The following is a 281,285-nucleotide window of genomic DNA, read 5'->3' on the forward strand; positions in this document are numbered from 1 at the left end:
TACCTAAACCAGACTTGATTTCTTCCCCTCCCTTCTCTGAGGAGATCTCCGAGTCATGAAGCCCCCCAGACTCTCGCCACTCAGCAGGCTCTGCCTCCATCCCGCTCTGTCCCCCAGAGGCTGAGCAGGGAGACTGCCACCCCTAGGCCTCTCTGTGTTGTCCCCTCTGTGAGCCTCTATTCCCTCTGGCCCTATGACAGGCAAAGTCCCCCAAAGCTTGTCCAGGACACCCACGTGGTGTGCTGCACAAAGGCCCCAGAGTCTGCCGCCCGGTCGGCATGTCCAAGGTCAGTTAGGCTTGGGACACTCCCATAAGATAACCTCCTCCCCTGCCCCACACCTGTGACTTCAGAAGCGAAGCGTGCTGGGGTGGATCGCCCGCTATTCTGTGGGAATCAAGCCGCTTGATAGGAGTCTTCGTATCTTTGCTTATTTTATAGTTAAATCAATATAACTCCCACTCTCACGACCTCACCTGGCCCGGTTCCTTGTGTCAGCTCTCCACTGGGTCCGGATTGGGTGCTTGGGGTGTGGGATTTGCCATCCACCTCTGACTAGCCAAGCCCCTGCAGATGACCCTCCTCTGGGCCCCAGGTCATCTTTGGGCCTGCTCCAAGCAGCGCTGGGCTGTCCCAAATGGCTGGGTCATGCCTGGGACTCTCATGTCCTCAAGTCACCGGGCCTTGATGCTCCCAGCCATCAAAGCCCAGAGCTGCCAGGATTGGCACGGGCTGCCCAACACCTATAGGCACGGAACCTGAACATTGCCATAGGGCCGGGCTCTTGCCAGATGGGCCTCGCTTCCCAGGGGCCCTAGAGAGCCAGAGACCCAGGTTCCAGCCTTGACTCCCCACCTCCCTCTCCTTCACTCCATCATGCAGCAACGTTCCCACAAGCTCTGGGTAGCTCCGTTGCTTGGGTTTCCTGAGTCTCACAGTCCCAGCCAAGACCCAGCCATTGGCCTTCCCGCAGATTCTCGGGTCCTCAGTGGTTCCCCCACTCCTTCTGAGGCCAGCAGCCTTATCCCAGCTTTTCCTTTGGATGGCCCATGCTCCCTCGCACAGCTGAACCCCCGCTGAGTGCAGGGCCCGTTCTCGTGCCAGGGGTTCTCTGAAGAGCTCAGACCCTGCTATCTAGGTGGTGGGGAGGGCGAGGAGACAGAACCATCACTTGGGTCCCTGGCTCAGGGCTGCATACTGAGCCATGAAAGCCGACGGGAGGTGCCAGGGTGGACCGGGGAGAGAGATCAGCAGGAGTGGGGACAAGCACAAGCAAGCTGGAGCCCCGATTCCACTAGGGTGCTGGCTCCACCCACCCAGAGATGCTGCTTTGGGCCATCTGAATTGACCTCAGGGATCTCAGAACTGCAGTGACAGTAACAGCAAGCCCTCAGATAACAATTATAGATGCAGACAAGGGGTTGGGATTCCATATTAAGGGTTATTGGAATGGAGAGGAGTTCTGAGCCAGAAGGAGAGCACAGAGAGGTGGCTGGCAGTATGTCCCGGGGTAAGGCCTGCACAGGCCTGTGCACCCTGAGAAAGCAGGAAGCAACAGGAGCAACAGAGACCCAGACTGGACGTTTCCACTCAGCCTAGCCAGGGACTGACCTGCTAGTTGGCAGCTTTCACCCTGGAGCGCACTGGAAAGGGCCAGGTGGAGGAGGGCTGGGCAGAGGGGAAGCGGCGACTTCTCCCAGACACAGGGGCTAGGCTTGGCTTGAGCTCCTCCTACACCATGCTACCTGGGTGGGTCTGGGGAGGACAGCAGTAAGGGACATAGAGCCCCCAGGGGCAGAGGAGCATGGGTCCCAACAAGGAGGTGGGGCCTGTGAGCCATGGGCCAGATGGCATTTCAGCCAAGCCTGAAAGAGAGCCAAAATCTGGGTCCTTATTCAGCAGAAGGCTCAAGGGAGCTCTCTGGGGTCCCTTTTATAAGGGCATCAATGCTGTCAGAAAGGGCTCCAACCCATGACCTGGTGGCCTCCCAAAGGGCCCCCCCAAAGGACGACTCTTGCTTTAGAAGCAACGAACATATTCAAAGGGCCTAATGTGTGCTGGGCCCTTTTGCCTCTTTGCCTGTACTATTTCGCCCCCTGTACTATTGTGTTTGATACACAATAACCCAGAACTATGGGCACTCTTGCTCCCATTTTGCAGGCAAGGAAAATAGTCACATAGTAACTGGTGGCTGGAATTCCAATCCCCAAGTCCTCTCTGGAGAGACACTGGTATTTCCTAAAAGATACCAAGCTGACTGAAAGGAAGCAAAGACCAGTAATAAGAGTCCAGCTCTTTTCTGTTTTATAGATTTGATTTTATCTCCTTTCCTGGGGATTTTCCATTTTAGAGAATCCAGGGTTTAGCCAGCCAGCTCCTGATATGACACAAATACAGCCCAAGGGCCAGCCCAAAGAGATATTTACCTAATCAAGCAACATGACACCCTACTCTACTGTCATTATGGTGACGAACACATCACCGAGGGGCAGGAAGGATTTCACACCAGGACCCTCTCTCCAGCACTAGTCCCTAAAGTACATAAACCCTGGAGCCCTTTCCTGACCCCCTCACAAAAACATGATCCTTATCTTTTGCAAACCCTTATAGATACAATCATTATATGAAAAATTAAGACTGATGGCACTCTTGGTAATTCTGTGAGCTTTTTAAAAAAAAAAATTCACGTTGTAATTTTTCACTTGATGAGCCAGCCTTGAGTCTGGACCCCTTTACAAAATTCCCAACCACTAAGAAACTTCTTTTCTGGGGATACCTGGGTGGCTCCATTGGTTAAGTGACTGCCTTCAGCTTGGGTCATGATCCTAGGGTCCTCGGATGGAGCCCTGCATTGGGCTCCCAGTACATGGGGAGTCTGCTTCTCTCTCTCCCTCTGCCTGCTGCTCTTCCGTCTTGTGTGCTTTCTCTCTCTCTCTCTCTGTCAAATAAATAAATAAATAAAATCTTTAAAAAAACAAAACATCATTTCTTAGTGCTCATGTCTCCCAACACACATGGTTTAGCCAGGCTAAACACTGGAAAGCAGCATCCCCCACAACGATCCAGGGCACAGGTGCTGTGAACGTGGTGGCCATTGGCTCAAGTCGAAGAAAGAACCCCTTGGACATGGGTGGAACTACAACTAGCAGGTGGACAGGGAGCCCTTCCCAGGACCAAGGGAGATGAGGACGCCAGGTCCCTGCTACACAGCCCTGGGGCCCGGCCTGTCAGGCGTCTCTGTAACTAGGATCCCCTACTCCTGACACAGGAATCCAAGTCTGGGATGCACTGGCCCTGGGAGCTGTAAATGGGGACAAGCTGCAGAGACGGGGGCTTGGGATGCAGGGACACTGGGGTGGGGAGCACAGACATGGGCCTTACGCACTCTGGCGGGGGTAGGTGGGTGGGCAGCGCAGCTTCTGGACCAAGCCACCCCATGGACTGCACCAAGGTTCTGCTGTGACATTTGTTCAAGGCAAAAGTATAGGAGTGAGGGACAGCTCAAGTGCTGTGGCTCCCACCCCTCTTGGGCATGGAGGAGGGTGCGTATTCCTGTCTCTGCTGCCCAGACTGCTGATAGGAATGGAGGTGGAGAGTAGCCAGGACTGCGGACCGAGCTGGTTTGTGGTTAGGCGGCAAGAACAAGGTTGGGGGAGTTGGGTGATGGGGGCAGGGATCAGGGGTGGGTGGGTGGGGGACAGAGCCTGACCATGGGACCACACTTGGCTGGACTTCCAGAATCAGGAGTTATTGGGGATGGGGTGGGCGGGCACAGAGGGCAGGCCTGCCTAGTTTAGATGCCTGTTGGAATGGAGAAGCCCAACAAAGGTGACAGGGATGCTGAGAAGGTCTGGGGTGAAGTCGGGGCAGTAAAAGGATGAATCTGGGGGTCTGGGGCCAATGGGTTCCACGAAATCTAGCCCCTATTTCTCCCTTTCCTTTTACCACCTGTCTCCTGTAACACCTATGGCCCAGCCTTCAGGAAACTCTCACCATTCCGAATCACATCAGGCCCTCTCTGGCTCTCCTCCATTGTACCCTGAGACTTCTGTCAGAATCGCCTTCCCCTCTAGTCCGACCTGTCCTCACCTTGCAAACACCTTATGGTCCAGCTAGGACTTCTCCTTTGAGGCCCCTTGGCTCCCCCATGTCAGAGTCAGGTGCTCTGTCCCCCCCCCCACCCTGTCCCCCATCCCACTGTATGACCATTTACGTGTGTCTCTCTCCTACTGGGCTGTGAGCTCTTCAGCAATGCCTGTCACCACTGGGGGGCTGCCTGCTTCGCACCTGGGACAAACCCCCCCCCCAACACAGGGCCTTCACCTACCGACAGGCTTGGCCTACCCACCTGGACATGGGCTCCTGTCCTGGGTTCCCCGGCTGCAGATTATAGAAGGTTACTCAAGGAAAGGGCCAGGGGAGGCTGCTGGGAGCAGGGATGCAGAAGGATCCACCCAGGATGTGGGCAGAGAATCAGCATCCTAGGCCAGCGGAGTCTGGGGTGAGGAGCACTGAGCGTGGGACTGAATAGGAAGTCCCTTTATTCTAGGGCAACCGGGAAACTCTTCTGTAGAAATGAAACCAGTGGCAGGACACAAAACCCGGTCGTGAAAACACAGAGACAAGACAACGCATTTCCTTATTTAAATTTATTTTTCAATTTTTGTTTCTCACTTAACCAACACATTTGTAAAATGTAGCAGGCTGTGTTAGTAAAGGAGAAGCAGGGAGCAAAGAGAGAGGCAGGATGGAAGCAGCCACACATGGGAAGTCAAGAGCAGGAAGCACTTGGGGGCAGAAGGGGCAGGCAGCCTCCTCCACCGTCCTGCCTTCCCACAGGCATTAACCTTGCCGATGCTCATAAGACCCCCGGACAATTTTGTAAACTTTGTAAAGAGCAATTCTGTTGCCTCCAACCTTTGTCCCCCCAATTTTTCCCTCTGACCCCACCAATGACCAGGCAGGATCTGCTCAGGCCAGCGCCCTGCATAGCCTCCCCCAGGAGAACCCCGCTCCTGGGTCTCAAGGCCCCAACCCCATAGGCTTAGTCCCCGGATAAGCAACAGAGAAGCCAAGAGCTGGAGGGTCGCGGGAGGTGGCAGTGGTGGGGAGGGACCTTAGAGCTCTTTCCCCAAGCTGGACCTTGGAGAGCATTCTCAGAATGCCCACTATTTCAACCGCAGGCTCCTGCTCAAGAGGACACTGGACACGCCACCGTGGGCGTGGGACCTTGGCAGCAAAGAGGGTGAGAGCCTGCCTCCTACACTCGCTAAAACCCTGGGTTTCCCAGGAGGGAAGGGTTAGCTTCCACTGGGGAAGGGCTTCCTGGCATTTGTGCATTAACCCAGTGGACACTGACCCTGTGCTTATGAACACCAACATTTCAATCAGGATGATATCCACCCTGATGCATTCTCATTCTAGAAAGTACTTTCAAGGCAAATGCCTTTGAGGACAATTTAATGCCTTGATCGGTTTTCTACAAAGTGCAGTTAAATTTCCTTATCTCCCCATTTTTTTTTTCCTTGAAGAAATTTTCACCAGGATCAAATCCTATCCGTGTGCGTTTTACCACATACATTTGATTCCCTGGTTAGTGTCCGAGGCATGTCTAAGGTCGCCGGCGGTCACACGTGTCACTGGCAGTTTTCTGTGGCTCTCCCCTCCACGAAGTCCGGTTTTCCGGGGGAAGGGCTCTGGCCGACTCTTCGAGGATTGAGGATCGGTACCCAGTCACAAATTTGTGCAGCATGCCGTTCATCCCAATGTGCGACATCCGTGCCACTCGGCCCCAGCAGCGCTCCCCCGCGTGGAGCGTTTCCGAGAGGCCGTGTGTACGTGGCCTCCCCTCCGCTGAGCAGGAAGAGAGCCGGGAACCCAGCCGTGGCCACCGATCAGGGCAGGCGGGAGGAGGCCACGCCCTTTCAGGCCCAAGCCCACGCCCCCGGCCTCCCGTCCCCACCGGTCACGGTCACGGTGCCTTGTCAGCGGCCCCCGCCGCCTGCTCGGAGCGCGGGGGTCCGCCCGTGGTGGCGCGCGAGCTGCGGAGCAGACCCAGGCCTCGCGAGCGGCCGGCGCCGTGCAGCTGGCGCTCGTGGCGCCGGATCTGCACCTTGTGGCGGAAGCGCTCGCCGCAGTCCTCGCACACGTAGGGCCGCTCGCCCGAGTGTGTGCGCCGGTGGCGCAGGAGGTTGGACGAGACGCTGAAGCGCTTGCCGCAGTCGCCGCAGGCGTAGGGCCGCTCGCCCGTGTGCGTGCGCTGGTGCTGCACGAGCGCCGAGCTCTCGCTGAAGCGCTTGGCGCAGTAGGAGCACGCGTAGGGCTTCTCGCCCGTGTGGATGCGCTGGTGCGTCACCAGGTTGGAGTGCTGCGAGAAGCCCTTGCCGCACTCGCCGCAGCGGTGCGGCCGCTCGCCCGTGTGCGTGGCCTGGTGGCGCACCAGGTCCGTGCTGCGGCTGAAGCCCTTGCCGCACTCCCCGCAGATGGTCGGCCGGTCCCGCGCACGCCGCCGTCGCCGCTGCCGGGCCGGAGTCAGCGCCGCGCTGCCCGCAGGGCCGGGGATGGCCACCACAGCGGGCGCCGCCACGGCCGGCAGCACCATGAGCTCCTGCAGCACCACGTAGCCCGGTGGGGCCACCACCACCGCGGCTGGAGCCCCCGGGGCGGCAGGTCCGCCTCCCCCTGCCGCGGGCACCAGCTCCAGCTGCAGCTCCGGCTGCACGGGGGTCAGCTCCAGCTGCACCTCCTGTGGCGGGGCTCCCAGCTCCACCGGGGTCAGCTCCAGCTGCACCTCCTGCTGCCCCTCCAGCTGCTGCTGCTCCAGCTGCTGCTGCTGCTGCTCCAGCTGCTGCTCCAGCTGCTGCAGCTGCTCCTGCAGTTTGAGCTGCAGCTGCCGCTGTTCCTGTTGTCTCTCCAGCTCCTGCTGCCGCTCTAGCTCCTGCCGCTGCCGCTCCAGTTCCTGCTCTGTCCCCAGGTCCACCGGCATGAGCTCCAGCTCCACCTCTTCCTCCTCCTCTGGCTCCAGGGGACGGGGCGGCGGCTGCTCTTGCAACTGCTCTTGCTGTTGCAGCAGCTGCTGCTGCTCTAACTGTTGCTGCTGGTGCAGGTGCTGCATCTGTAACTGCTCCTGCTGCTGTCGCTGTAATAGTTCCTGCTGCTGCTGCTGCAGGTGCTGTAACTGTTGCTGCTGGAAGTGCTGCTGCTGTAACTGTTGCTGCTGCTGCAGGTGCTGCATCTGTAACTGCTCCTGCTGCTGCTGTAACTGTTCCTCCTGTTTCTGCTGTTCCTGCTGTTGCTGCAGCTGCTGCAACTGGTATTGCGGCTGCTGCTGTAACTGTTCCTGCTGCGGGTGCTGCTGCTGCTGCTGCTGCTGTAACTGTTCCTGCTGCGGGTGCTGCTGCTGCTGCTGTAACTGTTCCTGCTGCGGGTGCTGCTGCTGCTGCTGCTGTAACTGTTCCTGCTGCAGGTGCTGCTGCTGCTGCTGCTGCTGCTGCTGCTGTAACTGTTCCTGCTGCAGGTGCTGCTGCTGCTGTAATTGTTCCTGCTGCAGGTGCTGCTGCTGCTGCTGCTGTAATTGTTCCTGCTGCAGGTGCTGCTGCTGCTGCTGCTGTAATTGTTCCTGCTGCAGGTGCTGGGGTTGCTGCTGCTGTAACTGTTCCTGCTGCAGGTGCTGCTGCTGCTGCTGCTGTAATTGTTCCTGCTGCAGGTGCTGCTGCTGCTGCTGCTGTAACTGTTCCTGCTGCAGGTGCTGCTGCTGCTGCTGCTGTAACTGTTCCTGCTGCAGGTGCTGCTGCTGCTGCTGTAATTGTTCCTGCTGCAGGTGCTGCTGCTGCTGCTGCTGTAACTGTTCCTGCTGCAGGTGCTGGGGTTGCTGCTGCTGTAATTGTTCCTGCCGCAGGTGCCGCTGCTGCTGCTGCTGCTGTAACTGTTCCTGCTGCTGTAACTGTTTCTGTTGTTGCTCCTGCTCTTGCTGCTCCTGTGCTCGTTCCTGCTGTTGCATCAGCCCCAGTTGTGGTCTCAGCTGCCCAGGGGGCACAGGTTGGGGTGTTCCGGGCAGGTCCTTGTTTTGTTGCGGCAGCCGGCCTTGCCCAGCTTGCTGCTGCTGCTGCTGATGCAATTCCAGCTGCAGTCCTGACGGCGGGCTTTGCGGTAGCTGCTCTTGCAGCTGCTCTGGCTGTTGTCGCTGCAGGTCCTGCTGTCCGGGCTGTGCTTCCTCGGCGAGTCCCCCGGCCCCCATCCGGGCTGAGCCTGTTGGCCGTTGGGGGCTGCCGTTCTTCTCCCGAGCCTCTTCTTCCTCTTGACTCTCAACCCCACCACTGCCACCTGCAGTGGAAATGGCAGGAAGCCAGGAGAGAAGGATCCACAGGCAGCTCTCGGGGTCAGACCCCCACGGCCTCCCCGCTAACCCTGCCCCACGCACTGCCACTCTAGGACACACTGTTGAGCTCTCAGCAGGGGCCCAAAGGGACCAGGTCAATTGGCCATGGTACCGGGGCAGAAACTGAAATGCCCAGAGGCGTGGGACTGGCTTAGAAATGTGCCCGAATATCTGCGGGTCGCGTCACTCTGGACCCTGGCTCTGAGACCTCTCTTCTGGGCCTTCCTCCATACAGCCTCCATGCTTAGATCTTGACAGTGACAAGAGCTTGGGCGTCTAGGGCTCCCCAATACCATTCCCTGAGAAGTCTCTTGGGCTTAATTACCATCCAGTGGGAATTAGCAAACAAGTCACCCTGACAGCTAAGCCACAAGCCCATGCTGAACTCTGACCTCACTTAGGGTCATGCCTTAAATAAGCGAACTTGCCTTCTCTGTAAATAATATAGAATCTCTCTCTTTTTAAAAAAGGCTTTATTTATTTATTTGCCAGAGAGAGAGAGACGGCAAGCACGACCAGGGGAGCAGCAGGCAGAAGGAGAAGCAGGCTCCCCACTAAGCAGAGAGCCTGGTGCGGGATTCGATCCCAGGACCCTGGGATCATGACCTGAGCCGAAGGCAGATGCTTAACAACTGAGCTACCCAGGCGCCCCAGTAATAAAGAATCTCTCTAAAGCTACTTGGAAGTATTACCACAGATGTTTTCTAAAAGTCCCTGAAGTGTCAGAGCACTAGGTTTCCAGTGGGAAGTCCTCAGGTCAGGCCCTAACCTACCAGTTAGTGGCTCTCAGCCTCCTACAACCCCAGAACCGCCCCCTCACCCGCTGGTAACAGCCTCAGGATACCCATGCTTCCAGCTCCGTGCGTAAGGCAGGAAGGGCCTAGCCTCTAGAACCTGGCATGTGCCTGACAAATCCCTCTGCCTGTGGGTTAGGAAATTCGTTCACAAACTGACGAACAGTTCGGAAATGCCAAGGACACAGCTAGCCCTGTTTGAAGGAGCCTAGAGATGGGACACGTTTGAGACTATTAGTCTGGAATGGAAAGGACTAATCCCATAGTCCTACGTCAGCACAGTGACTGGCCAGTCACATAGCCTCTGGGAACCCAAGTGTCCCTGTCTGCAAAAGGACAGCGACCCTTCTCAGGGACACAGTGAGGACTCAAGGGGGGACAGGTGTGGCCCAGCACTGTACAGGTGTACAGTAACTCCTGCCACCTATGCGTTACTCTGTTGTCACATGTCACTGCCCAATAGCTACATGTCGTTTCCTGTTTTGAGCATTCATACTGTGTTACCAGAAAATCTAAAGAGGCCTGCTCCACTCCCAAGTCTGCCTTCAACAGTCATTCTTCCTACCCCTTCATGTTTTCATTTTTGTAACGGAAAGCAGGGGTGCGATTTATAACATTTTGCTTTCTGGCCACTCTTCCAGGAGTATATTGACAGAATAAAACCAAGGGATAATCTCCATGTAAGTCCTCTCCTTTTAGGAAACTATTCCTCATAACGTTTGCATAGGCTAACAGACAAGTACTTTTCACATACGCACACCAGCCAGGAGTAGGCGTGTGGTGACAAAGAGAGCCACGCAAACCTGTCCATCCACCCCCCCACTCCCCAGCAGGTCTGCCACCTCTGGGAGCAGCAGGGACACGTTGTGCTTTTGTGTCAATCCTCATATTTTAGCACAGCACTTGGCCGTGTGGCCGGTCCTGGCTTCTTGCAGTCACATCAGCATTTTTGACAATGATGTTTTAGTAAACATATTATTATCATCTGAAGTGCATACCATACCCTTGCAAGACTGTTGTCGGTTAAATATTTGAGCTGGAAGACCTCTCATTTCATCCACACATCCCCACCCAAACCCTCCAATTGCTTTGGTTCTTTCCATGCTGTTCAACCCTGGCTTGGACCTCACTCAGTGCCCTCAAAGGACAGAGAGGGAAATTGGACCAGAGTGGGCCCCAGGGGGAGAAGGCATCTTGGAAGGTTCTACAGGGCCACATTTGCCTCTGGGCAAAAAGGGAGAAAGATGGATGGGAGCAAAGGTCAGGAAAAGCGGACAAGGTCAGAGAAGGCCCCAGGAAAAAGAGAAGCCAGGGGGGTGCCCATGCCTGGGGTGGGGTGGGGCAGTGGGAGAGAGCCCCTGAATTCAATCTGAGAACATGAGTCCGGAGCCCAGGACAGGTGGCAGGACAGTGGAGACTACCTGACCACTGGGGACAAAGCAGCAGCTCCCAGCCAGCACACATCCGGGGTCCAGGGCGTGGACTGTGAAATGTCTGCACTGTCAAGAGTCTGTCACCAGCAAAACCACAGCCTGACAGAGCCGCCTCTGAAAATCCTAAGGCGAACCTGCCAGTGCTGCAGCCAGCCCTCCCCACCTGGAAACCACCAGCTGAGCGCCCTTGCAGACAGCAGGCTGTCCCCGACCCTGCAGCCCCTGGGGCTCTGGCAAAAGATCCTCAAGGGGGCCTGCGGGCTATCTCCCGGCTTAGGTCAGAGCCACACCCCTCTCCAGCCCCTTACCTGAGAGGGTGCCAGGCCCCGGGCCCCCATCTTCAAGACACCGAAGCTCCAGCATGAAGGTCTCAGTCGCTGCCCCCAGCTCCATCCTAGCGTTCAGACCAAGATCCCGGGGAGCCAGCTGTGCTGAGAGGAAGGAAGGAAGCTGTTCAGGTGAGTCCCCACCCCAGGGACACCGACTGCCAGAGAGCCCTCCATCTCCTCCTTGAACCCCAGAGCCGGCATCTCCACCCAGCCTGGAAAGGAGGACGGTGCAATCCACAGCTGAGGAAGGGAGGAGCAGGGCAGCCTGGAGGCTCAGCTCCCAGGGCCCATTCATTTGCCCGGGGCAGAGGCAGTTCCTTCCTCTCCTGACTTTGCAGGGCCCACGCTCAGCCCCAGGCTGAGGGGCTCCTGGTGCACCTGCTCCTCACTGAGATCCGACTGTGGGAACCCGCCTTCGCTGGGGAGCCGGAGTCCCACCAGGGACATCTGAGGAAGTTTGCAGACAGAGAGAAACATCTCCCGTTCCACCGCCCCCTTCAAAGTACCGACAAGTGTGTTCCCTTCCCTGGCTTCTTGCCTCCCAAACCACTGCTGGGGTTCACCCCAGCCTTCCAAGGCCACCAGCGGGCCACAGGTTCCAGGTGCCACCGCAGCTCCCTGGAAAGGCAGGTTTCAGAGGATGACAGCCCTCGGAAGCAGCCTTGGCCCACCGGCTCCTGAAGTCTGGAAGGTTCCTCAGCCCTCTCCTGCCTCCACCCTGGCCCCTGCGGAGATGTCGCCACATCCAGTCCTGCCTCCCCTCCTAACTTCAGCTCCCCTTTCCAGAATCCAGTCCAGAAGCCCTCCAGAGGGCAGTCCCCCCGCCCTTCCCTCCCTCCCCACCACCTCTCGCCCCCGCCGGGCCCACCTGGGGCAGCATCTCCGGCTCCTCGCAGCGGCCTCCGCTCCAGGGGAGGTGTGGTCAGCAGCGGCTGGAGAGCGCGGGCCGGAGCGTCAGCCAGCTCCCTCCCGAGGCGCCTCCATCCAGAAACAGCCGGGGAGGCGCTGGGCTACCGGGGGCCTTTCTGGGCACTGCGGCGGGCCTGTCGCGGTCAGAGCGGTGGAGGTCGCCCTGGGCCCAAAAAGGGGCCGAGCGGAGTTGGCGAGCTGAAGTTGGTGTCGGCTCCCGGGGGAAGGGGGCGGGGAGGGGGCCGGGGGCCGGCCGGGCGCGGGCCCCGAGCGAGGGCCGCGGTGGTGCCGGGCGACACCGGTCTCGGCCCAGCCGGGGGTCAGCCCGGGTCCGGCCGGGGTCCGCCGGCGGCCACAGGTGCCCCGAGCCAGCGGGCGGGGGGCGGCCCGCGCCGGGGTCCCCTTGGCTCGCCCGCCCGCCCGAGCTCGCGTCCGGCGGGCGGCGGGCAGCGGGCAGCGGGCCGGGCCGGGGGCGGGGGCGGCGGGGCCGGCACAGGAAGTCCCCCCGGCATCCGCATCCTGTCCCCCGCCCGCCACCCGCGCGCCCCGCGCCCCGGCCCCCGCGCCGCCGCCGCCGCCGCCGCCGCTCTAGGCCGCCGCAAGCTCGGTGGGCTTAACCCTTCCCGGCCCGGCCGCTCACCCACAGGGCTCCCGGCCCGGCCCTGCCACCCCGACTCCCCGGGGGGCCCGGTGCAGCCTCGGGGCGCCCCTGGCCCGGGGCCAGGTTGGGGTTCATTAGCACTCTATTAAAGGACACTCACCTAATGGGAGGGCCCCAATCCGTCCCCCCACCATTGGACCCCAAAGAGGCCGCCCCCTCGGCCCCTTGAACCCCTCCTCCTGGAGCCTGGGATGGTGAAGACAGGGCTGGTGGGCGGAGGCGGGGGCCGGGGCAGAGTTTGTGCGTGCTTGGACATTGGGCTGGGACCCCAAAGGACCATATGGGGCGGTGGAAGCCACCCTCTTTAACTGAAGGGTAAGCCAGGCTCACTGTCTCTGTGCACAAGCCCCACGGGTCAGGCCTCCCTTCACCACCCCAACCTCAGCCCTCCCCAGGTCCCCAGCCCAGTAGCCTGTGCTGAGGCGTCCCGCCACAGACCAAGCTGCCCCTGACCCCTGAGTCAGGGGTCTCCTCCTCAGGGAGGCCTTACCTGACCATCTTGATATCCCATCACTTTGCTGCACCACCCGAATCTGGAGAGTTCGCATTAAAATTGAAATACTCCAATTCTCTTGAAAAAGCCCAAGACCTGGCCTTGGAGAGGTGGTCCTGGGCTAGAGTATGGGAATGCCTCATGGAAGGCAGTGTGGTCATGTCCTCCTTCCTCCTTAGGGTCTCCATGCTCGCAGGGCCACCCTCTTGTTCCATTTTTGGATGCTTCCTGTCCCCACAGGCTGTGGAGTTGAGGACTTCTCCTCCAGCCCTTCCTCACCCCCAGACTGGGTGCTCTAGATGCCCGAGAACCGGCTCTGCCTCATCAGGGGAACCAGTGCAGCAAGAGCCTAGCTTTGGAAGCAGAAAGTTCTGGATTCACCATGGCTTCTTCTGGTTGGGTAATGAGGCAGACTATTCCTTTGCATCTGTGGAATGGGGACAGCACTCTGCTAGCCAGGGTTTATGGATAAGCAAGCATCTCCCCTTTGGCCAGCAGGCTGTGCACCTTCCTTCCCCTGGGAGGGCTGGGAGCAGAGCTGTCCCCGCCTTCCTTCCTGCATGAGACCTCCTGCCGAGAGAATCCCGAGAATCCTCTCATTCCTTCGCTCTTTAACCTCTCTCTCTGCTGGCTTCTTTCCAAGAGCGTTTGCTCGTTCTCCTAGCTCTCCCATCTTAAAATAAGCAGCCCATTCTCTCTCCTGCCCTTGCTGGCCAGACTGCCTGGAAAGATGCCCCATAGCAGTTCTGTCTGTATCTCCATCTACCTGTCCCTTCTTCTTCTTCCCCAACTTCACCCCACCCAGACCGCTCCCCCTAATGTCACCAGGGACCTCCGCATCATTGACTCGCTCATGCTCCTCCACCTCTAGGCAGCTTTGGACAGCTGTCTGGTGGTCAGTGATGGGGACCAGCCTTGGTTCCCCCTTCTTTGCCGTCTGCCTCCTCTCTGACTCCGGGCTCGCTGCTCATCTCTACATCATAAAAAACCTATAGAAGGTATCTTCCCAAATCAACAGTTCTATCTTCCTTTAATTTTTTGTTTAAGAAAGAGAACAAGAGTTGGGGCGCCTGGGTGTCTCAGTGGATTAAACCTCTGCCTTTGGCTCAGGTCATGATCCCAGGGTCCTGGGATCGAGCCCCACATTGGGGGTCCCTGCTTGGCGGGGAGCCTGCTTCCCCCCTCTCTCTGTCTGCCTCTCTGCCTGCTTGTGATCTCTCTCTGTGTCAAATAAATAAATAATATATTTTTTAAAAAAGAGAGAGAGAACCAGAGTGAGCAGAGGGGCTGGGGAGGGTCAGAGGGAGAGGAAGAGAGAGAATCCCAAGCAGGCTCCACGCCCAGTGTTGAGTCTGACATGGGACTCAATCTCACAACCTTAAGATGGTGACCTGAGCTGAAATCAAGAGTCGGACGCTCAACTGACTGAGCCAGCCAGGCAACCCTCTCCCTTTAATTTTTTTTGTCCAGGCAATACACATAGTGAATTGAATAAGTCTAATTGTTCCAGGAGGGTTTAGCAACAATAAAAACCTCTCCTCGCTTCCAAGTCCTCTCCCATTTCTTCTTCCCCTTTTTTTTTTTTTTTGGCCATTTTTAAATAATATGCTTATAATGCTATTATTTGTTCTTTCCATCTTACGTTAGTATCTATGGACATCCCAGTCTGGGAGATGCAGATTCAACCCTTTAAGCCACACATACGCATGTCTTCTTCCTGCCTACAATAATCTGTCTGGTCTTTATCCAGTTTTCTGGGATAGAGTTTCTACACCCTTGGAATTTCTCCAGGGATAGGAACATCTTTGTTACTCAGGGGGCGAGGTGGCTGGATTAGCTTCAGGATGGAGGGCTGGTAGCACTAGAAAGGCCAGCCACATGATTACAGGGTTAGCCAGAGATATCAACCCAATTTCTGGGGCTAGAGACTGAGGTCAGTCACATGGCCAATGATTCAATCCATCATACCTATGCAATGAAACACCAGTAAAAACTATGGGCACCAACATTCAGCTGAGCGTCCTGGTTGGCAACAGACACTCCTTTTCCAGAAAGAAGACATGGAAATTCTGCATTCAGGACTCTTCCTAGACCTTGGATCTCTTCAGGGACCATGGCTGGTCCTGCTGTGTATCCTTTGCAGTAAGATGGTACTTGTAAGTACTCAATTCTGTGAGTTGATCTAGTTAATGACTCGACCTGAGTAGGTCAAAGGAATCCCTGATTTTGCAGCCAGTCAGCCTGGGGACTCCCAGACTTGCCACTGGGGGCAGTCTTGCCGGGCGTGATGCCCTTATTTTGGGGCATCTGAACCAACTTTGGTAGTCAGCTGCAGAAGTCTCAGACGGGACCACACCTCTCCAGTTCTAGCACAGTCGGGGGGAAACCCACCTGTACCGTTCCCGTGAATACATCTCTGTAAATATTTTTCCCTGCTGAGCCCAGTAAAAGGATTTGTATTAGTTCCTTTCTTAAACCACTCTTAATCCTTCCTAAATTAATCTCTCCTCCTTGCTCGCGCTCTCCCTCTCTCTGTCTCTCTCTTTTCTTTTTAAAATTTGCTTTGATTCAGTCTTAGAATCTCCTGAAACACCTTCCTGCATTCTCCTTTGGCTCTCTAAATGCCCATAAACCCAAATTTCCACCTGGGCAAACACGTCAGAAAATCTCTTTGTTTCATTTTGTTTCCAGACATCCCTCCTGGAGCCTCCTTCCTGTGGACCCAAATTGGGCAGTTTGCCCTCTGGAATGATGTCAGTCTGGGACTCGGTGTCTCCTGCTCTTTCTCTCTCCTGTGTTCATCTGTTTCCTCACACGGCATCTCCCTCCTTCGGAAGTCCTCCTACAGACACTCAGCACTCACCAAATATTCCAAGTCTTCTCCTATATTTCCAAGTCTTACATACAGTTCAGCTGTGGTTAAATGAATAATTTGGCCAGGGGACTATGAAAGGAAGTGACCTGGGCTATGTCTAAGCCAAAGCACTCAGGAGCTGGTGGGCCACCTCTGCCTCATACCTCCCCTGCCCTGTGGCCTTGGAGGCGATGTGTCCCAGACTGTGTAACCACAGGACACTGGAACGTCACTCAGCCTGAGCTATCCGTCCGGTCAGGAAAACACCAGAACTCGTAAGTAATTAAGCAGAACATTTAATACAGGACAGTGGTCACAAACACGTTAAAAGGGCTGGATCATGACACAGGGGGCGGAGGAACTACCTAGGGTTTAGGACCTCTAGGGCAAGAGGGGTGAGAGAGGGGAGAAGGAGAAATGATATTATAGACAGACACAACTGCCGTATCAACAAGGCTGGGGTAGGCACTGGGGGAACTGGGCTATGTAAGCAAGAAGTGACCAGCCCAGACTCTCCAGCCAGTGATGGCTCCGCCAGGAACAAGAAAGGTCTTTGCTGCCATCCTGACTTTTGATCCCTCCGTGGTGCTTCCCATGAGCAGAATCTACCCAGAGGCCAGCTGGCAAGGGAGCCCGGGGAAATGTCATTTCCCATCTTCCAGCCTCCTGCAATGGAGCATAAGGGAGGATTGAGTCAAGAGGCAACAGGCAAAGAGTTGGCACATTTGGTGACGAAAGCAAGCCTCCTGCCAGCCGGCGTTGGAAATGCAGACATTTCTGAGCTAAGACAGGGATGGGAAGGCTGTGTCACTAGCGTTGAACATCCTGACCCTCGTTCCGGGGAGCACATTCTTTAGTGGGCTTCCTGAGAGAGAGTACATGGCAAGGAAAATCTGGGGAGCCCTCATGTCTAAAAAGGTTTCTTTCAGGGCGCCTGGGTGGCTCAGTTGGTTGAGCATCTGTCCACCTTTGGCTCAGGTCATGATCCCAAGGTCCTGGGATTGAGCCCCGGCATTGGGCTCCCTGCTCAGCAAGGGAATCCACTTTTCCCTCTCCTTCTCCCTTGGCAAATCTCCCTGCTTGTGCTCACTCTCTCTCAAATAAATAAATAAAATCTTAAAAAAATGAAAAGTTTTTATTCTTATGTGTGACTGGGCATGGATTCTAGAATGACAATGGCTTTTCCAGAGGCCTTTTCATTGTCTTTTAACCTACAGTGTGGCTCTTAAGGATGCCCCATGCCATTTTGATATCAGATCCTTTCATGGGTGACTGGTATTTTCTCTCTGGAAGGTTGTAAATCCCCCCCCCCTTTTTTAAAAACCTGGATTCTGAAGGTCCATGATGACAGGATCTCAGGCAGCCACTTCAATCAGGAGACTCAAGTTTTTCTTTTTTTTGAAAGATTTTATTTATTTATTTGACAGACAGAGATCATAAGTAGGCAGAGAGGCAGGCAGAGAGAGGAGGAAGCAGGCTCCCCGCCAAGCAGAGAGCCCGATGCAGCGCTGGATCCCAGGACCCTGGGATCATGATAACCTGAGGCGAAGGCAGAGACTTTAACCCACTGAGCCACCTCGTCTTCCTGGTCAGAGGAATCTGGAAAAGGGGACCTGGGAGTCGGGGGGTGTGGAGGAAATTCTAAAGAGGAGGAAGCTTGAGAGTGGGTTCCCCTACTTCTGCGTATTGACTAATACTTTAAAAAATAAATAAAAATAAAGTCTTTAGAACTTCAAAGAAAAAATAAAAATTTTAAAAACCACCAAAAAAACAAAACAAAACAAACAGAACAAACAAACAAAAAAAAACCAAAGCAAACCAAAACAAAGAAAATAAAACCAAATCATTGAATGGGCTCAATAATAAAAGAGAGATGACAAATCAAAGAGTCGGTAAAGTTGAGGACAGATAAACAGAAATCACAGGGTGAAAAGGATTGAAAAAATAGAGAGCACCAGGGACCTACTGAGCATCAAAAGGTCTAATATTAGTATCATGAGACCCTAATGGAGAGGAGAAAGAGACTGGTGCAGAGAAAATACTGAAAGAAATAATGACTGCGGGACACCTGGGTGGCTCAGTGGGTTAAAGCCCCTACCTTCAGCTCAGGTCATGATCCCAGGGTCCTGGGATTGAGCCCCACATCAGCCTCTCTGCTCAGCGGGGAGCCTGCTTCCCTCTCTCTCTGCCTGCCTTTCTGCCTACTTGTGATCTCTCTCTCTCTCTGTCAAATAAATAAATAAAAACCATTTAAAAAAAGAAAGAAAGAATGACTAGAAGAAATAAAGACATCCTAAATTTGGATAAAGACTTAAGCTTACAGATTCAAGAATGTCAGAAAACCCCCAGAAGGATAAGATTAAAACAAAACAAAACCACTAAACCCCCAAACACATCACAGTCAAACTGAGGAAAACCAAAGATAAGGGAAAGAAGTCTTGAGAGCATCCAGAGAAAAACTTCATGTTATAAACAGAAGGATAACAACTCAAATAACTGAATTTCTCATCAGAAATTATGGAGGCCAGAAGACAGTGGTACAATATTTTGTTTAAAGATTTTATTTCTAACTAATCCCTACACCCAACATGGGGCTTCAATTTACAACCCATAGGTCAAGAATTGCATACTCCACTGACTGGGCCAGCCCGGCTCCCCAACAATAGAACAACATTTTTTAAAGTGCTCAAATAGAAGAAATATCAAACCAGGATTCTATGTCCAGCAAAAATATTTTTCAGGGAGAAGGTGATAGAAAGCCATTCTAAGATGAAAGAAAATTAAGGGAATTACTCACTTAATTACTTCAGTAAAAATAAAACTTAAAAAAGAAAGAAAGAAAAGAAAAGCTGAATTCCTGGTACTAGTATCAAAGGGAGAGCAGAACAGACTTAATTTGCAAAGAAATGTTCTTACTGATCTGTCTGATGGCTTTTTGGAAGACCCACTCAGAAGGCTTGTTTTCTCTTCCTTAGAACTTTCCTACTACTGAAGCTGTTACTGAGGGACATTTATCAAAAATATTTATAGGAAAATGTTTAGTGGTTGCTGGAGGCAATGGACAACAGACTAAATAAAAAGCTGAGGAGGAAAGAGATTGGGAAATAAGAAGTTGGACAATGAGATTCTTTGGAAGAATAAGGTCTTTGAGAAGCTCTGACATATTTCTAGAAATCTAGAAGACCGTGGGCATGCCCGGGGCCACGCATATGCTCAAGAAAGACCTGAAAAGTCTCTAAGCTTTCACACACATACACACCCCAGTCTATAGGTGGGCAGGAAGTCAAAGCTAAGGCAGAGTAGTTAACTGCCTGCCTGAGTGTTGAAGGTGTGCTCCAATACCCACATTTAGGTCTTCACTACAGTTTGAGATAATTTAATATTTATATAGGGTGTGAGATAGGGGTCCAAGATCATCCTTCCGCATGTTGAGATCCAGTTGTCCTAGCACCATTGGTTGAAAAGTCTACTCTTTTTGGAATGGTCTTGACACCCTTGCTGAAAAATAATTGACCACAGATATGTGGTTTTATTTCTGAATTCCTATTCTGTTCCATTGGTCTATATTTATTTGACAGGCAGAGATCACAAGCAGGCAGAGAGACAGGCAGAGAGAGAGGGGGAAGCAGGCTCCCCGCTGAGCAGAGAGCCCGATGCAGGACTCGATCCCAGGACCCTGGGATCATGACCTGAGCCGAAGGCAGAGGCTTTAACCCACTGAGCCACCCAGGTGCCCCTATATGTCTGTTTCTTTACCACTACTGTGCTTTTTAAAAATTTCTGTAGCTTTGTAGCAAGTTTTAAAGTTAGGAACTGTGAATATTCTAGTGTTGTTGTTGTTGATTTTCAAGACTGTTTTGAGTCTCTCGGCTCCCTTTTAATTCCATGTAAATTTTAGGATCAGCTGGTTCACTTCTATTTTAAAAAGGCAGTTAGAATTTTGATGGTACTGCACTGAATCAATTTGGAGAGGATTGCCATCTTAGCAATATTAAGTCATGGCACGTTTTCCTACTTATTTAGGTCTTCTCTCATTTCTTTCAACAACTTTTGTAGTGTTTGGTGTACCAGTCTTTCACTTTCTTAGCTAATTTGTTCCTAATTAATTTGTTCCTAGATGGCAGTTCCTTAGAAGAACATAGAGTCACCATATGACCTAGCAATTTCACTCCTAGGTGTCTACCTATAAGAATTGAAAACAAGGGGAGCCTGGGTGGCTCAGTCAGCTGGGTATCTGCTGTTGGCTCAGATCAGGATGCCGGGGTCCTGGGTTTGAGCCCTGCATCAGGCTCCCTGCAGAGCCTGCTTCTCCCTCTCCCTCTTCCTGCCACTCTCCCTGTTTGTGCTTGCTCTCTCTCTCTCTCTCTCTGTCAAATAAATAATAAATAAATAAAATCTTAAAAAAAAAAAAGAATTGAAAAGAGGTGTTCCAACAAACACATATACACAAGTGTTCATAGCAGCACTAGTCATAAAAGCCAAAAAAGTAGAAACCACCTAAATGATGAACAGATACACAAAATACGGTCTAGTCACACAATGGAATATTACTCAGCCATAAACATAAATGAAGTTCTGATGGATATGGATGACCCTTGAAAAACACAATACTAAGTGAAAGAAAGCAGTCCCAAAAGACCGCATATTAAGTGATTTCATGTATATGAAATACGTACGGCAGGCACGTCTACAGGCAGTATACTGGTGGTTGTCAAGGGTCAGGAAGGGGAGAAGGGGAGGTACAGGGTTTCTTTCTGGGGCAATAGAAATGTTCTCGAATTGGATAACTGTGATGGTTGTATAACGTGGTGAGTATTCTAAAAACCACTGAACTGTATACACTTTAAAACAATGAATCTCATGTTCTGTGGATCTGACCTCAATAAAAAAAATTAATGCAACAATTAGGAGACGAGAGTGCCTCAGTGAATCTCGAAGGTACTGGACAGGTGTCCGCAGTGAGCAGAACCAGGCGACCAAGGGGACCTGTCCACTGCCCAGAAGGTGCATCAATAAAATGATGTCCGATTAGGTCTGCTGGTTCTGTCACTACCAAACTATCCCTACCTGCAAAATCAAGTCTCTGGTGACACTAAGTGCCTGTTGCATGGTGGCCTGGGGCTTTCTCCTAGGGCCTCTGTCTAAAAGGAAGGCTTGAGGCTAGTTTCTTTGCAAATCACAGACCATTTTTCTTCTCCTCCATTATTTGTGGTGTATTGGGCAGTTATGATGATTACTGAACCAAGTCTCTCTCTTCTTTTTTTTTAAATATTCCCAAGTGAAGATCCAGTGGTGTTTTTTTTTAACATTTTATTTATTTATTTAACAGACAGAGATCACAAGTAGGCAGAGAGGTAGGCAGACAGAGAGGAAGGGAAGCAGGTTCCCCACTGAGCAGAGAGTCCAATGTGCGGCTCAATTCCAGGACCCTGGGATCATGACCTGAGCTGAAGGCAGAGGCTTTAATCCACTGAGCCACCCAGGTGCCCCTGAACCAAGTCTTTCTTAAAATGACTTGGTTATGGGCATTACCTGGGGGCACTTGTTAAAAGAACAGATTCCCAGACCATGGGGTGCCACGGGGAGCCCAAGTCTCAAATTAGAGGCATTTTCTGTCCTGCAAGCATGGACCCACGCTGATATCCTTGGCAGAGGCAGCCACTGGGGCTGTGAGTCAGCTACGCTCCCCGCGGGGGAAGTTAGGAGAGGTGCCTTTTCTTGGCCAACGTAACTAAATTCCTAGGGAAATTCTGAGTGGTACCGCTGTCCAATTCATATTGCCCAAGATTGGGAGATGAGGTACAAGGGCGGTTAGGGCAAGGCATCTAGTGATGGATTCAGCTACCCTCTCATTATGGTAGAACGAGAGAACGGACCTGGTAGATGGTTAGGAACCTCCACTCCGCGCAGGTAGACGGGAAGTGTTGGAACCTTCGTGGTAGTAGAAGACTGAGGAGCAGAGAGACAGAACGTTCTCCCTTCAGACACCTTAGTCAAGCTACACGTATGGACAAAAACATGTCTAACCCCATTTTGTGCCTGAAGAGAGCGGAGCTTGGAGGGTTGAATGAACTTGCCCAGGGTCACAAAGGAACAGAGCTGGGGTCTGATCCGGGTCTGTGGAATTTCAAAGCCCATGCTCTTGACCCCTCCATGCAAATAATTTCCAGCCCTCTGCCGTTAATGCAAAATCCCAGGCACTGAGGCATGATTGAGATCACTAGGCAACTATTCGCAACTGTGTTAAACATTTCCAAGCTTTGGTTCATCTGATTACAAAGTTGATACTGCCTGTTGCAAACATTTCAAACATCATACTCATTCAACAAATATTCATAGGTTGGTTTTCTGGTGCAGTCTCTACCAGGGCTAACAGAAATATAATCCAAGCCATAAGGAGAATTTAACAAATCTCGGTAGCTACATTTAGAACAGTAAACAGTAAACAGTTACAGGTAAAATTAATTCTGGTAGTATATTTTAACACAATAGATCCAAAATGGGGGGCGCCTGGGTGGTTCAGTGAGTTAAAGCCTCTGCCTTCGGCTCAGGTCATGATCTCAGGGTCCTGGGATCGAGCCCCGCATCGGGCTCTCTGCTCAGCAGAGAGTCTGCTTCCCTTCCTCTCTCTCTCTGCCTGCCTCTCTGTCTACTTGTGATCTCTGTCTGTCAAATAAACAAATAAAATCTTCAAAAAAAATAGGTCCAAAATGGTATCAATATCTAATTGATTTTTTATTGAAATATTTTTTTTTTAAAGATTTTATTTTATTTATTTGAGAGAGAGAGACAGTGAGAGAGAGAATGAGCGAGGAGAAGGTCAGAGAGCGAAGCAGACTCCCCATGGAGCTTGGAGCCTGATGTGGGACTCGATCCAGGGACTCCAGGATCACGCCCTGAGCCGGAGGCAGTCGTCCAACCAACTGCGCCACCCAGGCGTCCCTAATTGATTTTTTAAATTAACCAGAAATTTACATTCTTTTTTTTTAAATACGTCTTTGTCACATACAACAAACCGCACACCTTCATTCATCCCAGCCATGCTTCAACAACTCAAGAGTCACATGCGGCTACAGGTTGCCATCGGACAACATGATTCTATAATTCAGAAAATTTACATCTTCTAAAATCCCACCCCCAGATACAACCACTCTTCACAGCTAAGAGCACAGTCTTGCAGGCATCGTCTATAAAAATAACACAGATTATATATTTGTGAATTAATCAAGAATCTTTCGGGGCGCCTGGGTGGCTCAGTGGGTTAAGCCGCTGCTTTCGGCTCAGGTCATGATCTCAGGGTCCTGGGATTGAGTCCCGCATCGGGCTCTCTGCTCAGCGGGGAGCCTGCTTCCCTCTCTCTCTCTCTGCCTGCCTCTCCATCTACTTGTGATTTCTCTCTGTCAAATAGATAAATGGAATCTTAAAAAAAAAAAAAAAAAAAAGAATCTTTCAGTTGCAGGTGACAGAAAATCACCTTACACCTGCTTGGGGTGGGGGCAGGAAAGGTTGGGAAGCATCTTTGACTCAAATTCAAAAGCCTGGGATATATACAAATAAAATGAATGATGAATGAATGAATGAATGAATGGAAGCCCAGGATATAGAAACCATCCGCAGGGCTCAGACATCATTCGGACTTGGAATGTCTTCACTTCTTGGCTCCTCTGTGACAGTGCCCTCTGTCCATGTCATTGCCCTCCACCCTGGTAACTGCAGACTTACATTCTTCCCCGCTCAGGGTGGAAAGAGCTATTCTCTTTCCAGTGGTTCTAAAGTCTTGAAGTTGGGTTTCATGAGGGTTCACTTGGGGGTTCAGAGGTTCATCTCAGCCAATCACCATGCTCGGCTGTGCCAGCCCTGGGTCATGTGGCCCCGCCCCCTGGTGTCAGGGATGGAGGGATGGAGCCAGGGCCTGGAGTGACCCCAGGATGCTATCACTAAAAGGAAAAGAGGGACTGAAAAGATTTCCGTGGAAAGGAAAAGAGGGACTGGGTTTGGGTGGGGAGAAACAACAGAGAGCCATCATCACTGGGCTGCATTGTTCACTGTGTATAATTTGCTTATCTAGTCCAGCTCGCCATATACACGTTGACTTGTACCAACTTGCTCTTGGACATCTTTCCAAGAGGGACAAATAACTACGTGGTTAGAAAAAATTCCCCCTACCTTCCAATTGCAAGGATATGCCTTAATTTACTTAACCAGGACCCTACGGTTGAAGAGCTAAGCTGTTTCTCATCTTCTGCTAATGCAACCATGCTTGGCCACAAAACTGAACTGTCAAAGTTCATCTGTGAGGTCTCCCTCTATACGGGGGTGTGTTACCTGGAGATATGGATTTTTAAATTTTATATATTTATTGGTAATTTTGATAGATACTGCCCTGATGACCCAAGAATAAAAGTGCCTGTTTCCCCACCACTCTGCTTGGAACAGAGATCCTTTTAGTTCCGAATTTCAGAGACGCCCAATTAAAACTGGCCTGTAAAGGAAAACACATTATCTCATTTAATATGCTGTGCCATGGTAGGAAGTCTTAAGGTTGGCCACTTTAGTGGCCTGAGGACACCGACCCCAGATTCCCACTGTCTCCGAACAGAGGTGCTGTATCGTCCTCAGCAATGTCCTTCATCCAAGTGGGTGTGTCCCTACTTGCGGTTCCTTTCAGGTTGGAGGAGAACTTTCCAGAAGCCATCTTCTCACACTTGTCCCCACACTGACCAGAACGGCATCCTCTGCTGATTACAGGGCCAAATTCTGACCAGAGCTGAGGAAGCCCAATCACAGTTCACAGTTCACTCCAAGGGAAGGGCCCACCCTTCCCAGAGCAGGAGGCTGTCACTCATGTGTCCCAGACAAGGGTCTTGATCGGAAGAAGGAGGTGGCTGGCTGGTACAGGATGGCCAGTAATTCTGTCCCATGCACTTATCAACAACACATTTTTTTTTTAACGACTGCCAACGTGATAGGCAAAATGACTTCACTGCTTTCATTTCCATTTTTAAAAATTCTGACTGTTGTTGAACATTGTTTCGTAAGTTGAGGAAGGCACAGGTATAAGGGAAAGGCTGTATTTTATTTTATTATTTTTAAAAAAGATTTTATTTATTTATTTGACAGAGACAGAGAGAGAGCACAAGTAAGCAAAGCAGCAGGCAGAGGGAAAGAGAGAAGCAGGCTCTCTGCTAAGCAGGGAATCTGATGCGGGCCTCAATCCCAGAACCCCGGAATCATGACCTGAGCCAAAGGCAGCCCCTTAGCCAACTGAGCCACACAGGCACCCCAGAAGCCTGAATTTTAAAGCAACTGGACATTTTTTCTGTATGGCTATGCTAGCAATTCAGAGACCAAGTGAATTTCCTTTGCTTTAGTTCGCTTTTATGTTTCTGACTTAATTAGGTTAAACACTGATGCAGCATCGAAACTACAAAGCAAGGTACATTTTGTAGGTGTAATCAGTACAGAAGTTCCCCGAAGCTACTATTTTACTAGTTTCCCCTTTATCCTTCCTGCATTTTTATTTATGGTTCCCCACTTTTGTTATGCAGAAGCAGCACAGAGTTAACACTTCTCTGGGCCTTGATTTTTTTTCCTTTTTAATTAGCAGTCGATCCTAGCTCTCACACCCTCACAGAATAGACCTTTCTCTTAGCAGTAGCTTTACACTCTACCATTCGGATAATACATCTGTTGAGAGGTTCATGGGAGATGTTGTCTTTGGTATCACACAGAATGCGGCAGGGAGAGGCGCCTGGGTGGCTCAGTGGGTTAAGCCTCTGCCTTCAGCTCAGGTCAGGATCCCAGGGTCCTGGGATCGAGCCCCACATCTGGCTGTCTGCTCAGTGAGAAGCCTGCTTTCCCCCCCCTCTCTCTAACTCTCTGTCATGATCTCTGTCAAATAAATAAATAAAGTCTTAAAAAAAAAAAAAAAAAAAGACTGCTGCAGGGAAAAGTCTTGCACGGATATTATTTTGTATTTCTGCCATTGGATCTTTAGGGCACAGCCCTATGAGTAGCAGATTCCTAGAGGAAGGGCAAATTCATATGCGATTTTGCTAAATATTGCCACGTTTCTTTTCAAGGGGGTCGTGCCCCTCTGCATCCCCACGCACTCCACGCTAACTGAATTAAGTAGGTGATTCCACTTTTCATTTCTAGAAGTTCCATCTGGCTTTTCTCCCAAATCTGCTAGGTCACATTCATGCTTTCTTTTCCCCTGTAGTTCCACACTTGTCTTTTATTCCTTTAAACAGAGTAAACATGATTGGTGTGGAGTCAGACCCTGACATTCCTGACTTTCTGAGCCTGTTTCTGCTTGTGGGTTGCAGCTGTTGGTGCCTGCCCATGGCGCCTGGCTCATTTTTCACTGTATGCTGGTCACTGTCCTTGAACAGTGGGTTTGCAAGCTCCTTGAAGCCTAGGATAAACACCTTTCCTCCAGAGGATAGGCATTTGCTCTGCTGGGCACTTGGGAGGACGACAAGTCTAGGGATCCCCAAGAATTGAGGTCAGAGAGGGAGGTTTCCTCGTGCTGTCAGCAGGAGTGAGTCCTGGTCCCTGTCCTTCTCTTCTTAGAACAGGACTTTCCTTTCATTTCCTGCCACCTCCTCCCTCCCTCCCATGCTTTGCTTGGGGCAAGAGCCACCTTTCCTGAAGCCTTCTGTGTTTACTGAGGATGTAGGTTAGCCCTTGACATAGCAAAACAGAGAGATACTTAACCTTCAGCCCTTAACCCCTGAGACCCTCAGGGCAAAGGGTCTCAGTGCGCCTCTTGGTTGCCCCTGCCCCAGCATTTGGCCTGGAAGTTCTTTACAACCTGTTGGCTCTTCCATACTGCAAGATATTTCTGGGGGTGCTTGGGTGGCTCAGGGGGTTAAGCCTCTGCCTTCGGCTCAGGTCATGATCTCAGGGTCCTGGGATGGAGCCCTGCATTGGGCTCTCTGCGCTGTGGGGGGCCTGCTTCCCCCTCTCTCTCTGCCTGCCTCTCTGCCTACTTGTGATCTCTGTCTGTCAAATAAATGAATAAAATATTTTTTAAAAAGATATTTCTGTATTTTTTCCAGCATTTTTAGTTAAAGCAGAAAGGCTGGTCTGACAGATCTGGCCCATCACGACCAGAGACAGATGTTCTACCATGCACGTTTTTAAAAAATTAGCTTTTAATTAGGCAAATAACAAGAATACATTGTCCTTGTAAAAAAAGGAAAATGTGTGCAATACTCGCCAGTAGATCTGCCAAAGATGGGTTTCTCTTCTAGCTATCAGGGACTAATTCAAGTCTTGTCATCTTACATTATGACTCAGAATGGTTCTTTTAATTAAAACACTTAAAACAAAATTGAAACTTTAAAACAATACGGACAGCATAAGGTCTCCTTTGATCACTACCCCATTTCCAGGACATACAACGGGCATCCTGACTTCTAACGTCATAGATTACTTTCCAAGAGAGGTTTTCAAATTAGGAAAATATACTGTAAAAAATTGATTTCCATCTTCTCCTGAATACTCAGAGGTTCGGACAACATTCACCTTGGTCTGGGTGTCCAGATATGGCACCCCTAGGATTTCCCCAGTTTGGCACAGTACTTGGTACCCCCTGGTGTCTAATTCTGGAAGCTTCACCCATGGTCAACACCTGCCTGGCCTCTACAGAAGCCTGAATTTACAACTCCTAGCTGGTTGGTTCTCTCCTGAGGCTATTCAAGCAGTTTCTGGGTTTTCCTTATTTAAAAAAAAAAAAAAAATATATATATATATATATATATATATATATATATACATACACATACATACAAATATATATATACATACACACACACACACAAACACACACACACACCCTGCACTCAGCATTTCCATAGGGATGTGTGTCTGAGAACACTGACAACGTACGCCCACACAAAACCTTGTACATAAATGTTCATAGCAGAAACAGTCATATGGGCCAAAGCATCCAAGTGTCCATCAACCATTGAACGGACAAACAAAATGGGATACATCCACACAATGGGGTATTATGGCCATAAAAGGTAATGAAGTGGTGATTTGCACTACAAGGATGACCCCCAGACACATGATGCTAAGCGAAAGAAGCGAGTCACGGAAGACCACGTCTGGAGGATTCCATTTACACGAGACATTCAGAAGAGGCAAGTCCAAAGAGACGGAAAGTGGACGGGTTGGCGGGGGCTGCGGCGGGGGGTAGGGAGCTAGTGGGCATAGGATTTCTTTTGGGGGATGCTGAAATGTTCTAGAACAGAGAGTGGTGATGTTGGTTTGCACGACTCTGTAAATATTCTGCAACCACCAAAGCGTGCTCTTGAAATGAGTGAATTGGGTAAGTGAGTTCTCTCTTTATAGAACTGTTACTTAAAAAACAATACTGCCATAAACCTCCGTGAACACTCTGGGCTTGCTGGGCCATAGGGGCCATTTTATTTCTTCATTTCTGCAGAGTGGCTAAACCAGTTTTCTACATAAACAGTGTGATCATTGTTTCTTCAGGCCATTAGTTACTTTCTGTTTTGCCAGTCTAATGGATAAACGGAAAACATGGCATCTTTTTAAAATTTGTATCTCTTTTTAATTTGTATTTCCCTGGTTACCAGTTTTAGAATTTTTTTTTTTTTTAAATTGGTAGTTTGGGTTTTCTATGAAGTATCTGTTCACGTCCTTCACTCATTTTTTTTATTGGGATGTCTTTTTTTTTTTTTTTTAAGATTTTATTTATTTGACAGAGAGAGGCATAGCGAGAGAGGGAACACAAGCAGGGAATGTGGGAGAGGGAGAAGCAGGCCTCCTGCTGAGCTGGGAACCTGATGCGGGGGGTTGAATCCAGGACCCTGGGATCATAACCCAAGCCAAAGGCAGACGTTTAATGACTGAGCCACCCAGGCGTCCCTACTGGGATATCTTTTGATTAATATGCATTTTTGACACATTCTATACAGGTATATACTTCATTTTATACTCTGCACATATTTTCCTCATATACAAATTTTTTTAAGGTTTTTTTTTTTTTAAAGGTCTTATTTATTTATTTGACAGAGATCACAAGTAGGCAGAGAGGCAGGCAGAGAGAGAGAGAGCGGAGGAAGCAGGCTCCCTGCTATGCAGAGAGCCCGATTCAGAGCTCGATCCCAGGACCCTGGGATCATGACCTGAGCTGAAGGCAGAGGCTTGAACCCACTGAGCCACCCAGGCGACCCTACACAGATTTTTTATGTGTGTAAAATACTCATTAGGAAGAGCCTGGCACTTAATTAGTAAATAGGAAATACTTCTTATAGTTAATAGGTGGAAAGGCAAGAATTGGTAAAGGTCTAACAGTCCACACACACCCATCTTTTTAAAAAGTTGACTTAATTACTTACGCACTACTGGAAACACCACCAGAGGAAGTGGAGGATTCCAGGAGCTCTATTTCCTCCATTTTCCCTTCCTCCTTGCCCTCCCCTCCCCTCCGTAGCTTGTCCCTCCCCTTGTCTGTTCCCCCAGTCATTCAAGGCAAAAACCACCTTGGGTCTAAGATGAACTAAGCCCTAACTAGGCCCTGGAAATTTGGTGGATGCCTCTTTCTGGGACCGAGCCACAGACCTCCCCTAACGGCACGGCAACAGGAGGGCTTCTTTTCCATGGTTTCCAGAAACACTGGGCACCAGAGCCGAACAGCGCGCACCAGCCAAGTGCTCATCTCTTTGGTCTCATGGGTGTGTCCCACCAAGACATTTACACCGATATTTACTTTTACTTTTTTACATCAGTTGCTGAACCGACCTCAGCAGATAAACACACCAACATGGAACACAATCAACCAAGAATAATGAAGTCAAAGTCAAGGTAAGGGCAATTTCCTTTCTAGTTCGTGGCTCTCAGAAGGAGCTTAAAACCGGATTCCTGGGAGGCTGGCTTGCCGGCCGGTTCCTTCCCACAGGACCCACTGCAGCTCTGGGGCCCCGGCTGAGCACTGCAGGGGCCCAAAGAAGCCAGTCTTACGTTGCTGAGAAAGCAGGCGTGGTTGGGACCCTTTCCAAGCAAGGATGGCCCCGACACGGCAGGTGTATCAGCTCGTGCTCCGGCATCGGGCAGGCTGGGTCACGGTGTTTGGCCAGGAACAGTAGGGTAGACAAACCACAAGGCTAATTTCATCCCCCCAAGTTCATCTCAGCCCCTCATTGCTCACTGTTGGCTCTAAGTGTCTCTCCTGCATCACTGCCAGCCCAAGGGGGTCCCGTGTCATCGCTACAGGCATTGTGCCTTCCCAGAACTAGGAAATGAGAACTCAAAGCAGAGAGCTTCCGTTGCACAGAGGGAAGCAGACAGACTCCTGGGGGCCGGCAGGGCGGCGGGGACAAGGTCGGCGGGGACAAGGTCGCGGTGCTTCTGTGAGAGGTGCCTCAAATTATATTCGAACCTCTTACCCCATCACTGCGGACCCACAAGGAAACCACTGCTGCTCACACCGACTATGGTGTAAAAATAGTCCATCAAGTCTATACAACTGTTTAGAAAAAATTTATTTGAACATATGAAAGGAAAATTTAGACCTCAATAAAACAGAGGAGCTCCTGGGCTGGGGCCCCCTGCCCGGTTCCCTGCCCGGCCCGCGCCGGGGCCCAGCTTCGAGCTCACAGAGCTCCCAGGGACCCGTCCCACTCACACGCAGGGACACCAGTGGGACCTGCAAATGCTGCTCATCACAGCCGTGCTCGGGGCAGTATGGGCTCCCCGCGCGTCTGAAACCACCCACGGACATAAGAATCGGCGTCTCAGCAGGACGCCCACACGGCTGGGCGCGCGCTGCGTCCTTCCTTCCACACGTCCCATCCGGACTCGAACGTGACCCGGCAGAAGGCCCCCTGGACTGCAATGCCGCGTAACGCCCGCACCAAGACAGTCCTGCTGGGGATGAGGGGCCACCGGCTGCCCGAAAAGGTCCTCTTGGAGGGGGTGGCTCCCCCTTTCTCTGGAAGGCTTCCTCCGGCCCGGGCGGAAGGCACACTGCCCCTCGGTGGCACTGGGGCCGGCCTAGCGGATGGGCCTGAATGGGAAGGTCATGCCCGACATGAACGTGTGCCCCGGGTGTGCGGGCAGGGCAGGGTGGGCGGCAGGGTGGGCCGGCACGGCCCCGTAGCCCAGCGGGGGCGTGTGGATGTGAGGGTAGAAGCCGGGGGGCAGTGCTGCGTGGGGCGCCTGCTGCACCGGGCCTGAGATCACCAGCTGGAGCAGGCTGTGAAGACAAGAACAGGGGTTAGGCACACGACGGTCGGGCTGGCCTGTCCCCTTATGGATGCGGCGGCCCCCGGAAGGGGGAGAGGGCCTGGGCACGGTGGTGGCCTCACACACGCACTGGGAGATGCACCAGACGCAGGCACAGCACATGGAAGTTTCCAGAGGGGGAACATGTCAACTCGGGACAGATGGGGGTGGCTTATGGCTGGGGTAGGGAGTGGGGGTTGGAGCAGAAGGAGGTGACCTGGAGGTGGCAGGATTGAGACCGGCCCAAGACAGAGGAGAGAGGAAGGACTGGCAGTAGGAAAAGCAGGACCCTGCAGGCGACAATTCGGAGGGAACTGAGGAAACCCAAGGCGAGGCAGGGACAGGGCTGCGGTCCACGGAAGCTCTGGGCACAGGCTCGGTGTCTGGGGCCTGGAGACCCCCACATCCGGCTCAGGCCCAATCACCTATACTTAAGAGGGTTATGACCAAGGCAGGGCAGCAAGCGGGATGGCAGGCCACAGGGCGCCCAATGTCACTCGTAATGACTGAGTCCCAGATGAATACCAGGCACAACACATGAACGCGGGCCTTTCCGAGGCTCAGACGTAAGCAGGGTATAGGCCCTGCCCTCCGGATGGCCCAGGCCTGGACCCAGCCTTTTCCCAGCTTTAGGGGCCACCCTTCCCCTCCCTCTCTGCGGAGCTCCCAACCCTCCTGCTTAGTGGCTCCTTCCCTTCTGGGAGAGCCTTCTGCAGTCACTCTCCAGCCCTACGCATCACACCCAGGGTCTCCGCGGGAGGACCCAAGTCACCCCTTTGCCAACTCCCACCCATGACCACCCCAAGCCCTAGGTGCCACGTGCCTCCACGGGCCTGTTCTCTGCGCTCCGTGGCTCAGGACACCCATGGCCTCTGCCCTCCTCCTGGAATCCCTTTCAGTTTCCAATATTGGTCCCTTCTAAAACTCCCTGAAGAGTTCCCTCTGCCTGGCCCCCTCCTCGCCAATCCCACATTTCCTCGCAGCGAGATCAGCAAAGATTCCTAAGTCTCCCGGCGCCACGAGCTTCGCAGGCCTTAGCGGGCCCACTTCCTGCGGCCAACCCCGAACACCCAATCACGCCCTAATCAGAGAAACTTCTTGGGCCCTCTCCTCTTCAGGACAGAGGCCTCCTTTCCCAGCCCCACCTCTCCCTTTTCTCCCCTGCAGATGGACAGACTACGCTTGCTCTCCAGCCACAACCCAGGGCCGTGGCTCTGGCTGGCTTCTTTGTCTCTGAAGTGTCTCGTCACAGCATCAAATCTGCCTGCCCGGTCCTGTTCACACCCATCATTCACCCTGAGGACTTCCTTATCCCACCAGGCCACACCTTCCCTGCACAGGACCCTGCTTGGTCCAGGAACAACCCCAGGCCACTTTGCCCTGGCCACCGGCCGCCACCTACCTGGAGCTCTGGCAGTGGGGGGCTAAGTCTTCTGCAGACTGACCCTCACCCCTCCCACCCCTGAAGATAAAGTCTGGTGCTCAGAGCCCACAGGAGGAGCTCAGAAAGTAAACCCAGGGCACGAAGAAAGTTGGTGCCTTCTAGTGGCCTAAAGATCTTTGGAGCCCCTTTTCTTTTACATTTTTTAAAAAAGATTTTATTTATTTATTTGAGAGAGAGAGAGAGAGAGAGCAGAAGCAGGGGCAGCAGCAGAGGGAAAGGGAGAAGCAAGCTTCCGACCGAGCAGGGAGCCTGATGTGGGGCTCCATCCCAGGACCCTGGGATCATGACCTGAGCCGAAGGCAGAGGCTTAACCAACGAACAACCGAGGCGCCCCCGGAGCACCTTTTCATTTATGTTACCACATTTTTTTTTTTTAAATAACTCACAGTGAGAAATTCACTCCAAATAAGCAAACACAGAAACAAATCTAAGAAGAGCATTACAAAAGCAAAATTTAAGTCATATGCTCGGTTGAATCTGCACACCCTGCCAGAGATAAAAGGGGTTTCAAGAAGTTTCCAGTCTAGGGTTGCTCGGGTGGCTCAGTCATTAAGCATCTGTCTTTGGCTCAGCTCATGATCTCAGGTCCTGGGGTAGAGTCCCGTGTCGGGCTCTCTGCTCAGCGGGGAGCCTGCTTCTCCCTCTTCCTCTCCCCCTGCTGTGTTCCCTCTCTCCATCAAATAAACAAATAAAACCTTAAAAAAAAAAAAGTAAGTTTCCAGTCTATTCAGAAAGAAAATTAACGGAAAAGAGACTACTATCAGAAGTCAAAGAAGTTTTCCAAGTGGCTCTGTGTCCTGTCTTTCCCCGCATCACTGCCAGGCTATCCCTGGGAGGGTAGGTTTTGGGCCATATGACTCAGGATGGGGCCCAGCACAGGCTGTGAAGACGTTTCCCTGGGATTCCAATGGGGGACCCCCGGTCACAATGCTAAGACGAGAAAGGATTTAGACCCTCTCCCTGCTCTGATGGCCTGAAACGCTACACATTAGATAACAGCTGTGCAAAGAGACAGGAAACAGTACGGAGAGATTATTGCAGGAGGAGCAGAAAATTGCCAACTCAGTAATGATGTCCTCAGATGCCAGGGGAAAAAGAAAGGAACATTGTGGGCTCCTGAGGGACAGGTGGCTCTCTGGGCAAGCTGTCCATTCTGCTGCCAGAATATGCCAAGCGGCCCATTCTGTTCCTCCAGGACCCACACACTCTACCCACTTGGTTTCTGCCTCGGCCCAGACACCTGCCAAAGCCGCAAGGCCTTGGCACCAAGATCTCCAACCGCAGAGGAGCGCATAGTCCTCGGGCCGTGACTACTGTCGCCGTCAGCTTGTGAGCCGGCTCCTGGCCACTCCTCTGGCCCTGGGTGATGCCTGTGGTCAGCCTGTCATCTGTGCTCAGACTCCTGGCCCTGGGCAGCTGTGAGCACCCACCCCGCAGGGGGCCTGGCGGGCGGGCTTGCCCTCTGTCCGCTGTCTGAGACCACCGGCCCCGGAGCCCCAGCCGATAAAGGCCAACGCGAGCCTCTGCAGAGAGGAGGATGTTGGTCATCCTACAAACTTCACTCCGGTGGCTTCTGTCCCTGTGCACACCAGGAGGGAGCTGTGCTCAGCTACAAGCTCTCCCTCACTTAGTTGCCACAGTTACTCTGGAGTGGATACATAATTTCTGTCCCTCAGATGTCTCTCTCCTAAGTTACTAAGTATCCCTATGCTTCCCACCGGGGAGGTTGCCTCTGGCATTTTGCTACTGATGATTCTGCATTTGCCGGAAACGTTCTCACACACACAGCTTTTGCTTCTTAGAGTCCGTGAAATTAATCAGAGGAAGGGACATTCCTACGTCATGACAACAGTAAGTGGACCAGCAGCTGCTGCTTCTTAGATACGCAAGAATACAAGAATGCTGTTCGGAGGGCTTTCTGTGTTTTCACTCTAATCCTCACAAAAATCCTAGCAGGCAGGAGTGGCAGGGGGACAGGAGACAGGAAGGATTATTTTCTCGATTTTACAAAGCAAGGCAGCGGAAGACCAGGAAACTGCTCAGGGTCACACAGAGAGTAAGACGCCAGCCTGGACCTCTCCCCAGGAGCCGTGGGACCCCACAGCCCTGCTCTTCCCCACCATTCGCAGGGCTTCTCCCGAATGATGACAGTAAGTGCCACTTACAAACAGGCCGGGAGCTGACACACAGCGCCGCATTTAGTCTTCACTAGGACTCTCTGACACAGGCGCATTATCCCCCAGCTTTACCAGGGAGGAAACAGAGGCTTGGAGACAGGTGAAGAAATTGCGGCAGCCTCACGGAAAACCAGGGAGAATCACACTCAGAAGCCACTCAGTGCTGCCACCCAGCGACAAAGCCTAAAACGACATGCGGTGCCCCAGGGCCGTGGTTCTGAGTGTTTTCCACAGGGCTGCGCCACCCACACTGTCACGGGCCGTGTGGGTGCACAAATGTCCAAAAAGTCACCACGAACCACATATGCTAACTTAGCGAGCGGTCAATGACTCTGAGTTGGGTCTGGTTTTTTCCCTGGGCCCCCGGACAGGATGGCCACATCTCTTTGACGTACTCTCCACTTGGGCTTTCTCTCCTGTGGGTCATGCTATCTTATCCCCCATCATGTCCCGAGGGGACTCCTGACATACAGAAGCTTCAGACCCTGCAGCCCAACTCTCCCCGAGGAGGCCAGGACAAGGGCCCCACCCCACCCCACCCCACCCCAGGCCAATGCCTTCCAGAACACTTACTTATTATGGGGCAGCCTGGAGCACAAAGTTCTCAGGTCATCTGAAATCAAGGAGACACAAAATCAGGAACAGACTGGAGACAACAAGGGGAAACGGTCACTGAGGTCTTCTCAAGGATGCTGGCTGGAGAGCACTTGTGTCTTAACTGTAACTTCCTAGCAACGCTAAGAAACTGCGCTCTTTCATCTTTTGATTCTTGCTTTAACAACTAGGCCCCAGACAGAATACGTGACTCAAGAAGGCGAGCAGGTCTATTGGTCATTTGTCGGGTGGCTGGGAAAGGGCCTGGAGGCAGGGCTCTCGCAGAGCGGATCAGATGCCCCAGGTGCGGTGGGAACCGCACCACAGTGACCGCTGCTTGGGGCCAGAGGCAACGTCTGCCAGTGCGCAGTCCCTAAACCAGCACAGGTGTTTATCAGACACCGGGAGCCTTCCAGCACTGAAGTACAGGAGAATCACGGACCCAGAAACAGGTGCTGGGGATGCTTCCTGTCCTTGAACCCCGGGCACTGTGCTGTATGAAACTTATGCCTCAATCAAAACGGACTACAGGAAAAGATAAGGTTCTCTAGGGGTGCCTGGGTGGCTCAGTGGGTTAAAGCCTCTGCCTTTGGCTCAGGTCATGATCCCAGGGTCCTGGGATCGAGCCCCGCATCGGGCTCTCTGCTCAGCAGAGGAGCCTGCTTCCTCCTCTCTGCCTACTTGTGCTCTCTGTCTGTCAAATGAATAAATAAAATCTTTAAAAAAAGATAAGGTTCTCTACGAGGAAAGAAGGTGACGGGTCATCCTCACTCTGGAGGAGACCCCAGTCCTGGGCAAAGCAGCCGGGAGACGCACAGACGTCCCGGCCAGCGTTCTACCTGGGTCCGCTCTGCGACTTCACCCCAGTCCCCTGTGCTAAGAGGAAAGAGATCGTAAAAAAAGCAGAGAAGAGTTACTCGTCCCAGAAGCCCTGCTTTCCTTCGGGAGGGCCCGGGGCCAGGGAGTCACCCACCTCTCGTACACAGCAGCGCCCCGGAGGCCATGGCCACCTGCAGGGCCTGTGCCAGTCGGTCCAGCGAGAGCTCGATCTCTTGGGAGGCGTTCAGGGGGTTCAGTTCATCTGCCAACCTGTTGATTTCCTCTACCAGCGGGACCATGTGGTCAAACAGGATGAGGCCCAGGCGGCCGTAGAGATTCTTCTCGGTTAAGTGCACTGGCAACATCATGAGGACCTGCAGGACGCTGAGGTGGAGTTTCGAGTACAACAGGTGGGAGTCTCTGTCCATCCCTCCTGAGTCCTTCGTAACCTTGGTCGGGACGTGGCCGTTAGACAGGGAGGGCTTCTTCTTCCTTTTGTAAGCCAGGGGGGCCTTCACGCACCAGCGGATCAACCCAGTGAGCGGGGTGAGCTCTAAAAATCCTATCGGGAGACTGGCCGCAATCGGAGTATTTAAAAAAGTGATGAGAATCAACCTCGGGTCCTCGAAAATCCAGCCGACAATCATTTCAAGCAAGTCCAACGGTGGGATGAGGTCATCTGCCAACAAAGACGCTTTAAGTCAGATGGGTTTGCAGCACTGGTGACGCCACTTACCCTAAGCCTAACACTTGCGGCGGCTGGGGAGATGGGCCCCCTACCGGCATGGTACCCAGCTCCCAACATTCAGACCATGTGCCGTTTATTTTCTGTCCCCTTTCTGAGAACATCGCCTTCGTGAGGGCTGGGACTCCTGTCTTAGTTGGGGATTCTCCCCAGGGCCACGACTGTCTGGCCACAGTAGGGCTTAAAAACACACTTGTTAAATAAACAATTCTCTAGGAATCCACCAAGCTTTGAAGTTCATCCCCTGGGTCAATTTAAATAAATTCCCACACTTTTTATGGCCCAAACTGCCACCACAGCTCAGCCCTTCCCATAGTGTCTGTCCCTCTGCTGGTGTCGCCTCTGTGGCCCAGTGACGGCTGTGGTGGCCTTCGTAGAGCAGCTCAGGGTGCGGTCGGATGTTCAGCTGGTGGCCAAGAGCCATCCCAGCTGCAGATGTGGAATCTTTGTCTAAGCAGAGCCTGACCTCCTCTGCGTGGCACTTTCTACAAAGCAAGTGCTGCCGTTTGTTTGGGGCTCACTCTGAGCCAGGCACTGGTCTAAATCCTTTCTACGGATCAACTCAATCCACCAACAACCGCCTGTTATCAGAGGCAGGAGGCGCAGTGATATTAAGTCTCTCTCCCAGGACTCGCGAAAAGTGTGTGGTGGGCCCAGACGTGGCCCCAGAGGGTCTAGCTCTCGACCGCCCGGCTGCACTGCCCACCCCGGGCCTGGCACACAAGGCCCAGAAGGTATCTGTGAGTGTGGGACTGGGTCCCCGCCCTTCTGTCTCTGGGGCGGTGCGGCCCCCAGCTCACAGAGAGCTAAGATGGGACCCCTTCCGGGATGTCGAGGCCAGAGACAAGCACCAGAGAGGAGTGCAGGGCGAGTGAGATACGTGTGGGCAGAGGATCCTCTTTCTCCAGAGACATGGCCCTTCCCCACTTGAGATCATGCCGACTTCCTGACTGGGAGTTCGACTGTGCCCTGCCCTTCTGCTATAAATGAGGACAACGGTAGGAAGTCGCTGTCGCCTGTGGTTCTCACTTGGCAAAATAAATGTTGGGGGAGCCCATGTCTGGCCCCTCGAGCCCCCCGGAGAGGTCTGTGCGTGAGGAATGCCAGTCTCATATGCGCGTCCAGCAGACCACCCTGTCCAGCTCCCCCCATCTAAGTGGAGGCGTCTCCAAGAGCCCGAAGCTGCATGTGTCTGGTGCCCAGGGAGCGTGTGACCCAAGTCTCTGCACCATTCAGGCAAGAGGAGGTCCTGTCTCCTGAGGTGAGCTGCTTCCGTCTTGTGGTTTTGAAGGCACAGAGTCCCCAGGAGGGCTCTCCCATCACCAGAGGCTCCCAAGAGCAGCATCAGTCACCATCCTGACTGCGGAATCCAGCTCCGCCTCTACAGCCCCCCACCAGGTGCCTGGTGACCTCCCCATCTCCCAACTCACCAAGCTGGACATGTTAAAGATGCACAGCTTTTGGTATGTCTGTCATACCTCCATGACGTGGTTGTGAAATCACGTCCCCGACACATCAGACGGGCAAAGGGGCTTAAGAGAAAAATACCGCGCCTCATCTCCATTCCAGAACACCGGCGGTATGCTCTGAACATGACCGCCTTTTGTGCGCTGTCTAATGTGTCCCCAGTGTTAAGGGCAATTCCGGTCCTTGAAGGTCTGGAATAACTGATGGCTTGGAAATGAAACCGTGGTGCAGTACAGTGGGTTTAAGGAAACCTTTTCTACAGGAAACCAGAGGGCCTGCTACTGTTCCCAGCTAGGAACAGCTCTGAGAAAGCCTTTGCAGGAGAGTGCCAGGGAACGGGCTCACTCTAACAGCAGGGCACCCACCGCTCACAACATCTGTCTCCCAGCCCAGGGGCATGTTGCCGGGACAGAAACGGTTTGAAAGCACTTGTGACTGTGATACATAATTCCGTGTCCGCACTCTGTCCACACAAACTTTCCTAAGAAAACTAAAAAAACTGAATAGCATGGCAGGGAAAGGTAAAAATAAAAGGAGAATCAAATATGATCCTGGAGGCGCTGGACTGAACACAAACGGAAGGGCTGCTGAGGGCTCCCCAGTGGCTGGTTTCGCTATCAGACCCGGATAAGATGCTGTCAACCCACAAAGTGCCAGGAGCCGTGGGCAGAGGAGGAGGAACCTGAAACGGAAGGGCGGGCTTTGAGTCCGACTCTGCAGAAAAAGCGCTCACGGCAGTGAGGCCTGAAACTTCCCCAGGGGCCGCATGGACTGTGGGGCTCACACCGGCACACGGATGTGAAAGGATGCGCTGTTCCGCAAAGCCCTGTCAATCCATGTTCCCTGGAACCCACCCCTGCGGGAGGCAAGTAGGCAGCAGAGCCTAGTGAACGTGGGCCTGTGACTCCTGCTCTAATTCAGACAGAGCTGGTCAACCTGTAGTGGTTTCCTTTATTCAGAGCCTGTATAAAGTGATCGGACCAGAGGGCTCTGATGCTCAGGACAGGGACAGGGGACAGAGGACACGGGCCCCTCCCAGCAAAAGCCAAATGCCATCTGCTGGCTGCCCTCAGGACTTCACCTGGCATCTTCCCAAGAAAGCCTCAAAAACATCACCACGGTGGAAGTGACATGCGTGCCTCTTGGCGCCATATGCCTGGGACACATCACCGCCTAGGCAGGGTTGTTGCCAAAAATGTTGAACTTGAACCCTGCATAAGGAAACAGTCTGATCAATCTAAATCGAGAGATACTCTGAAAAACAACAGGCCCGGGCTCTTCAAAAAACATCGATGTCCTAAGAGATTTTTTTTTTTAAATGCTTCATCTGTTCAAGACTTAAAAAGATCAGAGGGACATGACAACTCCGTAACGTATGATCCCTGAAGGGATCCTGAGCTCTCCTGACCTTTCGAAGCAAGGGAGGGAAAAGGCTCTAAGAGACATTATTGAGACAGTTAAGGAAGCTGAAGACAGGCTATGTAAGAAATAATAGAATTCCCTCGATATTTAATTTCTCAGGTACCAAGATAACGGTACCAGGGTTACGTAAGGGAAAGCTCTTGTTCTCGGGGGACAGATACACGCTGAAGTACTTGGTATGTGACGTTGCTAACAAACTCTTGAAAGTTCAGGAAAACCAAATATTCTGGAGTGTGTGTGTGAGAGGGGGAGACGAAGAGAGGAAGGGCAAGAAGGCCCATGGCAAGTGTTAACAGGGGCTAAAATCTAGGTGAGAGTCTCGCAACTTATAATAGTCTCACCACCTTCCTGAAGTGTTGCTATTTTCCAAAATAAAAAGTGAGGGATTAAAAAAAAGAAGAAGAAAATCACGTCTGGGGAGAAAGCCACGTCCTCCCCAGACATCAGACGCCAGCATGTGCAGGCTGCCTGCCGCTCGGACCGTCCCTGAGTCAGCCGAGTGAGAGGCACCAAGGAAAGCTCCCTGCTGGCAAATTCCAGAAGTCTAGGTGGCCCCTTCCTTTCCCTTTCAGCCTAAAAGAAAACACACGTTTCAGAGAAAAAACAAAAGGCCAGAGCGTCCACCGGGCTTTCCGCCTGGGTGTTCGGTGGGAAGAGTGGCAGTCACCGGAGCGACCTCCGCGGCCTGTTTGGAGTTTACCTGATGACAGGTCATAGAGCGCGGTGACGGAGGTAATGAGCTGGCAGCAGAAGCGAGGGCTGGCGCTGAGGATCTGCTTCAGCGTCTGCACGGATCCCGGCACCAGACAGCAGTAGTCATCCACGAGGGCCCTGGCTAACCTCACGCAGTAGACCACAGGCGTCCTCTGGAAAGAAGCCACAGTGCATGTAACTACAGGCGTCATGGCTCACGGGTGACAAAGACACACGCGTGGAGGAGACCACCAGGGCTGGCGGCACCGCTCCCAACAGGCGAAAAAGATGTTCAGAGCTCACTCGGAAGCCAGGTCGAGGCAAACCCAAGGCCACAGGCCCAATCCACCCTGCCACCTGTTTTTTTTTTTTTTTTTTTTTAAAGATTTTTATTTATTTATTTGATAGACAGAGAGATCACAAGTAGACAGAGAGGCAGGCAGAGAGAGAGGGGGAAGCAGGCTCCCTGTCGATCCCAGGACCCTGAGATCATGACCTGAGCTGAAGGCAGAAGCTTAAACCACTGAGCCACCCAGGCGCCCCCTTGCCACCTGTTTTTTTGCAAAGCAACTTCTACTGATACATGCATCCGCTCGGCTGTTTGCTGACTGTGTAAGGCTGCTCCCTACCCGGCACAGGCAGAGGGGACTGCTTGTGACGAACTATATGATCCGCAGAACTTAAAGCATGGACCATCCTGCCCTTTACGAGAAAGGCCTGCTGACTTGCTCTGAAGTTCACTTAGGAAAGGTAACTTGCGACTTCAGGTGAGGTAATGACAACTTTTGTGACCCTCCAGGTGAGGATCCAAAGACAAAAATGAGCAGGTGTTACCACTTTGAAGAGCTCATGGAGAGTCTGGGATTGCCCCTGTGATTCTGGAGCAGCGGGTCCTACTCTTAGAGGTTTCTGTGATACTTTCAAATTCTCTATCAGCACCCTCCCCTGCCCCCCCCCCCATCAGAGGCCAATCTGTGGCTCCTGCCACATTCCATGGCTGCTCAGGACGCTCCAGGTCCAGGGCACCGATGTGGCCTACAGGGAGGTGCAGGGTGGGGAGAACCACAAGAAGAAAGCAAGCCAGATTGTTCCCTCGGGCTGAACTCTGCCCCCACCACCTCAAACCAACCATCCCGCCTTCCCCAATGGGAAGCTGCAGCTCCTCGCCCCAGTGTGGCAAATCTTGGCTCAAACCACTAGGACCCTTTCCTGTCACTGACATCTGCTTTTGCTTTGCCAGAAAGCCAGCGCGACAGCATCAGGAGAGAGAAATGTGAAATTACGTGATGAATTAGAAGATGCGAAGCCTGACTTCACTAGGTGATTGATGAAGGGACAGAGGTAACTGTGACATTAAATACAATACACGTGATCGATTCAGACGGCCCAGAAACCAGCCTGGTGACAATTAAGGTACGGATTCCACTGAGACTTACTTGGGTGCCACAGAGAACAGTATATTTTCTTCTAGCCAAATTTTGAGGATAAACAGATTTCAAGGAAAACATCTACATAAACTGGAGAAACAAACCCAACACCAAAGGCTTCAAGTACTTGAGAATCAAGCAGGTTTGTGAAACTGAACATGGTAAATTCTTTTAGCTTAGCTGAGACTCATGTTAATCTCAATTCTGAGTTAACAATTACTCTACATGGATTATCAATTTTTGAAAGACTCTGAGCAACAAAAAAGCAAAACAAAATGAATCTTTCAAAATACCATCTAATACCAAATCTATTGATATTGTTTGATATTTAAAACATTCTAGGGGCACCTGGGTGGCTCAGTGGGTTAAAGCCTCTGCCTTCAGCTCAGGTCATGATCCCAGGGTCCTGGGATTGAGCCCCACATCGGGCTCTCTGCTGAGCGGGGAGCCTGCTTCCCCCCTCTCTCTGCCTGTCTCTCTGCCTACTTGTGTTCTCTGTCAAATAAATAAATAAATAATCTTAAAAAAACCCCAAACATTCTAAAAGGCTCATGTGCCACACCCATTAGAAGAGCCGGGATCTTTGTAATGTCACCCTGCAACAAGGTGAAACAATTCACATGCTTACTGACCTGTGTAATTTACTTACTTAAAAAAAAAAAATCTATCTTTAAAGCCACATTATGCATAACTGTTTTCAAAATCCTACCATATCATTTTCAACCAAGGAAAAATGATATTTTGCTTATTCTGGAGATGAAGAACTTTCTTTTTTTCTCTTAAATTCATTTACCATTACAAACAAGTTTTGTTAGGAATGGGTACTACCTGTATCTAACCGTAAGTGTGGAATATTAGCAGACAGGGCAGTGACACCAAGGAGATAACACACAGACAATGCCTCTCCCAAAATCCAATTAAGGGGCACTAAACTCTTCAGAGCCTCTCCGGAGAAGGCTATTTCTCGGGTAGTACCTGGAGCCAGGAAGCCGCACACTCCAACACTGGGATCCGACACACAGCCACAGCCATGGAGACCAGTTTTCCCAACAAGCTCATCCGGCTGTCATCAGCCTTGTTCCCTTGGGGGCTGAAAAGGGACGAGAAAATAATCTGCCGGACAGAGTCCTTGGTTTGCTCCTGGAAATAATTGCACATGATTTCAAGAAGTTGGAGCTCCTGAAGTGAATTCAACCTCTGCAAAAACAAATCCAAGAGAAGCGGTAAGAAACTTAGCTTTAACGTGCGCACTAATCCATACGGTAAGAAAACAGGAAATATCCTATTTTCCCCCTGGGAACTGTTCACCCCTCTAAAGCCTGGGTCCCAGGGGGAAGAACTCTGTTAATCCCGGGAAATGTCAGTATACAGAATTCGACATCATCCTGGGGCCCTCGGGATGATGACCTACAGCGGTCTGAGATTCGATTACAGGCCTTTAACGTCTCTTTCTGCAGCACCGCCGAGACCGGGCTGTCGCACGCCCGGCAAGCAGGCCCACAGCCGAGCAATGCTCAGGAAGCCAGAGCAGGTGGACTGGGGCTGCTGCGAAGGAGCGCGGCCCGGGGCGAGAACGGCGCCGCCGGTGGGAAGAGGGTCTGTGGTTGGCCAAGGCTTGTCACCGCGAGGGGCGGGAAAGAAGCGGGAGTTTCCTTCTCGCGGCCGCCCGCCGCACCTTGGGCTGCGCGCCGCGCTCCTTGGGCACCTGGAACACGAACTCCTCGAGCAGCTCCACGGGGCCCTTGTCCACGATGGGCAGCGGCGCGCTCTGCAGCTGGCTGCTGAAGTAGATGTCCAGGTGGTACAGCACCTCCTTGGCGGCGCTCAGCGCGTCGCGGCGCAGCAGCGAGTGGCGGATGTCGCTCATGGTGCGGCCGCTGCGGCCCGGGGCGCCCGGAGCGCGTCGGGACTTCCGCCCCGGGCCCCGCGGGCGCGCCCGCCGCCGCCGCCGCCGAGACAAAGAGGCCGCGACCCGGCCTCCGCCCGCCGACCCCGGCGCCCGTCCGCCCGCCGCTCCCGCTCCGGCCCGCTCAGGGGGCCATCGCTGCCGCCGCCGCCGGCCAGTGGGCTCCCGGCTGTGCGAGTGCGGCGCCACCGAGGGCAGCGGGAGCCCTTCGCCGCGGAGCCGAACGGCGGCGGAATGCCGAGCGCGGCGACGGCGGCCCGCAGGGGCCAAGCGCGGGCGGCCGCGAGGCCTGGCTCTCAAGAGGGCGCCACCTGGCGGCACGGCCCGCCCGCGCGGAAGGAGGCACGCCCCGCCCCACAGGCTCCGCCCCCGGGCCCCGCGACCGCCCCCGGACCTGGGGCCCAGCGCTCAGTGGCGGGGACCTGGGCGGCCGCGCCCACCACTGAACGCTCACTGGGCTTGGCGCTCCAACCGCCCGCGCGCCGGACGTGAAGCTCCGCGAGTTTCCTTTGCGCGGCGCTCTAAGTCCATTGATTGATTTCACCGCGCTTTTCCACCTGTAACAGAGGCGGTGGTGCAGGGCCCTGTCAAAGGGTGTGTCTAGTCTGGAACTCTTGAGGCCGCAATGACAAATGATGCCATCCGACCCCCGGCCTCCGAGTTCTTGTCCCGAGTCCCCCTACTCCCTAATCCCCTCCAGTGCGGCTGGCCATGGGAATACTAGGTGTCCTGCTCTCTGAAAACTCTCCCCTCCCCAAAATCCTCAACACTTTCTCTCTTCTGCATCCATCCCTACACTGAATTAACGGGGCAGTGGCAGCGTGGGGCCTGGGGTGTTAGTTTGGAATTTTAAAAATAGGGCAGAAAAAACTTGAACATGGCCACAAGAAGCCAGGGCAGGGCAGTGGGGGGACCACAAGTGCAAGATTGGGTCCTGTGTAAAAGGCCCATGCTGGCCACAAGGAGGGCTTGGGTGAGGGTGTTGAGCATGACTAAGGAGATGAAAAGCCAAGTCCTTTCCCTGGGAGAGCTGGAAAGGGCATCAAAGAGGGTGCAGCTGGTACAACCCTACCTCACTGAGACTCTCCTGCACATCAGGGGACACAGTCAAGACCCTTCCTTCGGAAGCCTAGACTCTACAGTGGGAGACCAAGGTTAGCTGGAACCTCTGAGAAGTCATCTTTGATGCCCTTGGCACCAGGACTTGAGATAAACTCCATTCCAACAGGATGAGGGACGAGAGGATGAACAGGGAAGATTTCTACCACGGGAATCAGCGTGGCAGTTGTATGGATTAAGCATCCAGGAAACAAGAGTTTTCTCTTCCCTTCCTGAACCCCTGAGAGCCCATTGATAAACATGCAGAAACCAGAAAAAAAGACCCCCCCAAAACCAAGAAACACCACACCAACTCTTAGAAAGTGTCTATTCGTATAAATAAATTTACACTATATTTAAGTGGCAGTAACACTTCCCATTCTTAATTTTTCTTTCTCTCATAATGTGCAGTGGCAGGAAGGAAGATCTCTCTGAGGTTGCTCCAAAGCCCATGGGAGTGAATGTTCCGGTAGACCTGGGGCTCTGCTGAAGGGGGCCGGGCCGCGTGGGGGCAATGTTGACACCAGGCCCGGTCACCTCGGTACCACTCGTTAGTGGTCTGGTTGGTGGCAGCCAGGTACAAAGTAAAGCACAGGTAGCCCCCCAGGAGGAGGCTCAGCATGACGACAAAGCCCAGCATGAAGACAATCCTCGGGAAGGTAACGAACAGGTACTGGGGGCAGAGAAGAAACAGCACGTTAGGCAGCCAGGCTGGGACATTAGAAAGGGTTGCACCCTCCAGCTGCAGCCCAGTCTGCAAACACTCGAGAGCTGCCCACCCAGCTCCCCGACCTGCATACACATCTGACCATCTAAACACAAAACCGAACCACAAGCAGCACTGAAAAAGAGCCCGGGAGGAAACCCGAGTATGTACAAGAGTTCCAAGTGAGCTAAATGAAACGTGTACATTGAAGGAAAAGGGAAAGGATACTCCCAGGAGGGAGTGCCTTCCCTGTTAGTGGTTTATAAAACAAAGCCCTAACTACAGACCTGAGTTCATGCATCAAAATCAAGTCCAGATGGACAGAGGAGATCACTCTCTCTCTCAACACAGCATGACCATGGAAATGTGCATACAAGAGTATTCACTACACTGATTTTAATGGCCCCTCTTCCTAAAAGAAACACGTTAAAAGTCCATCCACAGGGGCACCTGGGTGGCTCAGTGGGTTAAAGCCTCTGCCTTCGGCTCGGGTCATGATCCCAGGGTCCTAGGATGGAGCCCCACATCGGGCTCTCTGCTCCGTGGGGAGCCTGCTCCCTCCTCTCTCTCTGCCTTGCCTCTCTGCCTACTTGTGATCTCTCTCTGTCAAATAAATGGATAAAATCTTAAAAAAAAAAAAAAAAAGTCCATCCACAAGGAAGTCAAACCTCGGGATAGTCACGCTCTGGAATAAAAAGGAGCCAATAAAAATGAGATCAATTTCTACGTTCCAATTTGGAAAAGACATTGACAAAAGATTGTTGGATGTGGGGCGCCTGGGTGTCTCAGTGGGTTAAGCCGCTGCCTTCGGCTCAGGTCATGATCCCAGGGTCCTGGGATCGAGTCCCACATCGGGCTCTCCGCTGAGCGGAGAGCCCGCTTTCCTCTCTCTCTCTCTCTCTCTCTCTCTCTCTGCCTACTTGTGATCTCTCTCTGTCAAATAAATAAATAAAATCTTTAAAAAAAAAAAGATTGTTGGATGTGAAAGACAAGAGGCGAGGCTCACAATGGGATCGTATTTGTGTAAAAACAAAAAGATTCCATGAAACTCCCTATGACTATATAAACACACAAAAGAAAAAAGACTGAAATGTTCACACAGAACTACAGAAGTAAGGATGCCTGGGTGACTCAGTTGGTTAAGCTGCTGCCTTCGGCTCAGGTCATAATCCCAGGGGCCTGGGATTGAGTCCCATTGTCGGGCTCCTTGCTCAGTGGGGAACCTGTTTCTCTCTCTGCCTCTGCCTGCCACTCTGCCTGCTTGTGCTTTCTCTCTCTCTCTGACAAATAAATGAGTAAATAAAATCTTAAAAAAACAAACAAACTACAAAAGTAGTTGCCCCTGGGGTGTGAAGTTGTTAGGAGGGGAGGGGCGGATCTCCCCGTTTTCTTTTCATTTCTTCCTAAAGATGTTTAAAATTTCATGCTTCTCTCCCCAGCTTTACTGAGATATAACTGACAGGACACTGAAAGTTTAAGGTGCATAACATGACATACAGCAAATGATCATAACAGGCTTAGTTAATACATCTGTCACCACACATGGTTACAATGTTTTTTTGTGATGAGAACTTTTAAAACCCACTCTTAGCAACCATCAAATATACAACACAGTATTGTTAGCTACAGTTCCCAGGCTGTACATTGTATCCCCAGGGCTTCCTCATCTTTCAAATATGACTCTGTACCTTTAACTACCTATGCCCAATTCCCCACCTTCTTCGTCCTTTTTTTTTTTTTAAACGCTTCTGACTGCTTCAATTTTAATGTTATTTTTTAAAATTAAAAAAATGAATTTTGAAAGAGGTCAGTATTTTTATAAAAATATTTTGTTTACTTGAGAGAGAAAGAGAGAGAGAACAAGTTGGGGGGTGGGCAGAGGGTGAGGGAGAAACCAAATTCCTGCTGAGCAGGGAGCCAGATGAGGGACTCGATCCCAGGACCCTGAGATCATGGCCTGAGCTATAGGCAGACGCTTAACTGAGCCACCCAGGCACCCCAAGAGTTCAGTATATTTGAAAGTCAGGATTAAGAGAGAAGCAGATGCATCTCTTGACAGGGGGGACTTTCTAACTGAAGTTATAAAGAAAAGAGATATATTTGATGAGAAAGGAGGTGTAAGTTTTTTAATACAGAAAAGGATACATAAATTGAAAAAAAAAGAAGAATAAACTGTCATTACTGCACGATCTCAAATCAAAAGTAATTTTAGTATCAAATAGGTAAACAGTTAAAAGGACATAATTCATAAAAGATCTACAAATAACTGACAAATGAGAAAAATAATCAAAAGCAATGAAAAAAATAGAATTTTTAAAAAGGATACACAGTAGTTTCCTACCAAATTAGAAGCACCTGCTGCCCCCGGGCATTCTCAATGCCAGCTCTGACTCAACGAAATGAACACTGATAAAAATATATATTCAAGTCAAAAGATTTATAAATGTCAATAATCTCTGATCCAGTACATATTTTTTGGAATTTATCCTACAGAAAGTCCTAAGTACAAAGACAAAACCATATACACTGCAAAGGGGAAAACACACTTCACCCATGGAGAGAGCTGTGTATCACGGGTCCCATGTCCCACCTGATGGGAAGTAACATGAAATACACATCCCTACCTAGGAAGCATTCTTGCCAAAAATATTTAACTTGAATCTAATGAGGGCTCTAGACTAACTTCCAGTTCACATTAATATGAAGGAACAGAGGAAAATCTGTTGACAGAAGTAGGAAAAAGGCAAATTTAGAACAAGGGACATTCTAAAAGACAACCAACTAAACTACTAAATGTTAATTTCATGAAAAAAAAAGGCGGGGGCATTATTTTAAACAGACTAACAAGACAACATTCAGTTGGCTAACGATGAGGTGAAATCTGGTTCAAGGAGGTAAAAAAGCTATAGAAGATTCATTTGAAAAAAATGAAAAAAAAAAAAAAGAGAAACAGTGGGGATATTTCAATATGGACTAGATGATTTAGTACCTATTTATTACATATCCTAGGTTTATTACATAGATTTACTATTACTTTTCTTACGTGAGGTAACATAATTATAGTTATATAGGAGAAGGTTGACATTCTTTAAAAATGCATGTTCAAGAATTTAGGGGCAACGCGACATGATGTCTTCAATTTATGAGCCCAACATGGGGCTCGGTCCCACAACACCAAGATCACAACCCGAGAAGAAATCAAAAATTGGATACTTAACCAACTAAGCCACCCCATAATTGAAAAAAAATTTTAAGAGTAAAAACTGTTCAAGGTTGAAACGACAAGGTTATCACTACACAACCAATCAGAATGGCTAAAATGAAAAACAGTGATAACATTAAGTGCTAGCAAGGATCCAGACAAACCAGTCCGTCCCCCTTCACTGGTGAGGATGTACAATGGGGTACAACCACTCTAGAAAAGAGGATGGCGGTCCTTTCCAAGACTAAAAATGGACTTACTGGCAACCCAACGATCACACTGAAGACAGATCATCACGTTGGACTTGTGAATGGGAATGTTCAATGCAGCATTTCGCAGGGTCCTTCAGAGGGTGAATGGCTAAACAAAGTGTGAAATACTATACAGCAGTTAAAAAGGAAGGAACCCTAGATCCCTGCAACCACTTGTGTGGATCTCAAAGAAATTGCATTAAATGAAGAAACCAACCTCAGAAAGATACTGTATGATCCATTTATGTAACAATCATAAAATAACAATAACAGAGGTGGAGAAGGGAGTAGTGGTACCAGGCATTAGGGATGTGAGGAGGAAGCTGTGGCTGTGAGCGGTAACATGAGGGAGTGTGTGGTGATGGGTAATATAGTGTGTTGACTGTAGTGGTGGTTGTACATGGCTGCACATGGGACAAACTGCACAAAGCTACACACACACACACACACACACATACAACCACAAATAAACACATATGTAACTGGTAAAATCTGAATTGGCTATGGGGATTGTGCCAACCTCAATTGCTTGGTTTTGGCCTTGAGCCGTGGTTGTAGAGGGATGCTGGCATGGGGGTAAGGGCTTACAAGCACATAGGCTTCCTGTGTGTTTCTTTGTAATCTCCTATAAAACTAATTTATTAGTAATTATTTCAAGATAAACTTTAAAAAAACACTGGCTTTAAGACTGTGTATTTTGTCGAGGCACCTGAGTGGCTCAGTCATTAAGCGTCTGCCTTCAGCTCAGGTCATAATCCTAGGGTCTTGGGATCAAGCCCCGCATTGGACTCCCTGCTCAGGGGAAAGCCTGCTTCTCCCTGTCCCACTCCCCCTGCTTGCGTTCCCACTCTCACTGTTTCTCTATCAAGTAAATAAGTAAAATCTTAAAAAAAAAAAAATAAAGACTGTGTTTTACCATATTAACACAGTATCCTTACAGTCCTATTTTCTGAGTGCTTTTAAATTAAGAATGGGTGTTGGGTGCCTGGGTGGCTCAGTTGGTTGAGTGACTGCCTTCAGCTCAGGTCATGATCCTGGAGTCCCGGGATCGAGTCCCGCATCGGGCTCCCGGCTCTGCAGGGAGTCTGCTTCTCTCTCTGACCTTCTCCTCGCTCATACTCACTGTCTCTCTCTCTCAAATAAATAAATAAAATATATTAAAAAGAAAAAAAATTAAGAATGGGTGTTGAATTCTGTGAAACACTTTTCAGCATCTAGAGAAATAATCATGTCATTGTTCTTTATATTTAATAATGCTGTATAAAATATTAAATCAATTTCCTAATATTGAACCAACCTTGCTGTATAAAATATTAGTCAGTTTCCTAACATTGAACCAACCTTGCATTCATGGAGTATATCCCACTTGTTCATGGCATTTTTATATTCTTTGAAACCAAAGGAAAAAACACTCAAGAAGAAGTAAGCAGTTCCCTAGTGATTGCTCATAAGCCACTTCCCATAAATTCAGTAGAAATCTTTTAGTCATCAAATGAGTTTTTAAAAAAACTCTACATTATTGTAAATTAATTTTTGACAAGGGTGCCAAAACAATTCAATGAGCAAAGAAGGGTCTTTTCAACAAAAGATGCAGGACATCTGGGCATTCACATACTAAAAGTATCAAGTTAGAGCCCAACCCAATAGCACATACTCAAACTGACTCAAAAAGGATCAAAGACCTAAATAAATACGTAGAAGAACATTTAAGTATAAATCTTCATGACCTTGGATTAGGCAATGGATTCTTACATATGACACCAAAGCATAAGCAACAAAAGAAAATATAAAATCAAAATATGAAACTTTTGTATCTCAAAGAAAGTTATCTCAAAAATGAAAAGGCAACCCACTGAATGGGAGAAAATACTTGCAAATTCAAAAAAAAAAAATACTTGCAAATTCTATACCTGTGAAGGGTCAAGTGTCCAGGTTATATGAAAAAATCTCACAACACAAGAAGAAATGACAATCCAAAAAAATGAGCTTCTCCTCTAAATCTTCTTCTCCAAAAAGACATATAAATGGCGAAGCAGCACACAAAAAGATGGTCAGCATCGTTAAGTCATCAGGGAAACGCAAATCAGACCACAATAAGGCAACACTTCACATCTATTAGGATGACTTTAATCAAAAAGACAGATAGTAACAAGCATCCGGCAAGGATGTATGAAGTTGGAACCTTCATACATGGATGGTGGGAATGTAAAATGCTGAGCATTGTTTTCCAATGCTTTGGAAAACAATCTGGCAGCTCCTCAAATGATTACAAATACAGTGACCATGTGACCTAGCAATTCTCCTGGGTCTGACTCAAAAGTAGTGGAAACCTGTATCCACAAAAAAACTCATACACAGATGTTCATGGTAGCCTTATTCAAAAACAAATAAAAAGTAAAAACACTCAAGTGTCCATATGTGATGAACAAATAAAATGTGCTCCATCCACACAACGGAATATTATTCAGCCACGAAAAGGAGTGAAATACTGATTCATGGTACAACATGGATGAACCTTGAACATATTAAGCTAAAAAAGAGAAGCCAGTTCAAAAGGCCACATACTGTACAATTCCATTTATCTGAAATACTCAGAAAAGGCAAATCCATTAAAAAAAGAAGGTAGATTAGTAGTTGCCAAGAAAGAGCGGCATGGGGAATGACTGTTGATAGGTAAGAGTTTATTTTTGGGGTGATGAAATGTTCTGAAATTAGATGGTGGTAGAGGTTACACAACTCTGAACCACTAGATTGTACACTTTAAAAGGATGAATTTTAGGGGCCCCTGGTTGGCTCAGTAGGAAGAGCAGGTAACTCTTGATCTTGGGGTCATAAGTTTAAGCCCCACATGGAGTGTAGAGATTACTAAAAAAATAAGTAAACTTATTACTTAATTAATAAGTAAACTAAAAAAAAGGATGAATTCTCGGGGCGCCTGGGTGCCTCAGTGGGTTAAGCCGCTGCCTTCGGCTCAGGTCATGATCTCAGGGTCCTAGGATCGAGTCCCGCATCGGGCTCTCTGCTCAGCAGGGAGCCTGCTTCCCTCTCTCTCTCTCTGCCTGCCTCTCCGTCTACTTGTGATTTCTCTCTGTCAGATAAATAAATAAAATCTTTAAAAAAAAAAAAAGATGAATTCTATGGTAAATGTATTATATATCAACTAAACAAACTATATACTGGGGCACCTGTATATAGTTCAATCAGTTAAGCATCTGACTCTTGATTTCAGCTCAGGTCATGATCTCAAGGTTGTGAGACTGAGGCCTGTGTCAGACTCCACGCTCAGTGGGGAGTCTGCTTGAGATTCTCTCTCTCTCTCTCTGCCCCTCCCCTTGTTCATGCGTGTGACCGTGTACACTCTCTTTCTCTCAAATAAATAAAATCTTAAATAAGTAATTAAATATTTAAAAGTGACATTAATTTTTTTAAAAGGAACGGCTTCATCTTTTGACTAGGAAAATGTCCTTTTTCCAATTTTGAAACCTAAAGTCAGAAACATACACCCTACAACATAATTACCTGCACATTAATTACCTGAATGAGAAAGACAATGTCAACAACCTGGAAGTGTCCCAGATCATCAACGTAAGTCTCCAGATACAAGTCCGACAGCACCACCAACTGGACCAGAAACACAGTGCTCACCACGGCCATGGTGCCAGCTGAGGCCGTCAATGTCAAGAGGTAGAGGAGGAAGTACCTGGCGTTCCAGGCCCCGATACAGTTGTTTACCCAAACACAGTGATGGTCAAAACGGTGCACACACCTGTTACACACACCTGCACAGAACGGGGAAAGCCACAAGCCCGAGTCAGTCCCTGATGGAACAATGAGACCACGCACATCTATGGAGATTTTTATGAACTCTTGGCAGTATGAGTTGGAAGAAATGACGGCTGCTATCACCGAGCTATCAGAACCACAGCGTCAGTACAGTGGCCACGAGCCACGGGTGGGTTAGTAAGCACTTGAAATGTGGCTACAAGAAAAATCTGAAAGCATACTCTGTTGATATTGATAAATTCTAGATAGTTTTTCAATTTATGCAATGCTCCATTAAGTTCAATATGAGCATTACTTGACCAGATATATATTTTTTTTAATTTTTAATTTTTTAGATTTTATTTCTTTATTTGACACACAGATCACAAGTAGGCAGAGGCAGGCAGAGAGAAAGAGAGGAAGCAGGCTCCCTGCCAAGTAGAGAGCCTGATGCTCAACTCGATCCCAGGACCCTGGGACCATGACCTGAGCTGAAGGCAGAGGTTTTAACCCACTGAGCCCCTGAACAGATATAATTTTAAAATTATAGTCAAATCAATTAAAGTCAAATCAATTTATCTGCATTATGTAGGCATTAAAGGAAAATGATTTTTCGGTACTGATTCAGTTATTTTATTTTTTTTTTAAGATTTTAACTGATTCAGTTATTTTATTTTTTTTTTCTTTTTTTTTTTTTTCCCCACCCCCCCCACCATCCCCACCCCCAGCCTACTGCTCTTCAGTTATTTTAAAACATGTAAGAATTTCTGGAATAACTTGGGTATGTGAATCTGCTCTTCCTGCTGCAAATTTTATAAAATATAAATATAGATCAAGTAGTTCCAAGGGAAGTTTAGTGTCTCAGTAGACATGTTCTGTAAATGGAAAATATATACCAGATTTCAAAAACTAAGTATGAAAAAGAGAATATAAACTATCCATGAATGATTTTTTATATTGACTACACATTAAAATGGTATTTTAGGTATGTTAGGTTAAATAAAATGTATCATTAAATTTAATGGTCCCTCATTTTACTTTTGTAATGTGGCTACTAGAAAATTTAAATCACATGTGGCTCAATTTGTATTTTTGTTGGACAGCACTAGTCTAGAATCTTGGTTATTCCCCAGAGGAGTAGGCTCTGCCATGAAAGACATCTGCAAACATGACATCCCACAGAAATTCCTGTTGGGTAACAAGACCTACCACGTGGCAAAGGAAAGGCTGTTATGCCCAGGGCTGAGATGCCCACTACACAAGAACATTACGAGCTTCATCTTCAGGGGAGCCCAGGTGGCTCAGCTGGGCTAAATGTCTGCCTTTGGCTCAGGTCATGATCTTGGGGTCCTGGGATTGAGCCCTGTGTCAGGCTCCCTGCTCAGTGCAGAGTTTGCTTCGTTCTCTCCCTCTGCCCCGTCACCACTCATGTTTTCTCTTTCTCTCAAATAAATAAATAAAATTTAAAAATAAAATAAAATAAGAGCTCACCTCCAGTCATCTGTAAGAAACCACTATCTGGCCTCTACCGGCAGTGGCTGCTCCATGTCTGGGAGAAAACTGGTCCTGCTTCTAGATTTCTGTAACATTTTCTTGCTACAAGGACCATGTGTCTGCTGTGCAAGGACAGAGCTGGGATGAACCAAAGCCAAACTTACTGCAGTGCTTGGATCGCGCTGGTTTCCTTAAATTGCAAGTAGAACACTTCATATTCTTTGAGAACATCACTTCGTCGAATTCATAAACTTGAAGAAATGATAACTCATTTGCTTTTGTTATGGTACCTGAAAAACGTAAGGACAAGTGTCGGTTTCGAGCGATCCGATGGACTGAACGTTCACAAAATCTGTCCTGACAAAGAGTGACTAAAAACGTCTGTATTTACTATTCTAAATAACTCATTTTAAAATAAATACCTTTACCGAGATACAGTTCATAAGCCCAATTCACCCATTTAAAGTGTACAACTTAACAGTTTTTAGTCCATTCACAGTGTTACACAACCATCACTGCAATCAATTTTAGAACATTTCTATCACTTCAGAAAGAAACCCCTTAGCAGTCAACCCCAACCCTCTCGAATCCCAGCCCTTGGCAATCACGTAATCTATTTTCTGCCTCCATGCATTTGCCTTGTTTGGATACTTCTTATAAATGGCATCATACAACTTGTAGGCTTTCATACCCGCCTTCTTTCACTTAGCATAGTTTTTCAAGGTTCCTCTATGTTCTAGCACATATCACTCCTATTGCCAAACACTGTTCCATTGAAAAGGCACATCACATTTACCTATTCGTCAGTTGATGGACAGGTGGGGCTTCAAGGATAGAGAAGCTTAAAAGTAAAGGCATGGAAAAAAGATACCAAGCAAATATCAATCAAAAAAAAAAAAAAGGTAATGGGCACCTGGGTGGCTTAGTCGGTTAAGCATCTGACCCCTGATATCAACTTAGGTCATGATCTCTGGATTGTGAAATCAAGCCTGTGCTGGGCTCTGCGCTGGGCATGGAGCCTGCTTAAAAGTCTCTCTCTTGGGGTGCCTGGGTGGCTCAGTGGGTTAAAGCCTCTGCCTTCAGCTCGGGTCATGATCCCAGGGTCCTGGGATCGAGCCCCGCATCAGGCTCCTTGCTCAAGCAGGGAACCTGCTTCCCTTCCTCTCTCTGCCTACTTGTGACCTCTTTTTGTCAAATAAAATAAAATCTTTAAAAAAAAAAAAAAGATTCTCTCTCTCCCTCTCCCTCTGCCACTTGTCCCCCACCCCTCTCTCCTCTTAAAAAAAGTATAATATCAAACAAAAAAAAATTGAGAGCAAAGAGCATTACTAGTGACAAAGAGGCTCATTGTATTTTGAAAAAACATTCAAGGAAAAGGGAATACCAATTCTAAACTTGAATGCATATAATACAAATATATACATAACTATTATACACACCTACACATACATACATCTATAATAGCTTCAAAATAAGTAAAGCCAAAACTGACAAGGAGAAACCTCAAATCTATCATCAGAATGAGGTAACATACCTCTGTTATTGCAAACAAAAAAATTAGGATGAACATAAAAAATGTGAACATAATTAACCAACTTGACTTAATGAACCCACATGCTGTCTACACCCAAGAACTAGAAAATATACATTATTTCAAAACCACACAGATCACTTACAAAAATGACACACAACCGGGCATGATGCAAATACCAATGAAATTTTTGAAACAGGGCCACAGAGACCACAAACTCGCTACATAACACAAAGTATCAAAAAATAAACTAAAAAAGCATGTAGAAAATTTTAGGCTGTCCTAAATAACCCAAGGGTCAAAGAAGAAACCAATAAAATCAGAAGACAATCCCAACAAGAAGATGATGAAGGCACGGCACATCGCATCTTTTACCAAGTCCCCAGAGGGATCACTCGTCTGTAACCGTGCAGGTGGATGGCTGAGTTGCCGTCAGTCTCCACACTGGGGGCCTCAACTTACCAGGGTTGCTCACACAGCTGAGCGTGAAAAACACCAGGTTTACAATCAGCAGCAGGTAGGGCAGAAGAAGGTAATGCAAGGGAAACTCCAGCTCTTGACAGTAGCCAAATACTTCCCAGGTGTATTCACTGTAAACCATCCCTTGCAAGACAAGGTGCAGAAGGATGAAGGTGTGGTTTCTGAAAGCAAAAAGGCAGCATGTGGCCTTCTCCATGAAGAAATCGTGTCATACTAAAGTTAACCTGGGCCCAACCACTTCCTTTGGGCTTGATAATAGCACGAATTATGCAAGAGACGATGTGAGACAGTTCCCACATTGCCTCACAATACTCCGTACTCAATAGATGTCATATATTAACTTTTTTTTTAGGATTTTAATTATTCAGAGAGAGAGAGTGTGTGAGCGTGTGACAGCAGGAGGAGGGGCAGAGGGACAGAGAGAATCTCAAGCAGACTCCATTCTGAGCCGGGAGCTCAAAGTGGGGCTTGATCCCACGACCCCAAGGTCATGAACTGAACTGAAATCAAGAGCTGGATGGCTCAACTGACTGAGCCACCCAGGCACCCCTTTTGTCTTTATTGGGGATTGAGGTATCAGGATGTATCTCTTTTCATAGGAATGCATGTAATATTGCCACTCCTTAAATATTTCTGTGAAAACTCCAGAAATAAAAGGCAGATTATTTATGAGCAGAGGTCCTAAACCCAGGACTCTTGATCCTTCTCAGCTTCCTTCCCCGAACTCCAGCTGGAAACCAACAAGCAGTGTCCTGAAGCTAGGGGACAGCAACAAATAATAATCAAAACAGAAAAGAAAACAGTATTTTTTTTTTAATTTTTTCAAGATCTTATTGAGAGAGAGAGAGAGAGTGTCAGCGAGCAGGGGGAGGGGCAGAAGGAGAGGGAAGAGAGAGAATCTTAAGCGGGCCCCATGCCCAGCAAAAAGCCCGACTCAAGGCTCACTCTCAGGACTCTGAGATCAGGACCTGAGCTGAAACCAAGAGCCAGATGCTTAACCAACTGACCCACCCGGACAAGAAGAGAGTATTTAGGGGCGCCTGGGTGGCTCAGTGGGTTAAGCCGCTGCCTTCGGCTCAGGTCATGATCTCAGGGTCCTGGGATCGAGCCCCGCATCGGGCTCTCTGCTCAGCAGGGAGCCTGCTTCCCTTCCCCTCTCTCTGCCTGCCTCTCTGCCTACTTGTGATCTCTGTCTGTCGGATAAATAAATAAAAAAATCTTTAAAAAAACAACAACAAAAAAGAAGAAAGTATTTAAACTCATACCGTGTATGGAAGAGGTAATGAAGCAATTTTAGCATAGCTCTCTGAAGGCATTCTGGAATTATATAGGAAATTATCTAAACAAAAAAGAAGGATTCAATGTCATTCCGCATTCTCCCCGCTCCCAAACATACCAGATACTCCCCTTTGAGCTAGTGATACTGGGGATTTGTGTTTCTGCATTAAGGGCAGAGAAGAGATTTGAAAGAGAATAAAATAAAGGGTTTCCCTCAGCTGGTCTTCCTTTGATGCCAGTTCCTCTCCTACCTTTCCACTCTAACTCCAAAGAAAGCACCATGTTGCGGTCTTCAGGCAAAGGAAGGAGAGTAGAGGGGCTGGTAGGTAATGTTAATGTGAACTCCACTCCCTTCCCTACCTTGGGTTCAATCCGACGTTCCAGAGTCCATTTGCAATCACTAGGCATTAATCCAGGTCAGTCCCAAGTCAACCCGTTCCCAAAGGCTGCTGACCCCAACTCTGCTCACTTTGACCCCGGAAGGATGGTTGGCAGCCTGGGGCTTACTCCCTGGTCATACAGCCCCCAGTTCCACGCATCAGGACCCTCTAGGCAGACACTGCTCACAGCCAGGCCCAATTACAGGCATCAAATTCAAAGAAAAATAGCCAAACTTGAGAATGTTATCTTCTCTCAAAGCGACATCACAAAATTACTTTCAACAATAACAAAAAAAAAAGGAGAGAGAGAGACTTTTGAATAGACCACAAATACCATAAATGAAAGAACTGAACAAATAATAAAAATGGCAACTCTCTTTTTGTTCCATCAGGGAACTGACGAGCCTTTTAGACTGGTGGTAGTCAAAATCCAGCGGTCTCCAGGCATCGCCATTACCTGTGCTGTCCCTCTGACCAGGCCCTTCAGGTAATGGGTTTTTGAGCAGATGCAGATCATAACAACACTGATCAGCACCAAAGCCATGTAGAACAAGAAGAGAACCAAGAAGTCCATCCTGGGGCTACAAAGAAACAGAAAGAGTGTGACTACTACTGGGGGATATATTCCAAGGTGCATATTCTTAGATATCAACTCTGTAAACGGCTCCCCAAACAGAATTCAGCAGCCCTTATGCACACCCTGCTTTGCACTGAGACCACCCACTTTGCACTGAGACTGTCCTTCAAGAGCTTCCTAATCAAACCACTGTGATTTATTTAGGGCATCTTCTGCCTACAAATTCCAAAATTAAATGGGGGGGAAAATGTGCAAAATGCATACACTTTCCCTCCCACCAGCAACAAATCATCTTTGTGTTTACTTAAATACAAACCCACGTAGATATTGATACGGAATGTACCCAAAAGAATCTGCTGACAATGCTACTGGAACAAACATCCCCCAGAGGCAGTCGGGGACTCACTCCCACAACAATCGTGGATCACCCAGGGGGACCAGAGTCAACACACAAGCCTGTATTAACTGGAAACGGTTACTTCTGGCCTTAGCAGATATGATTCCGGGCAGGACTTCCAACTGAGATAACCAAACTACAAACTATTCACGAGGTAAGACGGAGGAAACAATGAGCAGCAATTCTCACGATGTGATTCAGGGTCCCCAGCCTACATATTTCCCGTTTGGATAATTTTCTACCGTCAGCTCGGGCATTCCTCCTCCCAACATTCACGGAGAATTCAAACGGCATCTGCTCGTGTGCAGCGGCGTGTGCCTGGCACAACAGGTGGCACCCAAAGCTGCAGGAGGCATGGTTCTTCCAGAAGGCTGGATCTGGCTGCAGAGACAGCGATAAAACACCCACACAATAAAACAGGGTGGGAGTCAGGGGCGGTAAAAAGTGTGGAAACTAATTTTAAAGTCAGGGGATGCTGAGATCCCGCGGGAGTGAACGGGACTATAGGACTTCGGGAGGAAAAGCTAACTGGGAAGATTAAGCCAGGAGCCTTGGATCCTGGTTCCTATTCCTAATCTCTGAGGTGCCTACGCTGGCCACCGGACAGAAAGGCTTATCCGAGGCTACACTATCCCGGGGTCCCGGCGGGTGGGCCTGGCCGGAATTTTCCCCGGGGGCCGGGAGCCTGGCTGGGGGACGGGGTGTAGAAGGTGCAGAGGGGATACGGTGGGTACCCTGAGCACCCGGCGGGGTGGAGGTGTGGGGCTGCGACCGCACACCCCCCCACAAACACACACACATACACACTCACACACAGGTGGAAGGGCGTATCAGACAAGGAGACAGACACCCCTGGGCCAGCTGAGTGTCAAAAAAAAAAAAAAAAAATCCCTCGGAGGCGGCCTTACAGCCGGGATCAGCCAACCTCCAGCCGCACCGAAGCGACGCCTTCAGGGCGCTTCTTTAAACTTCCGGCGGGCCTGTGACGTCAGCACGCGACGCAGGCCTCTAGGCCGACTTCCGGCGGAAATGTGGGCGGGCGGGCGGACAGGCAGCCGCTGGGGGTGGGTTTCGCGGCTGGTGTTCGCGGTTGGAATGGTGTTGGTAGCTTCGCACGCTGGACCTTTCATGAGGGGTGGTCGGGTCCGAGGGCTGGAAAATCGAACTTTGGAGCATTATTACCAGGAAATCTTAAAAAAGCGGTCCTAAGCCAGTGCAGGTGTTATGAAGCGGGCCGAGCTGCCTGGCGCTTGGGTTGAACCCAGTCAAGCAGGGACCCCGGCTGGCCCGTGGCGTGCACACCTAGGGCCTCCTATACCGTGTCTTCGCGATGGGCAGGACTTGCTTTGCTTTCTGCTAACCGCACCGTAGGGATCCGTCCGACCCGTCCCCGTCCGACCCGTCCCAGTGTCTTTGCTCCTGATGTCTCAGAACAGCTCTGAACATCCTGTCTCCAGGAACAGTGAACAATTGCTTGACTGCAAACCTGGAGGATAAGAAGGAAAGCTGTTTAATGATAGTTGAACCTGGGGTGAGAAGAGCTGCTTCCAAACATAGCACCGAGAAGCCCCCTATGGGGTGTCCCTTTGCTCCGAACGCCTCTGCATCCGCGAAGACCAGTCTATTCTTGATGCCTCTGAAAATCTGTCAGGCCTGTCCTTCCTTTGAGGGGAACCGTCTGATCTCCAAACACTGGCTTTCAAGCTCTTCTCTTTTTCTGTCTTTGCGACCTACCACAGCTTCTTGATTCCTTTTCTTTTTCCTTTTTAAGAAACTTACAAGCTGGGTGCCTTGGTACATGGTGTGCAAAGCCTTCATAAACTCGTGGACACAGAATTGAAAAAAAAACAAAAGCTGCAGATCAGAAGCTGTGAGGCCACCAGGGAAAACTGTGGTTATGGATGGAACCTCATCCCACATCCAGAGTGGGCTAGATCACATCAGTGTCTCCAGCTGACTCATCACCCTGCTGATTAATTCTGAACCAGCGGTTAAGTATTTTGGGTTACTTTTTTTTGGCTCATAAATGCAGAACTTTATTTTTATCCCCATTCATTTTTCTCGGGATGGTTTCAGTGGAGACTTAACTTTGAATCTGGGTTTGATCACTTATGGCTTTTTGTGCCGGGTCGTCTTTAATTTTTTAAAGTATACACGAGTAATACAACACTCTGTGCTTGTTTAAAAAAAAAAAAAATCAGACTATACAAAGCAGTTCCTCAAACGCCACCCCCAAATCCCAGTCCCTTGACAAAATCAATCACTTATTTAGTATGTCCCTCCCCAAATTCCTTTATACATTTATTTAGAAATATTTATTCAACAAATATATGTTGAGTACCCAGTATATGCCAAGTACTATTCTCAGCACAGAGAGTAGAGCAAAAAAACCAAAAATTCCTGAACTTTATAGTTTACATTCTAGTGTATATAGACAAATACATAATTCGTTGCTGTTTGCAAAAATGGCATCATAATGGCCCTCCATCTTCCTTTTTTTTTTTTTTTCAGTCTTGGTGATCTTTCCACGTATCTATCCTACTATATTGTATTTACCTCATTATAGACATCTCATTACATAGCTGAGCCTTAACTCATCTGCCAGGGTCCCACTTTCCACTGCCTACAAGGGACTCAGGTAGTAAAGTGACAACGTGAAGCAGGTGTATCTTGTGAGCAGAAATGCTATTTACACAGATCTGAAGATTGTTAACTTGAATTCCAGTGTTTTTTTTTTTTAAAGATTTTATTTGTTTATTTGACATACAGAGATCACAAGTAGGCAGAGAGGCAGGCAGAGAGGAGGAAGCAGGCTCCCTGCTGAGCAGAGAGCCCAATGTGGGGTTTGATCCCAGGACCCTGGGATCATGACCTGAGCCTAAAGCAGAGGCTTTAACCCACTGAGCCACCCAGGCACCCCCCAGTGTTTGTTTGTTTTAAGATTTTGTTTATTTTAGAGACAGAATGAGCGAGTGAATGACTGAGAGGAGAGGCAGAGAGAAAATCTCAAGCACACTTCGAGCTGGGGACAAAGCCTGACGTGGGGCCAATCCCAGGACCCTGAAATCATGACCTGACCTGAAACCAAGAGTGGGAGCACTCAACCAACTGAGCAACCCAGGCACCTTTTGATTCCAGTGTTTTAAAAGTATGTGAAAATCTGGTTTTTTTGTAATGTAAATCTAATTTTTGTAATGTTGGCAACCAATCCAGGACTTTAAAACACTGTTCAGGCTAAGCAGAACATCCCTGCAGGACAAATTTAACCCGAGGGCCACCAGTTTGCAGTTTAACTGTCCTATTACTCAACATTTAGGTTCATTTCGGTTTGTGTTGCAAACAATGCTGTGGTGGAAATACCTGAATGAGGTTTATTACACACAAGTAGGTGTATTTTCTAGGGCAGCCAAGTGAAGTAAAATTCCCAGGCCAAAGAACGTATGGGCATTTTTTAAAAGATTTTATTTATTTATCTGACAGACAGAGATCACAAGTAGGCAGAGAGGCAGGCAGAGAGAGAGGAGGGAGCAGGCTCCCTGCTGAGCAGGGACCCCCCCCCCCCGCCCGATGCGGGGCTTGATCCCAGGACCCTGAGATCATGACCTGAGCCGAAGGCAGAAGCTTAACCCACAGAGCCACCCAAGTGCCCCAAGAACATGTAAGCATTTTAATTTTAATAAATGCCATTAAATTGCTCTTCAGCCACAAATGTCTGAGAGAGTCTGTCGTTCCAGATCCTTTCCAACATTTAATAGATTGGTTCCTTTAGTATTTACCATTCTGATGGGTGAAATGGCATTTTATTTATTTGCTTAACAGACGTTTACATAGTGATACCTGTGTTGCAGGTACTGTTCTAAGCACTTAAAATATTTTTAATTATTTATCATTTAATCTTTATAGGAACTCAGTAAGAGAATTATTATATTACCACTTTTTAAAAGTATTTGTTTGAGAGAGACAGAGATAGTGACAGAGAGCACAAGTGGGCAGGCGAGGGAAAAGCAGGCTCCCGGCTGATCAGGGAGACCACTGTGGGAGTCAATCCCAGGACCCCGAGATCATGACCTGAGCTGAAGGCAGACGCTTAACCAACTGAGCTGCCCAGATGACCTATTATACCACTTTTATAGATGAGGAAATAGAGGCACAAAGAAGCTAAATATTTTTCCTAGGGACATAGAGCCAGAAAGTATTAGAGCCACGATTCAAACTCAGACCATTGGACCACGAATCATTTGGTGTTCTCAATTACTGGGCTGGGCTATCTCAATTACCACTGGCCAGTTCCTGGTGGACATCTTATGTGTTTACTAACAAATCATCGTTCCTCTATTGTGAGTTGCTTACAATTATCCTTTGCCATTTTTTAAAGGTTTTTTTTAATAAAGATTTTTATTTATTTATTTATTTTACAGACAGAGATAACAAATAGGCAGAGAGGCAGGCAGAGAGAGAGAGAGAGAGAGAGAGAAGCAGGCTCCCTGCTAAGCAGAGAGCCCGACGCGGGGCTTGATCCCAGGATCCTGGGATCATGACCTGAGCCGAAGGCAGCGGCTTTAACCCACTGAACCACCAGGCGCCCCAATCCTTTGCCATTTTTATTTGAGCTGTTTACCATTCTCTTGTTGCTTTGCAGTACTTATTTACATATTTTATGTATTTGCTAGGGTATGGGCTAGTGCTTCTCCCAGTTAGGTAACCAACCCCTGCCCCAAAATAAGCAAACTCCAAGACAAGGATCTGGCATAAGTAGCTTGTTTTTGGAGACAGTCCCAGGAAACATGGCGAGGGATTGGGAAAGTGAGAGAAGAGTAGAAAGCCAAGAAAGCAGAGGTTGATGAGTAGCGGTGGGCATCTAGGGTACAGTCCCTCCTGGGTTCCTCTAAGAGGCTCCATAGACTATGCCTCAGAATTGTTCCACTGAGGGACAAAGCACCAGGATCTTCAGCCAACCACTCCTGGGGCAGTAACTCCCTAGTCTTTCTTGTCTGCCCACACAGAGGCCAGCCCAGCCCCAAGCAGAGAACCCTCTCAGGCAGAAACTCAGGAAATCATCAGCATGTACAGGAACTGTCTGAGGGTGACCTCTATGGTGGGCTGTGGGGCTATAGGCAGGCCAGCAACATTGTCTGTATGCTGTCGAAACAGAGAGACTCCCAAACACAGTGGCTTGGATAGGAAACAAGTCTAGAGTCCAGAGGTAGGTGGCAGTTCAGCAACATTAGGCATTTCTGTTCGAGGACATCCACAGGATCACATGAGATCACATGAGGACCCAGATTCTTCCAGTCTTGTTCTCTCCACCACGAGACACAAATTCCCAAACCTTCTCTGTACCAGCACCCTTACGTGTCTTAGAAATTGTTTCGCAGAGCTCCTTGGCCAAAAGAATAACAATCCCATCTATTACATAATGACCTCTAAACAACTTCATAAATATTTATGCCCTAACAACATAGCACCCCTGGTACAATTTACCAAACTTTAAAATCAGATGGGAAACCATTCTCATTTCTTGCTCAACCTAGATATTCCTGGGACAATTGCTTCCAAAATCCCTCTTCTCAAAGATGTGCTATCACGGGGTGCCTCCGTGGCTCAGTGGGTTGGGCCTCTGCTTTCGGCTCAGGTCCTGATCTCAGTGTCCTGGGATGGAGCGCCACATCGGGCTCTCTGCTCAGCGGGGAACCTGTTTCCCCCTCTCTCTCTGCCTGCTTCTCTGCCTACTTGTGCTCTCTTTCTCTATCAAACAAATAAATAAAATCTAAAAAAAAAAAAAAAGATGCGCTATCAGGAATTTAGTGTTCTTACGTTGAAAACGTGAACTAGTTCAAGCTGTCATGCCACGTGCAACACAGATGCAGCTTCATTTCCTCAAACTGCTAAGAGAGCCCACGGCACCCCTCAGTTCGCTGTGGCTCCCCAGGGGCCTCTGTGCACAGTTCGGAGTCACAGCACTAGGGTGGTGTCCTTGCCCTAAGGTCACCACCTTTGCGTGCCTGAAAAAGGGGACAGACGGAAAGGAAAGAACGGCTGTTGACCCTTGCAGGCTGTCCTTAGCTTTTCCTGCTCAAGTTCCACCTGCAGGAACTTGATCACGTGGCCAAAGGGGAGCCAGGAAATATAGCCTCTGGCTGTGTTGAGCTAACACTGGTAAGTTATTGTTACAACAAGGACGAAATATTAATAAGACTAATATTCTGAATATTAGTCCTTTGTCTCTGGCTGGAATTCCAGATATTTTCTTCTATGTGTCCGGTATCTGTTAGCTTGGCTCATGGTGACTTGGTCATACAGAGATTTTAAATTCCGAAATATATTTATCGGTCTTTTCTTTTGGCTTTAAAAAAAGTCTTATTAAAAAGGTATTTATTACTTCAAAATTACACACACACACACACAATTTATGAGTATATTCTCCAGTATTTTCTTCTAGTTGCTTTATACTTTTATCTTTCATTCACCTGGAATTTCTCCCTGTGATGGCTGAGGTCATTTCAGAAGGGAAGGGGAACACTTCAAGCATGTAGCTAAGGCGCAGTGTATTTTTCAAATTCTCAACTGCCTTCTAACTCACATCCCAGCTTCCGTGACACTCTTATGTACATACGTGGTTCAAGGGACTCTAAGACTCAACATGTCAGCCACATACCTCCCTACCTGCTCTTAGGGTAGGATTGAACTACCCGCAGCTCTAGGGGTGGGACTTAATTGGTATCAGCCAATCAGGATAATCCTCTCCTTTATCACAATGATTTTTCTTTTTTTAAGATTTTATTTATTTATTTGACAGAGAGAGACACGCCGAGAGAGGGAACAGAAGCAGGGAGAGTGGGAGAGGGAGAAGCAGGCTTCCCACCGAGCAGGAAGGCCAATGTGGGGCTTGATCCCAGGACCCTAGGATTATGACCTGAGCTGAAGGCAGACGCCTGACCTTTGAGCCACCCAGGCACCCCGCCACAATAATTTTCAAAACAAAACCAGCCTCTGGAATGCGAGGGACCCAGTTAGAATGAAGCTAGGATTCCTGTTCAATGGTGCCCCCTCTCCTCTAGACTGAATAAAGATATTAAAGAGAAACCCTGTAGATTCACTTCTCTTATCTTGGGACTAGGAGAAAAGCCAGTCCAAGAATGAAGCCTATGCACTGGAGAGGTTCCACCGGAGAGAAGCACAGAGAAATGAAGCAGAGCCCTGAGCAAACTGTACCTGAAGCTTATACCACCTCTGGACTTCACTGTTAGGTGAGCCAAAAGTCCCCTTTATTTTTTTCAAGATTATATTTATTTATTTGAGAGAGAGAGAGAGAGAGCACATGCACATGCAGGGGTGGGGCAGAGTGAGGGGGCAGGAGAGAATCCCAAGCTCACTGCCCCTAATACAGAGCCTGAGGGCTCATTCCCAGGACCCTGAGATCATGACCTGAGCAGAAATCAAGAGTCAGATGCTTAACTGACTGAGTCACCAGGCATCCCAGTCCCCTTTATTTTTTTAAAACCATGTGGAGTTACATCTTCTGTAACTTGCAACTTAAAATGTTAGGCTTAATCCTGACCGAAATATGCAGTCACTCAGCTCTTCTTTCCCCACTGTATATTTTTCTTTTTAAACTCCTTTTATACCTTATAGAAATATATAAATAACAGCCAAGGAAAAGGCTCAATTTTATTCTCTTAAGTGCTACTTAATTTTTGTGCATTTCTATATACATAAAACCATGAATTTTATATCTTCATTTAAATGATTTACATAGATACAATCAGAGCATCTAAACAGTTTTTGTGTTTTGCTCCTTTCTGTTTATCATAAGTGCTTTTCCTCTACCCAGATAGGTATTTTAAAATTTTTTTATTTGACAGAGAGATCACAAGTAGGCAGAGAGGCAGGCAGAGGGAGAGGGAGAAGCAGGCTCCCCGCTGAGCAGAGAGCCCGATGTGGGGCTCAATCCCAGGACCCTGGGACCATGACCTGAGCTGAAGACAGAGGCTTAACCCACTGAGCCACCCAGGCGCCCTATCCAGACAGTTTTAATCATTATCCAGGGATACAATATAATGAACTCAATATTATTGTTTGGAATTTGTATGATTTCCTGCTTTTTAATACTATAAATAGTTTTGCAACTACATATTCATAGCTTTTTTTTTCAGTTGAATTGCTTTCTCAGGATAAATCACTCGGTGGTTTGTCAGTTCGTGAAACTCATGTGTTTCTGGCATTTTACTCTTTCCCTCTGTTCTTCAAAACCTCCAAGCGCGGACCTTGACACTTACATTTTATAAATAGCATAGAAGAAAACACTGCTTAAGCCTAAGATCAAACATGGAATTCAAACGTGATAGGAAGGATGGTATCGCCTGTGAAACTCATGGTGAAGAATTTCTCCTTGGAGCGTCCCTAAACCCTCCTGTCAGCCCCTGAAACTGGACCTGTGCTATCAGTTTTTTACCCGCTGCAAGATCGGTTGACAGGAATTTATACCATGATCTTTTATACCATGATCTCCCTTCCCCAAGGGAATGACTGAGGCTATACTTTGGAAATGGGATACAGGACTTCATAGTATTGGTCAGGAGGAGTTTTACAATGGAGGAAAAAAGAAGAACAATTTTTAAAGGGACACAACACAGGCATTTTTGTTGGAAGCCAAGGATTGGGTCTGTATTTGCGTCCTGCTCTCTTGGTAGCAACTCTTTGAGTGGCTGGCTCATAATAGATGCTCAATAAAAGTGCGTTGCATGAATGCAAGAGAAAAGATGAAAGCTACCCAGGAGACGTCGATATCCTGGACATCACCAAGACACAAAGTCCTCTGGTCAGCCCCTGGGGCCCTGTGTTGCACCATTGGCCAGGTGGGAGCACAGTGTAGCTAATACTTTGGAATTTCTACTTGGCCTCTGCTGCCTTGATTGCTGCCCCTTAAAGCTACCAGGTCAAACGCGATTGTCAGGTCAGAACCTCCATTTCCTGATCACTCCTGAGCCAGTCTTGATCTGGTGCACTGCTCAGCTCTCCTCCCCCAAATGCTCTGTTACCCTGGTCAACAATAGTTCAGTCCACCATCACCTGTGGTCTCTCTCAAACAAGGGTGTAAGCATACTTATACTCAAAAAGTATCTCTTGTTTCTCTAAAATTCTAATTTAACAGAGTGTCCTGTATTTTCTTTTTTTTTTTTTTTAGATTTTATTTATTTATTTAACAGAGAGAGATCACAAGTAGGCAGAGAGACAGACAGAGAGAGAGAGAGGAGGGACGCCTGGGTGGCTCAGTTGGTTGGACGACTGCCTTCGGCTCAGGGCGTGATCCTGGAGTCCCGGGATCGAGTCCCGCATCAGGCTCCCAGCTCCATGGGGAGTCTGCTTCACTCTCTGACCTTCTCCTCGCTCGTGCTCTCTCTCACTGTCTCTCTCTCTCTCTCTCAAATAAATAAATAAAATCTTTAAAAAAAAAAAAGAGAGAGAGAGAGAGAGAGAGAGGAGGAAGCAGGCTCCCTGCTGAGCAGAGAGCCCAATGCGGGACTCGATCCCAGGACCCTGAGATCATGACCTGAGCCGAAGGCAGCGGCTTAACCCACTGAGCCACCCAGGCGCCCTGTATTTTCATTTGCTAAATCTGGAGACCCCATCTCCAGCCACCATATGAATGCCTCTCAACAGAGGTTCTAGTTTTCTGTCTTGGCTGAGACGAAGAATGAGTCTCACAATTGGAATCTGGCCATCCCTCGGCTAGCAGTGCTGGGCAAAAGGAGCATGCGGCCCTGGACATTGAGTCTGGGCTGAATGGTCTCAGGACAACCGCTGAGATATTTTCAGAAAAGCAAAGCCACCTGTCAACCTGGAGAAAAGGCAGACAAGCCGGAAATTACAGGTGGGCTGATGGAGGGTGAGCCTTCTGTATAAAGTATTCAATTTGTACTCCACTTGGTTTATTTGTAAGTTACACAGAAAGAGGGTGGAGAAGGACAAGGGACAATGTTGTGAATGTCATCTCAGAGTGGCAGGAAGACATAAATGTCACTTCGTGGTAATAAGACAGAAAAACAAGAAAACCTCTTTTTTGCTCCTTTTCCTGCTTCTATTTTTTGTGTGTGGGGGGGTGATTTTTAAAATTTATTTATTTGACAGACAGAGATCACAAGTAGGCAGAGAGGCAGGCAGAGAGAGAGGGGGAAGCAGGCTCCCTGCTGAGCAGAGAGCCCTATGTGGGGCTCGATCCCAGGACCCTGAGATCATGACCTGTGCAGAAGGCAGAGGCTTTAACCCACTGAACCCCCAGGCGCCCCTCCTGCTTCTACTCTTGCTAGGATCTGCACTCTTGCCCCATACACGGCTTATCGTACCGATAATGTATGTCCTTCTTATGAAAGTCAAGGAGTCCATTATTTCTCTGGAGTCTCCCAGCCCCATAGATAACCCCTATGGAGTGACCGGGCGAGGTCGTCCTAGGCCACAAGTAAAGATGAGACTCGCTCCTTTTCCATTCCAAGTGTCCCAGACGCTCTGTTTGTATCTTCTCTCTATATCTTCAATAAACTCTGCTCTTACTTCCTCCTGGCTTGCATTTTATTTCTATCCTACACGATATCAAGGACCCTCTTGGTTCGTCCTGCGGGCCCCGCTCTGGGTCCTCGGATCCAGCCTGCCTACATCAGTTAGTTCCCAGGCTCACTCTGGACACCAAGTGAATTGGGACCGACAGGACTCTGGGCAGCACAGACATGAATGTCAATCCAGGAGGAAATTCCAGAATGAGAACATTGGATGGGAAGTCATGTAAGGGTTAAGAGAATGAACTCAGGAATCAGGCTTCCTAAATTCCAGTCCAGGATCCATCTCTTCTGGCTGTGTGGTTTTAGGCCGGTTACTTAACCTCTCTGAGTCTCAATTTCCTCATCACAAACAGAATCTACCTCCAAGGGTTGTCATGAAGATTAAATGAGATGATGTAGGCATGTAAAACCCATTTGATCAATTCTGGCCACTAGTATTATGGTTAGCAAATAGGATCCATACAGAACAACAAAAGGGGAAGTATTTCTGACACCAGAGGTTTGAGGTATCGAAGTTCTTTATGTTGCAAGTGATAGTAAGCCCACCTCAGACTGGATCAAACGACAAAGGAGACTTCCTGGCCTCTGCCACTGTCATGTTCAGAGATGGGGCAGGCTTCAGAAATGGTTTGAACCAGCAGCTCAATGGCATCATCAAAGACAGAGGTTCTTTGTGTTCCTCGCTCTGTCCCCAAGTATCAGCCTCATTCCCCAGAACAGCTTTCCTCCTGGTGGTGGGATGGCTGCCAGCCACCCCTGGGGCTTCATGCTTCCACATTCACTTCCAGTGAGAGGAGAAAGGGGAAGTTTACCCTGGCATTCGCAGTGGAGTGCTGAAATTCACTCTGCCTGACTTGAGTCATGGGCTCCCTCACGAACCAGTGATGTGACCAGGAAAATGGAATGTGCCATTTAAGGAGTTAAATGAGGACCTCTTGCCAAAGCTTCTAGGGAGATCAGTTTCTCCCAAATCAGGAGCTACTGCTCAGGGGAGAAGAAAATTCCAGATGCAGACCTGGTAATACTAGAAAGGGGTATGGATTCAATTTGTACTCCACTTGGTTTATTTGTAAGTTACACAGAAAGAGGGTGGAGAAGGACAAGGGACAGTGTTGTGAATGTCATCTCAGAGTGGCAGGAAGACATAAATGGCACTTCGTGGTAATAAGACAGTATTGGGTAGGCACTCAGTAAGTGGGCATCTAATAAGTCATTGTATCTGGAATGATAGGAATCTGTCAAAAGCATCCCCCAAACTAGATAAAGCCCAGAATGAACGAGAAGTGCCACCAAGGAAATGTGAGGTGCTTAGTACACAGCCGGAGTGTGTGGTGGGTGTCCTTTGTTTCCAGACGCAAAGGCAAATCTATTAATAACATTCCTTCCTGGCAGCCTTCTCCTGGTGTAGATTCAAGGAAATGTATATTCAAAGGAAGGGGGAGGAAATTTTAGCCACAAAGCTGCAGTCACTAGTGCTGCAAGGTCACCCAGAACGGATGCAATTCCTTAGGGTGAGCAAAAACGTGTAAAGAGAGAAGAGGCAGAGGCTCTCCAATATCATGGGCCAGAAGCAAAGGAGGAACTGGCAAAGACAGCCAAGTCCGGGTGGTCAACCCAACTTGAGGAATGAAGGAAGAGGGCTGCCATGGAAGCCAAAGAGAAGAAGTATTTATTAATCTCTTCAGGGAGGCTAGAAGAGAGGAGGCTCAAGGAGGGGCCTGGAATGAGCATGGCACATGCTCCGTGAAATGTCCCCAGAGAACGCCTCATCCTACCATCAGTAATAACAGTGAATCAGTCCACCGGGTCCTGTGGGTTCCTCTGGATCAACCAGCCAGCAGGGCACCTCCTCTTGATACAGATGGTGCATCGCCATCCAGGAGCTCCAGAATCACCAGGATTAACTACTTACAAAGTCTGCGGGCTGGGGCAGGGGAACCCCTGAAGCAGTTCTGAACATTGTTATGAAGCAGCGGACCCGAGGGAGAGGCGTCTAGGATACCCCGTTTGTCTCACATCGAACAGGGAGGTGGTTTGTTACAGCAGCTAGCGTTAACTCCTCCTGATTCTGATGGTGCTCCCGAGAGTGCGTTGGGGCCCCCAGGGGGAGCTTGCGCAGCGGAGAGGAGTTCACACTGTGCCGAATGCAACCTTTTCTGTTTTCCCATAACTGGACTTAGCATGGCTCCCACGAACCAGGTTCCAGGGGAGCAATGAGTCTGCTCCTCCAAGCTTCCCTCATGAGTCTCCCCTCCTTGCCCACCACTCAGACTCTTCTTCAGGTGTGCAAGAGGCTCTTAGTCCCAGCGCAAGTGCTCCCACTCTCTGGTATATACGACAGACCATAAGCTTTTGCAATATCTTTTTCCTTTCCCAAATCCCCAACTTGGCACCAGAAAACTAGTTTGACTTTCGAACATTTGTCTTTCCAGAAGACAGACTGAAGGAGGTTGAAAGGTGGCTCTTTCAGGGCTCAATCCACCCCCCCCCCGTCCCCAACCTGCCCTTCCACCATTCTCTTCCCCCACCAAGGACCTTGATGAGCAGTGGATCAAAGGAATGAGAAGAGCCAACTTTTCAGTATCACAAACTTTTCTCCACTCACTTCATTTACATCTCCCTATTGTCTTCCAGGCAGGACTGGAGATGGTTTACACACAAAACAAGATAAAATAACTTTGCTGTGAATAGAAAACAGGACCAAATAGGGAAGACAGGACAAAAGTGAAGTGAACATAAGAAAGATGAGATGCTCCAGGGCTGATCTCCCTTCTCTTGTGGAAGCAGGGTGCTGGGAGGGGCTCCGGCTAGCACGGGGCTCACAGACCAGCCTGACTTTGCAACTGCAGGCCCAAGACCTGTGACGAGGGCTGAGCAGGGAGTCAGGCCTGGATCCGTCTGGATCTGGACATGGCAGCTGTTTCACTGTCACCGTCATATTATATACTAACACTTAGTATATAGTATAGTATATACTAACAATTAGTATATAGAATATACTAACACTTCCCAGGGCATGCCCGTGGGATTTACTGTCCCAAATGTTGATCATCATTGCCACCCTCCTCTTCAGAGACTACTCCCAGCAAGCCCCTTCCTTAATGCATACCAGACCCATGGTCCAGAAAGCCCACAACTCCTGCCCTGTTTATTGCTAAGCCAGCTGTCTTTCTGTCCTGTTAGATTGAAATAACTGCCATAACTAACATCCCTGACTATGGGAGCTGAGTCTCTGCCCACTGTCTTCCCCAGCACCCCAACATTTGCAGGCCAGTTAGGAAGATTCCTGTCCTTATCTGTGGTAGAGACAACATCAGGTGTTTGCCACAGCACCTCCTTTTCCTGGGCTACAAGGGAAAACTCTACATCTCAGGCTCCTTCGAAGTTCATTCCAGGTATTAAAGTGAGCAGAAGAAATGCAGGTCACTACTAGACCGGGCCTTTAAAGTATCCTTGCACAACCCTCTGGCAATCTCCTTCCCTTCTGCAGTGACCTCTGGAGAAGCGACCACGTGCCAAGTCCTCCTGACACATCCAGCCACTCTGGACGGAGTAGAGAGAGTCCAAACTGGGCATCCATATCTTGAAGTCATGTCATGTCAAGCTACCCAAAGCCTCTGAGAATATCTGCATGGTGTCCTCAGATGATGAAGGCGGGGGGCAGGTGACCTCCTTCTGGAAGGTTGGAGATGATTGCGTGTCTAAAATGTCAGTGTCTAAAATGTCAGTACCCGACAGAAGGATCGAGAACCCCACCTCTTTTCGCAGAGGAAACCCTCAGCCCAATCCAGGAGAGCCATCCAACCTATGCTGTACTGTCATGTAGTGATAAATGAAATTTTATTGTGTTAAGCCACTGAGATTGGAAGGTATTTGTTACAGCAGCTAGCATTAATCACCTTCATTAATAGGCTATCCAAGTTGTTGATGAAAGCTAGAGCCTGGCCCCATGGCAATCATCAAAATGCCCTAAAATACCATTATGTCATTGGTCAACTTCAGTTCTCCCGTCATGGGTATGGGCAATCATGGGTATGGGGGCAGACATGAAACAGTCAATCAGCAAGGAACATGGCATGTGGATGGTAAGAAGTGCTAGGAAGAAGCAGATAGCAGAGAAGGAAAGAGAAATAGGATGGAACAGGAGACATCTGAACAAATTCAGGAGGTGGGGACAGATTCTAGGGGGAGGGAAGAGCTAGTGCAAAGGCCCTGAGGTCTGTGCAAGAGAGGTGCAAAAGGCCTGAATGGGTAGAGTCCCACAGGGCATGATGAGGACTTAAGCGATGGGTTGGGTTTTGAGCGGAGGAGTGACAGAATCTGACTTTGGATTGACCAGATCATTCTGGATTCCATGTTGACTGCAGAGGCCAAGGGAAGACCAGGCCAAGGGAAGCTGGGAGACCAGTCCAGAAGAGGGATGATGGTGGCTTGGACCAAGGTGGTGGCAGTGGCAGCAGAGAGAAGCAGGTGTGTTCTGATTATAATTTGAAGGTAGAAGGTAGCCTCCTTAGAACTGGCTGGTGTTTGAGTTTGGCTTGTACAATAAAGTGGGGAATCAGGGTCACCAGCCCTTCTCAGCAGTGCCCACCCAAGCATCTCCAAACATGTGGATGCCCCTTCCCATGCCCCAGGAAATGCACAGCTTGGCTCAACCTTCTGGAAATACCAGGGCACATTTTGAGCCTTTTGGGTCATCCTGGGCAAAGCCTTAGAGAAAGCAGAATGTGGAGCACGAAGCAAGGATCCAGGCTGGGCTGCATCGTCCTTCTGTGGTCAATGCCAGGGTCTTGGACCTCTGTGTCTTCCCAAAGTCTGACAGAGGGTGGAGCCTGGGGAGGGTCAAAGCCTACCTCAGCCAACTAGAAGCTGGTATGACTTGGTCAGGTCCCTTCATTTCTCTGAAGTTCTATCTTCTCCGTTCAGAACTAGAGGTAATAATTCTGACTTTGTTAGGAGAGCATGACAAGCAAATGAGAGAGATAAATAAATAAATATAAATATATATATGGGTATATGTATGTATATACATACATATACATATACATCTATCTATCTATCTATGAAAATTACCAGGGTCTGGCTCAGTGTGACATTTTCCCCATCTCCTTTAAGTTACAGGATTTAGGAGTATACCCCTCAAGTAATTCAAGTTTTAAAAATCAACTTTAGGGGCGCCTGGGTGGCTCAGTGGGTTAAGCCGCTGCCTTAGGCTCAGGTCATGATCTCAGGGTCCTGGGATCGAGTCCCGCATCAGGCTCTCTGCTCTGCAGGGAGCCTGCTTCCTCCTCTCCCTCTCTCTGCCTGCCTGTCTGCCTGCTTGTGATCTCTGTCTGTCAAATAAATAAATAAAATCTTTAAAAAAAAAATAAAAATCAACTTTAGGAGGGCGCCTGGGTGGCTCAGTGAATTAAGCCTCTGCCTTTGGCTCAGGTCACAGTCTCAGGGTCCTGGGATCGAGCCCTGCATCAGGCTCTCTGCTCAGCAGGGAGCCTGCTTCCTCTTCTCTTTCTCTCTCTGCCTGCCTCTCTGCCTACTTGTGATCTCTGTCTGTTGAATAAATAAATAAAATCTTCTTTTAGAAAAAATCAACTTTAGGGGCGCCTGGGTGGCACAGTTGGCTAAGTATCTGAGGCTTGGTTTCAGCTCAGGCCATGATCCAGGGTCCTGGGATAGAGCCCTGTGTTGGGCTCTGTGCTTAACGGAGCCCCACCCCCGTGCTCGCGCTTTCTCTCCCTCTCTCTCTCTCTCAAATATATAAAATCTTCAAAAAAAATAAAATAAAAATCAACCTTATTAAGGTATACACAACAAACTGTATACATATGAAGTCTACAAGTTTTCTCAAGGTCCTTTGCAGCTCACCCTTGCCTCTACCTTGGCCCCAGAAGTCACTGATCTGCTTTCTGATGATGATCAATTTGCATATTATAGAATTTAATATAAATGGAATCATAGAGCCTCTTGTTACCAGCTTCTTTCACTTAACATAATGTTTTTCAGGCTGACTTATGTTATGTATATCAGTAATGCATTTCTCATTATTATAGGGTAGCATTCCATTGCGGAGATATACCCCAGTCCATTTGCCCATAGATCAGTCTATAAACTGTTTCCAGTGTGGGGATATTGTGAATAGTGCTGCTATACAAGTTCGTGTTCAAGTCTGCACATGGACATACACTGTCATTTCTCTGGGGGACATAAATCCCTAGGATGGGTGGGTTACATGATAAGTGTACATTTAGCTTTTTTTTTTTTTTAGTAGGCTCTGTGCCCAACGTGGGGCTCGAACTCATGACCCTGAGACTAAGAGCCAAGTGCTCAACCAAGTATGCCAGCCAGACCATCAAGCAGTCCTCCATAACGATCTTACTATTTGACACTCCCATCAGTAGGGTCAGGTGACGCCATTTTTTACCATCTAGAGAAACATCAGTTTGTAAATGAAGAAAACAAAAGAGGAGGTGGGTGCCTGGGTGGCTCAGTGGGTTAAGCCGCTGCCTTCGGCTCAGGTCATGATCTCAGGGTCCTGGGATCGAGTCCCGCATCGGGCTCTCTGCTCAGCAGGGAGCCTGCTTCCTCCTCTCTCTCTCTGCCTGCCTCTCTGCCTACTTGTAATCTCTCTCTGTCAAATAAATAAATAAAATCTTAAAAAAAAAGAAGAAAGAAAACAAAAGAGGAATGCCTGGATGGCTCAGCCAGTTAAGCTGTTCTATCAGTCTTGGACCATGCTCTAGGGACACTGGTTCACTCAGTTTTTTTTTTTTTTTTCCCAAAGAGGATATACTGTAGTCTCCCTAGTGGAGTTTATAATGTAAATCAGACTAGAGTATATAAAAGACATCTCTCTCTCTCTCTCACATACACACACAGTAACCTGGAGCCCCTCTGGGTAAGCAAACTCTGGAAAACATCCAGCTCAATAGTCATGACCTACTAAGAGTATCGCCCAGGGGCGCCCGGGTGGCTCTGCCAGGTAAGCATCTGACTCTTGATCTTGGCTCAGGTCCTGACCTCAGGGTCTTGAGTTCAAGCCCCAGTTGGGCTCTGTGCTGTGCATGGAGCCTACTTAAGATTCTCTCTCTCCCTTTCCCTCTTGCCTACCCCCACTCTCTCTCTCTCTCTCTCTCTCAAAAAAAAAAAAAAAAAGTATTGTCCCATCCATCTGATCCCCAGCTCCCACATCCTGGGATTTAATAATAAAAATTTAATTTTAGAATAGTGTTGCATGCGCGGAAAAGCTGGGACAGTAGCTCTCTGTTGCCCCACACCCGATGTCCCCTGTTGCTGGCGTTACTATGGTGCCTTTGTCCCAACTAATGAACTAATGTTCTTCCATTGTTATTAGTTCTGATTCCTCAGTTTTTTTTTTAAAGATTTTATTTATTTATTTGACAGAGAGAAATCACAAGTAGGACAAGTAGGCAGAGAGGCAGGCAGAGAGAGGAAGGAAAGCAGGCCCCCTGCTGAGCAGAGAGCCCGATGCGGGACTCGATCCCAGGACCCTGAGATCATGACCTGAGCTGAAGGCAGCGGCTTAACTCACTGAGCCACCCAGGCGCCCCGATGATTCCTCAGTTTTTACCTAATGTCCCTTCTCTGCCCCAGGATCCCACATGACAGCTAGTCATCAGGTCTCCGTAGGCCTCTCCAGTTTGGGACAGCCTCTCAGAGTTTCCTTGTTTTTGACGACCTTGGCCATTTTGAAGAGTCAAGTCTGTTTTGTCTCTATCAGTATGGACCAATGGATATTCATTTTTTTTGGGGTTATAATCCAACACTCTGTTATTGACTTTGTTGCTCAAATTGTTCCAGCACTGGCCCCGGGGAGCCCTTTCAGCTGGGTCCTATGTCCCTTTGACAAACCCCATATTCTTAGAATGTCGCTCCATTTAAATCTGTCTGATGTTTTCCCTCCTCATAGACTGATTATGGGCTTAGGAGAGGAAATTCACAAAAGCAAGTGCAGTTCTCATCACAGCAGATAAAGGGCACGTGCCATCAACCTGATTTCTCCCCGTTGCCGTTAACCTTGATCACCTGCGTGAGGTCGTGTTTGTCAGTTTCTCCAACGTAAAGTACCGTGACCCCCCCGCCCCTTTGTGCTGTCCTCGTTGGAAGGATGTCACTATGGGCAGCCCACACTTAAAGGGGGGAAAGTTATAAATTATGTGGAATTCTACTGCATGGGACATATGTCTCTTCTTCCCTACTTATTCAACCATTAGTTTACTCAGTATAGACTCACGGATATTTATTTTATACCTTGGGTTATAATGCAGTATGACGTTACTTATTTTTTGCTCAAATTGTCCCATCTTTGACCAACGAAATCTCTCTCATTTTGCTCCTGTGTCCCTTTGGCAAGCACCGTTGTACGTGGGTGCATGCATGTGAGTGTGTGTGTGTGTGTGTGTTTAGCACTTGTGTACTCTCTGGCCCTAGAAGATGCTCTAGACTCAGCTTGTGTGCTTCTTGCTCCAGCTCTAGAATCAGTCATTTCTCTAAGGATCCCAGGCTCCTGTTATTGGAGAATGATATTAGAAGCCACGATCTGGCACTAGCTGTGTTCATTGCCACCAGGGTACCTGGCTTCCACGCCTTCTTGCTGACAGGCTAAGCAGACGTATGTTTGTAGACTAACCTATGTATATACACAGATCTAGAAATAATTCTGTGTGTCCATTTGCAGCTATAGTGAGCTAACCAGGAGCTCATTCTGACATCCCCAAGTCTAATCCAGTACCGCACGGATGATTCTAGTTCCCCCCTTTGCTTGTCTGTAACTTCCTACTCGGCCAGAGAGAAAGCTGGCCCCCACAGGCCATTTACCATTTACTTAATTATTCAATCCCAGTATGCATGTATGTGATTTCAGAATCGTTAACCTGTACCCCCGTGGGAAGCAGCTTCTGCTAGAGGACGGTGCCGTGTGCGGTTTCACACGCCTTTAGTTCCAGACGGCACTCACTTCCAAAGGTACTTAGGTGAGCATCTTTTTGCCCGTCCAAACCTTTGTTCCTGGGCTGGATCTCCCCTTCTTCTGACGATAAATCTGACCGTTGGGGCTCCTGCAGTGATAGTCTCCGTGGAGACTGGGTCCCCATCTCCCACTGAGTCTCCGCAGTTCCCTCTGCCATCGCTGGACTGAGGGACACCCCCTCACCTCAAAACAGCCTGGATGAACCCTCTTGACCCACCTGCCAAGCTCCATGACCTCACGGGTGGACCCAGCCCATGGCCCAGCCCCAGCCTTCACTCCTGTCTGAGCATCGTCGCTCGCCCCCCAGGACCACGCAGCAGGCGCCGGCCACTCTGGGCCCTGGCCAAGCTGTCCAGCCATCCTGCTGGTCTGCCTGGTAACTGAGGCCTTCTCAGGTTACTCGCAGGATCACTTTGCCTTAGAAACTCCAGCTGTCACCTCAGGCGCATCAGTAACTGACGCCAAGGCCCTGAGCAGCAGAGGGCTGGCAACAAGCTAGTGTCAGGCATTCCACAAGCCCTGTGCTCTGTCCCTGCAACCACTGAAATCGCCAGGGAGGAAGGTGAGCAAACCTGGGAGCGCGGGGGTCGGCCGCAGTATTCTGGGATGGGCGGCCCTGGGATGCCTCCCTCGCAGTCCCTGAAAGAGTCCATCAGCCCTGCCAGGAGCCTGGATTCCTGTTTCCAGGTGAAGGTGAGAGAGCATAGAGTGGCCCACACCAGGAGTTCGGGGTGGGTGGGAGAGGGCTTGAGTCACTTTGCAGGGCTGGGGACACACAGGAGGGCCTGCCTTAGTGTGGAAGCCCAGTGGGGTCCAAGTGCTGGCAGCTCCTTTGGCCGTGTGGGCACCGCAGGTTGGTAGAGGTGCTGGGCATTGGCCCCTCTGGCCTTTGAGAGGCAGCCTTGCTACAGCTGTGCCCATGGAGGGGAAACATGGGCCCCAGACCCAAATTCAGAATTGCCAACCGGCCCCTCTTTGATTGTGGGGGAGCTAACCACATGGTACAAGAATTGACCTCAGGGCCGCTAACACGTGGTCATGCCCCCACCCCATCTGGGTCCAGTGCACCCAGGACTCCAGCGAAGCCATCAAACGAAAGAGTAAGTGTCCCTGAGGCCCCGTGGCAGCATGGCCACCTGTCGGAGAAGGACCAGGTCCCCTGGGATGGGCTTGGGAGTCAGCCAGCCAGCCTCCCTCCGCCACACCCAGGTGATGGTACCCACACTGCCCTCTGGTGGTCAGGTGATACCGATTCTCCCTGATGGTCCCTTAAGACTACTTGTTCCTAGTTGACGATGCTGCTGGAACCCCAGGTCTCCTCACCCCAACTCCCCAGCCGCTAAGAGGGGTCCAGTTGTCTTGGGAGGGGGAGCTCAGAAAACAGAGCCTTTACACTCATACTGCCTACAATTTCAGAGGCTGTCGGTGGGCTGTGGGCTCCCCTGCTCTAAACAGACCTACAGAAACACACACAGATTGTTCCGTCTAGGACAGTTACCCTAGACTCCCTGGGCTGTGTTTGTTAACCTCAAAAATAAAAGTTATTTTCCCCACAAAAATGGGTTAACTCAGGAATGGCAGGGAATAGCAATCCAGGACAAGCAAGCTATGGCAAAAACCATAGGCGAGTCCAACAAACAAAGGAGAGGAACTTCACAGAGAAGAACAAGGAAGTTGGGAGGGGTGATTTTGAACAGAAGTCCACTGGAGAGAAGCAAGAGATGGCGGTGATCACTGTTGCTCATTGGCCGAGTTGCAGGGATGCTCCTTTTCTGTAGGAGAGACAATGCACGTCTTTTCCTGGTGGCCTTGAAATCAAAGATTCGTTTTTTGTTTTTTTTTTTTTTTAGATTTTTTATTTATTTATTTGAGAGAGAGAGACAGAGAGAGCATGAGCGAGGAGAAGGTCAGAGAGCGAAGCAGACTCCCCATGGAGCTGGGAGCCTGATGTGGGACTCGATCCCGGGACTCCAGGATCACGCCCTGAGCCGAGGGCAGTCGTCCAACCAACTGAGCCACCCAGGCGTCCCTAAAGATTCGTTTCTGTTTTATCATTCTTCTGTTGGGCTTTGTAATAGATAATCCTTCCTATAATTGAGGAGTGGTATGGCTCCCCCTTCTGGCCTCCTGACTCTGTTTTAGTGAGGTCTCCCTTTATTAATGCTCACGTTTGTTTGGGGCCACCTCACCAACCCACACACTCTGGCTTCTTTTGGAGGCCAGAGGCACCCCCTCCCCTAGACCCAGGAGCCCAGAGACCTCCAAGTCAGCCCTACCATGCTTCCCCCAAGGAAGTAAAAAAGGAGAGTCATACAATTCAAAGGGCAAATATTTGCCAAAGTCAGTGGGAATTTGTGAGCTCCTGTAACTGGGAAGCCGTTTTGTCAGGTGGAAGTTGGTGAATTTCAGGCACAGCTGGATCCAGGAGCTGAGACATTATCTTAAGAACTAATCCTCCACTCAGAGGCAGAGAGAAGCATTGGCCCAGCCTGGCGAACCTGGGTCTCTAAGCAGCCTGCGGCACTTCGGACAGGGCAGCCATGAATCCGCCCTTGGGGCTCTCTCCCTCTCCAGCCACACCTCCAGCGCCGCCATGCCGGCCACCAACCAGGGCTGGCCCGAAGACTTCGGCTTCCGGCTGGGCGGCTCGGGCCCCTGCTTCGTCCTGGAGGTGACAGAAGGGAGCAGCGCACACGCCGGGGGTCTGCGGCCCGGGGACCAGATCCTGGAGGTGGAAGGGCTGGCCGTGGGTGGCCTGAGCCGCGAGCGCCTCGTGCGCCTGGCCCGGCGCTGCCCGCGAGTGCCACCCAGCCTCGGCGTGCTCCCGGGTCCCGATGCGAACCCAGGCGCCGGATCCGGCCGCGCTTCCCCGACCCCAGCCCTGAGGCCCCCGCGCCCCGGCCGAGGCCTCTCCCTGGGCCGCGAGCTGCTGCGCCTAGCCCGCCGGAGGCGCCCGGAGGCCGTGCACCGGGAGCGCAGGCGCAAGGCCCAGGAGTTCAGCCGCAAGGTAGGACTCCGGGCGAGGGGGGACCCTGGGGAAGGCGGTTGGCTGGGTCCCCCTGCAGTGGCGGGGTAGGTCCTTCCGGGGCCTGGAGCGGGCTTGGAGATGAGGAGACTTCTAGGGACATATTTACCAAAAATATAACCACGTGCGAGCTTCAAGGCCTTGTACCTAAGTTTGTGGTTCTATGTGGTGGTTTTGTCCGGGTGGCTCTTCTCTTTTACTGAGGTACACAGGTGTACAGGAAAGTACATTAAGTGGACAGCTCACTGGGTTTTACAGATGAACTCACCCTCGTGATCACCCCCAGATCAAAACACGGATGGAGGGACGCCTGGGTGGCTCAGTTGGTTGGACGACTGCCTTTGGCTCAGGTCATGATCCCGGAGTCCCGGGATCGAGTCCCACATCAGGCTCCCAGCTCCATGGGGAGTCTGCTTCGCTCTCTGACCTTCTCCTTGCTCATGCTCTCTCTCACTGTCTATCTCTCAAATAAATAAATAAATAAAATATTAAAAAAAAAAAACGCGGATGGACAGAATATAGATAATGGTAGAGCGTAGAAAATAGAATGATTCCTTCACCCCAGAAAGTTTCCGCATGCCCCTTTCTCTGTCCACCGCAACAAGAAGTAGTTGCTATTTTGACTTGCGTCCTTATAGTTGATTTTTGCCCATTTGTGAACTTTATATTACTGGATACACCGTGCGTTCTCTCTGGTGTTGAGCTTCCTGTACTCGACATTTTGCTGTGACTTTCATCCATGGCGTGTGGCTGTGGGCCATTCCTCCTATTGCCTGGATTACGAACTGAGTGTCTTAGTCTGTTGCGGCTGCTGTAACAACAGACCAGAGACCGGAAGGCTTAGAAGCAACAGGAATGTATTTCAGTGTATTTCTCACATTTCTGGAGGCCAGAAGTCCAGGATCTCAGAGCCGGCGGATTCAGTGTCTGGGGAGAGTCACTTTCTGGTCCATAGCCGGTGGCTTCTCACTGTGTCCTCACATGGTGGAAGGAGCAAGGAAGCCCTCTGGGGTCTCTCTCTCTCTCTCTTTTTAATTTATCTACTTGACAGAGAGAGAGGTCACAAATAGGCAGAGAGGCAGAGAGAGAGAGAGGAGGAAGCAGGCTCCCCACTGAGCAGAGAGCCCAATGTGGGGCTCGATCCCAGGACCCTGGGATCATGACCTGAGCCGAAGGCAGAGGCTTAACCCACTGAGCCACTCAGGTGCCCCTGGGGTCTCTTTTCTAAGGGCACTAATCCCATTAAGAAGGGCTCTACCCTCATGACCTTAGTACCTCCCAGAGGTCCCACCTCCTAATACCATCACTGTTGGGACTTTGGATTTTAAGATAGGAATTTGGGAGGAACACAGACATTCAGACAATAACACCATAGTGTGTGTGGTTGTGGTTTTTTGTTTTGTTTTGTGTTTGTTTGTTTGTTTTTCAAAAGAGTCACACTTGTTTCAAGCCCCCACAAAACTGGGATCTAGCCCTGCCTCGCACAGTAGTCTGGCTGGCTGGCTGGTTGGCAACGGGAGGCCCTGGTTCAAGTCTCCTGACCTTCCAGAGGCATTTCCTGGAAGGTGGAAAGTAAGGGCTTCCCCGAGGATTGAGAGTCAGATCCTGGAATGGCTAACATCCTTAGCCACAAGAGGACTCCAAGGTCTGAGTCACCTTCAGGAAGCAAGGGGTGGCCATCAGGAGAGGTAGAGACCCAGAGCTGGAAAAGAACATCTGAGAATGAAGTTATCCTTAGGCCAGAATCCTGAGCAATGCCTGATTTGCAGAAACCTGGCCCTTTTCTGGACAAACCTGGGGAAATCCAAGAAACCTGGAGGTAACACAGTCAGGGAGGAGGCTGACCAGTATGGTCCTACCTACTGGGGACCCCTGAAAGGTGTCACCGCAGCAACTTCCTCAGGCCCTCCGCCCTCATGTAATGTCCTCCAGGCCTTTAGATGTGGGGAGTCCAGCCCAACATCTTAGAAACTCAGTTCGAGGGGCACCTGGGTGGCTCAGTGGGTTAAGGCCTCTGCCTTCTGCTCAGGTCATGATCTCAGGGTCCTGGGATCGAGCCCCGCGTCGGGCTCTCTGCTCGGCAGGGAGCCTGCTTCCTCCTCTCTCTCTCTCTGCCTGCCTCTCTGCCTACTTGTGATCTCTGCCTGTCAAATAAATAAATAAAAATCTAAAAAAAAAAAAAAAAAGAAACTCAGTTTGATGACTGGGACACTTGAGTTCACAGACACCCTCCCTCATCCTCTCTGGAAAGGGCACTGTTCATTCGTCCTCTTGGCAGAGCGTGACCATGAAGTTTTGGGGGGCAGATGGGGAGCCCTGCTTTTAGAGAACTGACCCCCAGCCCACTGCCCAGGTATCAGATCTCCATTCACCTGGCCTTCTCCAGTGCCCAAGATTTGTCCACTCCTCCCCTAATCTAAACTGAACCCTTTCAGGAACCGCACCTCCCCCACATACTCTGGCATGACTCCTTGTCTGGGTAGGACCCCAGCTTGAACCTTTCAGCTCTGGACTCCCTAGGTCACAACTGTCCAGCTCCCCGAAGATGCGGCTTTCTTCCTATCCCCAGAGCAGGCTCTGCTGTTATAACAAACCTCAAACATCTTGGTGCCTTTGCACACCTCACAGGTTTATTCCCCATCTGCACGAAATCCTCTAAAAGTGCAGGCACTCTCCAGGCTGGCTGACTTCTGCACGAGGCCTCAACGTGCCAGGCACCCCCATCTCAATGTGCAGCTTCAGGAGTTTCTGTAGGGGAGGAACAGCATGCAGAAACGTGCGTATCAGCTCTTAAGGACTTCAGAGAGGGAGCGAAGTGCTGCACCTATAGCCAGTGCTCCTTGGCCAGAACTAGGCACCCTTCTGCTCCCAGAGGATGCCGGGAAATGCCGTTCTTCTGTGCGCCCAGGGAGCAGAGGGGAGTTAGCAATACTGTAGAGCATGAGTGGCTCCTTCTTTCCCAGCTGCTGTAACAGGATACCAAACTGGGTGGCTTAGAAACCACAGGAATGTATTTCCCACCACTCTGGAAGCCAGATACCCAAGATCAGGATGCCAACATGGTGGAGAGAGGGCTCTCTTCTGGGTAGCAGACCTCCTGTGTCCTCACAGGAGGGAAGGAGCTGGGAGCTCTCTGGGCTCTCTTCCATCAGGGCACTGACCCCGTTCACAAGGGCCCCATCCTCATGACCTCATCCCCTCCCAAAGGCCCTACCTCCTAACACCATCAACTTGGACAGCAGGTTTGCAACATAGGAATGGAGGGCGTGGGGTACCACCATTCAGACCGCAGCAACTAGTAAAGTCTGTAATTCCAGATGACCTGCTGAAGAACCCAAGCCCTGTCCCAGTCTCCATCCGACCCACGGAGAGTTGGACAGGGGCACGGTCAGAGCCACCAGAAGGGCAAGGTGGACCGCAGACTTGGCCACAAGGCAGGGCCGGGGGGTGGTGACTGGCTGTCCAGGCCAGCCAAGGTGTAGTGTGCTGGCTAGGGGGAGTGGGAATGTGGGTTCTGGTTCGAGCTCGCCGAGCTCACCTCCAAAACCTGGGAGCAAATCCCCAGCAGACACTGCCTCCGGACAAGCAAGGGCTTTCTGACAGTGAGCTCCGGTGCTCTCCCTGCCCCAGTTTTTCCTCCTTGAGGATTCTGATAGTTAATAGAAAATCCATTAGCGTCCCGTGATGGCGCCTCGCGCCTAGATGTAGGTTGAGAGCATTTGGGTAAGAGCTGACACCAAATCCGCGCTGTGGCACAGGCCCCACGGGGGAGGAACTATTTTTTCCTCTTTCTTACATAAAACGTCTTTCCAGCCAGCCATGTTCTCCTTTGAATTGAGGCTGCCGCTGACTTTGACTGCAAAACCACTAACCTTCCTCAGCACAGTGGGTGCACGAGGAGGGGGTGCTGGTGCTGTGGCCTGCCCTCCTCACCGCCAGGGAAACTGAGGCCGGCGGGGAGCTGAAGGAAATGCAGCCAGAGGACAGCCGGCCCACTGTGGCTCTTGGGTTGAGCTCCATAAACATTCACTGAGGACCTACTATGGGCCAAGCCCTGTGCTTGGGGCTGGGCGGGAGCAAGACCTCAGGTCTGGGTCTCAGGTCGTCCCATCAGATCATGTCAGGTAGAGACAGCAACACAGGCTTTGTGGGGTGCAGGTGCTAGGACTCAGGCATGAGGCCCCCAAAGCCCCTGGCTTCTTTCACCACCTCTGGAAAGCCGGCCTCAGTCCCCTTGTGCAAGTGTGTCGGGAGGAAGTTGGCCATGCAGATCTGAAACTCTGGAGCATGCTGTGGAGGGGGAGGATCAAGGTCCAGAAGTCACCATTTGGGGTCCTTGCCCAGAGAATGGCCACGGAGTGCCGCCAGTAGGGGGCGCCCTGCAATGGGTCAGGGCAGTCGTAGAGAAATAGCAAGTGGAGACAGCTCTGGGCCAGGAAAATGAACAGGATGCTGGGGTTGCAGGGTAAGAAAGATTTTATGTATTCGCATGTTTATAGGTAGGGAGACACTCGGACATTTACGTAAGCTGAAGGGAAGGAGGCAGTAGAGACACTGAAATCGACGTATTTCGCCATTACTGATGGTGGACCTGTGATGCTTCAGGGCCCCGGGAGATGGCTGTGATGAGGACAAGCAGGGGACTTGCTCCCCTGCAGCAGGTGTCCCTGTGGGGGAGAAGCCATCGAGGAAGTGGACAAACGTACAAACAAGCTATCTAGGGCTCATGATCAAAGGATGTGGAGAAATAAACAGGGAGATGAGAGAGAGGTGGGGGCTGTTTGGCCAGGGTGGTGAGGAAGGCTCCTGGGGAGGTGACTTTGAGCTGAGAGCCAAGTGACAAGTAGGTGGAGGAAGAGAAAGCAGGGACGGGTGGGGCAGTGGGGTGTCTGTGGACCGGAGGGTTGACCTTGGCCAGGAAGTGGGGGCGGAGGTCTTCATCCTCTGCCAGTAGAGGGTGGTAGGGAAGGATGCTGTGTGCAGACGTTGGGGGTGGGTGGAAGGGGATGAAGCTGACACTGAACAGCCCTACCTCTGGTTGAGGTTGCGCCCACCCTCCCCCCAGAGAGAGGCACAGAAAACCCACACACTCCACCGCCTGGCCCCCCACCTCTGCTTCCAGGTCAGCTCAGGGCATCAGTGTCCAGACACACCGCAGACCACTGACTATCAAGGGAGGGCTCTCGTGGAGTACGGACAGACGAAACAGACGATGCTTAGACAGACAATGCTTAACTGCTGCTTAAACAAAACGTAACTGTTTCAGACCCCAAAGCTGCATATTGTATGATTCCATTCACAGGAAGTATCCAGTATTAGCAAATCCACGGAGACAAAAAACAGATTAGTGGTTGCCAGGGGCTGGGGAAGCTGGGGGGCGGGGAGGGAGTGATTACTTCGTGGGTACAGAGCTTTCATTTGGGAGAGTATGAAAATATTCTGGAACTGGATGGTGATGATGATTACAGCACACTGTGGAACGTAACTTAATGCCATTGTACACGTTAAAATGGTTACAACGGTAGTTATAGTTTATGTGCATTTTTCCAACAGTAAAAAATAAAGGGAAAAAAAGGAACAGTGATAACATGCCTTCCTTTTCCTGACTGTATAAGTCCTATAAACTCACTATAGAAAAGATGGAAACCACTGACTTATTTTTAAAAAACCAAATTACTGTAAAACTTAGTACATATTTCCAATTCATAGACACATGTGTAATCATCTGTGTCTAAAAATAGAACACCGTGTATTTCATTTGTAAACCATTTTTCTCACCTGTTTATCACAATTTTTCCATACTTTATAACAGCTTTAGGGATGCCTGGGTGGCTCAGTCGGTTAAGCGGCTGCCTTCGGCTCAGGTCATGATCCCAGCGTCCTGGGATCAAGTCCCACATCGGGCTCCTTGCTCTGCAGGGAGCCTGCTTCTCCCTCTGTCTCTGCCTGCCACTCTGCCTGCCTGTACTCTCTCGATCTCTCTGACAAATAAATACTTTATAACAGCTTTATTGAGATAGATTCGCGTATCATACCATCTACTCATTTAAAGTGTACAATACAGTGGTTTTGGGTGAATCCACAGATTTGTGGAGCCATCACCATGATCAATTTCAGAACATGCTCCTCACACCAAAAAGTATCCCCACACCCCTAGCCATCACTCTCCTTTTCATGGTTTCATTTTTTATTTAAGATTTATTTATTCTAGAGAGAGAGAGAGTGAACAGGGTGGGGGGAGGGGCAGAGGGAGCAAATCCTTGAGCAGACTCCTCACTGAGCACGCAGCCCAGCACAGCGCTCCATCCCAGGACCTTGAGATCATGACCTGAGCTGAAATCAAGAGTTGGACACTCAACCGACTGAGCCACTCAGGTGCCCCTCATGAGTATTTATTATTTATTTATTTATTTATTTATTTATTTAAGTGAGAGAGAGTGAGTGAGCGAGCGAGAGAGAACAAGCAGCGGGAGGGTTGGGGACGGGCAGAGGGAGAAGCAGATTCCCCACTGAGCAGGGAGCCTGACTCAATCCTAGGACCCTGGGGCTATGACCTGAGCTGAAGGTAGACACTTAACTCACTGAACCACCCAGGCGCCTCAGTGCCTCCTGGTTTTCAATAAATATCTATAGCATCGTTCTTCCTGGCCATAAAGTACCGCATTGCATCAAACTGAAAACTGTCAGTTGCGAGACATCCCAATTTTTTTTAAAGATTTTATTTATTTATTTGACAGACAGAGATCACAAGTAGGCAGAGACGCAGGCAGAGAGAGAGGAAGGGAAGCAGGATCCTTGCTGAGCAGAGAGTCCGATGTGGGGCTCGATCCCAGGACCCTGAGATCATGACCTGAGCTGAAGGCAGAGGCTTAACCCACTGAGCCACCCAGGCGCCCCGACATCCCAATTTTTTAATCACAAAAAGAGGAATGCCCTTGGCAATAAACCCGTGGCACATACTACCTTATCACCTACTTGTCACTTAATTTAGCAATTATTAGAAGAGGACTTTAGACTTACACGGACATATTCAGCACCAGCAGTGCACATAAGTCAGTGTAAGTAAGAACAGGAACAACTACCATCACATCCATATACACCCACAGGAACGACAACTAGCGGAGGACACATACTGATTTTGGGGATGTTAGAATATGAAAAAATGCTCACCCCAGAATCAACAATATCCGGTACTACAGTGTGTCAAATGAACTTGGCTCTCAAGCAACAGACATTGACTCTGCTCACTTAGGCAGGAGAGGGATCTGTGGGAGGAACAGTTTGCGGAATCCGCACCGAAGATCCAGCCTTAGAAGCAGGACAGGTTCAGCAACGAGGAGTCCATCTGTCCTGCCTCACCCGGTCAGGAAAAGTCCATTCCAGGTGCACTGCAGGGCTCGGCCACCACCCTCAGCAAGCTCTGCTGTCCCCGAGTCTCCGCATCATTTTTTCAAGAGCCAAAACCCTGGACCAGAGCCTCCAAATGCCCAAGGCTACAACACTAACTGCCAGGGTCTCACCTCCCTCAGAGTCTGGGGTTTCTTCCTTTCTTAGCTGAATAGCCGAGACTGCAAATATCCCCCAGATGGATGTGCTGACATTATTTATCGCATATTATTAGATATCGATATTGCTTCCAACGTCTCCGTATTACAACAACGTAGAGGTGAGCCTCTTCACTCAAATGTTGTGCACCACCCTGTCTTTCAGGACATCTCTAGGATACGTCCCTAGATCATTGGGTAAGAGGACGGGTGCATTTTTAGACCCTGGACATGCTTACCAAAGCTTGCCTCCAGAAACATGGTGCCTATTTGCACGCCCCTTTCCAGCAGCTGCGTGGGCTCCTCTGATTAGATGTACCTTAATTGGTGTCAGCTGGTTTGTACACAGAGCAGAAGAAAGCAGAAATCCCGAGGGAGCACGGAGGGAGTCCAAGTTCAGGGCTAGGCACACACTCCAGGGCTTCTCTGTGCAGCCAGAATGTTCTCTGTGGGATCTCTCAGCGAAGAGTGTGGCGGAAAGAACTATAGCGTTATAATAATAGTGACTAGCAATTACTGAGTGCCTGGCACATGGTAAAGCCCTTGTATTGATTCCTTTGATCCTTATAAGACTCAGTAGAAGGGCTGTCTCTAAGTTTGAGTCGTCACCCCCGTGGCCTTGGACAGGTCACTCCACCTACACCAGCCTCCGTGTGCTTAGAGGTACATGAAGATACTACCCATGTCACCTTGTCTGTCTGCTATGAGGCTGGAAGTGTGATTTGGGTGGAGAGGTCACCACAGAGCCCCTGCAGGGCTCCCGTGTCAGGTGTCCCATGGAGGTAAACTGAGGGAGCAAGGGAAGGAGGTGAGCAGTATTCTGCTCTGGTCCCAGTGGTCATTCACCAGGCCTGTCCTTGCAGGTGGATGAGATCCTGGGGGACCAGCCGACTGCCAAGGAACGAGTGTTCGCCGCCCTGAAGCAGTTTGCAGCCGAGCAGCGGGTGGACGACCTGGTGTGGGCGCTGACCCTGGAGCTGCCCCGTGACGCCCGCACGCCCCTCCTGGACAACCTCAGGTACCTCGGTTGAGGGGGAGGAAGGGGCAGGCAGGGTGTGGTTCGCTCAGAGGGGTCCAACGATGACCCACTCCCAGGGTATTGCTGTGAGTGAGAACGGAAGTGCTGCCGGATGCCGGGCTGGGACAGGCTGCACACAGGACCCACCTCCTGCACGAAGGACATCCCCATGCTAGACACAGTGTGTGCTCTCTGCCTTTTGATGATGTCAGCTGTGTGCCCAGGACCTTGCCAGGGGCCTAGGGGAACCCTCTCCAGCTGAATCATCCCAGCGCTATTATTATCCCCATTTCTCGGAGGCAAACAGGCTCAGAGAGGTTAAGAGGCTGGCTCAAAAGTCACACAGCAAATGAGTGGCTGGCACAGGACTGCGAACCCATCAGCTCTGCACTTTCTGTTCTGCTCAGCCTTGGACCCTGTAAGTTTATTCTTTAGGAAGAAAAATTGCTGGTAGGTTGACAGCTGGAGCCCCCACACCCACCCACTTTCCTGCCAGGGCATCACTGCCTGGCACAGCGCAGCTTTGATGAGCCCCCCCACTGGGCCTGAGTGATGCCTTCCCTGTCGGGGATCCTGTGAAGGGTACGGGGCGGGGGGGGGGCGCCCTTCTCTTCTCACCCTGTCTCCAGGGCCTACGACTTCTACCCCCCCCTACTTCCTGGGCTCAGCCCGCCCCCTCCCCTTGCTGCCATTCACCCTGCAGCCTGCCCCTCCCTCTGGGCCTGGCCAATGTCAGGGATGGGGCTGGCCACCATCACCCCCCCTCCAAAGCCCGGGCGCAGCGGCTCGGCTCTGCTGCCGAGCACAGAAGGCCACGGAAAGAGGCTACCATGAGCTGCCTGGGGTGAGTTAGGGGCCTGCCCCTTGCTAGGAAAATCCAGAGAGAGAGAGAGAGAAAAAAAAGTTATTTCTCCAGCCTAATTTGCAGTGGAGATGATGCACTGGCGATGAGGGCTCCCTGGGGAGGTGATGGGTGGGCAGCCCCCCACTCCACCCATCTCTACCAGCACTGGGCCAGGGATACCGGCGGCAGCTGGCTGTCCCCTGGGAAGTTGGCACGTGCGTGTCGCAAGGCTGCTAGCAGCCAGTCTCAGCTGGAGGTCCTCTCCGTCCTCATCTCCCTTCGGAGCTGCCCTAGCTTCCGTCTGTGTCGCCTCTGTCTCTCCAGATAGCCCGCCTGCCTCCCCACGCCTGCTTTCCTGTCTGCAGTTCGTCCCCACGCGACCACCGGCAGCGGGTCAGGAAGAGCCAGGGTGGGGGAGGTGTCCCCTTTGGCGTGCTGGATTTGGAGCCTGGGAAGCGGGAATCCTGGCCACCTCAGGCTGCCCAGGCTGCCCGGGCTGCCCGGTCCCCGCAGCATCCCCGGGGCACTGCTGGGGAGGATGAAACAGCAACCTCTATTGTCAGTGCATGTCAAGTACGACTGGACAAGTGGGGCGGAGGCTGGAGGAGGGGGTGATGCCCAGCTGGGCTCTGCAGGGAGAGGGGTACCTTGGCAGTGGGGCTTCAGCCACCCCAACCCCCACTTCCTTCCACTCCATCTCCCCACCCCCACCCCTACCCCCAGGGTCTGGCGGCCCACATGCTGGGCTCCAGGGTTGCAATAGCGATCCCCATGCAGAACCTTCTATTGGAGAGCTCTCAGGGGGCAGGGAGGAGTCACAGATACAGTCATCTGTGATTCTGAGACCTGAGTGCCAGCTGCCCAGGGCCAACTCAGCAGGGGGGGGGCAATCAGGGTGGGCTTCCTGGAGGAGGCAGCAGGTGCCACCGCTGTGGCTCAGTGAATCTTACAGTCTGGCAATGTGTCCGATAGGGGTGACAGACGCTAAGAAGAGTTCATTAGAGCCAGACATTTAGCCACAGAAGTGGATGATGCCACAATAAGAGTGGGGCCACTCAGTACCCAACACTGAGTACTCAACGGTACTGGGGTGTAAACCACCTTGCCTAGGATGGGTGGCCACAAAGAGTGACAGTTGTGGTCTTAGAATGGCCCATTGAGGAGAGACAGGATTTACGTTACACCTTGAGCACAAATAGTAGGTGAAGCAGTGTGTGTGTGTGTGTGTGTGTGTGTGTGAGAGAGAGAGAGAGAGAGAGAGAGAGAGAGATTGGCCGAGGCTGGAACCCACCCAAGTCACTGTGTGATCTCTGAGAGGTGGTCCCAGTGGCCAAATCAGAAAGCTTGCGGAGAAAGGAGAAGGAGCAGTGAAACCATGAAGCATAGTAGCCACGTGTGGCTTTTTAAAATTAAATTTGATGAATCCTAAATAAAATTGGAAATTCAGCTTCTCAGTCTTGCTAGCCACGTGTGACTCGTGGCCACCATGCAAGGACAGTGCACGTTTAGAATATGCCCATCATCAAAAAGGTTCTCCTGGATGGTGCTGCCGTGAGCGTAAGATTTGGGTCAGTGGTGATAATGGAAGCAAAGGGTCTCATCTTTCCCCATGACGGCAGTTTACCCTGCAGCTCAGAGCTTAATTTGGGTCTATCCCCGAAGGGATCCCAGTTTGATGAAGTGATAAAATGACTTTCTAATTAGGACAAGCCAGTCCAGGCAGCTTGGGAAGTGTGACGTGGTTAGGAGGGAGCAGGAAAGCAAAGGCAGCTGTGTGGTCTGCAGGGGAAGTGGGAGGTGGTTCAGGAGGTTCAGGGGGGTGGAAGGGGAGGGAGGGGCCAGCAGGTGGGAGAAGGAAATGCAGGGACGGTGCTGGAGGGAGCCGGGGTGTGGAATCCCCACAGACCTCCCTTGGACCCCCAGGTCCACTCATGGACTGTGCAACCTTGAGCAGGTTCATTGACCTCTACAGTCCATCTGTAAAATGGGGTTGGTCATGCTTATGTGTTCCCAGCAGGGTTCTTGGGAGGAAATCTTCGAAATGGACCTTGCCAACTGGAAGCAGAAAAGAGATTAGCTGATAATCTGGGGGGAGGGTGCGAGGGAACACCTGTACCCCCTCCATCCTCCTCTGCTTTGGGGACCAGTGTCGGGGACACTGTAATACAAACTGTCGGGGACACTGTAATACAAACAGATTGGGAGAAATCTATGAAATGACGGGACGTGGTATGTTCTCAGTTCATGGGGGCTTCCCCTAGGGAAGGTCTCTTTCTCCCTAGAGCTCAATTTCGTACTTTTGACATCTGGGGCCCAATAACCCTCTGTGGTTGGGGGCTGCCCTGTGTCTTGTAGGATATTCAGCAGCACTAGATCCCGGTAGCACATTCCCTATCCTAATTGTCATTTTGTGACCACCGAGGAACTGCCTCCAGATAATGCCAAATGTTCTCTGAGGGGGGGGTGTGCCAAGTCCCCAAATGAGAGCTTGTGGCCCAGAGTGACCGGCCTTTAGTAGCCCCCTCTAGCAGGGGCGGGCACTTGAGCAAACTCCAGCTATCTCTTGACCCCTACCCCCCCCCATGTTGTCTTGGGCTATCTGATTCACCAGCTGCTCTCCCCTTCTGATGCCTTCCCTGCGTGTTGGGGTGCTGGGACCGAGGGGTCCAGGTACGCTGTGGACAGACAGGGACAGGGATAGGGGATGACAAGGACACGGAGCCCCAAGGCAGTGTGTGCACTTCTGCCTCTGTCCAGATTCAGTCAAGAGCATTTTCTCCTGGCTCACACCTCCTCTGCCCCCAGCGAGGCGGACAGTCTTCATAACCTTTGGGCTGGCCTGGTTCTGGATGCTGGGCCATTGCACCCAGAACCCAACTTCCGGAGATGTCTCGGTCATGATGGGATGGCTGTAGCCCTGGGGATGTCAGGGAGCTGTAGTCACTGTAGCGGTTTTCAGGCATTTCTCTCCCTGGCGGGGCTGAGGCGGTGAGTTCTGGCTTCGGCTTGCTGCTGCTGCTGCTGCTGGAAACAGAAGCAGTCCAGGCTGATCAGGGGAGGGTGGTGGCCTTGCTGGGGCCAGGAACCAGGGCTGAGGTGTGCTGGGCAGCATGGTCTGACTGACTTCGGGAACCTGGAGGCAGAACCATGTCAGATGTCCCTTTCTGCCAGTGACTGAGACAGAGGGAGCGTCCCAGGATTTTCTGCCTCTGCAGGTCCTGTCTGTCCCGGTCCCGGCCAACTCCTGGAGAGGAGAGAGCCTGGTGTTGATGTTCCCAAAGGACCCCCTGCTCAGGATGTCGTGGGCCAGCTCCCCCGTATCTATATGCCCTTTCCCGCAGGCAAGCAGGACTGGAGCAGCAGGAAAATGACAAGGCGGTGGGTTCCCTGCGGTCCGCTCCCGCTCTGACTTCTAGGAGTAGCAGACGTAGAGCCAGAGGAAGGGTCCAGACTCCTTTCCTTGTCATACCCCTCTTCTCCTCCTAGCTCCCTCTCTCCCAGTAGGAGGCCCTTTGTCCCCTCACCACACACACACTTGGGAATTGCCCCAGCCTAGCTGTCCCTCCTCATTTCCACTCACTCACCAAATCTCATACATCTTCCTCTGTGTTTCTATCCCACTCCATATGCTCCCTGTTCACCCCCAGCCTCACCCACTCCCCTGGTGCACTAAAATCTCTGAGGTACCTCCTCCTCTCCTGAAATCCTTAGGACCGTCCCCCCCCCCACACACACACACACTAAGTTTAGTCTCAGCATCTGGCAATGTCATTCAAGGCCTCCCTTTCCACAGGCTTCTTGATTAGCGCTTCCCCCTGGGTAGGGGAGGGGGGCTTCCCCTCCCTGACCCACTCCCTGAAACCTAGCACAAAGGCCACGCCCTCTTGAAAGCCTTCCCACGCTCTACAAAAGAAATTCCGTGCTTCTTCCGAACCCTTGGGGTTCAGCCTCGCAGCTGCCAGGGACCGGGGACCCGCCACGGTGCAGGTGACCTGGGACCTGGGAGCCCCGGCCTCGAAAGGTTGCAGGCGAGACACTTGGGGAGGGACTGATGGAGGGACCCAAGACGAAGCAGCATTGACAGCCCTGAACCGCCCCTCCCAAACCCCGGTTCCCTCCTCCCCCCCACCCCCAGCAAGCAGCGGGATCCCCCTTGGGGGCGGGGCGGGGCGGGGCCACCCGGAGGGGGCGGGCATGGGGCCGCGGGCCTGGCCGGCTCGGGAGGGGCCGAGTGCGCTTGCCCGGCAGAGGCTCGTGGAGTCGCGGCGCCCTCGCTCCGCTCGCGGGCTCGGCCACCCCTACCTGTCGGCACCTGCCACGCCGCCGTCGCCGGCTCCAGATGGGGAAGGACCAGGGCTTCTCTCGACACTTTCGGTAGTTTCCCCACCGCTCCCCGCGCCCCCGGGAACTGTGCACCCTAGGCGCGGCGGACCCGTCTCGGGCGGCCTGAGAAGGGGTGGGGCTGGGGCACTGAGATAGACACCCACCCGGCACAAGGGGGAGAGTTCCCCCCGTTGGATGCCTGGAACCTGCACGCACCCCTGAGGGTCGGGATGGGAGGCGGAGGGGGAACCAAGGGCTGGGACTGAAAAGCCCTCCTCTTTGCTTCCTACAGCTGGGCAGGTCCGGGGACCTGGCCAGAGAGCCTAGGCAGGGAATGTGGTAGAGAGAGAGGACCCTAGGGCCACCCCTAGGACAATCTGAACACGGATTTACTCCTGACCCCCCCCCCCCAGGCAGAGGGAACCGAACTGACTGACTGAACCGTGGCTGGGTGGCCAGGGAAGAGTCCTGTGGTCTCAGAGAAGCCTGTTGGCATAGCAGGGACCGGGGAGTCCTGGGCAACCATGCTGTCATGGTCAGAGGACTAGTGCTCTGCCACAGTGGTCCGTGAGGCCCCATTGCGCCTGGCTCTACTGGGTCAGTGGATTGAGGGGAGGACCCAGGCCTGGGGTGCCTGGCCAGACTGAGCTGCATGGAGGGCCAGAGCAAGCCAGGAAGGGCATCTGGCGCAGTCCCAAGGACACCAAGCAGAGAAAAGGCCACCAATGTTCTCCCACCTGGGCAGCTGGTGACTCACCATGGTTACCATCCTGGGCAGAAGGAGTGGGGAGGGGCAGACCTTTTCTAATTGCTGCTGGAGGGTGGAGCTGGGATGGTCACCAGGACCCTGCCCAGGCTGGACATAGGGCCTTCTGGAGCCGGGGGCTGGAGCCCAGATTGTGAGGTGGCCAATTTCCGGCTTGTCACCCCTCCTTTGCCTGGGCGAGAGGCATGGGTGGTGGGTCTGGGAATGTGCAGGTCAGGCAGAAAGGAGGTGTCGGGCTCTGGAGACCTTGAGTGACCATCTGGGCAATGAGACCGAGGTTCTAGATTTTCAGCAATTTCTGTGGGTGGGAAGGGATGAGCATCGGGCCAGAATGTCCTGGAAAAGTTGAGCAGGCCTCTTGTTTTGGTCTCCTGGTCGCCTGGAACATTCGTACCTGGAGCAGAGCTCAGCGGGGTCAACCCTGATGCCCCCTCCTCCTGGAGGACCCACTTCCCTTCCTTCCCACCAGGCAGTTTATTCTGCCTGCCTGGTCTTATTAATCTTACCATAGAGGTCAAGGAAACTGACTGGGGGCCACTGGATGACCGCAGAGGGGTTGTATTTCAGCTGGCTACAGAGCCACTGTTCCCGTCTTCCTCCCTCTTCCCCACCATGGCCTTGGCAGTGCCTTCTCATACAAAGGACAGGGAAGGGAATGTTGGAATGTGACCAGGGAGGCCTCACTAGCCACCAGAGCTTCAGAGGCCCTTGGCAGAGTCCTGCCACGATGCTGAGGGTCAGAGACTGGCCTTCTGTTCTAGCTATGCCAAGGGCCAGCTGTGTCAGCCTGGAAAGTTACAGGTCTTCTCTGAGCCCCCAGATCCTTTGCCATTGACAGGGGGTTCCACCCAGTTGTTAACTGCTGCCATTACTGGGAGCTATGGCTGTGCTGCTGGTGAGCCCCCTGATTACTGAGTCACTGAGTCCCTTCCCTGTGCCAAATCCTGAGCCGTCACTGTGGCTTCCAGCCAAGCTACAGCCCTAGCCCTCAGAGAGCTTCCCTCCTCACAGGAGACACTCACAGATTCCAGGGACTCATGCCAGGGTGTAGACCCCATACAGCGTCCCCCCAAGCCTCCCCACTGCCTCTCACCACTTCCAGGTTCCTGAGAGTAGGTACCGCAATTCCTTCAGCTTTGAACCCAAGTGCCTGGCTGGCACGGACAGCAGGGCCTTCCTGAAGCGTGCAGGATTGAACAGAAGGAAGGCCGGTGTAGGGTGTTGAAGGTCCATCTCCGTGTAGCTAGGAAGCAGAGAGAGTGTGCCCGGCAATAGTGTAAGAGGCAAATTCCTGGCAAATTCTGAGGCTGCAGCTGTAGAAAGGCTGGCCAGAGAGGCAAGCAGGAAGGCCAGGAGTGTGATGGGAGTCTGGGGGAAGTCTGACCCCGGCCAGAGCAGGGCTTTGGTTTCCTCCAGCAGAGCTGCATGGAATCCGGTAAGCAGACAGGTGGTGGCGGATACCTGGCTGGGGTCTGGCCTGGCAGGTGCAAGGGCATGAAATGAGAGCGTAGGGGAGAGGCCAGAAATGGGAAGACGGAGGCAGGAGGAGGAACAGGTCCACGAAAGGGCTTTAGGGAACACCGAAGTCCCCCAAGGCCACAGTAATGGAGTCGGTCCCATTGTGACTTTGCCGAGGTGGAGAGCTGGGCGCGAGGTCCTGGTGTGGCCCAGGCCGGTTGGGGCGCAAGTCCCAGCACCGAGAGGGAGACTGGGGTGCCGGCTGATGATTCCCCTGTAACCCCCGTGTAGGGGCGGGAGAGTCTAGGGCAGCGCCCACGCCCGAGAAGGAGACTTTAGGCAGCGGTTTGGCACGATCGGGGCGCGGTCTGGGGGCGCGCCCCGACTCTGCGGTCCTCGCCGGCAGGATCTTCATCCCCAAGAAGCACCGGGCGCGCTTCGACGAAGTGGTGTCACAGGGTCTGCTGGGCAAGTTGTGCCGCGCTCGGCGGGCGCAAGGCGCGCAGGGGCTGCGCCGGAGCCGCAGCGAGGAGCGGCCGGAGCGCCTCCTGGTGTCCACTCGCGCCAGCGCGGCCCCGCGCCGCCCCGACGAGCCGCCACCGCGCAAGGCTGCCTCTCTGCTGGGCGGCCGTGCGGGCCCAGGGGGCACGCGCAGGTACCTGGGCGCGCGGGCACGGGCCGCGGATGCCTCCTAGTCGGTGGGCTGGGATGCACATCTGGGCAGAGGGCGCGCGAGGTTGGGGCGTGGGACACTTGGGCGTGGGGATGGGGGTGAGGAGAGATTAAGGGGAGCAGGGCACGGGACTTCTCTATCCCCTAAGCCCCACCCCCAGCCTCACTCTCCCCAGGACAGGGCACCCTGCCAGCCCCCCACCCTGCCCCTTCTTTCTCCCCAGGACAGTACGAGTCTACAAGGGCAACAAGAGCTTCGGCTTCACGCTGCGCGGTCACGGGCCTGTCTGGATCGAGTCTGTCCTGCCTGGTGAGGGGTGGGCGAGTTGTCTAGGATGGGATGAAGGACCCTCTTAGGCCCATACTAAGTAGCCCCCGCTTCTACCTCCAAGTTCTAACCTCATGTAGCTCATGTCCTTTAAGTATCCCAGAGGGGCCATCCGAGTTGGGGCAAACTCCCTTGAAGTTCAGGGTCACCTTTGAACCAAGAAAGCCAAGTTCTCCATCCAGACTTACTCTATGTCCAGCGGGGAGGGCTGGGGGCCACTGCCCAGACACTGGGGTAACCAGCACACATCTGACGCCTGCCCAGTCTGCACCCAGTCTGCACACATCTGCCTGGTTTGGAGTGCCCACTGTGAACTTGGTCCTTTCTGGGCAGGCCAGACTCAGAGACCCATTAGGCCCTCAGGGCCTCTGCCTACTATCTGGTCCCCTACCCCCAGTCTGGACCTTGCTCCTGCTCCCACCGAGCCTGCCTCCTTTTCCTCCTGGAATGGTGACATCTTGAAGAAAGCAGAGCCTTCTTGATGCAGGAATTCTTCCTTCCTGCCTCTCCAGGGCAGATGGGGGGAGAGTGGGGAGAAACTCCTTTCTTCCTGAGACAGCACATCCCACTGTGGAAGGTCTCTGTGGGGCAGAAATGTCTCCTGGTGCTAAACTGAACTCTCCCTCCCAGTTATCACGCCACAGGGCCAGGTCACCTGCTCTCTCTGTCCTGTATCCATATGCTCCCAGCACCTGGGAATGATGCTCCTAGTGACACATCCCCCATCTGTGTCCGTCTGACCCTAAGTCCTTTCTCCCTTTCCTCATCTCACACCTACAGTGCAGAGATTTGTGGGTTGGACCACTTCGGATCCCCAGGAAAGTGCCTTAGTGCCTTTGCATCGTTGTCCAGCCATCAGATCATTTTGACACCAAATCCTGATGACTGACATGTTACAGTTCTCGGATTTAGTGTTACTAAATCGTTGACACAGTGTTGTAGGGAAGAGGCACATGGCTGGTCCTCTAGAAATACATCATCTCTCCCCTTTGTGTCTTCCAACTGTGACCACCACCAGCACCACCCACCTCCCCCCCACCCCCATGTGGGGTGCAGCCAGGCATACTTTGCCAGGGGCCATGTTTAAGACCCAGGGGTGCTGTTCTCCCCAACCCAACCTCCAGGCTGGTAAGCCCATGCCTTCCTTGTCATAGGAAGCCATAGGACGCTTCTGTGAGAGCTTTTACAGATGGGGAAACTGAGGCCTTTAGAGGCTCTGGCAAAGCAAGGACCAGAACCTGGGGTCTCCTGACTCCTGACCCAGTAATCTTGAATCCCCAGCTACAACCCCTCTGGTCCTCCCGCCCCAGGCTGGCCCAAGCTTCCAGACAGGTCAGGTTGGATCCATCCCCATCACCTCTCCCCGCCCTGCCTCTTCAGTCCCGGGGGAAGGACTCCACTTCCCCAGCAGGTCTTCCCTGAGCATTCCTCCCCCTCCGCCACCCCACCCCACCCCAGAGCCTCATGAGAGAGCTCTTCACAATCTGAGAGTACCTTTTCTTTAGGCATTTGTCAATTCCCCCACTTGATTTCCAATCAAATTTAGAGGAACAGCTGATAAAAGAGGCAAAAAGAAAAAAAATGTATAAAAACAGAGGTCTTACTACTATTCAGTATGGTGAGGTCAATAGATCGGGAAGTGATGGCCAATGGAAAAACAGTTTGTCCCTCACAGCTCCCAAGAGGAGGGGACATGGCCACACCAAGCACGGCCACACCATGCAGGACCACACGGGGGAAGGGAAGGATGAGGCCAGGCAGGCGAAAGCAGGTACAGGCCTAGCCAGAGCAGGCTCTGAGGCATATCTGTCCCCAGGGAGTCAGCAGGTGCCTGGCCCTGGAAGATTAGGGCAGGGCGCAGTCAGTCGTGGCCTGAGGTGTGAGAGCCCATTAGGGAAGGGCCCTGGGTGTGGGCTCTGGACTGGTCGGTTTGCATACAAGAGGCTCTCTTCTGAGCCAGTAATTTACCAGGTAGGGACTGGCCAGCCACGGAAGGGCAGTGTTTCCAGGGTCAGCAACAACCCGAGATGCCAAAGCCTCAGGAAACACAGAAACAAACAAGCACGATTAATACATCATGTTTCCCAGCCTGGGGGAGGAAGCTCCCTTCCTGTCGGCAGGTGCATTTTGGCCAATGACAAAGGCCCAGAGAATCTATGATGGTAACCGTTCCGTGTGGGGCAGAGAACAGTACAGAGGGGCCTTCGCAGCAGGGGATGGATGCTACAGAAATATGACTCCCAGGACCTTCTTTATTTTTCCCCCTTTTCCAATAGCTCAAGGCTGACCTGTGGTCCACGCTGAGCCCCAAAGTCTCCTACCCCTACCCAGGGGCTCATTCCCTGCTCTGAGAAGCTGAGAGCAGAGGGGTGCTGGTTTTAATGTGGGGTCTGCTGGGCCGCATTTGGCTCTCCTTTGCCACTTGTCCCATTAGGCACCTGTAAAATGGGTTCACAGAGCACAGCCCCGCCCAGCTGACCAGCACACTCTCTCTTCTTGCTCCCAGGGAGCCCAGCTGACAATGCATCCCTTAAGTCAGGAGACCGGATCCTCTTCCTCAATGGACTGGACATGAGGTCAGAGGCTATTGGGGATGTCAAAGCTTGGTGAGACAAACTATCCTCTGAGAACCCCTGGCTCTTGGGACACTGAGGCCATGGTCCTGATCGCCTGTGACCAGTTTGTCCCCAGGGTCTGCCCCTCTTTCTTTGGGAACTCTTGACTCTGTCCCTTCAGACTAGATAGGATGTCAGTTTATCTTTCCAACCGGAAAATACCCCAGCTCCATGCAAGGGACACAGAGGGGCTGTTCCTTGTTGCTGTTTCATTTCGGATTTTAGAGATTTTATTTTTAAGTAACCTCTACACCCAACGTGGGGCTTGGACTTACAACCCCGAGATCCAGAGTCACGGGCTCTGCTGGCTGAGCCAGCCCGGTGCCCAGGGGACACAGAATTAAATGGACCATGGGTGTCTTGCCCAAAGGGGAGCCCTACCTAGGGTGACATGATCACAGTCCTTGTGCATCCAGAAGTGTCCAGGTTGTCCTGGGTCTGGAGGGTCTCCTGCAGAGGAGATAAATGAGCAGGAGAATGGCTTCCGGTCCTGGCCCAGCTGTGCACTGTTGAGTGGCCTCTACGGGCAGGACAGGGAGTTCTGGTGGGTGGCCATGGCCCTTGTTCATCCTGGTCAAGCCCTCCCGGGCCCATCTCTTCTTGGCAGGAACTGCTCCCATGACAAGGTGGTGTCCATGCTTCAAGGCAGCGGCGCGATGCCCACACTGGTGGTGGAGGAGGGGCTCGTCCCATTTGCCAGCGGTGAGACACCCATGGCCACTTGGCTTCATGGCCCACAGAGACCCTGCCAGGGCCTCTACGTATGGGACTTACAAGTCTGCAGAGGATTCTGCTTTTCCCCCAAACCTGCAGCTTCCCTCCCCAGGTGGTTCTGTAGATTCCAATGGGGCAGACTCAGGGCCCTGCCTGGGGCTGTCCCTCTGTCCCCATCCCCAGCTCCCACTGGGAGAAAAACCGCCTCTGGTCCAGGGACGCTGGGTCACCCGCACCTCTCCTGCCTGTGTCCCCGACAGACTCCGATTCCTTGGATTCCCCCAACCCATCCTCGGCGCTCACCTCCTTGCAGTGGGTAGCAGAGATCCTGCCCTCCAGCATCCGGGTGCAGGGGAGGACTTTCAGCCAGCAGCTGGAGCACCTCCTCACGCCTCCCGAGCGCTATGGGATCTGCCGGGCCCTCGAGAGCTTCTTCCAGCACAGGTGGCTGGGCCAGGGTGGTGGTGGGGGAGCTGCCCTGGGTGGACCCCAAAACCTGCCCAGACTCACCATCCGGGTCTCCCTGCCTGTGTCTCCCGAGCCCCCTTCTCCTGGGAGAGACCCAAAGAAAGCAGCCGTTGGTACCAGGGGCCCCTGGGTGGTGGGTAATCAAAGGGCCCTTCCACAAACCCTGACTCTGAAACCTCCCAGCCACGTGACCCAGCCTCAGTCAAGTGAAGCAGTGACCTTCGAAACGTTTGTGGAAAGGTCACAGGACTCGCCTGTGGGCGTTTGCCACCAGCCAGCCAGGCCTGTTGGGATTGGTTTGGTGTCTTCCTTTTGTACCTGAGCGTCAGCAGCCTGCGTCTGTCGCACTCTTCCGTCCATAGGGTCATTGTCATGGTCCGTGCAAACACCTCACCCGTCCGCGCCCTTTTCTTTTTTTTGTTTAAACAGCTTTATTGAGGTATAAGTCACACACCCTACAATTCACTCATTCAACTGTACAATGCACTGGATTTGAATGGACAAATCTGTGTATCCATCACCACATTCGGTTTTAGAACATTTTCACTCAAAAAGAAACCCCCTGCACCTCTTCAATGTCACCCCCTCCTTTTCCGCCCCTCCTCCCCCTCCGCACGCCACCCCACCCCCCGAACAACCACGAAACTACTTTAGAGTCTAGGTGGCTTTCCCTATTCTGGAATTTCACATAAATAGGATCCTACAGTATGTGGGCTTTTATGTCTGGCTTCTTTCCCCCAACATCATATTTTCGATGTTCGTCCAAGTTCTAGCATCTACTTATTCCCTTTTTCACGGCCAAGTAACATTCCATTGTGTGGCTAGACCACATGTTGCCTGTCCATTTATCCGTGCTGGACACTTGCCTTGTTTCCACTTTTCATTCCCTTTTAGCTCCACTACCTCTGCTGCGTCCGTCCCTCCCCACGGCCACCCAGTCTGATGAGTTTAACGGGCATCCTCTTGTCTGACGTGTTCTTGAAGTGTGGGCACTGCTGCTTGGTAGGCTGTATTCTTTTAAGTTTTACTTATTTAAGTTATCTCTATCCCCAGCGTGGGGCTCAAACTCACAACCCCAAGACTGAGAGTCGGATGCTCTTCCAACAGAGCCAGCCAGGTGCCCCGCCGTGGGCTGTATTTTTGGTCTACATTGCCTTTGTGACTATCCTGTGTGCATTCTTGGGTGTGGTTTGGTTTTTTTTTTTTTTTTTCACCAAGCCCTCTGCGTTCAGATCTGGCCGTGTTGCTCTGTGTACATTGATTATAACTGCAGCCACATTTCTGTGGCTCATGGGTCCGGGTCTGACCTACTTATCTGCCAGTGACAGACACCAGTTTGTCACCACTCTCCTCCATCTTGATAGCAATGGTGAACATCATTGCACGCATTTCCACATGAGGCTGTATACGATTCATTTGGAATTTATATCTAAGAGCAGCATTGCTGGCTAGTCCGGTATTTGTTTACCTAATGTGACCAGGTCGTCCCAGACTGCTTCCCAGAGCACTGCTCTCTCTCACCTGCAGTGCTCCTGGGGACCCCAAACCCATGTCCTCACCAACATTTGGCACCATCCAGATTTCTACTCATGCTAGTCTTTTAGGCATAAAGTGACATTTATTTTATTTGCAGTTTTGAAATGACAGTTTTAAACATCTTTGAATATCCCTTTCAGCCTTCTTTGTTTCTTTATCGATAGATTACCTGTTTAGACCCTCTGCCCATTTTTATTTTACTGGCCTTTTTATTGTTGTTGATTTGCAAGAGTTCCTTGTATATTTTAGAGACCGAGTCCTTGTTGGTTTCAAACACTGTAAACATCTTCTCCCATTTGTTACTTCTTATTACTTCTGTTACATCTAATATCCATGTATCCAAGTTGGGGTTTTTTGAACAGATATTCTTGCTTTTGTAAAATCAAATTCAATACATTTCAGGCCTTGTGGCTTTGACTCTTAAAATTTTAAGAACCCCTTCCCTACCCCTAGGCCAAAAGACATTCTCCTTATACCGTCTTCTCTTAATTTTACAATTGTATTTTCCTTTTTTTTTTTAAGATTTTTTATTTTATTTATTTGACAGAGAGAAAGATCACAAGTAGACAGAGAGGCAGGCAGAGAGAGAGAGGGAAGCAGGCTCCCTGCCAAGCAGAGAGCCTGATGTGGGGCTCGATCCCAGGACCCCGAGACCATGACCCGAGCCGAAAGAAGAGGCTTAACCCACTGAGCCACCCAGGCGCCCCTACAATTGTATTTTTCATACTTTGTTTTTATATCCACCTAGAGTTCATCCTTATGTGTGGTGTTATGTGCGGACTCAGTTTTATTTTCCCATATAATGCAAGGATCAGCAAACTATTTCTATGAAGGACCACATAGTAAATGGCTTTGTGGCCCAGATAGTCTCCATAGAAACGATTCAACCCTGCTGTTGTAGATGGAAAACAGCCATAGACATATGTAAACACACAGTTGTAGCTGTTCCAATAAAACTATTTTTTCTTTCTTTTTTTTACAAAAACAGAAGGTGGGCCAGATTTTGGGCTGTGGGCCATCATTTGCCGGTCCCTGCCAGAGTGAGTTGATTTACCCAATACACTCTGTGTGTTTTTATCATATCGCATCTGTGTGAGGTCGATTCTATTTTTACCCACATTTTACAGAAGAGGAAACTGAGGCATGGGAGAATTAAGTAACTTGAGAAAGGTCACTTGGTCCGTAAGTTTCAGAGCCAGGATTTGAATCTGGTGCGGGGGGAGCCCGTCTCCAGGGCCTGCCTTCCTACCTTCCCCACTTTTCTGTCTCTGCACGGGTGGGTGCTGGCACCTCAAAGTGCCCCCTTGTCCATCTCCCCTTGCCCCCATGGCGAGCACCTGAGTCATGAACCCCTTGCTCCTGCACCCTCCCCCAGGAACATTGACACCCTCATCGTGGACGTCTACCCGGTGCTGGACACGCCGGCCAAGCAAGTTCTCTGGCAGTTCATCTACCAGCTGCTGACTTATGAGGAGCAGGAACTCTGCCAGGAGAAAATCGCGTGCTTCCTGGGCTACACGGCCATGACCGGTAAGCAGCCTCCCGCCCTGCCCAGCCCACCCTCTGAAGGGTCAGGCACCCATTCTCAGATGACAGACGACCCGGGCCTCTCCCATGGCCAGACACGCTCCGAGGCTGCAGACACATGCCGGGTGCACCCAGGCCAGTCCCACGTTTGGCCCCACAGCCGTACCTTCCCTGCCTGATGCTCAAGCAGCATCTGTCTGCCACATTACGTCAGACTTTATAGACACCCCACCTCTCTGCCCGGAATCCCAGGCTTCACACCCTCGAAATGGGAGTGAACTCAGTGGCTGTGCACTACATGCCACAAAACATGTCGCAGATCGAGAAATTCACATGGTTGCCATTTATTGAACTGGAGAACAAGGACACAGCCAGGTTGCACCTGGCTGGTGGGCTTTGGTGCACATAGATGCACACTAAGGTCTGTGGGGCCACGTGAGGCCTCCGCTTCCCGCTGCCGCACACCTCTTACCATGGGCCACATGTGCCCATAAAACCATGCATTTCACCACGGAGGCCACAGGAATTGGAAGCGTGCCGAACCCAGCCAGTGCTTAATCTAGGCGCTCTGTGTCACACAGTGACGTCACAGCGTACAGATGTCCTGCGTGCTGGCCCTCAGCTGCCCCCTGTCCCTGGTCCCGGACACCCACGGTTTGCTGGGGGAGGCTCGAGGATTTTAGCAAAAGCCTCAGAGTATGGACTGGGCAAAGCTATTCCATACATCTGCCTAGACCTGGAATCTTCCATCTCAGCCCACGTGCCAAGCAGGGCCTGGGGCCACCGATTGGTACGGACAGAGACTGCCTCCACCTCCTGTGTTTGGAGGCCCTTTGGCTGGCTGAGAGGACAAAGGGCCCGTCTCCTGTTCGTGTCGCCCAGCAGAGCCAGAGCCCGAGCTGGACCTGGAGCCGGAGCTAGAGCCAGAGCCCGAGCCGGTGCCTGAGCTGCAGCGGCGCAGCTCACTGAGGGCTTCGTCCATGTGCCGCCGCAGCCTCCGGTCCCAGGGCCTGGAGGCCAGCCTCAGTTGCGGTGAGGCTCTGGACCGAAAGGCGGGACTGGGTGTGATGGTGTGCTCGGTTTTCCCATCTGCAGAATGGGGTGGGTGAGATGAGAGATTCCCGAGAACAGGTTGAGGAGGGCTGAGGGATGGCCCTCCCAGGGCGCCAGGGCTGGCTGGTCCTTTCTTGATGGCTGCCCACAGGGCCTGGGCTGGAACCCAAACCTTAGAGCTCAGAGGGATCCCTAGACCTCTCCATGGTGGACTCCACCCTCCCTGATTCCCCTGGCAGGTCCCGGCGACTGCCCCGAGATGCCTCTTCCTCTAATTCCAGGCGAGCGCCAGGCGGGCGATGGCACGTCCCTCCCCGAGACTCCCAACCCTAAGATGGTGAGACCCCACTGCCTGCCCTCCTGGGGGTTCATGTGGCTCCTGAGGCTGGGGCAGATCCCTGCCTCCCAGATCACCCAGGCCTGGCCTCCGAAGCCACGGGAGGGCCTCGTGGGGGAGGCAACAGTGGGCTGGACTCACCCTGGCCTCCTCTCCCTGAAGATGTCAGCCGTCTATGCAGAGCTCGAGTCCCGGCTGAACAGCAGCTTCAAAGGGAAGGTGGGGACCACGTCCAGATCCCGTGCCTCCCCTCCAGTGCCCAGCCCGGTAGGCCCAGCAGGTAGGGACTCAGCCAGCTCTGGCTCCTGGGAGCAGCACTGACCTCTGGCCTCTGTCTGGGCTGTCTGTCTGGGTGTTGCCCCCATCTGGGGCATATCCTTGGAGCCTCCCCTTGGGTCCATGAACACATGACTGAGGCGTGGGGTACCTCAGCAGCCCTCCATGGCAAAGCTCTATTGAGGTCGAGGTCATCACAGGCTTTCCCACACCCTCTCTGATCCTTACCCCTACTGTAGATTTAGAAAAGCGAAGATCCTCCCCAAAAGAGCCACAAAAGATCTTGTGGCTGTTGGATAAACTGTTGAGTGCATGCATTGCTCCGTGAATGGCACAACTGGGAAGACGGTTTCTCTGCCGTTCAGAAGGCAGGACCCCTGGGTGATGTTCCTGTCAGCCACGGGCCTGTTGGGTGTGGGAGGGGCCTCGTGATCCTTGATCTGGGGCCTGGAGAAGGCCCTTCTGCCCTTTCAGTTGTGTTTAGTTGGTCCCAGGGGGAATCCTTGAGGTCCCTTCCAAGATGAGCAGGGAGTCTGGCCTGTCCTGGGGCTAAGTAGTGTTCCCCCTCACATACTCTGACCTTTGATTTCCCTCAGGGAAGGGCCTGGGGGTGGGCAGGGTCATCTAGGGTCTTCTTGTGCTATGTCCAGCGGGGGAAGTGAAGGTGCCCAGGGACACAGAGCCAACCTGCCCCAGGACCCTCCCCTCTAGCCTGCACCTGGAATGCAGGTACTGACTGGAGAGGGGTCCTCACACTTGATTCCCCACCCCAGGGCCCAGGACCCTGTCCAGCATCTCGTGGCCCAGCGAGCGACTCCTGCCCTCCCCCTGCTACTACCCACTGTGTTCAGGGGGCCTGGCCTCCCCCAGCAGCTCTGAGTCCCACCCCTACGCCAGCCTGGACAGCAGCAGGGCACCCTCCCCACAGCCAGAACCTGGACCCATCCGCTCCGACAGCCCCCCAAGCCCGGACCCTGCCCGCCCGCCCAGCCGCAGGAAGCTCTTCACCTTCTCCCGCCCTGTGCAAAGCCGGGACACTGACCGCTTCCTGGATGTGCTGAGTGAGCAGCTGGGCTCCCGGGTCACTGTCGTGGATGACTTCCTGAGCCCTGAGAATGATTATGAGGAGGTAAGCACTTGTCAGCCCATGTGGAGAAATGGGGACCCAGCTGTGACATGGGGGGGCCTCTAAAGGGGACAGGGCTCCTGCAAGAGACCTCTTGCCATTGGGATCGCCCCCAGGCTACTTCTGTCCCTGCCCCAGTCCAGCCTAGAATCTGTCCCAGGCTACCCCACTCACTGGCTGAGCTATCCCCCGCTTTGACTCAGCTATAAACCCCTCACTCAAGTCTCCTCCATATTCCTTGCCTCAGGTTACCCCATTCCTTCTCCCAGGCCATCCTACCCCCAACCTCAGTCTAACCCACTAGACTAGCCTGTCTCATCCCCAGGCTAGCCCACCCTGTGCCCCAGGCTAGCCCACTCTCCCTCACCTTGCTCTGCCCCGGCAGATGAGCTTCCACGATGACCAGGGAAGCTTTGTGACCAATGAGCGGAGCAGTGCTAGTGAGTGCATCAGCAGCAGTGAGGAGGGCAGCTCCCTGACCTACTCCTCCATCTCCGACCACATCCCCCCACCCCCACTCAGCCCCCCGCCTCCACCACCTCTGCCCTTCCATGACCCGAAGCCCAGCTCCCGCACCCCTGATGGTCCCCGGGGCCCTCCTCAGACACTGGCCAAGCCCCTCACCCAACTCAGCCACCCTGTCCCTCCACCGCCCCCGCCACCCCTGCCCCCACCGGTGCCCTGTGCACCCCCCATGCTGTCCCGGGGCCTGGGCCACCGCCGAAGTGAGACCAGTCACATGAGCGTCAAGCGCCTGCGGTGGGAGCAGGTGGAGAACTCGGAAGGCACCATCTGGGGTCAGGTAGGTGACCTGGGGCTTGGGGGTGCCCTCCACCAGGGGAGACTGACCTGGGCCACAGCACTGAAGACAAAACCCTGTCCAGTGTCTAGCCGCTGGCAATTCCCCTACTGCCATTCCCCCAGCATCGGAAGCCCAGGGCAGCTCTGGTGAACTCACCCCTGGCAAAGGACCCCTCAAGACAGGGCCAGACCTCTCAGCCACCTCCTTAAGCCCCCTTGGTTGGCTGCAGCCCCTTTGCTGTCCCTTAACAGCAACCCCCCCAACCCCAGTGCAGCTTGCTGCCTCCCACATGGAGAGTGTTCCAGGTGTGTGTGTGACTGACCTCCTGAGCAGGCGGTGCACTGCTTCCTCACTTGGGTGACTTAGCCTTTCCTGCAGTGTCTCCTGGGCCTCAGGGTTCTCCCAGGGCCTGAAGAAGGAATCTCCCTCTGTCGCTCCAGGGTCAGCTCTTAGAGGATGGGGCAGGGGGAAATGGCAGTCCAGCTGCCCGTGTTCCTCCTCCCCCTGAACCTCCCCCCCTACTCTACCACTTTGCAGCTCGGGGAAGATTCCGACTATGACAAGCTGAGCGACATGGTGAAATATCTTGATTTGGAGCTCCATTTTGGCACCCAGAAACCTGCTAGTGAGTGGTCTGAGGGCCCTGGGGGAACCCTCACACCAGGCCATCTGCGTAAGCCCACCTGCGGCCTTCTGTTACGTCCCAGGGCTTAGAGTCCCAGAGGTCTGCCCTACCTGCCATTTCCTTCCTGTGTCCCCGAGTTATTTAAGCTCTCAGAGCATTTCTCCCATCTGAAACTGGAGATAGTCATAGTCGCTGGCATTTATCGCATGTTCACAGAATGCCAGACATCCCCGTTTCTAAGTTAATGCTGTGACCATTCTACGAGGTAGGGACTGTGATCACGCTAACTTCCCGATGAAGAGCTACAGAGAGGCTAGGTAATTTACTCAAAGTCACACAGTCAGAATAAGGGGTCAGGAGGCATCCATATCTAGCCAACTAGATGTCCCTTCAGTCCAACTAGACTGTCCTCTCAGTCCCCCGCCCTTCTCTGGGCGTCTCCCTATAGCTGTTGGGTGGGGCTACGGGCAGCCGGGATATTGTTTGTGGAAGGTGGTTGCAGGATGAAGAGAAAGGCCTTTGTCCATCCAGGAAGCACCTGCAAGGTGGAGAGATGGCTGGTTGGTTCAGCTTCCTTGGGCAGCTCAACCCCAAGGGCCAAGGGGAAAGAGGATGGGGGAGAGGCACGCACCATGCATGCTGAGTATGCGGGCCAGAGAGTCCCGAGTGGGAGACTGAGGAAGGAGGGGACTGGGGACACCTGGACCTGATTCGTTAAAGGCCAGGTCAGGGGATGTCTGGGTTTTTGGGTGTGGCAACACCCCTCCTGGGCCCTCCCACCAGCCTGTTCTCCTCTCATTAAACCATATTCCGTTCTAGAGCCAGTGCCTGGGCCTGAGCCCTTCAGGAAGAAAGAGGTGGTGGAGATCCTGTCTCACAAGAAGGCCTACAACACCTGTGAGGGGGTTGAGGAGTCCCAGGGGTTGTGGGGGACAGGAGGCGGCCCTCTCTCTGGGCCGCAGAGCTTTGAATCCACGTGTGTGGATTGGGCCCCGGGCCCCCCCCCGCCGCCGACGATACCGGTTGGGTGAAGGCCCTTTCTCGGGTCCTAGATCCCACCTGGGTGCAGGTGTCGGCCTGGGCTCCGCCCTCACTGGCCACGCCCCCTCTTTGCCCCCGCCCCCACGTGTGTGCGGCTCCCGGGTCCTGGCCATGCCTCCAGCCGTCCCTTGCTCTCCCTCTCGCGGTCTCCTCCCTCGTTTCCGGCTCCATCCCCACAAGCCCCACCCGTATCTAGGTCTGTCCCTTCGAGAACCTGGTCCTCACCTTCATTCGGCCGGAGGAAGGACCCTCTCCATCTCTGGGCAGGCTCCTGCCCCGCCCAGGTTCCTTGCCCCACCCAGGCTCCGCCCAGTCATCCCCGGGGAACTTCTGGGCCCCGCCCCCGGTCCGCATGGCCCCGCCCCCGGCTCACCCTCGCGGCCCCGCCCGCAGCCATCCTGCTGGCTCACCTGAAGCTGAGCCCGGCCGAGCTGCGGCAGGTGCTCATGAGCATGGAGCCCCGGCGCCTGGAGCCCGCGCACCTGGCGCAGCTGCTGCTCTTCGCGCCCGACGCCGACGAGGAGCAGCGCTATCAGGCCTTCCGCGAGGCGCCCGGCCGCCTCAGCGAGCCCGACCAGTTCGTCCTGCAGGTGCTGCGGCCGCGACGGCCGCCGGGGGGGGCGGGGGGCAGGGGGTGCTGCCCGGCGGCCTCGGCCGCCTCCAGTCAGGGCTCTCTCGTTACCGGGGCTGCGTGAGTCCCTCTCCCCTATTGCCACCGCGCTGGCGCCTCTGAGTTCCCGTTCCCACCTGGGGCCCAAGGTAGATGGGACTGTGCTGCTTTTTTTGTGCTTATATTGGGGTTGTGCTTATTTTTCTTGAGGGAATGCCGGGCAGCCAGCTGACCCCCACCCCAGGCTGCGGTGGGGCGGTGAGTGTCCTGGTGGGGCGGGTGAGTCCTGGCCTTGCCTCGTGACAGATGCTCTCGGTTCCCGAATACAAAACCCGCTTGCGAAGCCTGCACTTCCAAGCCACCCTGCAAGAGAAGACGGAGGAGATCCGGGGCAGCCTGGAGTGCTTGCGCCAGGCCTCCCTTGAGCTCAGGAACAGCCGGAAGCTCGCCAAGATCCTGGAGGTCAGGCCGCCCCCCCGCCCCCGGCCACCCCACCTAACTGTCTGCCCCCTGGGGCTCCCAGTCTGGAGACCCATTCCTGATAGTGGTTCCAGGGCGGTGGGGTGAGGACCTGGGCAGAGCCTGCCCATCTTCCCTTCCACAGTTTGTGTTGGCCATGGGCAACTATCTCAACGACGGACAGCCCAAAACCAACAAGACCACGGGCTTCAAGATCAACTTCTTGACAGAGGTGAGGGGACCAGTTGGCAGTAATCCATGGGCTTGTCCTACTGTCACAGCTGGGGAGGGCAGGGCCACCCCAAGTTGTGGCAGGGGAAAGGAGAGAACATCAGGAACCTAGAGGGCCCCTCCCCAGGAGGAAAATTTGGCTGCTGGCAGGCCAGGATGTAATTGCAGTAAAGGTTGGGGGTCGAGGCTTTTCCAAGCCAAGCCTCAGGATCTGGAAAAAGGGAGTATGGGGGGCAAGGAAGGGAGACTCCAGGAGGAAGGAGGGAATCCCGCCTGGTAGGTTCTACCCCTTAATACCACCACCACTGCCAAGGTGTCCTACCCCCCCCACAAAAAAAAAAAAAAAAACCCTAGGATCTGAACAAGGACAGCTCGAATATCCAGCCTTCCCATTGCTTCTGAGACCTTTCCCCAGGGTACCGTTAGTTGTTTTAAAAAGGAGGAAGAAAAACTCCATTTGTAGATATGAATGTTTTAGGATGTCTGAGGCACAGAAGGGTCACATATGGTTCTAGAAAGCCACAAGGGGGAAGATATGTGAGTGGTGCCTCCCCCCCCAGAAGTTAAAAAATCTTGGACTATATCTGCCAACAAGGGCATGCTTCCAGGGACGGGACACCTGGTGGCCTCCTCTAGCTGTTGGCAGTGGACCTGGTTCCTGGGTGGGGGCGGGGGGCAGCATTTCAAAGATCTGGGCCAGGGAACCACTGAACACCTTGGGGAGGCCTGTGGGCATCCCAGCAGAGCTTCACAGTGAGGAATACTATAAACTTTGGAGTTGATGAGTGTCAAGGGCCAGAATTAGTGCCACAGTCCAGGAGATGTGGGGCCGAGAGTACCCAGACCCATGCGACTAGGAATCCGATGGGGTCCTTGAGGAGGATGTGTGTTGGGCATCACTTGCAGCTGAACTCCACCAAGACTGTGGACGGGAAGTCCACCTTCCTGCACATCCTTGCCAAATCACTGAGCCAGCACTTTCCAGAACTCCTGGGCTTTGCTCAGGACCTGCCCACTGTGCCCCTGGCTGCCAAAGGTAGGCCGAGTGGTTGGGCAGTGGGCGTGGAAGGGCTAGGAGGTCAGCGCTCATGAGGTTCCGTTCCCTTCCCTGCAGTGAACCAACGGGCCCTGACCAGTGACCTGGCTGACCTCCATGGCACCATCAGTGAGATACAGGCTGCTTGCCAGAGCATGTGCCCCTCCAGTGAGGACAAGTTTGCTGTGGTCATGACGGTATCCAGTGAGCAGCCTGTCCCCGCACCACGGTGGACCCGGGGGAAGCCAGGGAGAGCTGGCTGTCACTCCAGCAGCCACCGCAGACCCTGGGTCCCAGCAAGGCTGCTATGTGTCCTGGGAGTGTGTCTGTCCTAGTGATTTAGAACCCAAGCACTTGCACCAAGTCTGTTACTCAAGAGGAGCTTTCTTGACTGTCCAAAACCTGCTGCCTTGCCCCATCTGTCCTCGTGAGCAGTTGAGCCCAGGTTTGGGTCACAAGATACAGGTGTTGGCCAGCCAGAGGCAGTCAGGAGAGGGACATGTTGCCGCTGAGCACAGTTAGGGTCAAATGCTACAAGAAAAAAAGGGGGGGAGCTCAAAGCCGAGAGTGCCAGGGGGCTACTCTAAGTGGGTGTTAGAGGAGGAGGGGGTCATGGCATCTGAAAAGAGCCCAGAGTGGGGAGAGGACTGCCCCACAGAGAAGGCAAGTAGATGGCCTTGGGGCTGCGCTGGATGTGGCGGGCTTCAGGAGCGGCTGAGAGGGCCTCATGCCAAAGCACTGGAGCCCCTGGACACGGCCTGGTTCCCGGCCAAGCACTGGGCACGGGGCAGGTGGGAGCTGGGCAGCTAGAGAACCTGAGGGCGCCTAGCAGTTTCCTTAACGGAGGCCACTCAGTCCTTCTTAGAGACGGCCCAGCCGGTATTGCGGGCTCTGGATGGGCTGCAGCGTGAGGCCATGGAGGAGCTGGGCAGGGCGCTGGCCTTCTTCGGCGAGGACTCCAAAGCCACCACCTCTGAGGCCTTCTTTGGCATCTTCGCAGAGTTCATGAGCAAGTTCGAGGTGAGCCATGATGGGAGGCCCAAGGGGCCCCTGAGAAGTCCCTCCAGAGGTCAAATGCGGGGCCTCCAAGAAGCCCAGATCAGGAAGCGACCTCCAGCGAGTGTGATGTGACCCACATGGGGCTGACAGGTCTCTTCTCTGGCTCTCTGGGGCAGGAGGGGGGGCGTGGGAGGGGGGCAGGAGGAGATGAGGCCATATGGGGTCAGGGGCTCCTGGGACCACTGACCAGACCCTCCCCACGTGTCCCTTCCTCCCCAGCGAGCACTCAGTGACCTGGAGGCTGGGGATGGCCCGCGCAGCTCGGGGATGGTTTCACCGCTCGCCTGGTGACCTGCGGAGCTTGTCCTACCTGAGGCCCGTCCCAGTGGCCTGGAGCAGCCCAGAGCAGCCTGGTGGGAGATGGGGCCCAGCCTCCCTGTGGCTCCAGCTACCTCAGCCGTCAGGCTCTGGGCACCGGGAAGGTGCAGGGTCCGCCGGCTGCCCCTCTGTGGGCCTTGGCCCTGACTCTGGCTCCAATGGAGCACTGGGGGCTTGAGGCAGAGAGGAGGTGCCAACTCCCCAGGGAGTGTGAACCTTGGCTACCCACAAGTGTGCTCACCCTGGGAGGCCTGGCTTTGCCCCGCCTCCCTCTGGGCCTTGGAGCAGGTGCTGGCTGTGCACTCCCTCAGGACTCTGGCTGGTCCCAGGGAGGGGTGACAGGGCTGCAACCCGCAAATGGACTGTGGGGCGGCCCCCACCCTGGGGCAGCACCTGCTGTCTGCCCCTCCAAGCTTGGCCAGAGCATACTCTGCCCCAAACGAGGACATCGGAATCTCCTTTTGGGGCCTATTCCCAGTGAACTGGAGGGACGCCCTTGCAGAACATTCACTCTGGAGCCTGGAGAAGGTGACAGATGCCCTTGAACATGCCCGGCCAGTGGACACAATTGGCCTTGAGGTCCCTTTCCCAGCCCCAGCCTCCTGGGGCAGCTCAGAAGAGAGCAGGAGAAAGGACATCCCTGGGTACAGGGATCTGGGGGCCTGGGCACCTAGTCTGGGACTTGGAAGCTGGAAGAAACTGCAGCCAGCTGCAGCCTAGAAGCAGAACAGGCAGGACAGATGCTGGGCAGGGATCCGGAGGAGGCGAGGATTAGGAAGACATGCCATGTCAGAATTGGGGGCGTTATCCAGCAGACAAGTTTTAGTTCAGTTTGGGGAGCCTGAAAGTGGGATAGTGTGGTCAAGTTACGGGCAGAGAGAACAGAAAGATGTTCCGGTGCTGGGTCAGCAGGACTCGGCAGGACCCGGGGGCTGATTGGCTGGAATGGGTCCTGCCAGGGGACCCTGGAATGGGTCCTGCCAGGGGACCCTGGAATGGGTCCCCTGCGCAGAGCAGTCGTTGGGCTGGATGACACAGTGGGAGGTAGCTGGGATCCCAGAGGCTCTTTCCCATGTGTGTCTGGAGGCCCTGGTGAGGTCAGGGGCTGGAGGAGACAGGGAGCAGGGCTGCTGTGGACAGGGACGATGTGTTAATTTCCTCCATCCTTCCCATGCTCCCGCTGGCAGTTTCCAGCATCAGTAGATTCCCATTGCCTCTTTCCTTAACTTTCTTCCAGAAAAGTCTGCACTGGGCTTTGAACTTGTCTGTTGGATTCTTCTTCTTCTCTCCCTACAGTCAAATGGCTAATGTTGCTTTTGGACAGTATTTGGGACCTGGTCAGTTCTTGCCAGTCTCCCACAACTGCTCTTCGAGGCCGTGTATGTTCTTTCTTTGTTCCCCCCTCAGAGCCGTCCTCTAAACCTGGGGTGCCCGGGTGGCTCAGTCTGGTTAAGCATCTGACTCTTGATTTCAGCTCAGGTCATGATCTCAGGGTCGTGAGATCGAATCCCATGTCAGGCTCCATGCTGGGTGTGGAGCCTGCTTAAGATTCTGTCTTCCTCTCCCTCCACCCTTCCCCACCTTCTCTCCCACAGCTGGGGCCTCGGCTGGGACAGATGGGATGGCTTCATGTGGCCTCTCATCCTCCAGCCAAATAGCCAGGATGGTTCCCATGGTGGGGGCAGGGGTCCAAGAGAACCAAAGTCACAGAAGCAAAATCACAGAAGCCCCCTTGATGTCTAAGCTCAGACCTCAGAGCTGGCATACCACCCTGCCACCACAGTCTCCTGGCAAGTGACAGGGCCAGCCCAGGTTCCAGGGGAGGGCTAATGGGTTCCACTCTCGCTGAGAGGTGATGCCAAGTCACATGGCATGGGGTGTGGATTCAGGGATGGGTGGAGAATCAGGGCCATTTTTACAATCAGTCTACTGCCTGCCCGCTTGGCCAGACATGCGGGTACAGATCACAGCCTCCTGAACTCAGTGGCCTCGGTCCTGACAGACCTGCTCTGGTTAGCCATCTCTGCATGTCATCCTGGTAGCATGATTCTCCCTCTCTCTTACTTAGTCACCCATTGCCTTGTCCCCTGACTCTACTCCTTCCGGTGGACAGTAGTGCCCTGCACCTGCCTAGACCAATTAGTCTCCTTTCTGTGGGGGAAAGCACCCCAGTTTTCATTTGGGAAATTGTGCCTCCCCTACTCATAGGCCCTGAGCAGGGCTGATTGGACAAGGATGGTCTCATGACTCTGGCTGGGTGGCTCAGCATTCAGTTAGCCTCAAGTTAGCACTGTTTGGAAAGGGAGGCTCCCTCTCTTCTAGATGAATTGTTGGATGTCTAGAGGGTGGAACCCTGGATGGGGCTGCCAGGACCACCATGTGGAGAACACCCGCCTGGGTGTAAAGCCGACACAGGGAAGAAGAGGAGAGAAGCCCCCTCCATACACCTCTTTGTTCCTGGATCCAACCATGCCTGAAGCAGATATCTGGGACTTGTCAGTCTCTGAGCCAACACATTTCGCCTCCATTTGTAATCTTTCCAAATTTATTTTAGTTTTTTGGGTTAGGCTGGTTTGAATGGGTTTCTGTCACTTGCAGCACTAAGAGGGTTGGCTAAGAGCATCCGACCACAGATGGTTATGGATGTTCACTTTTCACATTCTCAATGAGCGCTCTTCATTCATAAATGCATTGGCCAATACTTTCTCACTGCCCACTATGTGCCAGGCACCATAGCGAGTGCAAACACCTATGGATCAGCCTCCCTGAGTTTGGTTTTCTAGAGTCCTGCGTCACGGTGGTTCTATACCTGAGTCAGCACAAGGCCCTATATGTGAGCCATACGTGTACCCTGTCCCCCAAGCAACTCCTTACCAAGTGACAAGCTGTGGAGGCAAGCATTTATGCCCCAGAAATTTACCAATTTCTCAATACTACTACCCAAATAACATAGCCTAATTACATGCCACCTTTCCTGATCACACATGTTTACTAGGTAGTGTGCCCAACATTTTACATATTTCAGCTCGTTTCATGTTCACGGTGACCCTCTGAGATGGGGTTTTTGTCCTCTCGTTTTTACAAATAAAAAGTGAAACTCAGGAAGGTTTGTGACTTTTTGGATCAAAAACTCAGCCCTGTCTACATGAAAGCCCATCCTCTGTGTGGAAGTGTCTCCTTTGTGTTGCTCAACACAATTTAACAAATCTCTGTGGGTCCCAGGGCCTTATCCAGTCTTTCCGCATTGTGACCCTCTCTCCCTGCCTCTGTATCCCCACCATCCGCTCACCTCTCGGTGTTCATCCACCTGGCTTTCTCTCCCATCATCCCCCTCGACCTGCTATCTCCCTGACAGGAAGCCACAGGGCACCCTTATTCTTATCGTAACTGACCTTTATTGAAGCAACACCGGGCACTGTTTGTCCTCCCTTGGCAAATTCTCACACACCCAGGCTCGGGCGACCAGGGGTCAAGGTGTACCCGATAACTTTCTCAACAGCTTGATTTCCCACTGGCCCCGCTGCTTCTAGCCTTTACACACAGCAATCGCTCAATCATTGCCTATTAGATCAAACCGAAATCACATCCAGATACAGGGCTCCCAAGCTGCTCAGGAAAATGACTGCCTCCCTCCTGTCAGATGGTTTGGCCGCGTGCATTCGAAGCACTAGGACAAGATTTGCAAAGTAAAAGCCCACAGAGGCCTTAGCAAGCAAGGCAAATACAAGAAGTGGGCAGGTGCAAGAAAGCGACGCAAGACCAGGGATGGAGGGTGGTTGACACAGGGGGACAGGAGAGAGCATGGGGGTGCCGGGGAGCAGATGCCCAGTCTGCAGCGGAAACCAGCCCGTGGACTTTACTGTGGGGAGGCACACCTTGTGATACCTGATCTTCAGGCTTTCTCAAAGGAAGCTAGAAATCTAGATTTTTTTATTTACAATGTCCTGGTGAAATGTTGGCAGTCAGTGCAAAACTGCAAGGGAGAGTATCTGTGATAAGCCAGAGAAAACATGCCTGTGAGCCCAATGGGGCCCAGCTGTGAGTGCGTAACCCCTGAAATAGAGGGTCCGCACCCGTTGGCACATTCACACCACCTTAGGGAATAGTGGGGTACCCCATAACAAAGAACGTGATTAGCTTTTCAATTTTAACAAGAGAACTGTGTTTGAGGCTAGTTGGCAGTTTCAGTTTCTAGATGAAAAGATGCTGATTACCTTGTTTTGAAGATGTCCTTTGTTTGAGGAAATTCACCCAGTGGGCCCGTCATTGGCAGGAAGGCAAGATCCTCACAGTGTTCTGGGGCTGGGGTTGGGGGGGGACCGTGAGCTACCACGAAACCAGCCGCTGGTTTCACAGACCAAGAGGTAAAGGGTCTGTTTAGTTGTGCAAATGAGCTACATCTTTACCTTAACAGTGTCTTGAAAGGGAAGGGAAATTATTTTCTCTAAAGAGAGTTTGGATTCTCGATGTCACCAGCATTGAATAAACACAGTGATTGTGTGTTCATGGACCATGTAGGGACAGTGTGGGGGGTTTCCACAGAAGGAAATGGATGTCCAGTTTGTCTCACATCCACGGGCAGGAAGGACTATAGGGTGCAGAAGGGGAGAGTCCGCTGGCATGGAGCTGGGGACTCCTTAGCGAAAGGTGACCTGCGCCCTGCCTCGTGAGAGCTACAGGGACAGAGGCCCTGCCTCTCCCACTGGGTACTGGGAAGAAACCTCCTGGGGCAGGGGGGTTTAGTTGCGTTGGCAGAACTTAAATGTGTTAGGAGGGAATTGGTTCAGGGATGCAAGCAGGGCAGGCAAAAATGGCAGCTCAGAGCATAGGACCCAGACCAAGATTCAGGAGGCCACCACAACAGATGTGTGGCACATGGCCCCATCCCTCAAGAATTCCCCAGAAGCTCTTTGAGGAGGGAAAACCTGGGAGAAAGACCAGAACTCCCACAAGTCTGAGCCAGAGCAATCTTAGAAGCACTGTGATTTGAGCAGTTAAAATCCCCATGGCCTCCTATCCCCCAGTCTGGTGAAATGGATGATAGCCATCACTAGGAAACTCACCCCACAGAAACAGGAATGCAAATAGTCATCAAGGCACACAGCTGTCCATTTGCTTGTGGAGTTGATCTGAAACAACAAGAACGGGCAAAAGCAAAGGATTTGTGAACAGATAGATGACAGTTGCATGTTGGACTGGAACTCAGTGATTAAAATATGGAGAAGGTGTGAAGTCACGGGAGATGGCTTATGACATAATAAATGAAAAAGAAAAATACAAAATTAGATGTAACAAGACGACCTTGGCTGAGATTAATTTTTTGAACCCCAAGTGAGGAAGGAGAAGAAGGAGCAGTTCTGGCCAAGGCAACCTGTGGGACTGGCTTGTCCATGACCGCTGCATAGCCGCTCAGAACTGAGTACTATGGACGCTGGTGGGGGGAGGGGGTTGCCCTAATGCTAACTTCCATGTGCTCGCCTTTCCCAGGGACGGGTTTTCGCGTGGAAATAGAAATCGTACCATCGGTCATCCTCGAAAAGGTGAATCTCGGGGCCTGAAATGAATCAGGTCAAGCTTTAGACTGGGCTGAAGGTGACCATTCTTTCCGGCTTGACTTTGGAAGCCAGAAGATGGCCCGGAATGGAATTTTCACAGGAGCCAGAGAGCCTGCCCTTGACCTATGGAGTGTGCTGAGCAGTCCTCTTGGTTGTCTGTGCAGACCCCACCCAATGCCCCTCCTCTCAATAAACCCAGTGGGCCCTTGGCGGCCATTTTCCACAGTATGTCTTTGCCCACTTGGCCACGATGTTGGATTTTGAGTGGACTCTTGGCCTAAGCTGAGCCAATCTGCATCCCGTCCAAGAAGATCTGAAATAAATACCTGGATATTTCAAGCTCATTACGGCCTCTCTCTGGAACAGAAGAGGAGTAAACTCGCCAGGTGGGCCAGAGGAGCATAGACCAGTCTGCAGAAAAAGAGAAAAACAAGGTGCATGCCATCCAATCTCTTTTGCCATTTTTAAAATTTAAAAAAAAAAAAATTTTTTTTTAAGATTTTATTTTATTTATTTGAGAGAGAGAGACAGTGAGAGAGAGCATGAGCGAGGAGAAGGTCAGAGGGAGAAGCAGACTCCCCATGGAGCTGGGAGCCTGATGTGGGACTCGATCCCGGGGCTCCAGGATCACGCCCTGAGCCGGAGGCAGTTGTTTAACCAACTGCGCCACCCAGGCGTCCCTCTTTTGCCATTTTTAAGTGTTCTCAGCCACTTAATCTAATCCATGAGAAATTATCCTCAGATTGTCAAAGAACTTTAAGCAATCATTAATTAATTTTTTAAAAAGATTTTATTTCTTTATTTGAGAGAGAAAGAGCAGATGAGCCAGGGGAGGGCAAAGAAGCAGACTCCCCACTAAGCAGGGAGCCTGATGCAGGCATTAATCCCAGGACTCCAGGATCATGAGCAGAAGGCAGACGCTTAACCGACTGAACCACCCAGGTGCCCAGCGGTCAATTTGATCCTCACTGGTGAACGAATCTGCAGAAAGTTCCTGTCTCCAAATAATTTCATATTATTCAAAAGAAGTATATACATGCATGTGTATGTGTGTTGAGGCATACATGAATGTATATGTATATACATCCACATAGAAAATAATTCATCATTCCTCTGAGGACATCATGGACTCAGAGACATAATATGCAGAAATAAATCTCAGACATAACCTCATTCACATTCAGAGATCTGCATTTTCACAGCAAACTTGCATGCAAAAAGAGAAATGAGAAGAGAAAACGTACCATTTTGTAGCATTACATTACGTAGCAAACTGGAATGTGTGCACAAGGTTTTGCTGATGCTCAAGGCTGAAACTTTATGTTATAAGCTCTAGAGAAGCGTCAAAAGAAACTATAAATCTCTTGGGTCAATATGAGCCAAGGTGCTATAATTTTTACCCCCCCCCAAAAAAAAGTTCACAAAGCTGACTCTGTACCAAAAAAGGCACACACGCTGTACCCCCATGGAAGGAGAGATGAACAGAGGGTGGCTTTTTCAAACTATCTGGATACTTTCAGTGCTTAACTTTGAACGGCCCTGAACAGGAGGCTGGTTTTTTTGTTTGTTTGTTTTTTAAGATTCCATCTATTTATTTGACAGACAGAGATCACAAGTAGGCAGAGAGGCAGGCAGAGAGAGAGGAGGAAGCAGGCTCCCCACTGAGTAGAGAGCCTGATGCGGGGCTCTATCCCAAGACCCTGGGACCATGACCTGAGCCGAAGGCAGAGGCTTGAACCCACTGAGCCACCCAGGTGCCCCGAGGCTGTTTTTTCTGTCTGTGACAAAGAATGAAGAGTGGTTGTGTGCTTGCTCTGAAACTTTTTCACTTATAAAAAGCAAAAAACAGGGGTGCCCGGGTGGCTCAATGGGTTAAGCCTCTGCCTTCGGCTCAGGTCATGATCTCAGGGTTCTGGGATCGAGTCCCACGTTGGGCTCTCTGCTCTGCAGGGAGTCTGCCTCCCCCCTCTATCTGCCTACTTGTAATCTCTCTCTCTGTCAAATAAATAAATAAAATCTTAAAAAAAAAACCACAACCCAACCAACCAACAAACAAAAACAAACAAGCAAACAAAAAGGGAATAGGTGATAAGACCCCAGTCCCATTGATGAAATACACGGGTGTATGTTGTATTAAATAGTTATACAATTGTCAGCATCTTGCTATACAAATTGATTTGTTTTATGATGCTTTTCAATGTGTAGGCCAGATCAGAAGCAACCAGGATGTCCAAAAATAGGGATCAGTGAAAAACAATGATGCTTGCCAAGGAGTGACCCAAAATGTTAAGACCGGTCTCAGATTTTTACTTACGCGCTGGTCAAAGTCCTTGAAATACATGCTACTTGTCAAAAACACACCACTTAGTTACCAAAAATGGTCTGAAGTTCCCAGAAATAAATGAGAATATTTGTACCTGCGTCAAGAGCCATTTCTCACGTGCTCAAGAAAGTCATCCCAAAACCTTGGTCTGCTAATTCTAATAACTAAAGTCTCTGCAAGTCCAATATTGCAGTGTCTCATTTCTGCGTTTCTAATTCACAGCGGCTTTCTCCTTGTGTGTGGTTTTTTGCTTTTTGCTTGTTTTTGCTTGTTTTGCAGTTGTATTGAGATCTCTTATTCTTGGAAACTTGCCTGTGGTAATTCTTTAGAGTCTGAATTTAAAGTGCATTTCTGGGGGCGCCTGGATGGCTCAGTGGGTTAAAGCCTCTGCCTTCCGCTCAGGTCATGATCCCAGAATCCTCGGCTCTCTGCTCAGCAGGGAGCCTGCTTCCTCCTCTCTCTCTGCCTGCCTCTCTGCCTGCCTCTCTGCCGACTTGTTATCTCTGTCTGTCAAATAAACAAAATCTTAAAAAAAAAAAAAGTGCATTTCTGGGACACCTGAGTGGCTCACTCAGTTAAGCACCTACCTTCAGCTCAGGTCATGATCTCCAGGTCCTGGGATCGAGCCCTGTGTTGGGCTCCCAGCTCAGCGGGGAGTCTGCTTCTCCCTCTGGCCCTCCTTCTGCTCATGCTCTCTCTTTCTAGCTCTCTTAAATAAATAAAATCTTGAAAAACAAAGTGCATGTCTCTTGGTGGTTTTGTTTTGTTTTGTTTGTCACATAGGTACTATGAATTCCAGCCTCAAATTCATAGGTGGGTAGGGTCGTGTTGGGAATTTTTAAGGGAGGAGTGCCTGGATGCTCCAGTGAGTTAAGCCTCTGCCTTTGGCTCAGGTCATGATCTCCGGGTCCTCGGATCAAGCCCCATGTCGGTCCCTCTGCTCAGCAGGGAGCCTGCTTCCCTCCACGCCTCGCCTGCCTGCCTCCCTACTTGTGCTCTCTGTCTGCCAAATAAATACATAAAAACTTCAAAACAAAACAAAACCAGAATTCTCAAGGGAGGGGGGCCTGGATGGTTCAGTAGGTTAAGCTGCTGCCTTCTGCTCAGGTCATGAACCCAGGGTCCCGGGATCAAGTTCCACATCAGCCTCCCTGCTCAACAGAGGAGTCTGTTTCTCCCACTGCCTGTTGCTCCCCCTGCTTGTGCTCTTGCTGTCTCGGTCTCTCTTGGCAAATAAATAAATAAAATCTAAATTTTATTAAAAAAAAAAAAAAGGAATTCGTAAGGAAGGAGTGCCAGGGTGGCTCAGCCAGTTGGGTGTTGGGCTCTTGGTTTCTGCTAGGGTCATGATCTCAGGGTCATGAGATCAAGCCCCATGTAGGACTCCATGTTCAGTATGGAGTCTCCTTAAGACTCTCTCACTCTCACCTTTTGCCCCTCCCCCTGCTCACTCTCTCTTTCTAAAAATCAATCAATAAATAAATCTTAAAAAAAAAAAAGAGGGATGTCTGGGTGGCTCAGTGGGCTTCTGCCTTCGACTCAAGTCATGATCTCAGGGTCCTGGGATCGATCCCCGCATTGGGCTCTCTGCTCTGTGGGGAGCCTGCTTCCCTCTCCTCTGCTGCCTCTCTGCCTGCTTGTGATCTCTCTGTGTGTCAAATAAATAAATAAAATCTTAAAAAAAAAAAAAAGGATTCTCAGGGGAGGGATGCCTGGGTGGCTCAGCCTGTTAAGCATGGAACTCTTGGTCTCCGCTCAGGTCATGATCCCAGGGTCCTGGGATCAAGCCTTCATGGGGCTCTGGGCTCAGTGGGGAGTCTGCTTCAGGATTCTCTCTCCCTCTCCCCCTCTCCCTCTGTGCCTCCTCCCCAACTCAGATAAACAAATAAATGTTAAAAAAAATTCTCAGGGAGACTTTTTTTGTTTGTTTGTTTTGTTTTGTTTTGCTCCCTTCACCCAGACCCAAGGCTAAAAGAAGCCCTTCACCCTCTGTGATTTCCACCCTGGTGTACCCACCGAGGGTCCCAACTCTTGAGGGCCCTACTTTATATGCAGATCCCCAACCCTAACCCTCTCCCGTACTGTACAGACTTTTCCTCCTGTGTCCTTCTGAGCCCAGAACCATCAACACAAGCCTCCAGGGCTGATTCTAGATCCAGGCCTTCTTTTCTTCTCTGGATTCTCGCTCTTTTATCATTCTGATTTTTGCAATATTTTACCTTTCTTCCAGCTCAGCTGTGTTGTGTAGGTCTCTCCCCATATCCTGACCTCCCTAGCAGGGTAGCTGGAGTCCTCGCAGAGCAGCCCAGGCATCCCAGAAACACATTTCCCAAGAGAGGGGACAGGGAAACTGCCAGTCCCCTTGAAAGCCAGGTCCTAAGCCAGAACAGCATACCTTCTGTTTCATTCTATGAATTAACTTGAGTCTCAGGCGCATCCCAGGACAGAGGAGGACTCCTGAGCACACGCCTACCAGGAGGTGTAGTTACTGAGGGTTACCACACGAGGTCGCTCTCCCCGGTATCTTGCCAGCGCGGAGGATCTGCCCAGCTCCGGACCCCATCTGCTGAAATCCCCGCCCTGCAGCTGCCAGCCTCCCACCTGCCAGGGCTGGTCCTGAGAGGAACACGTGTTGCCTGGTGCGGAGAGGCCTTTGCATGGCCTTCCAGCTCCAGGGAAGCTAGCTCTTGGGGGAGGGTGGGGAATGGGCCATTGCTGCAGGCTCAAAAGTTTTAGGGTAGCCCTGGGAGCTAGACATGGTCGAGGCCTCTGCCCACATATCTATGTACCTGGATTCCAGCTGTTTTCATCCAAGGCCCTACCCTTGACATAACAGACTCATTTTGGTTGGGCAAGTTAAAGTTTTCATAACTGAGTATCTCCTTTCTGCTAGGGGCTGTCTGTGCTCCACCCACCAATGGGATAGCCACAGCCAGCCAGCTCCAAATCCCCTATTCTAATCCCCTGCTTTCTTGCACCCCTCCCTGTTCCAACTGTCGCGGGATGGGTTCTCCAGAAGCAGCCACTGCCGAGACAGGTCGAGGAATGACAGGAAATCTATACCTGTGAAAGGAAGAAGGAGAAACAGGACAGGGCATGGAGAAGCCAAATGGTCACACAGGCCCCGCAAAGCTCTGGCCACAGGATGGGAGTTCTGGACTAAGTGTTGTCTGCTAGAATGTCCCAGGTGAACTGGCCAAACCTTTACCTCCAGCTCACTCAGTCACTGGAAGCAGATATGGGTTGCCCAATGGAAGGGGAGACCTTGGGTGAGGTGGCCCCCCCCATAGGTGAGGCCAGCCCAGAAGACACTGATTGCAGGATCTTGACCACACTTCCTACACCTGGGCAGCAAGCTCTTTCTTGCAAGTGTATCTGGGATGCTGGGTGGTGGCGGGGGTGGGGGGGTGGGGGGGGCGCACACCTCTGTGAGAGAGAAACAAGTTGTGCAGAATAGAGGGCCAGAAGCTGGTCTGCAAAAAATCCTTGCAGCCAGTAAAAGTGTGAAAGGGTAAGTGAGTTCTCTGAGTCAAAATGGAAATTCTCTCCTGCATGAATAGGTGCAATTATCCAGCTTATACAATTATGGACACATGATTCATTTCCCTCTTACACTTTTTCATCCAGTAAGCCTACAGAGCTCTTAAGATGGGGTGCAGGGGAAAATCTCTCACAAGGGAGTGTCATTTCAAAAATTAAAGGAAATAGCTGGCACCCGAGGGGAAGCCGGAAACCGGCAGGGGGAAGTTGGGGAGGGGTCGGGGTCCCGCGGAGGGAGTCCCTGAGCCGGCCCTTCGGACTGGGGCTACGCTGGGCGCGTCCCCTTTAAGGGGCGGGGAAGGGGCGGGGCCTTGCAGCGACCTCCCCTCTCCCAGACTGCCCCGCGCGCGCCGGCAGTTCGGCCACGTCCCTGGCCACGTCGCGCCCGCTCTCGCCATCTTCGCCGCTTCCTCTCAGGGGCAGCCGCTGCCGCCGCCGCCGCCGCTGCCTGAGCTGCCGAGCCCCAGGCCGCCGCGCCGACCGCCGCCGCCATGAACATCTTCCGGCTGACGGGGGACCTGTCCCACCTGGCGGCCATCGTCATCCTGCTGCTGAAGATCTGGAAGACGCGCTCCTGCGCCGGTGAGCGGCGGGCCAGGTCCCGGAGAGGCTCGGGCGCCAGGCCGGGTCGCCCCGCGGAGCCGCGGACGTCGGCCGCCCCACGGCCCGCGGGCCCGCGGCGCCCGACACACCCCCTCGGCTGGCCCGGCGCGGGGTCGGCCGGGGCGTGGGGCGGGGGGGACCCTGCCCTGCGGTCCCTCGGGGTGGGCGCGCAGGCCGGGAGGGGTGTCGCGGCGCTGGGCCCCGCTGGGCGCTGGGTGGGCTCCCGAACTTGAGCTGTCGGAGCGGGGGAGGCGCCAGCCGGAATACGCGGGACCCCATTCTGTCTGAAAAGTTTGGATGGGGCGGGGGCCGGGGGAGTCCGGCAGGCTCGCCCCGGTGCCCTCGGCTCTGATGGGCGCAGCTCCGCGCGCCTGGGCGCCCGGGCGCCTGGGCGGCGGGTCGGGAGGTGCGGGGAGCTCGCGAATCAATGGGACGGGAGGGAGGAGGATGGGCAGGACCGCGGCCCGCTCGGCCTGACGTGGCAGCCGGGCCAGCCCGGGAGGTGGAGCGGGAGCGGGAGGTCACCCCGCTCGCTACCCTGCCTCTTCGAGGACTGGCCTTTAGGTTAGGGTGTCGCGTCAGGTCTGACCCTAGAGTTCTGTGGGCTTCACCCCAGCTCTGGGGTTTATGATCACGGCCGCCGCGGGAGGAGGTGTGAGGCGGTTCTCCCCAATTTCTTGGGGGACCATCAGTGCTGCTTTGAAAAACGAACTAGTTTGTCGAACTCCTAAGTGCCTCCAGCTAATAACGGGTTCTCTTAAACCTGCGGCTCCGGGGGCCGCCGAGGTCTCATGTGGTCTCCTGTAATTCCTCACTCCACGTCACCAGTGAGTTGGCGACTCCCTCCTCTGGAGTACACATTTCGTGCATGCATTGCTGGGAGGCAGTGGGACAGATCTTTCCCAGATAACAACTGTGAAGTTTTACATTTCATTAACCGTAAAAGTTTCAGAGGGGCAATTTTTTAGATGATTTCTTGAAATGCAGTGTCTTCTTTAAACTTCTTCTTGATGCCATGTTCGAGAGCTTCATTTTTGCAGAGGCAGTAAAAGATGGATCTACTTAGGTGGCAGAGATCCCATTTCCCTGATCAGTTTCTAAAGATTTCCACATCTAGAGTAACACCCCACATCACTGACTGCTGTCTTTAGGACTCACCTATCTCCCCAGAACGTACCTGAGATCGAGGAAGTAAGCAAAAACTAGAGACCTTTGAGCAGTCAAAATGGATATTCCAAAGTCCATGTACTGAACCCAGTGTTGTCTGGCTTGGAGATGATCTCTCATTTTGTACACATTCTGAGAGATTCAGTCCTTAAGTTTTCCAATTATAGAAAAGTAATTGTGGCAACTGTGACAGCTGATGATTAAGTGCTTGCTGTGTTAGGTAGTGCACTAAATGCTTTACGTAGCTTTTTCCACCTAGTCTTTAAAATGATCTTAAGAGTTAGGTGCTATTGTCCCCATTCTGTGGAGGAGGGAACTGAACCTGAAAGGAGATGGGGAAATTAGTGGTAGAGCCAGGATTGAAACACAGGCAATCTAATCACAGTTAAGGATTTTGAATCAGTATCTATTTTGGCCAAAGTAATTTTAGTTCAAACTCTGATGCCAGACTAGTAGTTTAGGTCATCTTTTTCATTACACTCAGGAAATGTGCCCCCCCCCCATGGGCTTTATTGAGATATAATTGACATATAACATTGTATTAGTTCTAGGTGTGCAATATAATGATTTGATATATGTATATATTGTGAAGTGATCACCACAGTAAGTTTAGTTAACATCCATCACCACACATAGTTAGCCATTTTTTTCTTGTGATGAGAACTTTAAAGATCTATTCTCTAACCAACTTTCAAATATGTAATATGGTATTACTGACTATAGTCGTCCTGCTATACATGACATCCCCCGGACTTAATTTATTATATAACTGGAAGTGTGTACTTTTTTACCCATTTCACCCACCCTTGCTCAGAAAATGTTACTTTTATCTTGATTTTTGCTCCAAAATTTTTGTATTGAGTCTCTTCATTTTCTTTTGTGTATTTCTCAGAATCCTGTTCTCTGTCAAGTCCTTAAGTATTGAAGTATGCTGTGTCTTAAATGGGTATCTAAACTAAGATTTTGGGGAGAAGCTACTATACCTCCACGTATAAAATTCTTTTTTTTTTTTTTTCCCACGTATAAAATTCTTAAGGGAACCTTGAGTAATGTGGAGAAAGTGAGAGGGTTTGCTGTTTTGTTTATTTTTTTAAGATTTTATTTATTTATTTTATTTATTTGACAGAGATCACAAGTAGGCAGAGAGCGAGAGAGAGGAGGAAGTAGGCTCCCTGCCAAGCAGAGAGCCCGATGCGGGACTCGATCCCAGGATCCTGGGATCACGACCCAAGCCAAAGGCAGAGGCTTAATCCACTGAGCCACCCAGGTGCCCCTGTTTTGTTTATTTTTTAATATTCACTATCTTCACTTGAGAGATTTAGGAGCATTTAGGAAAATAGAAAATACTTCAGCCAAAATAGGAAGGAAGATAGGTATATTTGTCAAGATGGGTTGTGTGTTTGTCAAGTATCCCAACAGCTAACCTGAAGCACTTACTAAACTATTCTCTTTGTCAGATTTAGGATCATTTTAGTTCTTATACATGAGATTTCCTGGCCTTTTAGAAATCAGAATCACCGAGATCATTTATTCAGAATTAAATGCTAAATTTGATTGGCTGCTTTGTTTTTCCATTCTAAATTATGAAAGTTGTTTAGAGGCTTTTGAAAGAGTAAGAATTCGATATGAGTTTCTCAAATAACTGGAATAAGAGACTTGTACGTTCAGGTTGTGTTTCTCACTTTGACAATACTGGTATTGGGGTTCATTTTAGGATTTGGGCACCTGTTGTGAACATCCCTGCAGCCGGAACCATGGGGCTTTTTTCCCTTAGGGTAAGGGATGAGGCAGATTAGTGTGGAAGCTGCAGATTCTGTTTTCCTGACCATCTGATTTGAGGATGGCTACCTTAAAGGGCCTGTTTTAATGTGAGGACAGGAGAGCTGATCTTGGTTTAGCTCTCTGTGTCTTTGTCTGCTGTTGTCATTACAAAGGGGTGCCCAGTTGAAGTGTGAGTTTCTCAGATCCCTGAACTGTTGCTGCAGCTGGATCCACAGCACGCTCAAGTTATCACTTTGTCCTTGTCCTAAACACGACCTGGACAGCCTTGGGAGAACAAGCCTTGGTATGTAGATGAAGAACTTCCTAGCAACATTTTTCTGTAGGCTGGCTGATAGTTATTAATAGTGCTGTATCTATTGTGTTTAAATTACTAGTGGAGTCCTTTTGAGATCCGTCACTCCCAGGCGCCCTCTCCCAGTCTCTCTCCTCCTTTGCTTTGATTGTTGTTAGGTGTTGTTATGTTGATTTTGTCATAGACTTTTTATCCTTCCAAACATGACGGGAACATCCAGCGTCCCCTCCACTTCTCATAATTGGACAGCATATAATTTTGAATACAAAAATCTCATCTTTTTACTGAGGTCGCTGAGTACTTCGGGAAGCTATTGTATCACATTCCCAGCTCCCTCTTTGTAGCAGCTGTCTCCTCTGTTCTTTTGAGTGTCAGTCTGTTGGCTAATCATTGCTCTCAAACATCTGTTGGCCACCCATTGTGTGCAAAGCACTAGGATTGCAATTCAGAGAAGCACCTTGTAGCTAGCAAAGTCTCTGGTTTGAAGAAAGTTGCAATTTACTTGAAATAATAAGACATATATAAAAAGATAATCATAAAGGGTATTAAATGTAGATAGTAAATCCTGTGGATGTGAAGTGGCTAGAAGATCCCAGGGAAGGCTCCCATGACTTCCCAGCAAGGTGTATGTAAGACCTCTGTGAAGAAAAGTCTGAAACTTTGTTAATGGACATAGAAGATGACCTGAACGTATCTTTATAACCGTGGTTCTGAATAGGACCAGATAGGCTGTTAAGGAGGCAAGATGATTCATCTCCCCAAATTAACTTACTGATTCAGAATGTCATCAAAGTTAAAAGAGAGTAAACTGAGAGAAATAATCTGCAATATATCTAAATGACGAAAAGCTCACATACATAATATGCATAACACACATAATAAAATACTCCTACAAATTTAAAAAAAAAGGATAGAAAAGTGGGCAAAGTTGACAGTTCACAGAAGAATAGCAGAAGGCCCATTAAGTGTGAATGACCCCCCAGGCTCACTATAGTTAGGAACTTTGATGGTAAAACAGCAGCGCACACCATTGTTTCCTTACTATGCGAAAAACGTAAGAGGTTAACTATCTATAAGTAAACTATCTGTGTAAGTGTAAAGATGTTCCTTGTACCTAAATAACTACAGGACACTGTTTATAGATAAAAGGATATTTGTGTAGTATTCATAAAAACAAAATTGCAAACAACCCAAATGTCCGTTAATGGAGGGGTTGCACAAATGTGGTGTGGTTGCACTGTGGGAATACTGTGCAGCTATTAACGAGAAGGAGCTGGAAGTGTTAACAGGGGAAGATAAATCTGAGAGGTTAAGATAAAAAAAAAAAAAGCAAATTGTAGGGACACCTGGGTGGCTCAGCTGGTTAAGCATCTGCCTTTGGCTCAGGACATGATCCCAGGGTCCTGGGATCAATCCCTGGAGCAGGGAGGCTGCTTCTCCCTCTCCCTCTGCTGCTTCCCTTGCTTGTTCTCACTTGCTCTCTCAAATAAAATTTTTCTTTTGTTTTGTTATTTTGTTTTGTTTTGTTTTAAAAAGCAAATTGTAAAGCAAAAGATTCTATGACCCCATTTTAAGGGGCAAACGTATATGCAGGTGCAGATGCAAATACATATATAAAAGGAGCTTTTTTTTTTTTTAAAGATTTTATTTATTTGATAGAGTAGGGGGAGTGGCAGACAGGGGGAGAGGAAGAAGCAGGCTCTCTATTGAGCGGGATGCCCGATGTGGGGCTCTGTTCCAGGACCCTGGGATCATGACCTGAGCCAAAGGTAGCCTCTTAACTTACTGAGCCACCCTGGCTTTTGAAAAGCCTGGAAAGTTTCATTTAAAATGGAGGTGGGAGGGATGTTGAAAGGCCCTTTTGTGTTTTTTCCCATATATTTTAGCCCAGTTGGAATTTTTAATTAAATAGCATGGATTTCTTTGAAAACAAGAAAAAACAGTGAAACAGTACCTAATAAGAACTGCCATTTATCAAACATTTCCATTGTGGCAGGTATAGTATAGAGCACTTTTTCTTTAACAGTCCCATAAAGTTGTCATAATTTGTTCCCATTAGACAGATGCAGAAAGTGAGATTGTGGACGGGGCACAATGTATGTAGTGGGACCAGGCTTACCGTGTGTGTTCAGGGGCTGAGCTTAAACCCAGTCTGTCTGGCTCCAGAGCCTCTCTTTCCCTAAGTCACAAGAGTTGTGTTACAGGTCAGCTCCTGACTCTTAGGCTGCTGGTTCCAGGCACCGTTAATGGTCTTTACGAGAGTATCCACATCCTTAGGGACAGTGGGTTGGAGTGCCTGGGACCCTTGTTGAATGCTGCCTGTTTGACCGCGCAGACTGTCCTGGTGGTCTGACTTACAGAACTTGCATGTTGCTCAGCTGTTACCAGGACAAAAATAAGTCGTGAAAGGCTTTTCTCTTTGGTCGAGGGTTCTGTTCTGTAAACCACTGGGGATAAAAGAAATGCAACTTTCAACCTGTGGCATGATTTAAAGTAATACACACTGTAGTGTATAGTTGTAGGATGGTATTAAACCTAACTTGGCCCAATAGGAAATGACAGAAATGGTCTTGGGTTTAATGACTGATTTCCATTTAAAATGGTATACTCATTAATATGAATATTTGGTGCATTTGGTATTGGGATGACCATTTCAGAAACATTTAGAATGAGTATTCTTTTTTTTTTTTTAAGATTTTGTTTATTTATTTGACACAGAGAGAGAGAGAGCACAAGTAGGCAGAGTGGCAGGCAGAAGGAGAAGAAGAAGCAGGCTCTCTGCTGAACAGGGAGCCTGATGTGGGACTCGATCCCAGGACCCTGGGATCATGACCTGAGCTGAAGCAGCTGCTTAACCGACTGAGCCACCCAGGTGACCTAGAATGAATATTCTTTTTTTTTTTTTTTTTTTTTAAGATTTTATTTATTTATTTGACACAGAGAGAGATCACAAGTAGGCAGAGAGGCAGGCAGAGAGAGGTAGGGGTCAGGGAAGCAGGCTCCCTGCTGAACAGAGGGCCCGATGTGGGGCCCGATCCCAGGACCCTGAGATCATGACCTGAGCCAGAGACAGAGGCTCAACCCACTGAGCCACCCAGGTGCCCCTAGAATGAATATTCTTGATAGCTTGTTAACCTTCACATGCTTTGGTCCCAAACAGGGAGAAAATGACTAGGTTCTCTCTCGGAAAGAGATTCCTGCCCCTGCCCTCTCTGGCTTCAGCTGGGATCTCTGCCATCTGTGAAGACAGGACAATTTTTCTGTCTTAAAGGAAGAAGTTGCTGCTTCCAGGATTCCAGACCAGGAAGACTAGGGTAGAACTGTATAAGCACACTTAGATTTCCAGCATGGCAGTTCCTACCTGGATTCTGCACCGTGAGACAAGCTACAGGCCACATACTGCCTGTCTCTCGCTCCTCTCCTGCTCAGGGGACTCTCCCACCCTCTGGTTGGCAGTAAATTAGGGCAGAGCCCAAAGACCATTGCCTATTTATGGTCATAGGGACAGAGTATGACTTAGATACTCTTTGGAAATGTTATCCCAAAATACCACAAAATGAGAATTTACCCCATGATATAAAAAGAAAATGAATTCTCTTTTTTTCTTTTCTTTTTTTTTTTTTTTTTTTTTTGGACCATTTGTTCATTCATTCGGCAGATATTTTCTTAGCCCTGCTGTGTGTCAGGCCCAGAGCTGAGCACAGAGAATACAAAATGGGTAAGACATGACCCTAACCTTTGGAGATCTCATTGTCTGTTGGGAAAGTGGGAAGACAGGCAACCAGATAATCGCAGTGTATTTTATAAGACCATACTAGGAGCTAGGGCTGCAGCTGGTGGGAAGTTCCCATTATGTACTTGCTGGATGAATAAACATCACCAAGGGGGAGGTGTCTTCAAAGATGACTTCCCCGAGAAAGTGGTATGTGAGTTGGGTCTCAAAGGGAGTAGTAAAAGCGATACGATAGTCCTCAGTTCCATGAGGAAAAATCGCAAATCTGTCTGGCTTCCAAAGTTCCATTAGAATAAAGCCTTTATAACAGATTTGCCTGTATGTAGTCTATAATTTATTTTATTTAAAATACCGGAGGGGCGCCTGGGTGGCTCAGTGGCTTAAAGCCTCTGCCTTCGGCTCAAGTCATGGTCCCAGAGTCCTGGAATTGAGCCCTGCATTGGGCTCTCTGCTTCTCCCTCTCTGCCTCCCTCTCTGCCTACTTGTGATCCCTGTCAAATAAATAAATAAAATCTTTTAAAAATAATAATAATAAAAATAAAATATTGGAAAGAACCAGATGGTAAAGGAACTGGGAATTTTTCTCTCAAAGCTTCAACAAATACCAGATGTGAACTGCATGCTCCCCTCCTTTTCCCCTTCATCTCATCTTCTCTCTCTCTCCCATGTCTCTATGTGAATGGCAGCCTCATTGTTCTCCTTTGGAACACTGATCTCTGATAAGGAAAAAAACTCCCCATTACTGGGGAAAACTGAAAGGAGCAAACTGTCTATTTCTCCACCTTTGACCCTTGAAATTGGTTACTATTGATTGACGCAGGAAGAGAGAGTCAACTTTTTCTTCAGGTTTTGTTTAGGTATTTTTGTGAATAGATGAGAATTGCAATTATTCGTATGTAGAAAGTAACATTCTTGGGGTGCCTGGGTGGCTCAGTGGGTTAAACCTCTGCCTTTGGCTCAGATCATTGATCTCAGGGTCCCGGGATCGGAGCCCTGCATTGGGCTCTCTGCTCAGCAGGGAGCCTGCTTCCCCTGTCTCTCTCTGCCTGCCTCTCTGCCTGCTTGTGATCTCTCTCTCTCTGTCAAATAAGTAAATAATATCTTAAAAAAAAAAAGAAAGAAAGAAAGAAAAGAAAGTAACGTTCTTGTATCCCAGCTTTTAGTTTCAACAAGCCACAAAATTATGTTGTAAAATATCATTTAAAAACAGTGTAATTTTCACATTCCATGAGACTGTTGCTAATAATTTGGTGCAGCAACATTTCTGCAAAATACATGCTTACCGAAATATTGAATGGTGTGAAGTTTGCAACATAGAGGAAGGTGGGTGGATTCTGACTGGGTAGTCAGATTCTGTTTCCTTCATGCATTCGCTCAATTGTCATCTGAAACCCATAGTTCACATCCTTTGTCACATAAATATTTGGCCAAATATAGATGTCAGAAAAGCTGAGTACACACACTAAGTGACCTTCGACACTTCCGCAGATGATCTCCGCGTGCTGCAGCAGTGCTCTGGAGGAGGCTGGTGGCTGGAGGTGGGAGCAGATTTAAGGTGGTGGTTGTTGGGGTGGGGTTTTGGTGGTGGTGGTTGTTTTTCTGTTTTTTGTTTGTTTTTGGTTTTCTGGTTTTCGTTTTTTTAAAGACTGCTGCTTCTGAGGACTGTCATAGTAGGTTCCCACCCTCTTGTTGCCGTGGCATCCAGAGCAACATTTTTATGGCTCTGATGAATCTAAGAGATGGAGTTTTTAAAAATCTTTACCTGTCCTGTAGTTACCTTGGGAGGCCATACCACTGCTCTAGGGAGTGACGTTACTGGTTACTGCTCACGGTTACCACCACCGTTACCGGCAGCATTGTTCCTCACTGGGTTCCTTGTCTCCTTAATCAGATTAGACCCCCAGGCTGTGAAGGTTTGTCACCTTCAGAGACATTGTTTTAAAGTGGAAAGAAAGATGCTAAAGCTAGCAAGCAAGTTAGTATCAGCAGAAGTAGTGAACTTATTCTTACCTAAAGTATATATTTGGAAAATACAGCATTCAGAGGCACTTGGGGGGCTCAGTCTGTGAGCGTCCAAACTCTTGATTTTGGTTCCCGGCATGATGGTTTCGTGAGATCGAGCCCCGTGTCAGGGCAGAGTCTGCTTGGTCCCTCTCCCTCTGCTCCCCCAAGTTTGCACTCTCTCTTTCTTTCAAATAAATAAATAAATAAATAAATAAAATCTTAAAAAAAAAAAGAGAGAGAGAGGAAAGAAAAATACTCATTTGAACAGTACATCCTGGCGTATTGGTGTTAGCATGATCGAGGCAAGTCACCCAGTGTGATGAGACTGCTGGGTTCTTAGAGCCTCCCCCAAGGAGCATGTTCAAGGATGTAAAGTGCAAGGAAAACGACGGCTGTCCTCATTTGTGAAGTCATCCCAGATATCAGTCTCTGACCCTGGAGCCCGCTTTCCATACCTGCTCTTCCTGTAGTGTTCTCTGCGGGAAGGGTTCAGCTTCTCTAAGAGAGGCTTTTCTAATACTTTCCTTTTGTTTCCTTAGGTATTTCTGGAAAAAGCCAGCTTCTCTTTGCACTGGTCTTCACAACTCGTTACCTGGACCTTTTTACTTCATTTATTTCATTATATAATACATCTATGAAGGTATGGTATGGCATCCAATTAGCATGCATTTTATCCATAATTCACGGGCCTATGGCAACTATTAAGTTTGTGTCAGTTGTGTACTTAGACATCTTCTAGAATAATGTCTAAACATGCTGTTTTCGACCTAAGCACTTTTAGACCACCTTGTACATAAAAGTGGGAATAGCGTTATCATTAAGCACATTTTCAGTTTCAGAGAGTATCTGTTTAATTAAAGTGCTTTGCAGTTAGAGATTTTTTAACCTTAAGTTCCTTGAGTATGATAAACTTCTAAAGCTCTTGATAACCCTGTAAGAAAGAGGGATAACTATTATGTTTTCAAGCCGTGCGAAATTACAGACTCCCTGGGAAACCCAGCAGGGTGGCTCAGCACGAGGAATGAAAGCCGGGGCTCCTCGCTGCTGTACCTCGTTTCGCTGTTGTGGGAGAGATCATGTGTAGGCTTCTACTTCTTTTCTTTCTTTTCCTGCGAAATCCATGTCCTTAAACTTCTTTGTGTGCCATCTTTGTTACTCTTTCCATGCCTAAATAACAGCTGTACCATAACATGTTTAATGTGTCTCTAAAACCTTTTAACTTGTCCTTAGCGTTAGTATCGGTGGCTTCGGTGTCCTTCTGTTTTTTCTGAATCCACATGAAAACCTGTAGTTACTAAAACGCAGTGTGTTTGCGTACCACCTCACATCTTGTGGACCCGAGGGGGCGTGTGCTTCCCGCTCACCAAGGCCTCGGTTTCGCACGGTCCTTGAACTAATACTGAGCACCCGAAGCACCTGGCACTTCCCTAGCGCTGAGGACGGGGCGGCAAACAAGCAGAAGACTTAGTGTCTGGCTGGGGAGAGTAGACTGATCATCCCAGTACTCAGTGGGTGACGGCAGTTTGCCATGGGTGCGGGAGGGAGAAGTATGGCACTCTCCGGGCATGAAAGAAAGGCATCTCCTTTCTTTCATTCATTCGTTCTGCGCAGCTTTCTGAGCACCTGCATGCGGGGCGGTGCCGTAGGCACTGGATATTGTAGGCCAGCTGAGGATGTCATGTCTAACCTGAGGCCTCTTGGTGTTGTACTTAGAAAGCATTTTTTATAAGCACAGGTCAGAGTAGACAAAGCCATATTTGGGTCTGTGGTCTTAGTTGAGAAACAAACTTGAGTAACCCAGAATCATTTCATTCTTCGTCGCTAAGTGACCGGAGCCTCGTGTCCAGGAAATAATTAGCCTCCTTAACACAGGTAGGTCCCTGCTTGTTGTCCAGGCAAGTTAAAACTGCCGGTATTACAAGCATGTGAGCAAGAACCTCCTCCGTGGCCCTCAGGATACTTGGCTTTTCAGAAGAATCCTTCTTGCTTGGTTCTGGTTTCCAAGCATGTCCTGAAAATTAGAGGAGTGAGAGCCAAATTTTATGTGCTCATTTCTTTGACTTTAAATGCCAAGCACAGGGAGAGGGGAAAGCAGCTGCTTACTCCCGTGTCGCCTAAGCCATTATGGACAGAATCTTGGCCGGCCATGTTCCGGGCGCTGGGGGGGGACCGAACCCCTGGCTATACCACATGCCTTGGCTGGATGTTGTGCTGGAGGATACTCTGTGTAAATGTATGTGTATTTTATTGATACATGTAGATTATATGTTATTTTATTCATATCCATGTATACATATATTTGTATGTGGAGAGAACTCTAACAATATAAGGTGTTAATCTCAAATTTTTTTTATTTTTGTAGTTTGGGTATGACCAACAACTTTACTACCTTGCCAACTATTTTTTTTTTTTTTTTAAAGATTTTATTTATTTATTTGACAGAGAGAAATCACAAGTAGGCAGAGAGGCAGGCAGAGAGAGAGAGGAGGAAGCAGGCTCCCTGCTGAGCAGAGAGCCCGATGCGGGACTCGATCCCAGGACCCTGAGATCATGACCTGAGCCGAAGGCAGTGGCTTAACCCACTGAGCCACCCAGGCGCCCCCCTTGCCAACTATTTATCTGCAAATATAACTCCATGATGAGGTGCTAGGGATAGTTTAGTATCTTTACTTTGTTTTTAAGCATAGGAGGGCTTAATGATTGCTCTCATTTTCCTGATACGTCATTGGCCCAGATGTCTTCATTAAGTTTCATGAGGTGCTTTTCCGAAGGAGTAGTAGCGGGTAGCTCGACTAATATCCCACTTGTTTCCATTCAGAGACTCAAACTGCCCTTTGGTTCTTGGACCTAAAATTCTACATTCTAAAAATTGCTGTAATTTCAGAATAACAGACTTTTCCTTTGGGTCACGTGACTATATGGTGTTTGACCTTTTGAATATGAAAGAACATAACTTGACTGTAAGCCTTTGAACACTGCACTGCTATGTGAGCTCCCTTGTAGGTGGCCGTGTTAGACAAGTTATCCCTTACTTTTGGTTTTGCTTTTGGTATGCTACCAGTCAAAATTTCATAGAATGATCTGAATGTTCTGTATTAAAGTAACACAGTGTAGGTAAAACTGATCATTGTAAAGTTAAACGTGAGCTACATTGTGTCTTTTCTTTAGAAAAGCTGGAGCTAATGGCGCCTGGGTGGCTCAGTCGGTTAAGCCTCCAACTTTTGGTTTCAGCTCAGGTCATGATCTCATGGGTTGTGAGATTTATTCCCCACTTGTTGAAGAGTCTGCTGGAGATCCTCTCTCTCTGCCCCTCCCCTCACTCTTTCTCGCTCTCCCTCCCTCTCTCTCAAATAAGTAAATACATCTTAGAAAAGAAAAGGGGTACTTGGGTGGCTCTGTCCTTAAGCTTCTCCCTTCGGATCAGGTCATGATCCCAGGGTCCTGGAATGGAGCCCCACCATTGGGCTCCCTGCTCTGAGGGAAGCCTGCTTCTCCCTCTCCCACTCCCCTTGCTTGTGCTCCCTCTCTCACTGTCTGCCTCTGTCAAATAAAAAGGAAAAGAAAAGCACTGGCTAAGAAATAGCCTCATGCTGGAGGGAAGTGTACTGGTTTTGAACTCCATTGAACTTGTTTTTTTTTTTTTTTTTTCCTCCTAACCTGCTATCTAATAGTTCTTTTTTTGTTTTTTGTTTTTTTTTGTTGTTGTTGTTGTTTTTAAAGTGAGATTAAAAATAAATTCTTTGGCAGTTTCTTATAAAGTTAAAGGTACACTTTTAACATATGATCCAGCAATCCCATTCCCAGGTACTTACCCAAAAGAAATGAAAAGTTCAGTTCATACAAATGTGTGTGCATAAAGGTTCATAGCAGCTTTTTCCGCTGTTCCCCAAGTGACAGGAATCCCAGACCACCTGTCCCGAAGCTAGTGTGTGGACGAACACACTGTGGTTCACCTGCACAGTGCAGTTCTCCTTTTACTGCAGTAAAATGGAACCAGTCATTAATACACGCAATGATGTGGTTGCATCGAGAATGCGTTATGGTACTTGAAAGAAGCCGGTCTTACAGGGACATACTGTATGATTCCATTTATTTGGTATTCTGGAAAAGGCAAAAACTGCAGGGACCAGGAATATATCAGTTATCCAAAAAGAAAAAAAAAAAGATCAGTTACCTCCAGAGGTCAGGCCTTGGGGAACGGCTTGACTGCAAAGGGGCAGCATGACGGAGGTTTCTGGTGGGAGGGGGGTCACATGATAGGACTATTCTGTGTCTTGATTGTGGTGGTGGTTATATGACTAGTAGAACTATATACCCCCAGAAGTGAACTTTATTGTGTTTAAATTTTGAAATAAAGAAGCTAAGGAAAAAGATCTTGCTTTTGTGAACATGTGGATGCTGAAGAAAGCCAAGGCCGTTGGAGCCGTTGTAAAGTAGGGATGACTTGTGCTTTTCTTCTGTCCTTAGCTCATCTACATTGCCTGCTCCTATGCCACAGTGTACCTGATCTACATGAAATTTAAGGCGACCTACGACGGAAATCATGACACCTTCCGAGTGGAGTTTCTGGTGGTCCCTGTGGGAGGCCTCTCCTTCCTGGTCAATCATGATTTCTCTCCTCTGGAGGTTAGTTGAGAGGTTATTTAGGGAAACGCTTGGGCTTGCAGGTAATGTGGGTGGTTCTGGTTTGTTTGGTTTCATGATTTGGCAAGCTTCTGGTACAGCATACACTATTTGGTGTAAATAAATCACAGACAGGCATTAAGTCCCCAGCTATTTGGGTGTCTGCTGACAGATTATTGCTGGATTCTCCTCCAGAGAATAAACCGACTTCTGTGGTAGCAAACACAATGCCTTGCCCATCCCAGTGCTTGAAGAACACAGTCTTTCTGCAGTCAGACCCAGCTTTGTTTCTTTTTCACCTAGGGCTGTTGCACATTGATAACTGTGTGCCAGTCCCCTAAACAGTGTTGCCATACGGCAGGTGTGGAGGAAAAGGTTTGCGTGGTGCCCTGCGCTCCTGGGTCCCTCGCCCTTCCCTTAGTGTCCTGGGGAAGCCGCTGCTCACGGATTCAGAATGTTCCCAGGGCTACCTGTAAAGCTTTCTGTCGTCCGTGTGAATCACGTTGGGCAGAGTGTTTGCATAATTACAATTCGCGTTACTTATCCCTTTGATTTAACCACACCAGGAAAGCCCAAAGACTAAGAAAGATGGTGGAAATATTGAGGTAGTCTGTGAAGGAGACCAGCTGATAAGGAAAAGCAGCAGTGGGAGCGTAGAAGGCTCTGTCAGCCTCGTGCCCCGGGCAGAGAGCGCCCTGGATTCAGAGTGGAACAAGCTTACCCTGGAGAGACACATAGGTAGATTCACAGAAAATTGTACCGGGAAGGAGATGTTGGAGAGATGGGTCACGAAGAGTCACCGAGGCAGAGGTGTCCGGGTCACCCGGCTTGTCATTGGGAATGTGCCTCTTCAGTGTCACTCCCTTTTCTGAGATTTCTTCTGTTTCGTACTCCGTTGCCCAGATTCCTCGCTCTTTGTGCTGCTCCACAGTAAAGCGGGAGTGTTTCCTGTGAGCTCGTGGCGGGTGCTGGGTGCCGACTGAAGCCTCTGGTCTCTCTTGCAGATTTTGTGGACCTTCTCCATCTACCTGGAGTCCGTGGCTATCCTTCCTCAGCTGTTCATGATCAGCAAGACAGGGGAAGCGGAGACCATCACCACCCACTACCTGTTCTTCCTGGGCCTCTACCGCGCCCTCTATCTCGTCAACTGGATCTGGCGCTTCTACTTCGAGGGCTTCTTCGACCTCATTGCTGTGGTGGCCGGAGTTGTCCAGACTATTCTATACTGCGACTTCTTCTACCTGTACATAACAAAAGGTACCCCGGGCTGCCTCCTCCCTGCTTTGTTCCCACAGCCCTGTATTTCTGGGAGCTCCCTGGCCCAGCATGGTCCTAGTCTGGCACTAGCTCATCAAGCACAGCTGGTTTCAGAAAAACATTTCCAAACAAACTCAGGGTTTTCAGCCTTTTTTCTTTTCTGTAGCTTTATTGTTTTTCTATAATAGCACATTTTGATTACAAGAAATTTTATCTGCTTTTATAATTCTGAAAACAATCACCTGAAGCCCTGCTGCTCAGAGATGATCGTAGTTAATGTTCCGATAAACATAATTCCAGATAGGTCTATGCATACATGTATATATGTGTGTATGTGCATATACACAGACACGGGAGTTCAACTGCACATGCTGTTCTATAATCTGTTTTCCCCCATTCACAGTTTTTCAAGTCAGTAGATAGAAATCTACATAGTTTTCAATAGCCATAGAATGTTTCATTATGTATATTATATCATCATTTACTTACTCAGCCCCTTGTTTGTGGGTACAGGCTGTTACTGATTTGCTGCTATTAAAATCCAGTGCTTGGGGCACCTGGGTGGCTCAGTTGGTTAAGCATCCAGCTCTTGATTTCAGCTCAGGTCATGATCTCAGGGTCATAAGATTGAGCCCTGTCTCAGGCTCTGCGCTGAGCGTGCAGCCTGCTTAAGAGTCTCTCTCTCCCTCTGCCCCCACCCCCCAGCTTGCGCACACTCACTCTCTCTCAAAAAACAAAAACAGTGCTTAGATGAGTATCCTTGTGTATGTGTGTTTTCACGTTTATATGAATATAGGACGTGCAGATGCCACAAAAATTTGATGAAAACTGTGGTCCTCATTTAAAAAAAAAAAAAAAAGGCATATTAATGCATGTACACACAAATGTATGCCTGTAGTTTTAGGGGATTCAGGAGCCCCTGTAACCCAACCACAGACTCAGGCTAAGAACCCTTGCTATACAGTATAATTCCTAATGGTAGAATTAGGTACCTACAGGGGGATATATATTTTCTCTCTTTTTTAACATCCCAAATTTCATATACCTCTGTACGTATTAACAGTTATATTTTACTATATGCTGATTAGGGGGGAAAGTAATGAGAAGAAAATGTGAATTTAGTGACAGTTTCAGTCGAATTTGTGTTTCTTAAATTTAATTGCTGTGACATCAAGGCACATGAAGAAAATTCCAGTATATGTGTACATGACATACTCATAGTTCGGGGGCTTTTTTATTGACACCAAAATCCAATAACTTTTGGTGCCAAAGACTTTCCTTGTACCTTATTCTGTAGTGTCGTGAGTGTGACAGACCTCTAGGAACAGGAAGAAGGAAATGATCAGCTAGTCAAGACAGTAACCTTTTGTTTTCTCTTCCTCTCTTTAAAATTCTAGTACTCAAGGGAAAGAAACTCAGTCTGCCAGCGTAAGTGCCAAAGACCGTCACCAGCATCTGTCCTTCAGGGTGCTCGGACAGAATTCTTACCACAGCAAAGGCACAAGATGCTTGATACGGAAAATCAGAAACTTAACTCTTTCGTTGCAGATAGTCATCAGTGGCTCTGTAAGAACCCAGAGGAAAAGAACCAGAAGGTTTCTGTTTAATGCATCTTGCCTTATCTTTTTTTATTACTATGTACAAAGATTTTTTTACACAAAGAAACTTAATGCTGTATGAATAAATTCAGTGTGTAGCTTCAATTGGGGTAGTTCCAAAAGTGAAGATTTTGTGAGGAATAAGTGCAAACTTTTTTTTTTTTTTCTTTGAAACTGTTGATTCTTTGTGTCTGCAATGAAATTGTACTCCTTGACAGTTGGTAGATTATATATTCTTCCATCTATCAAATTTGCATTCCACTATATTTATTTTTTGCCAAAAGATGAGTTATATTTGTTTGAAATCTGAGACACTATGTTCAATCTGGTCTATCTTCGTTCAAATCTCTTCCCACCGAATGTGGAAATCCTTCCTTGGACGTCACAACACTACATGTAAGGCCGGTAAGGATGACTCACAAGCTTATGGTTTTCATTACCAAAATTTTCAGATTCTGAATGTAGATGGAGTCTCGTTTAAGAGTCACCAAAGGTGCCTGCCCCACTCTCTTGCTAAGAAGAGTGACTTTGAGATTGTTCCAGGGGTGTCAGAGAACTTGGGGGGGCAGGGGTTCTGGGCTGCTTGCCATCTAATGTGGGGTGTGAGGGATATTAATGATTATGTTGGATCTAGGACTCTACTCCTCTGAGGACTGGAACACAAGTTAGTCACCTATCACTTGAATTAACAGTTCCAAAAGATTACTACAACCATGTCCCTGCTCAGATTCAAAAGGTTTTTCGTATCACTTTCAGGTAGTAAAATTATTTACATTTTTTTCTTAATTGGCAGCACTAATTGCCATTCCTTATACTCTCTGATTTTGTTTTTGTTTTGTTTTGTTTTGACTGAGCTCTTGCATGATTTGTCTTGTGTTACCATCCTAAATAAACATTTTATTAAATGTAGAATAAATTGTCTTTTTTGTGTGTGAATTAGGCTGTTGGAACATCCTATGTCAGGATGATTTTTTTTTTTTCATTTTTCAATTGGCAACAGAAGCTCCCTATGGGGCCGCAAACGTTTATTGTCCACAAATTAATCTAAAACTTGCTGTATTTTGAGGGAAAATTATAATTTTTCCTCCTGATTTTGCCATTTTATTGATTTGCTACATTTTTTTGATTTGTGCGAAAGCATATGAGTTTGTTTTTATGTGACGCACCATAAATGTTAAAGTGTTGAATACTAACAGTGCTTACTACAAGAAGGCTGTAGTATTTTTGCTTGCTGCATTAAAATATCTTGTGGAAGAAGGGAGCTAGATGGGTTTTATTTTTATCTAGTGTGTCTCTTAACATCTTTCTAAATTGGCAGTGTGACTGCATAGTTGAGCCTCTTGTCTCGATCTCTCACCCTCCCCCCCACCTCATGGTTGTCCTTTTGTGTATCTGTATCTTCCCAGCATTCTCGTCTCGGTTTAGTTTCTGTTTTCATCCTCCTTAAAAGATTCTGAGATCTTGGAGGAAGGGTAGGAAATCTCAGCAGAGCGGAGCAGACTGTGACCCACACTGGGGGCGGGGTGGGGGGCTCACAAGGTTTCTGTGCATGTAAATTAAACACGAGCTGGGATCATTGTGGGAGAGCACAATGCGGACGACAAGGATCTGGGACCTCAGCGGGCTGCCCGACTTTGGAAGCACCAGTGTCTTCTCTAGTCATTCTGCCCATGTAAAAGTGAAGCTGGCTAAGGTGTTACCACCATTCTGTGGCCAACCAGGGTGACATCTTAATAAACTGGGTGGCCGAGTGGGAGTGCGGGACTGGGGCAGCGTCCTCACACACATAGAAAACAAAGGCCTTGTATGATGCGCCTTACAAAGCACTGTTTCAAAGTTCTTTTCACTTCTCCAATAAAGGTTGTCAGGTAATGAATATTTTTTATCCAGCTGTTTTATTCGTGTGAATTTTTTTGGATGAAAGCATGAAGAGAAGGAAAGTTCTATTAACTGGGCTAAGTTGGAGGTTTACAGCCACCAATCCACTCCCCCATCCGGTTCAGTCAGTGTCAGAGTAACGTTTCCTGCTTCCTTACAAGCTGGTCAAGAGAGGAGTAGGGAGGGAAGTAGGTGATGGGGGCCAGGGGGAGGTTGGGGAGAAAAGGTTGTAGGTGGAAGGGAGAAGATCCTGCCCCGCCTTTCCAGAGATGCCACTAGGTTGGACGACTTTCTGGAAAGGTCAAGCAAAGATTTTTGTTGCAAAAGAAATCGTGAGGGGCGCCTGGGGAGAAAAGGTTGTAGGTGGGAGGGAGAAGATCCTGCCCAGCCTTTCCAGAGATGCCACTAGGTTGGACGACTTTCTGGAAAGGTCAAGCAAATATTTTTGTTGCAAAAGAAATCATGAGGGGCACCTGGGTGGCTCAGTTGTTAAGTGTCTGCCTTTGGCTTGAGTCATGATCCCAGGGTTCTGGGATTGAGCCCCGCATCTGGCTCTCTGCTAAGTGGGAAGCCTGCTTCTCTCTCCCATTCCCCTTGCTTGTGTTCCCTCTTGTGTCTCTCTCTGCCAAATAAATATATAAATTCTTAAAAAAAAAATTAGAAATCGTGAGTGAGTGGTGGGAACCCTGAATAAGGAAGGCATAATCTTTGGGGTCACTCCTCACACCCTAGCTCCCTGACCCTAGATTTAACATGAGTCTCCATCTCCCTCAGTTCCCTTCAGAGACTCCTACCACAGGAGTTTTGTGAAGCTCAAATTAGAGCTTGAGGCACAGACAGTAAGTGCTCAGCATCAGTATGACCCCTTTTCCCCCTCCCTCTGTGCTTAGTTTGGGACAGCTGCCTCCAAAGCTGGCTGGAAACTACTTCCGGCAGGAGACCCTGTGACCTACTTGATGATATTGATCGAGTTTGCCCTCTTTGGGAAAGTACCACAACTGTAGACACTGATGGCTAAGTACCTCCCCAAACCACCTGAGTGACCTCTACTGAGGGCTGATGGGACTGGGGCTCCAGGTGGGGTTTTCCTGTGTGCCTCGCCCTCTAGTGACTGAATGTAGAAATAGCAAGGACCCCGCACTCGGCTCATACAGGCGGCCCTCCTTCACCCTTCTCTCTGACCTAGCCTATGTCCTATGGTCCTGTGTGGGTGCTGTGGGCATTTCTCCTGGGGTTCTGAAACCATTCCCTCTTATCCCTGCCATTTAAAAGCAGGTTGCCGCATAATACAGCAGGAATGTCTTAATGACAGGGATACTTTTGTATCATACTAGGATGCTCCAGGTTTCCATCTCTAGTTTCCCCGTGGGCACTGAAAAGGGGAGAGTCTCTAGGCAAGTGCTACACTACACTTGACTCTGTTACCGAAACAGAATGGAAAGACAGAATGTATTTATTCCTCCAGTAAGGGATCTAAGACAATAAATGGTTGGGTAATAAGGAAACTGGTATGCACTGAAGTGAAAAAAAGTCACTTGTTTACTTCGAATTCCGAGGACTGGAGATCCCAGGGCTGTAAAGAAGGGCTTAGAGAAACAACTATCCAATTTCCTGAAAGATCGCCTAGCTAACACTGCCCCACCTCCACCTGACAGAGACTAAATGCAAGGATATTAACTTTACTCGGGACACAGGCATTTACTCAAAGAAAATTAAGTTCCAAAGGGAAAAATAGGGGAGGAAATGAACGAAACGATCAGCGCCATCCTGGTCAGCGTCTCTGCGCAGGCGCGGAGGAGGCCAGCGGTGGCGCGGGGCTCAGTGCGCGTGCGTCGGGCCTGACCCTCGCACGCGCCTGCGCTGAGTCGCAGTTAGTTTGGCGTTGGATCCGGGAGGGTTCGGGGCACCCAGTGGCTACCGGCGCGCGGCTGGCCGGCCCGTGGCCGGGCAGCAGGGCCTCCGCCATGCCCGGAATGGTGCTTTTCGGTCGGCGTTGGGCCATTGCCAGCGACGACCTGGTCTTCCCGGGGTTCTTCGAGCTGTCCCTGCGAGTGGTGTGGTAAGGGCGGCGGGCTGGGCGGCCGGGCGGGCGGCCGGGGCTCGGAGGGCGCGGGTTCCAGCCGCCCGCGAGGAGCGGCAGTGTCGCCGGGTCTGTGCGCGCGGACACGGAGCCCACGTTCCCTCGTCTGGGCCTCTCCACCGCGCGAAGCTTCCGAGGACGTGCGTGCAGCCGTTCTGCCCACTTCTGGGAGGGCACACTGAGGCCGGGTCTGGGGACCCCCAGGTCGGCCCCTGTCGCGTGTGGCGCGGAGGCCTGGCTCCGGGAGCCTCCGGGACGTGGTTACGGACCAAAGGCCGTGCCCTTCGGGATCAGCTTCCTGGAGCCAGGAGCAGCCACTTGGCATTATTACGGCGCTCGGCATGGAAACACAGGGCATGCAGGGTCAACCAGAGGAAAGGATGGGAAATAGTAGCCTGCTTGTTGTTCCAGAACTGAATTCCCTGAGGAGCAGCCAGGCTTGGCACAAAGTCTGCAACCGATGGGAAGTGGAATTCGGCTTCTCAAGTCTGCCCCCAGAGGGGCTGAGCAGGGAATAAATACAGCACCACTGTAATCGAAGAGTGCATTCTTGAGGGGAAAGGAATATAAAAACTTGAAATCCTGGAAGCAGCTTCTTAATAGTTCCATAGTTTTCATAGCCGGGTCTCTCTGAGGTTATTTCCCATTGTTATTTCCAGACCCAACGTCCTAATATCACAAAACTGACAAAAGCATAAAATGTTCTCTAGTCCCAATTCCACACCTGGGCTTGAAATCTTCATACAGTGTTCTTGCCAGCGCTGCTCAGCCATTTCCTGAAATACAGCCCTTTGGTGCTGTCTTTCCTTGTTTTGCACTGAATTACAAAAGATACCAAATCTGCAGTATGTGGCCATGCAAGATTATCAGTGTTCCTTGTGGAGCATCTTGGCATATCTTGTTTTACCACCTCCCGGTTTTTTGCATTACATTTTTTGCATTACACACAGTGTGTGATTGTCAGTTCCTTGTTAATCCCCAGAAATAAATATATCTTGTTAATATTTTAGCAAGCCTGCATTTTGTTGGTTTACACTTGTGTATTTCTGAGTCATGGTAGGGCAGCTGTTTTTCATCAGCCCGCATTATAGTTGCCTGCTTACGGCATTAAGTGCCTCTTTGGTATGAGAGCAGGCATTGAATTAGGAACGATCATGGAAGCACAGGAAGTATAAAACTCATTTTTTAAAAAATTGGCTTTAGGGGCACCTGGGTGGCTCAGTGGGTTAAGCCTCTGCCTTCGGCTCAGGTCATGATCTCGGAGTCCTGGGATCGAGCCCCACGTCGGGTTCTCTGCTCGGCGGGGAGCCTGCTTTCCCCCCTCTCTCTCTGGCTGCCTCTGTCTGCTTGTGCTCTCTCTCTCTGTCAAATAAATAAAATCTTTTTAAAAATAAATAAATGGCTTTTTAAAAAAGTCACACTCTTTAATTGACTTAGTAGATCTTTTATTATTTTTCTTAAGCTTTGCGCAGTGGCAGTATCGTAGCCAATGAGGTTTATCCGAGGCGCGATTATTGCTAATTATTATTTTTCTTAGTAGATCTTTTATTGGAGAAAATTGTATTCCAAAGCAAACTTCACCTTGCCTTGGGAAATTAACTCTTTTTAAAAAATTTTAATTAAAATTAAAAATATATATATTAACTCCTTTTATTTCTTTCTGTAATTTAAAAAAAAACATTTTTTTAGAATATTTAATTTATTTATTTGACAGAGACATGACGAGAGAGGGAAAAGCAGGCCTCCTGCTGAACAGGGAGCCCGACTCAGGGCTCGCTCGATCCCAGAGATCATGACCTGAGCCGAAGGCAGACCCCTCCCAATGACTGAACCACCCAGGCGCCCTCTGTAATGTTTTATAAGGTAGTCCCTTGGTTTCCATTTCTGACCCTCCCTATCTCTTGGCAGGTGGATTGGCATTTTGACTTTGTACCTCATGCACCGAGGGAAGCTGAACTGTACAGGCCGTGCCCTGCTCACCAGTTACTTGATCGTTCTTCTTGTTCTCCTAGCAATTATTATATGTACAGTGGCCGCCATCACGTGTGTCAGCATGAAAGGTAAAGGGTAGCCTTTTCTCTTTGATACCTGTTCTTTTTTAATTGCTTTATTGAGCTATAATCGTGTACTGTACAATTCACCCATCGGAAGCATCCAAGACCGTGATTTTTAGTATATTCCCAGAGTTTTGCGGCCTTCACACAATTTTAGTACATTCTCCTCACCCCCAAAAAGAAATCCTATGCCTGTTAGCAATCACTCCTCATTTCCCCCCAATTTCCTCAGCTCTAGCCATCTGCTGACCTATTTTGTCTGTAGATCTGCCTGTTCTGGGTCATACAGGTGGAGTCATCCACTATGTGGCCGTTGGGTCTGGCCTCTTAAACTTAGCATGTTTTCTGGGTTCATTCATCTTTTAGTGTGTGTCAACTCTTCATTCTTCTTATGACTGAATAATATCGGCTCAGTCAGCTAAGCATCCGCCTTCAGCTCAGGTCATGATCCCAGGGTCCTGGGATCCAGCCCCACATCAGGCTCCCTGCCTAGAGGGGAGCCTCCCTCTCCCTCTGCCCCCTGCCCACCCCTGCTCCGGGGAGCTCATGCTCTCTCTCTCTCTCTCTCAAATAAATTTTTAAAAAAATTTCATCGACTGGTTTGCCACATTTTACTTACCCATTTGTCAGTCGGTGGACATTTGGATTATTAACACTTTGGGGCTATTCCAAATAAAGCTGCTGTGAACGTTCACATAGGTGTTTTTGTACAGAGGTTTTAATTTCTCTTGGATGTGTGCCTAGGCATGGAATGGCCAGATCATGTGGTGACCCCATGTTGAACCTTCTGGGGAGCTGCCAGACTGGAGTCCAAGCAGCTACGCCATTTCTCTTTCAGTTTATAAAGAGTTTCGGTTTCTCCCCATCGTCAGCAGCGCTTACCTTTGTCTGACTTTCCAATCCTAGCCGTCCTTCCTGGTGGATCCTCTGAGGTGGTGATTTGCAGTTCCTTGGTGAGCATCCTCTCGTAGCTTACTGGCCATTCGTGTATCTACGATGTGTCTACTCAGATACTTTCCCCATTTTTGTTTGTTTAAGATTTTATTATTTGACAGACGGAGATCACAAGTAGGTGGGGGTGGGGGGAAGCAGGCTCCCTGCCAAGCAGAGAGCCCGATGTGGGGCTCCATCCCAGGACCCTGGGATCATGACCTGAGCTGAAGGCAGAGGCTTTAACCCACTGAGCCACCCAGGTGCCCCTCCCCCATTTTAAGTTGAGTTATTTGTCCTTTTTTATTAATGGTCAGTTCAGTAACAGTTCCATCTTAAAGATTTTATTTATTTATTTGACAGAGACAGCGAGAGAGGGAACACAAGCGGGGGGAGTAGAAGAGACAGAAACAGGCTTCCTGCCAAGCAAGGAATCCAATGTAGGGCTCAATCCCAGGACCCTGAGATCATGACCTGAGCTGAAGGCAGATGCTTAACGACCGAACCACCCAGGCGCCCTCCATCTATTCTTTTTTTTTTTTTTTTTTAAGATTTTATTTATTTGACAGATCACAAGTAGGCAGAGAGGCAGGCAAAGAGAGAGGGGGAAGCAGGCTCCCCGCTGAGCAGAGAGTCTGACGTGGGGCTCGATCCCAGGACCCCGAGATCATGACCTGAGCCAAAGGCAGAGGCTTAACCCACTGAGCCACCCAGCCGCCCCCCTCCATCTATTCTTAATGATAATTTTTTCTCCATATGACAATTTTCGCAGTCACTTTGCTGAAAATGTTGGGAGCTTCCCTGTATGAGTGCTCAGGTTCATAGGAGCTGAGCACTGTGGTGCATTAGAAACTAAAAGCTCTGCAGTCAAAGGCAGGGCTAAATGGCACGCTCCCCTCCAGCACGTTTCATCATTGCTTGAGTGGGGCTGGGGGAGGCAGGCTCACACATTCCAGATGATGATGAAAGCACTGGGAAGAGCTGACAACACTGGGCAGCAGTTGGGATCTCGGCGGTGCATGACCAATTGAAACTGAAAAGATGGGGGTAGCTCGTGGGGCGTGATGAAGAAATGTTAGTGGCTGAGTATTTCATGAGAATGACCACAGGGTTTTAAAAATGTCTAAGAGGTGTGGCATGTGCCCACTTAAAGAGACATGTACGGAAAAGAGAGCGCTGTGTGTTTGAGCATGCCCGTGAAAACACGAATGTGTGCATGAATGTCTAGAGTAAAGAAGATCCCCGTTCTGTTCTGTATCAGTCCCCGCTCTGTGGCTTTAGCACCGTGGAGTTGTGGTTTCAATGTTGTGTTTTTGTTGTTTTTTAGAGCGTGTGGGTGGGGGTTCACAGAGGGAAGGAGAGAACCTCAAGCAAACTCTGCATTGAATGCAGAGCCTGGTGCAGGGGTTGATCTCACGACCCTGAGATTATGATCTGAGCTGAAAGTCGGTCGCTTAACCAGCTGAGCCAGCCAGGTGCCCCAGCGCTGTGGAGCCTTTCGTGAAGTCTGAGTTTCTGCAAGGGGAAGTATTTGGGTTGGTGTCACTTCATCTGTGGCATCGTCTCATTTCTTAGTCCTTTCTGTTCATGTCCTGTTCTGGTTAAGAGACTCAGTGTTCAGATCTGAAGCAGGAATGTGAGGTTTTTTCCCTTGAGTATTTTTTCTTCAGACATTTTTGGTGGTGTTGGGGCACGTACGTTGATGGCCGTGTTTGCTTAGGCTCCTCCCCTTAAGCTCTTGTGTAAGGCCTACACCGTCTCCCACTCACGGTCAGAGCTCAGAAAACATCCGATGGTGTACGTGTTAGGCGTTATGTGCCATCAGTTTGTGTTATGGGTGGGTTGCCCGTCCAGCAGCCTCTTCCAACCAACCCAGTTTTATTTGGGACGTCCCCCATCCCTCACATATGAAGTAAGGGTGTCAGAGAAGCCAACTCCCCACCCAGCTCAGGAATGATCCTCCCATGTCAGTGACTGGCTCCGGAACGGACATGTGACCCAGCTGGAGCCAGTGAAACTCAGGAATTTTCTGGAAGGTTCTGGGGAGTCTTGATCCTCAAGGAAAGACGCAGAAGTAATACAGTGTTTTCAGCCTGGTGATTCTGTGGAGGGAGGAGCTGCTGAATTCCTGGTGTCTCTCCACTCACAGCCAGGACGAGCTGACAGAGAGGAGTGCAGAGTCGGGAGAAGCCAGGGAGCCGGGACGCCTGTCCCAGCGCTGCACTTCAGTCCCCGAGTCAGGGCATGTCCTGGGTCCTTCCTGTTTTTCAACTTCCGTTTACTTGTGGCAAGAGGTGCCGCAACTGAACTAAACGTAATATTTTATGAATCACGTTAGTTTAAGTGCCAGCCCTGAGATCATGATCTGAGCCAAAATCAAGAGTCAATGCTTAAAAAAAAAGAGTCAATGCTTAACTCCCTGAGCCATCCAGGCGTCCTTGTTAATTTTATTCTTGATACGTGGGTAGCTTCTGTTGCCCCTTGTGTTCCGTGAGGCGTCTCAGTAATTAACCTGTCGCTCGTGCTGGAGGGCCATGTTTACGTAGCTTTGGGCTGGTCTTGCTCTCTCGGAGAGACACCCCAAGCTGCAGGGGGCACACGTGGGACCAGCGGGGTTCCGTCATCTTGATCCAGGACACTGAGGCACGTGCGCTGCTCCCTCTCCCGGTCATCAGGCATCGGTGCAGCGCAGCTGGGGGGAAGCTCGATGCCGTGGTTTCTGGTGTTGGCCTGAGAACCGCCCTGGTGAAATCCTTCTGTTCCTACCATGGGGGAGGCTTAATTAAGGAAGGTCCAGCCTCACGACTACCCCGTTTTCACGGCGGAGCACCCTCAGCCTCCAGGGTGTGCCGTTTGCTGTGTTTGATGCAGATTCTGGGCCGGTTCCTTGCGTCACCTCCGTGTCGTCTCCCGCTAGGGAAGGTTGGGGCAGTGTGTAGGGCCGCTGAAGCCCAGATGCTGTGACACGGGCCTGCCTTCTGTGGTCTTCTCATGAGTGGCTCTGTGTGGTAAAGCCCCAGAGGCGCCGCAGTCTGTTCGGCGAGGAGGTTCTGCTCGGCTCTCATGGGGCCTCCACGTCCCCGCACCCCGGGAGCAGCAGGTCCTCGCCGGGCCCTCCTTGCCTTGAGAGGAAGATCTCTTATCTAAGTAAATAACCATGTTTTCATCGGGGGCTTGCCTAGATAAAGGAGGTTTTTTGCAGTATCTTGATTTCTTTTTGGAATCTTAGAATTCCATTTTCCGCTTCCTTATTTACAACTGTATTTCACGTGCGGGCTGTTGGAGTGCCGGGCCGGGCGCTGTGGGTGCTGCTGGGGGCCGGCCCGGCCGGGGTTCCCTGCTGCGGGTGGTCGGCTGTTCGCAGCAGGCTGTGGGCAGGGCGCGGGGATTTTAGGCCCGCACTCTTAGTCCCTCAGGGAGAGAGAGTTGTTTTGGTTACCTTATATTTTGTCTTTGTGCCAAACAGAAACTTTCGAACATGAGTCTAATTAGTTACCCAGTCTAATGGAAGGTGATTCTTGGAACATAAAAGCTGTTACCTCCGGGCACCTGGGTGGCTCAGTGCGTTCAAGCCTCTGCCTTCGGCTCAGGTTGTGATCCCAGGGTCCTGGGATCGAGCCCACATTGGGCTCTCTGCTCAGCAGGGAGCCTGCTTCCTCCTCTCTCTCTGCCTGCCTCTCTGCCTGCTTGTGAGATGTCTATCAAATAAGTAAATAAAATCTTTAAAAAAAAAAAAAAAAAGCTGTTTCCTCACCAGATCATTCTTTACATCTTAAGATTGTATTCACTCATGGTTTTGGGTTTTTGGTTTTTTTTTTTTTTTCACTGTTTTGTTTTAATCATTTGGCATTTTTGTGTCACTTCAGTTAGTATTTATCACCCCTTTTCCCAGAGGGAGAGAGCTGAGGTTTTACATGGAGAATTAAAGCACACGGACCTCAGTAGGCCACTTTTTGTGGGAGACACACGGTGAAAAGGTTGCGTCTGTGTATTGGGTTTCTTCACGTGTTCCCATGCGTCAGAATTGTTCACTTTCCAAGAGCGCGGACCCTGGTGAACTGGAGAGCCGGGACCATGCAGACCTGGATTGTGGGGGTTTTGTCGTTGTTGTTGTTAAGATTTTGTTTATTGATTTGACAGAGTGGGGGAAGGGGCAGAGAGAGGGAGAGAGAGAATCAGGGAGATTCCCCGCTCCCTCCCTCTCTCAGAAGTGTCCCAGCTTGGGCAGTGATTGTATGGCCATCCCAGTTAGAACCCTGAAGTCTCTTGAAACCCTAAGTCTAGGAAATGAATCTGAGGCTGTTTGTCCTATTTCCACCCCTCACTTGGTCACTTGCTCTCAGCCTTCGGCACTGGTTTCCAATGAAGAGTAGAAACCATCTGCAGTAGTAACGGATGCTCTCCGCCCTCTGTTTCTGTGGAAAGGAAGTCTCCAAGGAAGTCTCCAAGGAAGCCAGGTGCCCAGTTTGAGTATCTTCTGTGTTTTAGGAACCATCTGTAATCCGGGACCACGGAAATCTATGTCCAAGCTGCTTTACCTCCGCCTAGCGCTCTTTCTGCCAGAGATGGTCTGGGCTTCTCTGGGGGCTGCCTGGATAGCAGACGACGTTCAGTGTGACAAGACGGTGGTGAATGGCATCATTGCCACTGTTGTCATCAGGTGAGGTCTTCCATCTTCTCTTTCAGTTTCTTGTCTCAGATGCTTTTGAGATGTAAGGAAACAGACCTTTCTGAATCACTGCAGATAGCCCGATGTCATGTGGGTTTCTTCAAATTGTTAGAAATTGGACTTCTTTTTTTTTTTTTAAAGGTTTTATTTATTTATTTGACAGAGAGAGATCACAAGTAGGCAGAGAGGCAGGCAGAGAGAGAGGAGGAAGCGGGCTCCCCGCTGAGCAGAGAGCACAATGCGGGGCTCGATCCCAGTACCCTGAGATCATGACCTGAGCCAAAGGCAGAGGCTTTAACACCCTGAGCCACCCAGGTGCCCCCCCCTTTTTTTTTTTTTAAAGATTTTATTTATTTGACAGAGAGAGCACAAGTAGTTAGAGCAGCAGATCTCTCAGCAGAGGGAGAGGAAGAAGCAGGCCCTCTGCTGAGTAGGTAGCCCAATGTGGGGCCCAATCCCAGAATCCCGGGATCATGACCTGAGCCAAAGGCAGATGCTTAACAACTAAGCCACACAGGTGCCCTGAAACTGGACCTTGTTGAGTAAATCATAAAAATTGAGACATGTATTTATATGTAAGGAATAATTTATCTCCTGTTAATACATTTATTGATAACTTTTTTTCTTGCTGGTTCTTGTTCTTCTCAATTCCACTCTTTCTGTTATTAGAAGGAAGAAAACCCAAAGACCAAGTCAAGGGCAAAAACTAAAGGCAGGATGAGAAGAAACAAAGTGTCAGGAATTGTGAGGGACTAATGGATGGGATTGGGTTTTCCCAGTCTCCAGGCTCGCAGTCTTAGGAAGGATCTAGTTACTTCCCCTGCTGGAGACTCACGCTGACGCTGCCCTTCCCACGCCGCACATGCAGGGGCAGCAGAGTCCCTGCACAGAGGTGCATTGTCCTATGGTGCACGTGTTTGTGAACCATGATGTCTGGCACATTGTGCCCTGAAGGTATGAATGAAAAACCCATCAGAGTATCTCATGATGTGGCAAAGTTCTTTGGGTTTTACCAAGCATGGCCTGGGTCATGGCCAGTAGACCGTGGAGAACAGGTTGCAGCTATTTCTGTGTCCAGGCTGCAGCTCTGCCTACCAGGCACCTCGTTTTCTCTTTTGTGGTCTTCACTTCTAAGGCTCTGACTTCTATGGGACCAGGGTCAGCCACAGGCCCATAAAGAACTTTCTAGAAGAAACAAGTCGCTCACCTCCACCTGGTTCTGGGAGAGCAGCATCTGAACGTGGGACCCAGGGTCCTCACGCCTTCTCTCTCTGTTTTGCAGCTGGGTTATCATCGTCTCCACCGTAGTCACCATCATCATCGTCTTTGACCCCCTTGGGGGGAAAATGGCTCCATATCCCTCCGCTGGCCCCAACCACCTGGATAGTCGTGAGTCCAGCCAGTTACTTAATGGCCTCAAGACAGCAGCGACAAGCGTGTGGGAAACCAGAATCAAGCTGCTGTGCTGTTGCGTCGGGAAGGACGACCATACTCGAGTAGCTTTTTCGAGTACGGCAGAGCTTTTCTCAACCTACTTTTCAGTAAGCTGAAGGGCTCTGCTTTCGTCTCTCTCTCCTCAGTAAATGTCTCATGTTAACGTGAATGCTCTCTGCTCACGCCAGAGAGCTCTTGCACACGTGTGCTCTGTGGCATGGCGGGGTCGGGAGTGTTAGCGCAGGGCCTTGCGTTCGCGGACCCGTCTCCCTGGCCGCTGCGTCCTGGTGTGGCCACCTGTTTGTTATGCTGTCGCGATTCTTAGTTCATTTTTCTTTTTTAAGATTTTATTTATTTATTTGACAAATAGAGATCACAAGTAGGCAGAGAGACAGGCAGAGAGAGAGGAGGAAGCAGGCTCCCCGCTGAGCAGAGAGCTCAATGCGGGGCTGGATCCCAGGACCCTGAGATCATGACCTGTGCCGAAAGCAGAGGCTTAACACACTGAGCCACCCAGGCGCCCTCTTAGTTCATTTTTAAGGAGTTCCGTGATGGAACTTGCATGTTGTGGGGCGGATTTGCCAGCCGGTCCCCTCTGCAGGCACCAGGTGTGGGCGTGATAGACGTGGTAGACGTGATAGATGACTCTACTCCTGAAGGAGAGTTTGAGTGTGTGACAACCGTGTGGGCAGGTGTCTTCATTCTAGAGCGGTTTCTTCAGTGATTCGGGAACACTCATTTTCTTTCACCTCCAGCGTTTTCCAGTACTGTTCTCTGGGAAACGGTTGTGTTCAGTGTTGAGACCAGGGAAGGGAGAGGAGTTCCATGACGTCCTGCATGACTGCTGGTCCCTCCTGGCCTCTCTGGTGTCTGCGTCTGTGCGGCCCAGGGCTGGCCTGTAGGTTGGCCCCAGGCGGCCGCCTACATCCAGGGACTGGAGAAGTGTTTCTTCCTAAACTAACCTTCAAGGAGTGCTCTGGTCTGGGCCTGAGATGGTTGGAAGAACCGGTGGCTCAGGCCGAGTGGCCAGTGCCTGGTGCTTCCTTGCAGACCGGAAGTGGCTAGAGGCAGCCGAGGATTCCTGCTGCTCCAGATCCCGCCTGAAAGACAAGGGGAAGGCAGGCACAGGAGACCTCCCCCTGCTGCTTTCCTTGTCTGAGGTTCTTTTGGAGGCTTGCTGTAGCCACAGAGTCTAAGTTCAGTCTCTTAAATCTCTAACAGGGATTCTTAGGACAAAACCACAGCATCTTGAGCAAGAGTCTAAATTTGGGCTAAAATTGGCCATTTAGTACAAAGATGGTGAACTCCTTATCCATTTGCTCCCAGCTCTACAAAAGCTGTAAAGTCAGTTAAGTAGTTACAGTAACTTGAAATGAAATTTGAAAATAAGAGCTCAGCAGCATTTCTCTGTTCTCCCGTGGATTTGTCTGAGGGCAGGATTGTAAAAATCAATCTCATAGACAGATGGAATCTTGAAAGGAAAATACTCTTAACGAACATCTTTACGTGTAACTGTGTGTGTGCGTGTGTGTGAATTGTAAAAAAACAAACTGACTTTTAAGGAACTCACAGGCCATCCCAGTGAAAACAAGCTACTGTTTTCATCCAGGACACAGATCTGGTGCCCAGCGACATTGCGGCGGGCCTCACCCTTCTCCATCAGCAACAGGACAACATCAGGAACAGCCAGGAGCCAGATGAGGTGATCAGCCATTCCCCAGGCCCCCCCCAGGTAAGGCCCTTCCTGTTGGGTTGTCAGGTTTGGACATTCACTCCTGTTCATACATCTTCAAAAAACAAACTGGCCAGCAGCGAATTCAGGACCGTTGGCTTGGAATGTGATGTGTGGCGTGTGCTGGCTGTGGTCGCTTCCTGGCCGCTTCACCATCCATTGTATTTTTAAAGCATTTTCTTTTAGGAAATTGACTGTTGAAATCTGTACAGCAAAAGTTTTTTCTGGGATGGGCCTGATTCCCCTGGCTGCGTTTGCTCTCTTCTCTGGGCCGAGGGAGCAGAAACAGTTGGGTTTTGCTGGAGGAGTTTTCCTGCCGCAGGTTTTGATGGAGGAGGTTGCACCTGAGTGGGTGTCGTTCTCTGCACCTCATGCAGGGGCCTGGTGCTCTGCTGTCCTCACGCGCCTCGTGCTCCATCACTGGCTTGTTCCAGCAGGGGCCACAGGAGTTATAGTAGGAGTTCTTGCTGTTCACGTCCACCGTCCTGGCTGCAGTCCCATAAAACCAGGGTCTGTCTTCATTCGGTGTTCCAGAACAAGTTTTCCCTGTGGAAGTCCTCTGAGGTCTATTCAACGAGGAAAGAAAGGGGCATCATCAGGAGTTGGAGTTCAGGTTATGATCTCCGTGAGTTGGTCCCGTCCGTGATGGGCTCTGTTGTTCTTCTCTTCCAGGAAGCTGATTTGGACACTGAGTTAGCCAACTGTCACCATTACATGCAGTTTGCAGCCGCGGCCTACGGGTGGCCCCTCTACGTCTACCGGAACCCCTTCACCGGGCTCTGCAAGATTGGCGGGGACTGGTGGGTGGGCGCGCCCGGCCCTGCGGTCATGCTGCTTGGTGCCCCTCCGAGCCCTCGCTGTACTTTCTAAAAATAATCCCGTTGCCCCTTTCCAAAAATGTTCTGTTTTGAATATTTCAAAACCACAAGCGCAGTACCAGGAACACCATGGATCCTTTATCTGGAGCCACCAGTTATGACTCAGTGTGGTCACATGTGCTGTGTCACCGTTGCTCTGCTGAAACTCCAGCAGCAGAGGGCGCACCCCTTACCCCCTGCTGCTCCCGCTGTGTTTCCTGAGAGCGAGGACCTTCTGCACGTGCTCAGGAGGCTTCTGCGCCAGCATGGCTAGCGTTAAGCAAGAACTCACTTAGGTTCTGGAGTCATGGTTTCACGCTTGTCCCAGGAGTGGCCTCCAGAGCAAGGTTTCCTCCACATGATGCTTACGCATCGCACTTGGTGTCTGTCTGGCACAGTTCCTCGGTGTTTTACGTCTTGTGTGAGGATGACATTGCTTTGCGTGGTAGCCTAGGTATTTTGTGAATGGCCCCCAATTTGTATTCGATGGTTTCTTCCGGATTAGAGTCAAGTTACACATCTTTGGCAGGAATTCCCCAGAAGCAACATTGCGCGCTTCTTGCTCCGTCATATCAGCAAACAAGATGCCAGTTTGCCCCACTCCTGGAGATTTGAGAGTCTCCTGTTCTTAATATAATTTATTTTTTGGAAAAAAAAAAAATATATATATATATATATATATATATATATATATATATATATATATATATATATATGTATGTATAATTTATTTTTTGGTTATGTAAAACACGAACCCGACTCCAGAACTCAGAACTCTAGTAACAGGTGTGCCCAGAAGTGGTAAAGGCCATTATTCGGGAGCCAGAGGAAGTGCTGAGCGTAGTGAACTCTGGTTCTCGTGTGTGCAGGGGGGACGGGACAGTGGGGGTGAGGCTCCCTGTGCAGTACCGTACCTGACACGTTCGCCGTGTGTTTAGTTGTAGAAGCGGGACGACGGACTACGACCTGGTCGGCGGCGACCGGCTGCACTGCCACTTCGGCTCCATCCTGCACACGACGGGCCTGCAGTACAGGGATTTCATTCACATAAGCTTTCACGACAAGGTCGGTACAACGGTGCCTCGTCACTGCCCTGGGGTCCTGGGGTCTTTGGGAGTGTGGCAGAAGTCATAAATTACCTCCCCCAGAAAGCGTGCATGTGCGCGCGCGCGCGCACGCACACACACACACACACACACACACACACACGGACTTAATGCGAGATGGAGCCAAAAGTCTTTGTAGAGGTACCGCCGTGGGTTCTGGGTGGCCCACCTTCTGTGGGAGACGCTGGGCCGGTCGAACTCGGCCCCGTAGCTGCGCGCTCTCGCTCTCCAGAACTCATGCTTCTTTCCCTCACCCTCAGGTCTACGAGCTTCCCTTTCTAGTGGCTCTGGACCACAGGAAGGAATCTGTCGTGGTAGCGGTGAGAGGAACCATGTCTCTGCAGGTAAGGAGCCCCGTGCTCCAGGCCCCGGGACAAGGGCTGGGGTGCCAGGAGACCCGCCTTTGCTGGAACAGGGGATAGAGTCCTCATCAGTTAGAGCAGCAGGTGTAGCAGAAAAGACCAGGATAGAAAGTTGAGAAGCTGACCCGGGGCTGTTACATGCTGCCTTTGGAGAAATGATTGGATTCGGTTCTTTTCACTGAGAAGCATCAGAAACAGAGTGGCAGGCCTGGGTTCCCCAATGGAGGACTTCCTCCAGAGGCGCCCCCCGCCTCGCTGTGTAGCCCTGTTGCCCCGCCAGCGAGCCCTGTCCCGCCTGCCCGCCCCCGCCTTCCCTGCCCCCCGCAGATGGGTGGGCGGCGGCTGCGTTCTTCCTGTGTCGCGCTCTCTGGTCTGTTCTTGGCCATTCCTCGGTCTCGTTTCCTGATCCTAGCTTCCCGCTGACCCAGAAAGTGTAGTGAGACGCCACAGTAGGAGCTCTCGGCCTCCTGCGGCCAGGTGGCCACCTGGTGACCACTCTGGGTGTTGGCCAGGACCCCACACCTGCCCGGGGCTCTGCCCGAGGCACTGAGGAAAGCAGACGCCTCACCTCCCCCGGCCCCCACTTCTCGTGATTCTGCAGCCTCCCCCAGCTGGCCCCGGAAGGAAGCATGGGCTTATTCTTGCTTTTTCTCCTGGCTTCCTGCCCAGATCTCTCTGGCTGTCTCCCCATTCGCAGCCCCATGGCCCTCACTGTGGCCCCGCCTGCGGCACCGCTTCCCCCACCCCCACACGCCTGGGAAGCCGTTCACTGCCTTGGTTCCTGTCTCTGGTCTCTTATCTTCTCAGTCAGTCTTTATTCCGTCCACAGACGGGTCTTTCTGTCTAGACCATGGGTCAGATGTTACCACTGCTTCTTAAAAACCACTCTTGGGCGCACCCCACCCTGTTCCTTTTTTTTTTTTTTTTTTAATATTTTTTAAAGATTGTATTTATTTTACAGAGAGGAGACAGTGACAGAGGGGAAACAAGCAGGGGGAGTGGGAGAGGGAGAAGCAGGCTTCCCGCGGAGCAAGGAGCCTAATGCAGCACTCGATCCCAGGACCCTGAGCTGAGCCGAAGGCAGACGTTTAACAACTGAGCCACCCAGGCACCCCAAGATTGATTGATTGATTGATTGATTGATTTAGAGAAAGAAAGCTTGTGAGTGGGGGAGGGCGGGGCAGAAGGAGAAGAGAGGGAGAATCTTAAGCAGGCTATGCACTCAGCACAGAGCTTGACACTGGGCTCACTCTCATGACCCTGAGATATGACCTGAGCCAAAATCAAGAGGCGGAGGCTTAAGCGACTGAGCCGCCCAGGCGCCCACCCCATTACTTTTTAATAGAAAATTCATGTCTTATCACAGCTCTGTTGGTGCTTTGTGACCTCACCCCAGCCTGCCTTTCTGGTTTCTACCCCGAGCTCAGCCTGCCAGTGGTTCTGCAGTGTGCCAGAGTCCCCCCCCGCCCCAAGCTTTGCAGGGTATAGTTATGGGGTCCACTCCCCAGTGGGTTAGCTGCCCTGGGTCCTGGGGGGACACCTGCCTCTTGGGCTCTGCTAGTGGCCCCTCTGAGCACCCATGTGTCTGCCCTTCTGCCTGCTTCCTGTGCTCAGATGCTCTCTGCCTTGGGTCTTCCTGGCCCCTTGGGTGGGGTTGCTGTCCCTGTTCCCTGAAAGCAAGATTTTCCTTAAATCTTCTGCTCAGATGCCACCTCCTCCAGGAAGTCTACCCCCACCCCAGCTCTGTAGTGCACCCCCCCAACACCCATGAATCTCTTATCCTCCCTTAGCTTTCTGTGAGCTCTTGATAGCCCCTCGAGGATAGGAACCATACTTTGTTCAAAACCCAGGTACAGGGCTCTGTGCTTCTTGAGTACTCAGAAGAGGTGTGCAGTAAGGAAAGGCAGAAGGTGTGCCTTAGCCGCGTCACACACCCGCTGCTTGTGGTGGGTCCCTCAGGAGTTTCCTGGCTGCCTGGGTTTCCCTCCTGAGGTCGGGTGTCTGGTTCAGTCCTCAGTGGTCTGACCCAGGAGACCGTAGTGCTCCACGGTCCCTCAGAGGGACCTGCCCCGCCGGCCTCTGCGCGCAGCTCGTCCCAACAGCCTCTTCCAATGCACTCTTTGTAGGACATCCTCACGGACCTGTCAGCGGAGAGTGAGACCCTCAACTTAGAGTGTGGGGTGCAAGACTGTTCGGCACACAAGGTACAAGCCCTGGGGTGTGTGTTCAGGAATGTTCCATTAGGGAGAACCTCTAGGGGGTCAGGATTTTTCCAAGTCTGATGGTCTCCCGGGGGTGCTAACCACACGGCAGGTAGCGACCCGCTGCCCGGTGCTGTGCATAGGAAGGCTTTTCCTTCTCTCCTTAGAAATCCTCACGGCAGCCTTACGAGGTTGCTCTGGTTTCCTAAGAGGAAGGAGCAGGTTCAGAGCCATCACGGGACTTGCCAGAGGCCACAGTTAATTGGAATGTGTCCGTTGGCACTTGAACCCGGGTGGAACGCTCTTCTCCCCTTGATGGGAGTCGTTTGTGGTCATGGAGAAGAGAAGCTGCAGCTCAGCACGGTGCCCCCCCCCGTCCAGGAGACCCCCCCCCCCCACTGACCCTCCCGCCCCTGGAGTGGCAGGCGCTCCAGGCACTTCCCTGTCGCCCGGCGGGTTCCCTCTGCCGGTGTCACAGCACGCAAGTTCTCCTTTGCTCTTCCTGTGCCTGCCGCAGGGTTCCAGTCTCCTCCTCCAGGGACAGAAATGGCCGGTCTGGGGCAGAGTTGTTTTTTAATAGGATTTTAATTACATAACATGATGTTGATTATCATAACCCTTTTTAAGTATATGACTGTGACAGCAGAGACATGCAGAAGGCTGTGTCCCCACGACCACCATCTGCAGTCAGAGCCTCCTCAATCGCTCCTCCCCGCCCGCCCCCCAGCCCCTGGGAACCGCCATTCCAGTGCCCCCCAGTGTGCCTGTTCTGGGCCCTCGCAGAACCGGAGTCCGGTGTCACCTGTCCTCTCACCAGCCATGCCCTCGAGGTCGAGCCAAGGCAGTAGCACGTGTCAGAGCCCCCTTCCCCTGCTGGCTGCTGGACGCCCCACCATGTGCCAAGACCACGCAGATGGACGCGGGGGCCACGTCCGGGCTGTGGCTGGGAACAGCCATTTGGGTCCCTGCCTCCATGCTCTGGGGACGCTGCCCGGGAGCGGAGTCACCACGTGTGCTGGTGGCGCCTGGGATGTGTCACGGAGGCCCCGGCTGTGTGCGCACAGTCTGGCCTTGTTCTCTGCGCGCTCGGGGCCGCTTCCTTGCTGGCTTTTGATGCTTCCGGTCGTCCTGCTGGGCACAAGGCAGTGTCCCACGGTGGCCGGGCAGAGCAGAGTGCTTGCACGTGCGAGGGAAGGACCAGCCCTGGAAGTTACAGCAGCTCCTTCCGGGGAGGGGGAGGGATGTTGGGGTGGAGGGCGGGGGGCCGGTGCTGCTTTATACACAGTGTGTGTTTTGTGTGATGATCATTTTTTAAGTAAAATGCCTAATCTTTGTAAAAGTATGTGTCAGAACCAGACTGTAGCCGATAGAGCCCACGTGTCCCGCTGGGCAGTTTCCGTACGTTCCTTTTGCCACCGGTTAGCCGCGGGACGGTCCCGGGCATGTGAACTTTCCCATCAACCCTTAACTCTGTTGATGAGCCTCATGTCACAGAAGAGTCCCGTGTCACTACTGGGCATGTGTGTAGAAAAACCAAGAAATGTCTTACTTTCTCACAGACACAGTTAGTAGCCGGCCGCACGTTCGCGTCAGGATCCTGTGGCCTGGGCTGTGGCCTTGTTCTTAGAATCCGCCCGCAGGTCAAGGCTTTGTGCGTCCTGGGCCTGGCCTTCTGCAGCCCCGGTCAGGCCTGAGGGCGTGAGTTCAAAGTCGTGCCACCGAGCGCAGTCTTGGCCTTCCCCGTGTGTGACGCACGCAGGGCCCTGCCGGTGCTGCTGTATCGAGGTCACCTTTGGCTCCACCTGTCCCGGAGTAGGTCCCTGTGGGGGGTGGGAGGCGGCTGCACTGCTGGCCGGAGGGGAGGCTGGGGAAGCCTGCTGGTCCGTCACGAGGTGCTCCGTGCAGATGGGAAACCTGTCGAACCTCCTCTTAGCTTCTCTTGTATGCGACCAGGCTCGGCCTTCTCCCACCAAACTCAGTCGTGACCGACTCGGGAATTTGCAGGAGTTTTCGAGGCAGTCCCGCGTGTCCTGTCTCAGCACAGGATCTCTCCCAGTCTGTGCCGGGAGAGAAGGCAGGCCTGTCTCATCACAGAGGGTGCTCTCGTCTGTGGAGACGGCTGCATTTTCAAGAAGCCTGTCTCTTAGGACGGCTGTATTTATTAGGTTTTATGTTGCCTTTTTTTTTTTTAAAGATTTTACTTATTTATTTGACAGAGATTGTGAGTAGGCACAGAGAGGGGGAAGCAGGTTCCTGCTGAGCAGAGAGCCCGATGTGGGGCTTGATCCCAGGACCCTGGGACCATGACCTGAGCTGAAGGCAGAGACTTAACCCACTGAGCTACCCAGGCGTCCCCTGTTTTATATATTTTTTGAAATAAAACTAAAACCTAACCTTCCTAGAACTCTGCTTCCATGGTCTTAGTTTTGTGTCTGTGGGAACTGGACGCTTAATCAGTTATTACCAATTCAGAGCTTTTTTGTTTTGACATCATGTTGAAAGATCAGTCCTCTATCAGCTAGATCGGACCGGCCATCGGGACTCAGCAGAATTGTGGTCAGCGCATACGGCAGGATACCGTGTAGCTACAGAAAAGCCGTAGAAAGATCCACTGGCCGGGAAAGGTGTTGTGGATGTCACCCCTTCCTCCGTCCCTGGAACCAGTCGTGGAGCACCCGCTCCATGCCCGCCCCTGCGCTGGGGACCAGGAACACGGCGGGCGCAGTACCCACGGCTGCTGATCCCTGATGCTCGCCTCGGCTCTGGGGACACACGAAGCACGCATGCCCTAGTCCTGTCCGACGACCAATGGCCGTCTTCTCTTATCTGTGTTTCTAGGGGATTTCTCAAGCCGCCAGATACGTTTACCAGCGCCTCGTCAATGATGGGATTTTGAGCCAAGCGTTCAGCATCGCTCCCGTGAGATTCTGACTTTTCATTGATTGTGTGTCATCCAGCCGCGGGTCGCGCTGTTCCGCTAACGCTGCCGCTCCTCTCTCTCCCCGCAGGAGTACCGGCTGGTGGTGGTGGGCCACAGCCTGGGGGCGGGCGCCGCGGCGCTGCTGGCCCTCATGCTCCGGAGCTCCTACCCGCAGGTCCGCTGCTACGCCTTCTCCCCGCCCAGGGGGCTGCTGAGGTGCGTGCCGTCGGGGCGCCGCGGGCGAGTGCCGGTCCCCACTCCGCACTGCTCGCCCCTGGGCTTCCATCGCGCTCTCTCCTCCGCAGCCCCCGTTTGTTTCCAGCGCTGTTGGGTTTGCGACAGACCGCAGAGGCCCTTGCAGGTCCCTGAGCGGAGCTCTGCTTCCCTAGACGGTGCGGGGCTGAGATCTCTCTGTAAATGGAGATGCGCTTGGTGTTCGTGTTGGGTGCCCAAGGCAGTGATTTGGTATTTGTACAGATTGTGCAGTGATTTCAAGAAATCGAGAAGAGAGCATCTGCCACTTTATCTAGTTACGGAGGTTTCTTTTCCTCTGGTGGTAAGAACCTTGAAGATTTATTCTCTTAGCAACTTCGAGGCGCGCAGCCCAGCAGGTGAACCGTGGCCACCGTGCTGTGTGTTCTGTCCCTGCCGGTGTCCGTGACTTACTAATAACCAGGACTTTGTGCCCTTTGACTCCCTTCTCCTGTCCCACAAGCCCCACCTCTGCAACCACCAACCCACATTCTCTAGATCTGGGAGCTTGGTTTTTTGGTTTTGGGGGTTTTTCTTTTTTTTTTTTTTTTAGATTTCACATGTAAGTGCGGTCTTCCAGTATTTGTAAAGATAAGTCTGTCTTATTCCGCGTAGCATAATGCCCTCCGGGTCCATCTGTGTAGCTGCCGATGGCAGGATTTCCTTTGCTTTCTTCTGCGTTAGCCTGTTTTCGTGACTTGATGGCCGTTGCGTATGTACATGCACATCCACGCTTTGTGCCAGCGGACACTTGGGCTGCGGTCCCGGCTACTGGACATGGTGCTTCGGTGAACGCGGGGTACGGGCGGCTGTTCAGGTCAGGAGAGTTGTTCCCTTTGGATCTGCGTCCAGAAGTGGAATCGCCAGATGATACGGTAGTTGTACGTCCCGCTTTTTGAGGAACCTCCATACTGTTCCCCAGTGGCTGCGCCGATTTACCTTCCCCCAGCAGCGCACGAGGTTCCCTGTTGTCCAGGTCCTCACCCACACTGGACGTTTCTTGGTTTGGGGGGCTCTTTTGTTCTTGTGTTTGATACTAGCCGTGCTGACGGGTAGGAGGGGAGATCTTACCGTGGTTTTGATTTGCATTTCCTGCCAAGTAGTGATGTCGCGCGCCTTTCCATGCCCGTGGGTCGTGTGCGGAAAATGTCTGTCCGATCCTCTGCCCGTTTTTGAGTCTTACTGGTTTTTGCTGTTGGCTTGTGTGAGTTCTCTCTGTATTCTGGGTATCAGCCCTGTGCTGGTGTCGGCGCACGTTCCCTCCTGTTCATTTCGTTGGGGGTTTCCTTTGCTGTGCAGAAGCTTTTCAGTTGGATGCAGCCCCTCTTGGTTATTTTTGTTTTTGTCACCTTCGCTTTTGGGGTCAAATCCAAAAAATTGTCACCAGGACCAGTGTGTCAAGGAGCCTACTGCCTGTTTTCTTCTTGGGAGTTTTCTGGGTTCAGGTCTCTAACCCGTCGTTAGTTCTTTCTGCGCGTGTGATGTGAGGTGGGGGGTCTGGCTTCACGCTGCTGCACGGGGCTTCCGTTTTCCCATCACCGTCAGTCGAAGAGACTGTTCTTTCCCCTCCGCGGGTTCTTGGCTCCTCTCTTAGATACTTGGGTGTGTTTCTGGGCTCTGTGTCTGTCTTATGCCAGGACCATACAGCTGTGATTACCGTAGCTTTTGACATAGTTCAAAGTCCGGGAGCACGAGGCTGCCCGCCTTGTTCTGCCCCTAAAGATGGCTTTGCTGGGGCGTCTGGGTGACTCACGTGGTGAAGCATCTGCCTTCAGCTCAGGTCATGATCCTGGAGTCCCAGGATCAAGTCCCACATCAGGCTCCCTGCTCAGTGGGGAGTCTGCTTCTCCCTCTGCCTCTGCTCCCTCCCCTGCTTACTCTCTGTCTGCCAAATAAAGAAATAAAATCTTTAAAAAAAGAGAGAGAGAGATGACTTTGGCTAGTTAGAGCTTTTTGTGGTTCCACAGAAATTTTAGGATTATTTGGTCTATTTCTTGAGAAAATGCTATTGGAAGTTTGATAGGGTTTGCACGGACTCCAGGTGGCTCTGGCTGTTGTGGACACTGGGAAGGTATCCATTCTGCCGACCCGTGAGCGCAGAACATCTTCCCGTTCATCTGTGTCTTCCGTTTCTTTCATCATGGTTTCCTGTTCACAGGGTACAGGTCTCTACCTCCTTGGTTAGATTTCTACCATCGTATTTTTTCAGGGCAGTTGTAAGTGGGATTGCTTTATTTTTCTTTCTGATAGCTCATTATTAGTTTATAAAAGGAACAGATTTCTGCACAGGCATACCTTGTTTTATTGTGTTTTGCAGGTAATCCTTTCTTTCTTTCTTTCTTTTTAAGTAAATTGAAGATTTGTGGCATCTCTGCCTTAAAAGCAAGTCTCTCGGGGCCATTTTTCCAACAGTATTTGCTCACTTTTTGTCTCTGTCACATTTAATAGTTCTTGGCAACATTTTAAATTTTTTCATTATTTCGTATTTTATTATATTGATCTGGGATCCGTGATCATGACTTGCTGAAAGCTGTACATTGGCTTTTTAGACACGTTACTGCACACTTAGTGGACGGCAGGCCTTGTGTTGTAAACATACCTTATACACACTGGGAAAGCAAACAGTTCAATTTCCCCGCTGTGCCGCGATATTTGCTTGACTGCAGCAGTCTGAAACTGAACCTGCAAGTTATGTCTCTTGAGTTGTGCCCTACACAAATTTACTGAATTTGTTTACTGATTTTTTTTTAAGTTTGAAAGGTACATTTTTTTTTCCTACTCAACATACTTAATCCTATATAATCTTTTGCCCTGATTATAAAAGAACTTTGTGCTATAATTAAAAAAGGAAAAGAAGGAGGAGAAAAGAAATTCATATCCATCATACAAATTTTGGAAAATATAGAAAAGTGTTAAGAGCGAAACTCTTCTACCTGGAATTCACCAGTGTAACTATTTAGGTTTTTTTACTTCCTGCTGCGCGTGTGTGTGTGTGTGTTTAAGATTTTATTTGACAGAGAGAGACACAGCGAGAGAGGGAACACAAGCAGGGGGAGTTGGAGAGGGAGACGCAGGCTTCCTTCCCACTGAGCAGGGAGCCCGATGTGGGGCTCCATCCTAGGACCCTGGGATCACGACCTGAGCCGGAGGCAGGCGCTCCATGACTGAGCCACCCAGGCGCCCCCATGTGTGTGTTTTATAAATGAACATAATGGTCTGTATACATTATATCCTTAAATATGTTTGAGAACGTGTTTTTATAGAGTTGCTTATTAGTATTCTATCATCTGATTGGCATTTTTAGTCTACGGATGGATATTTACATTCATTTTTCTTATTATCACAAGTCAGTTATATATAAATACTGGTGTACCTTTAAAATTTTAAGATTTTTTTTTTTTTAAGATTTATTTGTTAGCGCGCATGTGCTCAAGAGACAGTATGGCATGGGGAGGGGGAAGCAGACTCCCCACTAAGCTGGGAGTCCTATGTGGGGCTTAATCCTAGTACCCCAGGATCATGACCTAAGCTAAAGGCAGACACTTAACAGAGCCCCCCAGGTCCCCCTAAGTTCTTTTTATATTAAAATACATACTTGTACATGTGAAAAGACAGTAACTCTTAAAAAAATAACTGAATTTATAAATTGTGGAACAATTAACATAGAACGTATTTTTGAGAATAACCAGCAAACATCCATACAGCTTGGATGCATTTTGCTGTCTGAAAAAAGCCCTGCATAAAAGACCTATTGTACGATTCCGTTTATATGTCCTTCCAGAAAAGCCAGAGGCATATGATGACAAAGCATACCAGGGGCTGTCTGGGCTTGGAGTGGGATTGATGGACACGGGACACAGGGAGCTTCCTGGGGGTGATGGAAATGCCCTTCTTCTTGGGGGTGGTGCTGGGAGTTCTGTGCCTTTGTCAGAACCCATCGTCCACTTAGAGTGGCAGGTTTTGCCGCGTATACCTCAGTGAGGCTCGTTTGAAAATACACACACAGCTCTGTACCCACGTGGAGAGAGAGTAGTCAGTGCCTGCGAAACTCCCCACGCGTCCTCTCCTGGCCACGGATCGTCACCGTCCTGATCAGTGTGCAAGTTCCTCTGCTTTAAAAAGTACTTATACCACCTATATGCAGGTCTCCACAGAATAGTTTGGATTGGTATGGTTTTGAAATTTTATTTCTATTTTTTTGAAGTTTCTAGAGCTAGGATAGTACTTAATTGTTATTTTGTGACTTCCCTTTTTTCGTCCACATTCTGTTCGATGCCTGTAGGATGTGGTTCTGTCCGTTCTGGTTATATTCCGTCCTGTATCGATCACAAACGGTCTGTGTCACTGGCGATCACAGCGGTTGTGTGGACCCTCTCCGGGTGTAGATCACGGCGTGTGCACGTGCTGCCCCCTTCGTGTGTGAGGCCGGTGTTCCTTCTCCAGAGCGGCTGCGCGAGTGTATGCTCGCCCACAGTGTATGCGAGTCCACCACGCTCCACGTCCTCACCAACAGTTAATCTCAGATGTAAGAGATTTTTGCTGGTCCACCTGGTGTGTGGTGATGTTTCATCGTGGTTTAGTTTGCATGTCCGTGATTGCTAATGAAGTCGGGCCTCTTTCCACGTATTATTGGCTGTATTTCCGCTTTTGTTCTTTTTGGCCATTTTTCTGTTCAGTCACTGGTTTCTGAACACGTGTGTTCTGTAATCGGTTCTTTTGTGGCTCTAAGGATGTGTCACAAATATGCTCTCCCATTCCTTGATGCGTTTTGTATTTTCCTTGAGTCCTGTCTTCAGGTCACCATTTCTTAATTTTCACACTAATTTGTCAGTCTTCTCATTTATGATTTTTGGATTTTTGTTTCTTATTTAAGAAATCTTTCTATGCAGCACCTGGGAGGCTCAGTCGGTTGAGCGTCAGCCTTCAGCTCAGGTCTGATCCCAGGGTCCTGGGACTGAGCCCTGCACCAGCCTTCCTGTTCACTGGGGAGCCTGCTGCTTCCCCTGCTTGTGCTGACTTTAAAACAAACAAAAACCTTTCTATATTCTAAGGATATGGAGCTTGTTTCCTTTATGCTAACAGCTTTTAGTCTGCCCTTTCAATTTCATGTAGGTCTGTAATCCTTTTAATTGTGTTTTTGTGTGGTGTGAGGCAGGGATCCGGTTTCATCCCCCCCACCCAACACCGCGCATTATCTTAGCCCTTCCCCTATTGCTAACGCGAAGTATTGGCATCTAGTAGTGCAAATCCCTGTGCCTTTTACTTTTGAAAGACCATGTTGGCTCTTAGCTCTTGACACCTCCATGCCAATTTTAGAATCCATTTTGCAAGTTCCATAAACAGATTAGAATTCTTTCAGCTGCCTTTATTTTCTAGTTCAGTTTGGAGGTAACTGACAGATGCTGAGTTTTCCCACCTTTGAACATGAAATCAGTTTTCAGATATTCAGGGCCTCTTTTAGTATCTTTTCACTTAAGTTTTATGATTTTCTCCAGTCTTACACATCTTTTGCTGACATAGATCAATCTCATAGAAATTTGTGTTTTGATCTATATCCAGTATATTATATCCAATAGTCTTGTTAGACTTGCTTACTATAACTCATCCACAGTGATTGATTGATTATTTATTTATTTATTACTGTGTAAACTAATTTCATGTATCACAGCTTTGTCTTTTGGCCTTTTGGGGCTGATAGGATCACCATTAAGATGTCCTCTGTCAAGAGACACCTGGGTGGCTCAGTTGGTTAAGCTGCTGCATTGGCTTGGGTCATGATCCCAGGGTCCTGGGATCGAGTCCCACATCGGACTCCTTGCTCAGCAAAGAGCCTGCTTCTCTGCCTGCTTGTGCTCGCTCGCTCTCTGACAAACTGATTAATTTAAAAAAAAAAAAGATGTCCTGTGTCCCTTTGCAGCTGGTCCCTTCCACCCATCCCCAAGTGCACAAGGACCTTTTCTGTCACTCTAGTTTTGCCTTTCTCAGAATGTCCTATACATGGAATCCTACGATATGCAGGATCGTGTTGCATTTTCTTTTACTCACTAAGATGCATCCAGGTTACGAGGATACTTGCTTCATTCGTAAGTGTATGATCTTCAGTGTCAGTATATCTTGCTCAAGCAAGCTTCAGATTCTCAGATCTGAGGGCCTTGTCCCACGGGACTGCCTCTGCCTTCCCACTTTCAGAGCCTCCCATCAGCATTGGGCCCCCTTGCTCTCATTTTGCATCTCCAACCTCTCATTCATACCTCTAGGTCTGCTTTTCGTGCTACAATTTGGATAGTTCTTGAGATGTGTTTACTAGTTAACTAGTAACTACTAGTTTACTACTACTAGCTTACTAAACTACTAGTTTACTAGTTAACTAGTTATTAGATTCTTCAGTGCTTATGATGATGTTAAAACTGTTACCTTATGATGGAATCTTCCTATACAAAAATTAAAAATTCGAACCGAAGTAAAGAGAATAGTATAATAAGCCACCATTTCATCAGCTTCAGTCATTTTGTTAACTTGACCAATCTTCATGTACCCCACCGTACACCCCCCGTAGATCCCCATGGCTGGAGTGCTTTGAAGCAAATGAGACCTGTCATTTCATCTGTAGCTGTCCTAATATGTGTGTAAAGCATAGAGCACTTAAAATTTGATTCCAGTATGTTTTCCCAAATATCTTATGTTTTACAGTAGATTTCTTTAAATTCCAAACAGGGTTCTCGGATTGGATACAGTGCATTTGTCTTGGAACTGTATTTTTGTTTTTAAATCAAATTTAATGGCATGTGTACAGGGGATCCATAGATATGGAAGTTCTGTAATTCTCCTCTAATGTATAGATAGTTCAGTTCCCTCTTTATTTCTGAAACCAGGTTAGTTCTGGAAAATCCACATTCTGGATTTCTCTTGGATAGTCACTATGTCATTTAACATGTTCCTCTGTCCTGCTGGCTGATGTCCTAGAAAATGGTAATCATGTCTAGGGATTTGATCGATTCAGGGTTGGTTTGTTTTTTTAAGATTTTATTTCTCTGACAGAGAGACCGCGAGAGAGGGAACACAAGCAGGGGGAGTGGGAGAGGGAGAAGCAGGCTTCCCACCAAGCAGGGAGCCTGATGCAGGGCTCGATCCCAGGACCCTGGGATTATGACCAGAGCCGGAGGCAGATGCTTAACAACCCGCCACCCAGGCGCCCCTCAGGGTCAATTTTTTGACAACAGTATGTGGTGGCCATGGTGTGTGGTTCCTGCCGCACCGTGGAGGGAGGCACGTCTGCTGGGCTCTGTGACGTCGGCAGTCCTAATTGAAAGATACGTGTTCTAGTAGAGGCTGCAAAATGCTGATAGTCTGTCATTCTTTCTGCATTCAGTAGCTGAAGGTCAGCAAGTACTTTTCTTCCCAAGAAGTCGGTCACTCTGGTCTGTTATTTCTCACTGCGTAAGCTGGAGACACATGAATGCGTGAGTCTTTCCCTTTCTTTAGCCGCGTTCTGAGTAGTGGATTGGTGTTCCAGCAGCCTCCAGAGGCGGACAGGAATTGTTTTCAACTGTCTCAGTCCCTTGCAGTTTCGCTTTCGTGTTCACACTGTCTTGTCTTTGGCCCGCGGGAATCCCTTCCGACTAGGCTTCTCACCCGGACACGAGGCTGGGGGTCTGACGGTTGGCTGTGCCGGTACGCGGGCTCCACCATTTCTCCACACGGTGTTGGCTGTTCCGAGTGGGAAATGGCATTTAGAGACTATAAGCCAGACACCAGGTGTCTCCTCCGCACCAGGCAGGTCACGGTTTCTAGGCCTTTCCTACGGGTTGAGGTCGGAAACAGTCGTTACTTCAAAGAGAAAATGTGTCTTTAGTTCACGTTGACACTTTCAACTTAAAGATCAGGGTTTTTACTGAAATTACGTGATTACATACTTGGTGTTTAATCTGCCCACCCAGCCACGCGTGTGCACACGTGTGCACGGCCGGGGGCCAGTTTCAGGATGACTGCTGCAGGCAGTGCGGGGTCTGTTTGCAGCTGCTTTAGTTCTCATGTGATAGCCCCGCTAGGGACGTGCAGCCACGTTTCTGTTGCTGCCGTCACTTGATGTAATTCTTCTGGTAGTAGCACTGTTGGGCTTGTTTGTTTCATTTGGCTTTTGATTTTAGGAATTGCTTTTGTTTTCATTTTTACGGTTCTATAAAACAATGACATGGTTCCACAGGCAACTCTATAAACAAGGTACACTCAGAAATCTCCCTTTCTCGGGGCCCCTGGGTGGCTCAGATGGCTAAGCGGCCGCCTTCGGCTCAGGCCATGATCCCAGCGTCCTGGGATCGAGTCCCACATCGGGCTCCTTGCTCGGCAGGGAGCCTGCTTCTCCCTCTGCCTTTGCCTGCCATTCTGTCTGCCTGTGCTCACTCTCTCTCCCTCTCTCTGACAAATAAATCTTTAAAAAAAAAAAAAAAAAGAAAAGAAGTAGTAATCTCCCTTTCTCTGTCCTTCCCTCAAGTAGGTATTGGGTTTTGACTAAGCTTTCCATTATCCTCACTTAGTTCTATGTGAGAGCAAGTGTTTGTACCTTTGCATCCCTCCGCCTCCTGGGTAAAGGCAGCGTCCGCCTGACACTCTGTGTGTCGGGCTCTTCTGACTTGGCCACACATCCCGAGGTCGCCCCACAGGGCAGAGGGCAGCCGTGAAGGACTCGGTGCTCTGCGGGCGGGCCATGGTTTGTGCCCCGAACTGTTCTCCACAAACAGCCCTTCGCGTTCCCAGCCTCTGCTGTGGCGAGCAGCGACAGCTGCGGTGAAGAGCCTTTTGCCTCTTTCTACCGCCGGCCCAGCGCGTCTCTGGAGTCCCCCGAGCGGGGCTGTTGGGTCACAGGACAGGAGCACAGGCGTGATCTGCTGTCTTGATCGGCCTGTGGAGGTTGTGGCTTTCCTAGAATCTGGCAGATAAGTTGCTCTGATCAGAGTATGTCTGCTTTACTTCTCATCCCTTTTAAAGGGAAGAGAACAGCTTTATTCTCTGGAAACTTTCCTCACTGACCTGGCAGAGTAATTTGATTTCTCTTTGGAGTTCTTTGTGGGCAGTATAATCCTGAAACCTCCCTAATTTCTATTTTTCTGAAATTCCAGCAAATCCCTTTACGAATACTCTAAGACCTTCATCGTGTCACTCGTCCTCGGCAAGGATGTCATTCCCCGGTGAGTCCGCTGGATGCTTCGTCTGGGCTCGGGGCGGCCGAGACACCGAGTACTGAGCCTCCATCTGGTCTTTTGCCGAACAGGTTAAGTGTGACTAACCTGGAAGACCTGAAGAAGAGAATTTTGCGAGTGATCGCACACTGCAACAAGCCCAAGGTAAGTGGGGGCCTGGGAGCGCATCTGCGGGGGGCTGAGGCTGGGCGGGCCACAGGGAGGTGCTTCCAGCTCCCGAGCCTCTTCGACCAGGGCCTGGGATGCTGTTGCCTGGAGCACTTTGCCCTCCGTGCGGACTTGGGCCTGGCGTCCCACAGGCGATGCCGAAGGCGGCACGCGCTCGGTCGGTCACGGGATGCCACAGTGAGAAGCCTCCAGTAGAACCTTCCCTGTCCTAGCAAGGGGACTTGCTGTCTGTTGTACTTTGTTGGCCTGTCTTGTGACCAACAGTATTTTGATGCTTTTGGTCCCAACGCTAAGAAAACAGATCTGCCAAACAGAGCTTAAGAAGTCCAAGTGCAGGTATACCGGGGACTGCCGCGGTCGTTAACAGCGGTGGCCGGAGGTTGTGTTTACCACCAGAGAAAGACAGCCACGGCGTAGTGAAAGGTTTTTTAAAGGGCAGGTTTAGAAATGATTCTGCGAGGACAGATCCCCTAAGGCAGTGGGTATGAAGTTTTTAGAAGGGATTTTCACTTTTCAACCGGTTTTCTGACATTTTTGGTTGTTGCTCCTCAAAAAAATTTATTTAAAATAAGCTTCTCCTTACCAACTGCTCCCCGCTCAGAGGTCTAAAAAAAAATTAATGAGTGTCATTAAGGTAAAGAGTAAAGCTGGTTGGCAGGACTGTCTGAGAAGAATGAGGATGATTTTCCTCAGAGTCAGCAGGGTTTGGTTTCTCCGTTCTGCTTCCTGTTTGATGTGGTTTCACGGCCCAGGGAGTTGAGGCCCCTGACATTCCCGCCCGCAAGATCCAGGATTTAGAGAAATGGCCGGTCTGAGCTCTGAGGGTCATTGTCCCCCAGCACGAGGTTCAGGGGCTGAGGTCCGAGTGACCAGCAGGCTGCCTTCTCGGGTCTGTCCGCCAGTACCAGATCCTGCTGCACGGGTGCTGGTATGAGCTGTTCGGAGGAAGCCCGGAGAACTTTCCCACGGAGCTGGACGGGGGCACCCAGGGAGACCTGACGCAGCCGCTTCTGGGGGAGCAGAGCCTCCTGTCGCACGGGTCCCCGACCTACAGCTTCTCCAGTGACTCCCCCTTGGAGTCCCCCACCAAGTACCCCCCTCTCTACCCTCCCGGCAGAATCATCCACCTGGAGGAAGAAGGCACTGCAGGGAGGTGAGTGCGGGCAGCGCGGGCACGGAGCTGCCGGGGCTCGGTCCACGCAGATCGTAAACGCACAGGTTTCAGCCTAAAGGGCCGCTCGGCTCGTTCACCTCTGTCTTTCCCAGGTTTTGCCGTTCTGCTGCTCGGTACAGCGCGAGGTGGTCCCACGAATCACAGTTCAGCAAAATACTCATCGGCCCCAAGATGCTGACAGACCACATGCCGGACATCCTGATGAAAGCCTTGGACAGCGTGGTGTCGGGCCGGGCCGGCTACGCTTTCTGCCCCGCTGGAGGCGGCTCGAACGTGGATGTGGTGTAACCGGGGCTCACGCAAGCTGCTGAAGGACGACCGGCTCCCGCTTCTGTTCTTGACCGACAAAATCAGAGAGATTCCCATGATGCCGGAACCTCGGATGTCCACTGGTAGGAACTGGATGGTCCTCTGAACCACGGGCTCATTTGGGAAGTCGTTCTGATCCCAGTATTAGCAGAGCCGGTTGTCAGGAGAGCACGGAGAGGATGGGACTCACACGGGAAGCTTCGGGAACCTCCAGGGTGTTTCCTTAGTGATCTGAGAACTGTCCCAGGAAAGGGTGGGAATCCAAGACCAGGTTCAGATGCGTTCCCACCTCTGCTGCCACCTTTTCACTGACGGGGTCTTCAGAGTCTTAGCACTGTTGAGGGGAGTCTGAACCAGGGATAGAGATGTGCAGTTTACGTTGCAGACGGGATTTTCCTGGCTGCACACACTCGTGTACTCCATTGTCAGGGCGCACACAGGCTTTTTCCCGGGTGGCCCCGAGGTCGGGCTGGGAATTGGGACCCCTGCCCCTGAGCGCGCCAGTCTCCACATCAAGCTGACTGCTTCATTTGCACATGATATACTGGCTTTTGGAGGTCAGCCAGTGGATTCAGAGGGAGTTAATAAAGCACTTACATGTGTCATTCGTGTCTGGACAGTGATGTACTCATCCACTGGATGTTTCCAAGGAGGTCTGTTTTATTGGCTGGTTGTATAGCAATCCTGTTTTAAAAGTTTTGTCTACTGTAAACAACAAAAATGAAGCCTTAAGCTTTCTTGGAGCTCTGGGCTAAAGGGTGAAGATCACACAGGCGTCTGATTTAACCCTACCGAAGTGCCAGAAAATGACACTAAATCGATCTCCTTAAAAAGCAAAAATCCGTACGGATGGGGAAAGAAGAAAAGGAACGTGGGTTGACTAGAGGTAAACAGACTCCCAGGTGGAGGAAGGGCCCAGCTACCCTGGCTTACAACTCTGCCTTCCCCCCCCGAAGCGCAGCAGGGAATCCGGAAGTCTGGCCCGTGGTCTGCTCTGGGAGAGGGGCCCGGAGAGCAGGGCAGTGGGAGTCAAGGGGATGACGCGCCTCAGCTTCTCACACTTGGAGAAGATGCCAGATGACCCTGAAGATTGTCCAGGGCAACCTGACCTCTGGAGACCCCTCCCTCAGGGCCTCTCAGCCCTCACACCAATACCACCTTAGTCTCTGAGTACCTGCAAAGGCCATTTTTTAAAAAACTGATTGAAATGCGACAGTGTTCAGCTGCTACAAGTTTCATTTCTAAACACAATTCCTGTACGTTCCTAGTGGCAGAAAGCTCAAAGATCTTGGACACGCCTTGCCACCACCTGCGGTGCCCAGTTTCCAGTCTGCCTCCCCTTTCTTAAGATGTACTTATTTTAGAGCGAGCATGATGAGGAGGGGTGGAGGGAGAGAGAATCCCAAGCAGACCATGCTGAGCGTGGAACCTGACTCAGGGCCTCACTCCTAGGATCCTGAGATCGTGACGTGAGCCGAAACCAAGAGTCAGACCCTTAACCACCTGTACCCCCAGGCGCCCCTGCATTCTGCTTCTGCAGACTCTGGCCAAGGCCTGGCAGGCACACTTGGAACATGGGACTGGAACAGACTACTTAGATTTAGAGCTTGGGAACAGAGAAAGTGTCGCAACCACAAAACTGATGCCGAGACTGGAAAGTGGAGAATCAAGAATGCCTGGGAATTAGAAGCATGACAGGTGGAAGTGCAGAGCTTGTGGGTGGCACAGAGCTATGGCAGCACACGGAGCCCACCCGGCACAAAGGAGAAAAGCAGACCAGGACGTGCAAGCCAGTCCCACACGACAGAAATGGCCAAGGAGGACCCAAGAGAGCTGCCTTCCAAACTGAGGGGAACTGATCTCCACCCTGGGATTTCCAACCAGCCAGAAAAGACCAGGAGAGAACGAAGTTATTTTCAAAGACACAAGGGCTGAGAAACAGATTACCACACGCTTCTGTCTCGGGAAGCTCTTGGAGGTGGTGGTCAAGATGAGGCAAACCAAAAAGGAGTCGGGGCACCTGGCTGGCTCACTTGATCAAGTGTGTGACTCCTGACCTTAGGGTCGTGAGTTCGAGCCCCACACTGGCCATGGGGATTTATTCTAAAGATCAACAAACACATCAGGCAGTGGTGGCCCGAGGATTCTGAGACTTTAGGAAAATGAAAATCAGTGAAACACGTAATAAATGCCGACATCTTGAGAGATTTAGCCTGCAGATGGAGGTTCGCTTGAATCATGAAGCGCACAGGAAATGAAGCAAATCAAGTACAAATGATCCCTGACAAGAAACAAGAAGTTGTGCAGCCAGATTCTCTTATTCCAGGACTGAGCTAGGAATATTCACACGTTCACAGACGCTCAATAGCGACCCAAATCATTCTCTTGAGGGAATGGGAAACTGTTTGGCGGGGGGTGGAGGGGCTGCCATGCACAAGAGTATCTGTGGTAACAGCTGAAAATGAAAAATGCAACCAGCAATCAAGTGACTTAGCCAGACCCCCAGGTAGGGGAGGGGCTGGAGACTGAATCAGATAAACTGCCATTTAGTGAGTGGGACTGTGCAACAAAGCCTGGGGGATAAAACCCAAAAACGGGGTGGTGGGGGGTGGTGCGCAGCTTGCAGGTGGGTGAGCAGGTGGAGATTTGGGGAGGGGCTCCTGGAGAGGGCATGGAGGCTCCGTACCCCTCCCCCATACCTGGCCCTAGGCAGCTCTTCCATCCGGCTGTTCACTTTCTATCCTTTCGTAACAAACTGGTGATCTAATACGTTAAAAAAAAAAAAAAAAAAATCAGGCATATGGAGATAACAAAGATGAGTTAAAAGGACTCAGACTGGTTGCTTTTTAGAAAGGGTATGAAGGGAGAAGGCTGCTGTTTCTGTAGCAAGCCTTGAGAACTTCATGGTCTTTAAACTGCCTATCTTTAAAAAATACTCAAAAATAATCTTCAGGTTAATAAAAAGGATAATTTAGAAAATTGATTCTAACATGACAAGTTCATAGTACAGTTTCACGCTCTAGAAAGAATCTTAATTAGACTGATTAGAAATCAGCCTCCTCCTCCCCATCTCCCAGGATCTGCCTCTTCAGCCCAGAGCTCTGGCCTAAGCTGTGCACACACACACCCCAGTGTAGACGTCACCATCTCCCCAGCATCTGATAGGTGCAAAACCCAGCATGCCCCCCCACACCAGTGCTTGCAGACTCCTCCAGCTCCTCCCCGTCCCCCCGCAAGAAAAACAAGCCCTAGGAATGAAGGTTTCCCGTGGCCCAAGATTTTTAGGGTGAGACAAGGAACACATACCCCAGGAGGTTGTTTGAGCTCTCAAGAATTCAAGTATTACAGTCATATGATTCAAGGATTTATTAAGTCATACATGCAAAACATACCGCTAATTGCATTAGCAAAAGATCAATGTAAAAACACTCCACGATTCTGCAACTGTCAATTTAAAAAATGTTGTTTTAGTGGTTGAGAGGTCCAACCTTGTATTCTTGCCAGCGGGTAAGCTGTACAGAACTTGATTAGCACGAGCGCGGGCTCACGGAACCCCACAGACCCGAGGGGACGTGGTCAGGCAGAGCGAGAGGTGTGTGTCCAGGGGGGTGAGGCAGGAGGGAGGGCCAGCGTTAGTCGGGGTACAGTACTGGTGATCTGGCAAGACAGTGATGTTAAGAAAGTTCATAGTTTAGGAATATCTAAAATATTTCAAAAACTATAAAGCGGCAACACATGATTTTTACACCTAGTTACTAGAAAACTAAGGAAAGCGCTTATTAGCTCTGAATAAAGTAACAAAGAAACAGGAATGCACTTTTACTAATCTACAAAAAAAATTTCTAATGTATTATCAGAAAGATTTTATAATACAAGGAGGCATATTGCTCAATAAGAAGGGGTTCTCTAAGAAAAGCGCTAAGTGAGCAACTATGGGAACGACCAGTTCAAAGATGAATTAAATGCCCGATTTCAGGAGGGTTGGTAGGTCTAAGAAAAAAGAAAAAGTTTAAAACACTTAGTGATAATACCGACCTTTCTTCATCTTTTACTGCACTGGACAGAAATTAACCTTTAATGTTTTTACCCGTGACACTTTTACTCAGTTTAATTAGGACATGTACAATGTAGTGTAAATTAACCTCCGTATTTTGTCAAAATACTGTCTTCGTTCTTTGATCGCCCCACGTGCTGCACACCCCCGGCCGGGCACCCGCAGCCGGAGTGGACACTCGGCCCCAGGGACGTGGGCGGAAGGGCTCTGTTCAAAATCTCAGCAAAAGCGAATACACTAACTCTTTCCAAAAAAGTCTCACTACAAAATCTAAGAGAGGGACCCGAAGAGCTGAGTCACTACACTCACTGCGTGAGGACTGACCGTACAGTGTTAGCGGGTGGCGCGGGGTCAGAGGGCGGCGGGGCGGCAGCCCGGGAACGAGGCCAGGCCGCTCTCCTACCACAAACGAGCGCGTCTGCGGGTGCAGACCGGGGACGCCGGCTCTCCTGAAAGACACAGGTCTTGAACGGTTTAGTGCTTAGTGTTCTCAGCACAACAGCGCAACTTAGTTCGCAAGGTATTTTGGCAACTCTTAATCTGAGCAAGAATAGGGGCTTTTGAAAAATAAGGCTTTAAGAAAGCTTCCCATTTTAGGGCTAAATTTTAATATAATGTGAAAGTTTGAAGTCTTACACTTTAAACAAACAAAACCTAAAAATTACTGATTGGTTCAAAATGGTTTTTATGGAAAAACTAATCTGTAACAAAAACTTGGCATTGAGTGCGAAGGCTCCACCATTTTTGAGCAAAGCGTACAAAGGTTCCGAGGGGGACAGGGCGGGGGTGGGGGGAGCGGGTGGACATTTACAACAGCAGGCATTTTCTCTTCCTCTTCTTGACGGGAGGGGGGCAGAGAACCGCTCGGATCGCTTCGTCAAACACTGTCTTGAGGCCTCGCTGCGTGAGCGCTGAGCACTCCAGGTATTTTACCGCACCTGCCGAGAAACACAGCCTCGTACTGCCACGGGGCCACGGCCCGCCAAGCACGCGCCTGCCCTTCCGGCCACCGCGAGGGCAGGGAGCGGCTCCCCAGGCCCTGCCTCCTGCCAGCCCGCCAGGAGCAGCAGAGCAACACCTGATGTGCGCCCCAGCTCGTGAAGGCTCACCCCGAGGGCCTTGCCTGGCTGGCTCCCCAGAAGACAACAGAGCTGGAGTCAGAAAGACTCACGCTCTCCTTGCCCAGACTGGACTCCCATCTCTGCCACAGAAATAAAGGCACAGACAAAGCAGATGTGACAACGCAGGTGTCCTACCGATCTCCTTAGCCATGGCCAGACCCTGCGGGTAGGTGATGGGAGTCAGCTTCTTTTCCTTCAGCTTCTCGATCGTGTCTTTGTCGTCCCTGAGATCAAGTTTAGTCCCCACCAAGATGATGGGGGTGTTGGGACAGTGGTGTCGCACTTCGGGGTACCACTAAAAGGGAGAGAGGAAAAAAAGTCACAATACGCTCCCTCCATAATGAGCATCCTCCTCCTAAATCCCACTTCCACGAGCACCAAACTGAGTCAGCCACCCCGCCCTCCAGCCCCGCTCACCCCCTTGCAATACCTTCCAGAACCACGGGCCCACCTATCAGCATTCAGTTAGCAAGCTGGGTGCCAAGACCGGCGAGCCTACGGCAGAGGCTCTGCTCACCAATAAGAGCAAGGGGAGAAGGGAAGGGAAGGGCCCCCTCCCAAAACAACGATCTGTTTGGTAAAATGAGTCAAGTTCTTAGATCATCTCCGAGAATCCTTCCTATTCAGCAAAGAGTCAACTGGGCGGAGGTCTAAGCTCTGCCACCCTGACCACCCCTGAACACGTCCCTGATCCAACTGAAGGGCATCCGGCCCCATCATGTTTCACTAGGGAGTATGTGAGATCCAGGAGTGCAAAGTCCTGGTCACCATTCTTGTTAGATGACCCCACCGGACGGGACTCCGAAGTGCTCATTATTTTAACAAGGCACACAGCATTCCTCAATCAGACCCTGAAACTTCAGGACTCTACATAATAAAGTCAGAACTACAAGATCAGTTTAAATAATTAAAACTCCTATCACTAAATAGTATTTTGCCTCCTGAGAATGGAATGACATCATGAACCAAAATGTTTCTCTAAAATTTCCCCACTTACCTTTGCTCGAACATTTTCAAATGATGCAGGACTCACAAGAGAAAAGCAAATTAAGAATACATCCTACAAAAAGGAAATAGGGAGGCGTTTAGAAATGGTCTTACAATGACGAATGCACTTCGCTTTGTAAATGCTGTTGGGAATCAATCATGAGACAAAACGCGTATTATGTACCAGCAGCTTGTGTCTAAAGCTCACTCCCCGGTTTCCCCTTCAATTCTGTCAGAAGGCTCCCAAAGCGGAGCCAGCACACAAAGCAGCCAGTTACTTGTGAGAGGAGGGGAGAAGATTTACTGGAATGTGCTAGAATCTACTGAATCCAGGGAGGCCTCAAACCAGACCCCTGAGAGGCTTCTTTAACATCGTTCCCAACTCCCACTGGGAACTTAATGGCCCTATTTATATACCGGGACAAAACCAAGTGTCAAGATACCACACTCCGGTATTTCTGTAAAATGTGGTCTCAGTTTATCAAAAAACAGTCTATTTTAAAACCATTTACCACTGGCGTGCTTTTCCGTAAGCTCCCCATGTGCATGTTCAATAACGTTTAGTTACCCTGGGCTGCTATTAAACTGCTTCCTTAAGAACTGCCCCCGGAGTCCCAGGCGCAAAGTGGGGCGTGGCTGGTGGCTCTGCGAGCACAGCCCAGCGTGCAGGAGGCCGCTCGGGCCCGGGAGGGGCGTCTTCCCGGCTGGCGGCTCCTCCAGCCCACGCAGGGTCTCTGGAGGACTTGCAGGCGGGGCCGCCGTGGCCGAAGCAGAGATTCAAAGGAAAGGTCAGTGCTGAGGAAGTGCCTGGAAGAATTTCTGACTGACTGCAAGCCATACGTCATTGTGTACTGTGTAAAAAGTCGAATTTAAATATTTACCTGTATTCAAAATTGCCTAAGAGTTTCTAAAATGCTAGGTTTTTAAGACATTTTCCTGGAAAAAGGCCACTATGCTGCTTTGTGAAATGTACCCAGTTCCCAAGCTAACACTTGCAATCATCCCGCTGGTATCTCGTACCTGGAAAGGGAGAGAAACATCCCACACAACAGCTTTTTATAAATGACATTTTAAAAACGCTAGCGCATGCACTGGCTTGTCCAAGAATCACCGTGGCATCTGGGCACCTGATTCCATCATTTCCAAGCGAGGTTGGGTTAGCTCACCAGCACCACAGCCACGCCCCAGACAGGCCCGCTGCACCGGGACACCAAAGCGGGGGGAGCCCCCGGCAGCCACGGTTAGTCCCACGCCGGCTCAAGCATGCGCTCCGGGGTCGGGGGGGAGCCTCCACGCCTCCATCTCCAGCCCGCCTGGAGAGGCCCCTTCTGGGAGCTCCGGCTTTCCCTCGGCGGGAGGGGAGCAAGCAGTTCACAAACCGCTTTATTTCAAGCTAGTAGGTAAACTGTCTCGCTCTACTGAAAGCACATTTCGTCAAGCAAAACCCAACCTTGAGTGAATTAAATACAGAACACTCAAGGAACGTGAGGCTCAACAGGAAATCCTGGGAAAACTAAGTGAAACGAGAGAACAGATAGAGCTTGAAACTGAGGTCGACTGAAGGTTTTACATACGGCAATCGGCTTGTCTTTGCCCCTGGACGTTATATCCTTACCATACGTTTCTGCAACCTAGTAATGCATGAGAACTTTGTTTCAGTTTAGTAAAAAGTGAGGAAAATAAAAGTTAATATAACCCATTATTTTTCCATCAGAATTGTGTCTCAACCCTCCCGAACGATCTGAAAGCAGATGATTATCTAACACCTACGATGCCAAATACCAAACCCTCCACCAAACCCTGTGAAGGTCAACGATGGTGGAGACACCAGGTCAGGCAAATACTGGGGGGCTGGGGGGAGCCACTCTTCTCTACCCCAGCAGCACAGAGGGCTCCTCGTCCAGCAGAAGATACAACACACCTGAGAAGCACACGGGTCACGGCCAGTCATGAAATGTTAGCGAAGGTGTGTCCGTGGGCCACCACGGGCCCTCCCTAGCAACAGGCACACTTGGCAAAGACCTCCGTCCAAGCTCTGAGACATATGCCCAGCCAAAGCCACCGCAAATGGGAGAAGCACCTGTCTGTAAAAACAGGCTTCTAAGAGGAAAGGTGCCCCAGAAGCACGGCCAGGTATGAGAGCTGTGAAGGCCTCAAGTCTCCTGTACAGAAATGCTGGGAAGGCGGTTTGAATTTGGGGTCCTGCATTACTGGACTGAACAGCACTGCCACACTGGGACCTTTCATCACCCCCCCCGCCCCCCACCTCTGGACGGGACCGCCCAGAAGGGACAGCATTTCTAGTGTTTACCACAGTGCTTTCAATTCACTCCTTTGTTCCAACAAAAATTGAAAGACTTGCTCTTCAAGCAACATAGAAACCTGCAGTTCTTCGAAGAGACAGACGGACAAGACAATTGTTTTAATTTCATCTCACTCAAGCTTCTCTGATCTATAATTCTGAGAATATTAAAGTTGTTGTAACTATCCAGGTTTAATCTACAGCTGCTTTTGAAGATGTGTGCCCCCGAGGCCTTGACATGAAGCCAAATCTTTGTGACACAGAGACTCATGGGCATCGGCCACGAAAATGCAGCTTCAGTTCAAAATATCCTCCAACCACATCTGTTCTGCCCCTTTCAATTTTTAAGAACATCTTTTTTGATGAAAACACACACTTTGCATCCTACATTTAACATTGTACCATCTGCCTGTTCCTTTCTCCTCCTTCCCCCACGCAAAATATGGCTTTAAAATATACTTCCAGGGGCGCCGGGGTGGCTCAGTCAGTGAAGCATCTGCCTTTCAGTTTCAACTCCAGTCATGATCTCAGGGTCGAGGGATCAAGCCCTGCATCAGGCTCTGCACTGCCTGCTTAGGATTCTCTCTCCCTCTGCCCCTCCCCATCCTCTAAAACAAACCAAACAAAAAACAAACCTAGCACTTCTAATAAATAAAAACAAATTAAAAATAAACAAAATGGGCTTCTGATACTTATCTCTTCCAGCAGCAATTCCTTCCAACCTTTACGTTCTACCCCAACACCCTGCAGAGTCTGTGCGGCTCGCTATTTACGCCTGTCCTGGAGCCTCTTCATTCCACCTGAGCGGTCCCGCATCACAGGCTCACCCTTCCTCTGGCTGAGACGCCGCCTTCCCTGTGCCGGCAGGGCACTCCTAACCACACAGGCTCCCACCGTGCCTGCAGAGACTGTATCACCGCTCCCCCTCGCTGGTCCAAACCACCGCCGCCCCCTCGTGTGTGGAGGGCATCGGCAAGAGCCGGGTCAGCGCACGGCAGAGCGGCAGTGGGCGGACCCTGGGACGGCCAGCCTCTCCCAGCCCCGGATGCACCTGCACTGCTCTCTCCTCTCCTTTCTCCCAAAGGCTGTCCAACCTGGTTTTACTTCCAGGCTGGGAACATTTTTCACCACAGGCATTCTACAAACCCAGGAAAAGGAGCAGGATACACACAAGGCAAAGACACGGTGCCTGTGGCATCCACGGGGAGCGGCTAAGAAAACAAGCACTGCAGAGAGGGGCAGCCCAACCCCTGGGACGCAGCGTGGCGTGCGGCTCGGCTTCAGCAAGCTCCTATGGGACGGGACAATCTCCCAGGATGCTGAGGCCAGACAAAGTCCCTACTGACCAGGCTGAAATGAGACCAAAAGTGAAGAAATAAAGAGAAGACCACGGCCTTGTCTGAGCACAGATAACGGTCACTGTGCAAACTGCAGAAACATCAAACATCCCCCTCTCCCAGCCCACAAGCCCATGCTGGCACCAGTCACAGCTCTGGCCCGGCTTCATCCCCACCTTCCGGAGGAGATGGATTAGAGCACCCTAAAACTACCCTGCTTCCCACCAGCACCCCATGCAGAGCAAGCCCCGCCTCCTCAAGCCCTCACGGGAACCATGCACCCCAGAGCCTCCAAGGCGTGTGTCTAGCTAGGGACACAGAGGCAAACCCCATCTGGTTTAGCCACAGGTGCGTTCCTAGTGACCTCCGGCTGGGGAACACAGATCTAGTAACAGCCAACTTAACAAAGTAGAAAGCCATCTGAAAATCAAAGCAGCCAAGCTAAATGCTATTGTTTTCCTTCTGACCAATGTCCAGCAGTCTAGCCCTCCTCAGGCTAAGCTCGGCCAGAAGACAAGAGGCCCAGTGTGTCAGCGGCCAGTGGTCCGGTGGGGCAACGTGAGCTTCTGAGACCAGCACAGAGCTCGGGTTGTGACTCTGGCCAGTCACACAGGTTCCCACTCACACCACTAAATCCAGGAACAAGAAGGCAAATACGGTGGGCTGGACACGATGCACAGCGCTGGGCCTGAGCACTGCATGGAGCACACCATGATGCGGAGCAGGCCACGGAAGGTGCGGGTGCAGAACTCAAGGTATTTTCAAAAAGAGAGAATAAAGGTAACTTATTCAAGGACAGAAGAGCCTAAATGATTACTTGAGAAAAACAGAACTCTGAAGGACAGTTTCTACTCCATCTTTCAGAGAATGAAGTAGAAACAGATGCCTTACACAGATCCCACTTCGCTTCCTGGAGCCAGCCCACAAACAAGGACAGCAGCGGTAAATGACCACAGGAAACAGAACATCAGTTTCGGGGTCACAAAGCCCTAAGGAGAGCGGAGACCTGGGTAAGCAGTCACCCATGGGCCCTTCGGGGTCCAGTCAGGGAAGAGCCACATAAACGGGCCTGCAGACCAGAGTCAACAGCCGGAGACCAAGTTCAGTTGGTGCCAAGTTCAGAGGGGGTCCCCTCTGGCAGCCCGGAACCACCAGGCCTATCCCCCAGGAGTCAAGATAACCTTCCATCCCCAAAGGAGTCCAGAAGGAAGTCTTTAACTTCCAGATCGCTGCTCTCCCCTCTTTGCTCTAAGCACCACAACATCCCCTGTGCTGGTGGTGGTGTCATACTCTGTGTGGGAGGCACCTGAGCAAGAATCATGCCATACCCCCTTTTACACATCCAAGTATCGGACAGGAAAATAGCACGTTACACAGATGGGACAGAAAGAGTTTAGAAGTCCTGCCCCAGAAGGACCACACCCCTTGGCTGCCAGGCCTCATACCTTGTGGCTTGCTTCGGTCTGTTACTGGACCTACTGTTCTCTCGGTAGAGAGTGGGAATCTGGCCAAGTCACCTTTGACTTACTGTGAGTGACTCCCTCAGAGAAAAGAGCCCCACCCTGCCGGGACCCCTTGAGTCACAGGAGGTGGTTCTCATTTCTCAGAAAGGACACCACGCCCTTCCAGATGTATCCAGTGGGTTGGAAACTCCTATTCTACCAGTCAACAGGTTAGCAAATCCACTGAAAATCCGGAATTATCAAGCACCCGTTGGGTCATTTTTAGCCGGAGATTAACTGAGATATCACTCACTCAGCCCTCCCACTTTATAGTTCTGGTCTTTGTTTGGACCGCTACTGTAATTCAGCTAAAGGACAATCGCAAAAATCCACAGCTTAAAGAGATTGTATCCGGTAATTCCTCCAGGAGGAAATAAATACAAAAGATGATGACTATTGCATAGACAAACTGTATTCAAAAGCTTAAAACTAAAGAAGGGGGAGGGGTCCCTGGGTGGCTCAGTCCATTTAGGGTCCTGAGCACCCGACCCTTGATTTTGGCTCAGGTTGTGATCTCAGGGTCATGAGGCTGAGTCCCACATAGGGGCTCTGTACTCAGCGGGGCGTCTGCTTGAAGATTCTCTCTGCCCCATCCCCCATCTGTGCACGCGCAAACTAAGTTTAGGGGCACCTGGGTGGCTTGGTTGTCTCTGACTTTTGGGTTCGGCTCAGCTCGTGCTCTCAGGTCCCGTGCTGAGCGCAGTCTGCTTGGGATTCTTTCTCTCCCTCTGCCTCTGCCTTCCCCTGCTCTCACCCTCTTTCTCTCTCAAATGAATAAATCTAAAAAATAAAAAATAAGTCTAAGACTATCACTAAATAGAAGTTTAAGGGAAAAAATGGGGGTAGACTGGAAATGACTGGTTGTTTTCACCAGCGCTAACACGCACCCCATGCCCACCTCCCCACCCTCCAAGACCGTGATGGTCAAATCCACCCAAGGGTCAACGTCTGCTTTCTCCAGGATGTCTCCTTGACCCTGACTCTCTGGTCCTCCCGGCTTGCTGAGAGCACGTACAGCAACTTCCATTCACTAGGCCCCATCCACACTGACCTGAAGAGCTCTCCAGATCTGCGGCTCTTCACAGCACCCGCACTGCGGTGTCTGTGATGTGCCGGGACTGTTCTGGGTGCTTTACACAGACCGCTCATCTAATCCTATGAGGAAACAGCTCATGACTAGGACCGTGAAGAAACCTGCCAGGGTCACAGAGCTAGGAGGCGAGAGCACAGGGTTTCAAACCCGCAGAATTTGCTCCACTGCCTCTAGTGTGTACTCCTTCGGCCACTGAGTCACCTGAGTCTCTTTAAAAGTCTTTACTGTTAAAATGATGAACAAACATGTAACAAGATAAGCAAATGGTACAAACAAGACAAGTGCTTATCTTAAGAAAAGGCCTTCTAAGTGTATTTTCACCAGCTATGGACCTGACTCGCTTTGGTATATTTAGTTGTCTAGAATGGAAGCAAAGCTAATCTCGAGTTTTTCTTAACAGTGGACACATTTTTACAAAACTGAAGATTTAGGCACTGGGCGCCTGGGTGGCTTAGCTGGTTAAGAGACTGCCTTCAGCTCAGGTCATGGTCCCAGAGTCCCGGGATCAAGTTCCCCATCAGGCTCCCAGCTCTACAGGGAGTCTGCTTCTCCCTCTGACATTCTCCCCTCCCGTGCTCTCTCTCATTGTCTCTCTCTCAAATGAATACATAAAATCTTTTTTTATATAATTTTTAAGATTTTATTTACTTATCTGACAGAGAGAGAGAGAGATCACAAGTAGGCAGAGAGGCAGGCAGAGAGGGAGGGGGAAGCAGGCTCCGCGCTGAGCAGGAAGCCCGATGTGGGGCTCATCCCAGGATATTGCGATCATGACCTGAGCCAAAGGCAGCCGCTTAACCAACTGAGCCACCCAGGTGCCCCAATACATAAAATCTTTAAAAAAAAAAAAAAAAGGATGATTTAGGTACTAAAGCCATAGAAAGATGAGCATGTGTTAAACCCAAAGACAAGTCATTAACTTGATTTTTAAAAACTCCGTGGTACCAAACTGTCACAAAACAAACTGACCTTGCAACTAATTCCTACTGAAACCAGTCTGCAAGAATAACACAGGACCTATTTCATACGGTGGTCCAGAAATTGAGATGAGAGCAGGTAAACACACGGCACCACACTCAATAACCGGTAATGCTAAAAAGGAAACAGACAAATCCTTGATCTGCATCTAGGACATTCAACTACTGAACTTAACCGTGCTACTACTTAATACACCCCAAAGATGGCAGTACGGCTGGCCCCTGAACAACGCAGGAGGGTAGGGGCACTGCCGCGCCCCCCCCATGCAGCCAAAAACTCCAGATATTACTCTGACTCCCTGAAAACTTTTTAATAAAACACCTGCTGTTGACTGAAGTCTTACTGATAACGTGACCGGTCCATTAATATATGTTCTGTAGGGGTGCCTGGTGGCTCGGTGAGTTAAATCCTCTGCCTTCGGCTCAGGTCATGATCCCAGGGTCCCGGAATCCAGCCCCACATCAGGCTCTCTGCTTAGCAGGGAGCCTGCTTCCTTCTCTCTCTCTGCCTGCCTTTCTGCCTACTTGTGATCTCTGTCTGTCAAATAAATAAATAAAAATCTTGAGAAAATATATATATATGTTCTGCACGTTATGTGTAAAACCCACCACGTTCCTACACTAAAGTAAGCCAGAAAGAATGTTACTAAGAAAACCTTGAGGAGGAAATATACTCACAGTACTGCAATGTATTTATGGAAAAAAGTCCTGGTCTGAGTGGACCTCTGCAGATCAAACCTGCGTGTTCAAGCGCCGACTGTGTAAGCAAACCCACAAGTGATTTGCACCTACAGTCAAAATTATACATTCAGAAGGATGCATAAAAATCAGCCGTGATCCTTACTGTTTGCGGATAGGATAAGGGACGTAATCGGTCATAATCTTCTTGTCCGGCTGTATCCCATAAACCCAAGTTCACCGGTTTTCCATCTACCATAACATTCGCAGAGTAGTTGTCAAAGCTGCAGAGGAGAGAAAACACGGTCAGTCCACAGCCCCAGAACATTAGGCACAGGTTGGGGTCTTGAATTACTGTTGTGGGGAGGGTCCCGGAGGTTTGCCAAGGCCAGGAGTGGCCTGGAGGCTGCCAGGCCAGACATACCAGTGCACATGCATGAGGAGGTAAGAAGTGGAGGGAAAACGGGCTGTGGTGTAAGGAGAAAAACAAGCACCTGGAGAAATGCCCAAGAAACAAAGGACAAGCTATTCCATTTAACTAGAACAAGTTTCTGTCAAGCAACAGAAAACCTTATTTAAGATTTTATTTATTTATTTGACAGAGAGAGAGCACAAGTAGGCAGAGAGGCAGGCAGAGAGAGGAGGAAGCAGGCTCCCCACTGAGCAGAGAGCCCGATGGTGGGGCTCGATCCCAGGACCCTGAGATCATGACCTGAGCAGAAGGCAGAGGCTTCACCCACTGAGCCACCCAGGCGCCCCAGCCTTTGCTTTTAATAAAGAGAACATTAAGGTTTTTCTCCTCCTGCAACGCCTGGGTGACTCTGTCTTTGCCTTATTTAAATTCAAACTGGTTAAGTGTCTGCCTTTGGCCCAGGTCATGTTCTCTGGGTAGATGATGAGCCCTATGCGGTTCAATCCCAGGACCCTGAGCCCATGACCTGAACTGAAGGCGCCCCAGGAATGGTCTTTATAAGTCAGACCTAAAACTCCATGAAGGTGGCATGTTCACATAAAAATGCCAAACTTTCTTTATGGCAAAAGGCCCCCTATAACGAAGTTCAGAGACAAATGAGACAGATTCATATTTCTTGTAAGTTCCATCAGTTAGAAAAAATTTCGGTACAAAAACAAGCAAAGGATTTCTGCAGGCCATTCACAGAAGATTGCAAATGGACAGCGAACATTCACAGGACCTTAAACTCACTGGTAATCAGAAATGCAAATGAGAAGATAACTTTTTTCAACACCTGTTCCCCACAGTCCAAGTTGAGGGGGCCACTTTAGTCAGAGCTGGTCCAAGTGACGGCCTTTTGGCAGCAACCGGGTAGTATCTACCAAAAATTTAAACAACCATTCCCTTTTGACTTGGCACAGTTCCACTTCTAAAAATCAATCACAGGTGCACAAAGACACATGCAATGATATTTAACACAGCAAATTAAAAAAATTAAAAAAAAAAAAAAAAGAGAAAGAGACACCTAACGACCAGTGGTGTTACCAGGTATTGTAGTTCAAAGTCACTGATAACAGGTAATGATTTAGCTCTACATAAGTGTAGATTAGGGAAGTCCCTGCCATAAAACCAGAATATCCATAGTTACGATCCCACCTCTAGGAAACTTTGGAGACCTCCTCAAAGTACGTGCTATGTTGTGCTCAGGAGGTCAACACAGGTGGGACCCGCGCTGTTTCCTCTCCACCAGCATGGCAGCCGTCCAGACACCGCTGACACCATGGCCGCAGGGCGATACGTTATGAGGCTTGGCTATGGGGACTCCCTAGTAACCCCATCATCAGAAAAGGACTTTTCCATCCCCACCCAATTCTGTTGCCAAGACGGAATAAGCAGCTCAGTAGCCAATTCTGTCCTCCCATAACCGCCAACACATACCCAAGGTTTCAATTCCATGGCTTGATAACTCAACAGCGACCTGCAGCCGTCTGATTCCCTGCCAGAAAAGGCCAACTGCAATCTAACAGCCTATTTCATGTTCCAGTTCCTTGATCCTTCACACATAGAGCCCAGAGAGCCAAATTTATCTAAAACTCTTACATTATCCAGTCTTCATACATCAGTTAGTTAACTTTGTTTCCTGAACGTCTAAAAACCAATTAAGAAAGCTATGTGTTGGGACGCCTGGGTGACTCAGTCAGTTAAGCTGCTGCCTTCAGCTCCGGTCATGATCTCAGAATCCTGGGATCGAGTCCCGCATCGGGCTCCTTGCTCGGAGGGGAGCCTGCTTCTCTCTCTGCCTCTGCCTGCTGCTCTGCCTGCTTGTGTGCACGCGCGCGCTCTCTCTCTGACAAATAAATACAATCTTAAAGAAAAAAAAAAAAAAAGCTGTGTTTCATCACAATGCAAAAAGTTTACACTACATATATATATATTTTTTAAGATTTTATTTATTTGTCAGAGAGAGAGAGGGAGAACACAAGCAGGCAGAGCAGCAGGCAGAGGCAGGAAGAGGAGGAGGCTCCCCACTGAGCAAGGAGCCCAATGTGGGACTCGATCCCAGGACCCTGGGATCATGACCTGAGCCGAAGGCAGCAGCTTAACCAACTGAGCCACCCAGGCATCCCTACATTACGTATTTTTTTTTTCTTTCATTACGTATTTTTAAAAAGCCCAAACACATGCCTTATAATTAGACGTAGGTGAATGTTCGGGAAGAAAATTAATCAGATCTGTTCATGTGCAAATTAAGAATGCCTTTATAGCCAAACAATGATCAAAGGAAAAAAAAAATCACAGACAAGTTAATTCCCAGTTTAACTCCATACTTACACAGTGGGGATGTATTCTCCAGGAAATGCATTGGTTGTGTAACTGATCAGTAGGCAAGTTTTACCAACAGCTCTAGAGAGAGAGAAAAAAATGGTGTAAGTTGCTTAGTCAACATGAATATAATCCTTTCATTACTGTTAAACTTATAGAAAAATCAAGGAGTATGCACCAAGTACTTAGCATTTAACGGTTTCCATAATCTTTTACTTAACACTACATAATTTTATCCTGAAATTTATAATAAACTCGAATTTCTCAAAAAGGAGCCTTCGTGTTCTGTTTAGGAGTATGGCATGAACATTCATGGTCAGAAACAGCTGTTCAATAAGCCCAGGTTGAACAGGAACAAGATTTTTAAACTGAAAGTCTCTCCTGTAAACATCTGTACCAGTCTTCCATCCAAGATTCTTCAATCCTATCCTCAAATCATTGTGATGAATACTAATATGCAAACACAGCCTTCCTCTACAACTTCCACTTGGTTGCTAAGTAATGTATCTTGCAGCCTCGGAGTGGTAGCTCAAACCCACCACCTTTGAAAGCCTTCCCTCTGGCATCAGTAATGACTGTTCTCTCTTAACAGAGTGCTTAGTCACTGACCACCACACACACAACTGTGAACCACAAAGAGCCACACAGAATTCACTTTAATTCATCCGTATTCATTTACCACCTCCCCAACCCCCATCCTCCCGTATCACCATAAGCTTTTAAAGCAACTAACAAAATATATTCGACGTATTAATTAACAGCTCAAGGATGCTGGCATAAACTTCCAAACAGCTGCAAAGAGGAGAAAGTAGAAAAGAATCGTGTAGAATCCTCCAAAGACAGAAGGGCCTCCTGCACAACTGGTAGTGGGTACCGCGTACCATCAGGCCGAGGTCAGAGTGGTGGTTCAAAGTTTCCCAATTGCCCGAAATGTTTTTTCATGACAATATCTCCTAAAAATTAGTATCACAGCACCCTTAGCCAAAAGTGGTTTCCAAATCTTACACTCTTATGGTGACTTCAAGGGCTTCTGAGAGCCTGTGTCCCTGGCTTAAGGATTCACTAAATGCTCTCCCTAAAGAAGCCCATCTCCCTGCTGTCTCCTGTCGGCTTACCAAGGTCATGCCCGTCACACAATGAAGTTCTGGGTTGTAAGAGTTTGTTGCTCAATCTCAACTACTACGAATTAGGATTCACCATAAAGAAGTTTAAGTGCTTTTCTAGTTTCGGAGCACCCTTAGCTGAAGGCAAAAACCTCTCGGCTAGGACAGAGGACAGGCCCATCCAGTCTTGCCAATACTTGTTTTATTCATATTATTATTAAAATAGGGCTTAAAAGTTGGAACTCCCCCACCCCCAAAGACCTCTGCGGAGTCAAGCATTACATCATGAGGAAGTAGCTTCCAACTCTTAAAGGCTTTCTAAACAAAAATGACTCACTGGCCACACATTTTGTTAAAAGCTTAGAATGTCAAACCTGTATGAGCAGAACGCTGAGATCTTTCGTCCTCACCCTGGATCTGAAGCCCAGAGCCAGCTCTTTATCAGTTACTGGCTGGAATTGTTAGTAAGTTTCAACTTCCTCACACCTCAGTTTTCTCAACTATAAAAGGAATGCAAGACTACCAACTCTGTCACAAACTCCTGAAAGCATTAATTTTATTTCAATCTATACCGACAAAGTGCATGCTATGCAAGGAAGAACAGCAGAGGCTGAAGATCCTGCAATGACCAAAACCTCAGGGAATCTGTGAGGTTAAGTAAAAAAGGAAGAATGCAGTCACTGCATAAAATTACAGATGTGGTAAGTGTTACTAAAGATGCTCTGGAGGGGCGCCTGGGTGGCTCAGGTTGGTTGAGCGGCTGCCTTTGGCTCAGGTCATCATCCTGGAGCCCCGCTTCAGGCTGCCTGCTCCACTGAAAGGCTGTTTCTCCTGGTGCCCATGTACTCGCATGCTCGCTCTCTCCCTCTCTCTCAAATAAATAAATGAATAAAATCTTAAAAAAAGAAAAAAAAGATACTCTGGAAATGTACAGTAAAGGGATCTAACCTAGTCTTGGAGGGCCCATGAGGAAACTGCAATGTATACTGAAACTTAGAGAAGGAGTGGAGCCATTACAGGAGGAACATTCTAGGCAGAAGCAACAGCATTTACGGCAAGGCCCAGAAGCAGCCCAGTATACCTAAAGAACAAAGAAGGGGGAAGCAGCAAAGGAAAATATGAGGAAATTGTCATCTCTTCTTGTTAAGGGCATGGGACTTGATCCTTCTTGGGAAGTCCCAGAAGATTTTTAGTTGCCAAGAAACCATTAAATTTGCATTTTTAGAAGCAGCCTCTGACTGCAGTGTGGAAAGAGGACAGAGGAAGGAAGCTGGGGCTGGAGGCAGGAAAACAAGAGTGGTGTGAACCAACAAGGGGGCTTCAGGGGGGAAGACAACTGGGCCATTTCAAGAACTTCCTAGACATGAAGCAGAACAAGATGAAGATGGCTCAGCCATGGATTACATGCGGTAGCTGAGGGAGAAGAGTAGAGTCTAAGGCCGTCACCAGTGAACCTCTTCTCAAAATTACAAATGTTGTATAAAAATGTTAATACATATTGCCTCTTAATGTCAGAAATAAGCAGCTATAAAGGTTTTAATGGTTAATATGCCGTAGTAGCACTTCCTTTAAGAGCCTGTCCTACATCTCTTCCATATGTATGAAGAACAAAGCCATATTACTATAAATATGACCAACTTTGTTTTAAATACTCTAAAATTTCTTTTTCCTGCAACTTCATCTTTAGCTGAGCCATCGTCTTTGGAAAGATTTAACTGTAAAGGAATTCAAGGTACTGGCATAATCTGACATTGACTTAATTTTTTTTTTTTAACCAATCCATTACAGTATTTGCTATAAATCTAAGTTCTATAAAAAATTATTAAATAATAGGGGCGCCTGGGTGGCTCAGTGGGTTGAGCCGCTGCCTTCGGCTCGGGTCATGATCTCAGGGTCCTGGGATCGAGCCCCGCATCGGGCTCTCTGCTCAGCAGGGAGCCTGCTTCCTCCTCTCTCTCTGCCTGCCTCTCCATCTACTTGTGATTTCTCTCTGTCAAATAAATAAATAAAATCTTTTAAAAAAATTATTAAATAATAAAATTCTGACCTTTTTTTTTTTTTTTTTAAAGTAGGCTTCACACCCAATATGAAGCCCAACATGGGGCTTGAACTCACGACCCGGAGATCAAGACCTGAGATCAAGCAAGAGTCTGACTCTTCACTGACTTGAGTCACCCAGATGCCCCCAAATTCTGTCTTTTTAATTAAGTACATGTCCAACCTTTGATTTATTTACTTAGTTTTTAAAAACAGACACAAAGAAAAAAACAGATAAAAAGAAGATGGTTATTTACCTCCCCTTAGTGTTACTTATTCACTCCTTTTAAACACACTCCACAATCAAACTCTACAGGCCAAAGTAAACAGGCTCGGGCAGTGAGAGCTCCCCACACTGAGGATGGAAGCCACATCTGGTCACAGCCCTAACTGATGTTGCCACAGGATCGCTGGAAGTTACCATCTCCTTTGGAGTTTCCAATTTTATATATATACTTAACTGCTCAGTTCAACCTCTTTTTAATCTTTGAAAGCTGCCATGAAGTTAACAAATGAACATGAGTCTACTGGACCAAAGTTCACATGAGTACATTTTTTTTGCCTGTGTCTCTCCTGCTCTATCTTGTAAAAATAACCCAGATTAAAGCACGTAACTTATGTTCCTATTATGTTCTTTGTTTTGCCATCAGGAGAACTCTAAGGAAACTTTAAAAAAAGTTGGGGTTAGGGCACCTGGGTGGCTCAGTGGGTTAAGCTACTGCCTTCGGCTCAGGTCATGATCTCGGCTCCCAGGATCGAGTCCCACATCAGGCTCTCTGCTCAGCAGGGAGCCTACTTCCTCCTCTCTCTCTCTCTGTGCCTGCCTCTCTGCCTACTTGTGATCTCTGTCAAATAAATAAATAAAATCTTTAAAAAAAAATAAATTAAAAAAAAATAAATAAAAGTTGGGGTTAGACCTCAGTATTACCAAAATCTATAAACCAAATCTTAAGAAGCACAATCAATAACTCTGGAAACATGGTTCATCTTCTCATGTTAGAAAAGTAAGGGAGGGGCACCTGGGTGATCTGATTCTTGATCTCAGGGGTGTCAGTCTGAGCCTAAGCTGGGTACAGATTACTTAAAAATAAAACCTTTACCCCCCCCCAGAAAAGGGAAGGGATACAGTATAGGAAGTTCAAAAATAAGAACTTCCTGCATTGCCTCATTTAAAAAAGATACACGCCGGGGGTGGGGGGGGTGCCTGGGTGTCTCAGTCAGTTAAGGGCCTAAACCCTGGTTTCAGCTCAGGTCCATCTCGGGGTCATAAAATCGAAGCCCACGTCAGGCTCTGCACTAAGAGCGGGATCCGCTTGAGACCCTCTCCCTCACGCTTGCTCTCTCCCTAAAATAAAATAATTTTTAAGGATTTACTTACTTGACAGAGATAGCACAAGTAAGGAGAGCGGCAGGCAGAGGGAGAGAGAAAAGCAGGCTCCCTGCTGAGCAGAAAGCCAGATGCAGGGTTCGATCCCAGGACCCTGGAATCATGACCCGAGCTGAAGGCAGCGCTTAACCAATTAAGCTACCCAGGCGCACCAAGTAAAATCTTTTTTAAAAATAAAATAAAATTTAAAAAGATACACGGATCTTATTAACAGGACTGAAAGACCAGATTTCTCCAATCAGGAAATAAGAAACCCTATTACTATCTAAAGTACCTAGATCTTGGGTCATCTGGGCGGCTCAGATGGTTCAGCACCCAACTCTTGGTTTCAGCTCAGGTCATGATCTCAGACTCTGGGCTCAGGGGTGGGCTGCTGGAGATTCTGTCTCTTTCTCCCTCTTCCCCTCCTCCTACTCCTGCCCTTGCTCTCACTCTCTGCCTCTCACCCTAAAATAAATAAAACTTTTTCAGAAAGTACCTAGATCTTAAAGATCTATTAACAGAATGTAGTGAAATGTGAATTCTATGTATTAAATACATATTCATATTTCATATTCATATGCACAAATGAAAGACCCTAAATCAAAGTCCTCAATTTACCCTGTGAAATGGGGTTTGGGAACCCTCCAACTGTAGACCTTCAATAAATGCATAATCATGTAGAGAATAAATTCAGAAAATGCATGAACAGAGTAGTTTAGTGCTACAAAACCACAAACTCTAATCTGAAATTCTGATACTCTGTCACTAACAGGGGACACCACAATCAACTTATAGAAAACCATTATCACCATCGCAGGCTTCAATAAAAATTAAAAACCTATATAGTTTCAAAAACCCCCAAGGCTGAAGATGCTAGCTCTAAAAGTTCAATTCTGAAGTAGCCTTTAGTCTTCAGACCCCTGCCTTCTATAACCACCAAGCCTAATCCTGGAGTACTTGCTATTTGGATCTGCAGAATATAGAGTTCAAAAGCAAGAATTTTTATCTAACTACGTATCACCCCCATTCTCCTTCAAAATCAAATCCTCTTAAAATAAGCCACCTAGGTGGCTTAGTCAGTTTTGGGTCTGCCTTTGGCTCAGGTCATGATCCCCTGGTCCTGGGAACCAGTTCCATACTGGGCTTCTGCCTCGGCGGGGAGCTGGCTTCTCCCTCTCCCTGCCATTCCCCCCTGTATGTGTTCTCTCCCTCTGTTAAATGAATAAAACCTTTAAAAAAAAAAAAAAAAAAAAGCTCTGATAATGGGGAAGACATGGAATAAGAAAATAGAGCAAAATATTGATTACAAAATCTAAGTGGAAGGTGTTCACTGCGTAATTCTTTCAACTTTTCTGTATGTGGGAAACTTTTCATATTAAGATGTGGGAGGAAAAATATTCCTCTGATGACATGTGGTAACTGCCTTGGTAGCAGGATTCCTGGTAAAACATCCCCTTTTTAGTAAGACTAAAATCACAAGAACTACCTGGTGGGTGATGCTGAGGTAGAAAAGTAGTTAAGTACTAATACATTCCATGATTAATGCAAAAGATTATAAAAAGTGGCTTTAAGATTTCTAAAAATTACTGTTACTCCTCTACTGAACCCAACCTCAAACTTTTACTAGGATTACCATTTTAAGGTTAAAAAAAAAACAAAAAACAAAAAACGGAGGACGGGGGGAGCGCCTGGTAGCTCAGTGGGTTGAGCCTCTGCCTTCAGCTCAAGTCATGACCCCAGGGTCCTGTGATCCAGCCCCACATCGGGCTCTCTGCTCTGTGGGGAGCCTGCTTCCCTCTCTCTCTCTGCCTGCCTCTCTGCTTACTTGTGATCTCTGTCAAATAAGTAAAAAAAATCTTAAAAAAAAAAAAGACATTAAGTATAATTTTAACCACCAAGATCAGAGTCAAATAACAAACCAAATTTAGAAGCCTGTGTAGAGGGGCGCCTGGGTGGCTCAGTGGGTTAAGCCTCTGCCTTTGGCTCAGGTCATGATCTCAGGGTCCTGGGATCAAGCCCCGCATTGGACTCTCTGCTCGGCAGGGAGCCTGCTTCTCCCTCTTTCTCTGCCTGCCTCTCTGCCTACTTGTGATCTCTCTCTGTCAAATTAATTAAAAAAGAAAAAAAAAAAAGAAGCCTGTGTAGAATTCAAACACCTTTACAACAGGTCAAAAATATGGAACCCCATCCCTCGAGACAAAAATACAAAGATAATTCATGAAGCAGTTAATTCATGGTTCATACCTTCACTGATCATTCAATCGAAGTGAGTGGAGAGTACGTAAGTGGTGTACATTCCTAAAAAGATGACATCATCGTGGAAGGTATTTTCACACTCAACTAAAAAAATTCCTGGAGAGCAATGTCTAAATTAGACACTGGGCTGGAGACCACTAGCCCAATCTGGGGTGAACATAGAAGGGCTTCAAGTCACTCACTCCCAGTCAACGAAAGTCAAACACCACTACTAAAAATGGTTTAGAAATATCTGAATGTGAGATGCTGTCTTAACTAAGTAAAGCTGGGAGAAAATCTTGGGAGTAGAGATGCCCCAAATAAAAGTGACAGACCCTGTGTTCAGGAAGGGCTAGCAGAATTAGGACCAACAGAAGGATCTGCAGAATTAAAAAGTATCAAAATTTCATTTCAATTTTATACTCAATACCAACTTAACTGCTACACAGAAAAAATCTATAGAGAATATAAGCTAATTGATCCTACTTATAATACAGTTATAACATAGCTTTTAACTGTACTTTCCAAGAATGTATTTTAGGTAAGCAAGCTTGCAATTTATGCAACTTTATGCCTTTATTGTTTAAACTGCCCTTAACTGTCTCAAATTCCACACCACTGAGTTCTGTGCCGCACAAAATTTAGACCCACATTTACAGCTATCACAATTTTTCATTAAAAGAACATTCCAGCTATATTATCAAGCATGCTTTGTTTGGATAAAAGTAGAATAATATTTTTGGTATGGAATATTATGTATTTAAATTTCTGACTGAAGTCATGTTTGCTATATGCAATCCCTTATTTAAATAGAGGGGGGCGCCGCGTGCCTCAGTCCATTAAGCATCCGACTTGGATTTCAGCTCAGGTCCTGATCTCAGGGTCATGAATTCAAGCCCCACGCTAGGCGTGAAGCCCATTTAAGTAAATAAAATTGAAATTAAAAAAAGAAAGTATCAGAGGGGGTACCTGGCTAGCTCAGTGGTGGAGCATGTGACTCGTGATCTCGGGGTCACGAGTTTGACCCCCACACTGGATGCAGAGATTACTTAAATAAATGAGTAAATTTTTAAAAAAATAAATAGAACTTAAGTTGTTTATTCCACTTCTAACAGGGCTTAGCCCCAGTCTACATCAACGTCAAACACAGTACGAAAAAAGCTGAAAACTTAGAGAATTGTGTTTTATGCCTTGCACTCCCCAGAGAGCCCAGAGGAAGAGAAACAGCAACAGTGAGGCTGGCTGTGGGCACTCACATGGCTGGGACCAAGCACCTTCGAGGCAGTTAGTATCCAGCATCTTGTTTAATCCTCCCAACTTCAACTTCAGGCCCCTGTCCTGGCGGATGAGTGATATGCCCAGGGTTTCCTGATTTGAAGGAGGGATCCAGATCCCACAGCAGGCATTCAACAAGTATGTGACTAAGATAAAGAAGCTAATACAAATAGCAGAAGTCCCTAATCTGTAACCATTAAATATATCTGCTACACTTATTTAGTTCCAGAAATTTTCAATTAACAGTATTACATTCTATGGTTAGATACTAAATTGGCAGCAAGCGGACTTTAAAAAAAAAAAAAAAAAAGTATCTCATACTCTAAGCATACTGCTTCTGCATTTTTAATTTTTAAAGGAAATTCAGTGAGAGCATTCCTAAGACAATGTGATAGACGTTAATTCATTACACGAAAGAATCAAGCTTCATTTAAACCAATTTACTGATTTCCCTATTAAACTAACTAGCTGAATATTTTTTGCCCCAACTGGAAGTAAAGCTTTCTTCTGAAGAGTTTAAAAGACAAAAAAAAAAAAAAAAAAAAAAAAAAAGACCATACCTATTCCTAAATAGGCAAAAGTTGTCATTTTTAGCTATATACACAGAACCATTAAGTGTTAACGTTTCACACGATGATTCTGACAAATCATACAGATGGGCACCTTTTAAAAATCAGCTCAACTGTCCCTGAATCTGAATTAGCGGCAGAAACAATTTCGAATGTCTAATTTACGACCGTCTAAATAAGCTAATTCACAACATGGGAGGCAAAAAAGCCACATCAGCCCTAATGACAAGTTTGGGGAATATTAATGAAAAGGAAGAGCCATGCCAAAACTCTTCCTTCGACTTTACAAGACCTGAGAAATGTACCAGTTGCATCCTGAGTTTGATGAAACTGATAGTAATTCTTGGAGCTTCCTTGTTACCACTCAACACTACTCGAGCCCTGCTGAGACACACGATTTTGCTCGCATTACACTGAGATTTTTGTTTCTGGGAGAGAAAAAAAAAAAAAAAACTGTATAAGCCAAGTCTTGTCTTCCTCTAGGGCCTGTAACCACCACAGACAGTAATGAAAAGAAATGCCTTGAGTCACAGGGCAGCTCCGCTCAGGGAGCCTGTTCTGCTACATCCCATACCTAATGCAAGAAGCGAAAGCCAAATTTTTTTTTTTTTTAAATAATGACCACACCACTTGCAGAGCAAAGAACAGTCTTAATCACACCCAGCTCCTCGCAGTTAGAATCTCAAAAGTTTCTCCACGGAAAGAGCAAAAATTACCACCCCCCCAAAAAAATGTTTTTTTTTAAAGCAGCGAAATACAGCGGAAGATACCCCGTGGTAAATCAGTTTAGGGTCACCAAACCAGCCCGGGCATATATTCGTCAAGTCCTACCGACCTGACCGCCGGGACACACGGAAGCGCTTAACCGGGCTCGAGAGAGTGATGTAAAAAGCCCAGAAACGGTGCTTTTTTTTTTTTTTTTTTTTTTTTAAACGAAAGGCAACTGCAAGCCCACCGATGGAGGGGCAGACGACCGAGGGTGGCGGCGCGGCTGGTGGGGTCCCCGCCCGGCGTGCAGCGGGCCCGAGAGAAGGCGGGAGGGTGGAGTTCACTTTTCCCTTCGGTCGCCGGTCGGCAACTCCCTCCCCCAGCAAAAATTTGAAAAAGAAAGAAAGGAAAAAAAAGCCGGAACCAGGCCCGTGCCGTCTAGTCCCGCAGGGAAGTGAGTGGCGGCCCGCGCCCCACGCCCCACGCCCCGCGCCCCGCGCCGCTGAGAAGCCAGCTCCCGGCCCGCGCCAGCGCGCCCGGCCCCGGCCCCGGCCCCGGCCCCCGCCCGGGCTCCCGGCCCCAGCCCCGACCCCAGCCCGGGCCCCAGCCTCGGGCCGCGCACTCACCCGTCTCCCACCACCACACACTTGATGGCCTGCATCTGGGCCGCTCGCTGGGCCGCGGCGGCGGCCGGACGCTGACGCGAGAAGCGGCGGACTCGGGGCGCAGCGGACGGGCAGGCGCGCGACTGCGGGCGGCAGGGCGCGGGGTGCCGGGGCCGCTGTCCACGCCGCCTCGCCCTCCGCCGACGGGAAGCCGGAGCCCAGGAGCGGCCACCACCCAAAGCTGGGGAAAAACTGCGGAGAAACAGGAAATGGCCGCTCCACTCACATCCGGTCTCCCCTCCCCCGCGCCGGCGTGCCGCTCCCAGGCTTTGGGGCGGGGCCGCTCCTGCCCGCGCGGCTCCCGGGCTTCCTGCTGGCTTCGGGGTCGCTCGGGAGCGCTCGGGAGCGCTCGGGAGGGCTCGGCTCGTGGGGCGGGGCGCGGGGGCGGGCCGGCCGCCATCTTTGTGCCACCTGGCGAAGGACCCAAGATTAGCCTGCTTCTGTGATAGGAAGATGAGTTTCTTCCAGAATATTCGAAACCTGAAACTCGAAAGAAGGGAATACCACACAGTGTACCGTGTTTCAAAGATAACGTCTCCGTTCGTTAGGCCAAGAATGTGCTGAGATTTCTTCTCTTACGTATGCATTTTGTTTCCAGTGAGTTGAACATTTACTAGTCCTGCGCTTTGTACCAAGTTCTGGAGATGATGCTCTGTTAGTACACCATTAAGGTGCCAATATTTTGGTATATTTCCTGTTTTTTTGTTTGTTTGTTTGTTTTAAGTTGGCTCCGTGCCCAGCCTGGGGCTTGAACTCACAACCCTGAGATCAGGAGTCACATGCTCGGGGGTGGGAGGGAGCCATATATAACCTTTTGGTTATATATGTATGTAACGACAATTTTTTTAAAAAAAGAGAGAGAGAAATACATGCGTAGAACTTTTTTTGCTTTTTTGTTTTTCTCCCTTAGGATTTCATTTATTTAACAGAGAGAGAGAAATCCCAAGTAGGCAGGGGTGGGGGGAAGCAGGCTCCCCGCTGAGCAGAGAGCCCCACGGTGGGCTCCATCCCAGGACCCAGAGATCATGACCCCAGCCGAAGGCAGGGGTTTAACCCACTGAGCCACCCGGGCACCCCGCGTAGAACGTTTTTAATGGTCATTTACTATTCACTCCCATTATGCCGGTGGCCCTTAACCAATATTTTTGTTATTGGACAGTTGAGTTGTTCCTATTTGAGAAACAATGTTGGGCTGAGCATCTTTGTCCCAGAATCTTTTTTTTTTTTTTTAAAGATTTTATTTATTTATTTGACAGGCAGAGATCACAAGTAGGCAGAGAGGCAGGCAGAGAGAGAGAGGGAGAAGCAGGCTCCCTGCCCAGCAGAGAGCCCGATGCGGGACTCGATCCCAGGACCCTGAGATCATGACCTGAGCCGAAGGCAGCGGCTTAATCCACTGAGCCACCCAGGCGCCCCTTTGTCCCAGAATCTTTACGCTTGATTTCTTTGGACTATCCGCCCTAAAATGGAGTTCCGGAGGTAGCAGGGGTGAGCACTTCTTAAAGCTTTGGTACCTGTTGTAGCATTGCCCTCCTTCAAGGTAATAACTGATTCACACGTCCATCAGCTCCTAGAGTAGACCCGCCAGGGGAGTTGATTTCCAATGACATTTTCATCCCGTAAGGGTTCTGTTCCTGGAATTCGCTCTGCTGCTCAGTATGGGAACAGTGTTCTGAAATCAGACGTTCTCTACACAGATTTGGTTGTTTTTCTGTTTTTGTTTTTGTTTTGTTTCTGTTTTTTTTTTTAAGATTTTATTTATTTATTTGACAGAGATCACAAGTAGGCAGAGGGGCAGGAGGGGAAGCAGGCTCTCTGCTGAGCAGAGAGCCAAAGTGGGGCTCTCTTCCAGCACCCTGGGATCATAACCTGAGTCCAAGATAGAGGCTTTAACCCACTGAGCTACCAGGTGTCCCTGATTTTGTTTTTAAAGAATTTTTGCCTTCAAAAAAAAAAAAAAAAAGAATTTTTGCCTTCCAGTTATTTTAAAATAAACATGTTCCCAGGGCAAAGGACATCTCCTTTTTGCTCTATTCATAAAGAACTCCCTTGAAGAGGAATTGAATTTTCAAGGGTTCAGAGCAACAGTGTCGTCTTTGCTGATAAAAATTTCCCGTGAATCGGGGCACCTGGGTGGTGAGGTGGGTTGAGTGTCAGCCTTTGGCTCAGGTCATAATCTCAAGGTTCTGGGATCTAGCCCCGCATTGGGCTCTCTCTGCTCAGCATAGAGTCTCCTTCTCCCTCCTCCTCTCGCTCTGTCCTTCACCCCCACTCGTGCTCTCTCTCAAATAAATAATAAAATCTTTCCTAAAAGTTTCCAGTGAATCTATGACAAACATAAAAGACTCGGTAAAATTACCTCCTTGTTTCTAGACTGGGAGCAAATAAACAGGTGGGGCCTCAGGTCAATAATTCAATTGAACAAACATTTGAGTACCTCTGTTGCATAATGCACTGATAGCCAATGAACCAGATAGGGACATAGTTGCCAGGATACCACGCCCACTGTTTTCAGTGCTGTAAGTGGGGTACAAATATAGTGCTAATCAGGGAGCAAGAACTCTACTCACACTAATTCAAAAAGTCTTATCAAGAAGATGAGAATGGAAACCTGGCTTTGGGTAAGATATTTGGTAGGTCTTGACGGAATGAGAAGAAAAGAGTTTTCCACAGGGAGAACAAAGTCCTGGGAGTTAGAGGCTTGGGGCCACCCTGAGATGTGCCTTGGAGGGAGCTAGAGCTGCTTCAGGTCTAGAATCCAGAGAGGTGATGACAGGCTGCCTTGGGTATGGACTTTGCTCTGATAGGACATGTGTTTTTGAGCCAACATATGACACAAACCACATTCAGATCATTATTTCTCTAGATTGGTAAGGTGAAAGTCCACTATCCAAGAGATTTGACAAGGACTATACAGCAACAAAACATCCAACTCACATATGAAAATTAACTTTGAGGGCTCCTGTGTGGCTCAGTTGCTTGGGCAATTGCTTTCAGCTCAGATCATGATCCTGGGGTCCCAGAATCGAGTCCCACATCAGGCTCCCTGCTCAGTGAAGAGTCTGCTTCTCCCTTTGACCTCTCCCCTCTCATGTTCTCTCTCTCACTCTCTCTCTCAAATGAATAAATAAAATACTAAAAAAAAAAAAAAAAGAAAGGAAGAAAGGAAAGAAAGAAAAGAAACTTTGATTTGAAACTGAATTGGGGGTCCTGGCTGGCTCAGTTGGTATAGCAGGCAACTCTAGATCTCAGGGTCATGAGTTCAAATCCAATGTTGGGCAAGAAGCCTATTTGTAAAAAATAAATACCGAGTAAAAACTGAGTTTGTTTAACACTCAATTTAAAACTTCTCCAAGTTTGACCTTGAGTGTCTATTTATAATGTATTCCATGGCAACAAACAGGCCAGAAAAGCTAAAATTAAAACTAAATAAGCAGATATCAGACCATGTGTGTTTCTGCATGGACTACATGGTTATTTCTCAAATGGCCAGTATATATGCATTTATGAAAATTAATAAGGGAAGTTGACTAAAGTGGCCTCAAGATGGTAGGGGGAGCCCTATCCCTCAATGTCAATAACAGGAAAAATTGTCGATTACAGACACCTAATGAAGAATTGCAACAGAAAAGAATCAGTCATTAAAGGCCCCAACAGGGAAAGGTATCCCAGGATGGAGCCCCTCTTTGGAGTTCCCTGCTCAGCGGGGAGCCTGCTTCTTCCTCCTCCCTCTGCTGCCCCCCCCTGCATGTGCGCTCTCCCTCTGTCAACTAAATAAATAAAATATATTTTTTAAAAAAAGATATTTGAGGGGCACCTGCATGGCTCAGTGGGTTAAAGCCTCTGCCTTCAGCTCGGGTCATGATCCCAGGGTCTTGGGATTGAGCCGGAATTGTGCTCTCTGCTCGGCGGGGAGCCTGCTTCCCCCCTCTCTCTCTCTGCCTGCCTTTCTGCCTACTTGTGATCTCTGTCTGTCAAATAAAAAAAAAAAATCTTAAAAAAAGCTATTTGAGGAAAATTTGCAGAATGGAAGCTAGATATCAAAACAAACTAAATAAATGTGGGGAAAACAAAAACAGGACAGGAAAAAAAAAGTTTTTAAAGGCTATCAGTATCTTCAGATTAAAAAAAAAAAAAGCCAGGGACGCCTGGGTGGCTCAGTTGGTTAAGCAGCTGCCTTCGGCTCAGGTCATGATCCCAGCGTCCTGGGATCGAGTCCCACATCGGGCTCCTTGCTCGGCAGGGAGCCTGCATCTCTCTCTGCCTCTGCCTGCCATTCTGTCTGCCTGTGCTCACTCTCTCTCCCTGTCTCTCTCTGACAAATAAATAAAATCTTTAAAAAAAAAAAAGCCAATTCACCCATGAGTAAGAAGGAAGTGCTGTTTAAAAAAAAAAAGGAACATTCAGATGACAAAAAAAAAAAAAAAAAAAAACCCAACCCCCCCACCAAAAAGAAAAAAAAAATTAAACTAAAAAACAAACAAGCAGGAAAAACCCAACAGAAAGTTTGGACCACCAAATTGAGAATATCTCTCAGAGGACCCTAAAGACACAGAGAGTTAGAAAGCAGGAAACCATGGGGACATTCGGGAACAAGCTTGGGAGGTCCAATCATCCTAATAATATCCTGAAAGACCCTCGGACTTCGCCACCCAAGAATCGGACACCAGGCTTCTACTGGATGCAAGAGCGGTTAGTTAATCTATGGCTGGGGGAAGGGTGTCTATATGCGGGGTCTTTCAATCCTGTCATAGAAAACAAAGGACAGGGGCACCTGGGTGGCTTAGAGGGTTAAAGCCTCTGCCTTCAGCTCAGGTCATGGTCTCAGGGTCCTGGAATCGAGCCCCGTATCAGGCTCTCTGCTCAGCAGGGAGCCTGCTCCCCCCTGCCCCCCTGCCTGCCTCTCTGCCTCTTGTGATCTCTGTCGGTCAAGTAAATAAATAAAATTCTTTTAAAAAGGAAAAAAAAAAAAAAAAGGAGAACAAAGACAAATCAAAGGAGGAAAATATCCACGAAATTTTTCAGGGAAATTTCGCAGACCTGAAGGACTCGAGTTTAGAAACAAAAAGTGCCAGCCCAATGAATGAAAATAGATTCACCCTTGAGTTCATCACCCTGAAAACTTGAGAACAATGGGAGCAGATAAGATTCTACAAGCTTCCAAAGAGAAAACACAAGTCATGAGGAAACAGGAAATAGAATGGGTCAGATTTCCCAACAGTTGCAGTGGTGAGCCATATGCCTTCCAGATGCTCAAGGAAGATGATTTTCCACTCACAGCCAAACTATTGATCAAGTGAGTGGGTGAAATGAGAACATTTTCAGACAAGTCAGTGCTCAAAAAAAATTTTATCTCCCACACACCATATCCCAGGAAGCTTCTGGAACATGTATTCCTCCACTAGGAGGAAATAAAGCAAAAGTAACCAAAAGGCAGAAACCAGAGATGAGACACAGCAGAGGGGAGAAGGGTCCCCCACCCCCACCCTGGGGATGGTGACTCTTTTATGACCAGCCCACTTCAGAGCAGGGAAACTTCGCAGCTAATAAACCACACACTGTCTGTTTCCCTGCCCACTTCTCCCTACTTTCCTCCATCGTGGAGAGCCAGAGATAGTGAAAGACAAACCAGCACTGCTTTTTTTTTTTTTTTTTAAAGATTTTATTTGTTTATTTGACAGACCAAGATCACAAGTAGACAGAGAGGCAGGCAGAGAGAGAGAGAGAGAGGGAAGCAGGCTCCCTGCTGAGCAGAGAGTCCGATGCGGGACTCGATCCTAGGACCCCGAGATCATGACCCGAGCCGAAGGCAGCGGCTTAACCCACTGAGCCACCCAGGTGCCCCCCAGCACTGCTTTTGAGCAGCTCAGCTCTGGTAACAGAGCAAGGACGTAATAAAAAGGAATCATTACACTCCTCCCCTATGCTTCTCTTTTTCTCTTTGCTTTCCTCCCACATTTTATAATAAAAATTTTGGCACAGAGAAGTTGAAAGGAATATGCCGTGAACATTCATAGATCCATCTAAATGCTACAATTAGCATTTTCCTAGACGTGCTTCATCACGTATCTACTTATCCATTTAACCATCAAATTTCTGGCTGCCTTTCAAAAGAAGTTGCAGAAATCAGAACAGTTACCCCCCACCAAACATTTCAACATGCATAAAACAAATTATCCTTTTTTTCCCCCGTTAGGTAAAACTGCAGACAATAACATGTACAAATCTTAAGTTTACCATTCCCTGAGATTTGACAAATATATACAGTGATGCAAAATGCCATCAAGATATAAAATCTTACACTGAAAAGAAATTAAAAAAAAATAAAAAATAAAAAAACTAAAGGAAAGCAAAAAAAAAAAAAAAGATATAAAGTCTTACCTCCCCCAAAGGAATTCCTCGTGCTCCTTCCTGGTCTCCACCGTCACCCCCAAAGGCACCTCTGTTGTGATCTTTCTCACAAGTCCCTATGGCCTCTTCTAGAACTTCATGCAAAAGGAATCATACAGTCTTGGGGCACCTGACTGGCTCAGTCAGTAGAGCATGTCACTCTCGACCTCAGGGTTGTGAGTTCAAGGCCCATGCTGGGCATGGAGCTTACTTTTTTTTTTTTTTTTTAAAGATTTTATTTATTTATTTGTCAGAGACAGAGGGAGAGAGAGCGAGTCAGAGGGAGAGAGAGCGAGTGAGCAGAGGCAGACAGAGGCAGAGGGAGAAGCAGGCTCCCTGCCAAGCAAGGAGCCCGATGTGGAACTCGATCCCAGAATCCTGGGATCATGACCTGAGCCGAAGGCAGCGGCTTAACCCACTGAGCCACTCAGGCGTCCCGCGTGGAGCTTACTTAAAATAAATAGATAGATCGGGGCACCCGGGTGGCACAGTGGGTTGAGCCTCTGTCTTTGGCTCAGGTCATGATCTCAGGGTCCTGGAATGGAGTCCCACATAGAGCCCTGCATCAGGCTCTCTGCTTAGCAGGGAGCCTGCTTCCCTCTCTCTCTGCCTACCTGTGATGTCTGTCTGTCAAATAAATAAATAAAATCTTTTAAAAATATAGATAGATAGAGCTAAGAACATTCTCATCCAGGAGCACCTGGGTGGCTCAGTGAGTTAAAGACTCTGCCTTTGGCTCAGGTCATGATCTCAGAGTCCTGGGATGGAGCCCCACATTGGGCTCTCTGCTCAGCAGGGAACCTACTTCCTCCTCTGTCTATCTCTCTCTGCCTGCCTCTCTGCCTACTTGGAATCTCTGTCTGTTAAATAAATAAATAAATAAAATTTTTTTCAAAGATTTTATTTATTTATTTGACAGAGTTCACAAGTAGACAGCGAGGCAGACAAGGGGGATAGACGGAGGAGGAAGCAGGCTCCCCGCTGACCAGAGAGCCCGACGTGGGGCTCGATCCCAGAACCCTGGGATCATGACCCAAGCTGAAGGCAGAGGCCTTAACCCACTGAGCCACCGAGGCGCCCCAATAAATAAAATCTTAAAAAAAAATTTAAAAAAAGAACATTTTTATCCAGATCTTCTTTTTATTATTTATTTATTACTGTTTTAAGTAGCCTTCTCACTGTGGGAGACTCATGACCTTGAGATTGAGACCTCAGCTGAGATCAACAATTCGACCCTTAACTGATTTGGCAACCCAGACGCCCCCCCCATCTTCTCTTTAGACATGCATTTTCTCTTACTCGAGGGTAAGTACCCAGAAGTAGAATTGCTGGGTCATAGAGAGGTGGGTTTCATTTTATTAGAAACTGAGACTTTTTTCCAAACTCATGGTTTCATTTCATGTTCCCATCACACTGTATCCCCGCGAATACTTGGCGTTATCAGTTTTTATTTCTTTTTTTTTTAAGATTTTATTTATTTATTTGACAGAGAGAGATCACAAGTAGGCAGAGAGGCATCGAGAGAGGGGGAAGCAGCCTCCCAGCTGAGCAGAGAGCCCAATGGGCGGCTCGATTCCAGGACCCTGAGATCATGACCTGAGCTGAAGGCAGAGACTTAAGCCACTGAGCCACCCAGGGACCCCTCAGTTTTTTTTTCCCCCTAAAGATTTTATTTATTTATTTGATAGAGATTACAAGTAGGCAGAGAGGCAGTCCGAGAGAGGAGGAAGCAGGCTCCCCGCTGAGCAGAGAGCCTGATGCGGGGCTCGATCCCAGGACCCCAGAATCATGATCTGAGCTGAAGGGAGAGGCTTTAACCCACTGAGCCACCCAGGTTCCCCGGGCCCCTCAGTTTTTATTCTAATCAGTCTTTTTATGGTCCCTGAGGGGCTCAGTCAGTCCGGTGTGTGCCTTCAGCTCTCAGGTCACTGTCCCAGGGTCCCAGGATCAAGCCCTGCATCAGGCTCCCGGCTCAGCAGAGAGCCTGCTTCTTCCTTTCCTTCTGCTGTTCCTCCTTCTTTTTTTTTTTTTTTAAGACTTTATTTATTTATTTGACAGAGAGAGATCACAAGTAGACAGAGAGTCAGGCAGAGAGAGAAGAGGAAGCAGGCTCCCCACTGAGCAGAGAGCCCGATGCAGGGCTCGATTCCAGGACACTGAGATCATGACCTGAGCTGAAGGCAGAGGCTTTAACCCACTGGGCCACTCAGGCGCCCCTCTGCTGCTCCTCCTTCTTGTGCTCTCTCTCTCTCTCTCTGTCAAAATCTTAAAAAAAAAAAAAAAAAATCAGGGGCGCCTGGGTGGCACAGTGGGTTAGGGCCTCTGCCTTAGGCTCAGGTCGTGATCCCAGGGTTCTGGGATAGAGCCCTGCATCAGGCTCTCGCTCAGTGGGGAGCCTACTTCTCCCCCAACCTGCCTGCCTCTCTGCCTACTTGTGATCTCTCTCTCTCTGTCAAATAAATAAGTAAAATCTTAAAAAAAAAAAATCGGGCTTTCAGATTTTAGTCATTCTGGTGGGTTTCTCGTGCTTTCTCTAATTTGCATTTCCCTGGTGGCTAACATGTGCGTACTTCCCACAGTGCCCTCTTTTAACTAACAATGTGGCAAGTGTCTGCTGACATTTATGGCCTATGATGCAGAAAAAACCCACAAGTATGTCCAAATAAGACATTTATACATAAATGATTTTTTAAGATTTTTTAATCTATTTATTTGATAGAGAGAGATCACAAGCAGGCAGAAAGGAAGGCAGAGAGAGAGGGGGAAGCAGGCTCCCCGCCGAGCAGAGAGCCCGATGCGGGACTCGATCCCAGGACCCCGAGATCACGACCCGAGCCGAAGGCAGCCGAGCCACCCAGGCGCCCCACATAAATGATTTTTATGTATACATGTTTATCGAGGCATAAACTCTCTCTGCAAGGAAACACAAGCAATTGGTAATGGTGCCGGCTTTGGAGAGGGCCCTGACTATGTGGGGAAAGGGATTTGAGAGAGACTTTTCCCTGCTCTGTAGGAAAGGAAAAATTCTCCCTCTACCCCTTGGGGTCTTCCCGCTGGACTAAGAATTAAATTTACAGGAGATGGGTAAACAGGAGAGGGAGAAAAAAAACCCCACATTTTGTTATGCGTGCATGGAGGCCCAGTATTGAAATGGAGACCTACAGAAATGACCAGGGAAGGCAGTTTTTGTACATTTTAGACAGACAATAAATTGTCGAGGGAGTGACAGCGTGATGAAAGTGGGTGTTTGGAAGCTTTAATTGGTAGGGAGTTTTTTGAAAAGATTTTATTTATTTATTTGAGAGAGAGAGAGAGAGACTGAGCTGGCCTGGGGGCTCCACCCCAGGACCCCAAGATCACAACTCAAGTGGAAACCAAAAGTCAGTGGCCCAACTGACTGAGCTACGCAGGTGCCCATTAATAGGGAATTCTAAGCAGAATTCTAAGCTGAGGTAGTAGATTAGAAGAAAAGTAACAAGGTTTGTTTTTACAGCTCCCTCTGCTTTGATGTCCCTCTCTCTGGTAATAGAGGATGTCTTCTCACTTCTTAGTATAGGGAAGGGGTTTTTCATACGGGAGATTTGTTTCATGATATCAGGGTGACAGAGAAAGATCTGAGTGTCTTTGCGTCAGCTGTTTTTTTTTTTTTAATATTTTATTTATTTGAGAGAGAGAAAGCACGAGCAGTGGGGAGGGACACAGGGAGAGGGAGAAGCAGGCTCTGCATTGAGCAAGGAGCCCGATATGGGACCCAATCCCAGAACGCTGGGATCACGATCTGAGCTGAAGGCAGATGCCTAACAAACTGAGCCACCCGGGCATCCCCAGCTGTTTCTTTTTCTTTTTTTCTTTCTTTCCTTATTTTTTTTTGGTAAAGATTCTAATTATTTATTTGACAGAGAGAGACAGCAAGTGAGGAAACAGCAGCTTCCCATTGAGCCGGCAGCCTGACACAGGGCTCGATCCCAGGACCCTGGGACCACAACCCAAGCTGAAGGCAGAAGCTTCACGAATGAGCCACCCAGGGGCCCCACCACTGAAACTTTAAATCAAATACTGCCCCTCTCTTCTCTGGTCTACGTACTACCTCTGGATACTCCTAGGTAAGATGGAGATAACTCCAGAGGTTCAGTGGGGCCGGTAGGGTCTGGGCCTGGGCGGTCAGAGAGTTATGGGGGCTGCCCATGGCCTGCCTGCACCTCTGTCCCAGGGGTAGATGTTGGCCAGGGGCTCGTACTTCATGTGGATTCACCCACTTGGTCACTGAAGGCAGGACAGGTGGAGTCCTGAAAGTGACCATCCTGTCCAGACTTTGGACAGGAAAGATGTGAACATTATCTCACATCCCTTTAGAGTCCAAGCCAGCTGGGACTTGTTCCTTTGTCTGCTAAGTTTCCTGGGAGTGATGTATCACACCAGTTGATTTGCCTAGAAATGACCAACAGAAATCTAACGCAAACCACAGAAGAATGTTTTGGGGGGTGGGGAGGGGAGGGGAGGCACCCAGGTGGTTCTGTCGGTTGGGCGTCTGTCTTCGGCTCAGGTCATGAAGGTGTTTATGAAGTCTATCCAGGCAGGACGTGCACTTGTTTGTACAAAGCAAAGAACAGCACAGTGACTCCTGGTGGCCAGCCAAACAAAACCATGGCGTGGTTTGTGCCAAATTCCAAAGCAACCTTCCTGCTAAAGCCCTTGGCCACAGAATTGGTGCAACGCTGAGCCCCTCAAGGATTTAAACTTACTGACAAGTAGGGGCGCCTGGGTGGCTCAGATGTTTGGGTGTCTGCCTTCAGCTCAGGTCATGATCCCAGGGTCCTGGGCTAGAGCCCCACATCGGGCTCTCTGCTCGGTGGGAAATCTACTTTTCCCTCTCTCTCCCCACTGTCTCCCCAGCTTGTGATCTCTTGCTCTTTCTGTCAAATAAATAAATAAAATCTTAAAAAAAAAAAACACCTTGCTGAAAAGTAAATAAATAAAGGTATAGATTTGTTCCCTTGTTAAAAAAAAAAAAAGCAAAAGGAAACAAATGCAACTATTTTTTAAAACCATTTTCTGGAGGTATGATTGACATATGAAAAGCTACATATGTAATGTGTATAACTTGAGGAGTTTGGAATAAGGCAATTAATTTTAATTGCATGCTTTATTTGACTCAGTAGTACTAAAAATTATTTCAGCATACAATTAATAAAGATTATTATATTTTTATAATATAAAGAGGTATTTTCCATTCTTTTTTTGTACTCATCTTTGAAATCTGGTGCATTAATAAAGATTATTATATTTTTATAATATAAAGAGGTATTTTCCATTCTTTATTTTGTACTCATCTTTGAAATCTGGTGCATTTTACATTTATGTCACATTAAGATTCGGACGCTTAGAGTTCATCAGAAATATTTGGGGGTGCCTGGGTGGCTCAGTTGGTTAAGCATTTGTCTTCAGCTCAGGTCATGATCCTGGGGTCCTGGGATTGAGGCCTACATCCGGCTCCCTGCTCCCCCTGCCTGTTACTCCCCCTGCTTGTGCTCTCTCTCTCTCTCACTCTCTCTTTCTCTCTATATGGCAAATGAATAAATAAAATATTTTTTTAAAAATATTTGATCTGTGTTTAGAATCTGTAAAATTTACTGTTCAAAAGGTAGATTCCCACACTCAGGTTGTTGAAAAGATACTTAAAAGTTTTCCAGTAGCTGAATCAGTTTTTATTTTATTTTAATTTTCTTTAAAGACTTTATTTAGGGGTGCCTGGGTGGCTCAGTGGGTTAAAGCCTCTGCCTTCGGCTCAGGTCATGATCCCAGAGTCCTGGGATCGAGCCCCACAGTGGGCTCTCTGCTCAGCGGGGAGCCTGCTTCCTCTTCTCTCGGACTGCCTCTCTGCCTACTTGTAATCTCTGTCTGTCAAATAAATATACAAAATCTTTAAAAAAAAATAAAGACTTTATTTATTTATTTGACAGAGATCACAGGCAGAAAGCCCGATGCGGGGCTCGATCGCAGGACCCTGGGATCATGACCTGAGCCGAAGGCAGAAGCTTTAACCCACTGAGCCACCCAGGTGCCCCTATTTTTATTTTTAATTAATTTATTTTATTACATATATGTGTGTACATATTATTTATTTATTTGAGAGAGCATAGGGGGAGAGGGAGAAGGAGAACCAAACTCCCCACTGAACAGAGAGCCAGGCTGTGGGGCTTGTTCCTGGGATCCTCAGATCAGGACAGGAGCCCAAGGCAGACAATTAACTGACTGAGTGCCCCAGGTGCCCCTCCCTCTCTTTTTTTTTTTTTTTTTTTTAAGATTTTATTTATTTATTTGACAGAGAGAAATCACAAGTAGATGGAGAGGCAGGCAGAGAGAGAGGGAAGCAGGCTCCCTGCTGAGCAGAGAGCCCGATGCGGGACTTGATCCCAGGACCCTGAGATCATGACCTGAGCCGAAGGCAGCGGCTTAACCCACTGAGCCACCCAGGCGCCCCCTCCCTCTCTTTTTTTAAGAACGAATAGTATCCCATTGTATCCTATTAGACTCAGCATCTGGGTGTTCATTTGTATCCTTTATAGTAGATTTGTAATCATAAGTATAATGGCTTCCTGAGTTCTGGGAGTCATTTTAGTGAATGATCCAACCTAAACAGGGATCTGGGAACCTCCAAATGTAGAGGCTGTCAGAATTACGAACGGTCCCCAGGGCTTGGGGCTGGTGTCCAAAGAAGGGGCCATGTTGTAGGACCGAGACCTTAAACCTGTGGAGTCCGAAGCTAACTCCAGGTCGTTTGTGTCAGAAATGAGTGGAGTTGTTTTACATCCAATTAGCATCAAGGAACGGCTATGTTGGAAAAAGCAAGAAACCTTTAAGATGACAGCCGGCAAGCACGTGAGAAACCCCAGATGAGAACCACTTAGTGGTGCCTACTCAATCCCCTTGACGACGAGAGATGATCACATAATGATTGTTGTTGTTTTAAGCAACTAAGTGTTGGGATGACTTGTTAGGGGACAATGGTGACTATGGGGTATCAGAGTGGACATACTGGCATGACCGGAGGTTGAAAAATGGGAAGACAAAGGAAAGGTAGGGAGCTATGGTTCTTGGGTTGAAGGCGAGGGAAAGCTACTCTGAATTGAGAAAAACAAAACAAAACAAAAAACCCAAAGATGTTCATGGGGAGAACACTGGCAAGTTCACAGAATCTAAGGAAAAGTTGATTTACTGGGGCTCAGAATGAACAGGATCCAGGGCCACTCCAGGGCCCCCAAGGATCTTCTTTCTGGGATGCTGACATCATAATAACAGACTTACCTGTCTGCAGGTGCCACTCACTGAGGCTTCCATTCCTGGTGGGGGCGGGGGGAGGGAGTGTGGACTGTTGGGGAAAAAGGGAGTCCACCCAGTGACTCACAGCCCACCACGACCACAAGGAATGGGGTAGAGGAAGTGCCCCTAAAAGAACAGGAAGTTGTGGCTGGTCAGGGAAAACGAAAAGATATGCGCTGTGTTCATTAGGATTTGTTTCAGGGCAAGTGACAGAGACCTAAAGTGACAGCAGCTTAAAGGAGATCAAAGTTTATTTCACTGGTTGCAAAACTCCCGAGGTGAGTCATTCAGGCTGGTAAGTTCCCCATCTGTGAAGCCTGAGGGTCCAGCTCCTTCTTCTTATACCCAGATGGAGCCCTAGCCAGTATATTACGCTCCAAGCACAGGATGGAGAAACAGAAAGGAAAGGGAGCGGAGGGCACACACAGTCTCTCCAGGACGATCCTGGAGCTCTGCCTTACTTCTTATGCCCCATCCCAGAATTTAATCATGTGACCACACCAAGCTGCCTTGCAGGCTGGCAGATACAGGTCCTGCTTAAAAGTCCTCTAGGAGTGGATCTTAGAGGACAATGATCAGGTCCTGCCACACGCACCACATGCCTTCTGACTGCCTGACACATGCAGACAGCTTTCCACATGCAAAATATTTTCAGATGCTCCCACCCACCGTCATGTAACCATCACAATCTTACACTCACCTGTCTCAGAGAGAGAACCAGAGAATCAGGTCCAGGTACTGCAAAGCCTCTGAGTCTAGGACCTCTGCAGTCCGCGGTTCAAACAGAATTAGAACCAGCACCAACTCATCTTCTGTGGAGTCATGAGGAACGGGAGGAAGAAAGATGGCAAAGATTTAGAATAATAATAACTCCGTACAGCAAGCAAGAACACGCAGGTAGACCTCATCCTCAGCCCCCTGTTTCCACAGCCACAAGCCTGTAGCTGACATATATCACTTCCCCTTTCACTACCCTTTCTAACATCCCCCTTGCCTTTGGCCAGCATCAAAATTAGAGTCTTTGCACAAAGCTTTGTTCCTGAAAAATCTGAACCCTTTTAATCCAGCCCATGAAGGGATTCTGGTATTTTTTTTTAAATTTTATTTATTTATGTATTTGACAGAGTAAGAGAGAGAGAAGTCCCAAGTAGGCAGAGAGGCAGGCAGAGAGAGAGGCGGAAGCAGACTCCCTGCTGAGCAGAGAGCCCAATTCGGGGCTTGATCTCAGGACCCTGAGATCAGGACCTGAGCCAAAGGCAGAGGTTTAACCCACTGAGCCACCCAGGCGCCCCGATTTTATTTACTTCTTTAACAGAGAGAGAGAGAGAGAGAGCCAGAGAGCACAAGCAGGGAGAGTGGGAGAGGGAGAAGGAGAAGCTGGCTTTCCGCTGAGCAGGGAGCCCAGTGCCACTGGATCCCAGGATCCTGGGATCATGACTTAAGTTGAAGGCAGACATTCAACTGACGGAGCCACTAGACATCCCTATTTTAACTCTTTAGTGTAAAGATAACTTCAAATATACAGAAAAATAGATGGAACATTTGGCTGGCTCAGTTGGTGGTACATGGGACTCTTGATCTTGAGGTTGTAAGTCTGAGCCTCACGTTGGGAATAGAGATTACTTGAAAATAAAAATCTAAAAAAAAAAAAATAGAGCATAACAAACTCTTAGGTACCTATCACCCAACGTCAACCATCAATATGTCATCCATCCCCCTACTCCCCACCTTGGCCTTCTTCCTTCCTTCCTTCCTTCCTTCCTTCCTTCCTTCCTTCCCTTCTTTTCCTCTTACTTTCATTCTTTCTTCGTGAGTGTGAGAAGGCAAGTAGTGGGGAGGGGCAGAGGGAGGAGAGAAAGAATTTCAAGCAGACTTTCCAGCAAGTACAGAATCAGAGAGAGGGCTGGATCCCAGGACCCTGAGATCATGACCTGAGCTGAAACCAAGAGTTGGACACTCAACCAAGTGAGCCACCCAGACGGCCCACACGCTGGAGTACTTTATTTATGTTTAAAGATTTTATTTGGGGCACCTGGGTGGCTCAGTCGTTAAGCATCTGCCTTCGGCTTTCTCACTGTCTCTCTCTCTGTCAAATACATAAAGAAAATCTTTAAAAAATATATTCTTTATTTATTTGTCAGAGATCACGACCTGAGCCAAAAGCAGACACTTAACCAACTGAGCCACCCAGGTGCCCCCCACACTGGAGTATTTTAAAGTGAATTCCCCTCATGGTAAGATTTCGTTCATAATTACTTCAGATTGCATCTCTGAGAGAAAGACAATAAAATGCCTAGGAAGGCATTTAGGATATGTAATATAATAATCTTTTGATATTGGAAATACCTAACTCACAACCAAATTTCTCTGATTGTTTAAAAAATGATTTTAAGCTTCTTTCAATGGAAAATTTCAAATGTATGCTAAAGCAGATAGAATAGTAGAGCACATCTCCATATGTACAACATCTGATTTGGCAATGATCAATTTTTGGGTCATTTGGGTCATCTACATCCACCCTCCCCCATCCTCATTATTCGGAAGCAAATTCTGTACATTACACGAGACATCTGTAAATATTTCAGTATGTATTTATAAAAAGTAAACTTCTTATAAGTTTAACCATAATTCCATTATCAACCTTAAAAAACGACGATTTCAGGGCTCCTGGGTGGCTCAGTAGGTTAAGCCTCTGCCTTTGACTCAGGTCATGATCTCAGGGTCCTGGGATCAAGCCCCGAATCGGGGTCTCTGCTCAGCGGGGAGCCTCCTCCCCCCCCCCGCACCCCCGCCCGCCTGCCTCTCTGCCTACTTGTAATCTCTCTCTCTCTGTCAAATAAATAAATAAAAATAAAAATCTTAAAAAAAAAAACCCACGATGATTCCTTGAGATTATCAGATTTTCCCAACACCCTCCTCCCCTACCCTTTTATTTACAGTTGCTTTTTGGAAATAAAGACCTTACATTAGACTTGGGAGATAAATTTCTCAAGTCTTTTGAGATTTGAAAGGTTCCCTTTAATTCTTCTTAAAATACCATTTTTTAAATGTCACAATCCTGATTTTGTTGCCTGCCTCACTGTAGACGTTTAATACATTCCTCGGGTAATTAGATCCTCAGGATTGATAGACTCAGATTCAATTTTCTTTTCCAATGTATTTCCTTGGGAGTCAGATATTAGCTGGACCCATCTATAAAAAGAAACATACCTTTAACTACAGACCCTGAAGTACAGTTTATACAGGTGAAGTCAGATAAATGGATAAATGCTCCATTCTTTCCCTTTATTTATTAGCTCACCAAAATGAGTTTGTCTCCAAGCATTTTCCAAAGGTAACCAGCCAGATGGGTTTTCTGCTTTGTCTCGTTTTGTTATGAAGGGCTGAGTTGGGTTGACTAGCATCCCAAAAGAATTCCTACCCACCGGGAACCTCAGAATGTGACCTTGTTTGGAAATAGGGTCTTTGTCTCTGTAGTTAGTTAAGACGAAGTAGGTTGGGGTAGAGTGACCCCTGATCCAGTGACTGGTGTCCTTACATGAGAGGGCTCACAGATTACACACACAGAAGGCAGCCATGTGAACAAAGGGGCAGAGATTGGAGAGATACAGCTATAAATCATGGAATGCCAAGCCTGGCTGGCAATCATTGGAAGCTGGAGAAGGCAAGGAAGAATTCTTCCCTAGCACCTTCAGAAGGGACATGGCCATGACAGCATCTCGATTTTGTCTTTTAATTATTATTATTATTAATTATTATTATTATTTTATGTTTTAAGTGAACTCTTTGCCACACACAGGGCTTGAACTCACTACCCCAAGATCAAGAGTCAAAAGCTCTACCCACTGAGTCAGCCAGGTGCCCTGACACCTTGACTTTGGACTTGTAGCCTCCAGAACTGTGAGAGAAGACGTCTGTTGTTTGAAACTGGTTTGTGTTAATTTCTGAGGGTAGCTTGAGGAATGAATGTGAGTACTGTGACGAACTCAGGGACTGTCCTACTTAGTACATTTCATAGCATTGTGGTTATTACCCTTGTTGGTGCTCTGATTATTTCATTTTTGGCCAGGGGGAACCTCTTTAAGTTGGCTCCTGACTTTTTCTGACAGAACCCTAGTGGTCCGCCCCAGATTGGGTATCTGCCTTTCAATGGGAAAACATATTTGGAGTCTCCTACCTGGGAACCAGAGGTGCTCATTGCTGCAAGGTTGGTCACTCACCATTCCATGGCTTTTTCAGCAAGCAGAGCTAGGAAACACACACGCACACACTCATATTTTTAAAAAGATTTATTTTTTTTTCATTTTAGAGAAAGAGAGGTGGGGGAGGGGCAGAGGGACAGAGAGCCCATTGTGGGGCTCCATCTCAAGACCTGAGATCACAACCTGAGCTGAAACCAAGAGCAGGATACTCAAACGACTGTGCCACTGAGGCACCCCATACTCATATTTTTAAGATAAAGACGTCTGAGTTCATGCCATGCCTCCAATTCAATTTTGGGGCTACAGTGTTTTTATTTAAACTCATCAAACTTATAGGGGCATCTCCTTTCTCCCATGCAAAAACTCCTCGTTTTCGATTAACACCAACATAATTACTCATTACAATATAAACACGCAGCGGTTTCATATTGATTTTTTAAAAGATTTTATTTATTTATTTGACAGAGATCACAAGCAGGCAGAGAGCTGGGGGGTGGGTGGGTGTGCAGAAGCAGACTCCCCACTGAGCAGAGAGCCTGATGCAGGGCTCGATCCCAGGACCCTGAGATCATGACCTGAGCTGAAGGCAGAGGCTTAACCTGCTGAGCCACCCAGGCACCCCATTTTGATTTTTTAAAATTAGATTCGAAGGTACTATTTGGTAATTTATCAGTTGCATATAACTCCCTGTACTCATTACATCTCCCTGATGCCCATCACCCAATTATCCTTTCCCCCAACCTCCCCTCCAGCAATCCTGTTTGTTTCCTAGAGTTCAGTGTCTCTTATGGTCTGCCTCCCTCTCGATTTCATCTTATTTTTCCTTCCCTTCCCCTATGTTCCTCTGTTTTGTTTCTTAAATTCCACATATCCATGAAATCATATGGTATTTTTCTTGCTCTGATTTATTTCACTCAGCATAATACCTTCTAGTTCCATCCACATCACTGCAAATGGCAATATTTCATTCTTTTTTTTTTTTAAGATTTTAATTATTTATTTGACAGACAGAGATCACAAGTAGGCAGAGAGGCAGACAGAGAGAGAGGAGGAAGCAGGCTCCCTGCCAAGTAGAGAGCCCGATGCGGGGCTTGATCCCAGGACCCTAGGATCATGACCTGAGCCGAAGGCAGAGGCTTTAACCCACTGAGCCACCCAGGCGCCCCAAGATTTCATTCTTTTTGATAGCCGAGTAATATTCCATTGTATATACATGCCATGTCTTCTTTACCTATTCATCTGTTGATGGGCATCTGGGCTCTGTCCATATTTTGGCTATGGTGGACATTGCTGCTAAAGACATTGAGGTGCAGGGGGGCCTGTGTGGCTCAGAGGGTTAAGCCGCTGCCTTCGGCTCAGGTCATGATCTCAGGGTCCTGAGATTGAGTCCCGCATCGGGCTCTCTGCTCAGCAGGGAGCCTGCTTCCCCCTCTCTCTCTGCCTGCCTCTCTGCCTGCTTGTGATTTCTCTCTGTCAAATAAATAAAAATTAAACAAATTTTTAAAAATTTTTAAAAAAGTCATTGAGGTGCAGATGCCTCCTTTGAATCACTGTTTGTATCCTTTGGATAAATACTGAGTAGTGCAATTTCTGGGTCCTAGGGTAGCTCTATTTTTAACTTTTTAAAAAAGTTTAAAAAAATTTTTAGGCACCCCTATTTTTAACTTTTTGAGGAACCTCCATACTATTTTCCAAAGCGGCTACACCAGTTTGCATTTCCAACAGCAGAAGAGGAGTGGTTTTTCTTTCTCTGAATCCTTGCCAACATCTGTTGTTTTCTGAGTTGTTAATTTTAGCCACTCTGATAACACAAAGCAGTTTCGTTTTTTTATTTTATTTTTTTTAATATTTTATTTATTTATTTGACAGAGAAAGATCACAAGTAGGCAGAGAGGCAGGCAGAGAGAGAGAGAGGGAAGCAGGCTCCCCGCCGAGTGGAGAGCCTGATGCGGGACTCGATCCCAAGACCCTGAGATCATGACCGGAGCCGAAGGCAGCGGCTTAACCCCCTGAGCCCCCAGGTGCCCCAGTTTCATTTTTTAATAAAGATTTTGTTTATTTATGTATTTGACACAGAGAGAGAGCTCAAGCGGTGGGGAGCAGTGGGCAGAAGGAGAGGCAGAAGCAGGCTCTCCACTGAGCAGGGAACCTGATGAGGGACTCGAACCCAGGACCTGGGGATCATGATCAGAGCTGAAGGCAGCTGATTAATCTACTGAGCCACTCAAGTACCCTCACAAAGCAGTTTCCTAATAACAATATCAATGGCACCATCAACAATATGATAATTGAAAATGATTAAGAGTTTATAGCAGTTTTTTATTTTTTTTTTTTGTACAGCTTAATTGTAGCTGTAATGTTTCTTGGACTGATTCCTCTCTGTGTTATGCCACCAACTGGATATACGGTTTCATCCATTTCATTTTGCTTTTGAGTTCTAGGGATTAAAAAAATTTTTTTAAAGATTTTATTTATTGAGAGAGAGAGACAGTATGAGCAGGGGGTAGGGTAGAGAGAGAGAGAGAGAATCTCAAGCAGACTCTGTGTTGAGCTCAACGTGGGGCTTGATCCCACAACCCTGAGAGCATGACCTGAGCCAAAATCAATAGTGGAACCCTCAACCGACTGAGCCACCCAGGAACCCAGATTTTTTAAAAGCACTTTAAAACAAATAGATGGGTCCCCTGGGTGGCTCAGTGATTAGGTGTATGCCTTCAGCTCAGGTCATGATCCCGGGGTCCTAGGATCCAGCCCCATGTTGGGCTCCTTGCTCCGTGGGAAGGCTGCTTCTCCCTCCGCCCCTCCCCCTGCTTGTGCTCCTGCTCTCATTGTATGTCTCTCTGTCAAATAAACAAATGAAATCTTTAAAAAAAAATAAAACAGGGGTGCCTGGGTGGCTCAGTGGGTTAAAGCCTCTGCCTTTGGTTCAGGTCATGATCCCAGGGTCCTGGAATCAAACCCCGCATCGGGCTCTCTGCTCAGCAAGGAGCCTGCTTCCCCTTCTCTCTTTGCCTGCCTCTCTGCCTTCTTGTGATCTCTGTCTGTCAAATAAATAAATAAAATCTTTAAAAAAAAACCCCAAATATATGGTTTATCCATTTATTTAGCGAATAAACAAAAGACCCCCAACCCCTCCACATACATGTATATATGTATAAACATGTATACACACCCATTTATATATGTGTATATGCATGCAAATATGCATGTGTGTGTTTATTTATATATATATATAGTCAAGCACACACACATATCCATGCATACCTTTTTTTTTAAAGATTTTATTTATTTATTTGACAGAGAGATCACAAGTAGGCAGAGAGAGAGGAGGAAACAGGCTCCCCGCGGAGCAGAGAGCCCAATGTGGGAATGGATCCCAGGACTCCGGGATCACGATCTGAGCCAAAGGCAAAGGCTTTAACCCACCGAGCCACCCAGGAATCCCTAAAATTATTGTTTTTTTTAAAAATTTTTTTAAAGATTTTATTTATTCATTTGACAGACAGGGATCACAAGTAGGCAGAGAGGCAGGCAGAGAGAGAGAAGGAAGCAGGCTCCCTGCAGAGAGCCCGATGCGGGGCTCGATCCCAGAACCCTGAGATCATGGCCTGAGCCGAAGGCAGAGGCTCAACCCACTGAGCCTCCCAGGTGCCACCCTAAAATTATTGTTAATGGAGCCACCAAACTTGCATTCTAAGGACTCCGGGGCCCTGAGCATGGAAATAACTGATTTTCTAGGTGCCCTCTATCTGCATAGGACAGCGCCTGAGGCTGGCCAGACTTGCTCTCATTTATTTCTCACAAATACCCTGTAGGATGGGTGTCCTTATCCTCATTTTACGGAACCAGATCATGGAGCTAAAAGTAGATGTTAAATGTGGAACCTTGTATCCCTGTGCTTTTCTCACCAGGTGAAGCTGGAAAGAAAAAAGACAACATTTCTTTCACCTGAGTCGTCGTTCTAACCGCAGGAAGGAAGATTGTAGGCAAATGACCTGGGTCCCCTTGATCAAGCCTTCAAAAAATCATTTTCCTGGGGCGCCTGGGTGGCTCAGTGGTTTAAGCCTCTGCCTTCGGCTCAGGTCATGATCTCAGAGTCCTGGGATAGAGTCCCGCATCGGGCTCTCTGCTCAGCAGGGAGCCTGCTTCCCCCTTCTCTCTCTCTGCCTGCCTGTCTGCCTACTTGTGATCTCTATTAAATAAATAAATAAATAAATAAATAGGGGCGCCTGGGTGGCTCAGTGGGTTAAGCCGCTGCCTTCGGCTCAGGTCATGATCTCAGGGTCCTGGGATCGAGTCCCGCGTCGGGCTCTCTGCTCAGCGGGGAGCCTGCTTCCCCTCTCTCTCTCTCTGCCTGCCTCTCCATCTACTTGTGATTTCTCTCTGTCAAATAAATAAATAAAATCTTTAAAAAAAAATAAAAAAATAATAAATAAATAAATAAATAAATCTATAAAAAAATCATTTTCCTATTTGCCGTGGTATCTTTTCTCCTGCCTTCTCCTATGACCCTAATGGACCTCCACGAAAATACGTTCCACACTGACTTATAGTTAATTCTGCCTGGTTCTCAAATTATAATTAGCAGGATGTCTTCCCAGAGATACCAGAAAATTGGGGTTGAGTGAAATGTTAATTTACCAGCCTGCTCTAAGGCTCAGAACCAGTTAACCACAATATATAATAAAACTCAAATCTTGTTAGCATTCCTTCGTGTTCTCTTTGACCTTCCATGATGGCTAATAACAGAAGGCTTTTTACCTTGCTCAGTGTAGTTTTGTGGTGATGTTTGCCATTATTTATGGCAACAGTATAGCTTATTAGAAATGCATCTTTGGGGCCGTCTGGGTGGCTCAGTGGGTTAAGCCTCTGCCTTCGGCTCAGGTCATGATCTCAGGGTCCTGGGATCGAGTCCTGCATTAGGCTCTCTGCTCAGCAGGGAGCCTGCTTCCCTTCCTCTCTCTCTGCCTGCCTCTCTGCCAACTTGTGATCTCTGTCAAATAAATGAATAAGATCTTTTTAAAAAAAGGAAATGCCTCTTTGTGGGGCGCCTAGGTGGCTCAGTCGTTAGTGACTTCAGCAGGTCATGATCTCAGGGTCTTGGATCAAGATCTGTGTCAGACGGCCTCCTCAGCGGGGAGTCTGCTTCTCCCTCTCTGCTTTTGCTCATTTTCTCTCTCTCAAATAAATAAATACAATCTTTTTTATAAAAGAGAGAGACAGCAAGAGAGGGAACCCAAGCAGGGGGAACGGGAAAGGGAGAAGCAGGCTTCCCGCCGAGCTGGGAGCCTGATGCAGGGCTCGATCCCACGACTCTGGGACCATGACCCAAGCTGAAGGCAGGCGCCTAACGACTGAGCCACCCAGGTACCCCAATAAATAAAATCTTTAAAAAAAATGCTCCATTGCCTCAATGGCATTTAGAGAAAAAGAAATGAGAAACCAGGAAGGATACACACGCACGTGCGCGCGCACACACACACACACATATCTCACATCCTTGCGGGCCATCTGGTCTTTCAACATGCTTCTAATAAACAGCATTGCCAAATCTACACCAGTGAAAATCTTTACAGCCTAAGAATAAATTCGGCTGATCTTGAAACCTGTTCACACATTGTGTCTTTGGCAAATTTTCCACTGAAGACTCCAGCCTTTAAAAATCTTTAGATTATTTTTCTAAATACTGTATGAAGAAGCGTTCATTTTGCTTTTTGGGAGGATAGCTTGAATGACGTTGCTAATTCAGGAACATGTGTTCTGTATCCTCAAAGATAGCATCCACTGAGCGTCGAGAGAAAAAAAAATAACTTACAAAAAAAGGGAAGTGAGCTTTTTACAGAGGCAATAAATGTGGCTATGTCTAATGCTGCAAAAATAAGGGAAACTAAAGATTAGTGCACATACTTTGAAAAATATTTTAATAACAACAAAATGAGCCAAAAGGTAAAAACCCTGAAATATTTAAAATGGTCTTGGCCAGAAAGACAATGGATAGTAAATACAGTATTATGAGCATTAAAAGGTTCAATTCTTCCTTTTTTTTTTTTTTTAGGACTTAAGAAAAAAATTTTTTTTAAGACTTTATTTATTTGAGGGAGGGAGAGAAAGCACAGGTAAGCAGAGTCGCAGGGAGAGGGAGAGGGAGAAGCAGGCTCTCCACTGAGCAGGGAACCCAATGCAGGGCTCGATTCCGGGACCCTGGGATCACCACCTGAGCCAAAGGCATCCGGTTAACCAACTGAGCCACCCAGGCGCCCCTTAAAAAATTTTTTTTTAAGATTTTTATTTATTTGACAGAGAGATCACAAGTAGGCAGAGAGGCAGACAGAGAGAGAGGGGAAAGCAGGCTCCCCGCTGAGCAGAGAGCCCAGTGCAGGGCTCCATCCCAGGACCCTGAGATCATGACCTGAGCCGAAGGCAGAGGCTTAACCCACTGAGCCACCCAGGTGCCCCTAAAAATTTTTTTAAAGTAATCTCCATATCCAAGGTGGGCTTGAGCTCACAACCCTGAGATCAAGAGTCCCATATTCCACCAACTGAGCCAACCAATCGCCTCCTGCCAAAAAGTACAATTCTTATGCAGTAGATATTCAAAGAAAAATGATAATGCTAAATAATAGTCATAATGACAAAACTGATAGTGTCCGCTGTGATTTATAGTCTTTGGATTATAGGTGAGTAAAGTGAAAAAATATTTTTAATGATTTTGAATGTGAATTTCTTTCCTGGTAGAGAAATTTATTTTATTTATTTATTTATTTATTTAATAAAGATTTTATTTTTTAATAAAGATATTCTCTATTCGTCAGAGAGAATGCACAAGGAGGGGGTGTAGCAGTCAAAGGGAGTAGCAGGCTCCCCACTAAGCAAGGAGCATAAGGTGGGACTCTATACCAGGACCCCAGGACCATGACCTGAGCAGAAGGCAGATGCTTAGCTGACTGAGCCGCCTAGGTGTTCTTCCCCCCCACTAAAGATTTTACTTATTAATTGACAGGATGAGAGAGATCACAAGTAGGCAGAGAGGCAGGCGGGGAGGGGGGAGGGCTGTGGGGGAGAGGGGGTGGTAAGCAGGCTCCCTGCTGAGCAGAGAGCCCGATGGGGGACTTGATCCCAGGACCCTGAGATCATGACATGAGCTGAAGGTGGAGGCTTAACCCACTGAGCCACCCAGGCGCCCCAGACTTTTTTTTCAAGTTAAAGTTCTATTTATTTTAGAAAGAGAGAAATCATGAGAGGGAGGGGAAGAGGGAGCAGTAATGAAACCCCGGCAGACTCAGCACTCTGGGCAGTGTGCAGGACTGGATCTCACAACCCAGAGACCACAACTGGATACCAGGACTGAGGGGAACCAAGAGTCAGATGCACCTTGAAGCTCCCCTTAAATGACTTCTAAAAGTTATTTAATGCAATAATGATTGTTATTGCAAACCCATTTCAGAGCAAAGAATTTTTACACTTAAATCAATTTTTCACACTGTTGCTTTCTTAAAAGGCTTGAGATTTGCTTTTAATTTCATCAGTGAAACTCTTTTTTCCTCACCTGTACCAAATTCCCAGACTTTCAGTGACGGGCAAAATTATTAAAGATTAAATTTTACCTAAGTCAACACTGAACAACAATGGCAGGGGTCCTGAAAACATCTACATGGGGAGCATGTTTTGCCCCCCCGCCCCAGGAAGCCTCTCTTTGTTTGCTTTTTATAATTCTGGTTAGATATATATAACATCAAACTTGCTATTTTAACTGTTTTATTTTGATTGATTTTTTTAGGTGCAAAAAGGTAGCTTGATTAAAGCACGGGAAAGGACCCGTGGGCAAAAAGAGCTGCCTATTTTAACAGTTTTTAAGTGTACAGTTCCCCGTTATTAAGGACATTGACATTGTACATTGTAATTCAAATTCACTGTTCACCTTCTCGTTTGTTTTAATTTTCCGCCTGACCATTAGGGGGCAGACGGAGACAACGCATCGCGGCTCTGCCGGAGCATCCCGCCCCCGCCTCGCCCACGCATGCGCGTCTCACCTGCGGAAGGTGACAGGGGGCGGGGTAGGGGGCGGGACAGAGATGCGCAGGCGCGGCGCGGGCATTGTGACGTCAGGCCCCGCGGCCAGGCTTGGACCAGGCGGCGTCTCGCGGAGGCGCTTCCCGGAGTGTGACGCGCTGACTACCCTCCCGCCGCCCGCCCGCCCCCGACCTCGCCACCGCCTCCCTCGCTCCCTCAGCGCGCCGAGCGCGGCCCAGTGGCCGGGGTGGAGGCCCGGGGGCAACGCGGCGCGGAGAGGGCGGGCGGGCTTCGGAGCTCCGGGCGGTCCGGGTCCGTGGCCGGTCGGTGCGCGGCAGCGGGCGGCGGGCGCCGGTCTATATGGCGGCGGCTCTGTCGGGCCTGGCTGTCCGCCTTTCGCGCTCGGCCGCCGCCCGCTCCTATGGGGTCTTCTGCAAGGGGCTGACCCGCACCCTGCTCATCTTTTTCGACCTGGCCTGGCGGCTGCGCATCAACTTCCCCTACCTCTACATCGTGGCTTCCATGATGCTCAACGTCCGCCTGCAGGTGAGTGAGCCGCGCCTGCCTGGCTGGCCCTTTTCCCCCGACCCTCCCCGAGTGCCGGTCCGCCCCCCGGGGCCCGGCCCAGCCCGCCCGGGACGGCGAGGATGCTGACAGGAGCTGCCAAGCTGGATGCTGAGTGTATGCCAGGCACTGTGCCTTTCTCCTGCAACCCCACGGGAGGAAAACCCGCTGAGGTTATTGTTGTTCCCCGTTCTGCAAATGAGGCTGGGGGCGGGGTGGAGCGGCTTCCCGAGGCTGAGGCTGTACAGCTGGGGCGTGGGGTCCGCGGGGATGGTGGAAACTGGCACCGGTGGAAAGGCCCTGAAGAGGAAATTTTGCCCAGAAAATTATATATGGTTGGGTTTGCGAGATGGGTTTGTGGTTGACTTTGCTAGTTGCCAAACTTTACGAAGCTCTTCAACAAATTATTTTTGATCCCTAAAATGAGTTAGTATTTTGATAGCTGTATCTGATTAATCCTGTTCGGAATGGAAGCGGGGTGAGGCTGAAGAGGAGGCAAAATGAGGTGGAAGGGGCAGAGACGCAAAAGGTTTCAGAGTCCCGAAACTATTCAGATGTGAGAAAGTGGACACACACTCAGCACCCTGGAGATCGCCTTTGTTGTAAATGACGTTCCTTCATCCCGTGGTAATTACAGATGTCTTTTTCTAGTGGGATGAAAAGTCGTCGGATTGAGAATTTTCCTTTATAAGTGTATCATAGATGGCCAGATGCCGAGCTCCTGTTGGAGTGCCTGGCGCGGGCTTGGATGGAGGAGGGACAGGTTCTTGCCCTCACGGAGCTTCCTGTCTGACAGTACTTGTGTGGCTCCCTCATGTGCAGAATGAGGAAGGCTGAGTGCTGGGACAGGGCTGTTGAGACCATGCAGGTGTTGTCCTTTTTGTCCCCTCTGGTTTGATTGTATCAGCATGGAATTGTCTCTGTACCTGGACCCTTGGGTTTTGGTGCTAATCACTCGTGATGGCTACTTAAAACCAGTTGTTTTTTTTTTTTTTTTTAAGATTTTATTTATTTATTTGACAGAGATCACAAGTAGGCAGAGAAGCAGGCAGAGGGAGAGGAGGAAGCAGGCTCCCTGCTGAGCAGAGAGCCCGATGTGGGGCTCGATTCCAGGACCCTGAGACCATGACCTGAGCCACCCAGGCGCCCCTTAAAATCAGTTCTTGATCAAAATTGTGTTAAGGTGAGATGAGATGAACCTGCCTTTCTGTTCTAAGATCCAAATTGGGATACTTTTATTTGAACAAGGGGTTCTGGCACCCCTAAGTGGAAGTACCAGAATGGAAGAGTGGAAAAGTGAAATCTTTTTCTAGCAGGTAGTAGGAACGAGTTAAAGGTGCTGGGTGTGGCGATTGGGGGAAACCAGAAAGCCTGTGCTCTAGCCAGTTGCCACTAGCCAACAGTTGTTCGCTAGATCTAGTGTTTTTCAAGAGGAATTGGAAATACTAATTTTTAGATACCATATTAACTCAAGTTTTAAGAAAGTAAACTTTGTGGGGGCGCCTGGGTGGCTCAGTGGGTTAAGCCGCTGCCTTCGGCTTAGGTCATGATCTCAGGGTCCTGGGATCGAGTCCCGCATCGGGCTCTCTGCTCAGCAGGGAGCCTGCTTCCCTCTCTCTCTCTGCCTGCCTCTCCGACTACTTGTGATTTCTCTCTGTCAAATAAATAAATAAAATCTTAAAAAAAAAAAAAAAAAAGAAAGTAAACTTTGTGGCCAAAACACGTCTGCATTTGCCCCCCCCCCCAAGCTCCTAGTTTGGAACTTTTTGTCTAGAATTGCATTAATGCTTTGCAGTCACATGCAGAATTACAAGAACTACTGTAAGAGAAAAGCTAGTACATAATGGTAAAAATTACCATGTTTTGAAAAAAAAATTACCATGTTTTGTACATTAAAAAAAAAAATCACCTTTGTCATACATTCCTTTACTTGTATATGACTACCCTCTAATCCAGACCACCATAATCACTCACGTGGACCATCTATTTCCCACCGGGCAGTAGAGAAGTCTTTTTTTTTTTTTTTTAAACATAGGTGTCCTTTCCCACAAAACAACAGAACAAAACTGCTTCTCGTTGCCCACAGGAGGCACTTCACACATATTTTTATCCTGCAGATCTGGCTTTTGCCCACCTCTCTAACTTCTTACTTGGGTTGCTTCTTGTTTACTGTTCTTTCCCACAGTTTCCTTACTACTCTCTGCCTATCTGCCCCTGGGCATTTGGACAAGCTGTTCTTCCTTTGGTTCAGTCATTTGGTACAGTTTCACACTTCATTTCTGATTTCAGGATGTGCATGATCACCAAATCCATGTGATCTTGCACTTTTGCTCTCTTCATTGCAAGAGTACTGAAGGCTTGCTTGTTCCATAAGCAATAAGGAATAAAGGACTCCATTTCTAATGTGATGCTTAGGGTTTCCAAATCTCACAGTTGTTTGTAGTTGTTTGAAAACCTCAGGAACAGTTATTCAAGTACAAATTTCATAATAAGGAATTTGCACCGTAATGATTGAGAGTAGATGTATTTAGGAGGAGGGAAATTAACTTTACTTGGAGTGGTTTGAGCTGTCAGAAGGACTCAGTGCTCACCAATCCCAAAAGCCCGTAATGGGTGACTTGGTGTACTTGACAGTACGTGACCTGGATTAGCCGTCCAGGTGCAGCACAGCCCAGGAGTTGAGCTATAGGGGTAGCGTGTGGGCTGTTAGGTGAGGGGTGTGGTGGGGGCAGGGGAGCACAGAGTGGTCACCAGGGTCGTTGGCGGCTGTCTAAGAACTCAGGTGCCACGGCAGTCACTTCACGTGCTGAGGCGGGGAGAGGGTGGGAGCGGGGTGTATCTCTTCTTTACTCTGATAGTTAATCTGCTACTTAAAATGCCCTTGCAGGTTTAGAGTTGCTGTTCATTTGTGGAAAATCACTAATTAAATTAATCTGATTTAAGGGTTTAATTACTCTGGCCTCTTGTAAAGGGAAGTGCCATGGGAAATAGCATCCAAGTAAGAGGACAGCTGAGGTGGCTGCCTTTTTACTCACCACACTGTGTCCCCAGCCTCTGCATGGTAGGTGCTGGACTAAAGGATGCTATGTCCCGTGTGTTTACTTAGGACGTCTGCATCGTTTGCAGACCTTCTCAGGAGATTGATACCTCTTTAACATGCAAGGTGATTAAATGAGAAAACAGATGCAAAAGAGCTTTGTAAACCTAGGAGCTTTATGATTTTAAAATATTGTTTGCAAAAAATAAAAATATAAAATACTGTTTGGAAGCCTAAGAAAAAATAAATTTTAAAAATTCTGAAAAAAAAATTTGTAAGCAGCCTTAATCTGCTAGAGTCATTAGCATCCTACTTATGCAGAATCCAAAATACAAGTAGAAAAATGAAAATCTGTATGAAATACTAAGTTAAAAATAGTGGGACATCTGGGTGGCTCAGTCGGTTAAGCATCTGCTTTTGGCTCAGGTCATGATCCCAGGGTCCTGGGATGAGTCCCAAATCGGGCTCCTTGCTCGGTGGGAAGCCTGCTTCTCCCTCTGCCTGTAGCTCCCCGTCTTGTGGTCTTATGCTCTCTCTCCCGTGCTCTCTCTCTGGCAAGTAAATAAATAGAATCTTAAAAAAAAAAATTAAAATTAGTAAAAACAAGATGATAGACTGTGCGGAGAACCTATGTAACTGGTTATGCCTCCAACTTTTCAGTTATGCTGCCTGAGGGAAGAATCAAGTATCTTGGGCTCAGGTCACCTAGATTTATAAACGATTAAAAGGGAAGGTCTCCAAAAAAAAAGGAAGGTCTCAGGGGCGCCTGGGTGGCTTAGTTGGTTAAGTGTCTCTGACTCTTGATTTTAGCTCAGACCATGACCTTAGGATTTTCAGAGCCCTGAGCTGGGTATGGAGCCTACTTAAGATCCTCTCTGTGTCCCTCTGCTCCTGTCCCCAAGGGGGGAAAAAAAAGAAGGCCTCAGAAAGGTTAGAGAAAGGACATGGTGAAGGTGGATGATCGTTGTCACACTGAGCAATGTCCTTGTCTACCGTGACATGGGCCACACTGCCCTGGAGTGATCTGCGCTAGCCAGGCCGGGGAAGCTTCCTCTGGTTCCTCTGTGTGTGCGGGCTCTCTCCCCTGGTTCTGACCGCTCTGTCATAGTCTCCTTTCTGATAGACTTTGTCAATCCACAACTCCCTGTCTTTGTGTTCACCTGTCACTTAAAAAATCTGTATTCGTTCATTCCAGTGAAATAAAAGAGTTCAGGAGTGTAGGTGGGCGGGAAGAACTGGTTGCCTTGTAAATAAAGCAGGTGGGCTTCGTTGATTAGGTGGCATTTGAACAAAAGCTTTTTTTTTTTATTAGGATTTTATTCATTTATTTGATAGAGACTGCAAGAGAGGGAACAGAAGCAGGGGGAGTGGGAGAGGGAGAAGCTGCTCCCCATTGAGCAGAGAGCCTGATGCGGGGCTCGATCCCAGGACCCTGAGATCATGACCTGAGCTGAAGGCAGAGGCTTAATGACTGAGCCACCCAGGCGCCCCTGAACAAAAGTTTTTGAAATCAGCGGTGAGGGCTTTAAGCCTTGGGGATGGGGAGATGTCTGAGTTAGAGGTGTATCTTGTTTTGTGGAGAGTAGGCCCTACAGCGGATGCAAGCCTGGCTTGTTCTAGAACAGGAGGAGGCTGGTCCATGAAGAAGGAGCTTCAGACTGAGAGGTGTAGGAGCATTGAAAGGACTTTGGCATTGACTCAGGTTGCATGGTCTTAAGTCTGAACAGTTTCAAGAAGCAGTAACTATCCCGAGATCCTAGTTACAGGCCAAAGTGCAGCTTGAAATGAGTTTTATTCTGTTGCTCGATTGGGGAAAATTAGAGATTATTAAGAAAATGTTTAAAAGTATATAAGCTTTGCGAAATCTTAATGAGTCAAGTCAGAAGCATCAGCTCAGTTAGGAATTTGTTCTGGCTTCTGAGCTGAGGAACGACTGCGCACTTTGAGATGATAAGTACTGAACATGCGGAAAACACAGTAGGGAATCTTTCCATTCGAGTGAATGCCTTCATCATGGTTTGTTTTTCATAAACTTTAGAAAAATTTTCAACCTATATAAAATTTGAAAGAATGGTGCAGTGAATATCTGTATTCTTGAGTCAGGTTTTTTGGTTTTGTTTTGTTCTTAAGTCTTACACAAAGTCCTATAATGGGTCAAGCAGATACTAAAGTGTGTTAGATCTATATGTGCTGATGTTAGGAGATACCAACCAGGGACATCTGGGTGGCTCAGTCAGTTAAGCCTCTGCCTTTGACTCAGGTCATGATCCTGGGGATCTGGGACCAAACCCCATGTCAGGCTCCTTGCTCAGCGGGGAGTCTGCTTCTCCCCCTCCCTCTGCCTACCTCTTTCTCTAAAATAAATAAAATCTTAAAAAAAAAAAAAAAGATACCAACCATATATAAAGTGAAGAAAAGTGGGGGTGCCTGGGTGGCTCAGGCCATTAGACATGTGCTTTCAGCTCAGGTCATGATCCTGTGTCTTGGGATCCAGCCCCATATCAGGCTCCCTGCTCGGTGGGGGTAGGGGTGGGGGGGGTCTGCTTCTCCCTCACCCCCTGCTGCTCCTCCCCTGCTTATGCTATCTCATTCTTGTGCTCTCTCAAATAAATAAATAAATAAATAGAATCTTGAAAGAAAAAATGTGTTTGCCTATACCTGGGGGGAGCAGCCCTAATTCAGGGGAGAGCCTAGGCATTGCTTCTCAAACGATCTGTGGAGAAGAACCAGTGGTTCTTTACTTGCACAGACAGGGGTGGCTTATAAACCACAAACATATTTCTCACAGCGTGGAAGCTGGAAAGTCCAAGATCGAGGCACCCTCAGGGCCGGGCCCTTGCGAGAGTTCTTTTTCCTAGCAGGTGCCTTCTTGTCTCATAGTCAGGGGGGCTGGGGGGTCTCTGTGGGGTGATTTTGTAAGAACGCCAGTCCCGATCGTGAGGGCTCTACTCATGACCTGCACACTTCCCAGAGGCTTCCCTGCCTTAGTACGGCCATCTTCAGGTTGGAGTTTCAGCATATGAATTTGGGGGGGACAGACATTGAGACCATAGCACCTTCTGATAGTTTTGTAAGGGCCGATAAGGGTCTGCTTGAGATCCCCCTCCATTCATGGGCACATACGCATTTTCTCTCTCTCTCTCTCTCTCTCTCCACCTCCCCCTCCTTCCCTCTCCCTAATAAATAAATCCTTCATTTAAAAAAAAGTTACATGCTCTTCCCACTGAGCCAGCCAGCTTCTTCCCACTCAGCCACCTCTGAGTGTTCTTAATTCTGTTCTTACATGATCACAATAACAAACTGGGGGATGGAGGTGGGGAGGGACATGGGATGGTGGTGCCTCTTACCTTCATAAGGACTTTGGCTTGTACTCTGAGCGAAGTGGGAGATGTTTGTGTAATGTGATTTACTTTTTTTTTTTTTTAATATTTTATTTATTTATTTGACAGAGAGAGAGAGATCACAAGTAGGCAGAGAGGCAGGCAGAGAGAGTGGGGGAAGCAAGCTCCCTGCTGAGCAGAGAACCCAATATGGGGCTTGATCCCAGGACCCTGAGATCATAACCTGAGCTGAGGGCAGAGGCTTAATCCACTGAGCCACCCAGGCGCCCCAATGTGATTTACTTTTTTAAGGGATTTTTTTTTTAATATTTTATTTATTTATTTCACAGAGAGAGACACAGTGAGAGAGGGAACACAAGTAGGGGGGTGGGAGAGGGAGAAGCAGGCCTCCTGCCAAACAGGGAGCCTGATGTGGAACTCGATCCCAGGACCCTGGAATCATGACCTGAACTGAAGGCAGATGCCTAACGACTGAGCCACCCAGTCGCCCCTAAAGGATTATTATTTTTTTTTTAAGATTTTATGTATTTATTTGACACAGAGAGAACACGCACAAGCAGGGGGAGAGGCAGAGGGAGAGGGAGAAATAGGCTCCCTGCAGAGCAGGGGAAGCCTAATATGGGACTCGATTCCAGGACTCTGGGATCATGACCCAAGCCGAAGGCAGTGGCAAAGTGTGTGTGGCAGTGGCACACACTTTACTACTTATTTATATATCTGTCATCCCTTTTCAGTAAGGATAAACTCTTTGCTAATCTTGTTTTATCTATTTCCTCAAGCCTACACCATCTTCATCTCCTCGCCCTACACTGGGGTATTAAAAAAAAAAAAAAATCCAAACCAGAATGAGGTTTTTGGTTTGTTTGTTTGTTTCACTTTTTTACTTTGAAATGATTTGACTTAGAGAAAAGTTGCAAAAATAGTGCAGAGAGCTCCCATAGAAGCTTTACCCATCTTCTACTGTTGGATTCTAACTGTACCATAGCACAGTTCAAAACTCAGAGATGAGGGGCACCAGAGATGGGGGGCTCAGTGGGTTAAGCTGCTGCCTTCAGCTCAGGTCATAATCTCAGGGTCCTGGGATCGAGTCCCGCTTTGGGCTCTCTGCTCAGCAGGGACCCTGCTTCCCTCTCTCTCTCTCTGCCTGCCTCTCTTCCTACTTGTGATCTCTGTTAAATAAATAAATAAAATCTTTGGGGGGAAAAAAAAAACAAAACTCAGAGATGAACATCAGTCTGATGTGTTGGGGTTTCACCAGTTTTCCCCACTGTGTCCTTTTCCTGTTCCAGGACCCGACACTGCATTTAGTTGCCGTGTCTCCAATCTGTGACACTTCCGTAGTCGCCTCTTGTCTTTCATATCCATCCGTTGGGCATTCAGGCTGTTGTCGGTTTTTGGCTATTATGAGTGAGTAAGGCTGCCGGGAACATTCACGAATAGGGTTTGTGTGGATGTGATTTCATTTCTCTTGGATATAGGAGTGAAGAGTCGCTGGGTCATATGGTAATCCTGTGTTCAAGCATTTCAGGAGGCTCACTGTTACTGCACTTCAGAGTTGAGGGTGGAAGCGGGGAGACTCTGGGGGGGACACCATGGCGGCTCCTGATGGGGGGGGCAGTGGGGGAGCTACTGGGAGTGGCTGTGCTGTGTTTGTTTGAGGCAACATGCCTCTCTTATGTAAGTACTTCCTTACGTGGTATGTCAGTGAAAGACTCATTCACTTTTTGGGGGTGGGAGTGAACTACCCATGTTTTTTGCCCATTTTCCTGTTGGTTGTTGGTGATTGTAATTTCTCAGAGCCTTGTATCTGTTAGGTAAGAGTTAAAAAGTGGGGTTTTTTTTTGTTTGTTTTGTTTTGTTTTGTTTTAGTTACATTTTGATTTTGCTTATGATGTATATTTGACATACCAAACTTTACTTACTTGTTTTTGAAAAAGCTTCTTTGTTTCTCTCTTTTAAGTAATCTCTGCACCCAGTGTGGGTCTTGAACACTCAATCCTGAAATTAAGAGTGGCATGTTCTACTGACTGAGCCAGCCAGGCACCCCTGAGGTTTATTTTTATGTAGTCAGATTTAATAATCTTTTTTGACTTTGGATTCGCCCTAGTTAGAAGGCCTTCCTAGGGGCACCTGAGCGGCTCAGTTGGTGAAGCGTCTGCCTTTGGCTCCAGTCATGATCCCAGGGTCCTGGATCAGTCTCTCATTGGGCTTCCTGCTCAACAGGGAATCTGCTTCTCCCTCTCCCTCTGCAGTTCCCCCTGCTTGTGGGCTCTCTCTCTCAAAATAAATAAACTCTTTAAAAAAAAAAAAAAGACCTTCCCAACTTTTAGGCTATGAGGAATTCAACCCTAATTTATTCTGGTTAGAAAATACATATACATACATAAAATCTCCTGTGATAAGTATCCAGATTGCACTGCTGTGAAAACTGTGTGAACGACATTTTTGTCCTTGAGTGTATGTTACTAGAAAGTGAGCTTCAAGAAGAAGAGCCCTGTTTGTCGTAACACCAGTGCCTAGAACAGTGCCTGGTCCTGGAGAGGAGCTCAGTGAACACTTCCTGATTGAATTTGTAGCAGGAAATTGTCGGAGTAGAATCCTGAAGGAAAGGTTATTTGCATTGTAAATAATTTTAAAAGTTAAAATGCTCCCTGTTGACTGGTCGGCCACTGCAGCCTGGGCCTCGGCTTCCACCCCTCCCCGGAAACATGCAGTCTGTGTTGAGGCCACTTCCATGTTGCCATCCGGTGGTCACTCCTGCGTCTTCTGCTTCACAGAACCCTCCCCCACACCCCATTTTGTTGTTCATTCCCTAAAACACTCTTGGTGACGATGAGAGCTGCTGTTTATAGCATGCCAGTCAGAGAAGTTGCGAGGCGCTCTCACACAGTGAGTCCTCACAGCACGCTGAGGTCAGAGGATTGCCCGAGGTCCTGGAGTCGGGACACAGCCCACGTGTGAGCATACCTTTGGCAGGCAGGTGAAAGGGGGAGGAAACAGGGTGGTGGCTTAGCGAGAGCCGCACGGCTGGCTTTTTAAGGGCAGGTTTGATTTAGATGTGCTGAGTGATTGGTAACAGGAACTCAGCACTCTTAGTAAGTTTCCTGTGGTTATGATTCAGCTTAACGGGGAGACTGAGTTGTTCCTGCTTCTCATCCTCTGAGCTGGATAACACCTTCTTTCTTTTCTTTTTTTTTTTTTTTAAAGTCTTACTATTTTTTAAATTTTATTTTTATATTGCCTTAAGTAATCTCTACACCCAACTTGGGGCTTGAACTCAAGACCCCAAGATCAAGAGTTGCATGCTGTACGGACTGTGCCAGCCAGGTGCCCCATGCTGGGTAGCAATTTCAAGAATGTGTTTTGGCCACCTCCTCAGTGTGATTGTTTCAGTCGTGAGCACAGTGATGTTAAGGTATACTGACGTTCACTTCTGGAAGCTCCGGAAGCCAGGCAAGGCCAGGATGAGCCTGGAGTGTGTTTGTGAGCCATTGTGAAGCAGGACCCCACTCTAAGCCATTGTAGTCCCAACCTGGCTCGTGGAGCTGTGTCTTCTTCCAGCCCCCTTTGGAGATAGCCTTGCCAACTGGCTTTCAGCAGCATAGAGGCCAGGTTATTTTTAGTTCACAGAGCAGTGGTATCCAGACTGTCAGGTCCTGGAGGCCATTAATAGCTCAGGTTAGGGAAGGTAAGGTGACAGCAGTCCAAGAGGGCAGCAGCTGCCTAAGTGGGTCAGGCCTATTGTTGTGCAGCCGGTCAGCTGCCTCTAGCCAACAGGGATTTTGGGAGAGGATGATTTCTCCTGTCTGCACTGGAATTGTGGGCGCACCCAGATAATCTTGTTTCCCTGTGCACATCACCCCTCTGGTTTTGTGGCTCCATTTTCAACCTTTTTTACCTTTTTGGGGGCGTGTCGGGTGAGGAAATAAGTTCAGGAACTTACTGCCAGTACCACACTTCTTTTTTTCTGAATCATACTGTTTTGAACTTCCAAATAGACTCCTTCCTTTACCCTGATGGTCTCCGTGTTGGTGGATAAGTTTGCCAGAGTTTATGCTGCTTATTATTTTGTAGACTTAACACAGGGTTAGGGGAGGATGTGGTGATGAGCTTTCTAGGGCTAAGGACAGTTAATTGTATAATTATGTATGTTGGGTACAATGTGATATATCTATATACGTAGTAGGGTGAGAGAATAAGTTATAAAAATATTTCACAAACACAAATACCATATGATTTCACTTACATGTGGAATCTAAAAAACAAAACAAATGAACAAACCAAAAAAAGAAACAGGCCCATAAATACAGAGAACAGACTGATGATGGGTACCAGATGGGCTGGTGGGGGGATGGGAAAATGGGTGAAGGGCAGTGGAAGGTACAGGCTTTCAGATATGGAATGAATAAGTACCAGGCGTGGAAGGTACAGTGTAGAGAATACAGTCCGTGGTATTGTAGTGGCGCTGTGTGGGGGCAGATGGTAGTTGTGCTTGTGGGGAGCAGAGCACGATGTCGAAGCTTGTTGAATCACTTTTGTGCATGTGAAGCTAATGTAGAGTGTGTCAACTGTACTTCCATAAAAAATACTTCACTTGCTTAGAAATTATTTGAAAATTATTTCTGGCTCTCAAAATAACGTGTGTGTCTAGTGTGAAGTTTTTGCTGACCAAAAAAAATAAATAAATAAAGGTAGTTTTTGTTGATTAATTGAGGGATCAGAGCCAAAATGTTTTCACTGACCTGAAATTTTTCTTTTTTTTTTTTTTTAAGATTTTATTTATTTATTTGACAGACAGAGATCACAAGTAGCAGAGAGACAGGCAGAGGGGTGTGGGGAGCAGACTCCCTGCTGAGCAGAGAGCCCGATGCGGGGCTTGATCCCAGGACCCTGAGATCATGACCTGAGCCGAAGGCAGAGGATTTAACCCACTGAGCCGCCCAGGCACCCCTGACCTGAAGTACTTTTGTCAAGATTAAATATGTAGTTTATTACTGAATTTATTAAAGAACTAGATCTTCAGTAAACAACATATTCTAACATTACTAAATATGTGATTATATTAGTGGTACCTTAGCTGGAGTATTTTATTTATTTATTTATTTATTTAATTTTTTTTTTTTTTTTAAAGATTTTTTTCTTTATTTATCTGACAGAGATCACAAGTAGGCAGAGAGGCAGTCAGAGAGAGAGGAGGAAGCAGGTTCCCTGCAGAGCAGAGAGCCCGATGCGGGGCTCGATCCCAGGACCCTGGGATCATGACCTGAGCCGAAGGCAGAGGCTTAGCCCACTGAGCCACCCAGGTGCCCCTAGCTGGAGTATTTTAACACAATTCTGGAAATACTTCATCTTTCTGAACAGCACTAAGTCCTTGTACAAGGACATGCTAAAAGTAGTTAGATAATTTTCCTGAGAGGTGGCCCCTACCTATTAAGTGACATGTTTTTCTTAAGAATTTTTTACTTTATTTTATTATTTTAAAAAATATTTTTAAAAATTTGGGTGTGAGAGGGCGTGAGCAGGGGGAGGAACAGAGGGAGAGGGAAAGCAGACTGCCTGCTGAGTCAGGTGCTTGCCTGCAGGGCTCCATCCCAGGACACTGAGACCGTGACCTGAGCCAAAGACAGATGCTTAATGAACTGAGCCAGCCTGGTGCTTCTCAAATATATTTTTAATACATATTAAAATAAGGTATTTGTAAACATTCTTAAGGAGTGCCTGGATAGCTCAGTTGGTTAAACGTCTCCCTTCAGCTCAGGTCACGATCTCAGGGTCCTGGGATCGAGCTGGACTTTGGTCTCCCTCTCCCTCTGCTCCTCCCCCTGCTCATGTTTGCGCATGCTCGGTCTCTCTCATGTAAATTAAATAAAAGCTAATATATATACACATAAATATATGTGAATATATATTTTTTAAGATTTTATTTATTTATTTGACACCTGAGAGAGAGGCAGGCAGAGAGATGGGGGAAGCAGGCTCCCCGCCAAGCAGGGAGCCCAATGTGGGGCTCGATCCCAGGACCCTGAGATCATGACCTGAGTCAGCGGGCAGAGGTATAACCCACTGAGCCACCCAGGCGCCCCATGGATATGTATATTTGAGAATGCTTTCATTTCAGGAAAATGTTCTTAGTACATTTGAAATCAGTAATATAAATGGAGAGTTTGAACAAATATGCTTTGGAAACTTGAAAGAACTGTCCAGAGAAGTTGACTAGTTTTTGATGGGGTAAACTTTGAAAGTCTATATGACTCTGAACAATGGTGGGAGTTAGGACCCCTGTGCAATTGAAAATCCACAGATTTTTGACTCCCAAAAATCTAACTTAGCAATAACAGTTAACATATATTTTGTGCCATATGCTGTATTCTTAGAAAAAGCCACCTAGAGAAAAGAAAATGTTAACATAAGGAAGAGGAAATCTTTTACAGGACTGTACTGTATTTGTGGAAAAAGACCTGCATAAAAGTGGACCTGTGCAATCGAAACCCATGTTTTTGAGGGTCAGCTGTATTGAATTGTAGCCAGAATCCACACTTAGAAGATTGTACCTCTTAAAAGTTCTCATCACAAGAAAAAAATGGTAATGGGTGGTGACGCATGTCAACTCCTGGTGATCATTTTGTAATATATACAAACATTGAGCCCTCATGTTGTACACCTGAAACCAATGTAACGTTATATCACAATTTTTAAAAAATGGCATCTTGCATTTGTGTATTGCTTTATCCTGTTCAGCGGGTTCCATTGTGTAATGGTTAGCACTCTGGACTCTGCTTTATCCTGTTCAAATACATTTTTTCAGTTCTTTAGAGGATTGATCACATTTCTGTTGGTAAAAATTTTGAACGTGTCCTCCAGATAGAGATGTATTTATAAACTATATGGTTCTCCACCAAAATATGGCATATATTGTAAAACTTAGAAAAACTTAAAGGGGGAATGAGATAAAATGAGCTAGGCAGAGATCAGATATTTTCTCCTCTACTCCTTGAGTTGGGGTCACCCCATTTAGCACCCGCTACACTAGAAGATCGTATGAAGTTTAGAGTTTATTTGGAGCCAATGAAGTTGTGCAAGAAACACATCTAACTGCCCTCTTTTTTGAAGTGCTTGACGCTCTTGGTGTCTATGACATGGAGTTTCTCGAGTTGCTTCGAATCTTCCCCCTTGGTGGCTTTGGGGTGCCCTCACTAGATCTTGGAGAGCCTGGTCTTCTGGATCTTACCATCTTCTCTTTTTTACCCATCTCCCCAAAACTGGAGACTTCAGAATCTGGATCTGAGCTCTGACGTCACTCTTGAGCTAACCACTTTATTAATAATCCAAATGCTTGTCCAGTTCCCACAGTCAGACTCCGTGTGTCCCCATCTGAGCTGTTAGACGTCCTTCCAGACCTGCTGCTCCTCTCCATTCTCCATCCGTGATGCCTTCATTACCTAGAAGTGAAACGAGAGAAACTGGTGGTGGTCTCCCTTTCTACATCCGTCAGCTACCAAGTGGAAAAATATTTTCTCTTTCCTCTTCATCCACAGCCTCAACTCTTCCCCTGTGGAATTGGAGTAGCCTCCTCATTGGTCTATGTGATTCCTTTCCACCCGCCACAGCCACCACCCTGCAGCCCAAGGAGTTAGTCAGAAGTGCAGATCCAGCCACCGTCTCCTGGCCGAATGTCGCTCAGTCGCTCTGCTGATGGAGGCCACGCTCCCTGCATCATGACCCCGTACCTCGTTAGCCCTTGTTGGCTTCACGCCCTCTCCCTTTGCCCTTTTTGCTTCTGCTTCAGCCTCCAGCAATTGTTTATTTTCTTCCTAGTGTACTCTCTTTAGTTTTTTTTTTTTTAAGGATTTTATTTATTTGACAGAGATCACAAGTAGGCAGAGAGGCAGGCGTGGGGGGGAGGGGGAAGCAGGCTCGCTGCTGAGCAGAGAGCCCGATGCAGGGCTCAGTCCCAGGACGCTGGGATCATCACCTCAGCCAAAGGCAGAGGCTTAACCCACTAAGCCACCCAGGTGCCCCTCTCTTTACATTTTTTTTTTTTAAAGATTTTATTTATTTATTTGACAGAGAGAGATCACAAGTAGGCAGAGAGGCAGGCAGAGAGAGAGAGAGAGGAGGAAGCAGGCTCCCCGTTGAGCAGAGAGCCCGATGCGGGACTCGATCCCAGGACCCTGAGATCATGACCTGAGCCGAAGGCAGCGGCTTAACCCACTGAGCCACCCAGGCGCCCCTCTCTTTACATTTTTAAAAAAATGTAACACACTTTCACACTCACCTAGCTTGTTCCCCTGGTTAGAGAAACTGCAGCTTCCTGCCCCCCATTTCTCTGTCCCCACAGCCAAGCATCTCAGCTCCAGCGGGCTCTCCTTGTCCGGATTTCTCTCACTCTGAACTACACACTTGTTGCTTCCTGACTCTTCGTGCTCAGGCTTTGTCTTTCTGTGGGAAACGAGCTGAGTGCTCTCTGGCTTCTGCCTCACGTCCCACGTTTCCATCCCTCCTTTCACCCAGCAGAGCTGTGTGTCTTCCTTACATTGTTCTTCCTTAGGCTGGCCTTCTAGAAAGATAGTAAATACAGTCGATGTATTTCTTTATTTTCCATGTATTAATGCTCTGGGGTTATGATTTTTTAAAGGAACATGGGTCAACATTTTTTTTTAACTCATCAATTAATGAGGGAACTCATTAATTAGATGCTAACTCATTAATTATATTAATTAGATGTTCTAATCGGTTTAAAGGATAATTTAGACAGAACATGCACACACATAATCAGGAATGCCAAAGTGCGGTGCAGATGATCAGTACACATGGTCAGTATTCACAGGGTAATAATCAATTGTATTCCTCTGAACCGAGTTTTTAATTATTTGGATAAGAAATCTTTTTACTCTCACAGTTTTTACAACTCAGAGTCAGGTGCAGGGCCCCCTAAACTCAGGTAACCCAGCGACGCAGTGGACAGTGAGCCCATTCAGCTTGTTTCCTTGTCTCAAGGCTCTTTCACAGCCTTTCTTGACACATCTTCCCCATTGGGGGCATAATGATGTCAAAGAAAGATGATTCTTGGTCACAGAAAAAGCCTGGTCCCATTAGCGTTGCAGGTATAGCAAGAATGTTAACCATATGGGCCACCTTGAGTTTGTTCTGGAACCACTGCTGAGGTTACAAATCAACTTCTGTCCCGAAGTTTTCACGCAGAATCTCGGACTAGTCGAGTTTGAGAGTGGGGATGTAAGCCCAAGAAACTTTCTCCACCCTTTTTTTACTTGTAGTACCTATAAATTCGGTGACTTCTTCTCTTAATGAGACTCCAAAATTTGCTGAGGTCCGTGCCCTGACAGCCCTGATCTTCCTTACCTCCTTGAGGCCGTGACTTCCACGCCGGTTTTTCCTGGGAGGGCTTTGTGGACAGCAGATCTGTAAATAATGTTGACCTTGATTCCTTAAAAGTGGCTTGTCATGCTTGAGTCACTGAGACTCAGTCTCAAATAGGACACGTCAGGTAGGGCCTTGGTTTGCATAATTAAGTCATCCAGTTACATCCTGATTAAATAGAGGACAGATTTTTATAGAACCCACAGAAATAACTAAATAGCTGTGAAAACTACAAAGCCTAAGAATGTTTTTTTTTTTAATTTTAAATATTTTTAGGAAACCCTGCAGTAATAAAGTACTGTTTAGTTTTCTTTCTTCTTTTTTCTTTTAAAGTATGTTCTTTTTGTTGTGATCTCTAATTGGTAGGTTGTCATCCTGTTTTTTGTCAAAATGTAGGAGTCCTTGGTACCAGAGACTGTTAAAGAGATCTTCCTGGGGCACCTGGGTGGCTCAGTGTGTTAGGCCTCTGCCTTCAGCTCAGGTCATGATCTCAGGGTCCTGGGATCGAGTCCCGCATCAGGCTCTCTGCTCGGCGGAGAGCCTGCTTCCCTCTTTCTCTCTGCCTGCCTCTCTTCCTGCTTGTGATCTCTCTGTCAAATAAATAAATAAAATCTTAAAAAAAAAAAAAAAAAGATCTTCCTGTTAGAAGTACCTGGTATGTGTAGGCTCTTTCAAGGGTCTGTCTTCATAATAATACTCCCGATTATCTCTTCCAGGTTCATATTGAGATCCATTGAAGGCCTTCCGCTGACTGGCAGAGGCGTCGTCAGGCTCACCACATCGGAGAACACACAGCATGAGGGACACCTGCCTCGGGAAGGTGCAGGCGGCGGGACAGGACTCAGACTGGCTGCTGTATGGACTTGAAGGAGCACAGGGGGAGAGCCCTTGCCCGACAGATACGCCTTCTCCCTCCTGGATGCCTCAGCCTGCCGTTGATGGGGATGGAAATTCACAAAATGAGGAGTTATCAGTGAAAATGAAAAATGCTTCGAGTGAGGCCAGCCTCTTCCTTCACAATGGCAACAAAGCGCTTCCATGTTTGAAAGAATCATTACGAAGAAATGCAGCTTCTGTAGCGGGTCAGAGCAAGACTGTGCATGTGTTCTGTGCTCCCGCAGAAGAGCGTCCTGCTGGGGTGTGCTGCGGAGTGAGGGAGGCTCTGCTGAAGCACTGGCTGGAAGGAGGGCCCGGGGCCACCAACCGCGATGGAGGACGGGGCCGCACAGCGGAGTCTCGGGCGTCAGGACTACCGCGCCCTCAGAAGCGGTCAGAATCAGGGATTTCTGAGGAGGAACCGCCAAGTGCTCTTCTGGAGGGGCTAGGCTTTGAGTTGGAACTGTCTGGCCTGCATTTCGTCCTCTCTCCACTGCTGCACGCATACCCCCAGGTTTTCCTGAATGAGACACAAAGTGTTTTCCTTGGCCACTCAGAGCCCCTGTTTTCGGAGCCAACGGTAGAATCCAAGAAGATGCTTTCAAGTGTAAGAAGTACCTCGGACGATCTGCAGATAATCCTGGTGTTACTGGCTCTACCAGCTTTTGAAATAGCAAATTCAATACGCCATAGTTAAGGTACAAGCCGAACAATAAAAATAGTGAGATTAATTTTAAAACTTGTCTTAGAATGATTTCTTTCACATGGATCTGGATGCACACGGGGCAGCCGTGAAGTTCCTGCTTCAGTTTGTATGATCAGAGTGGAATTTCTTTGAGTGGAATTTCAACTCACGGGAAGTTGGTTGATGTGACGGAAGACTTTTGAACGTGTTTTAACTTGTGCTTGAAAGACATTCAGTATTGGGATGCCATTTCAAGGAGAACGTTCATAGATCCTATATAAATGTCAGGTTAGAACGGAAAGGTGTAACAACATTTTTTATGTTATCTTCAACGCTCATTCCAAAGGGCTACCATCCTGATAGTCTCTCCTCTCTCTTGGGTGGAAGCGGCCGTTTGTTCAAGTCAGCCCCTTCCTACTTGCTCTTGGCCTTCTGTAGGATAATTTCGGTCTGCAGCAAAATTTGATGACTTTTCTCACCTCCCTTTCCTTCCCTTCAAAATGCAGTTTAAATGGAGGCCCTGCAGTGAAAGTTGCAACATTCGAAGTCCTTCTAGTATAATCCTTTCTCAAACTAGGAGCCTTAGCTGTGTCGCCTGAAATAAAAGTGACCTCGAGACCATCTGCGGCGGCTCAGTTAAGGGGAGACAGACCTCGTATTGCCCCTAAAGTTGCCAGGAGCCGGGAGTATTTCTGATCCCAACATTTTCTCTGACGTAATGTAATCCCTCTGCTGGTTGGGAACTCCGGGAAAGGTCCCTTCAGAGCATGGGTTTCTCAGGCGTCCCAAAGTAAGACTTACCCATTTTCAGGGTTGCTGGTTGCTTCTCTCTGTCTGTGTGCTAACTCACTATGCCATGTGCTATTTTAGTGTTTGGGGAAAATGGAGAAGAAAATGTGTTATTTAGCATAATAAATGTCTTCTTTTACGCGTGTGGTCTCGGGTCACCTTGTCTTTTATCAGTGCCGTCTTCCTCGTACTGAGAAGTCTTTCAGCATCGGTCCAAGTAGGCTGCCGACTTAGAAGACCAGAAGCAGAGCTTGAAAGACAACCTAGGAAGCTAGGTCAGCACTCTGCTCTCACTTTCCTTCCAGGACATAGAATGTGTTGTGATCGCAGCCAGTGTGAAGGACGTTGTCCTAGTTGGGCAGTGAGAGCCCTGCTTAGGACCCTCTGGGGTCACCAAGGGATGGTGAGTTACCAAGGGATGGTCAAGTGAGAACACAGAATTGTTTTAAAATTTAAACAATTTAAAAATTGTTTAAAATGGGAGCTGTGTTCTTGTCAAACCCTTACCCCCCTGCCTTTTGTCTTGTTTTAAATCAAGTCTATTCTTTTGGGGTAGAGCTTTCCATGACCCATCGAATGTTTTATTTCCTTTGTCTTGTAAATTGCAAGAATAGAAATTTTCAGCCAGTTGCAAAGAACAAATAATGGAATTCTCTATTGAATATCCGTTGCTAAATAAATTAGTTATATTAGAATAAGTTGTGTTTTTTTCTGAACACCACTTTGAGGAAATGTTCACAATAACAACTTTTTTCTTTAATTTTTTAATACATGGGGCGCCTGGGTGGCTCAGTCACTTAAGCTTCTGCCTTCTGCTCGGGTCATGAACCCAGGGTGCTGGGATTGAGTCCTGCATCAGGCTCCTTGCTCAGGGGGCAGTCTGCTTTCCCTCCTCCCTCTGCTTGTGCTCTGTCAAATAAATGAAATCTTAAAAAAGATACATTTAGATAAATTGTTTCCATGATTGAGTTATAAAAGGGATGTCTTTAAAGTTTTTTAAGGTTTTATTTATTTATTTGACAGAAATGACAAATAGGCAGAGAGGCAGGCAGAGAGAGGGGGAAGCAGGCTTCCCGCTGAGCAGAGAGCTGATGCGGGGCCTGATCCCAGGACCCTGGGATCATGACCCGAGCTGAAGGCAGAGGCTTTAACTCACTGAGCCACCCAGGCGCCCCTAAAGTTTTCTTTTTAATTCCAGTTAACATACAGAGTAATAATAAGTTCAGCTGTACAATCTAGTGATTCAGCACTCTGTGGGTCACCTGGTGCAGGCCTTCATCCCCATCACCCGTTTAACCCCCAACCACCTCACCACTGGTAACCGTCAGTTCTCTATAATTTAGAACCATTTCTTAGTATGTCTTTTAACCCCCTTTGCTTGTTTCTTAAATTCCACAAACTAGTGAAATCATGTCGTCTTCTCTGACTGACTTAAATTTCGCTTAGCATAATAGTCCCTAGCTACGTCCGTGTCATTGCAAACGGCAAGATTTCATTCTTTTTTATGACTAGTATTCCATTAAACGTACACATACCACATCTTCATCCATCCGTCAATCGGTGGACACTTGGACTGCTTCCCTCTCCTGGCTATTGTAAATAATGCTGCTGTAGACGTAGGGGTGCCTGTATTCTAAAAGAAGTCATTTGAGATTGTTTAGGTTTTATCATTTTGTCAATGAAAATAGGGAAGTTTACTTTAGAAGTTAAGTTTAGATGATTTTGTTTTTTTGTCTTTATGGATGGATTCTGCTTTTAAGGATTGAACACAATCATTATAAATTTAGAAGCACTTCTCAAAGAACAAAATCTTGGACTTGGTTATTCACATTTGGAAATCATAATTTTTAACATTGGAATGAACAGTGAGGTGTTGAAGTGATTATGAAATTGCAAACCAATAATGAATAAGAAATTAAGAAGCTTGCATTTAAATGGATCCTTACTGTAAGACTACTGGTTTTGTAAATAAGAAGGCATGTTTATTTGGAACTTGCTGTAAATCACTGTGGATTCAAACATAAGACTATTTACTGTAGTTTTCCACAGAAAAAAATGTATTATAGAATTTTCCCTTTATTCCATAGATGATTTAAAAATTCTCCCTTTTTAGCCTTCCAAAGAGAGGGGCCTGGTGGGCTCAGTCGGTTAAGCATCTGATCCCAGGGTTCTGGGATGGATCCCCACATCGGGCTCCTTGCTCATCGGGGAGCCTGCTTCTCCCTCTCCCTCTGCTGCTTCCTCTGCTTGTGTGTGGTCTCTCTGTGAGAGAGGATTTAATAGGATGGTTGCTTCTATTTGTCTCCTCTTTGCTTCTAAAATGTTAGCTCTTTCTTCTTATTTTTATCAAAACAACCAGGTCAATGAAAAAGACCTTCGTTCTTCCAACTCGGCCGACTTCCTCGAGCTCTACATCAGACTGACCAAAATTTGCCTAGAAAAGACCGTTTGCAAAGGGGCTGGCTGCCTGGGAATAGGTCATCTCTACAGGATACACGTTCTCTCTTCTTGGAACAAACGATCTTGCTTTATGGTGGCGTATGTCTTAAGGGGAGTGTCTGGGTTGTGTTGGGAAGATGTGTGCGGGCCCCGCTGCTTCCCACCCCCACGTTGCCATCTTTACAGCAGGCGCCTGTTGGGTCCGAGGAGTCCCTGAGCACTGGGTGTTCTGCTGGTAAGCAGATGTGATATTTACGGAAGCAGCAGCGGCCTGGGCTGCAGTTTCCCTCTGCGGGTGTCTTGAGTAGCTCTCTACAGTCAGTTTTTCAAAGTGTTTCTTTACATAACATAAGGAGTTTTTCTAGGGCAGCTGCGCCTGTCCACGGTATTGATGGGAATTCTCCAGTTAACTGATTCACGCTTACAGGTGTTTTTGTTTGTTTGTTTGTTTTTTAAGATTTATTTATTTATTTATTTGACAGAGAGAAATCACAAGTAGATGGAGAGGCAGGCAGAGAGAGAGAGAGGGAAGCAGGGTCCCTGCTGAGCAGAGAGCCCGATGCGGGACTCGATCCCAGGACTCTGAGATCATGACCTGAGCCGAAGGCAGCGGCTTAACCCACTGAGCCACCCAGGCGCCCTGTTTGTTTGTTTTAAAGGCAGTGGATTTATCCCGTTTTCCCGTCTCCTATCTATTATTTCTGCTCTCAGAAAGTGAGTGAATTGCTTGAAGATTGGGGAATAGGTTCTGTTTTCTCTTTCCTTTTTTTGTTTAAAGATTCCCTGCTTTATTTTAGAGAGAGAGTGAGGGAGGAGGAGAAGAGGGAGAAGCAGACTCCCCGCTGGGCACAGAGCTGGATGCGGAGCCCTGATTCCGGGAACCTGAGATCATGGCCTGAACAGAAATCAAGTGGATGCTTAACCAACTGTGCCAACCAGGCGCCCTTAGGCTCTGTTTTCTTTTTCTTTTCTTTAAGATTTTGTTAGAGAGAGGGTGAGAGAGAGATCACAAGCAGGGGGAGCAGCAGGCAGAGGGAGGAGGCTCCCTGCCCCCCACCCCCCAGCAAGGAGCCCGAGGCGGGACTCTATCTTAGGACCCTGGGATCATGACCTGAGCCTAAGGCAGAGGCTTAACTGTCTGAGCTGCCCAGGTGTCCTGCCACCTCCCCCCGGCCCCCCGCTCTTTTTTTTTTTTTTTTTTTTAAGGATTTTATGAGGCTCTGTTTTCTAACTCCTGAGGCTTATCTCCTGCTATACTGAAGTCTGCCAGCCCTCTACAGCTGCTGATTAGTAATAAGACTTGGCGGAAGCACATCTCTGCTCCTTTTTTAAAAAAAGATTATTTATTTATTTGACAGCGAAAGATATCACAAGTAGGCAGAGAGACAAAGAGGGAAGCAGGCTCCCTGCTGAGCAGAGAGCCTGATGCGGGGCTCGATCCCAAGACTCTGGGATCATGACCGGAGCCGAAGGCAGAGGCTTAACCCACTGAGCCACCCAGGTGCCCCAAGTCTCTGCTCCTTTGACATGAGCTGCTGTTCGAGAAACCGAATCAATAGCGTGTGGAGATACAAACAGACAAGGATGGTCCTTAGAGGAGTTGCCTCCCGCGATAGCGGAGGCTGAGAAGTCCCACCATCGCCGGCTGCGCGCTGGAGAACCCGCAAAGTCAGCGGGGAGGGCCTGACAACTGCGGAATCTGACAGGGCTCCTGGTTCGACTCTAAAGGCCCAAGAACCAGGAGCCCAGATTCTGAGGGCAGAAGGTGGAGGTCTGTGCCCAAACTGCCCCTTCTCTGCCTCCTTCCGTTCGGGCCCCACACCCGTTGGTAAAGCCCACCCAGGTTTGCAAGGGGACTCTTCACTCCATCCATTCGCTTCTGGAAACGTTCCTAGAGAGACACCCAGAGGGAACATCTTCCCTGGCAGCCGGGCGTCCCTCAGCCCCATCAAGTCGATGTAAAATGAACCATCACAGTTGTGCCGCTGCCTCTTGTCGGCTGAGTCCTCAGATGCCCTGAAAAGGCTGCTTTTTGTGGGAGAGGAATCTGGGAACGGAGGGGCGCTGTCTTATCTCCACTACAGGTAGTTTGTTCTGTGTGGGGCACGTGCCCCCAGACAAGCATCTGGATTCATCCAGAAACTGAGAACGCAGCCGCGAGGGGCGCACCTCCCTTCCCCAGCCTTGTTCCCTGGTGCCTGGGGGTGCCTGAGTGGGTGGGCTCCGTGTCCCTGCACCCAGCTGGGGGTCTGCTGGGGCTCACTGGTAGTTCTGTGTTCACATTTCCCACTTCGCTGTGTAAAACCAAGGTTTGGCAGATACGTGATTTACATCTGGAATTTCTGTTAAAATCCAGGTGGTCTCTTTCTCTTGTGTGAGGGATTCTCTAACGGGAACATCAGTGGACCAAACGCCGCCTTTGGGTTCCAGGTGACTGTGGTGTACTGGACTTGAACATGCTGTGTACTCTGGGAATCCCATGCCCTGAATTTGTCACACAGTCTTTTTCTAAAAAAAAAGTCCTGGGAGGGGCGCCTGGATGGCTCAGTGGGTTAAGCTGCTGCCTTCGGCTCAGGTCATGATCTCAGGGTCCTGGGATCGAGTCCCGCATCGGGCTCTCTGCTCGGCAGGGAGCCTGCTTCCTCCTCTCTCTCTCTCTGCCTGCCTCTCTGCCTACTTGTGATCTCTCTCTGTCAAATAAATAAATAAAATCTTTAAAAAAAAAAAAAAGTCCTGGGAGACTGGAACCAACGTTTTTATTTTAACACATCGTTTAATACGGTAAATATTATGGCAGAAAAAGCGACTTTGTTTTTCCATCGGCTTCCTGTAGGTTCGCTGTGAGTTCGTGCTTTCAAAATGGGAAGCAGCAAAATACTAGCCCTTCACTCTAGGACTTGACCTTGACCGTTTTACTACTCCGATTTGTAACAGATGGCGCCTTGGGTTTCGGTGTGTTGAGTGGAGGAAGGGTGATCCAGAAAAAGCGACGAAAATGCCCAGGGGGCTCCTGGGTGGCTCAGTGGGTTAAAGCCTTTGCCTTCGGCTCAGGTCATGATCTCAGGGTCCTGAGATCGAGCTCTGCATCGGGCTCTCTGCTCGGCAGGAAGCCTGCTTCCCGCTCTCTCTCTGGCTGAGTCTCTGCCTACATGTGATCTCTCTCTGTGTGTCAAATAAATAAATAAAATGTTTTTAAAAAAGAAAAAGGAAAATGCCCAGTTCATTCCAGATGAGACTCGTTCAGGCCGAGGAAACTTCCCCCGGGAAGTAAGACACCCCAGGGCTTAAATACTGTGGAGGCCTCCTTTCTCAGTGGGAAAAATGGGTCATTTTTTCCCACAGTTTAAGTATTTTTGTTATGGCTATTAGCATGACCAAAAAGTCCTGGAATTTCTTTTAAAACCCATTCATTGGGACAGGGATTTTTTGAAAGGTATTCCTTATTTCTGAAGCTGTCGGGGAGGAGTGTGTTTTGCACTTGGAGTTGGCCGATGAGGTCAAATGTGGGAAGAGATCAAGCTGTTCCTTTATTTATTTTAAAATATTTTATTATTATTATCATTTTTTTAAAAATTATTTGTTTATTTGAAAGAGAGAGAGAGGGAGAAGCAGACTCCCCACTGAGCAAGAAGCCCGATGTGGGACTCAATCCCAGGACACCAGGATCATGACCTGAGCCAAAGGCAGATGCTTAACTGAGCCACCCAGGCATCCCAGGTTGTTCCCTTACTAAGTGGCCTTTATGAATCTGGGCACATTTCAGTGGCACATTTTCATCTCCCTTTGAAGGTGAATGAGTGAAGTGAGTCCCAGTGGATGGGATGTTCCTGCCCTAACAGTGTGTACTTAGGAACCCTCAGGGTCATTTTAATGGAGTTGCCTAATCTGGGGGGAATGAAGGGGTTGTGAAGCAAAGTCCCCCCGGTGGTCTGTCATGTGAGGCTCACTTTTGCCACAAGAGGGAGCCACATGTCCACTTAGGGAGTGCCCCTTTGGGAAAGACCTTGGTTTTCTTTCTGTTCTATTTTGTTTTTTCAAATTCAAACTCAAAAACTAACATAAAAATACTGGACTTAATCCAGTTCGGTGTGGTTTGTTAAGCTCAGCGAGCAGGATTTATCAACCTTTACAACAAGATTTAATTCTTGAACTCAACACCTGTAGATGATGCTTTAAAACAAAATAAATGTGTTGGAAAAATTAATTTGGTGGCTTTTTTTTTTTTTTAATTTTGGAAAGTGACTTTCAGTATGAAACCACATTTTCTTTTCTTTCTTTCTTTTTTTTCTTAATGGAGCCAAATGCCAGGCTTGAACTATTGACCCTGAGGTCAAGACCTGAGCTGAGACCAAGAGTTAGACACTTAACCCACCAAGCCACCCATGTGTCCCTGTCACCACATTTTCTCACAGTATCGAGAAGAGCAGTGGTTTTGTTCTGAGAGGGCTTGTCAGAGAATTAAATTATGCCCAGGAATGCAAACAGCTTCCCGGGGCTACTCAGCCCCAATGGGTCCCTTTGGATCGGTCGGGTCAAGGGACTGTGGTGACTCTGCTTGGACCGCAGTGGGTTCGTCCTGAGCCTGACCCACATGTGAGAGCTTCTTGGAGACCCTGACAGGGAGATTTGCCACAGGAATGAGCCAAGTTTTCACTGTAGAACTTGGAACTTTAGATTTCTTTCTGTAGCTCGTAGTGAAATGCTTTTAAAATGTCGGCATCCGTTAAAATATTGGGACATACCGTTGTGCTGTATCCTCAGTGAATTACTGCTCCTTCCAGTGCCTTTTTGTAAAAGATCTGTCAGGGAATTTTCTTAAATGATAAATTGTGATAATAGAGCACATATAAATAGCAGATAAGCTATTTAATTTCTTGGAAATGTTCTGAGTACCACTTAGGACTTACTAAAATAAAGCAGCTTGTTTGAATAAACTCCAGGCTTCCTTTGTTAGATGTTTCCGTTTTATTCTCTTGGGGAAGAATTGCTAGGATATTGCTCCCTTTCTCCGGCTTGATTTGAAATACAGTTACTCAGAGCTGCTCACACAGATTTTGCAAGGTCACAAAACCTGGCATGATTTCTTATAATAAAACTTATCTTCAGGGATGCCTGGGTGGCTCAGTGGGTTAAGCTGCTGCCTTCGGCTCAGGTCATGATCCCAGGGTTCTGGGATCGAGCCCCGCATCAGGCTCCTTGCTCGGTGGGGAGCCTGCTTCTCTCTCTGCCTCTGGCTGTCACTCTGCCTGCTTGTGCTCTCGCTCTCTCTCTCTCTCTGATAAATAAATAAAAAATCTTAAAAAAAAAAACAAAAACCAAAAAACTCATCTTCATGTTACCAGGCTCCTATTTTTATGCATGTAGTTTGCCAGATTGGCTGTTCTTTTAAGATGCTTCAGAATGAGGATGTTTTATTAAAAGAAACTAACAGTCCTGTCCTCTAACTCCAAAGACCTTTTCAGCTGCCATCTGGCAGTTGACTATTTCGATAGCTAATAGCCATTTCATTGAGCTCCTACCCCTGCCCAGGGGTGAGGCAGTGACTGCCAGGGGACCGCTCTCTTCGATCCTCAGAACGATCCTGAAACACAGTGGTTCTCATTTATGGCTGAAGACCCGAAGCTGAGTTCACATAGATTGTAACTGGCAGAATTACGATTTAAACCGTTTGCTGGGCGCTTTTTTTTTTTTTCCTGGTCACTTCCTTTCAAGATAGTCATTCAACATCCAGGAAATATTCATTGGGCGCCTACTGTGTAAGTCATCCTTTTAGGCGTTAGAGACAGAGCAGAAAGTAAAACCAAGCCCTGGGGGGGTGCCTGGTTGGCTCAGTGGTAGAGCATGGGATGCTTGATCTCGGAGTCATGAGTTTAAACCCCACGTTGGGTGTAGAGATTACTTTACTTAAAACAAATAGGGGCATCTGGGTGGCTCAGTGGGTTAAAGCCTCTGCCTTCAGCTCGCGTCATCATCCCAGGGTCCTGGGATGGAATCCCCCATTGGGCTCTCTGCTTGGCAGGGAGCCTGCTTCCGCCTCTCTCTCTGCCTGCCTCTCTGCCTACTTGTGATCTCTGTCTGTTAAATAAATAAATAAAATCTTAAAAAAATAAAATCAAATAAAACCAAGCCTGCGGTACTCTCAGAGCCAAGCAGCTCATATTTGTTCCTCATTAAATAATGAGCAAAAGAAACAAGGTATAAGCCGGTGTGAACGGAGAAGTAAGAAGGTCTTTGCTGTTATAAAACTACTGACATTTGCTATTTGATTTTCTTTTTTTAAAAAAGCCTTTATTTATTTATTTGACACACAGAGAGAGCATGAGCAGGGGTAGAGGGGGAGAGGTGGGCAGAGGGAGAGGAAGAAGCAGGCTCCCCGCTGAACAGGGAGCTCAATCCCAGGACCCCGGGATCATGATCTGAGCCGAAGGCAGAGGCTTAATGACTGAGCCACCTAGGCGCCCTTGCTATTTGATTATCTGATTGTGAACATGAGAAAGGCCACATCAGTGAACCCAGATTCTGTCTAGAGAGGGCAACACTGTTTCGTATTGGCGAGGTCTCCAAGGATGAAAGCCAGATCCCCCCACTTTGTCTTGAATCTTTTCTAACCTCAGGCTCTATTAGCCATGTCAGCCTCAGACTTTCTCCTGGCTGTCCAAGATTTACAAACAACAACAACAAACAACAACTTGAATGAATTTAAAGTCATGAAAATTATACTGATACTACCCGATACAGTAGCGCCTACTGCATATTTAAATTAAAATAAACTTTAAAAATATCCAGTTCCTCAGTCATACCAGCCACCTTCCAGATACTTCGTATCTCTACATGCAGCTAACGGCCACAGCAGTGAAAATGCAAAGAAAGAGCATTTCTATCATGGAAAGTTCGATTGGGCAGAAGGCATGCCACAGAGATACATGTGACAATTTTGCTGCTTTGGGATATGAAGATCTTTAATATATTAGAGTGTGTGACTTTAATTTTAACCTCCCCTGCCCACCCTCCCTCCCATCAAACTAAGACAAAAACACTATTCTCTTGAAGTGGGAGGAAAGGGTATCACAAGTTTGCCCATGATTTTCTGTAAGCTTTTGCTCTTCAGGCACTGATTGTCTTAGTCTCTCGCTCTGTATTGTATTCATGAGTGTATTAGGGTTCTGGAGAGAAACGGAATCCATAGTGTACAGAAGGCAAAAAAGAGGAGATTGGCGACGGGCATTGGCTTCCGCCATTTTGGAGGCTGAGGTGGGCCATGATAGGCTCTCTGCAAGGTAGAGAACACCCTTGGGGTGAACACTTGGGGTGTCAGAACACCCCAAGACTAGAACAGGAGCTCCGGGGTCTGAAGACAAGAGAAGATGCCCATCCCAGCTCAAGAAGAGAGAATCTGCCCTTCTTCTGCCTTTTTGTTCTATTTAGGCCCATGCTGCCTGCCCACATGGGTATGGGCAGATCTCTGTGGGTCCACCATCCACCAATTCAAATGCTAATCTATCAGGAAACAGCCTCGCTGGACACACCAGATACAGCGTCCTACCAGGTCTCTAGGCATCCTTATCCCAGAAGAGTCGACCCGTAGAATTAACCATCCCGGGAAAACCCTTCATGACCCTGAGATCAAGAGTCACATGCTCTACTGACTGAGCCAGCCAGGTGTCCTTCTCTCTCTGGAAGGAAGATGTGGAAGCTGAGCACAGGGCCAGGGACATGGAAGTTCTGCCAGCCAGAGTGGCGTCCTCTCTTTGTCTTTACAGGATTAAAAAATATATTTTAGGGACACCTGGGTGGCTCAGAGGGTTAAGCCCCTGCCTTTCACTCGCGTCATGATCTCAGGGTCCTGGGATCGAGCCCCACATCGGCTCTCTGCTCAGTGGGGAGCCTGGTTCCCCCCTCTCTCTCTGCCTGCCTCTCTGCCTACTTGTGATCTCTGTCAAATAAATAAATAAATAAAATCTTAAATATATATGTGTGTGTGTGTGTGTATATATATATATATATATATATATAATTTTATTTTATTTATTTATTTTTTTAATGTAGAATTGTTGGGCCGCCTCAGCTCTAAGCATTTTATTGTCCATTGGCAATTGGTTTTAAAGTCCCTTTCAACCCTGCCCCTTTTGAAAACTGTCAGCTTCCCTGAGACTTGTCATCCCAGCCGGTGGTGTCGGGGAAGGAGGGCGCACCCTGGTTTAGCACATTCCAAAGGAAAAACACGCGCAGGTTGAAAGTCTGACCTTGGCTCTGGCGACGGGACTTGAAGGTTCATGAGAACATCCTGTAATGGCCCCCTCTAGAGCCACTTGGGGACTCAAACCGTGAGAGAGGACAGCCTGAAGAATCCAGGCAGGTCTTGGGAGCTGTTGTCCCCCTAGACCTGTGGGTTTTACCAAGCAATCCTTGAGCTCCTTCCGGCTTCCAGCTTGGCCTCCCCCTTGTTGACTCCAAAAATAGGATTTGGAACTTATTCTTCATGTGACCTAATGTGTGTCTCACTCATGGGCAGGAAGTGAATGCTTTCCTGCCCGGCCTGAGCCGTCCCCGGGAGATGGTCTGGGAAGGAATGCCTTCTCTATCCTACCTCATGACAGATTATCAGCATGCTTAGGATAAGACGACTTCCTTAAGTGTGAAAACACAGCACGCTCTTCAAAACGGCAGCAACAAAGGTCAGGTTGGCTAGATTTGGATGATCCTGGATGTTTATATCTCAGAAAGTATGGTCGGGTATTAGTAATCATAATTATGCCCTCCCTCCCTTTGACCCCTGTTCTGGGCTCTGTGGGGCTCATAAAAGCAGTGAGGTCGGCTCATTAGGGAAACACTCACATCCTTGGAACAATTAGAGCAGACGACAGAATTTGGCTCGTTGACCCAACGTACGACAGACTAAAAGCAGACGGGCCATGGCTCAAAATGTTTGGCAGTAGTAATCTGAGGTTTCCGGGATTTGCAGTAAGAATCGGACGACCTCATTTCATCACTTCATTGTGACCGTCTAGGGTTACAGGGCGAGCGGGGCCTGAGATCGTCTGAGGCATCCACGGCTCTGGGGGGAAATTGACACCCAAACCCACCCTTAACTGCCTTTGGTGTTGAGGTCTCTTTCAATGTCATGGACTTAACGTTCCTGATGTGAGGTGTATTTTAATGCACAACAAACAAATTTAACTTAAAAAAAAAAAAAAAAAAACTTTTAAGGAGAAATGACCACGGCTGTGGAGTCAGAAGACCCAGCTAGATGAAGTGCCCCATGGCCCCCAGGCTGTCTGTCTTCCTTGGTTACGGGAAGACCTCCCCGCCCCCTCTGTCCCTGGTTCTCTTATTCCTGAGGGTGGAGTGCCTACCCTGTCTCCCCAGTTACAGACCTTAACCCTCTGTACGAACTGACTTGCGTGCCCTGCTGCCCTCCCCCCATTCATAGGTTGAAGCCCGAAATTCCAATGTGAAGCTGTTTGGAGATAGGGCCTTTAGGAGGTGGTTCTTTTTAGGCGAGGTCATGAGGGGTGGGGCCGCCAGGATGGGATTAGAGTCTTTTATTTATTTATTTAAATTCAACGAACATAGGGGCGCCTGGGTGGCTCAGTGGGTTAAGCCACTGCCCTCGGCTCAGGTCATGATCTCAGGGTCCTGGGATCAAGTCCCGCATCGGGCTCTCTGCTCAGCAGAGAGCCTGCTTTCCTCTCCCTCTCTCTCTGCCTGCCTCTCTCTCCGTCTACTTGTGATCTCTCTCTGTCAAATAAATAAATAAAATCTTAAAAAAAAAATGTTAAATTCAACGAACATAGAGGGAATTATTGGTCTTAGAGGTAGAGCTCAGTGATTCATCAGTCTTATATAACACCCAGTGCTCATGTCATCAAGTGTCCTCCCTAATGCCCATGACCCCCAGTTACCCCGTCCTCTACCCACTTCCCCTCCGGCAGCCCTCAGTTTGTCTCCTATGATTAAGGGTCTCTTAGGGTTTGTCTCCCCCTCTGATTTTGTCTTGTTTTATTTTTCCCTCCCTTCCCCTGTGATTCTCTGTTTTGTCTCTAAAATTCCACATATGAGTGAGATTATACAATAATTGTCTTTCTTTGACTGACTTCTTTAATAATACCCTTTAATTCTATCCACATCATTGCAAATGGCAAGATTTAATTCTTTTTGTTAGCTGAGTAATATTCCATTGTGTATACATGCCACATCTTCTTTATCCATTCATTTGTTGAGGGACATCTGGGCTCTTTCCATTGTTTGGCTATTGTGGCATTGTTGCTATAAACATTGGGGTGCAGGTGTGCCTTTGGATCGGTACATTTGTATCTTTGGGGTAAATACCTAGAAGTGCAATTGCAGGGTGATAGGGTAGGTCTATTTTCAACTTTTTTAGGAACCTGTTTTCCAGAGTGACTGCATCAGCTTGCATTCCCACCAACAGTGTAAGAGGGTTCCTTTTTCTCTGCATCCTCACCAACATCTCTGGTTTCCTGACTTGTTACTTTCAACCATTCTGACTGGTGTGAGGTGGTATCTCCTTGTGGTTTTGATTTGTATTTCCTTGATGCTAAGTGATATTGAGCATTTTTTCATGTGTCTGTTGGCCATTTGTAAGTCTTCTTTGGAGAAATGTCTGTTCATGTCTTCTGCCCATTTCTTGATTGGATTATTTGTTTTTTGGGTATTGAGTTGGAGAAGTTCTTTATATATTTTTGGGTGCTAGCTCTTTATCTGATAAGACATTTGTAAATATCTTTTCCCATTCTGTCAGTTGTCTTTTGGTCTTGTAGACTGTTTCCTTTGCTGTACAGAGGTTTTGTGTCTTGGTAAAGTCCCAGTAGTTCATTTTGGCCTTTGTTTCTCTTGCCTTTGGAGATGTGTCTAGCAAGAAGTTATGCAACCGAGGTCAAAGGACTTGCTGCCTGTGTTCTCTTCAAGGATTTTGATGGATTCTTATCTCACATTTAGGTCTTTCATCCATTTTGAGTCTATTTTTTGTGTATAGTGTAAGGAAACAGTCCAGTTTCATTCTTCTGCATGTGGTTGTGCAATTTTCCCAATATACTTTGTTGAAGAGACTGTCCTTTTTCTCATTGGATATTCTTTCCTGCTGTGTCGAAGATCAGTTGACCATAGAGTTGAGGCCCTGTTTCTGGACTCTCTATTCCATTTCATTGATCTATGGGTTTGTTTTTGTGCCAGCACCATACTGCCTTGTTGATTACAGCTTTGTAATAGAGCTTGAAGTCTGAAATTGTGATGCCACCAGCCTTGGTTTTCTTTTTCAACATTCCTTTGGCTGTTTGGGGTCTTTTCTGGTTCCATACAAATTTTAGGACTATTTGTTCCAGCTCTGTGAAAAAAGTTGATGCTATTTTGATAGAGATTGCATTGATTGTATAGATTGCTCTAGGTAGCATAGACATTTTAACAATATTTGTTCTTCCAATCCATGAGCATGGAACATTTTTCCATTTCTTTGTGTCTTCCTCAGTTTCTTTCATGAGCGTTCTGTAGTTTTCTGAATATAGATCCTTTGTCTCTTTGGTTAGGTTTATTCCTAGGTATTTTATGGGTTTTGGTACAATTATAAATGGAACCAACTCCTTAATTTCTCTTTCTCTGTCTCATTGTTTGTGTATAGAAATGCAACTGATTTCTTTGCATTAATTTTATATCCTGGCACTTTGCTGAATTCCTGTATGAGTTCTAGAAATTTGGGGGTAGAGTCTTTTGGGTTTGCCACATAGAGTATCATGTCATCTGTGAAGAGTAAGAATTTGACTTCTTTTTTGCCAATTTGGATGCCCTTTATTTCTTTTTGTTGTCAACAAGAAAGGTTTCAAATATACAACTTAACCTTACACCTAAAGGAGCTGCAGAAAAACAGCAAACAAGGCCTAAACCCAGTAGCAGAAGAGAATGAGTAAAGATTAGAGTAGAAATCAATGAGATAGAAGCCAAAAGAACAATAGAACAGATCAACTAAACTAGGAGCTGATTCTTTGAAAGAATTGATAAGATAGACCCCTAACCAGACTTATCCAAAAGAAAAGAGAAAGAACTAAATAAATAAAAACATGAATGAAAGAAGAGAGATCACAACCAACACTGAAGATAAACACAAACCCTCATAAATTATAAGGAACTATATGCCAACAAATTAGGCAATCTGGAAGAAATGGATGCATTCCTAGAGAAGTATAAACTGCGAAAACTGAAACAGGAAGAAATAGGAAACCTGAACAGATCCATAATCAGCAAGGAAATTGAAGCAGTGTTAAAAAAATCTCCCCAGACACAGGAGTCCAGGCCTGGATGGCTTCACAGGGGAATTCTACCACACATTTAAAGAAAAATTAATACCTATTCTTCTAAAGCTGTTTCAAAAAATAGAAACGGAAGGAAAACTTCCAAACTTGTTCTATGAAGCCAACATAACCTTGATCCCAAAACCAGACAAAGACCCCACCAAAAAGAAGAATTACAGACCAATATCCCCAATAAAACATGGTTGCCAAAATTCTCACCAAGAGACTAGCCAGTGGGATCCAACAGTACATTAATACTATTCTTTACCACGACCAAGTGGGATTTATTCTTGGCTGCAAGGGTGGTTCAACATCCACAAATCAATCAATGTGATATACCACATTAATAAAAGAAAGAACAGGAACCATATGATCCTCTCAATAGATGTGGGAAAAGCCTTTGAGAAAGTATGGCATCCTTTCTTGATTAAAGTTCTTCACAGTGTAGGGATAGAGAGAACATATCTCAGTATCATAAAAGCCATCTACGATGGGGTGCCTGGGCGGCTCAGTGGGTTAAAGCCTTTGCTTTCAGCTCAGGTCATGATCCCAGGGTCCTGGGATTGAGCCCCGCATCGGGCTCTCTGCTCAGCAGGAAGCCTGCTTCCTCCTCTCTCTGCCTGCCTCTCTGCCTACTTGTGATCTCTGTCTGTCACATAAATTAAAAAAAAAAAAAAAGCCATCTATGAAAAGCCCACTATCATTCTCAATGGGGAAAACTGAGTGCTTTTCCCCCAAGGTCAGAAACACAGCAGGGATGTCCACTCTTACCACTGTTGTGCACCGTAGTCCTAGAAGTCCTAGCCTCAGCAATCAGACAAGAAAAAGGGATTGTTGTCTTTATAAGAAGAGGAAGACACCAAAGGGCACTCTGTTTCTCTGCCATGTGAGGACGTATGTACGTGGCCATCTGCAAGCCAGAAAGATGGCCCTCACCAAGAATGGAACCTCCCAGCACCTTGATCTTGGATTTGGAGCCTCTAGAATAGTGAAAAAGAAATGTCTGTTGTTCAAGCTGCCTGATCTGTGGTGTTTCATTATGACAGCCCAGGATGACACAGACACCCTCAGAGTGCAATGGGTGTTTCACTGGTAGGGATGTCTGCAGACCTGGGGTCTTCATTTCTGACCCTCTGCTTCTCAGAGGGAAGGGTGCCTGAAGCACAGGTTGGTACTTCTTAGAGAGTATGCCCCCAAAGTGCCAAGATAATCACCTCCTACCTTGCTGCTACAGAGACCCATTGTGGGGATCAGAGAGCAAACATAACCACACACACACAGACATGACTACCTTTTCTCTCCTATGAACTTTACCATGTTGTGTTGGCCCTCAAGCTTAGAGAAGGGAAGCAGACTAGTCTGGTGTCCATATGTGGATGTCGCTCTCTTTTTGGAGTAATGAAAATATTCTAAATTTGATTATGGTGATGGTTGCACAACTCTGAATATACCAAAGCCATTGAATTGTACACTTTATTTTAAGTTTTATTAATTTTTTTTTTTTTTTTAGTAATCGCTATACTCAGTGTGGGGCTTGAACTCATAACCTTGTCATCAAGAGTGATGTGCTCTTCCAACTGAGCCAGCCAGGAGTCCCGAATTGTATACTTTAAATGGATGGATATTATGGTATATAAGTTGTATCTCAATAAGGTGCTTAATTAAGTGGTTTAATTCTATGCTAAAGCCAGTTAAAGGGGAAGAAATGGAGTAACAGGATGGGAGCTAGGGAAGCCTAAGTTATGGACAGACAGGTCACACTCAGTGGTTCTTAGCACAGGGTAGGGGGTAGCTGGACTGACTCTTAGGGGGCATTTGGAAATGTAGGTGTTGGTTGGTTGATTCTGTGACTTGGGAAGTGCCATTGACATTGAGAGGGGAGAGCCAGAGAAGCTTAACACCCTACAATGCCTACATCAGTCCTGCACACTAAGAATTGTCCTACCTACTAGCACCCCATTTCCTAACCCCTCCCTCCAGCCAAAAAACTCTGCTCAAGGGAGATTTCTTGATGTTAACATTTATGTATTTCAGTACATTTCTGCACAAGGCTTTGAAAAGCTTTGTTGCATTTTTGCAACCATAGGAATAAATTTCACAACAGTTTTCATGCCTGCAGCTTTGTGAGATATAACTGACAAATAAAGTTGTAAGATATTTAAGGTATAGGGGCACCTGGCTGGCCCAGTTGGTTAGGCATCTGCCTTTGGCTCAGGTCATGAACCCAGGGTCCTGGGATCAAGCCCCGAGTTGGGCTCCCTGCTCAGTAGGAAGTCTGCTTCTCCCTCTCCCCACTGCTCGTGCTTTCTGTCTCTCTCTCTTTTTCTCAAATGAATAAAATCTTAAAAAAATAATGTATACATCATGATAAAGGATTTCCTCCCAACTAGTTCATTAGGACATCCATCCCCATATGTGTGTGTGTGTGTGTGTGTGTGTATTTGGTGAGAATATTTAAGTTCTACTTTCTTAGCAGATTTCAGTTATACAATACAGTGCTCTCAACTATAGTCACTATGTATACATTAGAATCCCAGACCTTATCTATCTTAGAGCTGAAAGTTTGTACCCTTTTACTAACATCTCACTATTCCCAGCCCTGACCACTTTTCTGCTTTTCTGTTTCTGAGTTCGACTTTTTTTTTTTTTTAAGATTCCACATATAAGTGATGTCATGTAGCATTTGTCTTTTGTCTTTCTCTGACTTATTTCACTCCGCGTAATGCTTTCAAGCGCCATCCGTGTTGTCACAAATGGCAGGATTTCCTTCTTTCTTCTGGCTGAATAACCTTCCATTGCCTGTATGTGTATGTACTTCTCATCTTCTTTATCCACGTGACCGCTGATGGACATTGAGGTTGCTTTCACATCTCAGCAATTGTGGATAATACTGCAATGAGCTCAGGAGTGTAGATGTATCTTCCATATCCTGTTTTCATTTCCTTTGGATGTAGACCCAGCAGTGGGAGTGCTGGATCATATGGTGGTTCTATTTTAGTCTTTTGAGGAATTTCCATACTGTTTTTCTTAGTGGCTGCAGCAATTTACATTCCCACAAATGGAGCAGGAAGGTTCCCTTTTACCCGCTTCCTTGCTAAGGTTTCTTGTTGTTATTTCTTGTCTTTTGGATGACAGCCATTCTAATAAATGTGAGGTGAGATCTCATTGTGGTTTTGCTTTGCATTTCCTTTTTTTTTTTTTAACTTTATTTTATTTAAGTCATCGCTACACCCCACATGGGGTCTGAACTCATGACCTTGAGATCAAGAGTCGGATGATTTGCATTTCCCTGACAATGAGCGATGTTGAGCACATTTTCATGTACCCGTTGACCACCTGCTGGTCTGTCTTCTTTGGAAAAATGTCTCTGCGATTTCTTCTGCCCAGGTCTAACCTGGATTTGTTTGTTTGCCCATGGAGTTGTGTGAGTTCTTTGTAGCTTTTGGACTTGAACCGCTTCTTATCAGAGGGATGCAAATAGTTTTCCCCCCATATTCCATAGGTGGCCTTTTCATTTTGCTGGTCGTTTTCTTTGCTGTACAGAACATTTTTAGCGTGATGTAGTCTATTTTTGCTTTCGTTGCCTTAGCTTTTGGTATCCTGCCTCTGCTTTTGATTCTTGAACCAGATCAAACTCAGCCAAGAGCTGGTCTGTCCTTCATCCCAACTTCTGCGGGATCTGTTGGCTCTGGTTTCTTCCGTGGGGTCTCACCCAGGTTTTGTTATTTGTTTAGAGGTTCTTTTTAGCCGGCTGGACCAGTTTTGTTGTAAATCTTTTGGGTACTTGCATGGCATTATTTTTTTTTAACTGATCATGACTATTTTAAACGGAGTGAGTATAAGTTCTAGGGCAGAAACATTTCCTTTTTAAGGCGCCGTTCCTCCGGCAGTTAGAAAAACTAATCCAAAAGATTAGCAAAAATAGCCTCTCGTTAAATAGCTTGAATCTGGCGAAATGCAGGCATTTCTTCTGTTCGAAGAACCTCTCCCGGGTGAAAGGAAGAAAGTAGAAAAGCCGAGGGTTGCTGTAGAAGTCTGCGGATAGTGAAGTCCTTACCGGAACCAAAATTTCTTTTGTTTAAAACCAGGAAGCTTACCTTCGTCAGTGATAAACACTATACACCCGGCCCAAAAACCCATCACCAAAAATTTAAGTCAAAGCAGTCGTTCTACTGGGAAGAAAAGGTCTTTGCTTTGAATCTGAGGGCAGCCGATGGCGCAAAGTTAAGCCAAGATGGGTTGTTCCAAGTTGGTCCAGGAGCTACAGAGGAAGAAGCAGTTGGTGTAATGTACATTCTTCTTGGGGTACAAGGCTGGGAGGACCACCAGCTCTCTGCCCTTCACAGCACCTCCCCGCACCCCCACCCCGCACACAACCCGGCCTGATAAAGCATGCAGACTGGGGTACAAGGGCAAGCAAGGTTATATCCTGTATAAGTTGTGAGACGTGGTGGCTGCCCAGTGCCTAAGGGCGAGAGCTGCGGCAAGCCTGTCCATCCTCGTGTTAACCAGCTCAAATGCCTGCAGCCTTCAGTCTGTTGCAGAGGAGCGAGCTGGATGTCACAATGGGGCTCAGATGGTCTTGAGTTCTTACTGGGTTGGCGAAGAGTTCACGGACAAATTCTTTGAGGTTATCATCATCGATCCATTCCATAAAGCTATTGGGAGGAATCCTGACACCCAGGGGATCACCAAACCAGTCCATGAGCACAGGGAGATTCGGGGGCTGACATCTGCAGGCCCAGAGAACATGACTTTGGGAAGTGTCCCAAGTTCAAGCAGACCACTGGTGGTTCTCCGGCCGGGGGAGGGGGGAGCATACAGAAGAGGCAGTCCTTCTGTTCCCCCCCCCACTGACCTCTCTGCCTGCCTCTCTGCCTACTTGTGATCTCTCTGTCCAATAAATGAATAAACATCTTTTTAAAAAAAGATTTAAAATCTTTTATTCATTTATTGGACAGAGAGATCACAAGTAGGCAGAGAGGCAGGCAGAGAGAGGGGGAAGCAGACTCCCTGCTGAGCAGAGAGCCTGATGAGGGGCTCGATCCCAGGACCACAAGATCATGACCTGAGCCGAAGGGAGAGGCTTAACCCACTGAGCCACCCAGGCGTCCCAATAAATGAAATCTTAAAAAAAATCCCCAAAAACCAAAATGCTGTTTGGTTCAATAGGTGTGAAATAAATTCTGTAAAAGTGGAATGCAGAAGTTGGCCATGTAGAATTGTTGGTATGTGTGTTGAAACTTAAAGTTTCACTGGAGTGGGTCACGCTCTGCTGGTTTACTCTCCGATGGCTGCTTTTAGGGGTTTGGTAAGAACAAGCTTATTGCACTGGCTTTTGCTTGGAAATGTGAAGAATATGCTAATCTTTTCTCATGGTCGTATGTGGAATAATAAAGTTAACGAGGTAGGGCCCACATTTTTAGGTTGAATCCAATATTCCATTTATGAAACTGCTCTTTCTAAAAGAATAGTTTGGGGCGCCTGGGATGGAGCCCGCATCGCTCTCTGCTCAGCAGAGAGCCTGGGTTCCTCCTCTCTCTCTGCTTGCCTCTCTGCCTACTTGTGATCTCTGTCTATCCAATAAATAAATTAAAAAAAAAAAAAGAAGAAGATGAGAAAGTTCTGGAGATGGGGATGGTGATGGTTGCCCACCTGTATGAATGTGCTTAAAGTCCCTGAACTGGAAACTTAAAACTCGTTAAAATGATAAATTGTATGTTTTGTGTTTTTTACACCCCTCCCCCCGGCCCCATAACCACCACCATTAGCTGCCAGTGAGCTCCCGAGCTCAGTAGTAAGAGTTGAGGGTCAGACATTCAGCCCGGGTTTGGATCCCACTTCCACCACTTTGCCATGTGACCTTGGCGAGGCATGTAACCTCTGACCCTCAGTTACCTTCTTCTTCTTCCTCTTCTTTTTTTTTTTTTTTTTTGAGAGTTTATTTATTTATTTTAGGGACAGAAAGAGGGAGAGAAGTGGAGAGAAGGGCAGAGGGAGAGGGAGAAGGAGAGAATCCCAAGCAGACTGGGCTGAGCATGGAGCCCAACGTGGAGCTCAGATCTCATGACCCCGAGATCGCGACCTGAGCCAACAAACCAAGAGTTGGATGCTCCAGCAACTAAGCCCCCAGGAGCCCCACCTTCTTTATAAAAGGTGCTAATGTCTACACTGTGAGGGGTGTTAGGGAGAATCTTGTGCATAAAGCATGCCAAGTGCTTTGTCCTGTGTTTGCACATGGTAGACGCCCAACAAATGGCGGATGGAATTGGGAGTAGAGTCATTGTCTCCTTGAGGGCTTAAATTCATTTAAATACTACTTAATAACAGTTTAAAAGAATAGCTAGGCCTGGGGCGCCTGGGTGGCTCAGTGGGTTAAGCCGCTGCCTTCGGCTCAGGTCATGATCTCAGGGTCCTGGGATCAAGTCCCGCATCGGGCTCTCTGCTCAGCAGGGAGCCTGCTTCCTCCTCTATCTCTGCCTGCCTCTCTGCCTACTTGTGATCTCTGTCTGTCAAATAAATAAATAAAATCTTTAAAAAAAAAAAAAAGAATAGCTAGGCCTAATCATATTAAGATTACTTTTTTTTTTTTTTACTTTCTAGCTAGGAATATGGTTAAAATTAAAATTAAAAACTGGGGCACCTGTTCAGCCGGTGGAGCATGTATGTGACTCTTAGTCTCCGGGTCTTGGGTTCAAGCCCCAGGTTGGGTGTGGAGCTTACTATAAAAACAACAACAACAACAACAACTAATTTTTGGCTTTGTAGTTGCTAATTTTAAGTGCAGATGTGTCCTAAATATTGTATATGTACAATGGGGGCACCAGGAACGGTTGTTATGGCTAAAGTTCAGATCTGGTTATTGGTATGGTCACCAGTATTGGTGGTTAAAGAGAAAATTCTATGGAAGGAAGTATGTGCAATATGTACATTCTGTCTAGAAAGATTTAAAAGGTGAAAATAAAAAGCTTACGTAGCTGGTCAACTAAGAACATTTGAGTGCCTACTGGCCTGAGTGTGTGGGTTCTCCCATTAGGCAGCCTGGGTGAGTGGCCCAGCCCCATCCCTTCTGAACCATGGCCAACAGTGGTGTTGAAGATCAGGGACAACTCCAAATGGGTTTAAGGAAGGTCTACTGAATTTATTGGAACAGTAACTTGGGAGGTGTGCTGGGAAACCTGAAAACTACTTCACATGGCACTTGTGTTCCCTTTCTTTTTTTTTTAGATCTTTTATTTATTCATTTGAGAGAGAACATGAGAGCACACAAGTGGGGGGAGGGGTGGGGGAGAGGGAAAGGGGGAGCAGACTCCCTGCTGAGTTGGGAGCCCAGCCTGGGGCTTCATTTCAGGACCCCAAGATCATGACCTGAGCTGAAGTCAGACGCTGACCCACTGAGCCACCCAGGCGTCCCCTTTGGCCAAGTTATTAAATATCCATGCTTCCCGCTTGCGAGAGTTTGGGGTCCCTCTGCTTTCCTGATTTGACCAGCTACCTTAGCAAACAGGACTCAACTTTTAATAACCTATCAGTTCGATCAATTTGTTACTGTTTCCGTTTTGCGTGTCAAATAAAACTAGAAGTTGGAAGACATTAATTTAAACTGAGCCTTGGTGTCTGATGGAATTGTTTAGGGCTAAAGGTGTGTGTTTAATGTCAGTTGAATAGGATCAAGACACAAGCATATGCCTTCCTTAAACAAAATTTTTTTTTCCTCCTGCTCACAAAGCATCTTTTCAACTGATCACAATACTCAGGTTAATTTGCTTACCAAACATTATTTCCATATGTTGTTAGTAAAAATTTCTTATCAAGATGAAACTTACACAACACAAATTACCTATTTTATTTATTTATTTATTTGACGGAGAGAGAGATCACAAGTAGGCAGAGAGGCAGGCAGAAGTGGGTGGGGGAGCAGTCTCCCTGCTGAGCAGAGATCCTGATGCGGAACTCGATCCCAGGACCTTGAGATCATGACCTGAGCCGAAGGCAGAGGCTTAACCCACTGAGCCACCCAGGCGCCCCAAATTGACTATTTTAAAGTGAACAATTCAGGTGTAATTTAAAATATCCACAGTGTTGTGCAAACACGACCTCGATTTCCAAAACATTTTCATCACCCCAAAAGGAAACTTGGAACCATTAAGCAGTTGCCTTCCATTCCTTACTCCCCATGGGGTTGCTTATTCTGGATATTTTGTATACACAGAATCATAGGCCATGTGACCTTTTATGATTGGCATCTTTGATTTGTCATGTTTTCAAGGTCCATCTACATTGTAATACGTATTGATTCTCCATTCTTTTTTATTACTGAATAATATTCCTCGGACATACTAGTAGACATACGGTAATTTGTTTACCCATTTAGTTGATGGACATGTGGGCTCTTTCCGGCCAGCTTGATGGGCCCAACTGGCTCTTGGGACCATGCTGTGATGGTAGACACCAGCCAGAATCCACAGTCTTACAACGTTTTCTTATTTATGGGGCAGAGCGGTTGTCAGATATGACATTCAATGAATGCACATGAATTTCACTGAAGTTCCTAGATCTGGAGTTAATCAATTAATAGCTTCAGAGATTTTTATTCTCCTAGGATTCATTTTTAAATCTGACATTTGGAAAATGTTGTGCTCTTTTTTTTTTTTTAAGATTTTTATTTCTTTATTTGACAGACAGATTTCAAGTAGGCAGAGAGACAGACAGGGGGAAGCAGGCTCCCTGCTGAGCAGAGAGCCCAATGCGGGGCTCAATCCCAGGACCCCGAGATCATGACCTGAGCTGAAGGCAGAGGCTTTAACCCCCTGAGCCACCTAGGGGCCCCTGTGCTCTTTTTTAACATCAGAAAATAAGACCATTGTTACTCAGTCAACTCCTTAGTATTTTATTCTCAGCCATGCAGAATATTTGTTTTTTTTGGAACTTGCTCTGATTTCTGTTGCATAAACTGTGTGTACCAGTGGGTCTCGAGCTAGACTGGTCATAAGAGTCCCTGGAAATACGTAATAGCCACGCAGATGGCCAAGATAGCCCGATTTAGAAAGGCTGGATCTGCATCTTTGCGTGCCCTAAGGTGATTTGTAGATAAAACTTTGTGAAACAGTGGTATTTACAGATATCCTGAGTTAGCCAGTAAAAATCTATCAGATTGGATGATGGAACTTTTTTTGATATACCAAGTTGAAAGATATGTTTAAAATAATCCATTAGGGGCGCCTGGACGGCTCCATCAGTGAAGCATCTGCCTTTGGGTCGGGTCATGATCCCAGGGTCCTGGGATCGACCTCCACATTGAGCTCTCTGCTCAGCAGGGAGCCTGCTTCTCCCTTTGCCTGCCTCTCTGCCTATTTATGATCTCTCTCTCTGTGTCAAATAAATAAAATCTTAAAAAATTGTTTTTTGTTGTAAGTAAGTTTTGTTAATCAAGACAGACTTTATAGCTGCTCCCATGTGATTTTTTTGAACTGAAAAAAATAATTATAGGTTATAACAGGAAGTTATAACAAAATGTATAGGGAGGTCCCCTATGCCCTTCATCCAGCTGGGACCAAAGGAAGCATCTTGTATTACTGTTGGTATCTTATATATTATGGATATAATATACATTACATGTGTACCTATAATATATTACATGTATATTACATGTATGTATATTATTATTAGAATAATTGGAATTATTCTTGAAATAATTGGAATCAACATTGACATAATCTAGAACCGATCTAGATTTCACCAGTTTTACTCATTCATGTGTGTGTGTGTGTGTGTGTGTGTGTGCGCACCTATGTGTGTAGGTCAATGTAGTTTTATCACACATGTAGATTCATGTACACACCATTACAATTAAGACATAGAATTGCTCCCTCACTGCAAGGGTCCCTTGTGTTGTCTTTTTCTTTTCTTCCCTTTTTTTTTTTTTTTTTAAGATTTTTATTTATTATTTGAGAGAGAGAGCAAGAGAGAGTGAGAGAAAGAGAGAGTGAAAACAGAGTGAAGGGCAGAGAGAGAAGCAGGCTTCCCGCTGAGCAGGGACTCCCCCCACACACCCCCACACCCCATGCGGGACTCAATCCCGGGACCCTGAGATCATGACCTGAGCAGAACACAGAGGCTTAGCTGAGCTCTTTTACTGTTGAATTTGGAGAGATAGTTATGTGTTCTAGATATTCCACTAAAATGATCTTTAATGCTTTTTCTGATGACAGAGGTAATACATGCTCATTATTTTAAAATCCCAGCATCTCGGAAATTTATAATACAGAGCGTGAAGTTTCTCTCTCATCCTAGTACAGATCTGATTGTATTAACTGATCATCAGAGGGTTTTTTTCTTATGCATATACTATAGACATACTTGTTTTTTTTTTTTTTTTACTATAGACATACTTGTATTGATACTTTTTATTTTAGCCAAAGGGGATGGCATGTGAACTGTTTAAAACTTGCTTTTGTTTATTTTTTTAAAAAAATATTTTGTTTATTTATTTAAGAGAGAAAGAGACAGCAAGAGAGCACAAGCAGAGGGAGCAGCAGGCAGTGGGAGAGGGAGAAGCAGGCTCCCCGCTGAGCAGGGAGCCCGATGCTGGGCTCAATTCCATGACCCTGGAATCATGACCTGAGCCAAAGGCAGATGCTTAACCCACTGAGCTCCCCAAGTGCCCCTAAAACTTGCTTTGGCTTCATTTCATGATAAATGGTGGACATCTTTACCCATCACCTGGTAGAGACCTGCTTCGGGCTTTCAAACATCTGCACAATCATCCAGTTATACACACAGGACTTTAGAACCACAAAGAAAGGGGCACCTGGGTGGCTCAGTGGGTTAAGCCTCTGCCTTCGGCCCAGGTCATGATCCCAGGGTTCTGGGATCGAGCCCAGCATCTGACTCTCTGCTCAGTGGGGAGCCTGCTTCCTCCTCTCTCTGCCTGCCTCTCTTCCTACTTGTAATCTCTGTCTGTCAAATAAATAAATAAAATCTTAAAAAAAAATAGAACCACAAAGAAAGCATTCACTTGAAGGGCAGGAAAGTTCCCATTGTATTCTCCATTTCATTTTTGTTTGGCATTTATCATCCTGAAGCATGTGGTTTTTCAGAATCTTGAAGCCAAGGCAGCTGTCAATTTTAACTGAGCTCCTGCTTTTGAGTGAGACATTAGTAATGTGGACCATTGGCCTCTTAGGTTTTTAGGTACGAAGTTTCCTTAGCCTCTCCCCCAGATTTTGCCTTCAGAGCCTCCTACCCTGGTGTAAATTAAGCTTTGGATAAAAAAAACAACTCCAGGTATCAAACTACAACCAGCCCTGGGAAGAGAGCTTTGAGACCTTTGCTCTGCTGCTTTGTGGCTTTGTGGAAATGGATCTGACGATTTGCACAAAAGTTCCCGCCTCTCCTTGGGACTGGATTAAAAGTCCAAGTCCCAACAGTGCCTCCCACGTGCTATGTCAACTGTACTGTGTTCTTTGCTGACCTCCTCTCCTCTCCCTGGCTCGATGACTGCCATTCCACGGGCTTCCACGTCCTTCTAGAAGTGGGCACACAGCGGCCCAGGAGCCTTTGCCCTGCGCTCCTTCTTTGAGATCGCCTCTCCCACACCCCAGCCCAGCCCACACCGCTCACTCCTTCCCTCCCTCTTTGCTCCTAGCTACCTTCTTTAATTAAAAACAAATTAGAGGAGTGCCTGGGTGGCTCAGTGGGTTAAAGCCTCTGCCTTCGGCCCAGGTCATGATCCCAGGGTCCTGGGATCGAGCCCAGCATCTGACTCTCTGCTCAGCAGGGAGCCTGCTTCCCCCTCTCTCTGCCTGCCTCTCTGCCTACTTGTGATCTCTGTCTGTCAAATAAATAAATAAAATCTTAAAAAAAAAACAAATTAGAAAAAGAAAAAAGAAAAAAGTTTAAAAAAAGATTAGGTACTTTAAATATAGCATATTTGTCAAGGTAGGTCAATGGTATTATTTCTCAGTTTATATACTTTTTTTTTGAAGATTTATTTATTTATTTGAGAGAAAGAGAGAGGGCAGGGGGATGGGCAGAGGGAGAGGGAGAAAGGGTCTTAAGCAGGCTCTGTGCTGAGTGTGGAGCCCGACTTGGGGTTTGATCTCACGACTCTGAGATCAGAACTGAGCTGAAATCAAGAGGCCGAGGTTTAACCAACTGAGTCACCCAGGTGCCCCAGTTATTACACATTTCATTTATCTATCTATCTATCTATCTATCTATCATCATCTATCTATCAGAGAGAGAGAGCGTGAGTACAAGCAGGGAGCTCAACGTGGGGCTCAATCCCGGGATCCTGGGATCATGACCTGAGCCGAAGGCAGACGCTTCACTGACTGAGCCACCCAGGCGCCCCTACACACATTTCTAATAGAAAAATTAGGGAAAATGTTTCAGCAATGTAAAGCCTAGCTCTTGAACACCTAGAACACTCATCTTCCTTTATTCTGGGTAACAGAAGGATATAAACTTAAAAACTTAAAATAACTTGATAAAAACGTGACTTAAAAATATTTTCTCTGCACAGCTCCCTTCCCCCGGCAGTAACACCATTTCTTGTCCAAAGAGGAGTTAAAAGTCCTCTTATCAATGGAGAACAAGAGAAGTATGAACAGGGAGCCCTGGCTGTTCCTATTATATGGTCATCTTCCTCCCAAGATTCCTTTCCCCACAGCCTTTGTTGGTTTTGTTTTATCTTATTTTAATTTCTTAAAAGATTTTATTTATTGGGCTGCCTGGGTGGCTCAGTGGGTTAAAGCCTCTGCCTTCAGCTCAGGTCATGATCTCAGGGTCCTGGGATCGAGTCCCGCATCAGGCTCTCTGCTTGGCGGGGAGCCTGCTTCCTCCTCTCTCTCTCTCTCTCTCCTTGCCTCTCTGCCTACTTGTGATCTCTCTCTGTCAAATAAATAAATAAATAAATAATCTTTAAAAAATATCTTATTTATTTATCTGACAGAGAGATCACAAGTAAGCAGAGAGGCAGGCGGAGAGAGAGGAAGGGAAGTAGGCTCCTTACTGAGTAGGGAGCCTGATGTGGGGCTCGATCCCAGGACTCTGGGATCATGACCTGAGATGAAGGCAGGGGCTTAACCCATTGAGCCACCCAGGCACCCCTGTTGGTTTTGTTTTAAACCGTGGTGAAATATCCCTAACATGAAAGTTACCATTTCAGCCGTTTTGAAATGTAGCATTCAGAGGTCATGGGCACACCACTACGCTACACAACCATCACCACTATCTATCTCCAGAACTTTCCAACCTGTAAATGAAACGGAGACTCTGTCCCCATCAGACAAGCTCTTCCCCTCCCCCTGCCCCAGCCCCATGCACCCACCCCCTCCTTCCTGTCTCTGCCACTCCAGGGACCTCCTAGAGGTGGAACGGCCAATGTATTTGTCTTTTTGTGACTGGCTTATTTCACTCAGCATCATGTCCTCAAGGTTCATCCATGTTGTAGCGGAGGCCAGAATTGCCTTTAGCTTTTAAGGATGAATAATATTCTACTATGGGGATGGACCACCTTTGGTCTATCCGTTCTTTCATGATGGACATGTGGGTTTCTTCCAGTATTTGGGTTCCCGTGAATAATGCCAACTGCCTTCACATCATGGAATCCTGTTCCTTGAAGACCGGGATGGTTGCCTGCTTTTCTAGGCTCTACTCCGGGACACACAAAAACATTGGGTAATCACGCAGACTTCTTGCAAAAGAGCCACGGACAGGCATGTCTCCTCACTCTCTCCCGCTGGAAGGAGGTGGCCGGCTTGGGTTTCACTGTTGCGTTTTCCCAGCTCTTCATGTTCTCGATAGGAGTCCTCTGTTGGCTCTGGGACGGGCAAATGACTTCTCTGTCGGCGATTTGTCTTTTCATTCTGTTATCAGGGTCTTCTGCAGAGCAGATGTTTTAAATTTTAATTAGGTCCAATTTGTCAATTTCCCCTTTTATGGATATAAGACGATAGGGGTTTTCTCGGTAGTAAGATGCACACTCTATAAAATTTACCATCCGTGGCATCTGGCACATTCGCAGTGCTTGGCAACCATCAGTGTGTCTAGTTCCAGAACATTTTTATCACCCGAAAAGGAACCCCTGTACCCATCCCCTCCCTACCCTCTCCCCACAGACCCTGCTTTTTATCTCTATGGGTTTGCCAACTCTGCACATTTCCAAGATAAGCGGAATCCTACACTATGTGGCCTTTTGTGTCTGGCTTCTTTCGCTTAGCATGAGGCTTTCAGATGACATGTTTTGGTTAGACTCGTGGCTCTGCACGGAAGGTCTGCACCTCCCAGCTCAGCCTCTCCTCCCCCTCGTCCTGCACACCCTCTCCCCTGCCTCCAGCTCCCACTCTGGCTCTTGGGGCCCAGCAGCTCCAGACGCGTGACTCTGTCCTGGCAGCTTCCCAGGGTTCCAGCTCTAGCCCTCGCTTCACGCCTGCCGCCACCACCAAAGTCTGCTCCTTCCCCATTCCCCCCCAACCCTCCAATGTGAGACCCTCCACTTGTTCTTGCCCAAAGCCCCCTCCCCCCCAGAAATCCCTTACGGACAGAGAACATGGGCTTCCGAGTCAGACCACCTGATGCACCTGGGCAAGAAACTCAATCTCACTAAGCCCTAGTCTCCTCCTCTGTCAAGTGAGAAGCTGACACCTGTCCCATGGTCACCGTGAGGAGGAAATGAGGGAGGCAGGGGCGCTTAACCCGATGAGGCACTTGGCACAGAGGAAAAGTGGGTGATGTTTGTGGCAGAGTGTATTTGGCAAAGATGGTCACAATGGTATCTCCTGTCCTACATGCTTTTCTAGAACCTCCCTGGCTCCCATCAGGAGATGAACTGTAAACCCATCCCCTTGGACTTGGATGTGAGCAAACTTGACCATTTGTAACTAATGTGACATAAATGATACTCCATGACTTGCAAGTTTGGGTCATAAAAGGCTATGCACCTCCTGCCTTGTCAGCCAAACACTGGAGCTTGGACCCTTGCGTGGTCATCCCAGAAACCATACAGGAGGCCGACATTCCGCTGTAGGGAAGCCCAGACCACGTGGGGAGGCCACACATGGGTGTTCCGGCTGACCACCCCAGCCGAGGTCCCACCTGGAAAGCGGTATCAGGTGCCAAACGTGTGAGTGAAGGTGCCTCCCCATGATTCTAGCCCCCGGCCTCCAGTTCCCACCCCCCTCCCAGCCTTTGGGTCTTCCCAGCTAAAGTGTCAGACCTCATGGATCTGGGTCAAGTCTAGGGTCAAGTCATCCTGCAAATGCTCAATGGTCATGCCTCACCCACAGAATCCATCAATGTAATAAAATGGTGGTTTTAAGGGCACTTGGATGGTTCAGTCGTTAGGCACCTGCCTTCAGCTCAGGTCATGGTCCCAGGGTTGTGGGATCGAGCCCTACATCCAGCTCCCTGCTCGGCAGGAAGCCTGCTTCTCCCTCTCCCACTCCCCCTGCTTGTGTTCCCTCTCTCACTGTGTCTCTCTCTGTCAAATAAATAAATAAAGAAATAAATAACATCTTTAAAAAAATAAAAGAAATTAATTAATTAATAAAATGGTGGTTTTATACCTGTAGGCTTGGGCTGTTTGTTACGCAGCTGTAGTAACTAGAACAATGCTAACGACGCTGTCTTGCCAGTTTGACCTGCTTAGTCTATCTGAATCTGGCTGCTTCTCCCTGTCTGTTTCCACTTCTACCGCCTTAGCTGGGGCCCTTATGTTTTACCTGCATCAGATTCCAAGCGTGTCTTTCTGCCTCTCATCTCGACCCTCCAAGCCTTCCTTCCCCCACAGCGATCTTTCTAAACATAACCGCAGCCCAATCGCCTCACCCAGTCCTTACCCAAGTAATGACTCCTCGTCATCTATAATGAAAGTCTGCGGAGATTAATCACAACACTGAAAGACCCATAATTAAGGGAAACACGACTCACTAAGAAGGAGGTATTTTACCTCACTTTATTCCAGTCTGCTCCAACGCTGCCTGGAGGGGGAAAAAAAAAAAAAGATAAAGAATGTGATAATGCTTACAAGAGTTTGATATTTTTGGAAACAGAAAGTAGGTTCTCGACTTGGGAAACATGCAAGTACTGAGTCTAGCCAGCCACGAAAAGTTTACCTTAAAACCCTTTCAGGCCCTGAGGATTCTAGATATAAAGGTAAAAAGTGATAGATTCTTGAGTTAGGAACTTAATCACCTACAGGAGAATTAAATGTCATCTAGTACTGTGTGCTTTTCAAGCGCATGGCTGTTCTTAGCTCTTCCACAACCCAGAACAAGGCCTTGGCCTGGGATGCTGGGTGAGTGAGGCCTGGGTAAACAGACCCAGGAATTCAGGGTCCTCATGGATAAATGTTGGCAACCCAATATTTCCTCAAAATTCACCCTTTCCCCTTTAAGTATCAACAATGGGGTGCTTGCCTTTTGGCAGATTCATTTCCTTCCTTCCTTCCCTCCTTCCTACCTTTCTTTCTCTTTAGGCTCTCTACCCCCAGTGTGGGGCTCGAACTTATGACCCTGAGATCAAGAGTTGCATGCTCTTCTGACTGAACCCACCAGAAACCACCATCTTCTTATTATTTTTTAAATTTTATTTATTTATTTGACAGAGAGAGAGAGCACAAGCAGGCAGAATAGCAGGCAGAGGGAGAGGGAGAAGCAGGCCTCCCACTGGCTCTATCCCAGGACCCCGGGACCATGACCCCAGCCGAAGGCAGTTGCCCAATCAACTGAGCCACCCAGGTGCCCTCCCCATCTTATTTTTAAAATTTCTTTTTCTTTCCTTTTTTTTTTTTTTTTAAGATTTTATTTATTTATTTGACAGACAGAGATCATAAGTAGGCAGAGAAGCAGACAGAGAGAGAGGAAGGGAAGCAGGCTCCCCGCTGAGCAGAGAGCCCGAAGCAGGGCTCGATCCCAGGACCCTGGGATCATGACCTGAGCCGAAGGCAGAGGCTTTAACCCACTGAGCCACCCAGGTGCCCTAACAAATACATTTTAGAGGGTGTTACTTGTCAGAGGTCGTTTTAACTGATCCTGGAAAATGAGACTCCATTCGGGGCCACCTCTAGTAGTAGCTGTTTTAGGGACTTTAGATCAGGAAGACTTTGTTCTTCGTTACTTACTCAGTATGTAGCCAAGATTACTTTGGAACATGTAGTAAAATTTTGAAGTAAACTGCAATGAAAAGGCCTTTTCAAAGTGGGGAAAATGGAAATAACTTTTTAAAATGTCTTTTGTCTTTGAACCATGAAGCTGTGCTTTGAATGGGGTCCTTGCCACTGTCATTTTTTAAAGCTAAGGTCTCTTGTATAAAGCCCAAAATTCTTATGTTGAAAGGCACTTCCTTCTGTTATTTTATCACCTTCCTGGTTTTGTCTAATCTCGCTCAGATTACAGTCGTATTTCTTGGTCTTTTTAATGTGCATAATAAAATTTCAAACACAGAGTCTTTGTTCTGCCGTCTTGACTTTTCATGCACTCTTAGACATATTTTGGGACACGTACAAAGAAGAATGTTTGGCTCTAAATATTCTCATGTTTTTAAACCCACTTTGTCAAGTTTGACTTCTAAAATTTTCATGAGTTCTGGTGAGGTATTCTATTTAGAGAGTATTTTGTTTTAATTAAGCCCGTCTTAAGAGGCCTTTGGTTTTTGCCAAGAATGTGCTTTCTCCCTTAAAAACCGGTTATATTTATAACATTCATAAACTAAGTTATTAGCAAAGGCAAAATTTTAGCTGCACCGTGTCTGTATCTTCTCATTTCATGAGAATAAAAGAGAATAGGAATGAGCTAAAGACAAAACATAATCATGACAGATCAAGACACTACGAACACACATGGACTTGATTTTCAATAATTTGTTTCTTAAATGTTGGATTTTAAAATCGTTTTGTACAATAATTTTTCGTCTCTGAAAAGAATGCAGTGGTAGGCTGCGATATTTGAGTGCTGGTGTGTTTTATTTGTTACCGTGTTTCTGCTCAAACTACAGAGAAAAGCGGGCGCCTGGGTGGCTCAGTCGGTTAGGCAGCTGCCTTTCGCTTGAATCATGATCCTGGGGTCCTGGGATCGAGCCCTGCATCGGGTTCCCTGCTCATCAGGGGGCCTGCTTCTCCCTCTCTCTCTCCCTCTGCTGTTCCCTCTGCTCGTGCTCTCTCTCTCAGTCAAATAAATAAATTTTTAAAAAATCTTAAAAAAATAAAATAACTACAGAGAAAAACTAGAGTGGAAACTTCAATTTTTCCTTAATTCAATTAAACTACATTTAAAAATTGAATGATTTTTTTCCTGGATATTATAATACATGTCTATATAATAGGATATATGGAAAATAGAGAAAAACAGGCCCAGGAAAATTAAAGTCATCCACAGACCTCTTAGCAAAGGACAACTAATGAGTATTTTGGTGTTTTGTCAGTAATATTTTATATATGACTTTTTTCTTCTGATGTGGTTAGAATCATATTGTATTATGAACATGTATATGTACATATACATAAAAATATATACATATGTACATATACATAAAAATATGTATATATATTTTTAAACCCTGCTTTTTTACTGTGTTAAAATCCACATAACATAAAATTTATCATTTTAGCCATTTTTTAAGTGTATAGTTAAGTGGGGTTGAATATGTTCCCCACCACCCACTGCCAGAACATTTTCTTTAAAAAAAAAAATTTTTTTTTTAATTTGACAGACAGAGATCACAAGTAGGCAGAGAGGCAGGCAGAGAGAGAGAGAGAGGAGGAAGCAGGCTCCCTGCTGAGCAGAGAGTCAGATGCGGGGCTCAATCCCAGGACCCTGGGATCATGACCTGAGCCGAAGGCCGAGGTGCCAGAACTTTTTCCATCTTCCCAAACTGAATCTCTGTCCCCATTAAACAATGACTCCCCAGTCCCTGGCAACCCCCATCCTACTTTCTGTCTGTATGAATTTGTTATCCTGCTTTTATTATTATTTTTTTGAGGTATAATTGACCTATAACCTTATATCAGTTTTGGGGAGCCTGGCTGGCTTCATTGGTTAAGTGTCCAACTCTTGAT

General features: G+C 48.6%; 8 protein-coding genes and 2 pseudogenes across 20 annotated transcripts; 6 read left to right on the forward strand and 4 right to left on the reverse strand.

Moving 5' to 3' along the window:
• Window positions 1-5,970: 5,970 nt before the first annotated feature.
• On the reverse strand, window positions 5,971-11,956 carry ZNF853 (zinc finger protein 853). Its single transcript, XM_044233984.1, has 4 exons — window positions 11,801-11,956; window positions 10,912-11,029; window positions 8,168-8,321; window positions 5,971-7,816 (listed from the first exon to the last, which is right to left on the reverse strand). Exons 1-4 carry the CDS (start codon window positions 11,810-11,812, stop codon window positions 5,971-5,973), a joined length of 2,130 nt encoding a protein of 709 aa, XP_044089919.1. The 5' UTR covers window positions 11,813-11,956.
• An 18,394-nt stretch (window positions 11,957-30,350) lies between these two features.
• C14H7orf26 (chromosome 14 C7orf26 homolog) lies at window positions 30,351-43,825 on the reverse strand. 3 transcript variants are annotated; one of them, XM_044233825.1, is made up of 6 exons: window positions 43,604-43,825; window positions 42,874-43,095; window positions 40,479-40,644; window positions 36,299-36,823; window positions 35,305-35,344; window positions 30,351-31,081 (listed from the first exon to the last, which is right to left on the reverse strand). In XM_044233825.1, exons 1-6 carry the CDS (start codon window positions 43,763-43,765, stop codon window positions 30,880-30,882), a joined length of 1,317 nt encoding a protein of 438 aa, XP_044089760.1. In that variant the 5' UTR covers window positions 43,766-43,825; the 3' UTR covers window positions 30,351-30,879. The 3 variants fall into 3 exon arrangements, with proteins under 3 accessions (XP_044089760.1, XP_044089758.1, XP_044089761.1); XM_044233823.1 differs by having other exon boundaries at window positions 43,574-43,825; XM_044233826.1 differs by lacking the exon at window positions 43,604-43,825 and adding an exon at window positions 43,310-43,565.
• Window positions 43,826-45,216: 1,391 nt separating this feature from the next.
• On the reverse strand, window positions 45,217-59,950 carry ZDHHC4 (zinc finger DHHC-type palmitoyltransferase 4). Of its 4 annotated transcripts, none has more exons than XM_044233829.1 (8): window positions 59,772-59,950; window positions 59,203-59,341; window positions 58,444-58,567; window positions 57,594-57,667; window positions 56,311-56,489; window positions 54,482-54,607; window positions 52,596-52,840; window positions 45,217-45,575 (listed from the first exon to the last, which is right to left on the reverse strand). In XM_044233829.1, the coding sequence occupies exons 3-8, from the start codon at window positions 58,558-58,560 to the stop codon at window positions 45,285-45,287; spliced, it is 1,032 nt and encodes a 343-aa protein (XP_044089764.1). In that variant the 5' UTR covers window positions 58,561-58,567; window positions 59,203-59,341; window positions 59,772-59,950; the 3' UTR covers window positions 45,217-45,284. The 4 variants fall into 4 exon arrangements, with proteins under 4 accessions (XP_044089764.1, XP_044089765.1, XP_044089766.1 ...); XM_044233830.1 differs by having other exon boundaries at window positions 59,869-59,929; XM_044233831.1 differs by having other exon boundaries at window positions 59,886-59,917.
• Window positions 59,951-81,092: 21,142 nt separating this feature from the next.
• Window positions 81,093-114,283, forward strand: LOC122895943 (Grid2 interacting protein). 3 transcript variants are annotated; one of them, XM_044233802.1, is made up of 22 exons: window positions 81,093-81,506; window positions 89,932-90,086; window positions 97,884-98,132; window positions 98,374-98,459; window positions 100,984-101,053; window positions 101,700-101,794; window positions 102,067-102,250; window positions 105,186-105,340; window positions 106,220-106,369; window positions 106,630-106,727; window positions 106,890-107,007; window positions 107,777-108,132; window positions 108,515-108,931; window positions 109,469-109,556; window positions 110,376-110,453; window positions 110,991-111,187; window positions 111,514-111,669; window positions 111,812-111,898; window positions 112,804-112,933; window positions 113,012-113,130; window positions 113,789-113,953; window positions 114,212-114,283. In XM_044233802.1, exons 1-22 carry the CDS (start codon window positions 81,093-81,095, stop codon window positions 114,281-114,283), a joined length of 3,639 nt encoding a protein of 1,212 aa, XP_044089737.1. The 3 variants fall into 3 exon arrangements, with proteins under 3 accessions (XP_044089737.1, XP_044089739.1, XP_044089738.1); XM_044233804.1 differs by lacking the exons at window positions 81,093-81,506; window positions 89,932-90,086 and adding an exon at window positions 90,917-90,930 and having other exon boundaries at window positions 106,223-106,369; XM_044233803.1 differs by lacking the exons at window positions 81,093-81,506; window positions 89,932-90,086 and adding an exon at window positions 95,270-95,304.
• Window positions 114,284-126,147: 11,864 nt separating this feature from the next.
• KDELR2 (KDEL endoplasmic reticulum protein retention receptor 2) lies at window positions 126,148-144,663 on the forward strand. Of its 2 annotated transcripts, XM_044233839.1 has the most exons (5): window positions 126,149-126,310; window positions 135,849-135,949; window positions 139,777-139,935; window positions 140,937-141,189; window positions 142,587-142,709. In XM_044233839.1, exons 1-5 carry the CDS (start codon window positions 126,220-126,222, stop codon window positions 142,619-142,621), a joined length of 639 nt encoding a protein of 212 aa, XP_044089774.1. In that variant the 5' UTR covers window positions 126,149-126,219; the 3' UTR covers window positions 142,622-142,709. The 2 variants fall into 2 exon arrangements, with proteins under 2 accessions (XP_044089775.1, XP_044089774.1); XM_044233840.1 differs by lacking the exon at window positions 140,937-141,189 and having other exon boundaries at window positions 126,148-126,310; window positions 142,587-144,663.
• Window positions 144,664-146,552: 1,889 nt separating this feature from the next.
• Window positions 146,553-176,715, forward strand: DAGLB (diacylglycerol lipase beta). 2 transcript variants are annotated; one of them, XM_044233811.1, is made up of 15 exons: window positions 146,553-146,724; window positions 148,654-148,805; window positions 154,218-154,389; window positions 155,681-155,939; window positions 157,442-157,564; window positions 158,237-158,364; window positions 159,360-159,486; window positions 159,788-159,871; window positions 162,016-162,093; window positions 164,929-165,009; window positions 165,099-165,226; window positions 174,379-174,447; window positions 174,531-174,603; window positions 175,530-175,780; window positions 175,894-176,715. In XM_044233811.1, the coding sequence occupies exons 1-15, from the start codon at window positions 146,630-146,632 to the stop codon at window positions 176,087-176,089; spliced, it is 2,016 nt and encodes a 671-aa protein (XP_044089746.1). In that variant the 5' UTR covers window positions 146,553-146,629; the 3' UTR covers window positions 176,090-176,715. The 2 variants fall into 2 exon arrangements, with proteins under 2 accessions (XP_044089746.1, XP_044089747.1); XM_044233812.1 differs by lacking the exons at window positions 146,553-146,724; window positions 154,218-154,389 and having other exon boundaries at window positions 148,671-148,805.
• Window positions 148,206-148,358, forward strand: LOC122896205 (annotated as a pseudogene).
• Window positions 176,716-179,461: 2,746 nt separating the features above from the next.
• RAC1 (Rac family small GTPase 1) lies at window positions 179,462-203,054 on the reverse strand. Of its 2 annotated transcripts, XM_044233843.1 has the most exons (7): window positions 202,860-202,963; window positions 192,947-193,018; window positions 190,328-190,445; window positions 183,847-183,903; window positions 182,283-182,345; window positions 181,421-181,580; window positions 179,462-181,102 (listed from the first exon to the last, which is right to left on the reverse strand). In XM_044233843.1, the coding sequence occupies exons 1-7, from the start codon at window positions 202,892-202,894 to the stop codon at window positions 180,972-180,974; spliced, it is 636 nt and encodes a 211-aa protein (XP_044089778.1). In that variant the 5' UTR covers window positions 202,895-202,963; the 3' UTR covers window positions 179,462-180,971. The 2 variants fall into 2 exon arrangements, with proteins under 2 accessions (XP_044089778.1, XP_044089777.1); XM_044233842.1 differs by lacking the exon at window positions 183,847-183,903 and having other exon boundaries at window positions 202,860-203,054.
• Window positions 203,055-229,008: 25,954 nt separating this feature from the next.
• On the forward strand, window positions 229,009-247,629 carry FAM220A (family with sequence similarity 220 member A). 3 transcript variants are annotated; one of them, XM_044233837.1, is made up of 3 exons: window positions 229,009-229,366; window positions 243,298-243,485; window positions 245,857-245,892. In XM_044233837.1, the coding sequence occupies exons 1-2, from the start codon at window positions 229,181-229,183 to the stop codon at window positions 243,394-243,396; spliced, it is 285 nt and encodes a 94-aa protein (XP_044089772.1). In that variant the 5' UTR covers window positions 229,009-229,180; the 3' UTR covers window positions 243,397-243,485; window positions 245,857-245,892. The 3 variants fall into 3 exon arrangements, with proteins under 3 accessions (XP_044089772.1, XP_044089771.1, XP_044089770.1); XM_044233836.1 differs by lacking the exon at window positions 243,298-243,485 and having other exon boundaries at window positions 229,133-229,366; window positions 245,857-245,970; XM_044233835.1 differs by lacking the exon at window positions 229,009-229,366 and having other exon boundaries at window positions 243,400-243,485; window positions 245,857-247,629.
• Window positions 247,630-266,462: 18,833 nt separating this feature from the next.
• Window positions 266,463-281,285, forward strand: part of LOC122896045 — a 23,027-nt pseudogene continuing 8,204 nt past the window's right edge.

Source organism: Neovison vison, chromosome 14 (assembly GCF_020171115.1).
Source record: "Neovison vison isolate M4711 chromosome 14, ASM_NN_V1, whole genome shotgun sequence".
Lineage (NCBI taxonomy): Eukaryota > Metazoa > Chordata > Mammalia > Carnivora > Mustelidae > Neogale > Neogale vison.

What these genes read in the sequence shown, in the direction of transcription:
- ZNF853 (XM_044233984.1), bottom strand. An exon ending in GGGGCCTGGCACCCTCTCAG is followed by an intron (nt 8,322 to 10,911) that starts GTAAGGGGCTGG and finishes TTTCCACTGCAG; the next exon opens with GTGGCAGTGGTGGGGTTGAG. An exon ending in CTGCAGCGACAACAGCCAGA is followed by an intron (nt 7,817 to 8,167) that starts GCAGCTGCAAGA and finishes GCAGCAGCACCT; the next exon opens with GCAGCAGGAACAATTACAGC.
- C14H7orf26 (XM_044233823.1), bottom strand. Translation starts at nt 43,765, where the DNA reads ATGAGCGACATCCGCCACTCGCTGCTGCGCCGCGACGCGCTGAGCGCC. An exon ending in AGCGCGGCGCGCAGCCCAAG is followed by an intron (nt 43,096 to 43,573) that starts GTGCGGCGGGCG and finishes TTGTTTTTGCAG; the next exon opens with AGGTTGAATTCACTTCAGGA. An exon ending in GTGCGGCTTCCTGGCTCCAG is followed by an intron (nt 40,645 to 42,873) that starts GTACTACCCGAG and finishes GCTTCTTTCCAG; the next exon opens with AGGACGCCTGTGGTCTACTG.
- ZDHHC4 (XM_044233828.1), bottom strand. Translation starts at nt 58,623, where the DNA reads ATGCACCTTGGAATATATCCCCCAGTAGTAGTCACACTCTTTCTGTTT. An exon ending in CATTACCTCTTCCATACACG is followed by an intron (nt 56,490 to 57,593) that starts GTATGAGTTTAA and finishes TTTTGCTTTCAG; the next exon opens with AAACCACACCTTCATCCTTC. An exon ending in CAGCTGTGTGAGCAACCCTG is followed by an intron (nt 54,608 to 56,310) that starts GTAAGTTGAGGC and finishes TACGTTTTTCAG; the next exon opens with GTACCATAACAAAAGCAAAT.
- LOC122895943 (XM_044233802.1), top strand. Translation starts at nt 81,093, where the DNA reads ATGCCGGCCACCAACCAGGGCTGGCCCGAAGACTTCGGCTTCCGGCTG. An exon ending in GCTCGTCCCATTTGCCAGCG is followed by an intron (nt 101,795 to 102,066) that starts GTGAGACACCCA and finishes TGTCCCCGACAG; the next exon opens with ACTCCGATTCCTTGGATTCC. An exon ending in AGTTCATGAGCAAGTTCGAG is followed by an intron (nt 113,954 to 114,211) that starts GTGAGCCATGAT and finishes CTTCCTCCCCAG; the next exon opens with CGAGCACTCAGTGACCTGGA.
- KDELR2 (XM_044233839.1), top strand. Translation starts at nt 126,220, where the DNA reads ATGAACATCTTCCGGCTGACGGGGGACCTGTCCCACCTGGCGGCCATC. An exon ending in TATATAATACATCTATGAAG is followed by an intron (nt 135,950 to 139,776) that starts GTATGGTATGGC and finishes TTCTGTCCTTAG; the next exon opens with CTCATCTACATTGCCTGCTC. An exon ending in ATGATTTCTCTCCTCTGGAG is followed by an intron (nt 139,936 to 140,936) that starts GTTAGTTGAGAG and finishes TCTCTCTTGCAG; the next exon opens with ATTTTGTGGACCTTCTCCAT.
- DAGLB (XM_044233811.1), top strand. Translation starts at nt 146,630, where the DNA reads ATGCCCGGAATGGTGCTTTTCGGTCGGCGTTGGGCCATTGCCAGCGAC. An exon ending in ACATAAGCTTTCACGACAAG is followed by an intron (nt 159,487 to 159,787) that starts GTCGGTACAACG and finishes CCTCACCCTCAG; the next exon opens with GTCTACGAGCTTCCCTTTCT. An exon ending in CACACTGCAACAAGCCCAAG is followed by an intron (nt 174,604 to 175,529) that starts GTAAGTGGGGGC and finishes TCTGTCCGCCAG; the next exon opens with TACCAGATCCTGCTGCACGG.
- RAC1 (XM_044233843.1), bottom strand. Translation starts at nt 202,894, where the DNA reads ATGCAGGCCATCAAGTGTGTGGTGGTGGGAGACGG. An exon ending in TGTGTGGTGGTGGGAGACGG is followed by an intron (nt 193,019 to 202,859) that starts GTGAGTGCGCGG and finishes CTCTCTCTCTAG; the next exon opens with AGCTGTTGGTAAAACTTGCC. An exon ending in GGCCATGGCTAAGGAGATCG is followed by an intron (nt 181,103 to 181,420) that starts GTAGGACACCTG and finishes GTTTCTCGGCAG; the next exon opens with GTGCGGTAAAATACCTGGAG.
- FAM220A (XM_044233835.1), top strand. Translation starts at nt 245,937, where the DNA reads ATGAGGGACACCTGCCTCGGGAAGGTGCAGGCGGCGGGACAGGACTCA.